Here is a 283,666-nt window from a genome sequence, read left to right on the forward strand (position 1 = left end):
ATTGACCTGTCAACAGATCATGCCATGGACTCACCCCAGGATGCTAGTATTAGTGAGTATTTTCTTGTTTTTCATTTGCAAAGCTTTAAAGTTGCTGTTTGTTTGTTTTTTCAGAAAGCTCTGATGCAGTATGAGATTTGTTATAACTCATGATAGGAGGCCTAGCTCTGGAATTGCATCATGCTTACACTACTCTGTCATCCAAAGAACCGAGTCTGCAGGATGGTTAATGCAATGTTTTGTCCTATTTGTTCTATGAGATAAACATTTGGCAGAAAGCAGCTTTTGAAAACTAGATTGCTCATTTCCAGATAAGGCTGCCTCCTTGGCAGCTTTTTTAATGGGGAGCTTGGGGCTCGCTAGATATGGTGCTTTCTTTTCTGTGATAGCAGTAGTATGGCGGGTACTTGCACTTTGCCTTCCACCGATAGCAGTGAACACACACGTGGAGCTTGCAGTAAGATTTACAGTTGCTTGCAATAAGATTTAAGTGTTGCTGAAGTGTTAAAGTATTAAAATGAAACTGAGCAATTTAAAAATTCAAACACTGGATTACAGTAGAGTGTGGAATCTGTGACACTTTTATTTCACAAAGCTAAAATGCTCTGCATACAAGAAGTAAGCTGTATTCTGATGAGATTAAAATCAGTGGGAGTGATTGATCATTTTACTAAGTGTTCCTGTTGAAAATGTAAACTTTATCAAGTTACAGAATTTAATCGTGGGCAATATATAGCAGGACAGCGAATAAACCTGAAAAAAATCACCTTTCTTTCATGCACAAAAAAGTCTTATACAACTTGAGATGCTATAAACTCCAATACTCCAAAGTAATTCTGCTGATTATTGTAGTGTTACGTTACCCATAACCCATATAGTAACCCATAATAGAAAGCAGAAGCTGTGTATGCAAAGTGACATATAAAGATAAGCCAATAAAGTAAAGTAATCCAGTAAGATGTCTGAGGCTACATTACAAACAGGACTTGCTAATAGCTAAAGTAACTAAAGATTTCAAGGCAATGTAAAGAATTATATGTTCAAAATGAGCCAGAAAATCAAGAGCAGTACATCCCTGCAGCAGACGCTACTGTTCTAGCTGTAAAATAGTGCTCTTACAAGTGCTCCATACTAAATAAAAATTACTGACCAGGGCAGGTAATATTGAAACCCTCACAGCTCTCTCTCTAATGTACAGAAATGCGCAAAAATGATCCCAATAAGCATTTAACATGCTTAAGAGCAATCTTAAAGAAACACTGTGCATAGCTTATCATATGCACAGTCGTAGGTTAGCATGTTACCAATAAACTCAAAATTTAGCTAAGGCTAGTGGGAATTTTAAACTTTGCATGAAACCATAAACCAATTTTAAATTTTATCCATCCTAATAGCTCCTTGAAAAGCCTTCAGTTGATCCAGTGCACCATAAGACTATAACAAGAGTAGTAACCTTCTTTAAGTGTATATTCATCTTAGTTTTAGTTAGCTGTGTGGGTATGTTCATGGTTATATTTCTTGTTTCAGGTTATCCTACCACCCTGTGTTGTTGTTAAGTTTTTGTCTTTCTGTTCGGTGTTTTAATGTTCGATTTTGGAAGTTTCTTATCTTTTACTTTCTCTATCTTGTAATGACAGCTAGTGCAAACTGACACTATAAATGAGATTGTACTGAAATGAATTAAAAAAGAATCAGAATACTTTAATAATCCCTAAGGAAATTATGTGGGTTACAGTTTATCCAAGACAATAACAGTAACAGACTACAGTGCCGAACTCATTAAATAATACAGTATATTACAGGGTTTACAAAGTATAAGATGAGGCTGACTAGAGGAAGAGTGTTTTTTTCTTCATCTCAGAAAGGAAACTTAAATTTAAGTGCCTGAACCAAACCTACTGACAGTAGAGCCTGTAGTATTTTGACACATTTTTGTCAAATTCTCAAATGTGCAAAAATTCAAGATGCTTAAGGAAAAGCTGGGAAATCATCCAGTTTATTGGGTTTGGTCTTTTAGGGTCCACGGGTATTTGTTCCACTAGCCAGTAGTTAATCAAATACATTTGAGTTGGTGTATTCGAGAACAGTGGCTTGTTTATACAAGGATTAGTTCAAGAGTAATATTAAAATTAATTTGGAGTTGTGCTTCTGTCCATATGGCTGGACAAAATCTTATCATTTTCAGTGCTGGTTTTAGTCGCTGCCAACTTCCACGACAAATATCTGGCATAGCTTTATAAACATCTGCCTGCTTCTTCCACATAAAGTAGTGGTGAGAGTGAGGAGCAAGAAAGACAAGAAATTTTGCAAAAAACGTTTGCAGAAATACAGAGGTTATTATTCAGTTACTTGGCCATTTACGTTCTAAATGTAATCCAAAGTTGGTATGAATGCAAAGAGTGTAACCTAACTTATTATTTTCTTATGCAACTATATTATTGATCTGTATAAAAACTACTATTGTCGTTTTTTTTGTATTTTCAGTGCTTCAGTGTGTCACTGACACTGAAAAATTGTGTGCAGAAGCATGTAGAGGATACAAATCTACAATGACGGATGTGCAGACGGGCCTCAGTAGTATCAAGGTGTATGCAAACTCATACTTCTGAACTCAGTCTTGCATGCTGACACTCAGCATATTCAAGTAGGCAGGCTGAGAGCCTCTCCATCTCCACCTTAGATCAATGAGGCTTTCGTGTCGCCCTGCACGTCTCTAAATCTCGGCGCCATGTCTAAAATTGGGACTTGTTGACAATCCCCGACGTTGTCCTGACTGATCGACAGCTTTAGCCTTGGCTGACAAGTTGACGGTGAAAACAGTGACAGATCAAATGACTGACAGTAGCGGTGAAGGGTATTGGTACTGAAGCTGCTCCCTGCAAAGCCGCAAAGTTTAAATAAAGCACAGCAACAGCGTAAGTGTGCTTTAAACAGATGCAAAGCTCACCTCTATGTCCCCACACTGTTGCTGGTTCTAAACAAGCATGCCTGTTTACATGTTGCCTCTCATATTGCACGACCATGACACTGTGGCATACAGAGTAGTGCAAAATAAATAGGATTTAATTTTTTTATTGTTAAATTCTGCTATTTATTCTATTATTTCACAGTTTTGTACGTGTGCCTCTATATATGTGTATGTATGTATATATATAATACACACACACACACACACACACACACACATATACCCAAGAGAAATATCTCAAAATGCTGCCAGTTGGAGGTAGATTTGCCGGAAGACTGTTTTTGTTTTAATTCATCTCTCAGATTTGCCTGGCAAATGATGATGTCTTTATATCATCATCAGCAAAGATTTTCTTCCTGCCAGTTTCAGATTTGATCCCCTTAGTGGCTATTATGCATTGCAGATTAGAATCAAATGACGTTTGGCAATTGAATATTGAGGTTTAACTATATTGCGTATGGATGTGAGGTTGTTTCATGTTTATCAGTTTGATATACAGAGAAACGTATGTGATTTTTCTTTTTCATTGGCATTTAAATTAAACCATTTTTAGCTGTTTTATAAACAGTTGTAAATGGTTATGATCCACAGATGTTTAACAAGGATTACACTAATAAAACATGGCTCCTCTCATCACTCTTGGTGAATACGCTGCTTATCCGACATACTTTTGACCAGGACACTGAAGTTTGAATGTTTTCTCTGGTCATTGTCAACATATATATATCTATATATATATAGATATATATATACACACACACATATATATATACACACACACACACACACACACACACACACACACACATATATATATATATATATATATGTATATATATATATATATATATATATATGACTCAATGCCCCACAGCTGGAATGCCTAGAATTGTACAAGATCAACAGGACCCTAAGAGCCTTCATCAGGAACTCAATGGGAATGTGGCACACAACACTAGAGGCCAACTCCAAGCCCATAGCACAAGTCACCATCAAGTGCGGGATCTACCAAGGAGATGCTCTGTCCCCACTGCTGTTCTGCATAGGCCTGAACCCCCTCAGTGAGATAATTAACAAGACTGGCTACGGATACCGACTACGGAACGGAGCGGTTGTCAGCCACCTCCTGTACATGGATGACATCAAGCTGTATGCCAAGAGTGAACGAGACATCGATTCACTGATACACACTACCAGGCTATACAGCAATGACATTGGAATGTCATTCGGGCTGGAGAAGTGTAGTCGGATGGTAACAAAGAGAGGGAAGGTAGTCAGAACTGAGGGGATTGAACTACCAGAAGGCAACATTGCAGACATAGAGGACAGTTACAAGTACCTGGGGATCCCACAGGCGAATGGGAACCATGAAGAGGCCGCTAGGAAAGCTGCAACCACCAAGTACCTGCAGAGGGTCAGGCAAGTCCTGAGGAGTCAGCTGAACGGTAAGAACAAGATCCGGGCAATCAACACCTACGCCCTGCCCGTGATCAGGTACCCTGCTGGGGTAATAGGCTGGCCAAAGGAGGAGCTAGAAGCCACTGACATCAAGACAAGAAAGCTCCTTACCATGCATGGAGGGTTTCACCCCAAGTCCAGCACCCTGAGGTTGTACGCTAAGCGGAAGGAAGGGGGCCGGGGACTGGTGAGTGTCAGCACCACAGTCCAGGATGAGACAAGAAACATCCACGAATACATCACGAAGATGGCCCCAACTGACAGTGTGCTCAGTGAATACCTCAGGCAGCAGAAACCCAAGAAAGAGGAGGAAGGCGAGGAACCATCATGGAAGGACAGGCCCCTGCACGGTATGTACCACCGGCAGATAGAGGAGGTGGCTGATATCCAGAAATCCTACCAGTGGCTGGACAAAGCTGGACTGAAAGACAGCACAGAGGCACTAATCATGGCAGCACAAGAACAAGCTCTGAGTACAAGATCCATAGAGGCTGGGGTCTATCACACCAGGCAAGACCCCAGGTGCAGGCTGTGTAAAGATGCCCCAGAGACAATCCAGCACATAACAGCAGGGTGCAAGATGCTAGCAGGCAAGGCATACATGGAACGCCATAACCAAGTGGCCGGCATAGTGTACAGGAACATCTGTGCCGAGTATAACCTGGAAGTCCCAAGGTCAAAATGGGAGACGCCCCCAAGGGTGATGGAGAATGACCGAGCTAAGATCCTGTGGGACTTCCAGATACAGACGGACAAAATGGTGGTGGCTAACCAACCGGACATAGTGGTGGTAGACAAACAGAAGAAGACGGCTGTAGTGATCGATGTAGCGGTTCCGAATGACAGCAATATCAGGAAGAAGGAACACGAGAAGCTGGAGAAATACCAAGGGCTCAGAGAAGAGCTCGAGAGGATGTGGAGGGTGAAGGTAACTGTGGTCCCCGTGGTAATCGGAGCACTAGGTGCGGTGACTCCCAAGCTAGGCGAGTGGCTCCAGCAGATCCCGGGAACAACATCGGAGATCTCTGTCCAGAAGAGCGCAGTCCTGGGAACAGCTAAGATACTGCGCAGGACCCTCAAGCTCCCAGGCCTCTGGTAGAGGACCCGAGCTTGAAGGATAAACCGCCCGCAGGGGCGTGCTGGGTGTTTTTTTTTGTTATATATATATATATATATATGTTGACAATGACCAGAGAAAACATTCAAACTTCAGTGTCCTGGTCAAAAGTATGTCGGATAAGCAGCGTATTCACCAAGAGTGATGAGAGGAGCCATGTTTTATTAGTTAATACATATATGTATGTATTAACACTTACTTTGAGTTTTTGTATACTGCTATTATTTTGACAAGTATGGAGCTTCTGCTTTTTTAAATATTAAATTTATGGAATGTCTCATTTTGAAATGCCTCAATAAGCTATTGTTAATCCTTCCAACGCTTTCGAACACAATTAACATTATAAAAAGGTCTGGGGTTTTTTTAAATTTCTTTTTAAAGTGTGTAATTTTGGTGCCTATGATATCAAGTGAAAGCAAAGCAAGAATCAAAACTCTACATGTAAAGTCAAACAATATAGATTATAAATATATATTATAAATTATAAGGTAAATTCAGGCAGTTATGTTTCACAAACACAAAGAAAGTTAAAAGTAATCATATGAGAAATAGCCCAATGATTTAAAGACAGTGCTTGGCACCAAATTGCATATTGACAACGTAATCTAGCATATCCAACTATATGACATTATCATTAACATAGTTGTTATACTACAGTAAACAGATAGTAAAATCTCTGAATGTATCAATCAAAAAACAGGAGATGAAGTAAACATATTAAAGAAATGGTGGACGATTTACCTCATGGTTCAGTCCTGGAAGTTTAGTAACCTGCAATGTTAATTTTTTCCTGAAAATGATCAGTACTGCATTGGAACCACAACCTTCTTAAATTATGGTTCGAGTTTCAGAGGTTTACCGAAACCCAGCAACAATTTCATCATACCAAAAGAATTATGATCATAGATATCATTGATGGAAACACCAGTGCCTTCCTCCAGAAGGTGTCTCCATGGTATGACTTAATATCGATGCCTCTTACCTTACATGCAAAACTTCCTGATCCGTAATCTGAACTGATCCTATCTTGAGACCAGTGACTGGTGAGTGAGGATGGGGGAGGGGACAGGGAAAGTCCCTACAAGCATGGCCTGGAATGATCCAGAATAATATTATGGCAGCTTAAATTAACAAGTAATTAAATTTGATAAAAAAACTTAAGTACAAAATACTCTCAAGTTCATTTTTCATGTAGGTGTACATGTTCATCTAGACATGTCTTCAGTCTTTAACTGCAGTTAGTCAGGTTTCCAGATCTTGGTTAAAGGATGCTGTGTCCCTCAGGCTGCAGTTGAGGCTGAGTCCAAGGCTCTTTAGTGTTTTTTTTTTTAGTATCTGTATGCTACCCAGTGCAAAGCATAACTTGTGGGAGATTTTGGCTTTCTTCTGCACCAGAGGTCTGTAGTGTGATGGTTTGAATCTCATGCAGGCCCAGGTAATTCGCTTCTCAAGGCCCTTCAGACTCCACTTACATCCTTGGACAGATTGTCACCGTTAGGGTGGGTGGCAATCTGACATTCGACCTGGTAAGAGGTCCTCTACACTCAACCTCAACAGCCTTTACCAGCATGTTCATGGTGAGAGAGAAAAGGATTACAGAGAAGATACACCCCTTGACTATCCACTTCTCAAGCTTTTGCCATGCTGAGGTTGTTGTCCCAGCAGAGAAGCCATTATAATAGTTGACAATGAGGTTCTTGAAGTTTCCTGGGATTTAGTACCGACTAGCTTATGGGGTATGAACCACAGGCGTTTGGGACAAGCAGAGCACTATGTTGGACTGGTTCTGAGTGACTGTGGTGTTTATGGTCAATGTTAGGTTACATCGAGTGTAGCAGCTTTTTGTGGAAAAAGAAAAAAAATGGTTTAAAAACAGTTCAATAAGGAAACAGGATCAATTGGCTAGGTAATGAACTCTGATGATCTGTAAATAGAATTATTAGGAGTTTAGAACATCCTGACATTGTGTACCTCTTGAGTCACTGTTGATGAAGACAGCCCATATAAATCCAGATACAGTATATACACTTCACTGGCTTCATCAGTAAAGTTCTTTATTGGTAAATTACATGAATTAAATACATATTTCTCTTTCTTTCATTTAAAGCTCTTTTGGGTGTGGACACACTCTGGATTTTAGTTTGGGGATGTTTGCAGGCCATTTCATTTGGTATTCTACTCGAGTATGTTTATTTTCCACTTTAGGAACAGGAAATCCATGTGGGGTTGCAGTGGGATTATCAGCAGAGTGCAGCTTTCTCCGAAAGCCTAATAACGACACACTTTTTTCTTGTCAGTGTGTTGCCAAACAACACCTCTTGGGGTGGGCTCCTATAGAACACCTTATGTTTCATATATAACGTTAGGAAACATGAGGTCATGATCACAGGCAACAGTACCGACAGAAAAGGCATGGAATTGAGTACTGCAGCATAGTATTCTCTAAAATATTGTGATGGATATAGGTTTAAAAAGATTGAATGGATGGCCTCAGGCTGATCAGACCCAAACAGGAGGTCACTTATTTAAGAGAGGAGCTGTGCCAATCATTTAGGGCAACATATGTCCAAGAAAGAAGGGAAGGGGATAAGGAAAGAAAGGACAGAAAAAAGTGCCTCGATGGTGAGAGATTTCTTGTTCAGTCCTTTGGGCTTCTGCTCAGCAGGCACTGCACTGAATACCCTTACACTGCATTAGCCGTAGTGCCTTTCCATCCATTTAAGGTGCCTTCTTTAAAAAAAGGTTCAAAGTCTTGATGGTAGGCAGAGTGTTCGAGATGGGTTTTTAAAGGGGAAAAAGGTTTCACCTAGAAATGCTCTCATAATTCAACTCGGCACAGAGTTTTATTCCATTTAGCACATTGAAAACATTCAAGATTTGGCAGCATTTGCAAGCAACATTTAACTAAAGATCACCATTATATCTAAGACCTGTGTGACAGCAGGCTTCTAAACACAGTGAACTTAGTGTAGGACTAATTGTTAAAAAGAAAGAAAGAAAAGGAATGTGATGTATTTCCATGAAAATTTTATTCAGTATCATAAACCAGCGGTCCCCAACCTTTTTTGCACCACGGACCGGTTTATGTCCGACAATATTTTCACAGACTGGCCTTTAAGGTTTCGCGGATAAATACAACAAACTAAAACCAGTACCGGTACCAAAAAAAAAGAAGATTTATTCATAACACACGGGAAAGACCCAGGGAAACCGAGTTAACAATAAAAACTACAAATACCCTGAAAACCATAAATTTCACACCCAAGCGTCAACTCTCGCGGCCAAACGACTCACGGGGCCCGGGGGTTGGGGACCGCTGTCATAAACAACAAAGTATTAAGGTCAGTGTGGGACACAAACTTCCATGCAACAGCATCAGGTCAGACTAACGAGTAATATTACAAATTATCAGTTTCAAACTGAAGGCACTTGATCCTGTCTGAAAACCAGACAGTTTTTATTTCTCGCTCTTCTTTTAAGGCTCACTTTAAGGCAGTTTTCATGTGATTGGCTTCTCCTTACTTACATAAGGTGTGAATGACAGGTGGGTGGGACATCGGTGCCCACGGCTGACCTCATTAGGGTCAGCTGTGACATCTTGTGCCAAATGTAGAAATGCTGTTGGAAACCAAGCATTTAGAAGTCTGAATCCTACCTAATTTATAACTCTGGTTTTACAATGACAGGAAACAGCCCAGGACATAAATGCTGGTACTGCAATATCAATTTTTGCAGGTTTAAGTGCTATTGTGTGTATTGAGTTTTTGAACTTTAGAAAAAGCCAGACTTTGCTTTCAGCCTTTAAACTACACTTGACTAATCTATTCCCAGGACTGGTAGCAGAAGGTGCTCATTTTGATTGGTTAAACCACATCCCTTGTCCTTAGTTGTATGAATTGTGTTTATTAGGCAATATGTATAAAATATATCTTTCCTGTTTGTGCCAAGTCCTAAAATGCCATGATATTTAGCCTGCTAACAAGCAGTGATTCAAAATGCCAAGTGTCTCCCTGCTCTCTGCTGCGTAAATGTAGGACCTACCAAGAGTGAGTTTTTCATCTCATGGGGTGGGATGTCTGTCTCCATAAGTCTGCTGTGACATAAGGCTGAGAGCATGTTGAGTACCTTGATACTTGACTCTAAAAAAAGCCAGCCCACATCCACTTACCCCCTATCTGAAGTCCATCCTATTTTTTACGAAGGGGAACTTCTAAAATAAAATCAGCTGTCACTGGATGCCTGGGCCTCAGTGAGCTGGGGAACACACTGCTGGAGCTGGTCTCCAAGCCTCACTGTCTGTCTCTGACCAGGATTGACTTTCTGTGCTGGGTTAAGGCTGGGTAACAAAAATTGTTTAATTTTCTGGAAGTCCCAACGTCTCTTTCACTTCCATTGGATTCTATTGTTGTTTCACTTAAAAGCAGCATACAGAAGGTAAGTGATATATGAAGACTATCAGCATATCAAAGCTGGCTCTTATACCAACAAAAAAACACTGTCAGCACAGCAGCACAGCTCTTTGTAAGTGATTTTCCACCGGAGCATGAGTGGAAGGAGACAGATTGGAAATGGGAGATGGCATTTTAGCTGATAATGAAACAGTTTGATATAGCTGGGCTGCACAGACATGAGACATCTTTGGTGTGAAATCAAAAATAAGATGAAGTGGAGGGGCTCTTTTGTGTTCAGGTGATGGGAGCTTCACAAAGAATGAGATGAGATATTGGAGTATGTTTCTATAATTCCACTAGGATTTGTGCTTTGCCATAAAACATGCATGGGCCCTTCCTGTTTCCACCAGTCATAACCGGCAGCAGTCTCATCTAAACTATTCTAAAAGCATAACGAATTGGAGACAAAGTGCTTAGCATGGCATGAGGAAACACTCGAGGGTAATCCAGTCTCCTTGTAAAGAAGTTATTTTGATAGATTTGACAGCTTAATTATTCTGCCTGTTTTGCTTTTGTCGGTGAGGAGGAAATCGCCCTCCATGGCTGACATTTCAATTAGTGAAGCTCGTTTTGGCTCTCCTGTCGAGCCTCACCAGGCAAGAGCTCTGGTCAGTAACCACTGAACAGAAATTGTGTGGCTTAAAGCTTCTGTTGTGAGGAGAGGGCAGAGAAGGAGGTGACACCGTCGTGATTAGGGGCGGCGTTGGCCTGCCGCAGATCTATGGTCCCTGATTTCACTTTGAGCTATGAAGCCATGCCGTATTCTCTCACACCCTTAACCACCAAATTCACTCTCATGTTCCTTTTATTTCTCCTCTGACGCTTCCCTCACTAACACCCCCTCTCCCTTCACCTTTTCACTTCTAACTGGCCAATGGTTGCTTTAGAAGAGGCAGTGACAGAAGGTCACTGACCCTCAGCTCAGCTCAGTATTGTCACTGGGCCATGAATACTGCCAGTAGCTTGGCCTCTTCTATTGACTTTACTTTCTTCTCCTTCTAGTACCTCTGAGCTGGTTCCATCACTTGTGCTGCCGCTGTGGCATTGAGAAGATAAGACGCTAATAATCTAAAAGGAAGAAAACAATAGTCAGTGTAATGGATAAATATGCCTGGAAGCATCCATCAAAAAACAAATCACACAGGTTACAAGATTAAGCCTTTGAAAGACGCTTGTTCTGATATGAATACCACACTGTAAACAGAGATTTGGCCCTCATTATGCTGGGGCATCTTAAACAATGAGTCTGTGTTCGTAAGCTGATATTAATGCTAATTAAACATCTACTGGTGTCACTGTCAATTAGTGGCAGCATGAGGAGAGAGTTAAATGACTTTAGATGTTTGAAAAGATCTTTTAGGAAGTTTCTTTAATTTCTAGAATCTTCTTGAATTTTTCTTAGATGCGCATGTGCTCCCCGGCACTGACTCCTGCCCTTTAAATCTCATGTTACAGGGAAACACAACACTGCAGACAAATCTGGATTATAAAAGGACTGGGGGTATTTTTTTCTTTGGAGTCTGCTGACCTCACCTCCATGCTGCCATAGCTTTACATACAGCATACCCTTCTCAAAAGCCAGAGATCTAAAGCACTGTTGTCACTGCTCTCAGTCGTCAGAACCGTCATGTCTCTGCCTCTCTGACAACTCCAGACCATGACGTGAACATTTGTCTCTGGTGATAAATGAGGGCATTATCCTTGGGTTTCTGTCATCAGGCTGGCATCCAGTAACATTGCAGCCTCAGGTGTAGGATTTCCGACCCATATTTATGGGAGGTAGCAGGTTTATTTTCAGATGCTGCTGTTTGGGCAGCTTATTTCTCCCAGTGATGTGTTACTGGCTGCACTGACATGCCACACATAGCAGAAAGCTAAAATTGGTGGGATGAGGAGAGCATGCTTTTGTCACATGTCATCTGAATGAAAGCTTGGTCATGCCAGTATGTGGCACAGCGAAATTCACATGTGTTTGCAACCTGTTCTCATTTTGAACTTGTCACAAACAGTTAGGTGCCGGGTTTAGAATTTTGTTTCTGTACACCACCACAGTGGTTTTTATCAATCATTGTGGTGTTTAACAAAAATGTTGCATTAATTGTTTAAGAGTTATAGCCATTTCTATACATAGTCAACCACTTCCAGAGACTGATAAAAAATTGGAAAACTGGCAACTGACTTAAATGTAGTTTCATGGGCAGGTGAGAACTCTTCCCTTGTTATATCAAGATTCAAAATAGGCAGGTAAAAGGTCTGGAGCTTATTTCAAATGCTGAACTTACATTTGTTAGCTGTTCGAGTTATAGAAGTCAATATGAGGTCCAAAGAGCAAGTGAAGGAGGTCATTGCTAGGCTGAAAAACTAAAAGACACCAAAGACATCAATGAGAGATTCACTTCATTTCAATTCAATTCAATTCAATTCAGATTAATTCATTTTAATTGGGTTTTTTATGTAGCACCAAATCACAACAGCAGTTGGTTCAAGGCACTTTATATTCTAAGGTAAAAACCCTACAATAATAGAGAGACAAGCAGGCAAGAATAGGAAAGGGAAAATCCCCATTTAAAAGAGAGAAACCTCTGGCAGAAACTGGCTCAGGGGCAACCATCTGCTCTGACCGGTTGGGGGTAAGGGGAGGAAAACATGATAAAAGACACACTGTAGAAAAGAGCCAGAGATTAATAAAAATTAAGGATTAAATGCAAAGTAGTCTATAAAGATATTCAAGTTACATCAATTTAATTAAATTTTGTTTATATAGTGCCAAATCATAACTACAGTTGCCTACAATAATACAAAATAGTACAAAGAAAACAGAGAAAAAACAGAGAAAAATGTGACTGAAGAAGAAACACTCCATGCATCATGGGAATCCCCTAGCAGCCTAGACCTATTGCAGCATAACTAAGGGAAGACTTTCCTTTTTCATAAAGCATATAGTAAGGATCACTGATCCAACCCTTACTATATGCTTTATCAAAAGCATACAAGCCTACTATTAAAAGTAGAGATAGTGTCTGTCTCCCAAATCCAAATATGAACTTCAGTGACTTCCAGCTGTTGTAACCTGGTGTCATTAATGCTGATGTCAATTATAATTTTATGGAATTCTTGTTTACCTTTAGACAGCAGTTTTAAATTTCCCTTAATGTCGCCTGCTCTGGCCCTTGGAAGATAACTGACCTATTGTTGCTGGTGTCTCTAGCTTCACATGTCTGAAAGCAGAACTGCCAAAACAGTTAATCACATGAATGGGTTTGTGGTGTACCTGGGGATTCTGTTTAGGACTACACTTTGTCCTTACCATCACCCATGCCAGCTTGTCTTCCTGGCTCCTCGGGACAATCTGCCGGGGGAGAGCTAATGGTGGCTACACTGTCTTCGGCTACACTGACTACAGGGCCTGGCTAGCTGCTGTAAGGATTTTTCAAGGTTGCGAAGTGGGGTCTTCAATTCAGTGATCCTGGCCTCCAAAGATGGAAACAGGCTACATTTATTACAGGTATCATTATTACTAAAGGAAGCCGAGGAGTAACTGAACATCTGACACAATGAGCAAGAAAGTGCAGGAGGGACAGGTGAATAGGGCATGCTGCCAGTGGGTCAGCTAGGAGCTAAGCTAAGTTAGCAAATCCCTAAAGACACAGTGAGAGCATACTACTGTGAATATAATTAGTTTTAATTCTGAATTTAAAAGAGAGCCAATAAAATAAAGCTTGCTGCATTTTGAATCAACTGAAGGCTTTTTAAGGAGCTTTTTGTACATCCTGATAATGCTGAATTATAATTGTCCAGGACATAGGTAATAAATGCATGTACTATTTTTTATGCATCAGTCTAAGACAAGAATTTTTAAGTTGAAATATTGTGCCAATGCAAGAAAGCAGTCCTGTATATGCATTTAATATACACATTGAAGGACATATCCTGTTCAGAGATGACTCCACAATTCCTCACAGTGTTACTGGAGTCCAAGGTAATGCCATCTACTTAGATATCCTGTTTCTAAGACTTTTAGGACCAAGTATAACCTGTTGCAAATTATGACAAAAGGCATGCTGGAAAAATCAGAAACTTTCCCAAGTCTAAGAACTGGGATATTCTCTAATGGCCAAGTAGGTCACCTGGTGTCAGTACAAGAGAGTTTGCTTTTTAGGTATTAAATACAAAACTGAATACTCAGACCCAGTAATTTAGAATTGTCCTAGTTTGTCCGATCATTTACTAGCCTTTGAAAATTAGGGACTGTGTATAAAAATGCCTTCAGTTCAAAAATAGTTACAGCAATACTTATTGAACCATTTGAATTGTAATGTCTTTACACTGACTAAGATTTTTACATAGTCTTTCAATGTGCACTGTAATCTCACTGTAAGTGCCTCAGTATCTGTCAGATGTGTTCTGCTGGTGTCCTCACGAATGCTGAAACCATAATAGTTGTGGTTTTATGGTGGAAAAGCAAATGGTGGAAACGCTACAGTAATAGACTGAAAATCGCAAAGCATTCTGGGTAGTTGCCACCCTGGTCTTCTTCACGCAGAAGCAAAACAAAGACATATGCCAACAGGTAATAAGAAAGAAAACACAGTAATGTGTTACGGTTTGGAGGAGGACTCAAGCGCAGGACTCCGGTTCTGATGCTCACAAGAAGGGTTTATTTACAATGCACCAGGTGTATATACAAGAATGTGCGGGGGGGTGCTATATACAGCTGAGTGAGGGGAGAAGGGGTCTCCAGGGAAGTCCAGGGGAAAGCACGCGTTCTTCAGAATATCCACTCACACGATCACAGGCTCACACTCCGACACTGCCACACGGGAATCACACGGGGGGAAAATCCAGGGAGCTCTGTAGACAGGGAGACAGGGTTAAGTACGACGCACACAGGAAAACACTCTTAACTAACTTGCTGTAGCTTGGCTTCACTAACGCGTGGTAGACAACGATCCAGCGACGAACAGCAGTCACCTCCTGGCTTAAGTGCTGATCACCTTAACGAGACCCAGGTGTCTCATCTCCCGAGGGCGTGGGCCGAGGGCGTGAACCCACAGTGAGTTCCGCCCCGGCGAGAGAGAAGAGGAGAGAGAGGAAGAGAGAGAGTGCTGATCAGCGTGCAGCTGATCCGCCTGGCCGTGACATAATGATAATGAAAAAACTAAGCAAATGACCTGTGAGAAGATCAGTAGCATGATACGATACAGAGAGAAGCTAAAACAATGAGGCAAAGGAGTATAATTAGGGCCCATATGAAAACAAAGACTCGTCACTCTATTTTTATCACAACATTTTCTCAAAACCCATTTGCAATTAGTACAAACATGTCAAACAACATCAGAAATATAAATGGCTTCAAGTTCACATTCAGGTGTCGCAGGAGTCAGTCAGGAGCTCTCACCCACTGATCTGCAATACATGCAAACAGTTTTGCATCTGTTACCCAGCAACGACACTTGTAATACTTTATACTGTACTGTATGTGTTTTGTTGTTTTCAATTTTGCATTTCAGTTTTTAGTATAACATCTCACAGTACATACATGCTTATAACACACATGATTTTACTGGTATTTAATATTGAACTGTAATAATATATAAGTTACATGTAGTTGCAATAAACTGTACTGTGAATCTTAAAAATAAGTCATTCAGACGTCAAGTAGTTTTATGTCTTTTCTGATGGCATGATGTTTTATTTGTAGCTTGCTGCCTCTTTGTTCTTTCTGTTGATACCGCTCTCGAGCAGCCACAACTTCCTCTTCTGTATGTTACGATGTAACCCTGTGACTATCACGCTGTCGCATTTCATAAGCTAATTTGCCTAAAACAAAAGCAGGGAGGTTTTCTTTGCTTTAACTATCCTGCCACCTGTAACTACGTAACAGTTTGATGTGGGCCTGAAGTGTAACAAAAGTATCCAGTCAGGATCACATTCCATTCAGGTCATAGGTACGGCTGTATCAATCTACAAAAACATAGATCACCATTCTGCTGTTTTTCTAATGTCCACAATTTAACTTTCAAACCCAAAAGCAACATCTACCTCCATTTATTCCATTATCAGTACAGACTGGTTTGAACAACAGTCCCATGATGGATTGCACTGGTGATAATTCAAAGCTAATAAAAGGATCTCTTTTACAGAAAATGTAAATAGTTTTTCATCTGTGGAACGGTTTTTATTTGTTGTTCTGTTTTTAGCTTCAAAGAACAGAAGTTCAAAAGGAAAGAGGAAAAAAAAACATTTTGACAATGTGCTGGAAAATGTTTGTGTCCAGAGCCTTCAGGAAAGCAGAAGAGTTGACCTTGTTCAATAAACAAATTCCCATTTATTTTTTGCATAAACACCTTAGGTCTTATCACTGCTTACTATGTTTATGTAAACAATTACTGAAATTAAAATTCTGAAGGTTTCTTTCATATCTGAATATTCTTATAGACGTGTTGTTCCAAGCAACAGTTAGGTTAAATGTAACCAAAGTTGAAACTAAAAAGTGGGGCACTGACCAAGTCTGCATGAGTCTTTTTTTGTAATGCTGAGGGGAGTCAGCATTGAGACTCGATTTATATGTTGCTGTGGTTAAATAATAGAGATCAAGCTTTAAATGAATTCATTTGGAAGACATAGAAATGATGAGTGGAATATAACAAGCCACAGCCATTTAATAAATGGGCATTAGGATAGATAAGCACAAACACTATATACTCTACAAAGCAATGTGTACTTTACATGGCTCTCATCTGTATACTACACCAAAGGGGACATTTATTTAATCCATCCATCCATCCACCCATCCATCCATCCATCCATCCATCCATCCATCCATCCATCCAAATGCATTGAAGAAGCAACACTTTTCAAATATTTTTTTCCTCTGTTATGAAGTCAAACTCCCTGGTGTCAACTTTTTGCCAAGTTATACCAGTAAACATACATGTTGAGAAAAAAATACAAGCACCTAATGTGAAAGCACAGCCAGGAGGAACATTTCAGAATGTCAAAAGGTCACAGCTTGAGCATATAATAAGGGAGAATAATTTCTATTTAGGGTCTACTTCATCCCACGGTGTTGTTGGCTGAAAACATGCCAAGAGCTAAAAGGTCCAGTGTGGGCGTATTTTGAGCCTTATTGGAGCCTTCTCTGTTGCCTAATGATGCTTTGTAGCACAGAAAAGTCAAATCTAAAATCAATGGTCCTCTCTAATTGGCCATCCACAGGGATGTTCTATGCAACATGTAGGCTGATGAGTATCCTGCTTCTTTTATGTGTCAGTATTTGATCAGGATCATTTGACTCTTAGGATTTCTTGGTTAAAATATCTGCAAAAAGTAGAGCTTGACACCCAACCAACACCTACATATGCTGTGTATGTTTTAATGTATTATAGTGTTATGTAATATTTTAATGGGTGCTATTCTGTCTAAACTGCCGAATAAAAATAATCTATTCCCTGATTCAGCTTCTTCCACTGTAACAGACTCGTCATGTACAAAACTGTCCCTTATGTCCAATTAAATGGCACACTCTGCTGCAGCAGTCACTGATGTGCCAGAAAAGTAATAAGTAGGTGTAAATGTTCTGCAGATTTCTTGAGAAGACATATCCAGCAAAAGGATAAAGTTCAGCTTAGTTTGCTGGGATTTTTAAAATTTTAAATAAGCATCTTAATGGTTAATATCTTTTTGTGTGTGTAGCTGCAGGCAGCGCAGGTAGACTTCCCAAGGAGAGGGCCCCGAGTGCTGAGGACCAGGAGGCCGAGTCGGTGTCGGTGAAAGAGCGGCTGGCAATGTATCAGGCTGCCATGTCCAAGAAAGAAAGCAGCAGCTCCTCCTCTGCAGTGGTAAGATTATACTTGCACATGCACATAACGAAAGATGAAGGTGAGGATATGTAGGCAGCCACAGAGACAGTAGACAATAACCCACAGGAAATCTACTGTCCTGCTTGTATTAAATCCATTACAGGATGGGAAGAACAAATCTCAGGAGTGAATGGAAGTCAAGAGGAATCATCCAGTAGTGTTTACTTGTAAAACTGGTCAATCTAGAAGTGAATCGTTTTTTTATTCCTGTGTATTTTATTACATATTTCTAATAAATCAGTGGGCATTTGGCTGTCAGCTAAATTCTACACAATTATGTAATGATTAAATAAAAATTGATGGAGTATTTTATGAAAAAAAATCCAAATCATGCATTAGATGAATGGAAAACAGTCTATTATTATTGTAAAAATTTCAAGAAAGAAAAAGTGACATTCACAGAAAATTCAGCATGTAAATTAAGCAAATATTTAAAGAAAAAATTTGATTAGCTCATAAAACATAACATATTGTAAATATTTTAAGCGAGGTTTTTCAACCCCTTTTGCTTGTGACCACTAATGCAGGGTTCAAATTACACAATATCAGCCTGATGTTAGCCAGAGGAGAACAGCTCAGCAAAGCTGTAGGCTAAAGCACTGATGGGCCATGCTGTTCTTTTACTATGATCCAGAAACTGGTGCAAAGTAGGTTTTTCTTTCTTACAATGATGGCCAATATTTTGCGCACACTTCAGATGAAATTGTTGCTCAGAGTGGACTCTGCCATCTCCTTCCTAAAAGACATGGTGACATTGGTCATGTTTTACAGCCAACTAAGGCTAAGAATTTATGACTCTAGAGCAGTAAATTTATGCCCCCACCCTGCACCCCAACAGCACACAAACATACTGTTTGTGCTGCCTGTCTGCACTCTACATGGAAGTCTGCACCTTTCTACACTCTTTCCTTGCTGATTAATTTGAGAGTAAATAATAATCTACTATATTATCAAAAAACATTTACTATTAGATGACAATGACAAGCAGTGGAAATATTTTATAAACCATTTCTTTAAGAAGGAAACTATAAAACACTGAAATCACCCATCGTAACTGATCCTAGCTCACTGAAAGCAGAGCCAGCAGCAGTTTGCCTCACATGCTGGTCTCAGTTTACAATGAATGACCAGAGGTGTACTAACAATGTACATGCCAAAACACCAGAAAACACTACTTGTCCCTCATCTTGCCCAACTTCAGTCATTGTTAACGGGAAATGGACACACCTATAAAATATATACAGCTAGTTTCCTCTGAGTATAAAAACAAGCTGAGGTTTCAGCAACAATTACTTACTGCGGCTACAAGACGACAGTAATATAAAGGATGGATACAAACCCACGAGGGGCTTTACTTTAGTATGTTTTAATTTATGTCTATTTTTAGATGTAACATTGTGTTGTCTTATTAGATAAGATATTGTGTAGCATGAATCATGCAATACAAACTAGTATTTAATTGGCCCCTGTGTCACTCCTTCTGGTGTATGCAAAAAACCCCAAAATATACAAAATATAAAAGGTACTTCTGCGTCTTTTCAAACAAAAATATTTATTTTAATCATTATAATTTCTAAAACTTACAGTTTATCCTAAGAGTAATTGATTTTTTAGAAACTACTTAATTTAAATATTTCTTTAGTGAACAAAAAAAACGGATGATAACTGGGTTTTTTGTTTTTTAATTAAAAAAGACATCAGATAGTGAAATGACCTCATTAGCTGTCTATTGCAGGATTTGGTAACAATGTAATAATACAATTGATAATAGATTTCCAGCCACTGTCAAGACCATGTGGCCCGTTAGCAAATGGGACCCAAATGCAGAACCAAGAGACACTCAGTGAAAGGTTTACAGTCTTTCTTATGAATTTGTTACCATGGGGAACTGAGCAAAGGTAAACACTGGGAATTTCATCTCGTTCAGTGATGATTATAGTCATCCCACTATGTGGCGCTCTAACCATATCAAACATTTCTGAGCTTGACTCTCGACTCATGCCTGCAACGTTTGGGAGAGATTGGACTTTTTTTTTTTTTTGAGTGACAGCAGATTACTGCTTTTTGGCGAGTGATTCAAATTCCACATGTCGCCAAACATAAAAAGCTTCGTAATTTAACATCACAAAGGTCTTTAGATTCCACGTACCGGAGATCATGTCGATCTGATGAAATCCCTAGGAGGAGTTCCTCAAAGTATGAGGCCTGAAAAGAGGGGAAAATGTCGCCAAAATTACACTTAAATTTTAAAATGGCTGACTTCCTGTTGGATTTGGGATATTTGACTTTTTGAGACTTTTTTGTACATCTTGATATCTTACATAAGCTTACCAAGTTTCAGACTCATAGATGAAACATAGGGCAGGGGCTGGTCTTTTGAAATTTTGTAGGGGGAACTGTGGAGCCATTTCGCAATATTCCATGAAAATAATCACATATCAAGAAAGCCGTCCTCACATTGGAGGTGTGTGCAAAATTTCAAGAGTTTTTGAGCTTTCCAAGCCCCTCAAAAACATCTTCCTGTTTCATGGTGAATCACCTTGCCACCCGGATGTGCTGTTCAATTTAAACTCACAATTTGCTCACTGAACCATCAAGAGGGACTGATGTTTATTCTCACTGCTTTTCGGGTTGATCTAAACAACCTGTGAGGAGCAGTACATCAAAGTATAAGACATGATATTTCCTGTTCCCACTAGGTGGCGCTCCTACTATTCCTGACAATGGGTATATCAATCTGTTCAGGACGGATACGTCATCATGTCTGTAAAGTTTGGTAGTGATCAGACTGGATTTCTTTCTAGCAATTTTGTTCTTCACGGCGAAACATCAATGTTCGGCATTCTGCTGGGGTCATGCTCTTCTGTGAAAACTCACAGTTTTCAATGTATTGCCAAGACCAACTCCTTAATGCTTTCCTGGAGAAATTTGAGGCTACGTGGGTCACCCACCTCTATACTGTACCCAAAAGTCTAAAACATGACATTTTCTGTTTCCACTAGGTGGCGCTGTCGCCGTTGTCAAATATGGCAGTTGAAATATGTTCAGGGGCGGAGCCTTATCATATGTCAGAAGTTTGGTCCAGATCTGACGATTTATATGGGAAAGAGAGCAAATAAGATTTTTATGGCGAATGATTAAAATTCACCGTGGCGCCACGGCCACACCCTAGTCCGAAAACTCAAAAGCTCCGCAATTTAATATGGCCCAGGTGTGTAGTTGAGACTGAGACCAAATATGAAGCTGACCCAATCAAATCCCTATGAGGAGTTTGCAAAAGTACAAGGCATGGAAACGGCAAAATCAGAGCCAAAATCTCACCTTCAATCCAAAACGGCGGACTTCCTGTTGGGTTTGCGTTGATGGGCCCACTGACAGCATGATACACGTGTGGGCCAAAGTTCATTCATGTAGCTCAAACTATGTATTCGTAGGACTTCATTTAACAACGCATAGGTGGCGCTCCAGAGCCATTTTGTACCGCCCATATGTGAAACCATTAAAATACAAAATATTTCACCAGACCTGACTTGTGTGCAAAATTTCATGAGTTTTTGAGCATTTTAAAGCCCTCAAAAAGGCATTTGTTTTGCCTGAATAAGAATAAGAAACGGAGCAGATTCAATACCTTCGCACTCTCAGTGCTCGGGCCCTAAATATACGACCAGGAAAGCAGAAGTTTAAACAATGAGGTTAGATTTGGCTTTGAGAGAGGCAGACTATCTGGTGAATACTGGATGGATCAGTTGGTCCTGTTATACTCAGGCTAATGATGATGATCAGCAACAGGCTGTGTCAGGCTGAGGAGCGGGAACAAAGAACTCTGGCCACTGGGGAGGATAATGCCTGCAGGAAGGGTAACCAGGAGGAAGGAGAAACTGGATCAACCTGGATTTTTTATTCTATATGTGCATTATAGTTATAAGATTTATTTTGATCACATTTTTATCAGATGTGAGCAGAGATGGGCAGTAAAGCGTTACTTGTAACGCTTTACTGTAATCTGATTACTTTTTTCAAGTAACGAGTAATGTAAGGGATTACTATTGCGAAAACGGTAATTAGATTACCGTTACTTTCACGTAGGAACGCTGCGTTACTGCGTTACTAAAACCGTGATTCTGTCATGAGAATGTCTCATGACAGTGACATTCGTGACAACAGCTGTCTGGAGATCAACAATGGATAATATATCGAGTGTGGGAGAGAGTATGAGCGTGCAGCGTTTAAAGCGTGGAAGTACTGACCTTACTTTGAGTTTGATTCCATAAAAAGTGACAAAAACATTAGTGTCCACTGTTCACTGTGTGGGAAGAAAGCTTCTTTTTAAACCCCTAAACTTCCAAGCAAGCACCGAGTGCGCTATGACGTAATGTGAAATTCACAGAGAAACTCGCGGATTCTTCCACTGACCTCTGCGGCACACCTGCACCAGGGTAAACCTCCGCCTACCCCAGTCCTGCTTTATAGGTGAAAATAGAGCAACAGGACCGCTAGTCTTTGATTTTATTTATTTTCTGCTGTGTTTTATTTGCATCTATTTGAAAGAGTGAGTGTAAACACAAAAAAATATTTTATTTTATGTGCTGGAATGTGCAGAAAATAGGTTTAAATGTTAAACAAATTTCTTCCAGTCAGAGAATGTTGCATATAATTTAATTTTTGCTTGATGCATAAAGTTAAAAGATTAAAACTAATAAAACAAGTTTTAAAAAGAGACGTTTCCATTTGATTACATTTTGTATGATGGATTATGCAGAAAAAGTAGAATTGGGCTGAAAGATCTATCGCTTTATCACCTATTCAGGTTGTAAATCGTGTTTTTAAAAAGTAACTAAGTAACTAAGTAATTAATTACTTTTGAAAATAAGTAATCAGTAAAGTAACGGGATTACTTTTTTGGGGAAGTAATCAGTAATTAGTTACTGATTACTTTTTTCAAGTAACTTGACCAACACTGGATGTGAGACTAAAACCTTTTCAGTAAACTATTTCAGTCAACATTTAACCAGTGGATTATGTAAAAATCAAGGTCTAACACGTTTGTTCAATTTGTTACTGTATAAATTGATAGAGCAAAAAAAAAAAACCTACCATGGCCTACTCATTTTAACTGTAGGCATAATTTAAAAAAATAATCATCATCAGAGCTTCAAACATTATTTCTTCTTTAATTAAACCCACAAAAAAGGGAAAGAAAAAAAACCTTCCAGAATATCCTTGAGTCATTAGTCATCATCAAGGACAAAAAAAGTCTCAGAGGCTTAGAAGAGTCAGCATGTAATTTTGAAAAAACAACTACTGTATTGGCCAAGGCCAAGGCAGTAGGCCTACTCTGTTTCTAAAACAAAACCGTACCTGCTGGAAATCACCTGTTCCTTATTTGTAAAATATTCTCTTCATCCCAAAGCACATAAAAGCCTATCACTACTTCCCACCATTTAAATGTTTTACAGTGAAAGACAAGGTTGAAGCAGCTGCAGTGAAGTCTGTTAATGTTTTCTTTGCCACACAACATAAGAGGGGAAGGATGGAGGCTTCAGTTTTTCATTAAAACCATCGTCAGCTTTCGTCTGAAGCTGATAATTCATCTGGCCACTCTGGCGTGTTTCCAGAAGAGAACCCACCTCCCACTATCACCCTTTAAACTGCACATGACAAACCAGAGAGTGCAAACTTTAAATAACAGAAAAATGGCTCAAATAGCTCCATGATGGTGATTTCCACTGCATTAACTCTTTGCTCATCAGGGGTCTGCAAGGCAACAAGCACTAACATCACTGTAAAGCACTCCAACCTCAGCTGACTCTCACGTGGTGTCTACTGACAGCTGCATCTGGATGTGTGTGCATATGTGGGTGTGAGGGGAGCGGGGTTGTGGGTCAGTAGCTGTGAATACAACAGGGGGGAGGCTACTAACCAGATGGAATTTTCATGGTTTTTTGCTCTCCACCTTTTGTAGCTGTTTTCTATGTCAACATAAACGTAACGGCATACTTAATAATAGCAGAGGTCTTGATCAAGAGTATTCATTAATAGTATAGCAAGGCTGTCTATTCAACAAGTCACAATACATAGAATGCAAAAGAATATGCCCTTTACAAATTGTAATAACACCCTGATTACATTTCTATCAACACAAAGTCTGTCTATTCTTGTAGTATCTAAGCTATCACAATTTTAGCTATGTAGCTACTCATAGCAGTTATTAAGAAGGGATCTGCCTAAAGACCTGGGAAACATCCAATATGCAACAACAAAATCTACACAACACATCTGAGGCTCACTTTTTCAGGTTCAGTATTTCATCTGTTGACTTAGAAATATGAAAATGTCATTTTTGGGTTAGAAATGGGTCACAAGAAGGACCATTTCTTGTCCAGGAGGAGTGACTTTACCAAGCTAAAGGAGTAACATGTAGACCATTTGCAAAGGAAAATGCCACAACACTTTGACTTTATATGAAAGTAACAACATCAGACATAACAGCTTTGCATAAATGGTGTGTTATATGCTGTACCAGTCAGCAAACGCTGTGAAATGCACATTCCTGAGCAAAACGTGCGGTGCAGGTGTTGCCATTTCAAAGATAAATCTTAGTGTAGCCACTATGAGATAGAGTAGATCATCCACTAACTGGAAGTTAGCCTTATCTTAGCTGCTATGATGCCTGACAGACTTCCAATAACCTGCCTCAGCACAAAACAGAAGCTCCTGTCAGACATCATAGCAGCAAAGATGAACAGGCACATGGCTCAATACCAGTCCCCCAGTGGTAATCGAAACAACTGAGGCCGTGACCCCCAAACTGGGCGAGTGGTTTATCAAGTGATCCCAGGAGCAACATCCAACATCTTTGTCCAGAAGAGTGCAGTCCTAGGAACAACAAAGATACCCTCAAGCTCCCAGGTCTGTTTTAGAGGACCTGAGCATAAAAGACTGCCCGCGGGGAAAGTGTGGATTTTTTTTTATTTGGAAGGTAGAGCAGGTCATCCACTAACTGGAAGGTTGGTGGTTTTCTCCCTTGCTGCTCCAGTCTGCATCGTAAAATATCCTTGGGCAAGAGGATAGGGTTGCTCTCTGATGTGTTCATCAGAGTGTGAATGCGTGTGAATGTTACATAGAAAGTACCAGTCCATTCCTACATTGTCAATTTAACGAAAGTGCTCTTTCTACAGGTATATAGCAATCTAAATGGCTCGTGACTTCATCACATTTTTCTGATTCTAGATGTCAGTTTAAAGGAAACATATTCAATACATTCTGAATGTGTCTCTAACATACTCAGGTGGCCATGTGAATGATTATCATTATCAATAAGATCTGTTGTAGCGACCAGAACTGCTCTGCAATAACTTGCAAATATCACAGTAGCCCTCATTTGTATAAAAGAGGGAAGGTGGCAAGTCAATATGTTTAACATTCTCACACACAAACACAAATATCAACAGCCACAAATTTGGCTGTGTATGCAGAAACCAGCATATAAATGTCTTACTTAGGCTGTAACTAACAATCCCAAAAGGAGATTATTTTGTCAAAAAGTCAGATTGCATTCTTACCCAGATCTCAGAGGGCGAGAATGCTTTCTCGATACAGATGTGATTTACTCAGTGATCATCAATCGTCCTCCTTTTTCTTTCTTTGCCAAGAAATTGTTACTTTGTAAGCTCCAGTTTAAAGAATAATTCCTTCCTTGCGTTTTTATTTAACCGAATAATCCGAAAGACGATATTTTCCACTGCTGTTTCGATCTCTGTTGCAGTATATGCAAAAAGCAAATGAATTCCTGCAGGGCACCTGCATGTTTCTTGGGTTTATTTGAAGATACATCCAATCTTTACAACCTAGAGTTCTAAAGGAGAATGAATGTTAATGGCACAGCAGTGATTTCTTGGTTAAAAGAGCACTTATGGTGCTTAGGATTCTGAAAGTATTAGCATAATGCCATTTCTTTCACTTTTTTGTACTAGCATAATGCAAGCAAGTATAATATAACACAAACAGTGAGAACAGAGTTTAGTTTACCAAGGTCAGATCCAATCCCCTGACAGAAGCAGCAGGTTGACAGTCTGTCCAAATGGAAACAATAAGGCTTATACACGGTATAATGGAATTTAATCATAAAAGTGGCCACTTTCATTCAGTAAATATTATTATTTTATGAGCAAAAATACATACAAGTGCCACAACATAAAAGTCTTAGGAAACTTGTTTATGCCAAACATGGAGAAAATGGGATATTATTACCATGTGCCCGTTTTAATCTATAACACCTGTGTAGATGGACTCTCTGGGCTGATTTTTGTCATCTGCTTTCTGCTGATAGATGATGCATGAGTCAGAGGCTTGTTCGCTGCCTGGAGGGCTGGCCAGTGTGAAGAGACAGTTTGAGAACCAGGAATTTGCCTCCTCCTCCTCTCAGTCTACCATCACACAGGTTCACTTCCAGCAGAGATCTGTCCAGGTGAGACCATAAGCATGGTCAATAAATATTCTATGTATTGACAAGCTGTGATGGTTTTAGATAAAACAAAAGATTAGTTATGGTTGTTATTTTCCAAGGAAATATATTTCATACATTTGCTTTTTATGATCAGATGTAATAGTGTGTTTTAAGCCGTTTCCTCATCACAAGGGGGTAGTCGAAGGCACACCAGGTATCTGTCCACATTTGAATGTGGACAGATACCTGGTTTTGCACCGAACATCCAAATCTATGCAGCCCCAAAAGGGATTTCGGTATTTGACTGGTGCTGAGCCAGCAAAAAATAAAAAGTAAACCACTACACTATGGAGTTATGTCACAAAAGCAGAGTGGAAAATCTGAGGCTGGAGTATGTTTGTAATAGCTATGGAGTGCGTAACCTTTCCTAAACCAATGAATTGTTTAGAGATAGTGAAGGTGTCCTGTCTGATCACAAGCTCTGTGTAACGTGAGAAACATGTGAAAGCGACTGGATAATTTGAATTCTACTGTAGCATTTTATTGGAAAACCTTGGCTGGCATTGCTGAGGTATCGTGGCAGGTCAAATAAAGGAGGGCACCTTCAACTTTGCTTGTCCATGTGACTCTGTCATCCAGTGCGTGAGGAAAATGCCAGAACATGTTACTAGCAGCTTGGGACAGAGGCCGGATCTCAGCGAAGTAAGGTCAATTCCGGCCTTTCATACATTTTTCCCCATCTGCTCATTCAGGCGTGGAAGCAGAGTGGATTTATCGAGCCACGAGGACCTTGCTGAATGCTAAATTTTACATAGCTGTACATGAGGGGAAATGTCTGAGTGTATTTCATTGAGTGGTTTTGCCTTTGCTTCTATGCAAGCAAAGGCAAAACCACTTTCCCCTCAAGTTTTTTTTTTTTTTTTTTGTGCAGGTGTAATATTGAATGCGTGTTTTGCATCAGGAAAGATCGCATTATGAAATAAGTGGTTTTTGAAGCGCAGAACCCCCTCCCTCCATGTATCTTTCATGTTAACAGCAGAGGATACAAGCTCAAATATCATCCATCTCTTTCATCTCCTTCAAAATTGCATGAATCACAGTGGAGGAAAAGGCTGATGCAGTTTTATACAATTGTTGTAATCTATTGCTTTTTCTCTCAACACCAAAATCCTCCTTTGGCAGCATTCAAACTTAGCAGCTCCCTGAGAAGCAGCATACTAATGGAAAAACATTTGTTACCGACCACAGAGGGGCTTTATTAACCTTTTTCATGGTATAAAAATTGCTTCCGTCCCGCTGTTTCCAACAGCTCGCAGTCATGAGGTGATAAAACCTCTTTCTTAGTGTGTATGTGACTATTTTTTTTAGCTGTGGGAGTGTGTTGGCGCACTGAGAGAGGTTCAGCATGTCCACATTCCCATTTTTTTGTTTGACAGGAGATGTCAAGCTCCTCTGAGGTGACAGCGAGAAGCAGTGCCAGAGAGCTCACCCCCACCACAGCTCTCTCTCGAGAAGAGGTATTTGTCATATGTTGTAGGGTAGCATCTTACCTGTAATACACACAGACCTTACTATTTATTCTTCAGTAAATGAGCCTTATACTGAGCCTTTTATATCTCACTGACTGAAAACAGTCCAAGGCTTGAGTGCAGTCGCCAGTATACTGTTGATTTGTCTTTTCACAGGTGAGCCACAATCAAAGAGTCCACCACAACGATGCGGCTGCCAGTTATGGGAACCATTACAATGAAACAGGTTATTCTGCTCATGCCTTTTATACTGTGATTTGCAGGTTTTTATCACAGCACCCCTTACGTCCTGCATATTAATGATTGTTCTCCCTACACGCTGAATAAGGGAAGAGCTCTGAAAATGAGTTGGAGTTCTGATGATTTTATATTCAGTGCATAGCAGCAAATCTAATCAGGGCAAAGTCAGGAAAGTAAAATATTGGAAAGTGGAAATTGGGCAATCACCACTGCATGGTTTCAGAAAATGAAAACTACTCAGGTTTTTAATGAAATGATTTATTTCTCTTTCCAATCCCCCTGAGCTTCCTCACTACGAATGACTTAATGAGGCAGCCTTCTTCTTGTGTCTAATTCAGTTATGCTTGTCAGAGGAGAGGACCTACCAAAGGTTTCCACTCAGGCTTTGAAGCAGCAGTATGAAAAAACGATTGAGGAAGCTGCACCAGCCAAGGAAATTAAGGTAATGATGCTGTCTGTTTATCGAAATAGATGATAGTTTGGGTTGTTTATTAGGTATCAGTATGAGGATATGGCCACATCATGAAATCATCAAAAGGAAATTGCGCATGCCATGAGTTGATGGGGAATAAATTGGATTGGATAAAAGGCCTCGTGTCATTACACAGCTGAAGTCTGACACTTTCTCTCACTGTTAAAGAGAAACCCCAGAAAAACACATAAAAAAACTGTCGCATTACTGTCTGCAGTTCAATGAGTATTTCAATCAAGACAGTAATTAGGAACATACATAACCGAAGATATTGTGATGGTTTGACAGATACAAGATGTGTCAGCGTTTGTGCATTTACATCCAAATTAGAATTATTTGCATCTTATTTGCAATTGCTTTTCCAATCGTTTTTATTTGAGGTGTAAAGTGTACAACTTATTAATTTACGCTCAGCTTCAAATTTCCTTTCCACTACTTTTCATGCCACAAATTCAAAAATTTTTTTCAAATACAATTCTAACCTCACTGTTCCTCTCTTTGTGATGAAAACTTCTTGTGAATCATAGGTTGATGTGGATTTTGACCAGTTTCAGTGGGCACCAGTGAACCAGTCCTCTAAAAAATGTGCTATGACAAGATATGAGGCTTCTTCCACTGTAAAGACAGCTACTGCTTCATCAGTAGCATCTGCTTCAACAGTGGCTTCTGAGGTGACAGACCATTTCCCTCCTCCACCCGCAAACCTGCTGCAGGTGTCACAAAAAGTCCCAGACCACATTGTCTCTCCTCAGCCTCAAGAGTCGACATCTCAACATAAGTATACTATTAACAGGGAACAGTACTTAAAACACAAGAGCATGGCTGAAATAAAGCGCCTCTACAAACACATACACCCAGAGGTGCGCAAAAACCTTGAAGCTGACATTTTAAGTCAGCTCAGTGAAGCAGAAATGACAGAGTTGGAGAGCAAGGAAGGGGTGGGTGATGTCCAGCAGGTGTGCTATATGTTTGAAAATGATGGCAACAGCTCCAGTAAGTGTTCGAGCCCTGACAGAGAATACCTGGAGTGGGATGAGATCCTTAAAGGTGAAGTGCAGTCCATGCGCTGGATGTTTGAAAACAAGCCCTTAGATACGATTAAAGATGATACCCCTGATGAGAATGATGAGAAGACTATTGCCCAGCAGGAAATCATTGCTGGCAAAGACGTCAGATACACAACTTGGATGTTCGAGACGCAGCCTATAGACACTCTGGGGGCAGAAACATCCGATACAACTGAGCACTCGCAAAAACAGAATGATCTAGCAAGAGGAGATGTCCGTACTGCGACGTGGCTCTTTGAAACGCAACCGCTTGATTATCTGAATAAGATCTACCAAGAAGATGAACAGGAGACAGATGCTCGTGTGACTAAAGACATTACTGGTGGAGATGTGAAAACCGCCAGGTATCTGTTTGAGACCCAGCATCTGGATTGCTTGGGTAAAACAGAAACCATTGAGGAGAGTCACTTCCTCAACCTGAAGTCTGAGCTGGAAGAAATTAAGGGCAATGTGAAGACAACAACCCGCATGTTTGACACACTGCCCATGTGTGTCATTAGAGGCGATTCAGGAGAGATGCTGGAAATCACCACCATTCGCAGAGAGGAGACAGAAAAAGGAGATGTGAAGACATCGCGTTGGATGTTTGAAACCCAGCCGCTGGATATGATCAACAGAGACCCTGCCAAAGTAAAGCTGATATGTGGGATTTCCATGGAGGATAACAGTCAAGGTGGTGTGAACAAAGGTAGATGGCTTTTCGAGACAAAGACTCTCGACATGATCAAGGATGAAGAATGGGAGAGCTCAAAGAAGGAAAAAGATGAAATAATTGGAGCTGATGTAAGGAAGCACTGTCTTGTTTTCGAGACTCAGCCTATGGATACTCTGAAAGATAATGCCAATGCTCGACCTTTACCCTCTGAGGAGATTGTAGGAGGTGATGTTCAATCAGCCAAACATCTGTTTGAAACAGTACCAATGGAAAATCTGAAAGAGCTGCTTGAAGTGGGAAAACTTAAGAAAACAATGGCAACAGAAGAAGAAAAGGGTGACGTGAGGCATCAAAGGTGGGTGTTTGAAAGTCAGCCCTTGGAGAATATAAGGGAGGAGAAGAAGGAGATTACAAGAACTGTGAATATTGAAGCGCTTGACAAAGGGGATGTGACAAACTACAAAGAAAGGTTTGAAAGCATGGATTTAAGTAAATGTGAGGGAATGCAGAAAATTCAGGTCGAAGGTGTCACAAGTGGCTATGTCAAGTCCAACAGAGTTCTCTTTGAATCGACCCCATTGTATGCTATGCAAGACAGCTCTGGCCATTACCATGAGGTAAGGACTGTGAGGCGTGAGGAGATTGTGAAAGGAGACGTTCGCAGTTGCAGATGGATGTTCGAGACGCGTCCTATTGATGAATTTGATGAAAGCATTAGTAAGTTTCAGATCATAAAGGGAATATCTAAACAGGAAATCGAGTCAGGGGATGTCAAAACAGCCAAGTGGCTGTTTGAAACCCAACCACTTGACACCATTAAATTTTTCGGTAATTTTGAGAATGAAGAGAATAAAACTGACAAAAGTATTCAGATTGAGAAAGGAGATGTAAAGACTTGTAGGTGGCTATTTGAAACTCAGCCAATGGATGTTTTGTATGAAAAGATGGAAAAGAGTGAGTCCGATGTAGAAGAAGTGCAAAAAGGTGATGTGAAAACATGCACTTGGCTCTTTGAGACACAGACACTAGACAACATACGAGATCATTCAGAGTCAGAGACCATTCTGAAGACCTGCACTGTAAAGCAGGAGGACGTTCAGGGAAAAGACGTGCGGCTGGCTCGCTTCCTCTTTGAAACAGAGAATCTGGAAAACATCACTGGGGAGGACAGCAGCTCTTTCAGGAGAGTCACAGAAATCGACATCCAGTCCGGTGATGTTTCCAGGATGAAGTACATTTTTGAAAATCGCTCCTCTGACATTATGAGCTCCACCTCTGAGGAGACAATGCAGAAGCTGAAGGCGCAGCAAGCTCAGGACCTCCAGAGGGGAAATGTGGTCAACTGCACTTGGAAGTTCGAGAACCAGCCGATTGATGCGATCCGTGATGACAGCACTGAGGCAAGGGAAATTCGCACTGTAACTGATGTTCAGGGAGGTGATGTTGACAAAGGCCGCTTTATTTTTGAGACATTCTCTCTGGATCAAATTAAAGAGGAGTCAACCGAGACTGATATTTCAAAACTCTCCAGTATCTTTAGAGATGAAATAGAGAAAGGGGATGTGAAAAATTACACCATGATGTTTGAAACCCAGCCTCTCTATGCCATCTGTGACAAAGAAGGCCACTATCACGAAGTAACTACAGTTACTAAAGAAGAAATCATGAGAGGAGATGTGGTGGGGGCCCGATGGCTGTTTGAGACAAAGCCTTTGGATTCAATCAGAGATTCTGAGGAGGTGTATGTTATTAAAGCTGTGACTGAGGAAGGTATCAGCAAAAAGGATGTTAGCTCTGCCAGGTGGAGATTTGAAACGCAACCTCTGGACGAAATTACAGAGGAGATAAAAGTGAGGTCAAAGACAGTTGAAGATATCCAAGGCGGCAATGTGAAGAAAAATAAGCAGCGTTTTGAGACTGATGAGATGTCTCAAAAGTACATCAGAACTGTTAGCATGAGTGAAATCCAAAAAGGCGACGTTAGAGCTGCCACATGGATGTTTGAAACCCGCACGATTGATGAGATACGCGGCGATGGCGCCGAGTATGATGGCATGGAAAGAGTGACAAAAGAGGAAGTAATGAAAGGGGATGTCAAGCAGTCTGTTTGGCTCTTTGAGAAGCAGCCGCTTGATAGAATCAAAGAGAGTGATGGCACAGATCTTGTTGTGATAAAGGAGGAAATCCCACAGGCTGATGTGAAGACGACAACATGGCTGTTTGAAAGCACTCCATTTCATGAATTCAATGAGAGCAATGTGGAAAAGACAGAGATAATTGGTAAAAGTGTCAAAGAAACACTTGAGGAACTTTATTCCCAGAAAATGGTGGACTCACAGGGTATTCTTATTGAAGCGGATGAGATTGGGGATGTCCGCATGGCAAAGTATAAACTCATGAACCAGGAGACTCCTCAAATCCAAAAAGAAGAGATTATTAGAGGGGATCTGAGCAACATAATGATGAACCTCCTGAACCGCAGGGAGACCACTGAAAGGGTCATAACTATCGACGAGGAGGAGCGTGGGGACATCAACACCACTGTGAAGCAGCTATTCAACCAGGAAAGGGGAATCAATGTTGAGAAAGAAGAAATTATCCGTGGTGACATTCAAGAGGCCATGAGCAATCTGCTCAAGAGGGAAGGCTCCTCCAAGCGTGGCATTCTGATTCAAGAGGATGAGAAAGGAGACGTTAGGATGACTATCTACTCTCTTTTAAATAAGGAGGAGAGGGCTGGCATGGAAAAAGAGGATATCATTCAAGGAAATGTCAGTAAAACTCTTTATCGCCTTCTCTCCAACTCAGATGGCGAAGACTCTAAAAAGATAAAGGTTTTAGACACAGAGCGGGGTAATGTCAGCTTTTACTCCACATGCATTGAGTCCGGAGCTTTGGATTACCTGAAGCAGCTGCAGTATGAATCAGATGAACTACAAGAAAAAGTCCAAAAAGAGCGCATCATAGGCGGTGACATCGAGGAGACCAAAATATTGCTGCGGAAGAATCAGCAAGAGATCGGTCGCACAGTAACAGAGGATGATATAGTTCCTGGTGATGTGCACAGCATTGTTAAGGTTTTTATGACAGAGCCTACTGTCACTTACAGAAACCTAGAGAAAAAGGATATTGTTAAAGGCAACCTCAGCGCAGCTTTGGATTCACTGACCCAAGCCATCAATCAGAAAGTGGTAATAGAGAAGGAGGAGGTGGTAAAAGGAGACATACCCACTACTTTGAAGTCTCTGGAGGAAGCCCAGAATCAAGCCAAAGAAATGGAAAAGCCTGAAATCATCAAGGGAGACATAAGGGGTGCTCTCGAGTCACTGGAGAAATCTGCGTCCAGCAAAACCGACGCAGCTGTTGAAGATTTAGTGCCAGGTGATATTAAGGGCACCTTGAAGTCCCTTGAGGAGGCAAAGCAAGCTGTGAAAGAGGTGGAAAAAGAGGAGATTGTTAAAGGAAATATCCACACAGCCATGCAAAGTTTACATGAGGCATCAAGCGAGAAAAAGGTTTATCAGCACCAAGTGAGCGAGCAAGGCGATGTTAAAGCCACCATCCAGCTCTTGCTGCAGCCAACAACGTCCCCAAGAATGCAACGCAGAGGGAGCCATGAAGGGGATGTGAAAACATCCATTAAATCGCTTTATGACGGACAGGAGATGATACAGGTGGAAAAAGAAGATGTTGTGAAAGGTGATGTTCAAGGGACAATAAAGTGCCTAATGCAAAAAAAGCAGTATTCAAAACCCAAACGCATGTATCCTGCCAAGAAGGCAAAAGCGCCCATGCAAAACACATTAACTGTAAAACAAGAGAAGCATGAATGCGCACATGAAGTTAAGAGTGAGAGTGTTGCAGTCAGTCCAGCCCCCGCTGTGAAAAACCTCTCTCTGAGTGGTGAGTCACAGAAGCACACACAGAGGCAGCATGAAAACAAATCGTTGAAAACACAGGTAATAACCCAAGAGGACCGCTCTGTTACTGTAGCCAAAACAGACAATCCTGCAGGGGCCTCTCAACTGAAGAGCACGAAAGAACAGAAACAGAAAATACAGGCACCCAAGCCTGTTATGATAAAGAATAAACAAATGATTAATAAAGATCAAACAGACGTGAGGGCTGCTGATGTGTCGGAGGTGAAAGAGGAGCAAAGCACATCACAGGCGAATATTTCAAACAGGCAAATGTGTGAGGCAAAGACGATCAAACAGGTGCACACTACAGTGACGGAGAAAACCGTTGTGCACAAGCAAAATGTAACAGAGCAGGTGTCAATGTCTCAAAAGCAAATGGAAAATAAGGCTCTCGTACAAAAACAGAACATAAAGAATATGAAGGTGGATCACCATAGCCTTGACATGAGAGGGAAAGGTGTGAATAAAAAGCCAGTGAAGCCAGAGATTCACTTTCCCCCTCCTCCCTCCTCGCCGCCTCCCCCATCAGAGTCTGAGCTCTTCCTCCCTCCACCGCCTTCACCGGTGACTGAGAGCCCAACACCCCCCACGTTCCGGCCTTCGATGATGAGGCAAGACAGCGACCTCCCTCCCCCACCTCCGCCCCCTCCACCTCCTATGGAATGCATAAAGTCTGATCCTGAATTTTTCCCTCTTCCTCCACCTCCTCCACCACCACCTTCTGTGAGCTCACAAGATTTTCTCCCTCCACCTCCCTCACCACAGGAGCTTAATGCAATGCCGCAGCCTTCCCCTGCAAGGCCAGGGAAACCCATTAGCAGACCTTTATTCAAAGTGCCCAAGCAACCAGAACCACAGCAGCCCATACAAGTTAAGCCCAAATGGCAGAAAAAACAACCCACTCCTCCGCCGCCTCCACCTCAGTTTCCTCCTGAGCAAGAAAAAGCTGTGTCAACAGTCAAGAAAGTAGAAGCTAAAGTTAAGGAGGTGAAACAGGAAATAACCCAACAGGTTGAAATCAGCAATCAGACTGAGTCAACAGCAGTGTCCCAGACAAAAGTATCAAGCATTCCAGTTGCGAAATCAGTCCAAAAGCAAAGCCCACAGCCACCTAAAAAAGTATTTGTTCCTCCTATTAAACTGCCTCCAACTCCAGACCCTGATTCAGCGCCCAAAGCTAGACCTTATGCTTGCAAATTTAAAACCCCACTCATGTTTGCAGAGGAAAGGTACCGGCAACAAAGGCTGGAGAAGGATGAAATGGTGAGGAGTAAAGTGAATACCCCCACTTCTCCCCCAAGTAATATTCAGTCATTTGATGCTAATGCTCAGCATCCTGCAGCAGAAAACACTGAGAAAAAAGTAGACATAGCGACAATAGAAAAGGCTGAAGAAGCTAAAACAGTTTCCAAAGAAGCAATAGTGGTACAGGACACGCCTTCTAAGAAAGCCACTTCCCAGATCCCTTTGAGCAAACCTTTGATCTCAGTGATAAATAAGAAAGCAGCTGCTGGATCTTCAAATGTTTCCAGCCAGCAATCCTTGGAAAAAAATCTAGCCTTTGCTGAAGTTAATAAAAAGGGACAAACTGCATCCGCCAATCAGACTGCTTCTGTTTCTCGCGCTCACCATGAGGTTTCACAAAATGAAGTCCAGTCGTGCTCAAACTTGGCCACTTTTTCAATCCAAGAGCAGCAGCAGATTATTAAGAAATCCAGCACCAGGTCTGTTACTGCCACACAGGGAGCGGCCCATGAAAATGTAGATCTTCAAGGCCAGGTCACATTGAAAGCTGAAGATGTAAGGAATATTAATGTGCCTCTGACTCAGGTGGAGAAAATTAGTCCCCCTCAACCCACTAAAATTCCAAAGGTGACTCCAAGTTTCAAGTTAAAAACCTTTAAGATGCCGGTGGAGAAGAAAGAAGAGAAAAGTGACACTTCGGGACAAAAGGAGGCAAAGAAAAGTGAAATGAATTTACAGCAAGAGAAAAGTAATGCATCACAGAAAAGTGAAACCAAAGTGAGTCTGGAAGGCAACCAGCTGATTTCCATGAGAACTGAGGTGAAAACAGAAGTGAAAGGAAAAGAGAAAAAAAGCCAGGTGACCCCACCTGTGAAAGAAGTTGAAGTAGACGTTCATACAAGAAAGGGAAAGCAGGTGCAAAAACATGAGACAGAAGTAAAACTGTCGCCATCAGTTACTGTGTTAACACCCAAGGTGGCTAAGATAACATGTGAAGCAACCCAACAGGGACAAGGCCATGTAGCTGTCTCCCACAGTCAGCAGAGCGTGAAGACAGAGGAGATTCAAAGACACGAGGAGGTGGTTGTGACTGAGAGTGTGGTACAGCAAAGCCTTCAGAGGCAAGAGGCTGTTCAGATGCAAAAACAGCAAATGAAGCTGCAAGCAGCGGAGATAAATAAAACTCAGATCAAGACAGGAAAGTCAAAAGGTGAGCCTAAGGATGTGTCTGTGAAAGGGGCAGGCAAAATTTCCCACAAAGATGAGGCTTACCATGAAGATATCACCAATTTAGAGAAATGCACTGTAACTCATAAGCTGCTCGCTCAAATGAAAGAGCTGGAGGGCGCACCAAGCAAAATAGACTCCAGCACTGTCAGGACGATTATAAGTGAAGTCCCTGACTGGATAATGGGCTCAGATGAGAAGAAGAATTTAAGTGAAATTGCTAAGCAGCAAAGCAAGAAAAAGTTGAAAGAGATGATGGTTTATGTCAAAAATATAATTGAAGCAAAGCTCGGACTTTTTGAGAAAAACCTGACAACAGTGGAAAAGAAGGAAAGAGAAGACAAAGAAAAACAGCCCGTGCCACCACCAGTGCCTCCAAGACCAGAGAAGAACGTTTTCGGTGGGGTGACTGCAAAGATATCAAAGACTAGCACTGGCTACTCCAGTGCTGAAAAGAAGGTGGTGGAAGAGAAAAAGTCCCTTCAGGAGAACAGAGTGCATAAGGAGCTGAGTGAAGGAGCCGATCACAGGGTGTCCTCTCCATTAGCAAGCATCCGCACTCCATCGCCTACTTTTATTAGTATTGAGTCCAGGAGAGTTGACTCGCCACTCAGAGTGACACCTTCTCCTCCACCCTACAAATCAATCGGAACCCCTCCGCCGCATCATGGCAAGTCACATACACCTACATCTACCTTTAGCAGGGCCACACCTTCTCCCACAATGAGTCGCTCAGAGAAGCTGGTGAAACTGGGGGATGCCACATCAAAGCTTTCTCACGTTATCACCCTTCCTCCTCTCGTGCCAGTTCCCGAATGTTTTGCCGCTGAAATAGAGCGGTCATCCCCATTTAGCGACAGGGAGACCCTCATCGAGAGAAACGAGCATGGCTTGACGGATGTCGCAGAAATGGTGGATTCCATGATGACAGTGAAGGATAAAAAGTCTTTCTTTGAGGAGGCCCAGAGGGCGGAGGTTAACAAGATGTACATCCGGAAGGATCCAATAGATATCCCTGAGCGGTTGGGACCTGATAGTGAGGAAGTCACTGAAACCGTGGCCATAGATATTCTTAAAGAGGATCTCCCTAGAGTTGACTTGTCAAAGCTCGTAAACAGATTTGAGTCTCCGAAACCAAAAGTTTACACCAGAAAAGATCCTATTGTAATAGCAGAGAGGCTGGGGAGTGACACAGAGGAAGCAGAGACCGAACCACATGCACCAAGAACTGAAGACATCCCCACACTTAACGTCAAAGCAATCAAGGATGTGTTTGAGACAGGAGAGCACAGTTCTCAAGCAGCCAGAGAGCTTAGAGAACAAATAGAAAGAAGAGAACCTGAAGCAGCCTGCTCCGGGCAGGCGGGTCACTCTGAAGCGACATCAGTCACTGAGCAATTCTGCACCATTGATAACTTTGGAAATATGACAAGACAGATGAGGAGCGAGGTGCATTCTGGGAGCTCCCTGACCCGTGGTAACCCTCCGTCCTACGCAGACGTTGTGAGAGGAAGAGTTCCTACTGTTGCTGTGCCCCCTGAGGCCTCCTCCGAAGAACTGCTGAGAAACTTCCAGCAATCATGGGCTGAAAACCAAGGAGTTTTCCAGAACCTGGGCTTCAGTGTCACGGAGCAGAGGACTTCGCAGATTATAACACACCAGCAGCAGAGTGTTGTGACGGGTAAACTGAGCTGTGTGGCATGAGGCATGATGGGGTGGTGAACATGCTTTGTGTGGGGAGTTTTTAAGGAATCAGCTGCACTGTGTGGAAAGATAAAAAGCATTAACTTTCAGATTGCGTTTTTCTAACACTTGATTTTCTTTCATGTGTTTTCATTTGTCGGAAAGGTTAAAACTCACTGTTTGTATCCTGGCAGTTTTATGCTTTTTAATATTCACAGGTTACATTTTGTTCCTGTTTATCCACATGTCTACTGTGTGAAACTGACAATGACGGTAATATATTGAACTAATATATCTCCTGCCTGGGTGTGAGATGCTGTTTTTGTCTGTGATACAACAAAGAACTGCCCGAAAACTCATCAAGGAAAAAACAAGCAACAGCTTTAATGTGAATTCTTTTCTTTTCTGAAATGAATTCACACTTTACCACATGTCAGTGCTTCCTTTGTCCAACATCGTTTTTTGAATCAACATTTTTTCATTTCACAGTTGATTTACAAAGCATAAAATTCCCAAATAATCAATAATAATAATAATTCTTATTATTAATATTATGATATATTCATTGTAATCATGACATCTTACACAAATATAAAATTTCTCTCCCCATTTTGAGAACTATATTAATATGCTATGATTAAGAAGATAGGAAGAGTTTTATTAACTTTTATTAACTGTTCTGTTTATAGATACCAAACTCAAAACAATCAAGCAGAAACAAACAGAAGGATTTGGACTGCATTCAAGTAAACACAGTCGGGTCCGAGATAAATCTGAAGGATGACTAAAATAATTATAATTGATAAAAAAAAAACATATACTTCTTAACTTTACTAACTTTGCTAAAAGTTTTGCTTTCTGCAGCTTTCCCAATCCTTTATTTTATTATTATTTGTTTTGTTGAGACTAATAGAAATCATTTCTCTATTATTAGTTACAGATTACATCCGTTACCAGAATTTGCCTAGAAATTCATGAGGACGCCAAATTAAAATGTTTTCCTCTCCTTTGCAGAAAATTCGAATTCCAGAGTCCGAACTGTGCAGGGCATGTCGGAAGAGAGTGTACCCCATGGAATCTCTGATTGCGGACAAACAAAACTTCCATAAAAGCTGCTTTCGCTGTGAGCACTGCAAAGGCAAACTAAGGTGGCGCTACTTCACACAGCGAATGCATTCTTTGTCTTTTTATTTTCCTCTGTTTTAACTTGTCTTCTTTCTTTTTAAAAAAAACAGCCTTGGCAACTACGCCTCTCTCCATGGACGCATGTACTGCAAGCCACACTACAAGCAACTGTTCAAGTCCAAAGGAAATTATGACGAAGGATTTGGACAAAAACCACACAAAGAACTTTGGAATAATAAGAACACGCAGAATTCTGTCATGAAATCACCATCACCTGAAAAGAAAGTCATGGATTCCAAATATTCCACTGCTCACAGTACCTTAGCCACCCAGGATTACAATGGAAGCAAATCAGCTGATGAGAGCAAAAAGCCCACAAGTAAGATTTCAGTAGTGTGGCCTCCCCAGCCAGATTCCCCTAAAAAATCCTTTGCAATCGAGGAGGAGTTGAAGTTGGTTAAGCCATCATGGCCCCCTAAGGAGGGCTCAGCTCAGGAAAACGAGCACCTAAATCAGCCTGTGAAGTCCTCATTAAAAGACACTGTTGCTCCTTCAGCTGAAGTACAAAATGGACTCCAGGAAAATAACAAGGTGCATGAGAGTGCCTGTTTAACAGAGAGTGTAAAAAAGCCAGAAGAGACTCCAGCAGAGTCCGAGTTTCTGACCTCCTCTGTAGCAGCCACTGAGGAGCCAGCGGGTGTCAGTCACACTCGAGAAAGTAAAGAGTCAAACAGCGGCTCGGAGGCTGAGGCACAAAGGGATTCTGAAATATACTCTGAAGTGCACCCAGGAGTGGAGGAGAAAGAACAAAGTGAAGGGAATGATGGTGGAGATGGAGAAAGCGTGAAAGTGCCAGAAAAGAATGAAGAAAAAAGTGCAGGGACAAGGGAGGATGTGAAAGTAAATGGACATGACAGGCAGGTAGAAAGTGCAGCATTTGAGAGTGAAGGCCAGGAGGAGATAGATAAGGGAAATAATGAAAGCGTGAACAATGGGGAGGCAGTAAAGGTCACATTAATAGATGAGCAGGCAACAGCAGGACAGGCACTGAATGCTAACTCCAATAATAATAATAATAATAATAATGATCAGACATTGTTTGACCATGAAACCCTGCTCGAAGGGCTTAACAAGGTTGAGGGAAATAAAAATCAGCTGCAGGTTTTGACAGATACAGCTAGAGCAACAGATTCATCTCAGGCCCATCCCTGTAAAGAATCAAAATGGATGCCAAGTGATGTGTTGCAGTTGGCACAGAGAGATGATGCTTTTGTGCCAGAAGGTGCCAAATGTTCTGAAGCCACAGATTGCTTTTCAGATACAAATTTCTTCACAGAAACAGGCGAGGGAATGCTGGCTGTCAAACATGAGGCCACTGAGCCAAAGATTAGCACATCAAGCTTCCTGGAGGACATTTTTGCCGGCTTGAGTACCAGCAGCTCCAGCCTGCTATCTGATTTCAAATCTGACATCTTCAGTCAATCTGCCGGGGAGAGGCCTCCGGCCTCAGCGCTGGATGACCTTTTGGATTTTGGAATGGAGCCGAGAGATGTGAGGGGAAAAGATGAGAAGAACGACAGCTTTGCCACAGACTACAGCGCAGGAAGGGACGGTATTTCTCTGTGGGCAGAGGAAGACGATGAAGACCTGACAGTGGAGGAGCAGATCAAGAGGAACAGATACTACGATAGTGAGGAGAGTGACAATGCTTAAATTTTGGGCCCATTCAGCTAATAATGACAACATGTATTTTCACCTGTCCATGGAGAGATGAACAACTCTGATTGAGTTTAGCGTTTTTGTACTGAGTTTTGAAATCTTCTGTGAATCGATATCTAGTGTTGTTTGATGGAGATTGAATGCACCTGGCGTGCAGAGGAATGGATATCTGTTCTCTGTTTATGTTACGTAGGATCTATATATTTGCTGACTGATCTAAATAAAGCTATATTTTCAAACTTTGCAGTATATTAGGTAATTACAAGCAGTTTATTTTCTTTAAATCAGCATCAGGAGGGTTTTTTTCATTTCTATTTTGTCTTCTGTTTGAAATAAAGCTTCATAACCTTAACAGTATGTGACTCCTGTAATAACTTATTGCAGAGACAAGCAGAAGCAGTAGTGAACCATATCTAAATCCTTGTCTGGGTGGTCAGTGATGCGCGCCTCACCTGCTGAAATTTCCTTGGTAAAAGGCGTATTGATTTTCACTGATCGTGCAGACCTGCTGTAGGAGTTACAGATTGAACATGTGAGGTAATTAGCTGGCAAGCAGATATATACTGCAGTGTTAATTACAGCAGCCAAAAAAAAAAAAACACTACAGGACTTTAGAAAAAAGTGATGGCTTCACAAATTTTGTGCAGGTCCCACTACATTATGCTGACAGATCCTTTAAGTTAAGGAAGTATTGTTGCTGCTTCAATAATTCAGCATCCTTTTCTGAAAGGCTGTTTGGCATCTTTTTAATTGGGGTATATTTTTTCCAAGTAATGTTTTAATGGACAATCCAACAAGAATGCAGTTTTTACAGATGGGATTTGTGGGCAGAAGGTAGTAAAAATACCAATAAAACACCCAAATGGTATTCAATTTTGCAATTAAAACACATTTATCTATAAGGGTGTTCTGAACTCTTGGTACTCTGATCTTAGCTTAATACCATAAATGCAGTTGTCTTCTATTGGTCCATTAGGAAGTTCATGGAAGGTAAAGTAAATTATTCTGAAGTGAGAGGACCAGTTCCTGATTCAACTTATTTAGTTACAACAGTGACTTAGTCTGCAGTCAGTAAGTGAAGCTGGGTTGAACTGGATGATTCTCAATTTTTTATAAATTAATTGATTAAAAAGGTCTTAAGAGAAGGTAATGTACCGCATAAATCTGTCATGAAATATGGCCAAGAGCTTCCATTGTTCTCATTAATATCATTCATATACTTACATCATAGGGGGAAAAAGTATGTAATACAGGCTGTTGGTATCAATAAAAACTAAGTGGGACTGTTTTGAATGTTATTAACTAAACAAAGGGCTCTTATCATAGATGTTGCCCATAGGTGGCGTCTTCTGTTAACAAGTAGTCTCAGTATGTCTTTATCCGCTCATTTATTGGAGAGATTGGTGAAAAGATGCAGAAGTGCATTAAAAGCCTGAACAAGGAGCTTGACTGTTTGTAGTGATATAAGTAAGTTGACTTTCATCCAGGTCACTCAATTCAGGTGTTATCTGATCGAGTTGTTTTCTCTTTTTTCTCCATCTTAGTGTTATTCTTCCCCCTGAATGGAAAGAGTATGTAATCAGTTCTGTCTGTTTGTCTGTCTGTTTGTTTAGCAGTCTGGCATCTACAGTTTTCAAGATATCAATTTCAAATTTTGTGTGATAATAATTTATAATAATTTGCCCTCCCCAGGTTAACAACAGCCTCCACTACTCATGTCTGTGATAGAGATTATTGCAACAAATACATGTTAGTAGGTGCTAAACATACACAATTATGGCTGAATCAGACCGTTCAAATGCTGCTATTAGACTGTAAGGGGAATGCTGTGCCACAGTTTGGGGGAAAACATAAAGAACACTAACCATTCATGAAAACAAACAACGTAAATGTTAACTGCTTTTTCCAATTCATGCCATAACTTGCTGATGAACATCACACTGCTGGAATAAAAACTACTTCTTGTTGACTTGATGCCTTGCATCGAGAACATAGATTGGTATAAGTGCTCTAAAGAGTAACTACTAACCAGATCTACTAACAATTTATTTGATTTTTTATATTTTATATAAATTTTAGATATTATTATTATTATTATTATACTAATTTATTTACAAATATGCAGTCAGTACACTTCAGCAATAAACAGCATTCTTACAAGAGGAAACCCAAGGAGGGGCCATGAGAGGGTGCGTAGTAGGTTGATTAACCAAAATAATCCAGTGTAAGCTGAGGTTTCACAAATGTGTTTCTCTCTGAAAACAGCAAGGCAATTCAACAGTAGGCTGAAGGACAATCAATATGGTATTGATTTAAGGGATACCTCTTCTGATAGAAATTGCTGGAGTGCACAAAGGGTCCTGAGGATTAACATTCAGGTGGTCCTGAGGATTTATTCAGAGGAGAGGTGCATTATTACAGAGTGTTCTACTATGTGAACCGGAATGTGGAACTGCTGATTGTATGTTGTTCATGAAAATTTCAGTATTACTGACATGCAATAAGTGGCGTTCACCTCTAAACACTCAGGATAATGACTAAATCAAGTTTTAGAACAAAGAATTTTGGCACTTTAAACATATTTTATTTATATAGCACTATATCCCTACAGCTCATACCCAAATCTTTACCTTTAACTTACTTTTCTTCTTAACTTTTCTAACCTTTGAACAAATAACTATGAACTAACAAAAGAATGTAAGTGAAAATGCTGAAATAGTTCAGATTGGCCATTCCAGTTTACAAGCCAAAGAATCTGCTTCTATCTTAGTGCCAGAAAGAAAAGAGCTTCTTCAGAGGTCTTGCAGAACTCAGGCATTGGAGAGTTGGTCCTTTTCAGCAACACATAAACTACCAAAGAAATATTACGCAGCAGTTGTTTGAATTTTTTTTGGCTCACCAGTGATTTTCTAATGAATAGCAGGGTTAAATCCAGCTGAGGACCTTCCATGCATGCCATCCTTGGTCTTTTTCAGAATTCTGTAATAAAAATCATAAAATGACCAAAAGAATTAAAGAAAGATCTTGCCTGTCTTACAGTGTCTACATAGCGTCTCCCTAGGGAAACAAGAAAAATGGACAGAAAGGTCAATAACTTTGGATGATGTTTGCTTAATTGGTCTAACACAGGGTGTAGATTTTATTAAACTTTAGAATGCACTACTGCACTCAAAGATTTGTTCTCTTTCTCTTTGCCAAGAGAGTTTCCCAAGCCACTTAAAGGAGAACAGATTTTATACTTTATCTAACATCTACTTTCTATGTGAGCCACCCTTTATTTATTTACATTTTGCTAGGAAAATGGGAAATAGGTATAGTGTTTTATTGAAAGATGTGCAAACATACATGGAAATACAAATTATACGGCAAAAACATACAAGCTTGAAAGTCATTATTTGGTATAACCACCTATATTCCTAAACACAGCCTGAACTCTTATGCAAGCTTTCCTGTCATTTCCCTTAAGCAGTCTTCAAGAATAGTTCTCCAGGCTTCTTGAAGGACATTCCAGACCCCTTCTTTGGATATAGGCTGCCTTTTCATTCTGCTCTGTCAAGATGATACCACACTGCTTCATTAATGAGGCCTGGGCTCTGGGAAGGTCGATCCATAACTGTCCTTGTGCATTATTCTATTCAGATGTGCTTTTACTGCATCTGGAATGTCTTTGGAATCATTGTCATGCTCAGAAATCCAATTAGAGACTTTTTAGATGTTATTGTATGGTGAATCAAAATTTTGCAGATATATTTTTGCAAAATTTGCAAAAAAAATAATATTAACAAAAATCTCAAATTGCATTACTCCATAAGACCTGTTGGCTCAGATTTTCATTCCAGTTGTTTAATTTGGCATACATTGGCCTTTTCTTTTGTTTTCCCTTCATTAAGAATGACTTCTTTACAGACACTCTTCCACTCAGGCCAGTTCTGTTCAGTCTTTGGTGAAGAGTAAACAGATCAATTGAGATCAACTCTTTGTTGGATTTCTTTAGAGCAAGACTTCCAGATACGATCACCAGCTGTAGATCTTTTTTTTTTTAGGCCTGCCACCTCTTCTTTTGTCTTTCACTTATCTTAGCTTAGCTGAAGTATAAGCTGGACACAATGGTGGGAAATAGCAAGTTTATGATTGGGAATCACTTCCTCAGGGCAAAAAAGTGACTATTTACTCTCTGTGTGATAACTGTTATCGTTGGGATGATTTGCAAATTCACCTGAAGAAACTGGAACAAATTACATATTTTTTCCAACAGGCTGCTAGTAACAAAGTGCATAAAGATGCAATTTAAAACAGTTTCTATGCTAAGTTATCTGTTATGTTTAGATGCAAAACTCATTCATCCCTTGAGTTATGCTTGAATCATTTATAAGTCAGTGATTTAATGGCTTAAAACAACTATTCTAAATATGGTCAAATACAAAGACTAGACAATTTTTTTTTTTTTTTTTTAAAAAGCAGCTAATTTCTAAAGAAAATCCTTGAAAGACCTCTGGAAAAGCTAGAGAACTATTGCTCAAGGCCACTTTAAAAATGACAAGAAAGTCTGGCTCCATGGAAACAAACTGTAATGAAGCCATTTCACTTAAAAACAATAAAACAGCAAAACTCCTGACATGCTTGATTATTTAGTAAGTATATTGCTGCAGATGAACCTGCCAATCAAATGGTTCAGCTCTAGGGATGAGCAAAGAGCATTTCCATCATGGGTCTAAAAAAATATGAGGCATGGAGTGGAATGCCCATTAAACAATATGGACAACTTGGCGTCCCGGGTGTTACAGCCTTGTCTAATGGATACAACTATGTTTTAATATTTGTATATTTATCCACTGATTATTGTTGTGAAGCACTTTTTACTAACTTAAATGTGACTGTAGATAATTTGCACCAGTTTTGATTGAACTGACTCGTGTTTCAGTAGGTCTGTTTCATGACGGGAATATAATGGTGATGGCTGGATACATACTCAGTTCCCCTTCAATGGTTAATCCCGCCATGCCATTAATGGTGTCTCAATCAAATAAAGGCGTTCTTTACGGAAGCAGCTGGAAAACCTACCCCCGGCAGCAAAACTAGTACGCATGCTTATTTTCGTCCAGATACCATCACATCACAGGCGCTTGCGCTCTGTTGCTTGAAAGTCAATCTCCGTTAAACAAAGCGGCATCACCCCGCTCTGCTCGCTCTCTCTGCCGGGGCAGATTGGCCGCCATCCCTCCTCATCAAGGCGGCCTCTGATTGGACGGTCTCCTCTCCTCTCCTCCGCTGACAGCCCCCGCCCGACTCTTCCACCTCCACGAGCGCAGCGTGCAGCTCGAGACGCCGAGCAGAGGAGGTATCAGCGCTGTGTGAAGCGGACGGATCTGAGATTCCAGGACAAGTTGTAAGGACGGGACGCGGACGACAACACGGGTGGGTGTTTTCATTAAGGGTCCCAAATGTGTTTTTATTTTCCTTCGGTGTGTTATGTGTCGGGGAATTTTTCTTGCCACTAAAAATATTCGTTTGCTTCCAGCTCCCAGGGATGCTGTGTTTGGAAGTGACATTGAGTTAAAGGCTTGCCAAGTCCATCACCTGCAGTTTTGTTTATGACTACGCCGTTTGACCCTTGTTGTGGTTGTAAATGTTATTTCCTACTGTGGCTATTTCTTGTTTCTTTTCTTTCTTTTCTTCAGTAGGCATGCGCCGAAGGTAATACTGGGATTTAAAACTTGCTATTGAAGGTGTAGTTTGATACATTTTCGTCTTTTGAAACGCACGGCTCGGTGCTTGGAGCTGCTTTCTACTGTGTAGTTCGCAGGAATAACTGCGGTTTTAAGTGCGTGGCATCATTTCAATAAGAAGCCGGTTCACAGGTGTCGGGTTTATTTGCGTTTATGAGAATCATAGAAAAAGGCGAGCCAGGGCAGAGGCAAAATAAATCCAGATAAGTAGATGAGAGCATTGTGCATTTCATAATGCTTTGCACTTCATAGCTTGATATCAGATATAACGGATTTATCTGGCCTCTAATCCATGTCAATTAACATGAACTCAGAAAAGCCGTCTGCTCTCTGTTGCACAGCATAAAGGAATGTGTGTCACCGTGCTGTCCTTTATCACCCTGTCAGATACTGCTACATTACACCAAGAAGTCAAAAATTGAAAGCGAGCCATATAACCCTCAGTGGCAAGCTGCTGAATAGGATTTTACCTTGTAATCTAAGGGTCATAACGCAGTTCTCGGTCAGTGTCTATACTCGCTGTTAACAGTGTGCCTAAACCTCCCAAAAATCCATTCCTATAGATTTACTTTGACAGTTTCTTTGAAATATAAACACTGCACATGCACAAATGCGTCTCCCTCCCACAGGACTGATCCTCTTTCTGGAATTGTACCACGCTCCTTGAAGTACTTACATCAGTACTTCTTGTCACTGTTTTTAAGCGGTGGAGTGAAACCATCTCTTTTGTGGGAGCACAACCTTTACAATGCCGCCTGGGTCGTTAATACGATCAGCTCTGCCAGATTCTCTCATTTAAGCCTATGTACTGGCATGCGACCAGACACTGGAATTGTGTGAATGACGGGAAAGTTCCATTTAATTTCAGAAATGTCCCACGGTCCTCCATTTGTCTCCTGTGACACAAAATGCAGTCTTTTAATCTCAATTAGGAAATGACATCTGAAAATGGGAACCAGGACGTGGGTCTGGAGGTCTAGTTTGATGAAGTAAAGTATAGAAGAACTCATTTCCATTCTGCTGCTGTAATGCTGTTTAAATCCTCTGTTTGATTAAGCTCAAGCTTGATGGAAGCAATTTTTCTGTCACAAAAGCTCTGACAGATGTTGAGATTTAGAAACTGTTTCCACAGTTATAGGTGCTGCGATCACAGCTGCTAGTCCTTCTAAAAGTCATGATGACATTGATTGTGGATCAATAAATTACTGGTGCAGCGCTGGAAAGAGCCCCTCTGATTTTCCTCCTTTTACCTTCCCCCATGAAACTAATGAATTTGAGTCCTTTTTCAAAAGCTGTCTGTGCTAAATCATTATCAAACACTCCTTCAAAACTCAGTCGTTATATCTGCAGATAGGCTGTTGACATGTGCTGCGTTGTAAACTACATCTTATTGGCATCCTGTGAGAGGAAGCAAGTCCCTGGGTGTGCATCTAATAGGCATGTTTTAACTAATTTAACCCTCATGTGGGGGTTTTATGTGCAAAGGCATCCTGCCTGTTTGAGTTATTGGACGAATGCGATGCACAAAATCGATCTTTCGAAACATTTGCTGTTTGCAATGGAGGAAAATGAAGACTGTTTTTTATGAATCTGCAGAAAAGCCCTCTTAATTACATCATATTTTAGTTCTGGATGTTATTGGAGCTGAATTTATGGAACAGCATGGGCCCTCCTGGATGAGATAAACTGCGTGTGACATTGATGAATAGCATTTGTATAGAGCACAACAGAAAAGTGTATTACAGAACGGGCTTATTAACTCGTTCACGGTTTCAATGCACTTACGCTTTCCTTGTCCACACGATTTAAGGGGAACTCTGTCAGCTTGTGGATTACTGTTTGTTACTGCGCGCAGTGGCATTTTGGTGCCCTCGGGGAACATATTCCTTTAAAGTGTACAGCGTGGTTTGTCAAATGTCATTTGGATTTTTTTTCCTTTGGCAACTGCTACTTTACAAAGACCTTTACATTGAAATGAGCCCATTTTAATGTCATCAGCTTCAATGTCTTATTATGTTTGGAAACACTTCATCATTGGGATTTAGCGTCAAGTCACCATCCGACCTTCATGCAAGAAGGAATCCACACACCGATGCTTCAGTTGAGGGCGTCAAGGCTGCAATCATGGATACTTGGGCTAGTTTATTTTTGCCTGTGATCAACATCGTCACGTCCAGCCGCATTTTCCAGTTCCTGGAAAACAGATTTTACCGTAGCTAGGTGATGCTCAAATATTCAAGGCTACCCCATTTTTTTTACACTTGCACGTTAACCCTGCACATTGCTACATCCTTGCCTTCTTTCCTTGTGCTGTCAGGCAGCTGCTGTGCTTCTTAAGTGACAGTAAGCCCCCCCTCCCCCCACCTGGCTGGATCTGACCATCTCTGCATCTCTGCATGTCCCTCACCCCCACCTACACCCCCCTGCTGAGAAAAACAAAGCCCCAGACAAAGACAATAAAAACCTGGCCTGAAGGAGCCCTCTCTCAACTGCAGGACTGCTTCTCAACAACTGTATGGGATTTATTCTCCAGCCTCAACCTCCAGGAGTACACGGACACTGTACTCTCGTACATCAGGAACTGTGTTGACAATGTCACCGTCAACAAAAGGGTCAGGGTGTTTCCAAATCAAAAACCCTGGATGAATAGCGAAGTGCAATCCCTCCTAAAAAGCCGCAACTCTCCACCCCCATCTGCCTCTGGATCAAGGACTTCCTGACAAATAGACCACAGTCTGTTAGACTCGGCCCACACCTGTCCAGCACCATCACACTCAGCACCCGGTCTCCACAAGGATGTGTTCTGAGTCCCCTCTTGTTTACGCTCTACACATCCGACTGCTCCCCTACCCATCTCTCAAACACCATCATAAAGTTCGCGGATGACACCACAATGGTTGGACTCATCTCAAGGGAGGATGAGTCGGACTACAGAGATGAGGTCAACAGACTGACTGAGTGGTGTTCAGTTAACAACCTCCAACTGAACACCACGAAAACTAAAGAACTTATCTTGGACTTCAGGAACGGCAGAGCAGACCCGGCCCCACTTTACATTCACGGGAACTGTGTGGAGGGGGTACACTCCATGAGGTTTCTGGGCGTGCAGATCTCTGATGATCTCTCCTGGACTGCAAATACCACGGCAGTGGTAAAAAAGGCCCAGCAGCGTCTCCACTTTCTGAGAGTCCTCAGGAGGAACAACCTGGAGGAGAGGCTGCTGGTGACATTCTACAGAGCCACCATAGAGAGCATCCTAACGTACGGCATAACAACATGGTATGCAGGGTGCTCAGCTGCAGACAGGAAAGTACTGCAGAGGGTCATCAACACAGCCCAGAAGATCACTGGCTGCTCTCTGCCCAGCCTGGAGGTCATTGCAAACTCTCGGTACCTCAGCAGAGCTGGCAATATCATCAAGGACTATTCTCACCCCAGTAATCAACTGTTTGAACTATTACCGTCAGGCCGACGGTACAGCTGTCACCGTAGTATATAAGCACAAAAACAATTGAACCTGCTTAACCATACCATATTGTCACTGTCACTATATTATGCTGCTTTTCATACTATCATTATATTAATGCTGCTATCCTGTACTTACGATTGTTTTATTGTACTTTTTATATTTTACATATTTTACATTTATATTTATTATTGCATTTTGCACCGAGGGAGTGGCACTCCAATTTCGTTGTACCCTGTACAATGACAATAAAGGCTATTCTATTCTATTCTATTCTATTCTATTCTAACTGTGGCAAAATGCTAAATATACATAGTTGGATATCTGTAATCTGCGGCGGGATCCATAATGCAATGCTGGCATACACATCATGTCATCCATACCAAAATCACATTGTCAGAATCTCGGTCTTGCACTTTTATTTACACTTTCAAGGTGCTCTCTACACTTTCACATAAGCAGCCTGCATTGTTAAAAGTGCCTTAAACAAGCTGTTGCAAGTTGATTTCACCAGCTATAATGATGAGTACATTTAGACTGCTGTAACTAATTAACATTAGCCCTATGACAGCAAAAAGGAAACTGTAGCCTGGTGCCTGGTTAATGAGGTGTGCTTAGATTTATGTTAGTTAAAGAGGCTTTTGTCAAAGAAACACATCTCTATGGTTTTTGATCTGTGTAGAAATAATGAGTGGGCGGGGTCTTTTTAGTGGTTTATTCCCCAAAAGAGCATACTACCCTAACCTTAAAATCTGACAGACACATCAGTTTTATTGATCTCAGGATATACGTTAACTCACACAACACGCTTTAATCTGCTCATTTGTACAGATCAATTGACTGACCAGAAACTGTGGAGCTCACACAGGAGGTAGCTCTCCCCCACCCAGCCCCCACACAGGTTATGTCTGGTGACAAAATCGGTTAGTGCTTGTCTAATCTTATTGACTGCTCAAAGCACTTTCTACGACAAGCCATATTTACCTTTGTTGCTCATCACATCATCACTTTATGCTCTCAACTTTATGCTTCCTTTGGGAGGAAGGAGGAAACCTATGCAGCCACAGGGGACAAAAAACACCACGGAGAACCCAACTAAGACCTTCTAGCTTTCAGGCATCAGTGCTTCATCAGAATTGTTTATTTTCAAGTCTGTTTCCAGTTTTACCTCCTCCAGCTTGTCTGGGGGAACACCAAGGTGTTCCCAGGCCAGCCAGGAGATATAATCTCTCCGGCATGTCCCGGGTCTGCCCCAGGGCCTCCTCCCGGTGGGACATGCCCGGAACACTTCACAGAGGAGGTGCCCAGGAGGCATCCTTATCCGATGCCCGGGCCACCTCAACTAGCTCCTTTCGATGTGGAGGAGCAGATGCTCTACTCTGAGCCTGTCCCGGATGGCTGAACTTCTCACCTTATCTCTAAGGGAGAACCCAGACACCCTTTGGAGGAAGCTCTCTACTATGTCTCTGATATCGCCTAACCCTGGGTTTGGCAACCTTCAACATGAAAAAGAGCCATTTTAGCCCCTCCTGATTCTAATTCTGCTAATAATGTAATATTTGCCTAAAAGATGATGCTTCTTTGACTCATCTCAACTCTGTGAGGACTTGGACACAACCAACAGCATTATTCTCTATGGTCTGATTTATTTTAGAGGTGAGGTGAACATTTATTTATGCAGAAGAATCAGTTGGCTATTTTTTCCTAAATTTTTGGGCCCTAACTCTACTTGCTTGATTAAATTCTTTAACTATTTTGTACAGAATTCCACTGCATCCGGACCCTGTAATTGCTGTTGTGTCGAAGCATCTCTCTGCAGGCCACTGGAGCTGTTGCCCTTGACCTCTTCTTGGAGCAGGGCAAACAGCAAAGAGCATTGCCCTCAGGGGATCAGTGACGTATCGGATTGTTGTTGTTCGCTTGGCCTTCTCTCTCACTAATTAATTGTCAGTTTAATCACAGCACGAGGAGGCAAACCAATGGAGAGAGCACTGCCTAGTTGCCTGTTCTCATGCAGAATTAATGGTTTCTGTGTAACAACTCATAATTTACAATGCATTAGATTTTATGACTGTCTGGCTACACTGTAATTACTGATAGGAGGAGGCTGTAACTTACAAGGCTGTCATCTTTTATAAGCCCTGAATTTTGTGCTGCTACAGCAGTACTAGTTTTTTCTGATTCTTTTCTTTCTCTGAGGGTGTTCACTGCTTTTCTCACTGATGCGCTGTGACCTATGCAGTTCCTACGCTCCCCATCTTACCCTTGCTCTTTCAGCACTGCTCTCTTTGTGCCTCTCGGTGGAGCAGGCTTTGGGAAGCGGCACAGGCGACTCTGTTTTCCATCGAGCTTAGCGCCTTGTGATCATGTCTGTGACTATCATCCAAAGTTTATTGGATCATTTGATAATCTTGTTGGCTAGAGCTTAGCCACATGCCACACGTCATACAGTTCTGCATATAACCCTGCAAGCGCAGATAGATTCGAATCCAGTAGCCCAAAACTGTGGTTACACTGGGGTTTTTTTGTTTCAAACACAAGTACTTTCAGCAACTTGGCACACGAATAGAACAATAAATGGCCTGGTTATTTGTCAGTGTGTCTGGTTGTTTTTACAGGATCTGACACAAAAACATGCGTGCTGTAGTGATACTACAATAATGGCAGCGCAACATTGAAACTAAATAACGTGTTGTCATCCGTGTTTTTCTTGTTTTGTTTACAAAAATGATGAATGACAACACAGTAAGCTGTTAATATCTCAAATGCTCAGTTGGCAGATGCCTCCTATTGTTTTCTTGCAGACAATAAACCAACAAAAAAATGAAAAGCCTGAACTGAAACAATGTCACATTTTCACTGCTGGTGCAGTTAAGGTAGGTTAGTCATCTCTAAAGCCATTGGGGTGTGTACTAGTACCATGCTTATGCTGAATCTTTCCCTGGCAGCTATAATATCTTGTAGAACCACATTTAGCAACAGTAATCATTTTCTGACGAGGTCAGAGGTCATCAGTAGAGGAATTTTGGGTTGATGGCTTTGATTGGGCCATTGCAACACCTTGGTTCTTTTCTTTTTCAGTCATTTTGTTGTAGATTTGCTGATGTGTTTAGGATCATTATTTTGTTACATTTTGTTACAGCTTTCAGTCCTCGCATTTGATTTTAGGGTATTTTTGTATGTACAGGAGTTTATTGGTGACTCAGTGAGGTCAAGGTTCTGTGGCCCACATTATGAGTCCTCAAGGACTGTAACTTGACAGTTGGTGTTTGTACTGATATGTTGTGTTTGATTTTCGCCAGATGTGGTGCTTTGCATTATGGCCAAGCATCTTCACTTTGGTCTTGTATTTCCAAAGGGCATTGTTCCAGACGTTGTATCGTTTGTTCAGTTGCAACTTTGCAAACCTCCTGCCGTGTTTTAATTAGAGAGAAAAAAAGCCATACTTGTTCAGTCTTTTTTCTAATTATACTCTCATAAATGCTAACATTTAACATGCTAACTGGCCTGTAGAGTCTGAGATGTGGCTTCTGGGTTTTGCTCGTCTGAGATCATTACTGATGTTTTTTACTCCTTGGAAATGTGTTAGCACATACCTGATTGCTCTAGGCCTGCAAACAGCCAAAATATCTGGTTATGTAGAGGTGTGCACACGTGGTTATAATGAGTTTCGTGGGACCCGAGTGCTACTTGCCATCTTAATTCCTATGGAAACAGCAACAGTTAATGTTTCACACCTTGCTTCTGCACTCTTGCTTAGTTTTTGTTAAAGAAGTAACGATTTGTCAGATGACTCCTTTATGTGAACGCATACAGAGGCTGAAGCAGAGATCCCGGATTAACCTCCTAAGACCCGAACTCTTCCACGACATGCATTTTTAATTTCTCTTTGATATTTGGGCATATTGGGGCCCAATGAATGTAAAAACACAAGAATTACCAGATTTTTTTTTTAAACCTTATTTTTGTTTTTAAGAAAAATAAGAGCCACATATGAGGATATTTGTTTAAAATTTTGATAGAACAGTAGCAGTATAATGTCCTCGTAAGTGGATATCAGGCCCATGTAGAGCAAAATTGAGTACTTTGGTCTAAATAACCCAAAATGTGATGTCCACATATGTGGACGGCAGGTCCTAGGAGGTTAAGAAAGACTTATATGTGACTGGGGTTTTGGGTTTTATCACACCAGCGAACACAAAGAAAGCCTGGTAATGTCTAATGTCCTTTGCAGCAATCCTCTGCAGTCCAATAGAACAGCTTTGTGATTACATTGTTGAATTAAAGTGAGTTTGTATGAATCACAGTACTTAATTTTTTTTTGTTTCTTTGCTCACACCTTTGAGGTTCAGCTCACATTTCTACCAGTTGTGGTATCACAAATCAGAGCTGTATTTCCCGGCACCCTCTTATCTCACAGTCTGTCAGCTCTGGCTGCATGTTGGCTGTTTCTGCCTTCCCATTTCCACATGTGAGTCTGCTGCAAAAGCCTGCTGAGCCCCTCCCCTGCCACCACGCTTAGTGTTGGAAGAGTGGAGATCTGAGTCTCCTAGCCCCGGGTTTTTTTAATTAGGTTCTGATGATGGGACTTTTGCTGGTTTGCCAAGCTGGCTGCTGTGACTTCTGATGTCTCTTGGTTCCCCCTTGGTCAAGTAGATGATTGGATTTTCATCAGAGTGGTCAAATAGCAGACGGATAAACCTCTCTTGGTCCAATTCCAAAGATTGTTTAACCTCCAGTGCAGTAGGAAAGCAAAGGTTTGTTTGGGTTAGGGCATCTTTCTGTATTCTGCTGCCATGCAGATTCTTTGTCAATCTAATTTTGAGGGTCTAAGTTTAAAATTTATGTAGTCCATCATGTTGAGAATATTTGGAAACATCTTGTGAAAGAATTTCAGAAATCATCCATTTCAAAATTCATGTGTCAAAAACAAAGCTGTTTCCCACATTGGAAATGGAAGGCATCTTGGACTTGTATGCCTGCTATGGCTTCCAGATTCAAAGACAAATGCTGGTGTCACTAAATAAAGTAAAGCAAGATTTTTTTTTTTTGTCTGATTCCTCTCTCCTCACTCCAATCCTCTTTGTGAAAGCACAGCATGGTTCCATACTGATATTTATATGCAGCAAGCTTTAGGGGGAAATGGGATAAAGAGTCAAAGGCTTTCTGTTTATAGTTCTCTCAGCTCAATTAATTAAATACAGAGTTCAGCTTGGCCCTCAGACACCACATAGGAAATTATTTCATTTTACTTTCTGAGGCACTGTGTGTAATATTTTGTACTGCTTTTTGGCATAATCCTTTAGGTGATATTAATATCTCCCTGTGTGCACGCTTGATTTCAATCAGCATCTGCTCTCAATGAGCACATATTCCTCAGTGGACCCGACTAACCCATTTGAATAGTCGTACATTTGACATCTCGACCTAATTATAGAATATGCACAATTGCATGTGGACATGCAATATCCAGAATATTGTCAGTCCTTGCCAAACTAAACATAGCACCAATTATTTTAGGTATATTCGATGCACTTTGGTGCGTGTTTAAGTGTCTTTATCCTCTGAGCCCAGTATGTAAATTTGACATTTGCTTCTCAAAATAATATCTCCCAAATTGATTTTGGGAGTAGGCAGATATAATGTGGAGCAATCTTATTCTCATCTTATCCCAGTTGGTCTTGTTAACAGCCTTCGTTCTCAGTTGTTGGAAGATAAATATATTTACATGGGACAGGCAGATATACGTATGATAACGTTTCTGAGCTGACCTTCTGGACTGAACAGGTGCTTCCTGTAAAATAACTAAGAGGTTCATTGAGATCACTTGTGGTAGAGGTTGCAGCAGGTTACTGTATACACAGTGTTATGATTTGCCACTGGTGCTTTCATTGTGAGCAAATATTTCTCTTTAGATCATATAGGTAAAGCTTTTATGCAATCTTAACACTATGCTTTGCTTTATTTTGGTGGAACATTCCTTAGGTGTTTAAGTGTAGTCAGTATCCACCTCTGGCTGCTTGTGGGATTCACTTAATATTCTCAGTTGAGGAGTTTTCTTTCAACTCTCAATATTGATAATTGTGACATGAGTGAATCACCCCCTGAAAAGTTAGAACAGTTTGGAAAGTAAGCCAACAAATAAATACTGGGAATATATACCTTGAACTACATTCATGGTGAGGCTGCCCTTGTTTAAGTGATGCTGTGAGTTATTATTATTTCTGACAATCATCTGTAGGGTTGAGTTTTGATAGCCTGTTTAATTTTCAGTTCAGCTTAACAGTAGCAACTCCATCAGAGATTTCCTGTGGATGCTAATGAGTCTTGCACATTGGAAAGAAAGAATTTTAGATGATTCCTCCTACATATTTTCAGTTCATCAATATTTATGACATGCTTTAATTACACAGCTCTCCTTAAGTCATGCCACAGCATCTCAGTATGGTTAAGGTCTGGACTCTGACTTAGCCATTGAAAACCATGTATTTTCTCTATTTTCAACTATTCTGATTTACGAGTGTGCTTTGGTCCATGCACCCTCTCCTAAGTTTCAGAAAGCATGGACATCCTTCTGTGAAATTTCTTGATACATAAATTTAACACTTCCCCCCCTACAGTATTGTTTTGAACGTACCAGTAAGTGAAGAATCACTAACCATGTTTCTGAACACTGACTGCAGGAATATTTCCTCATTGGCAGGGACACACACAGTAGGAATGAAATGTCTTTACATATTCAAAAGTTCCTTTATGTTCAAGTGAAATGTTCAAGAATTTTCTCTATTCTCTTCTTCAAATCAACACCTCCTTTTCAAATGTAAATACTTGCTAATTTTCCTATTAAGCAAAGTGAGAAATTTTAGGCTTTTCCCCATTGGTCATATAAAAGAAGCAGATTTATGACATTTCTTTAGCTTTAATAACCTCCAAAAACAGATGTTATATTTAACCATAGAGTGCCTAAAATTCCTCTGGTGTACTCAGTCAAACCGACGATTCCATATTTAAATTACAAAAAATCTGAATGAATTGAAATGTTTTATTTGAACCATTTTTTAACCATCAGTTGCACACAGAGGTTTTTCACAAATGACAATACTGTCACAGTAAGCCTCTTTCTGTGGTCAACACTAAACCTTTAGCAAACATCACAGCAACAAAAAAGTACATCAAGCAATAATTCATGAGAGAAAATAAATAAACTGAAATTAAAAAGGTGCTCTTGTGTGCTTCTAACATATGGAATTGTAAAATAAAAATGTGATGCCCTCAAATTACAGGAACAAAAGTGTAGGCAGCGACTATAAAAAAGACTGACCTAGAAGAGTCACAGGTATCACAGTTGGTGTATCAGGAAATGTTGACATGCGGAGTTCAAAACATTCTTTGTTTTGCCATAGAATAAATTCGTGGTACTTCTACCTTTAGCAGCAATAGTTTTACCCCATGTTTTGCAAATTACCGCATTTTATTCAACATCCTTCTTGTGAAATCCAAATAACAGCGAGTATATTCTCTATCTGGTAGTATATAAACATGCAAGCTCAATGCAATGTACCGGGTAGAAGGTGTTCTGGTTGGAAAATAATGCATCCGCAGCATGTGGGAGAAAAATACATGCATGTGTGCATGTGTCTTGATGGTTACGATAAAGCTATTTTAATCATCGTACGTGGAAAATACGATACACGATACATCGAGTGTATTCGATATATTGCCCACCCCTCCTTGTAACTTCACATAGCTGGCTGCATCCTTGATTGTTCTGGACATTTTTTCCCATAGTTTACTTAACTTAGAGCTTCAAAACACAAAACACCTGTAATCCCTGAAAGGGAAAAAATGTTTAAATAGTCTTGTTTGCACTAAAAACAGTGTTGGACAATGGAGCAAATGAAGTAAGTGTGGAAACTGCATGGAAAAAGAAGGCAAAGTGGGAGTGATAGAAACAAAGGAGTGAACCTCAGACTAGCATTTACTCAAAGGAGAGAACACGCGGACTTGAGGGGGTTGAAAAAGCTGAATTCATTTGGTTTAATGCAAACACCACTTGTTAAACTGAAAGCAACCAGACACTGGGAGAAGGGTTGCATTGTAAGTTTTCAAATACGACTTTAGTTTGACAGAAATCTAATTTCATTTGTGGTGTACTGTAATTTTTTTTCCAGTTTTTCTCCTGTTCCATCTGCTAACATGGAGGGAGGTGGCTGAGGTTTTATCAGCTACCAGGAAGCTGTCTTGATTTTAAACTGACATGAAGGGTTACACCAATGCAAGTTACACAGCTACACAAATGTAAAAACCAATTTTATAGCATGGTGGGTAGCACTGTTTAGCACTGTCTATGCAACAGATTTGTGACCTGTCCAGGGTGTATCCCACCTCTTGCCCTATAGCAGCTGGGATAGGCTCCAGCCCCCTGCGACCCTGAAATGGATAAGCAGAAGAAAATGTATTGATGGATGGATGTGTGGATAAGATAAGATAAGAGACACCACCAAAATGATTTTGGTGCATAGTGCATCAGGTGCATCACAAGTTGCCTTTCTATTTTATCTCTAGTGTGGCTGAGCCATTAAACATTTCTCTGAAGTTTGTATGATTCAGCCAGGATGCCGGCCACCAGGGGGCGACAGAGATATTTTGGTTTCACTTTCTGGTCAAGTGTCACGTTGTCTAACCAAACACCAAGCAAACGATCGATCAAAGTCAGACACTGTGGTACACGACCAAAATAAAAACAACACCATAAAGATGTGTTCTCTGGGCACGTGGACTACAAAACCCCATGTGTCTGAAACATTGAAAAATGAGTATCAATATTTGGAGTATATCTAAGCAAGTGTGCACACTCAATTCTTCTCTTTTATTTATGGCACCAGACATGGTTTATTTGCTGTTTGACTGTGCTCTCATAGTGGCACAGAGGTAGGGAAAAAAAAACAATTCTTCCCCTTGAGCACCCAAGAAAACACTAGGAGAGGCAAAACACATTTGAGGTTTGTTTGGTATAATCATTTCTTGGAGCGTGTTTATTCTCAGGCATTCAGGGCACTTTTTTTTTTCATTATTTTTGTTGTCAAGACAGGCAGCGCAGGCTTATCTTCCCAGAAAAGCCCATGAATATGTTCTTTATAGATTTGAATACTGTATGTTGCACTCCATTACACCGTGACTTTAGAGTGCATGCATGCTTTACAACATGAATGCATGGCTTGTTTAGAGCTTTAGCTCTAAAGATGCTTTTATCTGCTTGGATTACTTCAGGAATGTCTGTGTTATCTAGCCGTCTTGAGAAAAAAAAATAATGTAACATGGCTAGGCTAATATGCACCCTGGTGAGATAAGCAGTATGTCCTCTCTTGATGTATCTTTTAAAAATGTATTTGATTATATTCTCATAGTGTTTTTTTCTTTTTTTTACAGTTAATCAACTGCAAGCTTTCGAATTTACTTTGAGTGGGCATAACTATCCAGTATATCCATATGACATGCATTTGATTGCATACGCTGATATGCTATGAATCTCCATCGAACCATCCATTCTCTGCTTTTAATTTGGTCTAGATTTTTGGAGCAGAAATGTGAAAAGTTACGTATTTAGTGATTCTTCTTCAGTTAGCACAGATTTTATCCTATTTTATATTGAAAATTCACAGAAAAAAAGCGAAGAAGTAAACGATAATGAGGATTGTAATGGCACCTGAAAGCAACAAAACAAACATATTGTAATAATGTAGAACAAAAGTCATCAGCTAGAAGTAGAATACGTTCAGCTACTTTGTATGATTTATACAGGAGAACAAAACAATTTCGTTTTTCTTAATGTGGCCATGCAAGATGTTTGTCTACTCACCAGCTCTGTGGATAATCTTGATATTTGGATCATTTGTCATTCAATCAGCCGTCATCATTACACTCTGCCCTTAGGAAATGGCAGTATTGGGTGTCTTATATACACCTGGTGACCTTTCCAGCAATGAAAAATTAGAACCTAAGTCATTTAATATAGCTGGCTTTACACTCACTTAAAGCTACTCTCCCAGCCGCTGATAGCTGGGAGAGTAGCTGTCACTCACTTTCCATCATGTTTCCATCATGTCACAAAACTCTACTGATAAAAGATGTGTTCACCTGTTATTGTAGAGAGGAAACAGGAAGCCATCATATGTGTGTTGCTGCTGACAGTCCTCCTATTCACATCAGTATAAACAGCCTTTGTGTAATGAACCAGTGGATGGTAGTCCTGCTTTGTGGTTTGACTTTGCATCTCTGCCTCCCCACAGCCTGTGAGATGTGTTTGATGTGCTATGATGCCAAAAGATGCTACAATAATCCTTCAGGTTCAAAGCCAACCACACAGCTGTTTTCATATGTAACATACATAGGAGAGCTTTATGACAGTAAGCTGCTGTTTTCAGTTTTGTCATTTTGGTAAACACTGTTGATTACAAGTAGACTAGACCTTCTCTTTGAATGTCAGCAATTCAGATGATCAGACACATCCAACTCCTGTTAGACATTTGTCTCACTGATAGGGCTTATGTGACATTTAGCCTTGGTTGGTAGCTTACTTTGTTAGCATGCATGTCACAGTAGATGGCTAAACTGTTCCTTACATTTTTCAGGTAATATGAGAGTCTTGTTTTCATATAACAGCTTTGTTTGTCAAATCTGGCACTTGATGTTTTTCATGTGCCATTTTAAATTCATAATCTTGTAGTAGTAGTTATAGTATTAGTATTATCAATGTTAGATAAGAACTATCTAAACTTAAATATCCTTATCTGGAATTGAATAATAACATTAATTTTGTATAATGTTGATTGGTATTCATTATGTCATGTGTTAGGCCTGCAATAGTGACCTATTCAGAGTATACCCTGCATTTTGCATTATGGCAGCTGGGATGGTCCCCAGCCCTACCATAAGCATTTAACCCTTTCATGCATAGTGGTCACTACAGTGGACAGTTGTTTTCTTGTATTTGTGTCAGTGTTGATGGTATACTTGTACATAAACCACTACATTGGACACTGATGTGTCACTCCATACCCTGCCACCCACTGGTCAGCCAGTGGTCCACCTAAGTGGACATTTAAAAAACTCTTTGAAAAGTACATGTTTAAAAAAATGAAGTTCAAACATCTTTTTTCATGCCTAAAGATGAATAAAAATACTTAAGAAATAAATCCTGATTGAGGTTGTCATACTTCATGCATGAAAGTTTTCAGGAAATGGATGGGCTGTCATGAACTTTTGCACTGATGATGACTTTAATTACTATGGAAATGGACAAAGCTTCAAAGCATTTTGGTAAGCCTTTGTTATTGTACATAGCCGTAGAATATAGTGTAACGGGGCAGAGGTCAGGAATAACAGGTAATGTTGCTTCTAATTTTTGGCTAGGTAGGCTGATAAAACAAGGCATCCATGGCTATGCTAGCTGTTCTAGAAGGCTTTGAGCTAAATGATAATGGTAAATCTAATCTTGGCAATTGCTTAACATTGATAAAACAAAATAATATAAAAAAATACCATGTCCTTTCCTTTGTACACATTTTTTTGTCTTTAGTAAAGATAACAGCAAACAAATAGAAGAAAACAGAAAACTGCAAGAAAATAGTTTCAGTGATTGAAGGTAATTCTTATACAACACTTGGAGCAAAATCATATTACTACAAAAATATTCCAGCTTTAGTAGTTGAGTAGCTGTTGAGGGCAGTGAAGTTCCAGTGCCATTGCCACTGTCATCTTGGTTGCTAACTGTGAAACTGCATGGTCTTTGTTAATGGATCTATGTTAAACAGCAACAGATTGTTTGCCAGAGATCATAATGTACATAATTCTCCTTTACTGAAGTGGCCAAAATTCACCAAATGAACATATTCTTTATATCCAGACTGACCTGAAGCTGGAAACTGAACCCATCATTGGGGTGGCTGTAGCTCAGGAGGTAGAGCAGGTCATCTACAGCTTATCCAGAGGTTGGTAGTTTGATCCTTGGCTGTTCAAGTCTGCATGCCAAAGTATGCTTGGGCAAGATACAGAATCCCAAGTTGCTTTCCAATGTGCTAGTCAGAGTAGGCATGTGTGTGGATGTTTGATAGGAAGAAGGTGTTTGTTTGAATGTTGTATAAAATGCTTTAAGAGTAGAATGTGTAAGAACCAGTCCATTTAGCATCGATCCACATTCTGTGTTGGCTTAACCTTTCAGAGCTGACCTGGAAGATATGCCCATCTTTATACTGGTGATTTACTGATATTGTATTATATAATTTTATTTTCCAATAACCATAAAATCAAACTACAGCTAAAATTGATGCTAATGGCAATAGTTTTCAGGATGCAAGATTAGGTTTTGCAGTTTAGGAGAAGCTGTTGAATTTAACTCACAGAGCTAAAAAAATAACTACAATAAGAAACTTGACACAGAAAGTAGTTTTCTGTACATATTTCTATATTATTAATAATAGTAATTATGTCATGTTCATCATCTGTACAATTAAAGGAAGAATCTCCACAAGAACTGCCTGGCAAAAAAATGGCCTCCTTGTGTTTTATAGAGCTGAGCAGGAATAAATAATCTTGTACGACATTGCATGTTACACTGAGATAAGCGAGACAGGTGAAATGTCACAATCTATATCGTTGCATACAGTATCATTTTCGAAGTGTAGCAGACTGCCATAAAGGTCTGGTGAATTATACCTTTTATCTTTTCTTTTGTAGTGCTGAGACACTGCTCATCTATCCAAACAGTAAACAAACATTGGACCATGCATCAAAACACTGAACACCCCCAAAGAGAAGGACAAGATAACGGATGGGAGGTCTTTTAGCAGTAGCATTATGTAAGCTCACTGGTGTAGTGTGGCATTGTTTCAGGATTCGGACTGGCATGCTTATTTGCATTAGTGGTTAAATCTTGTTTATAATTTTTTTCTCTGCAAATGTTTTAATTGCCAGATATTTTTTTGATAAAAACAACAAATTCCATCTTCTTGTGGCCTCAGTGAGCACAGTATTAACCAGTTCTCAGTAGTTTCTGGTTAGTGATCCTCTTGCCTGCAGATCTCGAGAGCAGAGCAAGGACATCAGTGACCAGCTGGGCTCCAGGATGGTGCTGATCACTTTTTTCAGAGAATCATTTGAATGAAATACTTAAGAGGTCATTAATATCTGCATATGGGGAACATTGCATTGATTTGTTAAGGAGGATCAAAAGAGCAGGAAGTTTCATTATTTAAAAACGGAACTTTAAGTTGTTGTTTTAATAAGAAAGAATGTGAATAACCTTTAAATGTAACCATTTGCATCAAGAAAATAAGGCACAGACAAAGTGTTATCTTAAATCAGCTTAAAATAATATGTTGGTCTTATCAGGCAAAGCTGTGAGCAGACCCCTTTTGTTGGACTTGGTTAGTGTTTCTTTGATGACACTGTGCATTCTGTGTAATCTCATGCCATGTTCACACTAGAATGGTCCCCATGATCTAGAGTTATTGCTCCCTTCCATCACTGCATCTGTGGCAGTAGGCCCGCCGTTTCCTCTGCATTCATCACCATTAAGAAAGCAATCAGCGGTGGAGGAGGCCAGCCAGGCTATAGGAAGCATGCAGTGTAGATGGCAGGACCAGATTCATGCCACCCCCTACCCCCAACCCACCGAAACCACCACCACTTTATCGAGCACTGCGATCTATTGCAGGAGAATGCTGGAGCAGTCTTCAAATAAAAGCAATAACTGTGTGGCTGTGGAGAAGGAAATCAGGAGGAAGACGTGTCGTAGCAAGCCAGACAGCACACCTCTCCCAACTCAGCCGTGTATATGAACATACGTTTCTCATCTCTCCGCCTGCCCCACCCCTCAACCCGACACCCCTTCTGTTGCTTCCTTCTCACTCAAGTTTATCATGAGCTGCTCGCTGTAGATGGCTTATTGCCTTTTCCAACCTCATCTGTCTGGCTGGCTGAAAAGGCCTCCCAGGAAGAGATTAGCAATCCAATAACTCGTGGAGCATCCACCTCAGCAGCAGGTGCTCCCCAGAGTGAATGCTGATGAGAACAGCCTCTAAAATAGAACAGGCCAGGCAGTGTTTGCGAACTGCAAGCTGTCGCCCAGAAACATAAACCTGTTGGTGAGCCTAACTTGTTGTTAAGTTATAGCAATTTTTACATCATCAGGAAGTACTGCGCTCAACTAGAGGTTTCCAAATTTGCCGCATTGTATTTTATGTGTATTGGTTGTTTCTGTTTTGCAAAAGAAGAAGAAAGGGGCGGAGTTCAGAGGCACAAGACACACAGGATTAACAGAAGATGAAGGCAACTGACTTGATGACAACTTGTTATTCTGCTGTGCTGTAATGTGTCTGAGGTCACTGCTGCTGGCCACTCTCCCCTCACCTATCAACAGTCTTTCGGATTTGGCTTTTCTTTCTTTTTACTTTTATATATGAAAGTATATGACTGCTCAGGTCCTTGCCTCACAACAGTGATCTAGCTTTATTTCATCTCACTGTTAACAACTTAGTGCCTTTGTCACATTATTTAGTAACAGTTCATGGTGACTTTCTTCTGCAGATCACATTGCATAAAACAGGACAGTAATGCTAATGGATTTCAGGTCTTTCGATCCTGCAAGAACTGTGCAACAAGACTTATGAACACATTTGTCTTCCTCCAAATTGCTCAGCAATTAAGCACCTGAATGGAGGCTCAGTACTGTGAAAGAAAAGTGAGGTTACTTCTTTCTGAATGATGATTTTATTTTTAAATACAGACAAAATTCATTATTTGACTAATACTCCACAAAACTCAAGAAACAAAAACTTTGCCCTTTGCAAAGTTTATTATCCAAGAGTTACGGGACTAACCCAGTGTGCACATGGCCAACAACACACTAGATTGGCTTCTTTTTTAACTTATTCAGTTGCATCAAGTCAGCAAAATAGAGCTGTTATTTTAGTGGTGAGTGTGAAGCCAATGCTGCTGTGGCTCGTTTCTTTACTGATTTTCCTTAAATGTTCGCTAAGCTAAACACAGCTAAATACATGTGAAATTATGAGTTTGTTACTGGTAGTTTTCCTAAGCATTGTTACTGACATTGTTTCATTAATTTCATGAATTAACCTCATGCCACTGCAGTGACTAGCTTTGTTTGACAGTATACAGAACAAACCTGGTTGGTGAAGTGCTGCAGAAATGGTTAGATATCTGTCAGAGTGACCATTGGGTTTTTTGGTCACCTCCCTACCCCGACACACAGGTTGGTTGCATGGCCAGTTCTCGATACAATCCTCACCCTCAAGGTGAGGGTTTGCAGACAACATTGTGATCTGTAGTGAAAGTAAGTCGCAGCTGGAAGAGAAGTGGAGATATTCTCAGGAGAGAAGATGAACGAAGGTATCTACAGGGTGGGCCATTTATATGGATACACCGTAATAAAATGGGAATGGTTGGTGATATTAAAGTCCTGTTTGTGGCACATTAGTATATGTGAGGGGGCAAACTCCTCAAGATGGGTGGTGACCATGGTGGCCATTTAGAAGTCGGCCATCTTGGATACAACTTTTGTTTTTTCAATAGGAAGAGGGCCATGTGACACATCAAACTTATTGGTAATGTCACAAGAAAAACAATGGTGTGCTTGGTTTCAATGTAACTTTATTCTTTCATGAGTTATTTACAAGTTTCTCTTTGTTCACAGCCATTGACATGTCGAAGAGGTTAACACGTGAGGAGTGGATCGAAATTATGTTATGTATCTGGTGAACGCAGTAACCGGGTCATTGCAGCAGATTTCAATGCAAGACACCCTACGAGACCACCCATCTCCCATGCTACAGTTAGCAAACTGCTTGCTAAGTTTTGTGAAACTGGTTCAGTGTTGGATTTGCCAAAATGTGGACGCAAGAAAGCTGTCACTAATGAAGAAACATCAGTGGCTGTCCTGGCTTCATTCAGCAAGAGCCCATAGCGTAGCACTCGCCGCATATCACTGGAGAGTGGCATTAGTCAAACATCCCTTCGGCGGATATTAGCTACTCACAAATGGCACCCTTACAAACTCCAGCTACTGCAGCATCTCAACGAGGATGACCCAGATCGGCACACAGAATTTGCAGAATGGGCAAAACAAAAATTGGAACAGGACCCTCAGTTCACGCAGAAGATTTTGTTCAGTGATGAGGCAAACTTTTATGTGAATGGTGAAGTTAACAAACAAAACCACCGCTATTGGTCTGACACTAACCCACATTGGATGGATCCCTCCAAGACTGTTGGAACAACAAAAGTGATGGTTTGGTGTGGTATATGGGGTACAACGATAGTGGGTCCATTCTTCATCAATGGAAACCTCAAGGCCACTGGATATTTGAAATTGCTACATGATGATGTGTTTCCCTCTTTATGCACTGAAGCTGACACGTTCCCTGAGTTTTTCCAGCAAGATGGTGCACCACCACATTATGGGTGCCAGGTCCGAGCATTCCTAGATGAACAGTTTCCTGGAAAGTGGATTGGTCGTCGTGGGCCAGTTGAATGGCCCCCAAGGTCTCCCGATCTGACCCCCTTAGACTTTTATCTTTGGGGTCATCTGAAGGCAATTGTCTATGGTGTGAAGATACGAGATGTGCAGCACCTGAAACTACGGATACTGGATGCCTGTGCTGGCATTTCTCCTGCGGTGTTGCTATCAGTGTGTGAAGAGTGGGAGAAGAGGGTTGCATTGACAATCCAACACAATGGGCAGCACATTGAACACATTTTATAAGTGGTCAGAAACTTGTAAATAACTCATGAAAGAATAAAGTTACGTTGAAACCAAGCACACCATTGTTTTTCTTGTGACATTACCAATAAGTTTGATGTGTCACATGGCCCTCTTCCTATTGAAAAAACAAAAGTTGTATCCAAGATGGCCGACTTCTAAATGGCCACCATGGTCACCACCCATCTTGAGGAGTTTGCCCCCTCACATATACTAATGTGCCACAAACAGGACTTTAATATCACCAACCATTCCCATTTTATTACGGTGTATCCATATAAATGGCCCACCCTGTAGAAACAATACAGAATGCGTGTGTGTGAGAAAGACAGACAGACAGATAAAAACATGAAGAGGTATGGAGGAGAGATAGTGGAGGCAGATGAGTTTAAATACCTGTTGTTAGCCATCTGAAGCAACGCACAGTGCACAAGAGTGGTGATGAAAACAATGCAGACAAGGTGGAGTGGGTGGAGACTAGTGTTGGGTGATTTGTGACAGTAAGATATCAGCAAGAGTGAAAGGAATGTTTTACAAGATAATATTGAGATCAGGTGTGATGAATGGCTTGGGGACAATAGCACTAACAAACTGTAAGGAGTTAGAGGTGCCAAAGTTGACAATGCTAAGTTGGGTGCTGATAGTGCTGAGAAAAAGTATTTACCCTCTAAACCTAATTGTGCCACCATCAAGAGCTATAGTCAAGAATTTGCAATAGCTGGCCGTCAAACTTTGACCAAGCCACTCCACAAGCTTCATTTTATGTGTCTTAGTCATTCTGTAGGTGCACTTGCTTGTGTGTTTTGGATCATTGTCATGCATAACCCAAGTGTGCTTGAGCTTCAGGGCATGAACTAATGGCTGGGCATTCTCCTTCAAGATTGACAGTTAAAGAAGTTCTTTCATGGATTTATCAGTTATGGGAAGTCGGCAAAGTAGTCCCAGATGGTCACACTACTAGCACCATGTTTGACTGTTGATATCATGTTCTTTTTATTAAAGGTTATGTTAATTTTTTACTACAAATAATGGGATCCAAATTTGCCAAAAAGTTAAACTTTTGTCTCGTTACTTCACAGAATGTTTTAAGTCCTGGAAATCGTGAAGATGTGTTTTGGAAAATATAAGAAAAGTCTTAATGTTCTTTTTGGTTAACAGTGGTTTTTGCCTTGACGATGATGAGTTTAATCACAGGTGATTAATTCAATTTCAAAAGGGGAGGCAATTATTTTTTTCACATATGGCTAGGGATGGGTATACTTTTGAAACGGTGCTCGAACCGGTGCTTAAAGAATGGAGAACACAAACTTTGTCAAAAAACCTCTCATGTTTAGCTGTTAAAAAGATAACAATGTTAGCCTTTTCTGCAGCTATAGGGCATATATGGTATCACTCTTGGCTGGAAGCAGTGCTTAAACAATGGAAAAAAAACACAAACTTTGTCCAAAAACCTCTCATGTTTAGCTGTTTTCCACTTTTTCTTTGGTCATTTTAGCCTTTTTGGCCAGGGTGAAGGGAGTATCTGCCATCAAACAAGAAGACAGCCGCATGTAACTACGATGGTGTTTGCTAGTTCACCTTACGTGCATTAATTTAATAACGTAGTTAGCCTACTCAACGTAAATTACACACAAACAACATTAAGCTAGTCACCCAGAGAAGAACGGCTGCTGCTGCCATCATCATCCGTCATCATTTCTGCTACACTGGCAGGGCTAGGGGCCAGGACTCTACTCTTCGGGTTCTTGGGGGATGTTGCTAACTCCGGGTCCGATAACAGGCACCACACCCGGAGTAGATGTGCACGGTGTGAGGTCTCGCAGCAAGCTATCAAATACGGTGCATTTCTTGGCTTTTAAAAAAACACTATGCGTCGCCAGGTGTTTCATCAGATTCGAGGTGTTACCTCCTTTGCACAGGATCAGCTTAAAGCACTTGTTGCAGGCTGCTGGGTTTGCATCTTTTGCTGTGAAGTACAGCCAGACTTTTGACCGCTTTGCCTTGGGCATTTTTAATTTGTAGCTCTGCTCTAAAAGAACGTACGTACCTGGGCCCGCCTACTATCCTTGGAAACGTAAAATGATTGGCTAGAATCCAAAGTGTATGACATCTCAGGAAAAACAAGCACCGAAATAAAACACCGAAATGTGCACCGTTTTTCGGTCTGGTTACTACCGTTTATGTCAGAACCCATCCCTACATATGGCCATCTATGGACAGCTAGGTTTGAATAGCTCTTGTCCCTGAATAAATAAAATCACCATTTAAAAACTGCATTTCGTACAGAAGCAGAAATTATTTTCCTCTAAAGGGTGGATGGGGTCTCCCTCGTGAACATCTTTTTTAGTAACATGTTTTCATATAATATAAATGTTCTTGTATATTGTCTGTTTGGAGTATAGCGTGCGATGTTCATAATTCATGGTATGAGGTGCCGCACAGTTAAGCAGCATGATCCGTTATTGAAGAATGTGAGTGATGGTTTCAAGTGCCTTTACATTTAGAACTGTAAGCAACTCTCAAATGTAACTTAATATCTGAGTGTTTTTTAGTTTTAGATTAGTCAAATTTTTTACCTTGTTAGGTAAAAAAATTAGACTAGTCGCCAAATTAGTCTCCAGTAACATGCATACTTGAGACGTGTTTAATTTTAGGTGGTACACTTCCAGCTGCTAGTCATTCTTCTGCCTTAGTAGGCTGGTTGTACTCCATTGGGTCCCCAGTGTTAAATTTTGTCATGTTGCCAAGTCTTTGTCTCTGTGTTAGATTGCCCCGTGTATGCATGTCATTTTTTTTCTTGTGCTTTTTCCTTAGTTTTACACTCTTTGTCCCTTTGTCTTTGACAAAAGTGACAGTGTATATACTGAGTAGGGTTGTTAAAAAAATCTCAGATTGTAATTGATCCTAAAAATTACTATTGGGTTTACTATTAATTTGCAATTAATATTAATACTAATAGTAAAGTCTTTCCCTTCTCCACTAGACACACAGACAGACACTCAAAGCCACTCCTATCACTAGGAGCTGAAAAAATAAACAGTAGTTCAACAAACTCCATAGAGACTGACATCCTGGTCTTTAAGGAAATTTGTGAGGTCAGTAAAGCTCCCATTTCAAAAACACTGAAGTATTAAACAGTTACCACAAATGTTAACCTGGCTGCTGCACACATTAACAATTAGCCATCTGTTGAGTTATTTTTAAGGTAGCATGTAGTAGCTATATGGCTAATAATAAAACAATAATGTTGGAGCTAGACAGCAAACATCATCAGTCCTGCAAGCCTCTAATGTTATAACAGGCGTTGTTATTTTAACAGGATATTTGTGTGTGAAGTGTTTTATTGCTCTTGTTGTAAGTTCCTGATTGAAGCTGAGAACTAAAGCCTACCAGCACCTAGACAGAAACAGCACCAATCTACATTAAAAACTCAATTTAATCAACAATAAAAATATGGTGCCAAGTCAACGGAAGCATAGGAAATAAACAGGCCTGTAGCAGAACACATGTTTATGAGTCAGTATTGTTTTAATCTTTATAAAGAAAAAAAAGCACAACAGCAAAGATGCCTTTGTAATTTGTTCATGCTTTTCCCTCATGGCATGGAAACTGGTGTTGAGTATTTAGTGTCTTTCTGGGTATCAGTATTGCATTTGAACTTTTCTGATCACCTCCCGTGTCTAATTAAAAGCCTCTGTTAACTAGTGTGTTGTCAGGGTGTCTGTACCCTGCCTGTTATCCCATGTCACGTTTGCCCCCCTTCAGCTCTAGTCTACTGTGTGTGTGTGTGTGTGTGTGTGTGTGTTTTTTTATGGACTTAAGCATTCCACCCTAATAAAGTTTGGATTTTTGTACATCAACTTCTGCTTGCGAACCAGAAAAAAGTTCTGTGTTAATATAAAGTTCTTTAGGAAGTCATTTTATCGTCACCAGTTTAATTTTATCTTGTTGTGTTGGCCTTTTATATACCTTCATACTTGCTTTAACCTCCTAGGACCTGGCGTCCACATATGTGGACATCACATTTTGGGTTATTTAGACCAAAATACTCAATTCTGCTCTACAAGGGCCTGATATCCACTTACGAGGACATTATACTGCTACTGTTCTATCAAAATTTTAAACTAATATCCTCATATGTGGCTCTTATTTTTCATAAAAACAAAAATAAGGTAAAAAAAAAAATCTGGTAATTCTTTGTTTTTACATTCATCGGGCCCCAATATGCCCAAATATCAAAGAGAAATTAAAAATGCATGCCGTGGAGGAGTTCGGGTCTTAGGAGGTTAACTAAGTTCATTGTGTATGGGTTATTTTTTTCTCAGCCACTCTCTGGCTCAGCAGTTATACTAGCACCTGCGGTTTTATGGAGCTGTTTACTACTATTTTTACTGTGCCATTTTGTTGTTCATTGTTAAAGCCCATAGGTGTAATGTAGAGACACTTGTGGTTCATTCTTCACTCTGACTTTAAAAATTACACATGTTGAACTGTGAGTTAAGCCCTATGGTATCAAAAGAAGGTTAGTTTTAAGATGAAAGACTAATCAATTCTTAAAAATCTAGGGTAGGGTCACTAAATAAGATGAAATGAGTGTTGCTTAAAGGATGTCTAGCAACATTAAGCAATGAGAAAGTATTTTTTATGCAATGTGGATAAAAACAGTTACATTTCCACTAAAGTGTCTTCAGTGATGCTGCCTTGGCTTACCCAGCTTTTCTCCTACTTTATTATTCTTGCTTCTGATATCAATCCTCCAACAAAAGACTGCACAAACACCAACTCAGCATAAAACAAACTGTGGGTGAGTATTTTCTTTTTATGGGGAGCACAAAAGAGCTTAAACATCCTATAGTGTCACTGCAAGTCATCTCCCTTGTCCATAAATCCCTTCAGGCTTTTCTGCTATGTGGCGTGGAGTGAATTTTTGCGCTCTGCTTGTGTTATCTGTAGTTTGTGTTTTGCTCGATTTCACGGGGGCTTGTGTTTTCGTGATAAAGAGCCAGTTCCTCAAGGCCAACTAAATGTGAGAGGCCACTGTAGTGTCATTATAATGTGTGAATCACATCACAGACAAGCTCTTTTGGCAACTTCTGGCAGTCACCGATGGATGATCTGTAAAGAGAAAATGGCTGCTTTTCTTTTTTTTTTTGCAATGTGGTTACAGGGGTCAGCAGGGATTATTTTTAGGAGTATCAAAATGCCCCCCAAAAAGTTTAGCAGTGCCACACACACACGTTGATGCCTTCTGAAGTCGTGTCCTTATCTTTTTCACAGCTTTTCAACCTGATGATTGATTCTCAGAAAGTGGCAGGCTGAGATCGTTCTCAGGTGCTGCAAGAATCATTCAAATATCTATTTTTGATAAGTGTGAGCAGAGGAAACATCTGAGAGGCAGAGAGACACACAGTGAGAGCTAAAAGGAGAGACGGTGATAAAAGGCTTGTGTTTGCTATGCTGTTGGATGTTTGCCATCTTCAGTAAGAGAAAGGGCATAATGGGGCTGCTGAATGGGAGGCACAGGTGCAACAAAGGATCTCTACTAATTGAGTAAAACACAGAAGCCCACAAGGGCCGGACCAGGTTGTGTGATACCAGTCAGGGTTACTGTAGATGAGGTCTACAGCTAACGAAGAGAATCCTCCCCTTCGCCGTTTCTCCTGTAATTGCGGTTAGTCTAATCTGTCCCCCGACCTCTTCCTGTCTGTGAGGGGAAAAAAAAAATCTGGAGCTTTGAGCAGTCATCTGGCATGAGTCTGTGCTGCTGGCTTTGCATTCAGCAGCCTGCAAGATGAGGAACAAATGAAAACTGAATTACTATGCTGGGAGATTAATGGAGAAAAATGAAGAAAAGATGGATTGCATCATACAGGGATGCCGGCGTTACAGGTGTCTGGAGAGCAACGAAGGATGCCAGGCTTTCAGACTTTGGCACCCAGAGTTGCCTTGTGTTCCAGCAAATGATAGGCCCGTGTCATAATAAAATAGGCTGCTGAAAACCCGCGTGATATTAATTGCGACAGGCATGCCGTCTCCTTCATCTGCTACCAGTGAAAGCATGTCTACCTAACAAGGAGAATCGGTCCTACAAGAGTTTTTTTTTCCCCTCTGTGATTGTAGCAGAATTGAATATCTGTTAAAGCTAGAAAAGAAAGGAACTCAATGTGCTCGTCTGTTTTTGAGCAGGAGAGTTTTCACAGAGGGAGGAGAGGAATTAGCTGCTGGTTCCCTCTTTTTCATGTATGGGCACAGTTTTGCTTTAATTTACTGTAGATTAACAGCTGTAATGTTGTGAAATTGTCATTTTCTGTATAACCCCTCTTGCTTATCATTCGGTTCCTCTCTAGTTTATTATTAATGAGGACATCTTGGCTGTTTGCATTTGGGCGAGTGCAAAGAGAGTTTTGTCTTGCAGTCTTATAATACACATAATAAACTTTTTTTCAACCAACTACACATGAAAAACAGTCCTTTTGCTGTTTATTTTGATATATTTTTACATTTGTATGACAGCTGCCTGATTCTGCCAACAATAAGGAACTCTCTGATATGCATTTGTAGAACTGTAACTCTAACAGCCTAAAAATTACGTTACTCTGTTAAATTAAAACACCATCATCTAATAATTAATGACTTTTCCTGAAATGAGTTTATTCATAGTGGATTTTGGGGTGTGTTGAATAAAAGGCAAATAGTGTGTGATAGAAAACATGGAGAATGAAACATGTTTTGTGATGTGTGATACTGCAAACTTCGCTCTTGATCCAATACTAATTAAATACAGGGCCAGTTTTGCTGATACGGACACTTTTAATTTAAATGCAGCTCACAGTATGAAGGGGAGAGAAGTGTGTCATGACTTATGAGATTAATCATCAATCAATTTGGAAATTCTTTGCACGCTTTAATGACCACTAAATCACTGTGATTTTTACTTTCCACAATAATTAGTTAATGAAATAAACCTAGAATGGAATTGTACCCGTCTCACTTTGGACCAATCTGACTTTGGATCAGTGTCTTTTGGTTACATTTGCTTTTAGATTTTTCATAGAGCACATCGAGTTATATTTTTCATTTCCCAAAAATAAATAATTTAACACAATTCAGTGGGCTACATACTGAAATTAGAGAATAGAAACAAAGTGTCCTATCATGCTAGTATCAATTTAATACCAATACCAGTGTTGGTGTCAGTACAATTGATATTAGATCTATCTGCCCACAGAGAGTCAAGAGTGTGGAGTACTAAGTCGAGCAATAAACAGTGAATTGTTGAGCCGAGCAGCTGAATCGGATGGGTTTAAGGCCCATCCGATGTGTTTCTTATTATCTTGTAGCTGTGACATCAACTTTAAAATGTAGTCAATGAGTTGGTCAAACTGTTTCACAGTGAGTGCTCTGTTTTTATACCTATACTTTAGCGTAACTAATACCACATGTTAGCCAAAATTCATTTTTAACTCTTCCGCCATATTCTTCTTTTACAATAATTAAATTATCTAGACGTGTATTATCTAGGCATTGTTTATTATACCCTTCAGGTATTAGTGAATTTTAATGTAATAATATATAATAATTCTAATAATACTTATTTTGTTAAATATGACTTATAAATTACCTGTGGTTGTTGCAGGATAGGGTTAAAATGACTCTTGTGGTTGTTGTGGTACACACACACACACACACACACACACACTTTGCACATCTAGAGACTGAAATCCTTGCCCATTCTTCTTTGCAAAACAGCTCCTGCTCAGTCAGATTAGATGGACAGCGTTCGTGAACAGCAGTTTTCAGATCTTGCCACAGATTCTCGATTGGATTTAGATCTGGACTTTGACTGGCCCATTCTAACACATGGATATGTTTTGTTTTAAACCATTCCATTGTTGCCCTGGCTTTATGTTTAGGGTCACTGTCCTGCTGGAAGGTGAACCTCCGCCCCAGTCTCAAGTCTTTTGCAGACTCCAAGAGGTTTTCTTCCAAGATTGCCCTCTATTTGGCTCCATCCATCTTCCCATCAACTCTGACCAGCTTCCCTGTCCCTGCTGAAGAGAAGCACCCCCAGAGCATGATGCTGCCATCACCATAAATGACAGTGGGGATGGTGTGTTCAGAGTGATGTGCAGTGTTAGTTTTCCGCCACACATAGCGTTTTGCATTTTGGCCAAACAGTTCCATTTTGGTCTCATCTGACCAGAGCACCTTCTTCCACATGTTTGCTGTGTCCCCCACATGGCTTGTGGCAAACTGAAAACGGGACTTCTTATGGTTTTCTGTTAACAATGGCTTTCTTCTTGCCACTCTTCCATAAAGGCCAACTTTGTGCAGTGCACGACTAATAGTTGTCCTATGGACAGATTCCCCCACCTGAGTGGTAGATCTCTGCAGCTCGTCCAGAGTCACCATGGGCTTCTTGGCTGCATTTCTGATCAGCGCTCTCCTTGTTCGGCCTGTGAGTTTAGGTGGATGGCCTTGTCTTGGTAGGTTTACAGTTGTGCCATACTCCTTCCATTTCTGAATGATGGCTTGAACAGTGCTCCGTGGGATGTTCAAGGCTTGGGAAATCTTTTTGTAGCCTAAGCCTGCTTTAAATTTCTCAATAACTTTATCCCTGACCTGTCTGGTGTGTTCTTTGGACTTCATGGTGTTGTTGCTCCCAATATTCTCTTAGACAACCTCTGAGGCCATCACAGAGCAGCTGTATTTGTACTGACATTAGATTACACACAGGTGCGCTCTATTTAGTCATTAGCACTCATCAGGTCATGTCTATGGGCAACTGACTGCACTCAGACCAAAGGGGGCTGAATAATTACGCACACCCCACTTTTCAGTTATTTATTTGTAAAAAATGTTTGGAATCATGTATGATTTTCGTTCCACTTCTCACGCGTACACCACTTTGTATTGGTCTTTCACCTGGAATTCCAATAAAATTGATTCATGTTTGTGGCTGTAATGTGACAAAATGTGGAAAAGTTCAAGGGGGCCAAATACTTATGCAAGCCACTGTATATATATATATCTATATATCTATATATATATATCTATATATCTATATATATATATATATATATATATATATACATATGTATGTGTGTATGAGGAAAATGGAAAATGGAGCTATTGTATACTGGAATTTCCTGTGAAAACTCAAGCTCACAGCATGTTAGCTCACTTAGTGCCACGCGACATTGTACTCAATGAATTCTGAATTAAAACATATCGGGGAATGTGCAACGACAACTTTTAGGTATAAAAAGCTTTTTTATATCTTTTGAGGCAAAGTCAGCAAATTGTTTAGGCACTTATATTGTATCAAATTTGACAGGTGACTCTATACAAGTAGTTACTGTATCCAGTAAAATTAAAGGTAGTTTTAGAAATTAAAGTAGACACTGATAACAGTTAACAATACTGCTGCAAAACAGTTGCCTTGAAGCATTTCAAAATGACTGCTGATTGGAAAGACTTGACCACAGCTTTGTAGCTGTGTACCTTACTAGAGACGTGTCAAAAATTGTGGAATAGGTGGTAATGTGGGCTGCCTTTGTTTCCTATGATTCAATTCATGATGAACTCGGGTCTATTTGCCTTCACTTTAAATTTGACTTTTCAGCCAGTCAGCATAGCATCTTAGCTGTTGAGTTATTTGATGTTGACTTTTTTGGACGACTGCATGCAAGTGCCTCAGTATTATTTGAATTCCCAGAATCCCTCTATCTGAGTCAGAGCAACATGGGACTGTAAATCCCTCATTAGGCCCTGACTAGTGGTGTTTTTATCCATGAAGCCCGAATTGCACAGGCAGCCACCGGCTCAAGACTTCACCGTGGGAGTTGTGTAGATGCAGATGTGGGCACGCCTTGGGAAATCGGCATGAGAGACACAGTGCAGGGTTTCTGCAGGTTCAATACAGAAACTTTCATTTATATAACTTTTACTTCCTCTGGGTGGAACAGGTTTTGGAACAGAGGTTGTTTTTCTGTCTTGTTGGCTTGAGCTAATTTAATAGGAGTGAGTTTAGACCAGAGGGGCAGAAAAAGGAGAAACTAGAGTTGTAACACAAGGCAAAATAAGAGCATCATTGTGACAATGAATTCAGCTCAGTAATTCTTTTACTATTCTGTATTTGTCTTTATTAAAGGCAAAAAACTGAAATCAAAGATAAAATCTGATTGCGCTAACAGCCCTAATGTATACATCACAAGTTTGCTATGAGCTGTGCTTGCTTTTGTATCACGGCTCCCAATAATGAATGAATGCTTACAGAAGCTTTTCTCTGCTGAGCCGTCCTCTCTTTATGCTTTTGGATTATAGATTGGGCTCTTAATAATCAATGACAGTGTGGTTGTCAGAAAAGATTAGCAGCATAATCTCCAGTGTGTGCCTTTGTAATACTCTACACTGTTACTTTCAGAAGCAGCAGAAAAGCCACAGCTTAGTGCGGCTGCATCTAATGTTTGCCACCATATTGGTTTCCATTGAACGGCATTGTTACGTTGGTTTCTAACCTCTCGGTGTGAGAATTGCTTTCTTTGAGGGATGTTATTTGAGGTAATCTTTGAAGTGACATTTTTGGAGGAGGTTGACATTTTGATCAAACTGATAAAAAAAGAAAAAAACAAACAAACACCTGAGTTCACAAATAAGGCTGAAAGAAAACATTTCATAGGCAGACAGGTGACTCATAGCAGTAAAAGCAAAATAAACACAAACATCTTATGAACTCCTCACAGCCTTCTGTACCATGTCTGTGATGCAGTGCCTACCCACCATCTCTGTACAAGTTCTGGGAGGCAGTAGGTCACCATCTGTTGTAATCACACAAGAGCAATGCCCTACCCATTTGCGTTTTCCTCTGTTTAGTCAGGTGTGAGACACTGGCGTGCAGAAGCCATTATTCTCTCAGTGCCTGGCTGATTTCCCAGGCCTTTTGGCTGATAGAGGTGAGCCGACAACAGCCCCGGTGGATGACGAGCTGCGCTTGTGGGCAACAAGTGTGACACAGTAATTATGAGAAACGAATGGCAGTCAAGCCTGGACGTGAATCTTCAGATAGATGCTGTGTGACATCACAGTTTATATTTAGTGAATCGAGGGGGGAATTGCTCTTTTTATGTGAAAAGCTGTCTGAGGGGGATTGCTGTTGGATTGGCAGTCAGGAATTAAAGTCTGAGGTTCACAGAAAGAGTCTTGGTGGGTTTAGTTTGGAGGAACTCAGGTTGAAAATACATTTTGACTCAGTTGCGCTCTCTTTAATTTCATCAAAACAGCACTTGAGGATTTAGAAATAGAATTTCTTCAGTTTCTTCAGTTCAAAATGAAGACTGTGTGGTTAGACGAACTGAGCGGCTGTAACTGAGACGTATAGTTGTTGAATCTGCTGGAGTCTGTTCATATTAGTATCCATTGCCAAAGCCAAGCAGGCTACTGACCACTCAAAAAACAGAAAATTTCACATGGTCCTAGGGCTGTGCGATATGACCAAAATCTCATATCCCGATATAAGAATTCTATCATCCCAATAACGATATAAATCGCAAAAATGTAACATTTTCTGTAAATTCTGTGAATCTCGGGCAGCTCGACTTGCGGGAAGTGTTTCTAGCTGCGCGTCATGTAGCTGGAGTCGAGTATTTTAACAGATGCATGAAACTATACATCTTTAGACATAAGTGGTAACGGCCGCCGTTTTCTTTGTGAGTATTTATTACACGGGGAAAAGCCTGTTCTAACGTTTGAGTCTAAGGTTTATTTTTTAGCACCTGGCGGCTCTTTTTTACTTCTCATCCATAAATAATCTGCTCTTTCAGGATCTTGAGCTTTATTGTGAAAGGTTTATGTGGAACATAAACAAGCGGACACGCGATGGTGTTACCGTCGTTGTTGCTAACCACAACGCATAAAAACAGGCGCTTGTCCGTCCGTAGTGTGGTTATATTAAATATAAGAGAAAGAGAGAACTTTAAGAAATTAATATAGCCACTACAGTGACCATCAAAACGATGAAAAAATATTGCCGTAAACAGTTTAGTTTGCGACACCACGAAACAAACGATAGCGTAAAATGAAACGATAGACGTTTTTCTATCGTCATCCGATATATATTGTTATATCGAACAGCCCTACATGGTCCACCCAATCTTAAATCTTAACTGTAATAAAAGTACAACAGAAAGTCATATATTTACGTGAAATTTGTATTTGTGACAAAGTGGATTGAATTCATTTACCATTTGTCACTTACATATATTGTTTGTCTTGTGTTATCTTATAGTCAATCATAATGCTTTAATGTAGACACTGCAAATGTAACCTTGGTTCTACATACTATCCTGGGTCTGTTTGTGGTAGCATTGGTTACATTCACTACATCTGTGCAAATGTTCTTAAAGCCAAATGTCACTTAATCATTAGTTGATTTGAATCTTTCATTTGTTTATGTAGTTTGGTTATACTTACCATTGTGTGTTCCTTTGTGCAAGTTCTATATGTGAAACAGGTATGTGGGAGGGGCCGCCCCAGTACTTCCTGTTTATATTGGGTATGATGTCACTGATCGAGTCAGTTGGGTGTAACCAAATGAAGGGGTGTTTCTTTTGTGTAAAATTGCTTATTTCCATTTACAATAACCTCATGAGTCGAATTGTGTGAAGAGATTAACTTTTCAAACCGTTTAGTTGGGTAAATGAGTTTGTGAAGTGGAAGAATGATTTGATTCCTGTTTCTTTGTCTAGACTGTTTTATTTGGTCTAACCTGTTTTCTCAATGGTAGGGATCAATGAGGTTCAGCTGTGGGTGGAATTCTGTATAAAGCAGGTAAGATTTTGACTGCTGGGGTTCTTATGTTTGAGTGAAAGAATTGTTGAATGGCGACGCCAGAAAATAAAGGACATATAAAAGAAGCTTGAACAGTCTGCTGATGCTGTCTTCCTATCACTTTACTCACTGCTTACGTTATGCTACCCCACAGTAGTCAAAAAAATCGAACAACAAATGGTGTTGGCTATAAATTGCTAATGCTACCAGTCATATGTTTGACCCACTGGTACATTTAAATATATAAATATGTAACTGTACATATTTGTGAGTAATTTCAAAATTAATTTCTGTTATTACTGCAGCCCACCTGCAGAACCTTTGCTGCCCACACTTTGGGAATCACTGGTCTGTTGGTTCAGCAAATAGTTTTCTACTTAATTAATGGTCTATAAAATGCCAGATAATAGTTTTTGTTGACATTAAAAAATTCCAAATACTCCTAAATTTCCCATTAATCAATTTTTAGTTATCATCTAAACACTACTCCATAATTTAATGGAAATAACAGGCACAACTGTGTAGTGTCTTTGTTACATCAAATTGTAAGGCAATCAAGGCCTACTGTTACATTATGGTTGATCTGACTGGTTATCTGGTTTAACAGTAGTTAGTACCGTCACAAACTGGCATCACAACAAACATAGGAAGCATTTGAGTACATGGTTGCAGTAAGAGTGAAACAATTGCTGCATTATATTGGTAGAGATCCTTTGAAATTTGTTGAGCTGAATGTGCAACAGTATCAGCGTTTAAAGGTTAAACCATTTGGTTTTCTCTGACAAGCACTTATGTAAGATATTTCATCGCTCCTAATAAGAAAAACAGTTAGCATGGATCCACCTGCTGAGACACGTCACGTGTTCATGAAGTCAGCATGAGATTTTAGTCTGATCGAGGTGGGTTTATGCAGCAACATGGGAGTTTGTGAAAACCCAGTCATACAGAAAGCTTCATTTGTTGCCTGTCTGAATGTTGCGGGTTCAGGTTAAGTGGCCATGCTGGCTCGGACTCAGGGGAATAGCTTGTTTGTTTTTCTCTGTTTTATAAGAGCAGTTGAGTTCAAATCCTGTTGTGTCACAGGCTTTTCATACAGAGTATGCTTGGAATAAGGATTCTCCGTTGCAGTGGAAATACAAACTTGAATTGAACTAATGTAAATTTCTGTAGCATGTACAGATTGTTCAGTGTTGTCAAAAATACACATTTTCTAATAGATAATAATTCTTTAAAACTGTTTCAACACTAAAGCTGCTCGAGTAGAAGAAAAATTCTTTTTACAGATCTGTTTATTTAACCTCCTAGGACCTGGTGATGTCCACATATGTGGACATCACATTTTGGGTTGTCTAGACCAAAATACTAAATTTTGCTCTACAAGGGCCTGATCTCCACTTAAGAGGACATTATACTGCCACTGTTATATCAAAATTTAAAAAGAAAGTCCTCATATGTGGATCTCATTTTTGTCAAAAACAAAAATCAGGTAAAAAAAAAAAATCAGGTAATTCTTTGTTTTTACATTCACCGAGTCCCAATCAGCCCAAATAGCAAAGAGAAATTAAAAATGCATGCCATGAAAGAGTTCGGGTCTTAGGAGGTTAAATACAATTAAAATGACACAAATAACTAACTAAATTATTAAATAAACTGGAGGATGTGAAGGACACCATCCACTAGGGGGTTTGGGTTGTTACTAGGGGGTGTATTTGACCATAAACCCCATCTCGCAAGGGTAGCATTGCAAAGTCTGCCAGGTGAGGCTTGCATGTCACAGGTCTGCCACAGCTGTGCATAGCCATTTGAGAAAAATCTTTGAAGAACAGTTGAATAGGCCCAGTGAATACGTAATACTGTTCTTGCTTGAAATGCTCAGTCATAATCTTAAACCAGTCCAAGTCTAAGCCTCATACATCTTTTAAGTTAAGTGCACTAGCGAGAATATCCTCAGAATGGTTGTTTTCAACTGTGCCCACACAAACATTAAAAGACTCACACAATGTGCGCAATTCAAATTCAGGATCTACACATAACTTGCAAAAAATAGGGCGTCACACTGCACATCTTAATGGTATTAAATCCATATTTGGAAATTTAATAAAATTGAGCCTCCTTACAACTCTCGTCCTAATTAGAAATAAAAAAACTGTGAAGACAAGAGTGGAAAATTATTAAAAGAACAGTTACAAGTAAGTGGAAATTACAAATGACATTCTTCTTCTTACTCCTCTTTGAAAAGTGAATGTCAAGGGAACTTTGTTAGCAAAGGTTAACATGGTCATTAGAATTCAGCCCGCAGTGCCTCTAAATTATTCCCAAAGTGATGTCATTCATTTATGGATCTGCCCATATTTAGGGTGAAGGTGATGGCAAGATTTCCATTGTAGAATGTCATTTCGAACAATGCCGTGTCTCATAAGAGGCACTGAACTCAGAGCTTTTGTATTTGACTTGCAGGTAGTGAAACATGGAAACAACAACACTTGTCAGCCTGATGCTCATCTCAGGAAAATGCAAAGGCATTTTGTGGCGTCTACGTCTCTCCCACTGATTAATGGCTAGAGGTGGAGGACCCATGTTGTGGCTTTGATGAGGCAATTTGTACAGTTCTGCAAGAAAACAATGGCAGTTCATTTTATTGCAATGTGTCTCCAGGGATACATCAGCATGTCTGCTACTCCATACGATGAAGAACTTAGCCCAGTAATAAATCAAAAGATGCCAGGGTGCCAGGGAGTGGCTGTGCTACAGCTCACTCTTTAATGGCCCATGAGCTGTTTGTAGTTCTGTTTGGATGCAGAATCTGAAGGCACCATGTTAAGGATTCAGTTTTGACTACAAATTCAGGGACTGTTAACAGAGTAGTTTTTCATACCTCCCTCTGGGCGTGCACAAAACCAGCAGTTTATCATTTAGCCATTGTGTTCTAAACATCACATTTTCACATTGACAAAACAGTGGCAAAGCCTGGGAGTTACAATTACAGCGACGCCGGCAAACAACTTGATGCTCATCAATAACAGAAAGTTATCAATAAACCACAGTTATGTGGATCCCAGCCTTCATTATGTAGCATAAGCCTTTTGTTAGCACGAGAACAACATTTACTGCCTCTCTCATATTTAACTCTTTATTTATTGGGAGGATTGTAGAATTCTGCCCTAGTACTGGCTGTCCTTTGCATGACTAAGGTCATTATTGATTTTAATTTCTGATAAGCTCCTTTAGATCATTTTGAAGGTACTAGTTTAATGTTCCACTCACTTCATGTAAATTATCACCCTGTTGTAACAATATTTGATGCACTTACAGAACAGTCAGGCTGTTTTTCATTTGAGCCATGTCCAGCCAACCAGCCTAAACCTATGTAGTACCTCAAATAGCCAAAAAAGTTAGCCAGAGTAAAATAAAGCTACACTGACATCACTGTAAGTGGAGTCATCTTATATGCCTGTGACTGTCATTGAGTCCAGTAACCAATAATAAACTGACGATAAACTGGTGCATCCCAGCTCCTAATAAATAAGTCACCTAATGTCATACTGTTTATACATCCAGACATCGAACTTAACAGCGCTTGTGTAACTTAACAATGCCTTCTATTTAATATGGTTTAAAGACTGCAGAGCTTTTACAGATAAAAAAATATATATATAAAAATCCTTTGATTACAGCACATTAATTTAAACAATTGAATTTTTTTTGCTAAAAACTGGCAAAGTCATTTTTTGTCAGTTTGTGTCAGTCTTTGGAGCCTCTTAATGTGAACGTTGTTAAGTGTCTTAAAATTATATGAAGTGTCTGTCTTTACCTGTCTTTAGCTGGTTTACCTTATTTTTGTGAATTTAATTTAGTTGACTTTAGTTAAATTTTATCAAATTCATAGCAGCTACTTGAGAAATGAGATCAAGATACAATACAAATCTAATAGTTGCAACTAAATCAGAAACATTGTTAGAAACATTGTGACTACAGAATTAATTTCTACGGTACATAGTAGAGAGTTTCAACTGCTTGGAGTATAAAAAGTAAAAGCCTAATGCAGATTTGAGAAATTTGCAGTGAAAGCCTGTCATTAGTACCGGCTATGATATGTGCAGAGTACAAGTCTAGCATGTAAGTGTTTTACAATGACTGTTTCCCATTAAAGAACTTGAAGATTAAAAATAATGTTTTCAGATCATGTTTCTCAGACAAAAATACCACCCAACCGTTTCATATAGGATGCAGTGATGAGCACTCTGTAGATTACCAGTAATAAACCCCGGGGCAGAATAATAAACAGTGCCCATGGGTGTAAGAGTAGACGCAGAGTCATGCCTATAAATCACATCAGCCTAATCTGAAACAGAGTGAAAATGGCTTTGAACGTCTTTTCCCTGCAAAGTAGAATGAAGTTGTTTTTAATACAGTATAAAAATAACAAACAAATACATTTTTAAAACTTTTTTAAGATGATGGCCTTTGATATTTGGTTAGAAGTATTCATACTCTGTAACTCTTGATATTCGTTCATGGTAGTGTCTATCTATCTATCTGTTTTTTTATTTGTGTAATAATATTAATCCTCTCCATTCAACCCATTTCAGCATGACTCCTTTGATAGATGTGGTGTGTTCTGGTGTTGGTCTAAATTTTGTGATCAGTATGATCAAATGCTACATTGAGGTCTAACAGAACAAGCATAGAAACGAATCCACTGTCGGAGGTCGTATGAAGGTCGTATGAAGTAACCTAGTGTTGTTTCAGTACTATGGTGCACTCTAAATCCTGACTGAAACTACTCTTTTAAGAATTTTTGGGAAAAAGCAAGGTTGGAGATTGGTCTATAACTAGTTAAGACAGATTGATCAAGTAAAGGTCTGTGATATATAGTGGGTTACTTACAGCCAACTGTGGTACATATCATATTCATAAATACAGATTGATCTAGGTCTGCAATTATCAACTATTGATAGTAATCAAGTAGACAATCAATTATTCCATCTTTTAATTTAGTAATCTGAAAAGAAATTTTATTAATGAGCAAGTATAAATATTCAAAAGAGAAAAAACACAAGTCTTTCAAAATAAACTGTTCATTGGTTTCCACTTTAGAAATTGCAGTGTTTTAATAATTTAACTGCAGACAGCAACTGTCAAAAAAACCCTAAACCCTTTAATTGTAGTTTTCTGTCTTGTAGATGAGGTAGACTTCATGTGTGTTTATGCTGTTGAAAACAAGATGTTATTATGGTCTACATGTCTATAATAAATGTTTATAATAATTCAGCCCCAGTCAGTAACTCAGAGTTTTACTGGCCCCTGTTATTTTTTATTGGCAATATAGACTTTTATATTTATATTTTAAAAATTAACACAGTTTTATTCAAATTGTATTCACTTTCACTTTAAATCTGAAAAACAATGTGACGAAAGCCTTAAAATATGGTCTAGTACACCTCATGTCTCACCCCTAGTTGCTGCAGGTATCACTGCGATAGAAAGTGGGACGGCTGCTGTCAGCCTTCAGCAAAAGCTGCCTAATTTAAACATCCTATCAGACTAAGTCAACAGTTTGTCTGCATATTTGAATGGAAATTTTGTAGCTTCACTGTAGATTTTTGCTGTATAAAACAAAGACACATTTTGTAAATAAAAACACAGTCACAAGGACGTTGAGTGTCCCGTTTATCATGTCAGACCACCACACAGCCGGTCCAGCTGCTGGTCCCATTTGAGCACATTGGCATGGACCTCATTGGGCCACTTTGTATTAGTTCTGGTGGATTATGCAATGCCATATCCAGAAGGAGTGCCGCTGCACACCATTTCTGCAAAGAATGTAGCGCAGGTGGTGTTTCAGGTCATCTCCAGAGTTGGCATCCCCAAAAAGATACTGACTGACCAGGGCACATCGTTTGTCTCCCCCACACTGAAAGAGCTGTATGAATTATTGGGGATTAAATCTGTAAGATTGCAAGTTAGACCATCTGTTGTTTGCAGTGCATGAGGTACCCCAGGCCTCCATGGCATTTTCTCCCTTTGAGTTACTGTTTGGGCAGAAAGGTGTGGGGAGAGTTGGACCTCATGAAAGAAAACTGGGAGGAAGGTCCAAGCCCAGGTAAAAATGACAATGAGTATGTTCTGGATACACAATTTGTTTACATATTTACCTCAAGGACAATAGTTATCAAAAACAGACTACTGTACAGTTATTAAAAATACTGGGGTCGGCACTGGGGTCGGCAGTGCCAAATTCCAGCATTCCCACCTCCTTCCTTTGTGATGGCCATCATACACAGGAACAGAGAGTGGATGCTGCTGCATTGCAAAAGCATTTTGCAGATATGTTCTACCCTTGCCCCACGTCGACGAGCTCCTGGATCGGTTAGGCACTGCTAGCTTTTTTATGACACTAGATTTAACAAAGGGCTAGTGGCAGATTCCCTTGTCTACAGAGTCCAAGAATAAAACGGCCTTCTCCACTCCCGACGGTTTGTACCAATATAGCCCCGGCCACTTTTCACCGCCTCATGGACCAGGTGCTGCATCCACACACCTCATATCCTGCTGCCTACTTGAATGACATCATCATGGACATCGACACCTGGGTGGTGACCATGGTCCTGGTGTTCCCTGGTGCAGGGTTAAACGTAATATATAAGGCTGAACTGACAAAAAATCGGCCGACTGCACCACCAGGTATTATAGGAAAAACCATAAAGCCTTTGAACTAAAACAAATGCTGTTGTGACAGTGATGTACACTCCAGCAAACAGCTGATACTAGAAATTAATATTAAATAAATTCTAACAACAGCTGATCAAGCTTAAACGTGCTGCTGTTGTTTAGCGCTGGTTTCCTCTTTCTGGCGCAAAGTGGACGATAAACAAACGAGAGACGATCAGCTGATCATTGATCAGTTTCATGATTGAAGTAGCAACAGGAGAGGGAGGGGAGAGAATGAGAGAAGAAGAGGCAGCTGACAGCGTAAAGACAGAATAACTTCAGCTTTGTGTCTTTTTCAATCGAGCTGAAGTCCGGGACGAAACGCGTTCCTTTTCCCCTCAATAGGGATGTATTGTAATTGGTCCAGCCCAGAGTTGATCATGACCAATTGGCTAATCCACCACCTTTCATTGTTTATACCGTTACAAAAACAAACAAACAAACATAAAAATGAAAAATCATTATTGGCTCACCGGGCAAATGCCCAGTATGCCCAATGGCCAGTCCAGCTATGCGGTCAGCTGGTGGGTAACAGGCATCTCCGAGAACGTTAGAGCACTTTTGCAAATATGTGATGTCTTGATAAATGGAGCAGACATTTGAAGTTTACACAGCAACATTCTCGCATGAAAATATCTTAAAACTTTATTTTGTGACCCAGAAAGAGTAATATTTCAAACTCCGCCAATCTGTGTTCCTCCGCTACTGCCTCGTTTGAGTTTTGGACGAAATGGATTCTGGGATATTGCATTTCGTCATTTCGATCTGATTGGAGACCAAAACAGCCAATCAGATTTTTTTGCATCCAAGTCTGTGATTGGCTGGTTTTGTGGCACAAACATAACGGTGTACAGAAAGAGTTGAGCGCGCACGGGCAGAAATGTTGAGAGTGCAAGCAACACATTGCGAGCAAGCGCAAATGCAAAAACTGAGCGAGAGGGGCTGCTATTGTGTGTGTGTATGGATAATAGCAAACACTGAAATACATTTTTTGCACGCAGCAATGAGTTTTGTTCACTCAAATTTAGCTTTTCTTCGCTCAAAATAAACTTTTCCTCAAAATGCGACACTTGCACCTGCAAATGTTTTTTACATGCGCTCAGAATAGTAGCACAAAAATAACGTAATAGAAAGCTGTCAGGACAAGGGACTGATACTGAGAAACACACATTTTGTAAATAAAAAGACGGTCACCAGCACACTGAGTGTCTCGGGTCCTTACTGGGGTCACATGCATATTTGGGGATTTTCTTTGCAACAGTTCACACTAAAAACAAGATGTGAGCAAGATACACGCATTTCAGTCAATATGTCCATCTGGTGTCTGTACCCAAAACTAGCTGTCTGTCAACACTGCACAGGAACTGAGGAGAGAATTGCTAGACAGGCTAACTAATAGTAAAAAATTTAGTAGATAGGAACAGTTTATTTTGACTGTGCAAGAGGAAAAGAACAATGTTTTTATGTACAATTTGATGGAGTTGTATTGATTTTCCCCCACTTTCTCCAGAGGGGTGGATGAAAACAGAAATCTCGTAGTGAAACCCAGAGCCATTAAAGAGTTTGCAACACATGAACAGCAGGAGGTTTGTGTAATTTCAGCAGCTCTCTGTGGAGATTACACTTTACAAAGAAAGCCAGAGGGAAAAAATAGGGTAAATTGAAGTATGGATTGAAACATTTAATAGAATAGAAGCCTATTCTGTTCTAAGATGTCAGCATGGCTCTGGGAAATTTAGGTTTTTTCCTTTTCTAGACATTTTATAATTAATTGGAAAGAATATTCTGTACCTGAATCAATTGTAAAAATAATAGTTTGTTCCAGGCCCTGTTATTGGTATTGATTAGTTTTTCTTAAATTGATTGATTCAATGTCAGTGTCCAAATTTCCACATCACATCAAGTATGGCCTGGTGGTGTATTGACTTTTTAACGTGCATCAATATATTTTTAAATCAAAAATAGGATAAGGCCATTTTTTTATTACAATATAAATTGATGTTGTGTTACGTCGCGCTATTTCCTTCATTAAACTCATTTCAATGGCATCTCCTCTTTCTCTGTATACTGTCTGATGCAGCAATGCCCCCACACTCTTCCTGCATCTGTGGCCCCACCTTCTTGAGCATCACTCCAAAAATAAGTCATATTTTAAATTTTGAAGGTATACAGTCATGTAAAAAAAAGTTTGAAAAATTGAAAAATTAAGTACACCCTTCCTGCTTCCACAGGGCTTAAGAGGGAGAGTAGCAGCCAGGTGCTGCTAATCAAATACACCTGATTAACTAATCGTCAGCAAGTGTGACCGTTCCTATAATACCAGACGTTTTGGCAGTTTGCAGATATGAAGCATTCAAGTGTGCGTGAAGACAATGCCCGGGAGGAAAGACATCAGTAGTGATGTTTGAGAAGCCTATGTTGCTGCCCATTCAACTGGGAAGGATTCTTCCCAGATGGTGGGGAAGAACGGACGATCATTACCAAACAAAAAAAATTGTCCCGGGAAATTCACAACAGTATAGATATATGGGCCGCGGTACAACAGGTCTGGAGCAATCAGCTCAGAGTGGAAAAGGTCCCTTTGATTGTCATTGTAGAGTTTTCTTTTTGTGGTCTGTTTGCCACTCCAAAAATCAGCAGTAGTTCTGAAATGCTCTTATCTCATTGGATGTGTGAGAAGAGAAGTCACAAAAGAAGCTTCAAAGTGCTGCACATAGAGAATTTATAGCAACATTGTAATTTCAGAAAGAAGCATTCACAGTTTCACAATTTAATGAGCATAAATTAGCCTTCAGTGAAAGGAAACTTCAAGATCATGTCTCCTTGTAATGTGCCTGTTGTGTCCATAATGGTCATTCCGCCTTAATACTGTCTACCTCCATGGTAGGGATTCAGGAAAACTTGCTGGTCAGAACAGGATATAGTGGCAAGTTTTTTTGTGTGTTTTGTTGTTTTTTTTTTACAAAAAAGATATTGTGTTTTTATTTGTGGCAGATGTTGCCCTGTCTTTTTTTTTTCAATTACATGGATATGTAATCGTAACTATATATGAATGGGTGTACAGTGAATTAGTATTTGGACTAATTTGTACATCATTTTACATCAGTAGGCTTATTTTGTTGAATGTGTTATAGTTTCTGACTGAGGAGAAACAGGAAATACATTGCAGTTTTCTCCCATTTTGATATGTTCAACTTGATGTGAGTATGAAATGAACAGTGTGTTTTTTCATCTTGACAGAAAGGCTACGAGCTGTGTTCTGTTTTTTTCTTGCTCATGAATGTCCGACCTCTGCGAATGTTTTCGCAGATGCAGGGTGATTACCGTGGAGGATCAATTCCAGTATTAGAATATTTTCTTCTCAAGTTTCAAAGCCAAGCAAATTACGAGTCACTAGGTTCATGTTTTTGTAAATTAGAAGTGCTACTTTACTAACTGAACATAAGCAAATTTTCCTCCCCTTTTTGTTTTCAGTTAGCTTCACTAATATAGGTGGGGCACATTATTTATAAACAATCATCCTTTTAATGCAGATAGGTGTGATATGTTGCCAACACAATCAGCACACCACCCTCCCTGAAAAACTTTAGCTCTATGTATAGTTGTCTTGATGCATGCTCAATCATCCAGGTAAGAAAATCCCAAAAAGGTTGGTTGTGTTCATCAGGAGGTAGCGTTTTCAGTGGAAGAAACATTTTGTCACTCATCCAAGTGACTTCTTCAGTCTCCCTTTCAAATGAAAAAAGCAGATAGGTAAACAGTGCCGGGTGCACAGTCCTGAGTCAAACCTCATTAATTCATATTTTGCTTCCATTCTTGTCATTTTTTAAGTGGTCTTGAGCAAAAATTCTCCAGGCTTGCTTAATGGTGTTCAAAGTTTTTTCTTGTTTAGTCCAGACCTTGCACATGAGCACTTTCAGAGGAATGTCCTTTTGTTGTTTGAACCACTTAACACTGACCAAACACAAGGGATAAAACAGGCTTGTATTTCAAAACAGACAACAATCAAATTTGTGCCTTTAGGCACTTTGTTACTAGCTGCCTGTTACAAAAATATGTAATTTGATCTAATTTCTTTAGCCGAATCTACAAGAAACAAGATAAAGATAAAAATAAAAACAGCTTCACTGGTATTTTTGCAAAAGAAGCGTAATTCCCAAAGAACTTTGCGTATCTCGGCATGGTGTGATGAAACTGGCTACAAAATAAGTGCCATGGCTAAAAATATCTACAGCAGATGAAAAGTGTCTGAAAGTCAAGGCAGTAAAAAAAAAGGAGAAAATCCAGAAAAGACCCGACACGGTATCTGAGAGATGCATCTGGCCCTTCAGTTCACCAAAGCCTCATCAGGAATGGTCCCAATGGAAGGGTGGCTGTCAGGAAGCCATATTTAAGGAAGGGAAACATGGAAAAAAGGAGAAAAGGCAGTTCTTGTTGGTCTGCATTTCAACCAGAACAACTGCATCTTTCTGTTCACACAAAAATATGATAGCGTATAACAGTATCATGCTTACTGCAGCATTATACTTTTTGGTAGAAAATAACAACCGTATTTCTAAAACAGCAGTTACATGTTGCCTATCTATCAGCCGTGCCTCACTGGTGTCTACCATTAGGTGTTAAAAAAGAAACTGTAGTTGTGAACAAATGTTCAGACATATTCATATTAGGACTGGGCGATATACCGAGTTTTTAATTATATTGATATATTTTTGTACAACATATGAGATGTGACAATATCGTTTATATCGATATAGTCTATGCTACGTTATAATTAAACTTGTGGAGACGCAAGTTTGCCTCTCTTTCGTCCACTTTTGTCTCTACGCAACGTTACCCTGCCTTGCCTCTCTCCTTCACTGAACACAACTCCCCCTCCCCCATCGCTTCACCTGCAGGCAATGACAAGATGGACACGACAGCTATCAAAGAGGAGCTGGTCAGTAAAAAGAAAACATTTGGAGATTACTATTTTAGTGCTGATAGCGTTACTCTCGTTAAAATGATGTTAACGCCATAACTGCATTAACACGGCAAATCTCCGTTAACGAGTTACCGTGGATCGCCCTGTGCGTGGGGCTGGATGGTGTCAACGCGTTAACGAGCTAACCGCACTAACGCTAACGCGTTGCCTAAAATCCTTTGATTTTCTCAAAAATCAACAGTGCGCCTTATGAATTCTTGTTGTGCTTACTGACCGCGAACCGATTTCATGTGATACACGGCGCTCAGCAATCTGTCAAAAATGTTTTAGTACAACTTTGGTAAGCTACAAAGCTGCACCACTTGATGGATTATTGGAGCATTATGGCTACCGTAGTCAGGAGCCTCGAGGAGTGATACGTACTTTGCGTTAACGTAATATTACCGTACTGTGTGTGTATAAGGACCACAAATGGCACCTGTAAGAGACATGGTTACAAAGCAGATTTTAAACTCCAGGCTGTCAGTCGCGCAGTAGAACTTGGGAACAGAGCAGCTGCGAAATCTGTCTGTCTTCGTTATTCTGCTCAGCGTCTTTTAGTTTACATTTTGACTGCACAATTGTGAGCTCTTTGTTATGCACAAAACAACATAGTTTTCTTTTATTTATGGAGCATCATTATTTAATAAATGCTGATAATTTATTTCTGAGTAATTTTTTCATGTACATCTACGCTGTATGTTAATAAAAGTGCCTGTGTGAGATTTGGGACACAGCTTTGACTAAGAACTCTCTTTTTGTTCTTACTTTATGGCTTTAAAAAAATATCAAGATATATATCGTATATCGCCATCCAGCTAAAGAATATCGAGATATGAATTTTGGGCCATATCGCCCATCCCTAATTCATATGTTTCTCCCTTTTCCAAATCAACCTGGAACATAAGCCACATGGATGAACAGAGAGGGGAGTGATGGCGGAGAGCCCAATGATCATGTGCAATGCGCAGCAGTTTGCTTTCACTCAGATGTTTTGCTCCCTCTCCGAGTCATTTAGTTATTATTCCCAGTCAGACTGTTCCTCCACAGTAGGTGGACACATGCTGGCTTTAAAAACCTAAAAAAACAGCATTGTACTCCTTTTAGTCTAGAATACAAACACAAAAGAAAGACAAAAAGACAATTCTGAAACATTTTTTCTTATCATAGAATGTTGAACTGCAACTGCGAAGCGAGTGAAGACTCGTGAGAGCAGAATATTGAGGAGACAATATAGAGAAATAGAGACCATATGTAGGAAAGTATTCCGTTTTGCACACTGCTCGTCATTCACAGTCACTCTGTGCATAAATGAATACAGATAGCTGTGTGAAATCAGTACAGCTAAGAAATAGCTTGGCACAAGATGTTGCTGCTAATCAGTCCCCTCAGCTATAGTGCAACCCTGCATGCAAAACCACCTCATACACACACACAGACACACACATATAACTCTGTCTGGCCTAAACAATCGCTTTGCCTGATATTTCTTTTCACAATTGCTTTTCTCTAGTCATTCATCACCCACACAGTTTTAGTGGAAATATATGCTCTCCAGCTTATTACAGAATGCACACACTCAATAATGTTTTGCATATTGACAACATTGGCTCTGTAATGTTCTTCCCTGACATGTTTAAATCATTACATCACTTATTTCTGAAATTAGCAGAGTTATAATTGAGGTATTTTTCCAGTCTGCCAGAATCTAATCAGTGTTGTCAAGTCAAGCTATCCCATCAATAAAAGTGGAGAGTGAAAAAAGAAAAGAGAAGCTGTCACTCCATCAAAATGAAAAATCAGTTGCGGCTCGTGAGTATATAAGGAAGGATAATAAAGGTGACAGAGAGCACCCAGGAGAGTTTCCTCAGGATAACAATATATTTTCTGTGTAATAAATTGTAATGCTGCCACCAAATGAAGCATGTGTATGCATGAAAAGGGCTGTATAGATGAATAAAAAAAACATCTTATAAATGCATAAATAAACAGCCTTTCAAATCTGCATTAATGCCTGTCGAAACAAAAACAAAAACTCTAAAATAGTGCAGATAAAAAATAAATAAATGACAAAAATGTCAGCAGCAGGCATCTGCTCTGAGTACTTTCCTATCAACAGCTGATTTCAGGCTTATGTAAAACACTGTAAAACAATGCTTAACTCGTAAGCTGTCTCCATCTTGTCAGCTGCCTCATTGTTTCCGTCCTTAATTAGAAACCTAAAGTGCTGGTGCGCAACAGACCTTAAACTTGCTCTGTGAAGAAACACCTGATTTTCACTTTTGCCTGTCTTGTCACTTACTTTGTCCTGTCAGCACTCGAGTTGAGCTCACATCACCGTCAAGTGTAATAACCCGCAGAAAAATCTGCTGTTCGCGGTGCTGGGAGGAGAAAAAGTCCTTTCCAGGTGTCATTTCTGAAAAGCGCAGCACAGCTGGAATCGTGCTTCTGTTTTGTCCTTGAGAGGTAATTTGCCGAGCCAAAAAAGAAGAAACCCAGAGTGCCTCTTTGCACTCGGTAAGTAAAAGTAATTTTAAAAAGTAATTGAAGAAGTCACACTGAGTGCACAAAGGTGCTCTTTGAAGTCAAGGTCCACAACAAATGCAAACAGGAAATAAAATCTCAGAGTACTCAATGTCCTGCGTGTGAAAAATCTTTAATATGGCCTGTACATTTGCAGATAATTTTCAGAATCCATGCTTTCCCTTTAGAGTTGTTTCACACCAGCAATACCAGCGTAACGGTACACTAAATTGATGGCGCTCTATGTGCCTCATTTTTCAGGTCATAGTTTTTCAGTGCAGCAACAAAACAAAACAAGTGTGTGAAAAAACATTTTCTCATTTATTTTGAAAATTGAAAAGCTCTAGACACCATTCCCAAACCCCCCTCCTATATCTCCTGAGCCATTCCTCTTAAACGAAGACAAAGGAACTGTTAGAACAAAATTAAAAATAAGAATATATAGAAAATTATAAATGCAAACATTAATAGAACTATTTTAAACTCACTCACTGATTAGCCAATGAGAGTTGGCTGTCCAAGCTCTCATCTCCCAGCCACTGATCACAGTGTATTACTACATTTGTTAATGTTTATAATGATATAAATTTTTATCTCGACATCTATACCATGGCCTTTACATGACCTATGGAAGGTTTTGCCTTCAAAACACCATCAGTCCATCCATCCACCATTGCTGGTGCTTATGTGGCTTCGGGTCTGACCAGAGAAGCCCAGGCTTCTGTCACACTCAGCCACCTTCTCCAGGTCTTCTAGTGGTGGGATGTATCTCTCCAGCAAGTCCTGGGTCTGCCCTGGGGCTTCCTCCCGATAGAACATGCCTGGAATCACAGAATCACCTAGGAGACGCCCAGTAACTATTCTGTTCAGATGCCTGAACCACCTCTCGAATGACTGAGCTCCTCACCCCATCTCTAAGAGAGAGTCCTGCCACTCTTTGAAGGAAACTCATTTGTGCTGCTTGTATTTATGACCTCATTGCAGGACCCCCTGCAATGAGGTCATTCTGTACTGTACAGGAGACATGGAACGGAGGAGACTGATTGACAATCATCTACATCCAATCAGGCTTTCATGATTTCCAGTTGGTGAAAGTTATGGACTACAGACAGGTCAGTTCAGACTCTTGAGTCTTCTGCTGTAGTAAATGCAGAGGTTTAGTTGTTTTCCATAAAAAAAGTAACATTTTGATTCAATATGGCCACAGAGCAGTTTTCAAATTTCTTTACCTGAGTCAGTTTTAAATGAGCTTTGCCAAACATCCTTGGGCAAGACAATAAAACCCAAGTTGCTTTCCAATAGATGAATGTGTGTGGATGTTAGATAGAAAGTCCTTGCATAGAAAAGGTCCTTGTATGAATGGGTAAATGAGGCAAGCTACATAAAGTTTGAGTGCTCAGATAGAGTAGAAAAACTGTATATAAGCTATGTCCATTTCTGGAAGTGTTTTTCCATGACAGAATCATAGCTGTTTTTAATGCAGTGCCTCCTGAAGGCCTGAAGATCACAAGCATCCAGTATAGCTTTGTCCTTTGCACCCAAAGATTTCTCCAGATTCTTTGGATTTCTTGATAATATTATATTATTGTAGATAATGAGACATTAAAAGTGTTCAAATTTTATGGTGAGAAACATTGAAATCCCCTCTACTTTCATTAAACTGCGTCTGTAAGATGGATTTTGTTGCCCTGGTCCCTATGGGCTCAAATTGTGGTCATAAATATTTTGTACTTGTAAATCAGGATTTGTATGTGTAAAAAGAATTTGTGTGTGCGTAAAAAAGATTTGTGTGTAGACTTAGCCAAAAAATACATGTGAAACTCTGCACTCAAGTTTCAAGTTACAAGTACGAATTTTGACCCAATTTTTCTTCCTTTCATCTGATTGGTCAATGTCATGTCAATCACAAATTTAACTTTCCACACACAAATCTTTTTTACGCACACACAAATTCTTTTTACACATAAAAATCTTTTTTACGCACACACAAATTCTTTTTACACGTACAAAACTGATTTACAAGTACAAAATATTTATGACCACAATTTGAGCCCATTAGGGATGGGTATCGTTTAGGTTTTATCCGATACCGGTGCCAAACCGGTACTTCTGAAACGGTGCCGGTGCTTAAACGGTGCTCAAACCGGTGCTTAAAGAATGGAGAACACAAAATTGGTCCAAAAACCTCTCATGTTCAGCTTTTTTTTTGTGAAAAGATAACAATGTTAGCCTTTTCTGCAGCTATAGGGCATATATGGTCTCACTCTTGGCTGGAAGCAGTGCTTAAACAATGGAAAAAACACAAACTTTGTCCAAAAACCTCTCATGTTTAGCTGTTTTCCACTTTTTCTTTGGTCATTTTAGCCTTTTTGGCCAGGGTGAAGGGAGTATCTGCCATCAAACAAGAAGACAGCCGCATGTAACTACGACGGTGTTTGCTAGTTCTCCTTACATGCATTAATGTAATAATGTGGTTAGTGTACTCAACGTAAATTACACACGAACAACATGAAGCTACTCGCCCAGAGAAGAACGGCTGCTGCTGCCATCATCATCCGTCATTATTTCTGCTACACTGACAGGGCTAGGGGCCAGGACTCTCCTCTTCGGGTTTTTGGGGGATGTTGCTAACTCCGGGTCCGATAACAGGCACCACACCCGCAGTAGATGTGCACGGTGTGAGGTCTCGCAGCAAGCTATCAAACACGGCGCATTTCTCGGCTTTAAAAAAAAACACGCTATGCGTCGCCAGGTGTTTCATCAGATTTGAGGTGTTACCTCCTTTGACAGTATCACAGTATCAGCTTAAAGCACTTGTTGCAGGCTACTGAGTTTGCATCTTTTGCTGTGAAGTACAGCCAGACTTTTGACCGCTTAGCCATGGGCATTTTTAATCTGTAGCTCTGCTCTAAAAGAATGTACGTACCTGGCCCCGCCTACTATCCTCGGAAACGTAAAATGATTGGCTAGAATTGGCTCAGGAAAAAAAAAGCACCGAAATAAAGCACCGAAATGTGCGCTGCTTTTCGGTCTGGTTACTACCGTTTATGTCAGATGGCACCGGACACCGGTACCCATCCCTAGAGCCCATAGATCCCAACCTGTTTTAGATGTGTCGCTACCAAATTCCAAATGAGCTAAAAATCTAATGGAAAAAAATGTCTCCCTTCAAACATTTGGCATGTTTTCCATATTCTACTGGGAATAAAATATGGGTTTATGAAATCTACAAATCAGTTAATATTGTTTTTAATTTATATTTTACACACACTAGCACACTAACATTTATATAACTGGGTTTATAATGTACACTGTATAATTATATAAGTGTTTTAAAGAAAGTGCTGGTGTGCGTGCAGATATACAGTACATAGAGACACACGCATACCCAGCTACTCAAACAGTACAGGAATGAATTTGTGTGGGAAACACTTGAAAAATGGTCCAATTATTTGAAAAGATGGGTTTGAGTTCATACGTTTTTGTGTTTGTGGCACTCTTACGATATTCTGAATCCTATAGCTGCCAATGCCAGCAACCCCAAGTCTTAAAAAGCAGTGATTTTTAGTTTTTGAGCTTGTTTCCTTTTTATTTTTCTTCTGCGTATCCTGATGCTTTATTAGTATGGTATAGCTGAGACATACCGACAAGAATGTCAAATGGAAATTCATGCACTTAGGCCTCATTATACACACTTGTTTCCTTTGGCTTTCAGCTGCTATAGCAGTGAAACCAGGTATTAAATTGCACCCAGGGACTAAAGTAAGAACTTTACTTCAGTAATTCAGGGATAGTTTCCTCACTTTGCTCCCTCTTCCTGTTACCCTTCACATTAGATCGCCTTCTTGACAGCAGGCATCCAATCAATAGGACAGCTGACCATACACCTTGTGAAAATAGCTTTTGAGTTAGAAAGGTGTTTCCCCTCGAGGATGTGTATTGAAAGAAAAACATTGTAGGTGATTTGTGATTATTAAACATCAGAGTGGCAGCAGATGAGGGAGAGATGGGCAGACAGAATGACACACTTTCATTCACTCGCGTCCGTTATTAGCTGCTCTGCACGCATCAAGAGACAGCCAAATGAGAGAGGGAGAGGGAAAACATTGACACTTGAGTGCGCTTGAGTTTTCCCACATGCCTGCTTTGCTTAAGATAAATTATTTATTAAAGAGATAATGTTTGGTGTGTGTTCAGGTGTGTATTTTTGCCCTCTGTCTGTACTGTACCAGCCACCACTTCACCTGCTCCACTCCCTCGTCAGTGTCATGCACACATGCTCAGTTTTCCTTACGGAGGTACACCAACCACCTGGAGATGGGGGAAATGCCTGGGTGGCATTTTGACATGCTGTTTGCAGCTGACAGCTTCAGGATAATCACTTCAAGACTCCCGTGAAAATTCCTAATAAGCCTTTCATTGATTGTCAGTCCGGCTTTACCTGGGTGAGGTACGACTCCCCACCCCCATCCTCCTCTTCTCATACCGTCTTCTTTTTCCCCTGCTCACTTCGCTCGCTGATTTGACAGCTGTTGTTCTTAATTTTCTCCCCGGCTATTTCCAGAGGATCCATCTGGTGCTGTTGAGAGTGAGGGGCTGATGGGAGCAGTGCTCACACAGACATCAAATACTCGAAAACAAAAAAACACACCTGGGCAAGAGTGGTTTTGTTTTCCTGTCGGTGCTCGGGGAGGCTTACATATACTGTACATTGTGTGTGTAGAAGCAGAAAAAGGAAGTATTAATAACAGTGATAAGCAGCTGAACAATAACCAGCATGTAAACAACAATTGCGTCAGTTTGCAAGTGGAGAACAAATCAAGCTTTTTGCAGTGTGCTCTCTCCTCTGTAATTTAGCTGTAAGTTTAATAAGGCCTCACCCTTCCTGGATGCAATGGGCTGAAAGCAGCTCAAAGTGGATTTGATAGTAGGTATTAACTTATGTAGGTGCTCCAAAAGTAGCCAATTATCGTTGAAAGACAGGGCTCTCTGCAAATATTGAGGCCTGTTTCTCTTTGTCTCTAGACGTGGAAAGGGAAGATAGGTGGGACAATTATCGTCAGTGATTTTTCTATTTGGAAAAAAAACTTCCTCCTCCATCATGTTTTTTCTTAATGTTGTGCAATTGGCGGCTTTTTTCCTGCTTCCAAGTAGAGATTACTGCTGCTCAGAATAACGTTTTTTGTTTTTTGTTTTTTGTTTTTTGTGTGTCTTTGTGTCTTGTTTTTTTTTCTTCACATGGGAGCTAAGACAGCCATAATCCTGTTGATCTTGGATCCCTCCTAATCCTGTAACAGCAAAGTTGGGCATTGTGGTGTCTAACGCCGTATGATACGATTGGTAGCTTTATGTATTTCCAAGCTAACGCCACGAGTCTGCTGTCATTGTTCATCTCAAGGCCGCTTCAGATTCAGAAAATGCCTTTACTATAAAGAGGTAGTTCTTTATGAATCTGTTATATCTGTTAAGGCCCTTTTCAATGTGGTGTTATTAGGACTGGGTAGACAGAGAACAGAAGGCAAAAGAGCATTTTCAAATGAGCTGTGGGGAATGAGTCAGCCCAACTTCACTCGCTTGTCTTTATTCTGCTTCCCACTCTGCCTCTCACTTTCTCACTTCGTGTTGTGCGTTCTTACTCGCTGTCTCTCATGAGTTTTACTCTTGCTCTTATACAACCTTTCAAATCTATGCTCGTCTCTGTCCTTCCTTTTTTTTGTCATGCTGTCTCTTCCCTTGTTTCTTATGCTTTTCTTTGTCTCCCTCCTACCTACCTGCCGTCTCTCCTTTGAGCCCTGCACCAGGTGCAGCTGTGTGATGGCAAAAGCATGTGACAGTACCCTGCCACGACCAACACTCATCCGTGCCAGTTAATGACACTTACAGGCATCCCACCATGCACATCACCATGGTTGCCAGGCTGAGTGCCGGCTGAATCAGCGGTAAAAAGTCGCACTTTGGCAGCGCTCCCGGTGCAGTGTACAGTAGAGGTGACATCAGCGACTCTGGATGACACTGCTCTGGCAGACTCTGCCACCTACGCTCTGTCACTATCATCGATTTTCACAGTGGGTTTTGTGAGAGGAAGAGGGAGGGAAGCTGTGGAATGGGAAATGCGGAAGATAAACTGGTTATATTTGGAAGTCAAAGTTTTCGTGAATGAAGGGGACGGATGTTTGAGAAGAAACACGGTTTTATTGTCTCCCATAAGAGAAGATCCCATCTCACTTTTCCATTTTTCCCCTTGCTTTTTCACTCACAGCCCAAAATATTTATCTGTACTGATTTTTCAGGTTTTAAGGCAGTGATTTGTGTAGAAGGCGTATAAAACGATCCAAGCAACAACAGTATTAAGTTATAAAATCTGCCCTTATTTGAGCCAGTAGCCTCATACTGAAGGATAGTACAAGTGTGAAATGATGATGCCCTCAGACAAAAACAGTGTATTTAAGCCATCTTCAGTGATTTATTATCTTTATTATTATCTCTTGTAATGCTAAGTAAACTTGTGTAAAACTCTCCACTGAGGTGCTTGATTACTATAACCACATCGCTACTGACATGACTACAGTGACTGAACCTTGTTTTCCATCATCTGTACATTTAATCAGCGCGCTTCGGTCATTTCTTTTACTATTGCCACAGACAAAGTGCCTCCTCAGGTATCAGTGTGATTTCTAGCAAGTGTTCGTTCAGTTTCTGTGAGCAAATTACTACTACTCAAGCCAAGGCGATATATAGGCTTCTCCTCAGTGTATTACAACCACACTAATGCCACAGCATTTAAAGCAGACTCTCATTTATTATCAGGTCAAAGCTTGAGCTATCGCAAGTGTGGGGAAAAGCAATTTAGGCTCGCCTGAGTATGTTAGTTGCTCACAATTTTAGTTTTTACACTCATTTGAAGCTATTGATTCCTCTGAACTCGTAATGGCTTTGCAGCAAGACAAGCAGTACCTTTGGAGTACGAGTGAATAAATCCCTTTCATGTGGAGTGTAAAGTGCAAACTGTTCTCACTGCTCAGAGGGTTCCTAAGGCAACCACTGGTTGGCTCCTTTTGTTTGGTAAGGTGTGAGTCATGGTCAGCCTCCTGTTTCAGCATTGCTTACAAATTACATTCAGGATTAAATTACTATTTTGTAACTGACAGATTTTAGAAAAGATGTTCAATTTATTAACAAATTAGAGACCTGTGAAATCATGATGCTTGTGCTACGTGAATTCAATAACATCTCTGCATCTTCACATTAAGTGCCAATATCTGTGGAAAACCATTGCTTTGGTTTAGGGGTTTGGTTTAGGGTTATAGCATCTCAGTTTTCTGGAACATGGATTTTAAAAGTTTATATTGAGGTGACATATGAGTGATTTCAGACAAGTGATAGTATAATATCAATTCTTAAATCTTTCTTCATGACTGCCATGATCCCTCATAGCAGGATGGTCAATCTGGAATTATCCACAGAGTTTTTGTTGGCAACTTCACTTCAAATATTTATGAAATAGATGTTATGGTGTGTTATTTTATGTTATGTTATTTTGTTTCTGAAGACATTTTAGCTCAATTTCTAGTCACGCTACCAAAAATCCTAAACATGGATTACCCATTAAAAATAGTTATCATAATTATCATCCATATGTCAGAGTAGTATATGGATGATCTAATAAATTTGTTAAGCACTGTAAACACACAGTTTGACCAAACTCAGACAAAAAAATGAACAAAAGGATGACAAAACCCCGAAAATAAAACACTGCACACCAAAATCTCATTCCTTCTATGAAACATGGTGGCGGGAGCATCATGGTGTGGGGCTGCTTTGAAACCTCAACGTCTTGATGGCTTGCAGGCCAATATAGCATATGCAATTGGATGTCATCTAAAATGAAAAAGCCCACTTTGTTATGAATGTATCTGTACTTCTCTGACAGTGACGGTCAGGTATACACTACAACATCTGGCTCTGTACCTGTAAATATTTGGAATGTTAGAATTTCAAGTCATTTGGTGGCATCTGCCAAAACATGCAGAGCTCTTACTATACCAAATGTGTGATTGCTTCTCTCTTATCAAATAAACTTTAGTTATATCCTTTCTCTAATTTTAGTGTTAAATCCAGACTCTTAGTCATTGTTAAATGATTACTTTGGTAATCTGTATGCCAGATAAGACATTTAAAGAGCATTTATGTAATTATATAATCACTTTGGACTCTTTGTTACACAAGTTGTTGATGGATGGGAGCAGGTGAAAGGATTGTTTGTTCTCTCTTTTAAACTTTTGCAAACCTGGTTTGATACGACTATTATTGGCTTTTTACCTGCAAATGATTTGATTGCAATTACAGTACAGCTGGGTTCAGTGTTTCAGTTACAGGGCTGTACGTATGGTACACAGAGCGCAGAGGCGACTGTACCTCCACAATAGCAGCAGTTTCTTCACTGTTGTGTTATCGAAGTTGTGTTTTATAATACATTATGTTCGCACACCTGCTCTTTATTGCATTTCACAGTCTGCATTTTTCTATTTTTAGTGAGTGCAAGTGAAACACTTGGACTGTTAAGCTCTGCACCACCAGTGTCACCTTTGCTTTTTCTATTATTAGCCTCATGTGTGCTTTAGTGTGAAAATACTGACTTTAAGAAAAAAGATACTTGTTAGTGAAGGTTTGCTTCAGATATGAGCCCAAAACTGTGATTAATGGAACTTGCCTGACATTTCTTTGTCTTGGCTCGAGGTTATCAGGCCATCAGGCAGGTGAAAATTTGGGACTGGAGGCAACAAACCAAAACAGTCTATCCAGAACTTTTACTGTTTTTCTGGGGATTGTTAACAGAAAGAGATGTCCTGATCATCTTTTGATCTCATGCAGGCCTTCTTGTACATACTGAACCTTCCGTTTGCCTTTGAAACTGCAAATTGTGGAGGCCTAACAAAGCGTTGAGCATCTTTCTTGGAATTAGTCGTTTCTTCATTTGTGTCGTTTCTTAGCGTGCCAATTGCGCTGGCACTGAGCAACATCTCATTTAGAACACTTTGTCCTTGCAAACCATTAACCTCCACCAGTTTGCCCCGCAGCTACGAGGGATCCAATCAACTCACACGCTTTGTCAACTCCCAATGTCTCCTTCATCTGAGACTGTGACACAAAGAAATTAACACGCTGCATATTCATCACCATTACTTGCGAGGAGACTATGAATTTAATTGAATATATAATAGCACAAGGGAGTGAAGCAGGCCTCGGCTCATTGCTTTGTTGAAGCATGGCCCAGTCACTGGATCTCTTCATGGCAAGATAACAAATGCTGGGCTGCAGAGATGTCACATGCAAATTCCTCAACGGGAGCTCCGAGTCCAGCCATTCTTCTGAAGTGAAATTCTGCTTCGAGATCTGCGGAGCGATGATAAACAAGGAGCTCGGAGGACATAGTGTAAATAACAAGATTAAACTATCGGCCAAGCTGTGATTGAAACACTGCCCTCTGGCCCTGACCGTTTTAATAAATAAACAGAAAATGAGAGTGCCTTTACAGAGCTGGATGTTTAATACTGCGGGATCATTGTTCTTCACACTTAGATACTACACTGTTGGTGCTTCAGTGGAGTGATTGCAACAGCTAGCTGTTAGCAGTGAGGAATGATCCCTTAATGCCAACTAAAAGCTGCACTGACTGAAAGAAAAAGCCCACTACGATTAACTGCAGGGCTGAGTGGAGGGAGGTGGTGGTTCCTTGGCTGAGAAAAGACTTTGGTCCTTCTTGGACTCGAGCCCTTCGTGAAGCATTGGAGCGTGAGGATAAAAGAGGCCAGAGACTGGCTGGATAAGGCAGCAGAGTGCGGACCAAGGCTTCAGAACTCTGACAGCTCCCCAGCAGAAAGCAGGAGGACGATGATAGGAGAATGAAAGGAGGAGGAGCAGAGGTGCCTCAGAGAGATCAAAGGTGCGCTCATCAAGGGGTTGTCTCTTCTTTACTTTGACAGGGGCAAAGAGGTGTGAAGGGGGGAGTGGGGGGCCGAGATGCCATAGAGCTGCAATAAACCCAGAGAGCACCAAGTACTCCCACCTGTGGCTCAGTCTCTGTATACTTCTGTCAACATATTTGTTAATTATAATATTACATAATTTGCATTCTATACACCGTTCCTGAAGGCTGTATATATTTATGCATGTGCAGTTCAATAAAGCCTAGGCTGAAAATGAATTTCATTCATAATAGAGCGCAGTCAGCCTTTTACAGTTATATCAGTTAGTGTGTCAAACTTGAGTTGTATAGCAGAATTCTACATGTCTGTGCAGTTCAAAGTGCTTTACAACTTAGTGACAAGCAGGTAATGAGTTTTAATTTTTATATAAATATCCACAAACCTAGATTGAAAAGACGAAATAGCAGCCCTAAAAAAAAGGTAGCTTTGAAGTTTGCATTTGAAGGAGATGTTTTATGGCTTTCCTTTTGTCACATATACACTCTTAAATTGTGGACATTCACATTAAGCGTGGTTAAGGTTTCAGAAAATGAGGCCAGTGTATCTGCAAGTAATCCCTCTGAGCCCTTTTTCTTTTTCTTCTCTATTGTTGGTTCTGAAAAAGAGGGGATATCCCTAACATGGTCATCTCAAATACAGGGTATTGGCTGTAAGAAACAAAAGCCCAATCCACCCGCTGTCTGACTGGCTGCCCTCATCAACCTTTTGTTTGTGAAGCAGCCAGTCAGAAAATATTTGGCTTTAAGGGAGAGGCAATGGAGCTAATATGGCTCATTTCAAGGTGAACTAGAAGGCTGTAGCAGAGTTCAAGAATAAAAATGAATCTGGGAATAAGCATGATATGTCCACATTACGGACAGCAATACTTGCAGCTGCTGTCAGGTCCTCGGGCTGGTTCTGCTGGCTCTGAGTATAAAACCTTAACAGCTGCCTCACCAGAGAACCTGAGATACAATCCTGGTTCATCCTGGAAGCATATCAGGCAACTAAAGGAGGATGTAGAAGTAATATTTTCTATCCTTCTGCTCTTATTCAGTAGGTAGGAAGTGGATTTCTGAACCATTTGTAACTGATAATAGTCTTGCATGATAACGAAGCCTCTTGGATGTAAAGGTGTGGTTTTTTCGTGTATTTTTCACATTGAAATTTTTGAATTGATAACATATTTCAGTTAAACTGGAAGCTGCGAGAATCTGGTGTTACAGAACATTTGAAACATAAGGAAGCAACATTTCAAGCTTGTCTTCAAAGAATCCAGTCATATGCCGCTATGATTGTACCTAACCATGATTATAATTCATCAACATGTGCACTGAGTGGCAGAAGGTTGAACGTGCACATCACTTAATTCCAGTTAAACTTCCTGTACAACAGCTGAAATTTAACTTTGGTGTTATTGCAGCGTCCATTTTTAACACTTTTAACCAATTTATAGACTGGTTAATTTGATATTGACTGCAAACAAGTGAATGAACTTAAAACGAACTTAAAGTGAATGATATCTCTTGCCTCTCCCGAGTAATCAAAAGCTTTGGGTGGTAAAGAATGTACAAAAGGTGAGAGGGGAGAAATGTATGTTTTGTCCTCAGCATTTAGAAATCTGCAGAAGACGATCACCCATCAGTATGTGAGTGTACGTGTGTACAGCAATTAATCTGAATTGAAGGTGTGCCATCTCTTTACTTTTCCTTTCACTAGTTTGTGTAATTTATTTATTAATTGATTTTTAGGGGTTTGCTGAAACTTGAGGGAGCAGCTAATTGCACAATACTTGAATTATTATAATTTATACTGATTAGTTTGATGTGGGATTCATACTTTGTCTGCACAGTCATGTGTCAGATGCAGTATGCCAGACTCCACTAATGGTGTTTAGATAAAACTTATGCATCTCGCAGCAGTACCCAGGCTTCAAACTGACAGGCTGGCCCCTCAATAAAACCAGAAGAACACTCAACCCCTTGCACAGTGGGATTGGGATAATTTGCTAACTTGTGGTTCCTGCTGAAAGGCAACTAATGTAGCGTTGTAACAGTGAAGCTGGCATACTTCCATGTTCCATGTTCAAGAATGCCTGGAGAGTGCCTCACTCATTAAACATGGTCATTATGAACTAAGAGGTTACAAAGGCGATCTGGGGCGAAATGACCCATTTCTGTCTCCCAAGTGCAGCTTGTCTGCACTGCAACACTGAAGGCAGAGGGAGGAGGAGGAAGAGAGTCAGGCTGACAAATGTGAAATTGTCTTGATTTGCTATGCATCAACAGTTTTGAAAAATAGGCAGACTAAAGAGGGCCATCTCTAACATCCACTGGTAAAACCATCTATAAGATGTGAGCACAAAGTGTTTTATGAATACTATAGATGGATGTTGAGCATGTCTTCATCTGTGTTCTCTGTTGTGTAACTCTGTTCCATAACTTCACATTTTTCATTTATTTTGCTCGGATTGTATCTCAGACTTTGTTTTGAAAGTTGGCTTTTGACTGTCATTACTTGACATTTGATGGCTGCTGAGGGTTTCTAGAGAGACCTAAATCTTTGTGTTCAAGGACTTAATTGACGGGATCTCAGATTCTAATGGGACTCTTAATTACAGCTTTAATAATGCCACGAGCTTTAAAAAGGTCAACCAATTAAGCATATAGTTATATTAAAAACACTGGGATTGAAACAAGTATACTGTGTGTTGTCTGCTCCAAGAGCATAATTAGAGTAATTAAGATCTAGGCCATTTCCAATTAGATCCATGTAATTTCCATTAAAACTGAAAGTCACAAGCATTTCTCATCATTCATCGTATGAAGCTCTTAAAGTAACAGCCACAGTCATAATGAAGGCGGATTTCCATCAGGAAGTCTGTTTGTCGCCAGTTTGATTTCCTGAATGAACTTGTCATGGTCCTGCGTAGGGATGGGTATTGATAAGGTTTTCACGATTCCGATTCCATTTTCAATTCTGTTTAATGATTCGATTCTTTATCGATTCTTTTTAAAAAAGGAGAACACTAAGGTCGATTAGCTTAGAACTTTGTTTTATATCTTCTCTTTGAACAAGATAGAAATTTAGGAGTAACATGGCCTTACAAACCCAACAGTGAGATCTTAAGAGATCCACAGCCTACGGCTCTTCAATGGGGTGTCACGGGGTCCCCAGGAAAAAAAATTGTAAATGTAAAATAATAAAATAAATATTCTTCTGTAGCAATAACAAAGTATAACATAAATTATTCTGTAGCAATTACACAAGAATATCCAGTAATGTCCCTGCCTACAATTAAACACATTCACTTACCGAAAATCGGGGGCATCTGCTGTGGCACATGGGTGCAAGCCTTTGACCACAAACCTGAAAGGAGACACTAGCGGTAGACTGCAGCGAGAACTGCCAGCATCTGAGCCAGCCAGACTCTGTCTGTCTCTCTCATCATGGTCACCTAAGTGCAACGCACGGTAATGGCAGGTTTTGTAATAAGGCAGATCGCGCTAACATAATATGCACTGTTAGTTGATTATTTACCTGCCGCATTAATGGGAGAGGACGTGCAAATGTTACCGCTGCTGCTGGGTTGAGATTCACGAGTCCGGAGCGGAATTAAAAACACGCGATAACCTTAAATGAATGCATTTAAGGTTATCGCGTGTTTTGTGAGCAAATGCTTTTGCATATTCGTAGTGTTTCCTCCTTTAAATGAAATATCTACTTTGCAAGTATTGCAAGTTGCCCTGTTGTCATCCGTTGTCGTAAAGTATAACCAAACTTTTGAGCGTTTGAGCCGCTTGGGCGCCATGTTTCCTGCCAGGTAAATGACGCTCCGCAACGTGGTGACGTCATTCGAGGCGACTGGAATCGATAAAGAAATCGTTTGCAAAAATGGCAAACAATTCCAAGGAATTGAAACAGTGGGAACCGGTTCTCAACCAGAACCCGGTTTCGATACCCATCCCTAGTCCTGCGTCTGCGACCCAGTGTGTTGTGTTTTTGGTTTCAGTTTTTTTCTGTGAGTTGTGGTTTTCTGTTTGCGTTATATTTATAGTTCCTGGGTTTTGGGTTTCTGTTCTGTTTCTGTGCCTCCTCTGTGTTCTTGGGAAAAGTCATTGTGTTTAGTTTATGTATCTTGAGCCTGAGTGTTTCCTGTTTTACTTTGATAGTCTTGGTCCTTTGTCAGTCTAGTCTGTTTTACTTCCTGTGTCTCATTATGTCAGATTTTTCCCAGACTTGTCTCCGTCCTGTTGTGCGTTTCCCCCTCGTTACCTGGTGTGTATTTGTAGTGTGTGTTGTCCCTTACTCTTCGTCGGTTGCCTGCTTGTCATCCCCTGGATTACCCCTGCCTGCCGTCCCCTCGCGTTTCCAGGTTTTCTAGTTTCTAGTTTTAGGTCCGTGTTATTTCATGCTTAGTTTTTCCCAGTATAGGTTTTGGTTAATTTTCCCTGTTCTACCTGTTTGTAGTTGTGTACCAGCCAAAATAAAGGCTCACCTTCTGTTATTATCCATTCTGGTTTCCGTTTGCCTGCGTTTGGGTCTACTCCTCACTCTCTCCGCACGATTCGCCTTTGTGAAACGCGACAGAACTCTTATCAGGTCCAATCACAACCGTGTCCTGACTTGTGGTATTTATCTGACAGATATTTCAATTTTTCAGTATTCACTGTGGCAAAGATTTTGATTATGTGTTGAAGCAGAACTGCAGAAACAACGTTACAGTAATCATTGATCTGTTGTCTAATACATCATAAAATATTTTAAATATAATACTCAAACATTGAAGAGCTGTGAATAGGTTAAATAATCTTGTAAGATTGTGTATTCATTTTGTAGTGCTGTAGTGTCATATACTCATTTGGACACCTTGGATAATTTAAAGTAGTTTCAAATATTCACTGCAATGTTATCATGTTAAAATAAATGTATATATATATTATTAATATAAAAATTTGTGTACCTTTATTGTGTTTTGTCTCTTTGTCAAATTACTTAAACTACAAATACAAGTGCATGGAATCTGTAACCATGTAACGATGAAATTATACACAGCAAACAGTTGCATAATTATGGATGTTAAAACCTTTCAAAACCAAACGCTGAATAACACAAAGGAAGCAGAAAAAAATGCTGCAAAAAGCTAAAAATGAATCACAAAAGAGAGACAGTAACCTAACGGAACAGCTGTTGAAGTGATGAGCACACACATAACTTTGCACCTTTTTCTCTCTCACAACACTGTCGAACCCTCTTCTTTTACTGTAAGCTTGTTGCCGTGGAATCCTTCTGCAGCTGGTCCGTCATGTTAATGTGTCCCCAGAAACACTTTTGTTATCTTCTGTGAGATTTTAGTTTTTCTACTTCTCTTGTGTTTTATTCAGCATCTATTTTCTTTCGTGTGCTTTTGCAGTGTTTTTTTCTATTTACTTATTATAGAAATTTCTTTAATCTTGCCTTTCCACCTAGTTAACACTTGGTGTGCGTTGGTACATTTTTATCCGTTATGCTTGTGAACTAATTTTATATCTTATGATTGTCAAGGTTTTATAATTGATACGTGCCAGGTCCTTTCTCTTTTCCCTCCCATCTCCCTTTTCCTATTTTATTTTTGTCAAGCACCTTGGTATACCCTTGGTTTTTTAGTGTGCTTTATAAATAAAGTTTATTATTATTATTATTATTATTATTATTATTATTATTATTATTTGCTGGCATTTTCTAAAAATTGCAGAGCTGTCTGGTTGTCATGACACCTATTTTAAAGTCTTTTACGCCTGTAGTTTCGGTTGTTTGGCTGGGACTAAGAATGTTAGCAACGATTCAGTCCACATGCCGTCTAATCACTTTCAGAAGTCTGATATAGGTAAGAAAGGAGACATTTATGTAAAGCTGACAGGTGCTTATGTGAAGGATAGAGCTTTAGTTTGACGCAAAACTATATATGATCTGGATATGTGTCAGACTTTCAATTTCAGAACGAATTCATTGAGCAGAGGACTAAAGTGTAACCTTGATTTTCCTGTCTCTTTGCACAGGTAATAGTAGTAAGCAGTAAGGGTTGAGCAGAAGCTCTGTGACAAAAAATATCAAATGTAAGTCCCTCCATTGAAGTCCATTTGTGCTTGAACAACTGTGTTTTTATAGATTTAACTAAAAAATGGGACCAAATTATGCTGCTAGTAACAACCTGCATAAAGATACAATTTCAAGTTGGTTCTTTGCTAAGTTTTCTCTTATGTGTAGACATGATATTGGTTCATCCCCTGAGTTAAGTGGCTTTTTCATGATAATAGGCCAGATTGTGATGTCTTTCAGTGGATCGTTTACATAAATTTACTCTCTGTGTTTTTCTAGGATCTTAATGCTTTCAACTTGTCAGACCATACACAGGCACTCTGTATTATAAGCACCTGTTTCATGGCTAGCAGCACCAATTATTAATTAGGATTGTCAATAGGATGAGAAGACAAATGATAGGGATTACAGATGTGTCTTCTGGCCATTAGATCATTAGCAGAGAGAAACTGATCCCCTAATGAAAACATTACTCTGTTTTCTGTATTTTGTGGGAATCATCTCTCTGAAGCCATTTCACTCTTTTTGTTACTTAATTTCCTTTTGAAGGGCAGCAATTTATAGCTGTGAATCATGTCTGCTGTAATCACCACATCTCCATTAAGACAAACTGAAATTTGATTGGCAGCTCATTCTGAAAGGTCAGAGAAACCCTGCAGTACTGGCGGATTTGTGGATTCAGCTAAAGCTTTTATTTCAAGAAAAGTCGACCATAATGAGTTTGACTTTGGCAACCTCAACTTATGATATCCAGATATGATATGTTTAAAATATATATTACATGTCTTCCAGGGCGGGGATGAGAGATGACAAGACCAATTGAAACACGCTTACAGGAATGATCTGAGCTTAGATCATTAGAAAACAATCAAAAGCAGTGACCCAGGGCTTATTAAAGCTAACAGGAAATGTGGTGCTGAATACAGCAGGTGTTAATTGGCATTAATTCCTCTGTTGTTTCTTTCTTCCTTGGTTGCTGAGTTTTGAAACAGTTGGGCATTTGTGTCCAACAGTGCTAGGCTCTGCTTTTCATATGTGCTTGTCACTTTTGAGGCTAATTACTGTTGACTTCAGCATAGTGTTGAGCAGCATGACCCCTGCGTAACATGCATATTTGCTTGACATATTTTACCCTAAAAATGTGCAAAGAGCTAATTCTAAATAACAGAGAAAGATAAAGAATACATGAATTGTAGCACAAGTGGAAACAGTCTAGTAGTCTGGCATGATCATTATAGTACTTTAGTTAGAACCACAGCCTATAAAAAACAGATGTAGTCACTATTTGGTCATGCATTTTGACCACAGCCATTTCTTTTTTTATTAATTGATTTATGAGTTAGAAGTGACTACATTTTGGATAACAGTTTTTAGTGAATGGTAGCAGGCTTGGTTGTCAAGCTGCACAATCCCCTGAATGGGGAACGTAACAAGCTTTTTAATGCTATGTGGCTGGGCATTTGGCTGACCTTGATGTCCTTATTTATTTCATGGGTTTTGGTTACGTGTAAGTTAGTGGAACTTTGTCTTCCCATTGTCTTCATTTTTCAGCCCAAGTTGCAACTTGGTTAAAACTTAAATATTGGTGCTATATTAGTGAATGTTTCTCTTAAATCCCTTAAAGACCCTTTAGTATCATCTATCCCGATTAGTGATGGTAAATTTGATTCTTTTTACTGAATCGAGTTTTAATGAGTCACTCACCAAAGTGAATCGGGTTTTTTGAGTCATTTGATTCACTGAGTCAGTTGACCAGAGAGTGCAAAAAATGTACATTTTCACTCAAACTTAATTTCTTTTCTCTTTTCATGTATATCCTACTGCCTACTGCTAAGATGAGTGATTCTAAAAGAAAACAACTATTTTACAGAGCAAAAAAATTTCTAAAGGGAACATTTATTTTGTTTATTTTTATTTTATTAGTATTTTCCTTAAATGTGTCAAATATATATTTTCTCATCTAAATGTCCACTGAGCTGTGAGCCAGGGGGCGGTAATGCGCCTTAACATTGGTTGCCAACCAAGAAGAAGAAGAAGCTGTGAGCCAGGAGGGAGGGGGTGAGTGAGTGAGTGAGTGATTCGTTCGCTCTATGATTCAGCACAGGAGGGAGGGGGTTAGCGAGTCCTGAGTGATTCGCTGGCTCTATGATTCAGCACAGGAGGGAGGGGGTTAGTGAGTCAGTGAGTGATTCGTTCACTCTACGATTCAGCACAGGAGGGAGGGGGTTAGTGAGTCCTGAGTGATTTGCTTACCCTACGATTCAGCACAGGAAAGGAGGGGGTGAGTAGCTCAAATGTGCTGTTAGCATGTTAGCAGAGCGATGCTACTGTGAACCGAGGAGCTATTGTCTTGATGTGAGCTTCTACTCAGGGTTTTTTCTTCCAGTTCAGAGCAGAAATGTTTTTGTTAAGATACTGGATGTTGTGTTTTTCTCCACAATTTTAATTATAAGCTAGATATGTTGCTGCTAACAGCAACAGGGATGAGTCAGTGAGTCAGTTGGGCTTGTGAATCATGATTCACGAGTCAGTAAAGTGATTCTCGAGTATTGAACGATTCGTTCATGATTCGCGCATCACTAATCCCGATAGCTAACTTTTGGTTCCTAGAATTTCTAAAAGTAGAATGGGAGGTCAGCTCTTAGTTTGGAGACAGACACTGACTTTGCACTTTTAAGATTAGGTTTGAAGCTTTCCTTTTTGACAAAGCTTGTAGTTAGAGGTGAATCGGGTGACCCAGAACTATTTCTTATGCCTGAAGTATGCTTCAGTGGGAAATCTACATTTTTGACGTCTCCAGAAACTCCTTTTAACCCATCCATGTAAGATGACCTGCACTACTGGAGGGGTCTCTGCTTACGTCGTAGGTTACAACATAGATTTTCATCAAGTCTAAATCAAACTTTCGTTGTCCTGCTATAGGCTAAGGCTCCCCATGATGCACTGCACATTTTTTCGTCACTCTCCTTATACATTTATTTAACACTACTGCCTCAGACAACAGTCGGCTTGAAACTACGTAACCATATATTTCATCCTTCTTACTGCAACATACCAAAGCTTTTTTTTTTTAAATACAACTTTTGCTGGTGGACATTTCAACTCATCCTCCCTCTATCCTTGGAAGTAAGTGAAGTTATGCCAGGAACCCTCACTGACTCCAGCTGGTGGTTCTTGTTCTGCTTTGCAGTCTCTGTTAACTTAGCATAGCAACAGTTCTAGTTAGAGTAGCTCTTAACTTACAGCAGCTCTTCAGAGCTGAACAAGCACTACTATGGCCAGCTGTATTCCATGATGATGAAGTAAAGTCCACAGTGGACTCTACAGAGTGGAGAAAAGGTGTGATTGGTCAGCTGGTTAATAGGGAAGCAGAAGATGGCATTTTATTGGCCACAGAAACAAACATGATTACACAACAAAAATTCTAACAGGAAAATCCTATTTCAGAGCACATTTTTATTGGGCCCTTATGATAATTTCTTCGCTGAGCTTTCAACACAAACAACATGCAGAGTACATTCAGGTAGGGTCGGGGCATTCTCATCAGTCACGTGACCTTAGAAATGATTCCTACAACAGCTGAGTTGTTCTCCCAAAGGGGGAGAGAGATACAAACTGGAATGGTTGTTGGCAGCACAAACTAAAGGTGCATTTGCTTTCCCTTTATTATTCCTCGTTGTTGAATAATTAAGACCCACTGTTATTTCTCAGCCACCCACTGTAATGATAGCAATAATTCATATTATGCTGATTAGCACAGTGACGGGGGGGTGTAATGCATTCCAAATGGCCCGTTTTTTTTTTCTTCCCAGGCATCAGAAAAATTATGTTAATGGAAAGCAGAAGAATGATTTCACAATGAGGCAAATGTATTAGAAAGGAATGTGAAAAAGCCTCCATAGTAAGGCACAGCTTCACCAGCAGAGCATATATAGAATGCAATAATAAGTGCATTATTATTATTGAAAGGTACAAGGTGACTGCTCATCAGCTGACCCACTGGAACAACTGCAAGCATGTTACGTGCGTGTTTGTTCACACTGTGCTCTGTAAGAGAGACGTTTTTGGTGCATAAGCGGCTTGTTAATGGAGGTATGCGATTACTTCAGAGCTGAGCTGACAGCTCGGTGTATCTAAGCTCCTATCGGGTGACTGACTCAATGCGACGGCCGAGACATGCCACTCAAGTCTGAGGGCAGGAAGTTCTTCCCAATTACTTCTACTGCTTTCTGCCTGTTAGCAGTGGTAGTGACAGGCCTCCATCCTGACTTTGACGTGGTGCTTCCTCTTTCCTATAACCTCAATAGCAGCGTGGCAGTAACTCCATCGTACTCTCTAGTGCTGTTTGCCTTTCTCTTTCCGCTTTTTCTTTTTTCATCAGTTCACTTTCATTCACAACAAATGCATGTATGGACGTATCTATGCATGAATAAGACTATATGTTTAATTGTGTTTGCATGTATTTGTTTGTGTTGGAATAAGTACTCTTATTTATTGTATGCTTTACCCACAAGTTTTGAATGAATTCTAATAAATTTTTGTAGGGGTGCAGAGTGAGTTCATATTAACAATCCATTAAAATTTTAATAATATCCACAAAGGACACCAAGGTCAGCTTAATTATTCATTGGTGAAAAACTGGGGGAAAAAAGCCTTCAAACTTAGCTATATATATGACGCGTGGTATGTATTGCTAACATATAGAAAGTACCATATAAAGATTTAAAGTAGGCCACTTACTATATCCACATAAATAATAATTATAAGCTAATTGTACTGAAAATGATCCCAAGTATATTTAATACTTTTAATATTACTTAATATACATTTCTTCTCCTTCTAGCCCTGCGACAGACTGGCAGTCTGTCCAGTTGTTGGCAGCACAAACTAAGACTAAGCTGCCTCTCGCTCTAAGACAGCTGGGATAGGCTCCAGCCGCCCTAACCCTGAAAAGGATAAGCGCAAGAGGATGGATGGATAATATACATTTCAGTAGGGCAAATAACAAAATCCTGCACTTGGCACTTACTTTAAGACATTAAAAAAGTAAAAGCAAGTTTAAAAAGAGCAAAACAATAAAAAATAAAAAACAATCTCTCTCTCTCACTATATATATATATATATATATATATATATATATATATATTATTCTCTTAAAGGTAAGTACTGTTATTGGAGATGTGTTATTTTCATTTTAGGGTTACTAGCTGTGTAGTTCTGTAGTGAAAGATGGAAATATCTCAAAGACCACCAGAGAGCTGAAATCATGAGTTGATAATTAACTAAAACTGAATCTGAAGGGATTTTAATTGAATTTGAAGTTTGATTTTGGTATGATGTTCTAATGCGACCAAGATGGCGGCGCGTGAACAACGCGAGGCTCAGTGTCTCTCCAGAATCTGCTATTTAGCGGTTTTTTATCTACTTTTAACCGGATTATTCATCCAGAATTGCGGTGCGTTGCTGAGTTACAGCAGACAAGAGATTCTGGACATCTGGACTCATAACTCCAACAGTTTTATCGCCGATCTCCGACTCATCCCAGAGATCTCCAGAACACCGGAGGCTGCCCACTCTCCCCGGCCGGGCGGAAGTGCACGCAGACGGCGCCGAGAACGTAAACAAAGGCGAGGTAGGCGCGGAGGGCTACGGGCTAAGCTAAAGCTAACACCACATCGGCTGCCTTTACCCAGTATTTTCCTCGCCAATGTCCGTTCTCTGGCAAACAAAATGGATGAGATACGGCTCTCCATCACTAACAACAGACGGATTATGGACTCAAATGTCATGGTTTTCACCGAAACATGGTTGAACAACAGCTGCCCGGACAATGCTATCAAGTTAGCAGGACGCCACACACACCGAGCCGACAGGCTAGCAGATGACTCCGGCAAGACCAGAGGTGGAGGTTTGTGCATTTATATTAACAATGCTTGGTGCATGAACTCCACTACTACTGAGAGTCACTGCTCACCTAATGCGGAGTTTTTAATGGTCAAATGCAGACCTTATTATCTCCCCAGAGAACTCACTTCGATCATACTCACTGCAGTATATATCCCCCCCGACGCTGACAGACCTGGGCATCAGTTCCCTCATCTGCAAATGGTTACTGGACTTCCTGACCAACCGCCCCCAACACGTCCGACTGGATAACCGCTGCTCATCAACAATCACAATGAACACCGGTGTACCACAGGGCTGTGTGATGAGCCCTTTCCTCTACTCCCTCTTCACCCACGACTGCAGACCTGCTGATGGTTCCAACACCATCATTAAGTTTGCAGATGACACCACGGTGATTGGCCTCATCAGTGACAACGACGAGGCCGCCTACAGGGAGGAGGTGGATCGTCTGGCTGAGTGGTGCGACACAAACAACCTGCTGCTTAACACCGAGAAGACTAAGGAGCTCATCGTGGACTACAGGAGGAATGCTGACCCACATCCACCCATCCACATTAAGGGGACGGCTGTGGAGCGTGTGAGCAGCTTCAAGTTCCTGGGAGTCCACATCTCCGAAGATCTCACCTGGACGACCAACTGCTCCAAGCTGGTCAAGAAGGCTCACCAGCGCCTCTTCTTCTTGAGGACTCTGAGGAAGAACCACCTGTCCTCAGACATCCTGTTGAACTTCTATCGCTGCACCATCGAGAGCATCCTGACCAACTGTATAACAGTCTGGTACGGGAACTGCTCTGCCTCGGACCGGAAGGCGTTGCAGAGGGTCGTGAAAACTGCCCAGCGCATCGCCGGAGCACCACTTCCTGCCATAAAGGACATCTACAGGAAGCGGTGACTGAAAAGGGCTGGGAAAATCATCAGAGACCCCAGTCACCCATCACATAGACTCTTCACCCTCCTGCCCTCTGGGAGGCGCTACAGGAGCCTCCGGACTAAGACCACCAGGTACCGGAACAGCTTCTTCCCCACAGCTGTCAGACTCCTGAACTCTGCCTCCTGACATCTGACCCACGTTAAACTCATTGACTGAACATACACACACCCACAACCACTAGCACTTTACCACTACTGTATAGTTCTGTGTAGATAATCATTCTGTACATACGATAATTTTTAATCCCACAACTGTTTATAACTTACATAGTTCACATTCTGTATAACTGTATATCTCAGATTTCTGTATAGTTTTTATTTTATATTTATATCCTGTTCATAGCCTGTACTCACTACAGCCTGTACATACTTATAGAATATTCATAACATACTTCACACTGTGTACATTATAACATACCATAATAGACCCATTTCTGTAATATACTTACACATCTCTATTATTGCTAATTTATATTGTAATATATCTATATCACGACTAAAGCACTTTCTGGATGGATGCAAACTGCATTTCGTTGCCCTGTACCTGTGACATGTGCAATGACAATAAAGTTGAATTCTATTCTATTCTATTCTATAACAACAAATAAATAAATTTGAGTACATCACCTTATGTTCCTGGGCTGCTTCATGGGGAAATATTGACAATTCAATTCAATTCAGTTTTATTTATATAGCGCCAAATCACAACAAAAGTCGCCTCAAGGCGCTTTATATTGTACAGTAGATAGCACAATAATAAATACAGAGAAAAACCCAACAATCATATGACCCCCTATGAGCAAGCACTTTGGCGACAGTGGGAAGGAAAAACTCCCTTTTAACAGGAAGAAACCTCCTGCAGAACCAGGCTCAGGGAGGGGCGGGGCCATCCGCTGCAACCGGTTGGGTAGAGAGAAGGAAAACAGGATCAAAGACATGCTGTGGAAGAGAGACAGAGATTAATAACAGATATGATTCGATGCAGAGAGATCTATTAACACATAGTGAGTGAAAAAGGTGACTGGAAAGGAAAAACTCAATGCATCATGGGAATCCCCGGCAGCCTACGTCTATTGCAGCATAACTAAGGGAGGATTCAGGGTCACCTGGTCCAGCCCTAACTATATGCTTTAGCAAAAAGGAAAGTTTTAAGCCTCAACTTGAAAGTAGAGATAGTGTCTGTCTCCCGAATCCAAACTGGAAGCTGGTTCCACAGAAGAGGGGCCTCAAAACTGAAGGCTCTCCCTCCTATTCTACTTTTAAATACTCTAGGGACAGCAAGTAGGCCTGCAGAGCGAGAGCGAAGTGCTCTAATAGGGTGATATGGCACTACAAGGTCATTAAGATAAGATGGGGCCTGATTATTTAAGACCTTGTATGTGAGGAGCAGGATTTTGAATTCAATTCTGGATTTAACAGGAAGCCAATGAAGGGAAGCCAAAACAGGAGAAATCTGCTCTCTCTTTCTAGTCCCTGTCAGTACTCTTGCTGCAGCATTTTGGATCAGCTGAAGGCTTTTCAGCAAGTTTATAGGACATCCTGATAATAATGAATTACAGTAGTCCAGCCTGGAAGTAATAAATGCATGAACTAGTTTTTCAGCATCACTCTGAGACAGGATATTTCCAATTTTAGAGGTGTTGCGCAAATGGAAGAAAGCAGTCTTACATATTTGTTTAATATGTGCATTGAAGGACATGTCCCGGTCAAAAATGACTCCAAGGTTCCTCACAGCATTACTGGAGGCCAAGGTAATGCCATCCAGAGTAAGAATCTGGTTAGATACCATATTTCTAAGATTTTCAGGGCCGAGTACAATAACCTCAGTTTTATCTGAATTAAGAAGCAGAAAGTTAGCGGCCATCCAGGGCTTTATGTCTTTAAGACATTCCTGCAGTTTAACTAATTGGTGTGTGTTACCTGGCTTCATGGATAGATAGAGCTGCGTGTCATCTGCATAGCAGTGAAAATTTATGCTATGTCTTCTAATGATGCTGCCTAAAGGAAGCATGTATAATGTAAATAGAATTGGTCCTAGCACCGAACCCTGTGGAACACCATAATTGACCTTAGTGTGTGAAGAGGACTCTCCATTTACTTGAACAAATTGGAGTCTATTAGATAGATATGATACAAACCACTGCAGTGCAGTACCTGTAATACCTACAGCATGTTCTAATCGCTCTAATAGGATATTATGGTCAACAGTATCGAACGCAGCACTGAGGTCTAGCAGGACAAGCACAGAGATGAGTCCACTGTCAGAGGCCATAAGAAGATCATTTGTAACCTTCACTAAAGCTGTTTCTGTGCTGTGATGAGCTCTGAAACCTGACTGAAATGCTTCAAATAAGCCATTCCTCTGCAGATGATCTGTTAGCTGTTTGACAACTACTCTTTCAAGGATTTTTGATATGAAAGGAAGGTTGGAGATTGGCCTATAATTAGCTAAGACAGCTGGGTCTAGAGATGGCTTTTTAAGTAAAGGTTTAACTACAGCCAGCTTGAAGGCCTGTGGTACATAGCCGATTATTAGAGATAGGTTGATCATATTTAAGATTGAAGCATTAATTAATGGCAGGACTTCTTTGAGCAGTTTTGTAGGAATGGGGTCTAAAAGACACGTTGATGGTTTGGAGGAATTAATTATTGAAGTTAACTCAGAAAGATCAATTGGAGAAAAAGAGTCTAACTTAACATCAATGGTACTAAAAGTAGCTGTAGATAAGATTACATCTGTGGGATGATTATTGGTAATTTTTTCTCTAATGATAAAAATTTTATTTGTGAAGAAGTTCATGAAGTCATTACTAGTTAATGTTAAAGGGATTGTTGGCTCAGTAGAGCTCTGACTTTTTGTCAGCCTGGCTACAGTGCTGAAGAGAAACCTGGGGTTGTTCTTATTTTCTTCAATCAGTGACGAATAGTAAAATGTTCTGGCTTTGCGGAGGGCTTTCTTATAAAGCAGCAAACGATTTCTCCAGGCTAAATGATGATCCTCTAAATTTGTGACACGCCATTTCCTCTCCAGCTTACGAGTTATCTGCTTTAGGCTACGTGTTTGAGAATTATACCACGGAGTCAGGTACTTTGGATTTGAGGCTTTAGTTTTCACAGGAGCTACAGTATCCAGAGTCGTACGTAGTGAGGAGGTAAAATTATTAACAAGATAATCGACCTCTGTTGGAGTAGCGTTCAGATAGCTGCTCTGCTCTATGTTGGTACAGGGCATTGACGATGATAACAGTGGGTGGATTATATTCTTAAACTTAGTTACAGCACTTTCAGAAAGACATCTACTGTGATAAAGTCTACTCTCCACTGCTGTGTAATCAATTATTGTAAATGTGAAGGTTATCAGGAAATGATCAGACAGCAGAGGGTTTTCAGGAAACACTGTTAAATGTTCAGTTTCTATGCCATATGTTAAAACAAGATCTAGAGTGTGATTAAAGTGGTGGGTGGGTTCTTTTACATTTTGAGAGAAGCCAATTGAGTCTAATAACAGATTAAATGCCATGTTGAGGCTGTCATTTTTAGCATCTACATGGATGTTAAAATCACCCACAATAATTATTTTATCTGAGCTGAGCACTAAATCAGATAAAAAGTCTGAGAAATCAGAGAGAAACTCTGTGTAAGGCCCAGGTGGACGATAGATGATAACAAGTAAGACTGGTTTCTGAGTTTTACAGCTGGGGTGGACGAGGCTAAGCATCAGGCTTTCAAATGAATTAAAAGTCTGTCTTGGTCTTTCGTTAATTAATAGGCTGGTGTGAAAAATTGCTGCCACACCGCCCCCTCGGCCTGTGCTTCGAGATTTCTGGTAGTTAGAATGACTCGGGGGTGTTGATTCATTTAAACTAACATACTCATCCTGCTGCAACCAGGTTTCTGTAAGGCAGAGTAAATCGATTTGTTGATCAATTATTAAGTCATGTCCTAACAGAGACTTGGAGGAGAGAGACCTAATATTTAATAATCCACATTTCACTGTTTTACTCTTTGGTTCAGATGTGGATACTGTATTGTTCTTTCTTTGTGATTTTTTATGTTTAAGTTGTTTATTGCTGGTTTTTGGTTTGTTTTTTGTCTGTTTGGGAGCTGACACAGTCTCAATGGAGATGGGTTTTTGGGGGGGTAGCAGGAGGAGAGAAGCTGCAGAGAGGCGTGTAAGACTGCAACTCTGCTTCCTGGTCCCAACTCTGGATAGTCATATTTTGGGGGGTTTAATAAATTGGTCCATATTTCTAGAAATGAGAGCTGCTCCATCCAAAGTGGGATGGATGCCGTCTCTCCTAACAAGACCAGGTTTCCTCCAGAAGGTTTGCCAATTATCTATGAAGCCCACATCGTTTCTGGGACACCACTCAGACAGCCAGCAATTTAAGGAGAACATGCGGCTAAACATGTCACTCCTGGTCTGATTGGGGAGGGGACCAGAGAAAACTACAGAGTCCGACATTCTATGACAATTCTATGGATGTAAATGTTGACACGATAAAAGATGGACATAGAAACTGTGATGTCGTCCATTAGCTTGTTAAGTCCCAAAAGTACATGCTGTGTTTTGCTGGAAATCCCACAATGCGTTTGGTAGAAAATTACCATCAACGCATTTTACAGCTGTCAGTCCTGCACTGAGTCATGAGTATACAACATCTCGGTTTATTTTCACCATGTAGCACCTACCTACTAAAATGGGAGTGATGAATGCGGTGAAGGAGTGATTTCAGACACAATCTAACAGGAGGACATCCCAGCAGGTCCTGCGATTGAAATATTTCCTTTTCACATAATTTTCAAATTAGGCTTGTATTACTTGGTGCCGCACACCAGGTAAAAGAAAACATGAAATTTGCCATGTGCAGGCTCAGCATCTGCCACTGAGGCTTATTAATCAAGTGAAAACCTTAATTTGATACGAAAGAATTTTATTTGACCTTTTCCAGGCGTGAGTGGGTCTTGAATGATAAGTTCTCATGAAAGAGCATATGCCGATAAATCCTTCCACCTTCTCCTCCTGTTTGTTGCCACAGTTAGGGGAGATAGTGGCGGTGGTTGCAGCATACTGATCAGGCATTGGCTGATTACACTTAAAACTCACGTCAAGATCTATTTGAGTTCAGCTGAGACTTTATGCAGTTTACATGAAGGAAAGCATTTGTGTGTGCACGGTTTAGAGAAGTGCAAGCTGATTCTTTGTTTTATTTTCTGACAGAATGGGTTCAGCTTTTAAGTAAATTAAAATACATTTATTCAAGTTAAAGAGATTCTTTTTAGAGATTCCCGGTGATGTTTCAGTTCAATAAAACACATTTATTTGAAATGTTAAGACTTAAGTCTGAAAGCCACACATACTCCATGCGATCTAATCTGCCATTGTCCTCTCCTGTATACTTTATTTCTTCAAGTTTCATTACATCTTCTGACCTGCCTCTTTCTCTCTCTTTTTTGTGTTTTCATTTTTACAGGGATGTTATGAAGAGACGGGGCCCAAATTGCATTGGATGAGAGCCAGCTGTGGCAGGTACGGTGTGCTACACTGACCTCAGCTTCCTGTCCGTTTGTCAAATTGCTGCTCACTCATGGGTGTAGCCTGTTTCTGGTTTTAAAAGGGTTTTCACAATAGGCAGACACAGTGGTGGTGTATTTCAGTGCTTTTTGCTGGAAGAAAGCCAAAGGGGTTTGAGAATTGAAGTCTTGAATAAAACCTATTGTTGCTTCTGAGGTTCACCGGGCCAATCTTGCTGTTTGATGAAGCAGAGGCTTTATCACCCCGGCATGCATTTAAGTCTCCTGTGTTCTCTTTGTCTTCAAAGAGAATGACTAAATTAATAATTGAAGAGAAAACATGGTGTGTGGTGCCTCCCAGTATATCAATTTCTTTCTCAAGACATTTTTGTCTCCCTGTACTGTGGGGCCAGAAATATTAACGCACTGCATATTATAGTGATGCATATATGGATAAAAGTAAACTCATGTCAAAATGTTACAAAACAAGTAAAAATGTATTTTGTTAATATTTGTGGGTAGAAGTTTACATTACTGTCTACTCATCAAGTGCATGAATTACACTGTGATTTTGGGCTTTTTCTTTGATTTCTTTGAACTGTTCTTTTTCAATGGTCGAATGCTGTATAGCATACATCTTTAATGACTTAAAAAAAAGAATTTGGTACACAAGTTTGAATTTATTTAGTATTTTCTCTAATACATACAGGGTCAAAAGACTTCAAACAGCTCAGATATATGCTACACTTCTACAATGTCCTTTAACTTGACAAGGCCAAGGCTTCTTAACTTCTCATAAGTGATTATAACTGACTACATTTGGTAGCTTCTCTATGTCAACTAAAAAAACCCAAAACATTTGTTTGACAACACTTATTGGATTGACAAATAGTACAATGTGAAAGTCAAAGGAATTCAGCGAAGGTCTCTTGGAACCATTTCTAAAAGCTGCAGATAATCAGTTCAAACAACTGCATGTAAGGACAAATTTTTGGATGTGTAACCACTTTGCCAAGGTCTGGAAGAAGAGCCAAATTGTCTTCCTCAGATGAGAGGAAATTGGTGTGGATCTTCAGGAACACAACAGGAACCACCATTGAAAGTGAGGCTTTTAAACCTGAAAATACTGTACCAGCTGTCAAATGTGGTGGTAGTAACATCATGCATTGGGGTTGATTTGCTACCTGTGGTACTGATACATTGCACAAAGTGGATGAACACTGAAGACGGAAGACTACCTCCAAATTCTTCAACTTCCCCTCAAATCAAAAGCTAGACAGTTGCATGAACCAACAGGGCAGCGATTCTAAAGCACACAACAAAACTAGTTTTGGAATGGATAAAACATGCCAACATTAAGCTTCTGGAGTGACCTTCCCAAATCCCCAAACTCAACCTTATTGAAAATTTGTGGACTATGCTTAAATACCAGGTCCATGCAAGAGAAATCAGCCAACTCAAACCTTCTTCTTCTTTCAGTTTCTCACTTATACTGTTTCTCATTTTTATTTACCAACCCTTTACTTTGAATACGTTCCTGTACTTCCATACTTTCCTCATCTTCTTTCCTCTGTTCAGAGGATGCAGCAAACACTTTCTTGGCAGTTTCTCTCAGTACTACAGGTTTACTTCCCTAGCTATCTGGTAAGTCTTCCCTACCACCCACAGATACGACTCCTCCCTGAACTCTGTGCCACATTCTTCCCTTTTCAACTTCCACCATTTAATAGTAGCACAATTTTCACCGACACCCTGTTGGCCAACAGGACCGGAGGTGGTCGTTGTAAATCCAGGCCCGGAAATCACATTCTTTATGATCTGCATGTTTGATGTAGCTGAGATTTTACACCAGCCGCCCTTCCTGATGTCTTGATGCATGCTCAATCATCCAGGTAAGTAAATCTCCAAAGGTTGATTCTGTTTATCTGGATGTAGCGTTTTCAGTGGGAGAAACATTTCGTCACTCATCCAAGTGACTTCTTCAGTCTCAGCTGACTGCAGGTTTTCCCAATCTTATAAACAGTACATTTGCATAATGACTGCAAACCAGCCCACTGAAGGAACAATGGGCTGGAAGGTTCCTTCATCATAATTATGCAAATTCTCATGACCATTGATCAACAACCACTGATCAAAGCCCACTGATCAATGGCCATGAGTACCATTCACAGAGAGTTGGGGAATGGCTGCAATCACAGCATTGTAAGATGGCGAAAGATGTACCCTTAGGCCCCCTCCTTGATTCAGAGATGGTCTTTCCCTTTTTGCATAAATGGCCTCCTTGACTCCGCGCTCAAACCGGCGTTCCTCCCTGTCCATGATGTGTACATCCTCATCATTGAAAGAGTGTCCACTGGCCTGTAGGTGTAAATAGACTGCAGAGTCCTGGCCTGATGAGGTTGCTCTTCTGTGTTGTGCCATCTGCTTCGCCAGAGGTTGTTTGGTTTCCCCGATGTATAAATCCTGGCAATCCTCCTGGCACTTAACAGCGTACACTATGTTACTCTGTTTGTGTCGGGGGACCCGATCCTTGGGGTGGACCAATTTTTGGCGCAGCGTGTTTTGGGGTTTAAAAACCACAGAGACATGGTGTTTAGAAAAAATGCGTCTCAACTGTTCCGATACTCCTGACACATATGGGATCACTACAGGTTTTCGCTTAGGCAGCGGTTGTCCTTCTCTCCTGGATCGGCTGGAGCTTTCTTTTGGCGCCTTCCCAGCTTTGACAAATGTCCAGCTGGGATAACCACATTTACTCAGGGCCTTCTTGATGTGATGTTCTTCTGCTTCCCTGGTTGCTGTGTTTGTGGGGATAGTGTTCGCTCTGTGTTGTAGCGTCCTGATGACACCCAATTTATGCTCCAGTGGATGATGAGAGTCAAACCTTAAATACTGATCCGTATGTGTAAGTTTATGGTACACATCAGCTTTTAGATGTCCCCCGTTACTGATGGAAATCTCACAGTCTAAGAAGGCTTACCTGCCACTTTTCATATCCTCCCTGATCAATTTGATGTGTCAGTCCACCGAGTTAATGTGATCTGTGAAATGTAGTACGTCCTGAGATTTGGTTTTCACCCAGGTGTCATCCACATACCTGAACCAATGACTTGGTGGTGTTCCAGGGTAGGATAGCAAAGCCCTCTTTTCCACTTCTTCCATGTACAAATCGGCCATGATGGGTGAAACTGGGGAGCCCATGGCACACCCATGTTTCTGCCTGTAGAACTGACCCTTGTATGTGAAGTAGGTGGAATGAAGACACAGTTCCAAAAGCAAACACATTTGGTCAGTGCTGAGAGTGGTCCTATTGCTGAGGCTGGGGTCATCCTGTAATCTCTTATGCACTACCTCCAATACTTCCGTGACTGGGATGCAAGTGAAGAAAGATGTAACATCGTACGAGACCATGGTTTCATCTGCCTCCATAATAACATCTCTCACTTTCTCAATAAAATCCAAAGTGTTCTGGATGTGGTGTCTGCCTACCAGCGGGTTGAGGATCGAAGCCAGAAACTTGGAGATGTTATAGGTGACCGAGTTGATCATGCAGACAATCGGCCTTAGAGGTGCACCTTGTTTGCACCCTTCCTGATGCAGTCCTCCCCATTTAACTGGGTCTGGGACTGGTACTAGGACTACAGTGGTGGACCACAACAGGGCTAGGTTAAACCTGCCACTTTAAATGACCTCTACCAATGCTGCCAAGAAGAGTCGTTAAATATCCAGGCAGAATTATGTCAGATTCTTTTGGATAACGACTAGACGTGCATAACTCCAACTAGTAAGGGACCTGTATGCATAGTTTTTAATCTGTGTGGATTTGACAATTCTCATTCTACCCTTGAAAAAAAACCCAGCTCAAACAAATCAATAAAAGCTCCAATGTAATATGACATTTATGATGAGGCGATGTAAACTTCTGACCACAACTGTAGAAACATCCCAAAGAATCAACACAACAGTCTCTAACTTTAAAAAAATGATAAATAAAATCATGGATAGAAATCAGCCAAAGGTATAAAGGGTGATATTTATCTGTTTTATTCATGTTGTGTCGCACAAATCTTTTGCTGTATAAATATTTTACCATTGTCACTTCCAAAATACAAAATACCAAAGTCCACTGAAGCCATTGAATCTACAGCAATATAGTTCTATAGCATATTATAATAATAGATTTATTTGCCCTTCTTTAAACACATCCCAGACTCATACAGGTATCCCTACAAGAGAGGGGCCTGCTATCAAAGCTAAATTTCGAGGAGCAGGTTTAAATTCTGAAAAGTAATTTGATTTGATGAGATCTCAGCCATCCTAGGTGATAACACTTTCCTAAACCCATTTTTTGGAGAAGGCCAAAATAGATGTTTTTTTTGTTTGTTTTTTTTTTAGAAAAAATATGAATATTTATTGATTGGTGTCAGAATTATTCTCTTCTAAATGCACAGTAAATTTAGTGGATTAAAAATCACAAAATTTCCCCATGAAAGGTAGTAAGGTGGAGTATATTGGAAAAACACATCTAAGCCCATAGTTTGAAACTGTAAATTTTAACTGTACTGTGTTCACATTTACAATACTACTACTGCAGTGATAATATGTGAATGTCATAGAATCTCATGGCACATCTGAACATCAGGTTTGTTCTATACCTTTTTTTTTGCAATCTGTCTGGTGACAATACAAAGGTCTGGATCAAGGCTCTTGCTTTCAGTTCTTACGACTGGGCTGTGCACTGCTGATGTGATACACACAATGGGGAGTGAAAAGTGAAAGAATGATGAAAGTCTTGTAATAAGAAAAGCAGAATGCTTCTGAGTGCACTGAAGTGATGGAAAATATATGTTCCCATCTGTTAAGTACTCAACAGATGTTAGTAGTGCTAAATGAATGGAGGGAGTTGAGTTAGAAACATCTTAAAGAGATTATACTTTCTCCAATGTTCATTTTATTATTAGCCATCTTAACCATCACACTTTGTCTAATAATTTTCATTAAGTTTAAATGGTTATGGCATAATTAGTCATAACATAAGGATTTTAGTAAGTGATGAAATGACTTTTAATGTGGCTTCCTTATGGCTTCCTTATGTGCAGCCATCACTGTTTCCGCCTTGTGTCTTTTTAAAAGAAAAATAGGTTTGAGATTGAAAGCTTCTTCAGAGAGAGTGAGTGCAGTAACAAAAAGAAAAGACTGGGAGGAAACATAGATGCTAGTATATAAATGGCGTCACTTTAGAATCAATGTGAGGTTTATCTGAAGTTCACTTCCCTACAGTTTGGAGCTGTGAAATTGTGAAATTGGGAGCTTTTACCCATCTTCAGCCATAATTGTGCTGAACTAGTCCATACTGTTTAACACATGGGATGAAATCAAGACTACCTTTGACCAAATAAAAAAACTGTTGTCAAATTGACAGGGGATTTCTTTAAATCACCCCGCAGTTCTTCAGTTAAGACCCCTGAGTTAGAAAACACAAACACTGCAGTTGTCTTTCACTCGCGAGGGCAGTCATGGACGCACGACCTGCGTCTCATCACTGTCTGCGTGCTTTATTTATACTTTTATTGTGTCTACGTGTGTGTGTGTGTGTGTGTGTGTGTGTGTGTACAAATAAAACAGAGTTATTCTAAGAACTCAGAGCTGAGGTTCCCCTTTTCTAAATCTGTATGTTCTTACAGAAAGAGGAAGCTGTTAGTTGGCAAATAAGTTCATCACAAAAGTTATTAGGTGAAAAGTCACGTAGACATGTGGTTTGCTTAGTGATCCATAAAAGGTCACATTTCATGTAGCTGATCACATTATGTACAATTTTCTTTTAACATTCCCTCCTGTTTATCAGAGAAATGAAATGTACATGTTATCAGTTAGTAACAACTTGTCTTTCACATTTTCAGTTACTACATCATTAGTTACACTTCATCTTCATCTAACAAATAGGAAAATAAGTCTTCATGATCTTCATCGGTTTGTGGTATATTTCCGCATATGCTGTGAATGATGTCGCTATCATCTGTGAAATTACAGCTTTTAAACAAGGAATAACACAGGTAAAGAAAAGCAAAACAAAACCAGGGAAACTCCAACGCCGATCAGCAGTCTCTTTAAAACCTGTTAAAGTTGAGCGCTTCTTCCTGGATGAGGATGTCGATGTTGTTGTTGTTGTGCACTTTACAAAAGTCATTCTGAAGGTGTGGTCAGAGATCAGAATTAGTGCACCTGTTCCAGGGTGTTTCCCATAAATGGTTGTGTTAATACGCTCGGCATGTGCGAGCAAACGTAACAGTCTTTCTCTGTGGTCCTGTTAAACACGTATCTGTATCAGGCATTTTCATCCAAGGATGGATGTAGTCTCGTGTCATGTCCATTAGGTGGAGGTTGTCGTACGTCCATCTTCTCTGTCTGCCTCGTGGCTCAGCTGCTGTTGGCATCAGCTGGGGTCCTGTAAGGGTGAGCTTTGTAGTCAAGGTAACCAGGAGGGTTCCCCTTCCCATGGTTGCACATAGGTCCATCACACCTGCACCTGGCTGCCCTAAAGTTGATCGGATGGAGATTGGAGTGCGGGCTTACCCGACGGGGGCCCAATCAGCACTTCCCCCCTCACCCCCGAAGCAACCAAGCGTAGGTGAGGCTTCCCTAATGTGCTTCCTCCTTGGTGTCGGGGCTTCCCGGGACCTCAACCTTTTTGCAGTGGCTCTGATTTATCCAGATGGTCTCTCTGCAATTTTACAGGCTGTGGGTGTGGTCAATAACACTTGGTATGGGCCCTCCCAGTGGGGTAAACTTCAATTTTTCCTCTGGAGCACCCCAATCGCCTGGTTTCAACCTGCAAGAGACTGGAGAAGAGTCGTACGGCAGTTTATTGTTCAAAACAATATCCTTATTTTCTAGTACTTTCGCCATCCATTCTGCCAGAGTTGTTTCTCTGACAGATTTGTCTAAAGGTTCACTTTTTGCAACTGAGATTGCATCTGCTTTTTTTCACTGGATAAATCTCTGGCCATTTTGAGAATACGTCTATAATCACTAGAGCGTATTTTGAGCCTTGACTTTCACTTAATTCAATAAAGTCCATGTGAATGGTGTGAAATGGATGAGGTGGTGTGGGGAAATGTCCTCTTTTTGTCCTCAGATTGCCTTGTGAATTGTGTTTTTGACAGATCATGCATGTCCTCACAAATTCCTTTGCTGAAGTTTCAATTTACATTTACACATTTCATGTAGCTGATCACATTATGTACAATTTTCTTTTAACACAAATATACAGCCAGAATTATTCCAGATGCTTGTTACCATGTTAGCATGTTACCATCCAAACTTACCATGTCGTTGGATGAGTGTCTGAAAACGTTTAACCTCAACTATAAGCCAAGGAATGAATCAGTTTGTGCCTACGCATACTTAGCTTACCAGCTTAGCATAGAAGCTATTTAAATGGCATCTTTAGGCAATTTGTTAGTAGCACCTTGTGGCAAAAAATCATTTAAACACAGAAAAATAAGACATAAAATAGTATTTTTGCACCAACAGGGTGATTCCCAAAGAGCTATTAGCCAAAGACTTGGCTTATCTCAGCACGGTGTGCAGTGTGTCATTAAAAAAAATCAGAGGAAACCAGTCAAATGGAGGACACAGGAAAAAGATGCAGACCTAAATTATTTACAGTGAATGAACAGTATCTGAAAAATAAAATGCAGTGATACCAAACACACTGTCTATACAGTAAAAGAGTAGCTGGATAAGAAAATACACTATTGGAGACAGAGAGCAGAAGAAAAGTAAACCAAGATCCAAAGAAGAACTTTAGAAAATCCTTCAAGACGCCTGAAGAATTATTCCTGAAGACTCCTTAAAGACGTTGCAATGAACCTTACCTAAGAAATTTCAGGTACTGAAGAATAAACGGGGTCATTTGAGTTTGTACAGATTTGAGTTTGTACAGATCTAATAGGCTTGAGCTTATTATACTTTTACAATCTTTTTTTTTCTTCTGTACTGTATTTTGAGATCCACATATGAGGACATTCACTTTAAATTTTGATAGGACAGTGGCAGTATAACGTCCTCGTAAGTGGAAATCAGGCCCTTGTAGAGCAAAATTTAGTATTTTGGTCTAGACAATGTGATGTCCACATATGTGGATGCCAGTTCCTAGGAGGTTTTATCATGTAATCATTCATTCTAGTCTTTAACTCAAATGAGTGAGCTGATGGTATAAAATCCAAATAATTCAAAATCTGAATAATAGGTCGTAGCCTGCGACAGATTAGTAAACCTTCTAGGGTGTACCCTCCCTCCGACCCAATGTTAGCTGAGATAGGCTCCAGGGGATGGACAGATGGATGGATGGATAGATGGATGGATAAATGGTCTTCCCAAGTCAAGTTAGTTTCTGGTTATCAAGACCCAAAAGAGGGCCTGTCTGAAACTAATTAGGTCAGCATGAGTCCTGCTGTTTTCCTGTGGGTTGGTGTCTGAGCTTTGACCATGTGATATCTCAAAACCATTGTGAATGGTGAAGAGGGTACATTACCACAACTTGACTGAGAGGTTTTCACAACCTTCACAGACTTTACTGTCTACATATAAAACATAATTATAGCAAAGCAGAGGTCTTCACATTTCCAGTCATTTCAGAGGAAGCAAGACCCTGATCCCGATCCAAAACCCAAGAGATCACAGGCCAGTGCATGGTGTAACATATTTAGACTTCAGTACTGGTAATGCATCCAAAATTGTCATACAAATATAAAATGGCCTTTATTTATATAGCGCTTTACTAGTCCCTAAGGACCCCAAAGCGCTTTACATATCCAGTCATTCACCCATTCACGCACTGGTGATGGCAAGCTACGTTGTAGCCACAGCCACCCTGGGGCGCACTGACAGAGGCAAGGCTGCCGGACACTGGCGCCACCGGGCCCTCTGACCACCACCAGTAGGCAACGGGTGAAGTGTCTTGCCCAAGGATACAACGACCGAGACTGTCCGAGCCGGGGCTCGAACCGGCAACCTTCCGATTACAAGGCGAACGCCCAACTCTTGAGCCACGATCGCCCCTACGCACGATATATACTTTTTGACTGGCCTGTAAACGATTTAGTGAAATTATTTGAATAACCTTTTTCCAGTTAAAAAAGAAAGCTACATTTTTGCTGTCGACTAGCACCCATCTACTTCCTTTTTCTATCTCAGCAATAGTACAGCCTTCTTTTAATTAACAGTCAGTCTGACAAGACTGTATACTGTAAAACAGAACAGACAGGTTGCTGACATAGGATTCAAGTGCTTCATTGCTTCAGTTTTTCAAGTCCACTGGGGCTTTTACATCAAAGGCAGCAGTTACTCAACTCCTGCGATTTCAACTTTTAACTAGATTCAACTTCATTTCAATGAAAATGGGCACAAAATAAAATATTAAATCAAATAAAACCAATGTCTTTCTTCAGAGTTATTGATACAATAGTTAAATAAAAGCCAGATTTTAGAAAGCTGCTGTGCTGACTTCTAGAACTATAGAGGTAAGAATGAAAAGTCTATAGAGCCTTCAAAATGTGGAAAATCATTTTAACTACTCACTTCATCTGGGACTCAAGAGACCTAGTGGAATTTGTACTCAGCTCAGGTACTGTAGGGTCGACCACAGGTTTTTGCATCAGCTATGCTGGGTTTGGTCTGATGGTGCTGAGATCACCCTGGGTCTCATTTTTGATAATTAGAGTTTGCATTGTTTCGGAGTAGGTTAAATAAAGTCTAACATTTTATTTTATTTATTTATTTATTTTTTAGCTGTGACAGTTTTGCTGTGCAGTGATGTTACCAATGATGCTGAGACAGGCACATATTTTTGTGTGCCTCTGCTATTTTTTGGGTTTTTTTGTTACAGCTTACAAAAGACGTAATCTTTTTACATAATATGTTTAGACCTTTTTATTGGGTCACGCACATTTGGAAATGTCATGGCACTACAACAGAGCACTGTCAGGTCACCAAAGAAGCACATGAAATGAAAAAAAGTCATGATTGATGGAGTGGAATTCAAAATAAATGTACTCTTTTACCATGGATCCTTTTCCATAATGCAATTCAGTAGCGCATTAAATATACAACCACTTCTTTTGAAGACCCCCTCCCTACATATTCTAAACTGACAGAAATCTAATACCATCTGAGTTTAAAAAGGTCCTCCAGAGCCAAAGGAGACATTATACAGCTGTTTTCACGGGCTCAGTAGGCTCATGCCAAAGTGAATTTCAGGATGTCAGATTTCACTGTTAACCCCTGCCACAGTAGCTACAAATTCCACAACGCGCTTGTGGCCAGTGGATAACATTTGGCAAAATTTTGTTTAAATAAGACATCGCTGTTAGCCGTCATCCTGTATGTTTTTCCTCACACCATGCTACTGTCTGCAATATCCTGCAGAGACTTTAAACAGTTAGCATACATATGCCAGATGCTCCGTGGAAGCTAAAGTTCAAATCCCCTGCATATGTGCACTTCCCTTAGCGCCGCAGGCAGGGACTGTGTGAAAAGGTCAACTCTCACACTGAGTAAAAGAAAGAAATGGCCGGCTTTCATTTCCCTCACCCTTCTGTTTTTAGATGTTGATGCAATTCAATGGCTGCTGCTTACTCCTACTCATCTAATTACCACCAATCTAATACATGAACCGTATTACTAATCAGCCTATATTTTACAATTTTCATCCTCGAAGATTATTTTTACGTTACGTCACTTTTAATTGTAGCAGCTTTTCAGCTGGACACATTTTGTTTCTTGCTGCATTATGATATTCCAAGCTCTAATTACACTAGAATTTCATTTTCTAAACCCATCAGTGAGGACAGCTCCAAGAAGAAACTCTACTCAGTAACAGTAACCTAATTGAAATACAGGAGGTTAGAGAAACACATCTGGCTGCGGTGGATGTTGGATATTTTTCTTCCAGTGGCTTGTTTTTATGGCTACAAGCAAAAAAATAAAATAAAATTGGCCTTCAAAGCTGCTCTAATCTCATACTTCAGAGGGCTGGAGAGAATTTTTTGGGGCGGCAGACTGTATATCAGGAATGTAAAATCTGAATGCACGGGCTCGTCGTTAAATATTTAGTGAAAGAGACTGAATGTGATGATGGGCCTTGGGGTGGAAGAGACTATATCTGAGAGGGCTCTTTGAGCTTCTTCCCTTTTTTGCAGATTAGGACTGTGGGAGTTACAATGGATTTGGTATGAATCTAACAGCAAAATTAAGTAAAATTAAGTCTACTTTAGAGCACTAGTCCATAACTCTCTTATCTAAACTGAATTTTTTTAGATAAGAAAGCTCTTGGGACCTATATCTCATACACATTAGCAGTGTTAGCAAAGCAGCTCTCTGTAAAAGATTTAAAGATTAGAGCGTGTATGTATGTAGTTGATGTGTTAACAGAGGTCACATGCACAAAGTGTTAATAAGGGTTTAATCTCTTGTTTAGGTCTGTACCGATCTCCTAAATAAAATTTCTAATTTAATCATAATGTTCGATATCAAGTTAGCATGAATTTCTGTAATAAATGGATTCATTGCTCATCCAGTCCAAGTGCTACACTACCACCTCAGTGACAGGCTAATTGAACAGTACATGCCAGAGATCCAGCTGCTCCAGGCACTATTTGCATAGCTTCATCATAATTTATCAAGGACACCTCAGCAGGCGCTTTATCACATCTCAAGACCAATTTCTCCATCCTTTTCGCTATGAATACATTAAGTCCCCAGCTCATGCATCTTTCCAAGCTGTCCTTATGCAGAGCAGTCGTCCCCTGAATTAAGTGTGAACGCAGGGCACAGTTTGTCACGCACAGTATCATGTCAGCCAACCACACTGAGATATCAGCCTGCGCCTGGCCAATGGCAGTGAGTTATTTAACTGTGCAGTGAGATATCAGGGATCGGTATGCTTAATAAAGTCGTGAAGAAGCTCCCGGCATTATCAAGTGCAGAGGTTGCTAGTCATTAGATGATTTTCACAATCAGTCGTCAATCAGTTAAATTATTGTTGGTCATTAGGAATGTAAACTTGAACTCGCTGCCCTTAGGAGAAAATCTATTTTCAGCTTAGTGGCAGGTGGAGGGCTGATGAGTAGTAAAGGGTGTGTGTGTGTGTGTGTGTGTGTGTGTGTGTGTCGCGCCATGGTGCTGTTCCAATGGAGACCATTGGAACAGCTAGTAATTAAATACCTAGATTTTAAATTTCAGCGATCAAATCCATTTAGCAGAGAAATGGAAGATAACTGGATGTGTTGAAATTCTACTCTTATGTAAATAAATTATGGATACAATATAATAGTAGTAGCCACTCACACCGTGCACATTCTTTTTCAAGACACACAAGCCCCAAGCACTTCTTTGACAGGGTGACATTAAATCACAATTGGATATATTAAAGATTACTAGACAACAACACAGTTATGGGACACTGTGCTGTTATTTACTATCGGAAAGAGTTTTTGAAGCAAGGTTAAGAAAAGAGGTGACAATCAGTGAGTAGCAGTATAGCTTCGGCTGAAAGGCAGCTTTACAGATGTTTGCTTTGAGAGTGTTAATGGAGATGTATAGAGAAGGTCAGGAAAAGTTGCACTGTGTCTTTGTGGATCTGGAGAAAGCATGAGCGGGTACCAAGAGAGGAACTTTTCTAGTGTATGAGGAAGTTAGGAGTGGCACAGAAGTATGTGAGGGTGGTACAGGATACAGTGGGGTGCAAAAGTTTGGGCAACCTTGTTAATAGTCATTATTTTCCTGTATAAATCGTTTGTTGTTACAATAAAAAATGTCAGTTAAATATATCATATAGGAGACACACACAGTGTTATTTGAGAAGTGAAATTAAGTTTATTGGATTTACAGAAAGTGTGCAATATTTGTTTAAACACAATCAGGCAGGTGCATAAATTTGGGCACTGTTGTCATTTTATTGATTCCAAAACCTTTAGAACTAATTATTGGAACTCAAATTGGCTTGGTAGGCTCAGTGAGCCCTGACCTACATACACAGGTGAATGCAGTAATGAGAAAGACTATTTAAGGGGGTCAATTGTAAGTTTCCCTCCTCTTTTAATTTTGTCTGAAGAGTAGCAACATGGGGGTCTCAAAACAACTCTCAAATGACCTGAAGACAAAGATAGTTCACCATCATGGTTTAGGGGAAGGATACAGAAAGCTGCCTCAGAGATTTAAGCTGTCTGTTTCCACAGTTAGGAACATATTGAGAAAATGGAGGACCGCAGGCTCAGTTCAAGTTAAGGCTCGAAGTGGCAGACCAAGAAAAATCTGGGACAGACAGAAGCGACGAATGGTGAGAACAGTCAGAGTCAACCCACAGACCAGCACCAAAGACCTACAACATCATCTTGCAGCAGATGGAGTCACTGTGCATCGTTCAACCATTCGGCACACTTTACACAAGGAGATGCTGTATGTGAGAGTGATGCAGAGGAAGCCTTTTCTCCGCCTACAGCACAAACAGAGGTCACTTGAGGTATGCTAAAGCACATTTAGACAAGCCAGCTTCATTCTGGAATAAGGTGCTGTGGACTGATGAAACTAAAATTAAGTTATTTGGGCATAACAAGGGGCGTTATGCATGGAGGAAAAAGAACACAGCATTGCAAGAAAAACACCTGCTACCTACAGTAAAATATGGTGGTGGTTCCATCATGCTGTGGGGCTGTGTGGCCAGTGCAGGGACTGGGAATCTTGTCAAAGTTGAGGGACACATGGATTCCACTCAGTATCAGCAGATTCTGGAGACCAATGTCCAGGAATCAGTGGCAAAGCTGAAGCTGCGCCGGGGCTGGATCTTTCAACAAGACAACGACCCGAAACACTGCTCAAAATCCACTAAGGCATTCATGCAGAGGAACAAGTACAACGTTCTGGAATGGCCATCTCAGTCCCCAGACCTGAATATTATTGAGCATCTGTGGTGTGAGTTAAAGAGAGCTGTCCATGCTCGGAAGCCATCAAACCTGGATGAACTAGAGATGTTTTTTAAAGAGGAATGGTCCAAAATACCTTCAACCACAATCCAGACTCTCATTGGAACCTACAGGAAGCGTTTAGAGGCTGTAATTTCTGCAAAAGGTGGATCTACTAAATATTGATTTCATTTCTTTTTTTGTGGTGCCCAAATTTATGCACCTGCCTGATTTTGTTTAAACAATTATTGCACACTTTCTGTAAATCCAATAAACTTCACTTCTCAAATATCACTGTGTGTGTCTCCTATATGATATATTTAACTGACATTTTTTATTGTAACAACAAACGATTTATACAGGAAAATAATGACTATTAACAAGGTTGCCCAAACTTTTGCATCCCACTGTATGTATGAGGATGGGGAAATCATGTTGAGGTGTGCAATAGGAGTGAGAGATGGATTCAAGGTGAAGGTGAGATCACATCAGGAATCAGCTCTGAGCCCATTCTCGTGCACAGTGGTGTTGGTTGACAGACGATGTCAGCCAGGATTATCGGTGGACTGTGATGTTCACAGATGACACTGTGATCTGTAATGAGCAAGTGGAGGAGAGCCTGGAGAGGTGGAGGTATGCTCTGGAGAGAAGAGCAATGAAAATCGGTAGAAGGAAGACAGAATACATGTGTATGAATGAGAGGAAGACAGTTGGAAAGTGAAGATTCAAGGTGTAGAGATAGCGACAATGAAAAGAGAGGTGAAGAAGAGAATGCGGTGAAGTTGGAGTGGGTTAAGACAAGTATCAGGGGTGATATGTGACAGAAAGATAGATAGTACAGTGAAAGGGAAGGTTAACAATATGGTAATGAGACCTGCTGTGATGTGTGGGTTGGAAACAGTGGAACGAACAAAAAGACAAGAGCTAGCACCGCTGAAGATGCTAAAATTTCTGTTTGCCAGTGACCAGGATGGACAAGACTAGAAATAAGTGCATGAGAGAGACAGCTAAAGAGCTAAGCTAAGCAGTAACTAAAAGGATGCTGAATATCTACTAGGCAGGAGAAAAAGAGGAAGACCACAGATAAGGTTCATGGAGGGATAGAGTTAGATATAGGAGCAGCTGAAAGAAAAAGAAAAGTAAGAAGAAGGAGTGTATTAGCAGGTGTGGGGGCTTGTTCCCTAGTTAGATTACTATGTAGCAAACACTATAAAATGATGAGTGAGTGAATGAATGGACTGTTTAAACACAACCACAGATAGACAGAGGCAATGCATACAGCAGGCCTGGCCGAAGTAGAGGGGAAGTCTCATATGACATAGAGTGTACAGACTGTAATTAATGAATTGAATGTCGGTGTGAATAGTAAATTATCTTTAGAATTGATTCTATAGATTGGATTTTAGAGCACATAGCAGATTTCTGTGGTTGTATCAAAATGAGTTGTACTTGAACTGCTTGCTGACTTGGGAGCAGCAACACACATAGATAGGTGGACTTCGCAACAATAAAACCATTACGTTTTTATTGAATGGTTGACTTGCCTACTGACGTGTATTGTTTGGCACTATTCCGTTCCAAGAGGTCTAGTTGTGATTGTGGCGTGGGAACCACAATAAAGCCTCTTAAAGTGTCTTCAGATCAATGAAGTGAGTCTTTTATAAGCTTTCTAAACATCACAGTGGGAAAGGGCAATCTCAGAAGATTATACTTGTCAGATTAAATGAAAGTGTTGTGGGGTTTCAAATGGAGAGCAGCAAGAGGCTCCCGATTGGAACAATAATGCCTCATGGCTGTGAGAAAACAAGCCTCTTGTTTGTTTTTGCTGACACCACAGCGGCCTCATTGCACTACCATACCTGCACCTGCTCTCTCTCAGCTGACATGCAAAATTTCAAATCATATGTGTGACATATCAGGTGAGAGTCATGGAGTAAAAGTAGTACAAGATGGGGTCGTAAAGTCATCATAAAGTAAAAAATAAAATAAAACCAATTTTTAAAAAAATAAAATAATTTGTCTGATTTCCCCTTTAAAGTTGTGTTCTTGTGTAACACTTTTAGATCATTCCCTGGAAACCCTGATCTGACCAGCATGTGGAACTAAAATGTGACTTTTGTGACTCTTGAATATGTGTTTCCGGGAGTACCTTTCTTTATGTGCAGAATATAGAGAGGACTGTATTTAAATCAAGTTTGCAGAGTGATTATATGTAATTTATCGCTAATTGTGCCAATATTTAATGCTTTATTTATTTATTTAATGCTTCATAATTATGTTTTATTATTTGCACTTGATATGATGGCAGTTATTGCATGGAGGAGCTATTGCAGAGATTCAAGAGAGTATGCTACAATCCACTCATGCTGACTTTTTTGGAGTGTCAGATGACGATGTGATAAAAACGTACAGATTACCAAGCCATCGAATTGAACTTAGAGATGACCTTGAACCTCCAACCAAAAGAGGTCACACTAGCAGCAACAAAACAGTTTGCTGCTCTTCAGTTTATGGGATTGGCTCTTAGGCTGTGTACTGGGGTTCAAAGTGAATGACAGAGGAATGAAGATATTGACTTCGGACCTGATCCTAAAAATAATTGGGTCTTGCATGGACGTCAGACACCTGGAAGTCTTAATAGCAGTCCAGTTATTTTTGAACTAGTTTGATAGGTTGCTTGTTTTTTGATCAGAGGAATGCATTCACAATCCATTCAATCCTTAAATCAATGTTTTTTCTTAATAAAATTTCATCACACTCAAACAGCGAAATATTAAATTAAACAAACTGGTATCATTTCAGGACCATGGACAGCACGCACACACACACACACACACACACACACAAAATTTGCTAATTCATTTTTTTCTTAAATTGTGACAGTACTGTTAACACCATCAGTAGTGAAATATAAATATAATCTTTTGTAAATCAGGCATTTCTGGCTTGTTTTATCCTTTGAAGTGATGTAAGTTGTCTTAATACAAGAATGCTATGGAACACAATGTAACAATATTGTTGCATGGCTTATAGTCCTGCATTAGAGCCTGTCAGTTACTGACGCCTGTTTCCATTATAACAACTCTGTGTGCCAGACAGTTCGGTGAGACAGTATGTATGACCTGTATTTATATGCTTTTCTGATTACAATTAAAAAGCTGCACCTGTCCAGTTAGTAAATTACCCACAGCTGAATATCATCTCTAAGTTTGCGACCTTGCTCTAAATTGCGCGTCTCTTGGCAGATTGGGCCCTTATATTGAAATGAAGTGGCTGCACCTGTGTTTAGAAAAAAAGCTCAACTTTTGTAAATTACCCATAAAACTAACCACACCTATCAGCGCTATTTCGGGATTGTGCTCACATGCTATTTTGCCCTGTATAATAAATCCGGCCTTGTGTGGGCCATTTAACTTTTTCATTTAAATCAATAAACGTATTTCATTGTAGCCACTTTGTAATATTTTATTCCCACTATTTGAACATGTTTAAGCACTAATTTGCTTTTTGTGCACTTTTTTATTATCACATACTATGAATTAGGTCCCAAATGCAGACTACAAGGCAGACTGAGTTAACATAAGGAAATAGTAGGTTCCTTCGGGGCGTGGGGTGCCCTCAGCCTCTCCGCCTGGGGCTTGGTCACTCTGCCACAGCTGGCTGTCGGCGGAGCTCACGGGCACGTCACTGCAACCCCCCCTGGCTTCTGCTGGGGCTCTTCTCAGCTCTTTCCGGGAGAGTGGCACGGTTGCCCCTCCATTGGTCTTCCTTGGTCTCTTGTGCTCTGAGGGCCTCTGGATTTCTGGAGCCTGGATCTCCTCCGTACCTGCTTCATGCCCTGGAGGAAGGGGCTATGGCTCCCCACACCCTCTAGCAGATCATTACATGAAGGAACCTTTTGAATACAAGCGCGCTCATGCTCACAGGTGTACACACGGGTGCTCACAGACACAAACTACACTCTTTTTTGCTCCTACCTCAAAGCACACTGTGCGCTGTCGATCCCATGTGCTGCACAATAATATTCAATATTTAGTATTTACTGTTATATTCACATAGATCATCGCAATGATGTTGTTTATTATATTGCTCTCTTTTTTGCTTGTTTTCTCTTTTTTTCTTTCTCAACAGGTGATCCAGGTGATTGATATATGTATTTTTTGTCTGTTTGTTTTGTTGGTTTTTGTTTTTTGCCCTTTATCACCGTTCCTCTTCCCCGCTGTTTTTCTTTCCCTACCTCTCTGTCTTTCTCCCTTTTCTTTCCCCCAGTCATGTCTGTCCCGTGTGTAGCAAGTGAAAATAAAATGAAATAAACAATAAAAACAAAGGTGAATCAAATAGACCAATATGGCAAGGCCGGGATGGTCCATTTGTAAATCCGTTGGGCATCTTTCTTTGCCTATAGACAATAATTCTGATGGCAAAAGAACCAAACAGGACAGGCGGGGAAAAAAAAAAGGAAATAGTAGGTCAAAGCACTGAAAGTACAACAATTTAACATGTTTGGATGAAGCTCACGAACACAACAAAATATTTTATAATAACAGAAAAAGTAGGACACATTTTCTTAGCAGCCTCATGAAATAAAAACTGGCCCCATCGTAAATCTTTTTATTCTAATTCTGTCAGATCTACCTGTTTAGGTGCTTATGTATTACAAATATCTAATCAGCCAATCAGCAGATGGCAGCAATTCAAAGCATTTAGGCATGGTAAAGATGACATCCTGAAGTGCAAACTGAGCAAAATGTGGATGAAAGGGAATTGAAGTAAATTTGACATTTGACTGGCTGGTCTGAGTATTACAGTAGTATGGATATCCCACACAAGCATGTTTGGATGGGCTGATGAATTTTGATTTCTCCTGCAACATTCAGATTGTATGGTCAGAATTTGGCATAAACACCAAGAAAGCATTGCTCTATCCTCCCTTGTATTAATGCCTCAGGCTGCTGCTGGTGGTACAATGGTTTAAATTTCAGTACCACAGCCTGAGTAATGCTGCTGACCATGTTCATCAAACTATGACTGCGGTGTACTGAAAGTGTGTTGTGATGGCTGTTTAAAAAGTTTAAATCATCTCAAACTGGTTTCTCAAACAAACACTCAATCCATTAGAGCACCTTTGGGATTTGGTGGAGCAGGAGATGTGCAGCTCTGGAGCGGCTGTGTGATGCTAGCATGTCAATATGGACTAAAATCTCAAAAAAGTTTCTAATATCTTGTTGAATCTGTGTCAGTTCTGAATGCAAAAAGCGCTACAGCCTAGTACTAATAGGGTGTGCCTAAAAGTGAGCTCAAATAAACCTGAAAAGCTTCCACTTGGAGGATAAAAGCCCTGCCAGCAGTAGTAGAGATTCCTTCTAATTATTGCCTTTATTGTATTTCATGATATAGGCCACTTGTGGACTATTGCTCTGTTCATCTTTTTTTTTTTTATAAAATGTAGGAAACCAAGCTAACACTAGCCCTGATTCATGGGTCCAGTGGGAGTCAGGGAGTAAAGCAGTGAGTGTGAAAATCACAGCTGAGACAAAGCTGTGGCCTCCAAGCTCGAAAATAATAGCCTGTGTGGGTGTTGAAATTGAAATGATATTACAAACTATTTTTACTGGCCACCTACACAGATGCTGCACCAATCAAATTACAGCACTGACATTGTTGGACTGTGTCATACATTTATGTCAGCTGGGGGGAAACTAATATGTGGCTCGTGTCAGTGCGGAAAAATAAATAATACAGTTCTTCATTTCAGTAAGCGCTCTTTAGACACCTTAGATCCAGCACAGAGCAAAAGACTGAAGAATACATTTTTTTTTATTCCACATTCCTATTAATTATTGTATGCTACTTGTATATAAAGAAGAAGATTATAATTTCCTTTCTCTGGCTGCAGTTGTGTGCATACTAAAATGGCTAGCTTTGCTTTCCTTCAGGCTGCTTTGAACAATTTGTTGATCTACACTTATCTCACTCTGAGCCGGTTAAACAGATCTAAAGCAGGCCTTAGAAATATCAATGAGATCGATCTATGAGTCTGCACTTACCCCAGCTCTGTGGGGGCGGTGTGTACCTCAGCTTCCAGGCTCTATAACTCCAGCGTTTAACCTTTTACCACAAAGCCAGGGCTGTGTCTAAAGGCTGGGTGCACCTTACGATTTCCCCTGGAAGTCAAACCATGGTCACCTCCGGTTTGCAGGGTTAACATCTGTAAGAGGAGAAGAAATGGTACCAGCAGTGCCGGCTGAACCTGGCTTAGTGCTATGAAGAGCAGTTAAGTTTATGTGGATTATTTTGGTTTTTCGACATGTGCCTTCAGTGCCAGTCAGAGAATTTCTTCACAAATGACAGTTTCATCTTAAGTGAAGGTCGCAAGCTGTTTTTCTTTTTAAATCAGTTGACTGACACCCCACCCCCGAGTTTTGTTTCACTTTGCTGCTAATTTAAAGTTTTTGTCCGACACGTCCTTGTGAGGAGACCGTAAGCTGTCAGTCACAAGGCCGAGCTGCTTTAACTGCTTCCGCTTTGCCAGAGCGTTGCAGTTCTGCTCTCACTTTAGCAGGCACAAAAGCAGGTGTTTGTTTTTACCCTCGTCCACAGAGGCTTAAAGGTGTCACAATGCTTCTTTTTCTGCTCCGCCTCCATCCCACACACCTCTTCAACAAATTGTTTTAACTTTCTGACAGATCGTCAAGCACGCCCAATTCATACAGTTCACTGGGTAAGTGGAGGTGATAAAGAGGTCCTATGAATTAAACCTTTCAAGGAAAAGTGCCAGAAACAAAGTGCTGCTCTCCTAATATTTGAATAATTATTGCAGTATTCTTTAAAAAAATAAAAAATTTAAAGTAAACAGTATTGCTGCTGGTAAAATTTTAGCTAGCAAGCTTAGCATCAATTTTAGCTAAAATTCTGCTTAGTTAGGATCAAAAGCTGTGTCCAAATTCATGGGCTGCATCCTCCTGAGGACCCGGCCTTCGCGGTCTACGTGGGCCGGGTCCTCAGAAGGTCGGGTAGGCCGGAAGTAAACGGCTGTGAAATTGGATGGTCTAGCCTTCTGATTAACGTCACCGCTGTCTCGGTGGAGTTTAATAAACTCGGCCGTCTGCTCCTTGCTATTTAAAATATAACAGGACACTGGCGTAAATTCTCGACCGTCTCATACTTCTGTTTAATCAGTTTTCTGTTTGACGTTTATTCAGTGGTGTAAAAACCAAGGAGGAACTCACCCGGGGGATTAATAAAGTTTTATTTTATCTAATCTAATCTAATAACTTTAATCTCAGCCAAACCGATTTACTCACGGACAAATAAAACACTGAAAAAAGCCAAACAATAACATTTTTAGGTTGTCTAAGTGACTTATATATTACGTTTAACCCGAGTAGCGAAAGTCGGCGGTGATCTGAAAATGATGTGCCGGGAGTTGTCTCTGGGAGTGACCCTCGAGCTATCGGTTAGCTATCGAGCTGGTGGGTAACAGACGTCTCCGAAAACGTCGAAGCACTTTTCCAAATATGCGATATCTTGATAAACCGAGCAGATATTTCAAGTTTACACACCCACATTCTCGCCTGAAAATATGTTAAAAGTTTATTTTGTGACCCAGAAAGATTAATAAGACTAATTTTAAAACTTAGTAGCGGCCGCCATTGTTGGAAACTGGAGTTTGGCTGGACCGCGCTATGAATTCTGGGATATGGTGGGCCACGAAGGACACACCCGACCCATCCTTCAAATTCGGGGAAAAGGAGGACGCATTTGTCGGCTGCATTTGGAGGAGTCTACGAATTTGGACAGCCTTCGGCATGTCGCTGTGACGTAATCGGTCTACAAATGCGTCCTCAGGAGGATGCAGCCCATGAATTTGGACACAGCTAAAGTTAGGATCAAAGAAATTAATCACTCTTCTTCTACTGTGATAAAAAAAACCCGCTAACTTAATTGCAAGAAGGTTTTTATAATGACACACCTGGAAAAGTCATAGAAAGCCCTAACTATAGAGACTGTGAGTGCTAAAGCAGCTAATTACTTGCAGCATTAAATTTGCTGGTATTCTGAGTCTGTGTGCAAGAGAGACACTTACTGTAGTGGGAAATCCGATAAAGGACAGTTTGCTATCAACTGGCAGGTGTTCAGATGTTCATGTATAATATAGTAACAAAACTCCCTTGTCAGTGCCAGTCGATGGTGAGTGGGATGGTCTTGACAGGCATCCAACTGGTGGGTGTCCTCCCAGTTTTCTCTGAAGCTACAGCTTTTTGAAGTTGATGAAGTTTCTTATCGTACTTAATTTTTGCAGTTACATAAAAAAATATCTCTAAAGATCTCAGCTAGCAGTAACATTAAAAAGTGGCTATGAGCCTAGAGTTTTAAATCGGTTGTAAAGAGTCATTTATGTTTGTTAAGTCTAGCATGAATGCTGATTTTTAGTCCAAGAAACAATGGTTTCTATAGCACTTTGGTTTTTTTTATTGACTGTTTCATTCATCGGTTTAAAATATTTTTAAAGGCTTTGTCTGTAAGCCTGTTGAAGACTTTAAAAAAAGCCTGTGAGTGGTTTACTGGAGGAGAACCTGGTGTTTGAGGTTGACTGTTGATGGCAAGGTATCAAGATGAAAGCACTTGAAAATGAAAATGTTGTTCCAAAGAGACCAACAGGCGCTGCTACCTTTTCATGTATAGCCAATGCATTTTTCACTCTTCACTCCTTTTCTATGGTAAATCTCTTTTGCTCACCCTGCTTTTGACCATTTACCCCCTGCCTCTCTCTTACACTTGCTACACTTTCCATTTCCTGGAGGTGTTTTACACACACACACACACACGCACACACACATGCACACACCATTCTTTGAACAGAGATGTTTGATGTTAGAAATGAGCTGCCGAGCGCAGGCAGCGATGCTTTCTCCTTACCCAAATCCTTAAGTCTTTTGTGTATTCAATGAGCGATTGCATACACTTAACCATGCATGACTTTGATAAAGCTAAACTCTGTGTAGACAAATAGGCCCTCCCTCTGTGCGCTGACAGCAGGCTTTTATGTGCTATGTTGCCTTTCCTCCAATGTGGAGGAATGGACTTTGGCACAATAGTGTTTTGATGCTGCATAACATTAGAGCGAGGTTCAAAAGGCAGACTTTTCGATGCCCATATATCACCTCTACCTTTATGAACTTGGTCATTTTTCATTTTTTCCGCCTGTATTTTGAGATGAATTGAATGAGAGGAAGTAAATAGAAGCAGCAGAATAGGGCACTAAAAAGTTCTGTGAAATTTAGTTAAAATAAGAAAAGGAAAAAGTACAAGTATACTCTAGATTGAGTGTGTTCATCTTCTTGTCCACACTTTTCCCACTGTGTTCATCTGTTAGTTTCAGTTTCACTGAAGTGTCTCGGCAAACATGTTGACATTCACTTTTACATTTCGAAACAATTTTGTTTTGCTGCTTCCACTGAAGTGAAAAAGACAACTTGAACTTTCAAAGTTGTGCCCAAAACTATTTCTCTGGACGTAAGCACTCTGCCACACACGCTTACTCTCTACTCCAATCCGTGGGAGTGCAGGCTTTGTAGCCGTCTCTGGTGGTTCAAAGTGGGTTGCATAGCATACTAAGTACTTTGTGTCGGTGGTATGTTATGTAAAAGTAATTCTAGGTCTAATTTCAGTTTAAAGGGGAACCGCTGTGGCACAGTGGTGGGCTGCAGTAGACTGCGTGCTCACTTTCAGTTGAAGTGACACTTTTCTTGGACTAATTTAAATTCAATCAGCAAATTGAAAATTGAAGAAGGAAACTTGGTGCAGACTACACTGAAAATTCAAATGATCCATTTTAGTGCAAAAAGTCAAATAGTAGTTAAATTGAAACAGTCTGTTAGATTTTGTACTTTTACAAATAACTGTCTTTTTAAATTGATAATGCAAATAATGTAGTATGACATTTCTCCAAGAATTTAAAAGATGAAAATGTAAATACCAGTTTGAGAGAATCCGACTGTCTCCCCCTGCCTTGGACTGTAGTCACGCTTTGAGACATGCTTTGGGCCTATTTTGCACGCTGTATTGTAGGGCCACGGACAGGGCTATGTACCATCAATTCTTGCATGAGAACCTTCCAAGTTGCCAAGTGGCAGCAAAGAAACCTCAAAGATGTCTTACCGCTGTGCTTGCCAACAATGGTTTCTCCACCAAGAACTAAGTCACGTTTTCCGTGTGGATCAAATACTTATTTCAGTTGATGACATGCAAATCAAAATGTTTTATTTTATGTAATATTTTGTCCAGCTTTTGTCTCTCTTTATTTCATTGAAATTACCAGAAAAATGAGAGATCATTCTGGAAGAAATGCAAGATATTTGCTTTGATTAGCTAAATTATATAATTCTGGTTGTTGAAGCTCGGCTGAGATAACAGGATGATTAGTGAGTAGCAGTATGGTTTCATGTGGAGAAAGCGCACTACAGATCCAATGTTTGTGTTGAGAGTGTTGACACAGAAATATAGAGGAGTCTGAAGGAGTCGGAATGTGGCTTTGTGGATAAAGCGTGTGATTGGGTACCAAGTGTGGATCTGTGGTACGTCCGGAGTGGCAGAGAAGTATGTGAGGGTGGTTCAGGACATGAAGACAGTGGTGAGATGTGTGGTAGGAGTGACAGATGGATCCGAGGTGGCGGTGGGATTACATCAGGGATTAGCTCAGAGCCCCTTCTTGTATACAGTGATGATGGAAAGTTTAACAGATGAGGTCAGGCAGGAGTCTATGTGGACTGTGATGTTCACAGATGACCTTATGGTCTGTAGTGAGAGCAGGGAGCATGTGGAGCAGAGCCTACAGGGGTGGAGGTACGCTCTAGAGAGAAGAGGAATGAAAGTCAGTGAGAGAGGGAGAGGTGTAATGTGAAGGTACATAAGTTTAAATTTCTGGGGTCAACCATACAGACCAACGCACAGTGTACAAAAGAGCTGAAGAAGGGTGGAGTGGGTGAAGATGAGAGTCAGGGGTGACACAGCAAAAGTTAAAGAGAAGGTTTAGAAAATGGTAGTGAGACCTACTCTTATTTCCTCTTTCTCTACAGTCTGAGTAATCTAGATGCAAACAGATAGAGATGAGACTTCATAGATGACTTTATCATCTAAACATGCACTGTATGATCTTCTGGTCAGTTATTACTGAATAATTTGCATTTCTTCTTGATCAGGTCTCAGAAACAAGCCCCAGTTCAACTGCGTGCATGTGCACATCATTGGTGCACTCCGCTACTTAAACAAAGCAGTACAAAAGAGTGCTTTGTTTAAGTAGCAATGATTTAATAAAAAGCTACAGACTAGATGGTACAGAGATTATATTTATGATCTCCTTACAGATGCCCAGTAACATTATACCAATAGAAATAAAGGGTTATTACAGCACTTAAAATTTGGTATCTGGAAAAATGCAAACAGCACAACATTGATAACTTGAGTCTATCACAACTTTGCATCAGTGGAGTGATCACATAAACGATTTCAACACTTTCACAGTCTCATACAGGGATGGAGTTTATTTAATATGCACTTCATTTGCACATCCTTTTAACAGGCTGATTGTAGATATAGCTGTTGTTGGAAGCGGTTTTATTCCAAGTAAAATTAAATACATTAAGTGCTGAGTGTCACACAGCATCGTTTTCTTGTTAATCTTTCTAATATCTGTAGCTGTGATGTCTTTATTATTATGGTTTATTCATCTGACACTTGTCAAATGACACAAATGTAATGTCCAAAAGGACAATATGAGGTGTAGTGTGTTATTACTGTTAGACCCACATCACTGAATGAAGATAATATTAGATAAGATAATATAATATTAGGCTAAATACTTACTATTTATAAACAGAAGTGGACTCTGTGGAGTTGTATTTTAGAGAAGCATTTATTTCTGCGTGTGAGTGCCCAGAGAAGACATGAGTTCAAGGACTCAGCAAGGGCTCAAGTCCCTGGAGCTCCCTCTTCCCCACCCACTCAGCCACCCACAGAGACAATGATGGCTCCTCCTCCCACCTTCTCATTCCCACCTACCTCCTTTTCCTGTCCTCCATTTTGACACTGAGCAATGAGGCCCACACTGACCTTGCAGCCACTTGCAAAAATGCACCTGAAATATGCTGCTGAGCGCACCGCTACAGGAAAAGAAACACCTGCAGCTGTGCAGCTGACGGACCAGCACTGGCACAAACACGTCCTGGCAGACACATTCAGTTATGCACACACACGCGCACACACACACACGCGCGTTTTCATATCATAGTACATACATCTAATTGACATAATGCTTTCCCAAGCCACTTACCCTAACCCTAACTATCAGAAATTAATGCCTAACCATAACCTAATTGTAACCCTGACACTAAAACCACATTTTGAGCCTCAAAAATGCCTTCAAACTCATGGGCATGGGCATTTGGTCCCCACAAGTATAGTGGCGTGCCAAGTTTCTGTCCTCACAAAGATGTCTAAACATGTACACACACACACACACTTACAAAGAGTGGGAAGCAGTTTCTAGGTGCCCCGTCTTCCCACGGGGCCTTCCTATCATCACAAGGGCCAGCAGTCAACATAACCTGTAGACAGCTCTGCCATTTATTCTTCCTCTTCTCTTCTTCCCCACCTACTACACCTTTGGCATAATAAGTACCTGCAGCAGTGACATCATGGCACTGTGTGACCCTCTCAGTCATCAGTGCTTATAACCCCGACCCATTTCCTGGGCATGACCAATTTATAACCTGCCCGCCTCACTGCTGCCTCCCAGCTGTCTGTGACGCCGCATTGCCGCTCGCTCCAGTGTTTGTTTATGACCCCCTGGTTTTCCAGTGAAGGGCATTATGAGAGGAATTACACAGCCAAACAGCTTGGCTCGGACCCCAATCTCATTCCTCACAGCTTGTCCGGGAGGATAGCGGTGGACTCAAACAGGGAGCAAGAGATTATTAAGGTGCTGGACTGTTTGATCACTCTGTAAAGTTAGCATATATGTGCTCACCAGGAAGAGAACTTTTGTCATTCAAGGGGCACCTGAAAATGCGCAGTGCAGTCGGGGCTCCCTTGCGAAAGTGGCTGCAATTGAAGTGGAAATGACAAAAGGGACTCGGGAGCCCCAGCTGCCAGGAAGGACTCAGAGCCCAGAGAGAAATAAGAAGAGCCACTCTGTAGAGGAGGAGGAAGGATGGTGATGCAGAGTTTTTCTCACCTTGCCTGAACAGCATGTGGTAGGCATAATAGGCATAGGCATAACAGAATATTTATGTTGTAATCTTAGTTGTTTATACCCATTATGTCCATATTTAAACCAATGAATGAAACAGACCAAGGCACATTTAGCTTTATGTTTTTATATTTAAAGAGTCCTTAGAAAATAACCTTAACTAAAAGGCTGCTTGGTACTGTTAGAGTTTATATAACCTTAGTCTTTTCAAACATGTTTCAGAACCCACAGGCTGAGTGAAAAGTACACAGTGCTCAAGGCTGGAGAAAAGTCTGCCTTTGTGAAAAGCTGACATTTTAGAAGAACACTGTTTCCACCTGACAGGGTGCACAAAGGAGACTGGCCTTGTACATGCTGGCAGATTTTCCTTTAGGAGCGTTTCCAGTTTAGCAGCTTTTGCACATGCATACATGCACACACACACACACACACACACACACACACACACACACACACACACACACACCAATGTAATTTGAAAAACAATACAACACTCAGCACCACGGTGCTAATGTTGGTAATTTATGCATATTTGAAGTGAGATTTGCTACAATCGTCAACCCCCAAGACCTTTTTTACATATTTATATTATTTCAAAGGGTGTGCGTGGCTAACTATTAGGGCAGCGACACATTTGTTTTGGGCCGCATCCAAAAGCAGCAGCTGGGCCGATACTGGTGATAGTGAAACAACAAGCAGCCTCAAAACTTTTTGTTGTCGTACAAACTTTTGTGTTATGTTGAATACTCTGCCATTCAGCCCCAATATAAATCTACCAGGAGAAAGAGTGATGTTGTATGCACATCCAGAGATTAGAGAGATCAGAGAGACTGACTTGTTAAAGGTGGTATATGTGGGTGGTTTGCGGTGTGTGCTGGCATGATTACTTGCAGCAGGTAGGTGTGTGGAGTACAGTAACAGTACACAGTCAATTTGAGGACCTGTCCAGCACTTTCCAATCCTTCTTGCTGTAATACAGTCATTCTTCTAACCTATTGCTAAAGGATGCTTCATGCGGGTTTATGAGCTTTGTGTTTCCTGTGGAACGTTGCCATGGGACCGTCTGCTGACAGTAAGCTCAAGGACAAACCTCAGTATTAAAGCACAGAGGAGAGGGCTGTAGTTTCACTGTATCTCTGTCTCTCTTCTTTTCCTCTCCTTTTTCTTCTCCCTCTTTTTTTGGTTTTGACTTAGATTGTTGTTTGATATCGCTCAATTCATGATATTAAGGGGATGACTCACCATGTCTGGCTTTGCCAGGAAATAAAGACAAGCCTCATATTTTTTCCTGAGGGTGATCAATGCATGCGTGTTTGACCTTCAGCTTCCAAGTGCCCACCTCCATATCATATCATGCGGTCCATAATGTCTCTATCCACTTGTTAAGTAATGATGTAAAAACCCTTTTTATTGTCCAAGGGTATAAACGTATTGGCCTGAGGTGTCCATACAGAGCTTGTTTTCTTGTTTTCAGCTGTCATTCCACAACTATACTTTTTTTTTTAGAAATACTCGAGCTAGGCCTCAGGATCTCATCTCAGTTTTTTCATAGAGGTTATACAACTATGTGCTATTTTGGAATTAATTCACGATTCTTTGAGCGGATACAACAAAAAGATGCCATTCATCTGTACTCCTTAATAGTCTTCTTCATTGTGATATTGTTTTCCAGTCAAAATATAAGGTCAGTGCTGTAGTCTGTGCTGAAAAAGGATTGCAAGTGCTACAGCGGTTATGATAAACGCTCCAAGAAGAGCTGCATGAGGAACTGTGTTGGGTTAGACATTCTGTTGTGTTAACTGAGATGCTATTATACATTGTTGCATAACCTGCATGAGACAATAATATAACATGCAGAACATATTCACAGACAAACAGTAACAGTCAAAAGTTTGGACACATTGTAGAAGTGCTGTACTGTAAATGTGGGTGTTGTTGGGATAGTGGGCCAGTGGTGCATCATTGATAACAGTAATGCTCAAAACACACATACAGCATGCCAGGGGTAAATGCAGCAGGAGCAGAAGAAATCTTTTTGTTTAAAAGTCCATTATGATTTGCATGTGCTAAAAGACGTCAAGTTCCATATTAGATGTAAGTACTGAAGATTGCAATATATTTATTTATTTTCATATGAGGCTGCGTGTGCATATTTCACTTCCATTACAGAATATCTCCTGAGACATTATGTGTACGCAGTTTATGTCTACATGAGGTCAGCATGTTTTGATTGTAGAAGCCAGCATGTTTCTATATCTGAATGGCTTTGATTAGCGCTGATTAATAAGTCGTGTAAAATGGCCAGACATGATAATAAAACAATTCATTTACTCCCTCTTCCACTTTGCACATCCTCCAATTCACTCCTCTGCCCTTCTTTTTGCACTTTGATGAAGAAATTGTAATGACACACATGGAAAAATAAATCGGTTTCAAACAAGAGTCCGCTTCATTCCAGGCCGACTTAATGCCGTGCTGACCCTGATAATGCTTATGAAATGTACATGGCAGACAGGGAAGACGAATAGATGGTGAGCTAAACCTCGGCTGTGCATATGTGATCCGTATCTGGGCAGCAGCTGTCTAGGAGGCCTGTGGATACTGCCTGTACTGGTCTGGACATGGAATGTTTGCAGAGTGACTGTGTAAAAGGTGTGATAGAAGACAGACAAAGCAGGGAAAAGAAACCCATTTCATTTTGGAGCCATGAACATATCAAGCCTGGCTAAGACAAGCCATTAAATACATAAGGATGATTAACACCAACTCAGTTATTATGTTTCCACAGCAGAACACTAAAAATTCTCTAACACATCTTTGAATTCAAACAGCCTAAAGCAGTGTAAACATGTTTACATCTGTGTCAACAAACCTGCCCAAAGGCTTTTGATTAAGATATTTGAACAAAAATAACTGGAATGAATTCAAATTACTGATCGTATTAGAATCTTCTGATGTAAGTGGTTACAAAAAAAATCTCTAAATATCATTCCATTTAAAATGTAATTAAAAATTTAATATGGAGTTGCCATAAAATATTCAGTAATAGTTCATGCGTTGTATCATTCCTGCTGTAAGCATTCCATCTAAGAGAGTTATTGTGCATGAAATGAGAGGAGGAGTAAAACAAGGCTCGCTGAATAGAACGGAAAATGATCTGCCATACAGCGTAATGACCTGTCTTTCACTGCCTGTGTAATTTAACGCTGGCTCTGCAGGACACACTTCATGGATGTGTAACGTACAGTGCTCTACATGTGGGGTCATGTAAGCCTTTAACGAGATAGGCAATGATGAGGATTTGAAAATTAATGAAACTTCCTCCAAGGAAAAACTTTCTGTCGTCTGTCACAACATTCAGTGTATTAGATGAGTATCCACATATGAATTTATAACAAGTAGGTGGTGGCAAATATTTACTCTTATTAATTCTCTTTTCTGGATTGCACGGGTTTGACCGTTGTATTTCTTTTAGTAGAAAAAGAACCTATTCTTTTCTTCTTACACATTCAGTAACAAAACTTTATGAAGCAATATATTTTAACTGGTGAAAACGAAACAAATGGCATACTTCTTTCTGGTGTACTCCACCACCAGTATGGATACGTACTACTAGTGTTCACAACACTGAACAATACTTTAGGAGGAATTTCAAAAGGTCAATAAAACTCATGTTTCAATAACACTGAAATATTAAAGTTATCATAAATGTTTACCCAATGACCTATTAAGGTGACCTCATGGTGTCACAAAATAGTCTACTCCTACTACTAATGCCAAGCCTCGAAACTGGAAGAGTTATATGAGGAAGAGCAGCTGGCATAAAGTCTTTCCCAAATCAAACATCAGCTGTGGTAACCTCTGTGGAAAGGGAGCAAGAGAAAGCACCTTTGTCTGATAGCCACATCAGCCATCTGTTAAGTTATCATTAAGTTAGGCATTAGCGCTTATGCCTAATAATAAAACAGTAATGTTAATGATGGAGCTAGGCATTAAACATAATCAGTCCTGCCCATCTGGGATATAATAATAGATGATGTTAATTTAACAGGATATTACAATTATTTGTGTATAAAAACTGTTTTGTTTCACTTAAGGATTGTTTGAGAAAGTCTGTCAGTAGCTAGACAGTCTACAGCGACAAAAATATGTCGAGAGGTCACCACAAGCATAGCACTACACCTTGACTTTTTGCACTACCAAAGAAAATCTTAAAATATTTGTTATTTAGTGCCAGGGCCACAATAACCACAAATGTGGTCACATCATAGATTACTCTGCAGAGAACCAGACAGGGATTTTTTAACTCAGTGCAGGAATATGACAAAATAAAAACTAGTAAAGTAACACTAGATGATAATTCACAACGCAAAATCAGTTTCTGTGTAGACAATTTAATATTGTATCTAAAATACCCACAAAACTCATTTCAGGAATTTTCAGTGTAATCAACAAATTCTTCAAAATCTCAAACAAGCAACCATACTTAAACTTTGTGATGATGCATGGGACTCTACAGCTCAGCACCCTACCCTCCCACTTCACACTCACAACATTAAATATCTTAAATATCTAGGTATTTCTGTTTACCCCAGGCTGTCAGAACTTTACGACTACATTGTATTGGTTTTCCAGTAGCATTAATTGGCTAATTGGCAGTCAAAATCAAAATCCTTCCTCAAACTTAGTACCCCTTTGTAATTACCAGTTTTACTGACAGCAGCCAGACAAATATGGTCGAAATCACTCATTTCATTAACAACAAAATTCTATTGAATAAACAAGAAAGGCAAAGTTACTAAAAAAATAAATAAAACTAAGAGTTAGTGTTTCTCTGACTGCCTGGTTGAAAGGAAATAGAATTATTGTCACTATCACCGTATAAATGCATAAACATTTAGCACAAACCAGAATTCGTGTTATACAATAAGCCCGTTCACTGTACCATATCCATCAGAGTATGAATGTGTGTGAATGATAGTAAGCGCTTGCGTAGAAAAACCATTAAAAAAGTGTTTGTAAGAATGGGTGGATGAGGCAGATGAGGCTTTGAGTGCTCAGAGTAAAAAGCTGATGTGTTTACCATTTACCATGCAACACAAACACAAACACACCAATTACTAATTTTGATCAAATTCCCCCCCCCCAATTTTTTTTATAAATTAAAAATATGTTTTATTTATCATTTATACACATAACAGTTATATTCATATATATTATTTTCAGCTTGAAAATAGTGGTTTCACTGATGTTGTTAGATTAGATTAGTTTAGATCAGGGGTCCCCAATCCCAGTCCACGAGGGCCGGTGTCCCTGCAGGTTTTAGATCTCACCCTGGCTCAACACCCCTGAATCACATGATTAGTTCGTTACCAGGCCTCTGGAGAACTTCAACAAATGTTGAGAAGGTAATTTATCCATTTAAATCAGCTGTGATGGATCAAGGACACATCTAAAACCTGCAGGGACACCGGCCCTCGTGGACTGGGATTGGGGACCCCTGGTTTAGATGGAACTTTATTAATCCCTCAGGTGGGTTCCTCCGGGAAATTCAGTTTCCAGTAGCACAGCACCGACAGAAGTTGCATGTTACAGATACAATAAAGGGGAATGAGAGTAAGGATATTAGCATAAATATACCACATATATACATATACACATATATAAATACAGAATATATAATAGGGATCAATAGGAATACCAGTGGGATGCACATTTGAGTGAGTCTATTGCACAGTGATTATTGCACAGTCGAATATAAGAAAAAAAATACTGCAAATATTGCACAGTGAAAAAAAGCACTGCAGCTCGATTGTTCCCGCCCTCCTTTGTCCTCCTGTTTCCCCTCCCTCTCCCCTCCAACGAGGAGTTAAACAGTTTGATTGCGTGTGGGACAAAGGAGTTTTTCAGTCTGTTGGTTCTTGACTTTGGGAGAAGCAACCTGTCGCTGAATAGGCTCCTCTGATTATTTACGACCGTGTGCAGAGGATGCCCAGCATTGTCCATAATGTCCAGCAGTTTCTTTAGTGTCCTTTTCTCTGCCACTGTCACCAGAGTGTCCAGCTTCATGCCGATCACAGAGCCAGCCTTCTTGATTCGTTTTTCCAGCCTGGATGAGTCCTTCTTTGCTGTGCTGCTCCCCCAGCACACCACAGTGTTGTTTGTCATTTTCTAATCTTCATTTCAAAAAAGCCTCTGAAATTTTTGTCTTTACAATTGTTTTGTCCTTATAGAAAATGGAGTCAAATATTGTTTTCTTGGGTATCGGTATCAAGCTTGAAATTTTAATATTGTGACAACCCTAGTGGGATTAACATGTCTTAAAAGTGTTGCTTTGTTGTCTTGTCTCAAACTTCTGAGAGAAATGTGATATTTGTTAAGTGGTTTGACAGATATATGCAACAGTTTTTAATATTTTACAGTCAGTTTGTGTGATCTCTCTCCTAATGGATGAATTTGAGTATCATCTGCATAGTAGTGTGCACGCTCATATTATTATCTAAAACAGTGCTAATATTTCAAGTTTTTTTGTCTTTTTCTTTTTTTTCTTCCATTGCAAGATTATCAACTGTCATTGGATCCCTCGGGCTTTTTACCTAGTCCTCTTTTAGTGGCACCCAGTAGTTGGCTTTTGGATTTGGCTCCAGATTACAATATTGAACAGAATCATGAACATAATTTTTGCAATAACTGAGCAGCTTTAATCCTTGTTAATACATCAAGGTTACTGTTGCATGTTCTAAAACACTAAAGGTTTTTGTAGTGTTTGATATAATAAATATATTTCCTTGGGATGTCCATTTAGAGAATAGTTAAAGACATTTTTCCCCACAGGAACTTTAAACAAATTAGGAAATAGGTGTCAATTCAGTGTTATTTCTTTAATATTTAATAATCACAGCATGTCTTATCCTGTCTTCCTTCTCTCTCCCCAACGGTCACAGCAGATGGCCCCACCCCTCCTTGAGCCTGGCTTTGCTGGAGGTTTCTTCCTGTTAAAAGGGAGTTTTTCCTTCCCACTGTCGCCAAAATGCTTGCTCGTAGGGGGTCACATGATTGGTGGGTTTTTCTCTGTATGTATTATTGTAGGGTCTACCTTACAATATAAAGCACCTTGAGGCGACTGTTGTTGTGATTTGGTGCTGTATAAATAAAATTGAACTGAATTGAATTGAATTGAATATGCTGACAGAATGCTTTAATGCTTCACACAAAACTGTCAGTTACATCTGCTTAACATATATAGTTAAAGGGATTAGTGTGTCATACATGACAAATTATCACTCATTCACCATAGTGAAGAAAAACCAAGAGTCATTAGGACATTTTCCAGAAGTGTTTTTGTTTTTCATTTTCCATTTAATTTTGCCCAAAGCATGGGGTTTGGCATTGTTAGTCAAGTGCTGGAACAAGAACTCTAGGTCATGCTCACAATCTTTAAATATTCTGCTAATTTCTAAGCTAGAGGAAAAAATGTAGAATCCATCGGTAGTGCAAATTGCTTCAACCTGAAAAAGAACTGAAGTGTATTGAAGTTCAATAGTGGCTCACTAATTGGTGAGACACTTTGTCACATACACTGGTACACTGATAGGAACAGTTGGATGCTTAACAATGCAACACCCACACACCCACACCTACAAACCACCTCTCACTTGTTCTATGTGCATTCGCATGAGTTTCATGTCAGTAGTGAAAATGTGCTTGGATCTGTACCAGAAATGAGTTCTTGAATTCTACATCATGTATGCATATACCTACATGTTGAAATTACACAGAAAAAGCAAAGAGCAAGTGTGTGTTAATGCCTTTTGTCTGAGTAATACAGTGAATCACAAAATGAGCTCAGGAGTGCAGTCATCACTCTAAGTGATGCTCGGTTTTGTTTTCTCTCTTTATGCACAGGTAAACAGGCAACACTGACATGCACGCAGGGAATAAAGATGCTGCTGCTCTGCAACACGAGATCACAAAACCCCTCAGTGGGGAGTCGCAGGGGACTGTTTGGTTTGCAAAACAAATTTTTTATTGTCTGAGGTCACAGACTTGTATTTTTCTTCTCCCTCTGCTCTCAGTCCCTTGTGACACCAGCAGAAACAAATCCAGTTGTTGTTTCGCTTTACTTCATAGCTTCTTCGTGTGATATTTCCTTCTTCTATCATCCAATTCTTCTCCAACCTTGTTTCCTTTATGATTTAATTGACAGTTTAAAATACAATTTTTGTTTAGCACTCATGCTTATCATACATCTCCCATGAGTCAGTGACTGCTGCTGCATCTGGAAACATTTTAACTGGTTCTCTATTGTCATTTTGTGTCAGGACACCAGCATCGGGGATATTATAATTACAATCCATCGTGTGTCCTCAGAATCCTGTTCACTCTGTACTGCTCCCTGCTGTACAGAGAAAACAGGAGGATGTGGAAATTGTGTCAAGCCACAAGTACAATTTACTGTTATTTTGTCAAAGTGGAAACTGTTATTTGTGCATTTCGTGCTTGTTTTAAAGTTTGACAGCACACAGGGGTGCTACTGACATTTCTCATTTAAGTATAAGTGCCAAAACTTTTGAGGCAAAGCAATACCAGAATCACAAGAATTCAACCTGCTGAACACTGGCAGCAGGAAATAACAACATATACAAATGTCAGAAATCCTTCACAGACTCTCTTTCCTTTCCTTTAACTTTGGCTCTCCAGCACACACACACACACACACACACACACACACACAGCACTTTGATTTGTCTGTGCATTGTGTTTGTTTGAGGTTTTGTCACCTCAGTGTGACGTGCTGTACCTCTCAGCTTCTCATGTATTCTCTTTGATATCAGTATGTCAACGTTAGTCCAACCTGCAACACAGCAGCATGTTCAAAGACAAGTCAAACATCCTGTGCAGCTCTTTGGCAGCTAATGAGCAGAACATGAGCCAAGCATCATTTCAGTGTTTTGTGTAATGTGTTCAACTTGGGGAGAGACATGCTTGTGGTCAAGTTTGTGCAAAACTTGGTCAGTTAGTTCTTCTTTGTGTCATTATTAATAACATGTATAAATTCTGATTAAGCAGGTCCGTCATGTATTCCCGGTAGAGCACTTTGCTACACTGCGGTTCACTACGGCTTCCAAAACTAGATTGGGAGGCAGAGCCTTCAACTATCATGCTCTTCTGATGTGGAAGCAACTCCCAGTTTACTTCAGGAGACAAATACCCTCTACTTTTGAGTGGTAGCTACTTTCAGCTGCCCCATTACTCAGAAAAGATCACCAGAGCAGGTAGCGCTACATGTTTGGGGTAGAAGTAGAGCAGATCTTCTACTAATCACAAAGTTGTTTGATCCCTGGTTGCTCTAGTATCCATGCAGTAATAGTATCCTTGGGAAAGATACTAAGTTGCTCACTGATGATTTATTAGAGTGGGAATGTATGCAAATAGCAGATAGAAAGCACTTGAGCACTGAAAAAAGTACCTGTATGAATGTGTGGATGAGCAGCGTTGTATAAAGAGCTTTGAGTGCTGACATAGAGTAGAAAAGCGCTATATTAGAAGCAGTCCGTCTACCTCGTTTGATATGGTGGATGAATCTGCAAAGGGATTTCTGTCTCCTTCCAGAACTAAACAAAGCATCATTCACTTGTTAGGCAAATGTGTAAACCCCATACATTTAAATGCACCATGGCCTTTCTGTGTGTTCTAGTCCATAGGATTCACTTCTCTTTCTGCTCCATCCTTGAGCATGTCAGTTTACATGGAACAGTAACTAACTGTGAAATTTTAGAGCCCAGTGCCATGTTTGGAGGCCATGGATGGGGGCTTGGTCACCATTATACTGGCCTAAGTCCAGTCCAGTTCTGAAAGTCCAGTTCTTTTGCACTCCTACTGATGTACTGATGCTGATGTCTTCTCATCATAAATCATTAAATTTTTCCACACAGTTGAACATCTGTAGCATTTTATTTGCACAATGTTGATTAAGCCTATTATGGCAGATAAATGTGTATTTTTGAGTGTACAAGCTTTAGATTTGCTGTCTGTGGCTGGCAAGTGATGCATCTTGCCTTAGCAAGTAGGCTAGAACACCTAAGACTGTGGTGTCGTGGTGCATAAGCTGTGCCCAACCATTTAGCTGAAGTTTCTGATGCTCAATGTAAAAATCAAACTCGGTGATTACAGGAAGGATGACAGTTTTAAGAGACCTAAATATTGATATTATTGGGTAAATTTTTTTATGTATTGTTATAAATAGGAATAAGAAAATGACCAAAACTTGTGTCCTTCTGTTTTTTTTTCTTTTTGCACTTGTATTTATCCATCAGTTCTATAACTCATGACAGCACACATCCAAACTGACAATGATCACTGCACAGGCCTGTGGCTTTGATGAGTCTAAGCTCCTGTGTTAAGTAAACAAATCCAACTTGTAAAAAAATAAAATAAAATCCTTAATAATTGAATCTGGTTGTAGTCAGCGTATTTTTGTGATACAGGGGTCATGACGTTTCGTCCACTTACTTTTAAATTCGGGTAGATTCTAGTTTCAGTGTGAAAATGGCTGATTCCCTGTCTTCCATCTAAAAACGTATGTGTCTGAGCACCAGGCAAAGATCTTTCTGCTCTGAAGCTGACCTGCAGTCAACCTGAAGCAATTTCACTGGTATTAGATTTAGTGAAGAGTTTTAGTGCTGTGGTGTCCAGCTAGTTTCCTAGGCATTTTTCAGTGCTACAATAAATTTCAGTGGGAAACAATGCGCTGGAGATATTGAAGAGCTACCAGCTAAGAACCAGGATGAAAGCCAACTCCTATTGAAATGGAAAGAGAAATACAGCTATATACTTTATTAGATCTTACAAATGTCAGTGCTGCAGAGAAGCTGTGCTGATTGTGGATGAACCCCATCTCTCACTAGCTGCCTGAGCATTCTTCTTCTACACAAAGCTATCATGAAGCAACATAGTTCACAGGACAAAGTCTGCTGGGTATTTGCGGTTTAAACACTAGCTAGCTTTACTGCTGGAAAATATCAGAAATAATTGGCCATTAGTGTATCTGGGGTAAAAGAGCATAATGAAACACTTTTTTCAGACAACACTGTTGTTTTTCTGCATACGGGTGTACATGTCTCCATATCTGTGTTTGTGTGTATGTTTGAGGAAGTAGCATTAGAGAGTGACGTGCACAGTGATTACTACACAGTGGGTTACTGACATTAGGCATTAGGCTCTCCTGTGGTGGAGGCTGTGAAATTGGGCTCATTATGGTGTCTCAGTTCAGATCCAAGCCCGACTGGCTCGCCTTTGCATGGCTCCTGGTTATCGTCAGCTGAAGCAGACGGAGAATCAGCAGAACAAATCTCATTAAGGGAAAGGCAGACTTAGAATAGGAGCTAAGATCAAACTGTGAGCAGTAAATATTGACAAAGTAAGGCAGCATGCCAAACAAAGTGACGCCAATCACATTTGTTTGTGACCAGCAGTTTGTCTCTGTTCAGTTGCATTTAAATTGTACTTACAGGTCCATACTGTTCAGTAAAAAGGGTTTCTTAAGATAAAAATATGTCAACGTTTTAATCAGAGTGAACTAAGTTACAAACAGTCAAGATGTAGACGGGTGAAATTGTGGCAAAGAAATGAGATCTCTCAGAACTTGCAACTTTGATGTCTGTGATCACAAGATTTGACAAGACCTGTACAGAAACCAAGGTGACAGCTAACAAAAAGCACATCCTCAGTAACATCGACTGCAACATGAACCAATCCTGGAACATTTGGTGTCATGCTTCTTGGAAGTTTGCACAATGACAACTGAAAGTGGAATAACACTGCTGATAATATTCCTCATCAGACAAGGAGTTAAGAGAACCTAATTCATATGGACAAATATGAATTTGTGTATCTTTAAATATGTAAAAGCACCCTGGTCTCACCATGTAATTTGTGGTTGTCCAAGTTTTCCCCTTCATTCTGTTTATGGCTCCCTTTGTTACCTTCACTCACACATTTCTCTTCTATTATTTCTCTTCTTCATACTTCTTTAACTTCGAACCTTCCTTATTTTAAATTCCTTCATCACACACACACACACAGACATACGGATATATCCAATTATGTATGTCAATGAGAGATGGTGTAACCCGGGGCACATCACTGTGAAGGAACAAAGCTGTACCAAAGACATTGAACTGTTGGCAGTTAGTGTCCGGCCATACCACCTGGCCAGGGAATTTTCACATGTTATTGTGCTGACTGTTTACATCCCACCCTCGGCCGACGCTACAGCAGCCTGTGAGTACATTCACTCCACCGTCTCTCAGCTACAGATGGAACATCCACAGTCCCTCATTATTATTTCTGGGGACTTCAATCATGCCTCACTATCTGTCACTCTCCCTGACTTCTCCCAGTACGTTGACTGCCATACAAGGGACAGCAAAACCCTGGATCTATTGTTTGCCAACACAAAGCAGGCTTACAGTGCATCACCCCTCCCCCCGCTTGGCCACTCAGACCACAACCTGGTCCTTCTCCAGCCCACTTACACTCCTATGGTGAAAAGGAACCCCCCCCGTGAAGAAGGTGATAAGGGTGTGGTCTGAGGAATGCACCGAGGCCCTAAGAGACTGTTTTGAATGCACAGACTGGCAGGAACTCTGCAAGCCTCACGGTGAGGACATCGACGCCCTCACCCACTGCATCACGGACTACATTAATTTCTGTGTTGAGAACACTGTGCCTACCAAGAAGATACAGTGTTTCTCAAACAATAAACCGTGGGTCACCCCAGAACTGAAGGCCCTGCTGAACAAGAAGAAGAGTGCTTTCTGGTCGGGAGACAAGGAGGAACTTAAGAAAGTCCAAAAGGATCTTAAATACAAGATCCGAGAAGGCAAGGAGTGCTTCAGGAGGAAGATGGAAAGCCAACTCCAACAGAAAAACATCAGAGAAGTCTGGAGGAACATGAAAAAAATCTCTGGACACTTCCAGGACAATGGAGGAGCCACAGTGTCTGCTGGCCGGGGGTGGGCTAACGACTTGAATCTGTTTTTTAACAGATTTGACAATGGCCCACTTATCACCTCTCCCACCCCTCAGGTTCCATTAACCCCCCTCCAGTTGCCGCCCCCCCTCCGGGTGCAATGCCATTGTCACCTGAGCTCTCTGCTTCACCCCTATCCACACAGCTACCCACAACAAAACCAGCCCCACCCCCCACTCCAGCCCAGCCTCACATCTACTTCACAGCTGATCAGGTGAGAAATCAGCTCAAGAGGACGAAGGCAAGGAAGGCAGCAGGTCCGGATGGAATCTGCTCCAGACTGCTCAGGGACTGTGCAGACCAGCTCTGTCAGGTGGCCCTGTACATCTTCAACCTGAGCCTGAGCCTGGAGAGGGTTCCTGAACTGTGGAAGACTTCCTGTGTGGTTCCGGTGCCAAAAATCGCACACCCCAGGGAGCCCAACCACTTCAGGCCTGTTGCCTTGACTTCTCATCTGATGAAGACCATGGAAAGGCTCATCCTGCACCACCTTCGGCCACTGGTGGGCTCAGGGATGGACCCCTTGCAGTTCGCCTACCGTTCTGGAATTGGGGTGGATGACGCTGTCATCTACCTGGTACACCGATCCCTCTCTCACCTAGAGCAGGCGGGGAGCACTGTGAGGATCATGTTTTTTGACTTCTCCAGTGCTTTCAACACTATCCAACCTGCACTACTGAGAGGGAAGCTGGAGGGAGCCGGAGTAGGCAAACAGCTGACTGCATGGACCATCGACTACCTTACCAACAGACCACAGTATGTGAGGCTCCATGACTGTGTGTCCGAGGTGGTAATCTGCAGCACGGGAGCACCACAGGGCACGGTTCTCTCACCTTTCCTGTTCAGCCTTTACACTTCAGACTTCTGTTATAATTCGGACGATTGCCATCTACAGAAGTTCTCAGATGATACAGCCATCATTGGATGCGTATCAGACGGGAATGATCAGGAGTACAGGGGGGTCATCAGTGACTTTGTTGACTGGTGTGAGACCAACATACTCCAAATCAACGCCGGCAAGACAAAGGAGATGATCATAGACTTCAGGAGGAAGTCACAACCTACAACACCGGTGAGCATCCAAAGGAAAGACATTGAGATAGTGGACTCTTATAAGTACCTGGGTGTTCACCTCAACAATAAACTGGACTGGACTACAAATACAGACATCCTGTATAAGAAGGGCCAGAGTCGACTCCACCTGCTGAGGAGACTGAGGTCCTTCGGAGTCTGCAGGACTCTGTTAAGGACATTCTATGACACTGTGGTAGCATCTGCCCTTTTCTATGCAGTGGCCTGCTGGGGGAGTGGATGCACGGACAGGGACAGGAACAGGATTGACAAACTGGTGCGGAGGTCTAGCTCTGTGCTGGGAGGTCCCCTGGAGTCTGTGGGGGTGGTTGGCGAGAGGAGGATGTTAGTAAAGCTGACATCCATCATGAACAACCCACATCACCCACTGCATGAGTATGTGAGTGGGCTGAGCAGCTCCTTTAGTCAGAGACTAAAACACCCTCGGTGCAGGAAGGAGCGCTTTCGCAGATCATTCATCCCAACAGCAGTTAGACTCTATAACTCCTCAATCACAATGTCATAAGTCACTGGACACTGTGAACATCCACGGTCACCACTTCATGCATAATGGACCTTCCATGTGTATGGACATGTGCAGGTATATATGTATGTATATGTATACATATGTATATTTAGTGTGTACATGTGTGTGTGTACATGTCTATAAATAGGAATAGTAGTAGTGGTACAATAGCTATATCAAGCGATATAGTTTATGTCTTCCATATTTCCAACCATATCCATAATCACATACTGTGTATGCTACCATTGTATATAGTGTATTATACTGTGTGTGCTACCATTGTATATAGTGTATTATCTTACTTTTTTCATTGATTGTACTTATTTGTATTTTTTTTTGTATTTCTTTCTGATATCTGTACCTGAGCTGAGGTGACGCAAAAATTTCCCCGTCGTGGGATCAATAAAGTCTTATCTTATCTTATCTTATCTTATCTTATCTTAATTAAACGTAGACTAGTATTACTTCAAAACTTTTTTTCCCCAAATCAGGTGAATAGCATAATAAACAACAAATCAGTTACTATTGCTTCCACTTAAGGACTAAAATAATGATGCAGCATCCTTTTTTCAAATTTTTTTTTTATTTACCTTCTGCTCTATGTGATTTTGTAAAAGTCATTTGGAAGCGGTTTAATACTATCTGATACGGTTATCTACCGTATCAGGATGCTCAGTCTGTCTGTCTTCATTTGCCATATTCAGTGAACCACTTATTGCAGCTATCTGTCAAAACATAAACATTGTTTGAATCCAATCCCAGATCATAAACCATAAGATGCAGATGATTTATTACTTTACCTGCAGGATCTATTGTAGTCTCTGCCTGCAGCCACCAACCTTATAAACGCTTTTACCACCACCTCAGATTGCACTATTAATTGGTTAAAGTTCATTGTTCTCCCTGTGTCTCATCATCCTTTTCTCTTCTGTTCTCTGCATGCTGGCAATATGAGATATCCTCGTCCTCGTCTCCTACAGTCAATCTTAATTTCAATTGACTTCTCAAAACTATAGAGTAACCTGAAGACTTTCAGCATTGAATAAATAAATCTATAAATATTTGCCATAGGAAGAATTCCTACAGTTAAAATGACTGTATGATCTATAATTCACTCTCTTTTCCACAATAACTAGCCTCCACATTCCTGTTTCAGATTTTTGGACTCTATTTAGAATTATTAGACTATTATTTTGAAGTTCTATTAGAAAAACAAAACACCTCATATCAAATGAAGAACTTTAAAGAAAGCTCAAAGCACCACTTCTAGGCTGGACTACAGTAATTCATTATCAGCCAGTTGTTATAAACACCTGAAAAGCCTTTAGTTGATCCAGAATCCTGCAGCAAGATTACTGACAGGGACTAGAAAGAGAAGGTGTTACGTCTGGCGTGGCAGACGTGTGGAGTTGGAGAATAGGACCCAAGATGAAACTTTTGATGAGAGTGAGCTTTATATTGTAAGGTGGGTGAAAACAAACAGAAACGGCGAGGCGAGAATAAATCCTAAACTGGAAAAAACTAACAAAACAAACCTGAAACCAAAAACAGAGATGCAGGGAGACACGGAAAGAAAACAAAAGATGACGTAGGGAGATCACACAGACGAACCAGCAACGCACACGAGAAAACACAGGGCTTAAATACACACAGGGCAATCAGGGAATGGGAAACAGGAGGGAGACACGGCTGGGAGTAATTGGACATAACGACACAAGGGGAAGCGAAACTAGAAAAACTGACATGAGACACAGACCTACAAAATAAAAACAGGAACTCACACATGCAAAGACACAGACTAAGAAACACAGACTTGACACGGGCAGAAATGACTAAACACTAAACTGCGGAAGAACAGAACCAAAATACATCACAATAATAGAAAACACAAAACGCTGGGTCAAAAGACCCAGGATCATGACAGAAGGCATGTTGACTTTTCTTCATTGACTTTCTGTTAAATTCAAACTTGAATTTAAAATCCTTCTCCTCACATACAAGGTCTTGATTAATCACGCCCCATTGTACCTTAAAGACCTCAACAGAGCACTTTGCTCTCGGACTACAGGCTTACTGAAGGCAGAACCTTCATCTTTCAGGCTCCTTTTCTGTGGAACCACCTCAAGCTGCAGTAACAGAATAGGGAGATATTTTATTTCAAGCCAACATAACATTTCTGACTATTAAAGACTCTGGAATGTACTTAATACATGTTTTACTCACTATTGTTTTCGTGGCTTTAAAGATCTCCCCCTGCTGGTAATGCAACTTCTCCATGCGTGTCCGTTTCACATTTTAGACAGGCAAGGTGTGAAATGGACACAGTGGATCAGCATCTCTATTACACGGTTTTCCGTAATACTGGGTGAAGCGACATCCTTTTTTACTGTCAAGATTAGGCTTAAAACTCTACTCTTTCCTGCATACATATGGATACCAATATTGTTATTGTTGGTAGTGATGATGTTGAGTTCGTAACAATGATACAGGAATAATAACTTTAATAATAACATTATTATTATTATTATTGGTGGTAGTAGTATTTGTAGTGGTAGTAGTACTGATATATTGCATTTTACACCATGTATACCGTTTATGTAGTTGAAATTCTTAGTTATATGAATATGAAGAAATCCTTGTAGAAATATGAGTGGTATTGAGTGACTGCAGAGAGTTTAACTGCTTTACGTCCCACTTCATCACTGCTGCGGTAGCAGCAATAAAGCAGAGTTCACAGCTCTCACTAAGTGGACAGTCAAAAGTGAGCTCTGACCTCAGGCCGTGTCTCACATGGTTCAGCTGTTACTTCCAGCAGATCATCTGATTTCAGTGAAAATGTCCTTCTGTAGGCTATTGGACTATATTTCCAAGCTTTTATCAGCAGACACAGTAAAACTATTGAAAAATACAGTTGTGCCATTTGACTGGGTATACCTGCCTCCATCCACCCATTCTCTTCCGCTTATGCCATGAAGGGTCACATGGCGGGGTTGGAGCCAGGACAGAACAGGTTGCCATTCTGTCTAACATATAGAGACAGACAACCATTTGCACTCACATTCACACCTATGGCCAATTTAGAATCACCAGTTACCAAACCCTAGTACCTACCGTACTTGCCTCGTTAACACAAATACCAAATCACATGGCAGCAACTCAGCACATTTAGGCATGTGGATATGATCAAGACAACCTGGTAAGTCTCAAACTAAACATCAGAACTGAGCAGAAAGATGATTTAAGTGACTTGGAATGTGGCATCGTTGTGGGTGCCAGATGGGCTGATCTGAGTATTTCAAAAACTGTTGATCTACTGGGATTTTTACTGGGAGAATAGCCAGACTGCTTAGAACTGATACAAATGTAACAGTAACTCAAATAACCACTCATTATAACCATGGCATGCAGAGAGCATCTCTGAATTCACAACACAAACCTTGAAGGAGATGGGCTCCCGTAGCAGAAGACCACAGGAGTGCCAACCAAGTCAGCTAAGAACAGGAATCCAAGTCTATAATTTGGACGAGCTCACAAACACTGGGCAACAAAAGACTGTAAAAACACTGTTCAGTCTAATGAGTCTTGATTTATGTTGGGACATTCAGATGGTAGGGTCAGAATTTTACATAACAGCATGAAAATACCTATCCATCCTGCCTTGTAACAGTTTAGTGTGTGAGGAATATTTTCTTGGCACAGTTTTGGCACTTTAATAGCAATTGAGCATTAAATTCCACAGCTTTTATGATCACAGTGTACCCATCTCCTGATGGCTGCTTCCAACAGGATAATGCGCGATGTCACAAAGCTCAAATCATAAAAATGGTTGTTGCACGTCTCTGTACTAGGATGGCCTACACAGTCTCTAGCCATAGAGCAGATTTGGGATATCATGGAATGAGAGTTTGACATCTCATGCATGTGCAGCTGACAAATCTGCATTAAGGATGTTCTGAATGCAAATGGGAGTCAAATTGGGCACTGGCAATGTGTTCCTAATAAAGTTATGTTCTCATTTCACCATGTTTGACCTTTTTTTTAAGTCAGGTTTTTGTGAAATGAAGAAAATATCATAAGAATCAATGGCTGGAGAAAGGAAAACCATTCACATGTTTATTGATTTAATATGCTGCAGCACTCACATCCAAATTAGCCTTTACACTTTGGTCTCAAAACCCCACAAAAAGATGCTAGATATGCCTAAATTTGTACTCATATGACATTAAACTTCCGGTTTTATTTCTCAACTGGTCTCTGAATGCTATTGACACCCTTTTCTCAATGAGAAGTCTGGGCTCGGGAGAGCCCGAGTGCCCTGGAGGGACTTTCCCTGCCGGATACACGATGGACGGGTGGCAGAAATGGAGGATCGTGTGCCTGGCGGGACTGTCGATCGAGGACGACGATATGAAGATATCTACCTATTCGGAACCATGATAACAGGGTTCTTGCTGATCGGAGCTGGCCTGGCCCTGGCTTATCGGAGAATTAAGAAAGTGGAACCGGCTGTTCAAACCCCCACAAGGCTGCCCGCTGGGATTGAATTGATGGGACGAGGTGCGACTTCTCAGAAAGGGCTCACGGAAGGCAGCATGGTTAAGAGCTTGGAGGCGCTAGCGGCTGCAGTGAATACTCAGAATAACATCTCTGAGCGGATATTGGGATACATCAGGGAAGAATCCACTCAGAACAACACCTATGGGCGGAAGCTGGAATACATCACGGATGCGGTCGTGAGGTCTCAGAATCTGCTCTGTGAGCAAAAGAGTGACAAGATCACGGAATCGACAGCTAATAACATCATGGAGAAACTCGCAGCTATCCAACGGGAGATTGAGAGACCAGTGTCGGAGTGTTAAAAACAGCTTAAAATTCTCATGAGTTGTTTGCAAAAAGAAAAATCATCATCATAATGCGGCTACCCCTTCGGTGCCAGCTGTGGGCTCAAGGCTGGAGCTGAACAAAAACTCCCTGATAACGACTGTGTTGAGTCTGTTCCTTCCCATTCCATACAAGGCCACCTGGGTTGGCTGGAAGACTGTTTACTTAGCCTGGCAGGGCGAAGGACACTGTCTCAGCTGAACTATGGACACGCACACACATACATATACTGATAAGCACTCACTGACGCATCACCCTCCCTACCCAACGCCACCTCCAACGCTTACCTCCCCTCTGATGTGGACATCGGGTCAGTTGGAGGCGCAGTCGAAGATTGCAGCGGTCCCAGATCAGATGTACACACTGGAACACTTTCCCATGTTGCTTGTCTGTGTTTATTGTGTTATGGTGTGTTGATATCTGTGTATTCCTGTATTATCCTTTTGTGTTACATATTTCGATGTTTTTTCCTCGCTACCTGGCCTGACCTGTCTCCCCAATGTGATGTTTGTATTGTATGTACGGTCGGCAAGGTCTGTCATCTCGGTTGTGGGCAAAAGACTTGCAACTGACAAATAAAGGCTATCTCTCTCTCTCTTATACTATTTCACTGATCAATCAGCATAAGTTTAACATTTCAAAGAATAGACAACATTTGGGAGAAAAGCACTTATTCTTTAGGTCTTCTTTCTGCCAGTCAAGTTTCCAACATCTAATTAAATCTAATTGCACGCTGGCAGCAGTAAAGCTTTATGGCTGTTGATAATTGGTCCCACATTAGAAACCATAATTACCAGTGCGGCTGCATCATCCTCATCATCATCATCCGTTCCTTTTTTTAGCAGCAGAAATATTCAGTTCCAGCTCTTTCTGTGGCCTCTGTGCAGGCAGGTGTACGCTCACGTTTGCATACTTGAGTGCTCTTGTGTGCTAAGCTGCTTTATTGTAAACAAATTTGGATTAAAAAGGAAGACATATGCACGTGGCTCCTGTTCAAGGAATGCTATTCGTGCATTCCATTAGCATGAGGAAAAAGTGCTTGAATAAATGGAGCAGAGTGAACACGGTACTTTACTTTGAGTAACAATAGCTGACATCTTTTATGAATGAACGACTTCACACCGCTGGACATGTTATCTTGAATGTATGCCACCTCTATCGATAAATAACTTTCAGATGACAATGGTGATAGGAAGAATGGGCAACGGAACGCGGGCATTGTGCACTTTGTCACTGTGTGAAGACTCCTCTGCCTGCAGTCGGTGATAAGGCGAACAGTAAAGTACACATTTATGTCTGCACACATTTCCCTGCAAAAATTGTGCATACTTGTTATCTACAATGGGAGGCTGTTAAAGTGCATATATGCATTTTAAAAGAAATGCATTTTCAATACATATGGATTCTTTATGGAGTCTTTATCAGCTTGCTTGTTTTTTCTTTAATGCTTTCTTACCCAAACTCCACAACTCTTGAATCAAAGAGAGACTCACACAGGACTGATCTGCTACTTTTTATTATTTTTATTTTTCCCACTGCAACTACAGTTCAGGTTTAAGTGAATTGAATGGGAAGACCTGAAAATAAACAGCACTTCAGGGCCTCAGGACCCATCACAGGATATACACTAAACTAGGAGTAAGGAGTGGGGAGGTGGGCTCAAAGGTAAACACTGACTACCATGTGAAATATCACTTTTCTAGTCTGTCTAGTCACTCCTAGTCCTATACACTACAAGCATCTTTATTTGTCTAATGTATGCACATTCACTGACCAATGGATGCGTGTGATTTTGGATTTAATATCTTGCCCAAGGTCACTTTAATATCCAGAGTTAGGCTCTCTGAATGAGCCAGAGATTAAACCTATGTACCTTTATAGTATGATGGTAAAATTTCACAAAGCTTTATAAAGTATAGTAAAGGTATTATACAAAACAGCTGATTCTGGGGGGTCCAGAGGGAGGCCCTGATTGTTTTTTGTATGTAAAGAATAACAGATCTCTATAACATTAACAGGCCAAAATCAGTCTTATACTTCTATCACATGGACATGTTCACTTTTTTAAAAAAAAAAGAGAAATGTGTAATTTGAATCAAGTTTTCCTGTTTGTTTTTTAAATATATAAAGTTTATTACAGTGTATTTACAGTGTTTGTTTGTTTTTAACAGAAGACCCTTTTGCATGTTGCATAAGTTATCTAAGGGTAAGTATGCACACCTTTGATGTAATAATTTTGCAAGCCACAATTTAAAAAAGAACAACACACAATTAAAAATCACATTATAATTTAGGATATAGAGTGCTGTGCAAAGTCGCTGAATGAGTATTATTGTAGGAGACACAAATCCCCTGCAGCTTGTGTCAGGAAGGACATCTGGTGTAAAAATTTGCCAAATCAAATATGTCGATCCGCCTACTTTGGTGACCCCTTGGAACTAAAACAGCAACTGAAAGTAACTTTTAATCTTAGATGATATGATGCAGCCTTAGTGCAGATATGAATGGAAATATACTGCAGAGCTTTAAAGTCAATATTTGGTATGACTAGCTTTATTCTTCAACACAGCCTGCACTCTCTTGAGCCTTTAGCCTTTAGCAATAGTTCTGCAGGCTTCTTGATGGACAATCCAAAGCTCTTCTTTGGATTCTGGCTGCCTTTTATTCTGTTCTTTGTCGAGATAATCCCCCACACCTTAAGTGATGTTGATCAGGTACAAGGAAAAGCAGCAAATCAGCAAAAGACAAAGAAAAACTTTAAAAGACCTTCAGAAATCCTGAGGAATGCCAAGGCCAATAAATAAATACAAGAGAGTCTGGTTCCTTGGAAGCAAAATATTTAAAAGATGAGGGATGGCTCAAAAGTTTTCCACAGTACTATATAATAGCGCTCCATATTGCACGGCAGTGATGTGTATCGTCAGAAAGACTCATGGGTGCTGAATTTCAGATATGTTAGAACAACTATGAGTCATTTAGAAACGGGTTACGACAATGATAATTCTTACTTAAGAATAATAGGTATAATTATTTTCTTAATTAATGAAATATCAGAAAACATTTTTTTAAAAATGTCAAAAACAAACAAAAAGAAAAAAAAGAAACAAAGTTTTGAATCCTCATATTTAGAAGGGAGAACCAGAGGATGTTTGGAATTATTGGCACCCGCAGTGATTCCAACTCTGATTTAAATACATGAATAAAAATAAGACACAATTTGCATCAATCTGCTTGTGAAACTTAATAAATCCGTGATTCATCTTTGTCGCTGTACAGCTGATCAAAGTTGAATTCAGGGAAAATTGTTGGTTATGACAAACACAAATCATCGAGCTGTCTGTGTCTTCATCAGTTTGTATAATAGCCTTGTTCTGCATCTACACAAAGTCGGTCACGTGTCACACCAAAAGCAGCACCTTTTCATATTCTCAGTTTGGTCAGTAAACATTAACTCCCACTGAATGTACACTGCCAGACCTCCACCTTTCTAGAGCACTTCTGGAGTTCCCATTAACATCAGTGCCTGCCAGTTGTGTATTGTGTTTATTGGATTCATTGTGCAGCTGCAGTGCAGAGTCTGGGACAAATGTCCAAATTAGATTTTATTCCAGCAGCTTCTGTACATTATGAACTCTTAACAGCAGTCACGCAGCTTGCTCCTGCTTGAGGGGAAAAGCACTTTCTCGAAATCAATAAAACTTAAAAGTTCAAAGGTCAGAACGATCTTTAAACTCCATTTAAGGATTCCAGTGGTTTTGCCACAGTGAGAAACAGCTATTCCATGTCTATCATTTTGTGGTACTTTGAGCTCAGCTTTGCATTTTGCAAAAACACTGAAAAGCAAATCAGATGCTCTAATGTGGTGATTAGCCAATGCCATTGAACACAGTACTCTGTTTGACTTGAATTTGGGTCCTGGTGAGTACTGCTGTGGGGAAATAAATGACTCATCAGCTTTTTTCACTGATTTGTTACAGTCTGATGACCGAGGCAGAAAATAAGCTCATTGCTCAATCACGCCAGGTAAACAATGCACAGGCAAAGCAAGGGTATCCTTTCGGTTAATATAAAATGATGAAGAACTTTTACACATGGCAGCCAAGATATCAACTTTGTCAAGCTCTGTGATTGTGGCCAGTATCATTTTTGCTTATTTTTTCCCCCATGAAAAGTATCTAAAAATGTTTTTTACGAGGTGTCTAAGTCACTACTCTCTTTATGTTTGACCTTATACCATCAGTAAAACTTTTTATGTCAAGTATCCTAATGGTTTTCAAGGGCAGTTCTACAGTGAGGTAAATTAACTTCCAGCTGTTTTCACAACACCAGCATTCACCTGCCTCTTTCACATAGCATATACGTATATTAGTCAAATACTTGAAGTTACTGTACATGCCTTACCCTCTCCACCAGCCTCTCCTCGCTTCACAGTGTAAAAACCTTTTCAGTTTGTTTTGATTGTTGCCTCCACCTTCATGTTTAAGTGCCTGTGGGAAGGTGTAACATCCAAGACGTCCCAGACGGCAGCCAGAGTGTTTTTTTTGTGTGTTTTTTTCCTTTCGAATATCATAGAGGTCTCCAGTTCAACCTTTGGTGATGAGTCTTTGATGAAAAATAGAGGAGTTAGCAGTCAATGATACATCCTGCCTGCAGTTCTGAGGTAAACTCTGTCAGCTCATGAATACTTCAAACTAAATCATCCCTATAGACATTTTATAGAACAACATTTGTAGAGCTGTCATTTCAGTGACAGCTTTATTACTGTTGTTTTTAAAGAAACTACATTTTCATGTTTGTATACTTAATATTGTTCAATACATTATAGTAATGCTATTTACTTTTTGTGTACTTCATCACCTATATAAGTATTTTTTTTCTAGTTTATTCTATGCTCACTGTCTGCATGTATTTATATGGCCTGCTCTCGCCTTTGTATTCTATTTCTTTGCTGTGTCTCGTTACAGTTTGTGGCTCCATTGACCCCGTTCCAGGGGGATCATTAAAGTTTCATCTTATCTTACATCTAAAAGCCAAGAAGGATAGAAGAAAAAAGCCATCAGAACTGAGAAATGATGGTGGATATCAGAAGTGTTAATCACAGTCTACATCTCGTCCTGTTGTCCCTGTGTGCACCATCTGACACGGCAGGCGAGCTTAAGCCAGTCTCCATTTAAATGGAAAACTTGATGGAACAGTGAAATCAGGCCACAGTGATGGAAATTCTGGCCTCTATGTGAGAGATGTTTTCTTCTGTCTTTTTTAGTTGACCTATCAGTTAAGTAGAAGTTTTAAGGAGTTGTCCCTTTATTTCTCTGTTGCTAAACCTACAGTACAGAACAGAGAAAAAATCTGACCATAAGCCATCAGTACAACTCTGCCTTCATGTTTTATTTCATATACATTAATAGCTTTCGAGACATGAAAACATCTTGCAAACTACTATGTTTTTCTTGTCCAAATACTTCCCACTCACCATTTGATCCTAGACAAAAAGGTTTGATCTTTTTTTTATTCTTATCAAACAAAAATGTGCACAATGCTTATTTATAAAGTTTTACTTCAAAAAATGCCCAATTTCCTCTTCTCCCTTGGTACATTTAAATACAGTACTTACGATGTCAAGTCACAGGACATTCTAGCACAAGCTGCACCTCTTAGTAACGCTGAACTTAGCCAAACTAGGTTAAAAAAAACTTTGCTTTATACAAATAGAATGAACTGAATGAAAAATAGAAATTACATTCTCTCTTTTTTAATCAGAACATTTTAAAGGTTATATTTGCAATATACCTGCAGTATGTATTTGTGTTTTGTTTTATGTCTGTCTAGTCTCAGATTGTATGTTTTCGGTTCACAAAGCGATCCCCATCTCAATGAGATTTCAGTTTTAAATAAAGAATTTTAAAATGTAATAATAATATGCCACAGGCCAGTAAACTGAATGCCATTTCAGCCCCTTTTAACATGCACTCTTTTTCATTTCCCTAACAGAATATGAACTGAATATGAATATTTTAATAGAACAATCTCAGGTCTCTGCACCTTCAGTTGCTCACCTCACTAAAAGATATGACTGTTTTGGAGAATGTCCTAAACAGTGTAAACATAAGGGGGAAAAAACTGCTAAAGGCGAAGGAGAGGAAGCCTCTAAGACATTAAAATGGGATCCAAACACAGATTCACAGTTTATAAACTATATTTTGATAATTATGTGATATGATTAAAAGGTGGTTGGGTGTGTCCCCATAGACCATAATTACCCAAATATTAAGGTAACTATCAAAAATAGTCAGCTGACTAACCTGCATTAGGTTCCATTCATTGTAGGGTCAAATCTCACACATAAAGTGGCCAATGTCTGAATGACTAACAAACTGGGGAAGCAGCATGTTTCACACTGCCAGTCTAATAGCTCCACCAAGTTTCATGAAATTAGGTGGTATTATCAGTATTAGTTCATTAATCATTTTGAGGACTTGATTGACTAATAGCATATGTTTGTTGTTTTTCAAGAGATTTAAGAGATCCTTCATCTGATGCTTCATTTAGGACCTTTAATTTTACACGTTACCAACAAGTTTCATAAAATTCAGCTTGGTAGTTTTTATGTTATCCTGCTTCAGTCAGATAAAATGGAAAGATGGCATCGAAATCTTACTAATGTCTTGATTCTGACTTTCCCTGAACTGAAGCATTATCAGTTCTTCCTTTAAACATATGGCTGGTTTTGATCTTGTAAACATCATACATTTTTTCTTATCACATTCACAATCTCTGCTGTGTTGCTACGCAACTTCTACCTAATTAAGAGCGTGTTTAAAAGGCACAGCCATGAGTTTGAGTTTGGGCAAGTTTTTAAACTAAGAAAGAGATATTTTATTGACTGTTGTCAGTTTGTAGTGTAAATAAGGCGCCCTCATTAAATTGTCTTTAGTGTTGTAAACATAAACTTATTTTTGCTCTAAAAAAGAAACTGTGTTTTTTGGGTTTTTGTCTTTGAGACTTAAAGGTTTTTATCTGAGACTTAGCTGTTGCTGCCTTGACCAACAGTAAATTAATACAACATACGTACGACATTAAACAGCAAACATCGCATTTGCTCTCCCACGTTGCTTTTTACAAATTACGTAGATTTGTTTAAAATAAACATTTCATCTTTATTAGTTAAGACTGGAAAATCCTGACAAACGGGTAACAGTAAATGTAAACATTAAATGCAAACACTGCTTCTTATGGAAATAACAGCAGTAAACATTTTCAGTTGAAACATTAGACTGGCTGAGAACCTGGGAACCACAGAGAAACAAAATTAAGCAGTTTTCATCAATGTGACATGCAGAGATCTTAAGCACCACTGGGTGATCTGTGTCAGTCTTTTCCTAATTGATATTTTAATATTTCACAGGCGAACCACATCCTGTACCATGGGGCCTGTACTATGAAGCAACATCAACTTACCCTGTGTCCTGTTATCTGTCTTCACTATACATAACAACAGCAATCACACTGAGTGGTGTCACAACGTTCTTTATCAACTCGGTAAGTCCTATTTTTTTTCCACGTATCAATTAAGGGTTCCCGAGTTAGGCCAGAACTGCATGATGCCCAGCATCTGAGCTGAGGATGAAAATTGTGGTCCAGCTGACAGGAGCGCCCAACCAAGAGCATTTGAGGAGACGCTTGCAGATGTGAATACTGCTCTATGCAACATCCCCACTACCAGCTTCACTCACTGAAACCAATGAGCTCATATATGCTACTGCAACAGTAATCCTAGACAGATGGATATAAAATCAAGGATGCGCGTAGAGGAAAACCCCCATCGGGAAGAATGCTGGAGGCTAACTCAGGTGCAGAAATGCGTCATAAGAAACAGGTCCTAAATGGAAAAGAGGTACAACTCAAGAAGAAACTCAGAGCTCTGGCTACTGGACTGAAGAGAAATATCAGAGAGGCAGAAGCCAAGGCAATAAATAACATGTTCTCTAAAGAACCATCCATGGTTTACAAGTGAATAAAAGCACAAGGAGATAGCTGAAACTGGGCAAAGCTGGAAAAACATCTGGGAAAGAGAGATGAAGAGCATGAACCAGTCAACATCACAAAGGCAGACATCTAACCAGTCTCTGGAATGAAGAGATGAACAGCACCACCACCCAACATGATCTACACCCATATGGAAAAGATATATATAAATCTTATAAAGTTTGTACCTGTCTTGTGTGAAACTTGTATGAAAAGCATACAAGAGTGAAAACAGATATAAGATCCCTAGAAAAATTATATAAATGAAACTTGTATGTTTTGGATACTTACAAAAACAATATATGAAAGTGGCCACTTTCATGAGTAAATCATATAAGACTTATATGAATCACTATATGAAGTAGGTCACATCTTATGCAAGTCTTTTATAAGTTTTTTCTATTTCTTTTCCATATGGGCATCTACTGTACCTGTTTGGTATTTCTATTTTTTTTCTTTTTTTTGGATTTAACATGAACTGGTGTTTGCTCTAATCATAATTTCCCTGAGGGGACCTCCCCAAGGAATTAATAAAGTTTGATTCTATTCTATTCTATTCTATTCCTAAAGGAACAGCAATTGTAATCATGAAGGATCTTTCCAACTGCAATTACCTCTCTCACCACAACATGAAAACTCCTCTTAGGCATTACATCAACCACCTGAGTAGGAAGACAATACATGAGCAAAGCTCAGAAAGGCATTGGAATCAACACCAGAGTGCCAAAGCACCCCCTTCTTGATTGACCAGGACTCTTAAGACCAAGCGCAATGGCAATAGGAGCATTGGTGCTGATATCCAGAAATTGGATCATTAGAAGCTCCAGTAGATTCAAGGAACAACATCAGAGGTCTGTGTAACAAGAGTGCAGTCCTAGGAACAGTTAAGACACTGTGCAGAACCCTCAGAGTCCACAGCCTCTAATCGAGGTAAAGAGTTTAAGGAACACACATTCCACCTCCAGCGAGTGGGACTTTTTTGTATACATATGAGCAGTACAACCCAAATCCAAGTTTTAAAAATCCACTGCAGTATATTTTAAAAAGTATTTAAAAACTATTAAAATATTGAAAAGTAGTATTAAAAAAGTATTGTATAATACTAATACATTTATTTAATTAATTCTTAAGCTGTATTGTTAAGACAGTAGCGTTATTCTTGTGACTGCAACACTCTTGTTCACAGTGGATGAGATTAAAGAACAGGAAAACAGAATTTGAGCTGGTGAGTAGGCTCTGGTCAGCAAGGACATGGCTTTGCTGTTGTAGAATTACCCACTATATGAAGGAAAGAAATGAAATGAATTAAATATCTATATGTCACTTATGCCCTGCGACAGACTGGCGACCTGTCCAGGCTGCTCTAAGACAGCTGGGATAGGCTCCACCCCCAGCGTGACCCTGAATTGGATAAGCAGAAGAGAATGGATGGATGGATGGATGTCACTCATGCTCAGCTATATGCCCTCTTACTATCCACAAACTGGGATTTTTGATAGACTGTAACACTAATTTCCAGAGAAATGTTTGATCAGTAATCAGTGGTTTCTTAGATCTTTAATGGTTATCTCGAACATAATCTACCCTGGAGCAGAAAAAAAGCTACATTGATGTTGTATCTGTGAACAGCCATAGTGATCAGTTACAGCAGTGGTGGTGGGTAACACTGTAAATGTGTTCAGATATTTAATGTCACAAGGCACTGTAACTGTATCTACATTTCCCATATCTGTGTGGCTAATGTAGGCTTTCGACACATAATTACGACACTGTTGCATGTATACCAATGCTGATTGCTGGAGTGTGTGATTGTGTTGACCTCACTCTGTCCAGTTACCAATTGAAGCTGAATTAAAAGACATTGTCATCCATTGTCTCAGGGGTACCATTCAATGCGTAGCCTAGGTCATCAAAATGTCCTCAAAGATCCCTGTCTGTAAATTTCTCAATCCTTAGTATCAGCACTACAAGTCTTAATGAAACACCTGCTATCATGACATAATAATGCCATCTGGGTATTATAGAAACAGTGAGAATTGGAGATGAAAAACAACAGATGATATTTAGGAAATTGAGAATACAGTGTAAAGAGAGACATATGAATGAGAAGCTTTGTAATTAAACAAGAGACTACAAATAAGCCCTCAGCATGCACAACAGAAAATCTTTATTCATGTTCATTCCCATTCCTGCCAATATCTTTAGCCTTGGATATATGTGTGTATTTCTCAAAGAGCGTGTGTGCTGGATTTATAGCCACAGTCGCTCCCTCCACTGTGAGACCTGATCCTGTCCTTACAAGAAGCTATTAGACTGGTTGTACTGAGAGATATTGAGTGTCTGCTCCTCTTTCTCACTTACTCATCAGAATGAACTGTGATTTCACTTCTATGTGACTGTGTAAAATGCAGCGGTATCTATATCTTGCATTATCTAATCCTAAATGTTTCCTATAAGCTCTTATATAAATAATTTAAAAATGCAGTGTCTTGTTACAGTTATATATCTTTTTCTTGTCTGTTTTTCGTGCCTGCATGGCAGTAGGAAGATACATCACTGCAAGCTGCTTTCTCATATGTATCAGCAGATACATGGCTCATAAAATTCACAACACAGGGGATGATACAAATGTACATTGTAGCTGTGTTGACTTTAAACAGATAGCAGATCCTTCACTCGTGGCTGTAAAAGCTGACAGTGAACTACATCTTCCTGCACTGAAGTATGAATGATGTGAGAGACGCGATAAAGTTCTCACACTGCTGTCACGTGTCCAGTTTTCTGTTTCATAATGAATGTTATGTTTACAGGTGTGTATTTATGTTTGTTTGTTCCCTGTCTCCCGCGTGGAGCCCGGGGGCGTGCTAGTACAGATAAAACCAAAACAGGTTAACTGATAAAAAATGCTCCCAAAGGCATCAACAGCACAGATATAGTGGAAACTATCCACAGAGCAAAAAACTATTTCTGCTGTTACGTTGTGGTTATTTGACATTTTTAAATACTTTAAATCAGACAAAATTCAATCTTCACAATTCCGATTTTTTTTTTTTTAATGAATTGAACTGAACTGAATTAAAGAAAAAAAAAACAAGCTGTGTGCAAGCACTTGGGTGACAGTGGGGAGGAAAAACTTCATTTTGTCAATGTGCTTCATTTTCTTTTTCTTTTTGGGCTTTTTCTTTTTCTTTGCTTCCCCACTTTTGCTTGTTTTTCTTCAATTGACTCCTGTCCTGTCTTATTTTGGTCCTGAGGATTTTCTAATTCAGTAATGATGGCCTCTGTTTCTTGTTTTTTTCTTGTCTCTTGCAGAGACTGCAAAGTCTGCCGCAGTACAATCTTCTCTACGTCTGTTTCTTTGTGATGTTTGCATTCTCCTATTTTTGCTTCTCTACGATTTCCAGGTAGGAAGCTTTGGTCTTTTCCAGCTCTTGTTTCAAGTTCTGTGTCTTCGAAACCTTTTTTCATGCAGGGTGTCAGTGGTGCAGAGTTTGGCTTTGAGCTCTGCAATCTCTTCTTGTTCTTTGCATTTTGCAGCTTCCTCTTCCAGATGTTTTTGAGTTTTAAGGAGCCGTTCGATCTCCTCATGCTGCTTCTTAGTTGTTTTCAGCTCTGCAGAGTCTGTGTGTGGAGCTTCTGCTGTTTGTGTTGAGGTCTCCAGACTCAGCTCTGCAGTGGTGTTAGCTGTCTTGCTGTATTCAACAGAAGCTTCACTCACCTCAGGGGTGAAGTTCTCCTCAGTGTTAGACTCGGGTCTGCTCCTGAGAGCCTCTCCCAGTTGTTCTTGAAGCTCTTGAATGGCTTTTTGTACATTTTCTCTGCACTACTTTAACTGAAGGTGAAGCCAGTCATTCTGGGTCTTGTACTTGTAGAGCTTTGTGGTTTGCAGATACCTTTTTGCAGTGATTTTCAGCACAGCGATCTCCTCTCTCATGTTATATGGAGGTTTGCCATCATGGGGTATAAAATGTGGCTGATGTACTGTAGCCCAGGCCTTTAAAAAAACTTGAATATTCTGCATGTTTATCATCTTTATTCTAAAAGCTGGCTCATTGTGTGTTCCTTCACAGATCGTTAAAAATGTTTTCTATTTGCCCAGCGAAATTTGGAAAGATTCTTTGTCATAATTATTTCCTTCCTAATGAAAAAAAGAGATTGTTTGAAAGTTTCAAGTTTAACCCTTCCCAGTTGGGATATTTGGTTATTGTGTAGTATCAAACTGGAATTCTGGATTGGGTACATTTTCAGGGGCTTCCACTCTGGACAAAAATAAGACTAGTCATTAAAAATGAGAAATGACTTAAAACATTTATTTACATCTTCATGAATTTGTGTATTTCTGACACCGACTTCATTGGTGTGTCTAGTTTTTGTTCTTTTTTTTGTCTGTTTGGTTTCTCTGTTTCTCTGTCCTCATTCTGTCTTCCTAGTCTTGTCGCCCGTTCCCTGTATTCAGTCAGTCTGAGTCTGTGTGTTTTCCATGTTTTCCTGTGACTGGGCTCTGTCTGTTTCCTGTTTTATTCTGATAGTCATTTGTCCTGTGCGTCATGTTCAGTTTTGTTTTGCCTGTCTCATCAGTTGGATTATGTCCAGAGAGGGTGGTTAAATTCCCTCAGAAGAATGACGATCTGTGACTTATATCATATGCTAGATCTTTTAAAGGAATCTTATTCTTGTTTTCAACTTTATATTTTTTTTAAGCTCTATTAGAGTACCTGTGCACAATTCATAGTTCAAATTAACCCCAACTTCTTATACTGGGCCTTGGTGCAGTGTTTTAGGTTCCTTCTCCTAAAGGGAAGGAACTTCCCTCCGTTTTAGGTCATTCAAGTGGCCTAAAGATGGGGCATTATAAATGAAAACTGATGATTTTCATTTCAGTGATGATATGAATTTTTACACAGACATAGTTTGACTATGCAAGAGTGCAAAAATGTGCATTTGCAATAATGAACTATTCCTTTGAGTTTTTTCAGAAGTAGGCCTTTGTTTTATTTTAGTCTGGTCTAACTATATCTACAATATGAATTAAAATACCAGCTCTCCTTTTTATCAAGAGTGAGTCAAGCTTAAGTAACCAGCAGAAAGGTCTTCTTCACAACCATTATGATTCTCGCCATCTAATAGGTCACCCCTTGATTAAATGTAATTACAATGAGCAATGTTTCAAATAACAATTAATTAGCCTAATTAAACCAATGGAAAGATGATCGCTACACTCTTAAAACTGACTATGGGTGCTTTAATTGGTGATTTAATGCACGCTGCAATGCAGGCCTGGTCACTGAATGGTAAAAATTACATTCCCACATTATTGCGTATTGACTGCTGTAATTCTGGTCGGAGTACAGTGTGGAGAGACAGACTACTCTAAAATTTGTCGCACGCTGTAACGTATTTCATAACCTTTTTTCATGTCAGCCACAGCTAATTTAGTTTGTCTATGTACAAGTACTGTATATACTGAGTCTGTATAATCCCAGGTAACATTTTCTATGCTACAATATATGTTGTATTACATATTCCATAATTTCCAATTATGCACTGCGCTTATTTTATTTCCTGGCAGTAGAGAACTGTTCAAGTTTTGTATGTTAAGGCAAAACTAACTAATAATCTGCTTTCACGTTCCATTACTACCAGTCATTTTCCAAAGCCTGCAGCCAGTAATATTCAGGGGGTACACCTACCTCAAACCTCTCATATATGTGTGTGTGTGTGTGTGTGTGTGTGTGTGTGTATGTAGTCTAGTGCAGTCTGGCATTAGTCACATCATTGTGATCCTCTTAGGCTAAAGTTAGGTTAGATTTTTGTACAGTACAGTACAAATTTAAGTACTGATTTCAAATTTGTTTTGCAAAATTTGATATCTAGATATCTTTAGATATGAAACCAGAGGGAGACGGGGAGATTTTGTTTTTTAATGTGTAATTTTGTTTGCTTCCCGAAATCCCACCCAACAGTTTATTGCAAAAAAAAAAGCCAAGCACAAAAAAAAAACAATCCGAGAGAGTGGCTGGCTGCGGTTGGACCAACTTAGTTTACCGTGCTTCTGCTGTTATATTCCAGCAGCTTTTAGACATGCTCCTTTCAAGGACAGAGACAGAAAGCAGCATTAGAAGAAAGAGGCGGTGAACAACTCTGTTGTCTGTATTGTAGCCATTGCCACAACAGACTATCCAACCATAGCAAATGAAAAAGTATACTTAGAAATCAATGAGAGGGTGACAGTCAGTTACAACTTAATTGACACATCCTAACAACTACACACTAAACTAGTCTTTTTCACAGCATTGAGTGGGTGGAGAGTTTGTTGTTACCGTTTGTTGTTTGTTGAGTGAAAGGTGAAAAAGGAGCTTCATTTAAAAGGATGTGTGATCTCAGCTCAGGAGGGAAGGGTAAACAAGCCTTTGTGCTCGCTGTTTGTGAACTTTGTTACTCTTGGCATCATCATGTCTTGTTCTATCAGAATAAGATAAAAGTCCTGCAGAGAATACACCGACCCTACCAACGTTACACATACACAGAAAGAAGCTTTGAAAGAAATATAGATTAAAATGGTTTACTTTGTCAAAATAAATGTTACTTTGATAAATAGCACTTACAGAGTAATCATATTTTCATTGTCATTGCGAAATGAACATGCATGAAATACACACCATAAAAGAGTTACTGAAACAAAATGAATAGGAAAAATCCTTTCATTTGAAAGCAGGGCACATCATATGAACATTTGACCACTTATATTTAGCCCTGTTTGGTAAGACTTAAACAAATGCACAAAAGGCAAACCCAAGTGAACTACTGCTGATACAAACCACATAGATGGAATCAAAGAACTTGCAAAAAGCCAACAAGAGTCCTTGCTTACACATTAATAAAGCTGAAAACTGTATAAAAGCAGCTCTTTCAAGTGTTCTCATCCAATTGTTTTAAACGACCAACGTTTGCTTGTTGATATGAGTTGCTATGGACAATCTAAATGAAAAGTTGTCTGTATGTAGCATAGTTAGTATATAAAATATCATGAATGGCCATCTATGTCCACTGTGAATCACCATTTTTAAAAAGAGGGGGTGGCTTACAACGCCAGCTGTCTGCCAACTACATTGCAATTTTGACCTCAATAGGTCACATGATAGGGGAGGCCTCACTCAAGGTGTCACAGTAGTTTTACCCAAAACCTCTGACGATATTTATCCAGGTGTTTTTTCACACCTTGGCTCAGGTGTTTAAGTGCATAATTAATACTCTTAAGGAACAACCCCACTGGGGTTTAAATACCTGGGACTCTTAGAACTGAAGAAGCATCTTGGATAAGAGGTGAAACTTCTTTACAAAACTTAAAGAAGCCCAGTAGCTTTCTGTCAAAGCTCCTTAAAAATTTAGAGGTTCCTTGTTTTTTCATTGAGCAGTTTTATTTTGATCAGTGTTAAGAGGGTAGCTTTCACTTGGCTGTTTTGAATTCATGTTGTGACTTTACTGCTGTAAACGTTAATGTTGCTACACTAGAAACAAAGGTTTTTCCATCTGGGTGTTTCAAATAGATGATAATGCTTCAGAAAGGACTCATCTTAACCAAACCCTAACCCGAAATGGGTCACTTATAATCTGGTGAATCTGGTGAAGGTTTGACTGTATGGAAAAGTAGAAATACGGAAAAGAATAGAGCAGCAGGTATAAGCTCAAATGTCAATAAATGCAGGCAGATGAGAGAACTTCCTTAGTGGCTAAAATGTCCAATTTCAGGGCTTCACTCTTGTAAGGCCTTCTTAGCTGATATCATTTACTTGAATCGGGTTCATGTTGCCATCTGCTGCAGAGATCTTTTTGTCATTCATGCAATGAGCCAGCCAGCATGAGACTGAGCATCATTAAACTGAGAACCATGCAGACATCACTCCCCATGTCGGTCATAAATGAGTAGTCATTTAATCTGAAGAGCCAACCTTATTGCACAAAGGAATGGAGTAATGAGAAATACTGTGAGAAGAGGACCTGGTTTCAGCTGTCAGGCTGCCCTGCAGCTGAAGTTCCATGAATCAGAGGTTGTTTTTGGTAGAGACTAAACCCTAGTGATTTCTACAAGGAGCTGACTGATCCTGCTGTGATGGAAGCCGTTTTACATGTGGTCAAGGACAGACGGGAGAAGAGATTAGAGGACTAAAGAAAGGGGAAGGGAAAGTAAGAGAGAAAAGCAAGTTGAGGAGAGATAGCAAATTGAAGGCATGCACTTCACTGAAACTGTACTTTTGTTGGCGAATTGCACATATTCGCACACATGCACAGCCATCGTTTTGTGGTGGGGTGGAACGGGAGTGGTGGTGGTGGAGGCAGAAATCGATCCTTCCTAGAAGAAGCCAAGCAATCCAGCAGGTAATCTTACAGATAGATCTGCTGTCTGATAGCCATCAAAAACAGTAAGGCCACTGCTGGATAACTTCCTGTCGTCACTGATACACTGCACCACAAAGACGCAGCACAGAGTGAAATAAAATTCACTGTGTGCTGTGGCTTCACTTCTTGATGTGGGAGACTGTCCCTCATTAAACAATCACTAAATCTATAACCATCAGCTGGAGGGTTGAGAAACCAGGAGTCACTTCTAAGTCCACTGAAATGACAATGAGAATAAATGCAAGAAAAATGATATCACATCAGTGTGTTTATTTTTAAAATCGACACGATCTAATCTATAAAGTCTTTTTCAGTGAATGAACTTTCTGATCTGTAAATATCATTAATTTTCCATTAAATATGCACTTATGACTTTAGAGGAATGTCTCTTTAATAAACTAGCATTAATAATGGATGTTGTATTTTTAATGACACAAATCCCCAGCAGTGTTTGAAGAAAGGGCATCCGGCATGAAAAAACGATCTATCCACTGTGGGATCAGCCGAAGGAAGTTTTCTTTCTTTAATGTGTCCCTTGTTTTGTTTTTGCTAAATAATTTAATTCTTGCTAACTTAGTATCATTTGTGTAATTTATTTTAAAGCATCCTGACAGATACTGAGGTTTTGCGGATTATAATTATCCAATTATTTTGGAGTGAAGAAAATGAAAGATTTTCTTACATCTTACTTACTTTCTAAACATTATTACTTTAATTAGAACTGTTTTGAAAAGCAAATTCATTATTGTCAAATGTCATAGTGACAGAAATTCTAGAATTTTTCTTTGCATTTAATTAAATAAGACTTATGTCTTATAATTGTGTGAAGCTCTTAAATGATTTTACGCAAACTAGTGGTAGTTCCCTAAAACTAGGAAAATAAGCTGTATTGGTCTGACAGTGGCAGTTTTTATGAAACAGAACTAGCCAATTCTGTGTTTTTCTTTTTGATTGTTGCAGACAGTAAAGGTCTTCTTTGGAGTTTTAATGTTGCTGAGTGCACTTGGTGTGTTTACAGTGTTTCAGGGTCGATCAATACAAAACCTATTTGGTTACTCCAGTTTAACCTGCAGGAGATTGTGCTTGCAGTGTGCTTTGCTGCTACACAGGAGATAAATTCATGAAATGCAGGAATAAAATCAGCTATCACAGATGATGAGCTCAAAAGACGGTGCTTTGATTTTTGAGCATGAAGGCATTTGTGTTAGCCCTTTAAATCGCAAACAATTTAAAGAGATTTAAAACATTATTGCCTAAAGATGAAAACTTTATTAAATATTTTTCAAAAGAATGGACTTTATATTTAGACTATAATGACCTGCCTGGAACATCAGCATCTGCTCAGAGATTCAGGAATTAGAGGAAACCATTAAATCCTTAGAAGAAGCCTACATGACCACGCTGGAACAGGAAATGCTGAGCAAAATACATAAAGCAAAACTAGAATTACATGAATTTATTGATAAAAAGAAATCAATTCTTAGTAGTACAAAGACTTTTTGAACCTAGTAACAAATCAGGTAGATTTCTACCTAACCAGTTAAAAATGAATAAAGAATTAAGAAATTCAGTAAGATTCTAACTTCCCCACTGTATAAGATGCTTCTGTCCTCTTTTGAGGCAGGCACTCTCCCCCCCTCCTTAATGGAGGCTAATATTTCGCTAATTTTGAAGAAGGGGAAACCTCCTGAAGAATGCGCTTCCTATAGGCCTATATCTGTTTTAAATCTTGATTTGAAGATACTTGCTAAGGTCCTCGCTATACGTCTTGAGCCAATACTACCTTCGATTGTTAAGAATGATCAAACTGGTTTTATACGGGGGCGGTATTCCACACATAGCGTGAGGCGCCTACTTAACATTATTCAGCACTCATCTTTGTTTAACCCTGAGGCTCTAGTCATCTCACTTGATGCTGAAAAGGCCTTTGACCGTCTGGAATGGCCGTTTCTTCTTTTCACACTTCAAGAATTTGGTTTGGGTGACAACTTTGTTAAATGGATCCAGATCCTTTATACTTCCCCTCTTTCGGCAGTGATTACCAATGGTTATAGGTCAGGCAATTTCAGTATTGAACGTGGCAGTCGGCAGGGCTGTCCGCTGAGCCCTTTGTTATTCGCCCTAGCTATGGAACCCCTTGCCACAGCCATTAGGAAGGATGCTGCTATTGAAGGACTCTGTTTGAACAATTCTCAACATAAGATTTCACTTTATGCAGATGACGTTTTAATTTTTCTAAATTCTCCTGCTCACTCAATTCCTAGATTAGTTTCGTTAATCTCCCAATACGGCACCTTCTCGGGCTACAAGATCAATTTTTTTAAAAGTGAGGCTATGCCCCTCTCTGTTCTAAATGAGGTTGATCCAAACATTTCTCAGCCTTTTCGTTGGTCTCCCTCCGGTTTCACTTATTTAGGAGTTAAGATTTCACCGAATCTAAAAGAAATGTATAGTCTGAACTACACCCCTTTAATTCAGACAATCAATCGCGATTTGGATAGGTGGTGCAGCCTCCCTCTGTCTCTCTTAGGTTGTATTCATCTGGTCAAGATGAATATCCTCCCTCGCCTCTTGTATTTATTCCAGATGTTACCGCTTGCTCTGTCCAAAAAAATTTTGTCAAAATTAAATGGTTCAATTATCTCTTTTATATGGCGTAAGAAAAGACCTAGATTGAGATACAGTTTTCTGTGTTTGCCTGTTCAGAAAGGCGGTCTTGCCACTCCCTCCCCCCCACAATATCTCTTGGCTGCACAGTTTAAATTTCTTACATAATGGTTTATGGACGATCCGGATTCCATTTACCTCAGCGCCAAGTCCACTTCTTTAAAGGGCATTCCGTTGCGGAACCTGCTATATATTTCCACAGGTAAAACCACAGTTCTAACACAAGATAATATGGTGTTAAAGAATATGCTCACTATTTGGCGCAAAGTCAGGCACCTGGAAGGATATTATAATTGTTTCTCCCTCCTTACTCCTATTCATGAAAACCCTGACTTTTTTACCTGGTCTTCGGGCTGGTTTTGCGGGCTGGTCTCAAAAAGGGATTAATACAGTGGGTGATCTTGTTCATGAGAACTCTCTTCTTACTTTTAATCAACTGAAAAGCAAGTTTGGTCTGACCAATAAGGATTTTTTGAAGTACTTTCAGGTAAAGCACTATATTACTTCTAAATTGAAGGATTTTAATGGAGGGTTTGGTCTTTCTCCTATAGAATCACTCATGGTAAAAACTACCCAACTAAAATGTATCACTACAAAGATTTATAACATTCTCTCTGATCTTAGAATGGATAACTCTAACAAAATCAAGGGCCAATGGGAATCAGACGTAGGCGCTATAGATGCTGAAGCTTGGGATGAGTTGTGTTGTCGTCCTTTTAAAGCCTTGGCATCTAATTCTATTTGGGAAAGGCAGTTTAAACTTATAAATAGGCTTTATATTACACCTGAGAAAAGGCACATAATGTTTCCAGCTTTGCCTAATCTCTGTAACAAATGTCAGTCTGCTGTTGGTTCCTTTTTTCATTGTCTGTGGAGTTGTCCTGTTATTCTACAGTTTTGGAGATCACTCATAGATAAGCTATGTACTATATTTAATTGCCGACTGCATTTGGGTCCAAGGACTTGCTTGTTAGGACTAAATGATGAGCTACCTGCCGGCTTTCGCAGCAAAGATCTCCTTCACATACTGCTACACTACGCTCGAAAGTGCATTATGGTACTGTGGATTTCTGATAAGGCTCCATCTGTCAACCAGTGGTTACAGTCTGTGATATGTACTGTGCCAATGGAAGCCTTCTCCACAGCACTTAAGGACAAACCTTTCCTTTTCTATCGCACATGGGACCCTTTTTTGGCCCATCTGGACACTCCTTCTGCTCAGAGGTTAAAATCGGGCTTACGGGATTTAGCCTGGCAACAAAGGGACGATTGTTAACCTTTTTCATTGTTTGTTACTATTGCTGTTGGGTTTTTCTTTCTACCTCCCACGTCCTGCTCTACATGTAGATGCATCTTTGTCCTGTGTATGTATATGCTGGTGACTGCTGTTTTCCTGCTTTGCAATTAAAAGTTCAATAAAAAAATAAAAAAATGAATAAAGAAAAAAAACAACTATATGTTCTGTTAAAGTCTTAACTGGGAATACAGTATATGATCCTGATAGAATAAACAACTCTTTCAGGGACTCTTACAAAACTTTATATTCACCTCAGATAAACCCAAAGACAAAATTGATCAATTTCTTGATAACTTAACCCTTCTATTATCAGACAGTCAAGCAAGTAAGCACTGGATTCACCGCTGACATCAGGTGAACTCCAAGAAGCCCTAAAAAATATGCCCAGTTAAAAGGTTTCAGGCCCAGATGGATTTCCAGTAGAATTCTATCAGTCAGCTTTGACCACAACTTCTGCTCCCAGATATGTTTAAAAACCTTTAAAATGACTAGAAACCCCAATCTACAATTAATACAAAACAAAATTCTGTATGGAGTGCACTATACAGGTCAAGAGATGATCAGGATGGGTTTCCCTTTGCTCTTCTCTGAATGGGGGCCGTGGTTGTCCCTGTGGTGGTCCTCCTGGCGCTCTCATGCTCTGGGAGGCCTCTGCATGTCTGGGGCCCGGGTCTTATCCATGCTTGCTTCAGGTCCTGGGGAGTGGGGCACAGCACCCACTATTAGACACTACATGGAGAAACCTTAGGAACACAAGTGCCCTCATGCACATCGGTGTACACACAAGTGTCCACACAGGTGTAATGCCGTAATGCTCCACTTGTGAAAGTAAATCTGTTTGGCATTTTGCCTTCAAACAACAATTCTGATTGCTACACTGCCGAACAGGAAAGGAAAAAAAGTATTTTTATTTAAGTAACTGTAATACACCATATCATATCTATTTTAAGTTCTTTTTAGTGTAACAGTGGCAGGAATATAAAATCCTGCTACACATGTTATTTCAGTGACGTTTCTCAAATCCTCCTCACCACTCAGAGTTTGTCCAAACAATCAAGAGCTATATTATCCTTCAATTCAATTCAATTTTATTTATACAGCGCCAAATTACAACAACAGTCGCCTCAAGGCGCTTTATATTGTAAGGTAGACCCTACAATAACACATACAGAGAAAAAACCCAACAATCATATGACACCCTATCAGCAAGCACTTTGGCGACAGTGGGAAGGAAAAACTCCCTTTTAACAGGAAAAAACCTCTGGCAGAACCAGGCTCAGGGAGGGGCGGGGCCATCTGCTGCGACTGGTTGGGGTGAGAGAAGGAAGACAGGAAAAAAGATAATCCTTCAACAACAAAGAATAAGACAAACTGAAATAGCTTGTTACACTTCTCTGTGACCACAGTCAAGGCACAAAGGACACAAAGAGATTTTTTGGTGCACGTTTATTTACAGTGATAGCTGCCCTCGTATACACAGCCAGCACGGCTCCAGCTTTGATGCACAGCTGCAGCCCCGTCTCTCCTGTCCTCCTCTCCTCGCCCGGTCCCAGTACGCTACTGAAAAGGCACAGTTGGATAACCATTATCAGCTGTGTCCACCAGCCTCCCCGTGGCACTGCCCCTCAACCCACTGCACCACCGCTTCCTATATTGTTTAAATGAAAGGCATTGATTATTTAATAATAATTGGCAGGAAAATGCATAAATTCACTTTCATGACTTCATATGTTTAGGTTTTTGCATTTATATGTTTAAGGTGATGTAAAATTAGGCCAAAGTAATTTAATTTGAACTGAAATAAATATGTGCTAAATTGTTAACAAAAATGTATTGTCAAACTATCACAACAAACTGCTTAATCGAATTGAAATGTAAAAATTAGGATTCTTGAGAAGCCCTAGTTCACAGAATGTGTTTTCAAGATGAAAAAAAAGCATTTTTGACCATCACGCCACCAGCCTACACAAAAGAGGACTTTAAGTTTCCTCTAATACTTCTTACCTTCTGCTGTTCTATCAGAGCGGTTATCCTGTTCTGTTGACCACATTGCTTTTTTCACCATGCTGACTGGATCCAACAAAAACAAGTTGAGCATTTTCAGACACATGGCCTTCACTGCCCTCTGAACACCCGACCTGTCAGAGCTTAGCAAAAGAGCAGCTAAACTCCAGTCACAGACCACAGCTCATGACACTGATCAAACACTGGTCTAAACTTTACAGCCTTAAAAAATAGCCTGAGATGGAGCTAAGTTAGTGTATAAATGAAGAAAGAGGGATGGGTATTTGTCTGTGTTACAGAGACATATGACATTTGATAATTATATCCCTAGTAAATATTTCTGTTATGAAAACTACTTCCATAGGAATCAATAAGATAAGTAGCAGCCAGGTGCTGTTAATGAAATGCACTAGATTAATTGATCATCAGCAAACGTTACCACCTCTACAAAACCAGAATTTTGGGCCATATGCACATGTGGAACAATCAGCTGTTTGTTAACGCAGTACCATAATCTGTGTAACCATTGGGAAGCAAATACATCCCGATGAATGGGGGAGGCTGAAGCTCAGGTAGTAGAGCAGGTCATCTGCTAATTGCAAGGTTGGTGGTTCGATCCCTCCAATCTGCATGCTAAATATCCTTGCAGGATACTAACCCCCATTAAAGTCCTTTGAGTGCTCAGATAGAGAGAGAAAAAAAGTGCTATCTAAGAACCAGTCCATTTACCAATCCTCAGAGACTTTGAAAAACCCCCAGCTGTATCTCAGATTCTATAGTTCAAGTTCAAGACAGTAGAGTTAGAAAATGTTAGGCCTGTTTGGTTGAGTTGCCAGCAGAAAGTTGCTTCTCTAAACATGGATGAGGTTCAGCTTAACAAAGTTCCCACAAAAAAATGGGTGTTTGTGTTCCAATGTTGTACTTCCACCAACGCTGTGGTGGGAACTTAAGAGACCCATGCATAAATTAATGACCACAATCTTCAATGAACTGAAGCAACATTGGTAAATAGACTGGTTCTTATATAGCGCTTTTCTACTCATCACTCAAAACGCTTCACACAACTTGTTCATTTACATAAGCACTTTTTCTAAGTGCTTTCTATCTAACATTCACACACGCGTTCATACTCCGATGGATGTATCAGAGAGCAACATGTGGGATATTTGGCACACAGACTGGAGGTTGACAAATAAACGTAAATGAATGAATTCATTCATCATGACATGAACAGGCTGTAGAGTGCTTTGTGTTTGAAATAACTGTTTATTCGTTTTAGAGATGCTGCTTAAAATATAAGTTGTCAGGGTAAATTTGTAAATGATTAAGATATTAATCATTTGCAGCTGTCACAGAAAGTTGTAACATCAGGTCACAATATAATCTGAAATCTCCCCTTTATTCATTGTAATTATTCAAACTTTGGGAAATAGTAACAACAGTGGCAATAGAAGATCCCACCACCCAGGCTTTAGTGGAGGCTATTGAAAACCTCTAAAGCCTCCAACAGACTACGTTAACTCTCCCAAATGCTTAACTTTAAATGTAGCCTCTTTACGTCTCCTTAATTCTAATTAGAGAAATTCTTTAAAGGGGTGTTAAGTCATCTAATGGGTGTTTTATTTACAAGGCTTGAAACTTGAAGCCACAGAAGGTGGCAGAATAGTCTTTGAGTCACTGGTATTGATCAACAATCCCATTAAAGCCGCTGCAGATATTTTATGGCTTCTACCGATTTCTTTTTCACGGTCCTCCCTTTACCTTTACTGTCCTCCCTCCCTCTGTGTAACAAAGGCTAATCTGTCAAAGTCTGGCCCAGAGGTGGAGGCGTTTGAAAAGCTCTCATTAAAGTGGCATTCAAAGATCCAGACACGCAGCTGGAGGTACAGTGAGCCAGTATCCACACCAGTTAACCCGGTTTACCTCTTCACAAAGGAACCTAATCTTTCATCAGGCCTCTTGCTGGTATCATTTACAATCAGTGTCCTCTTTTCTTTCAGGAGTGCACAGATGCTTTCAAAATTATATCCATGCCTCCCTGCTCACTGCCCCAAAATGTCACTAGGTTCATTTTAACATCATGACTCTTCATTCATATTGTTAAATTAAAGAAAGAAAGAAATCCACAAATAAGTACACACCCCCTAATGTTTCTCACCTGTGCTGTTCTATTCCCCTCCTCCCTGGCTGCCTCACTCCACACAGCCGTTCACACTCAACATGCTGTACTGTACATAATCCCTCTGATCTCATAGCATTTCCCTCAGGCTGCTCTGACACAAACAAAAGCACAGGTTAATATAATTTTCTGAATACTCCTTCAGCCAGCACTGATGCGTTATGAGGTTAAAAGTTTAGAGGGCTGCACAGTGTGTGTGCGCGCACATCTCTGTATGCTGATACATGTGTGGTTTTTAAAGCCAAACTGTGTCTGACAGGCTGACAGAACAATGGAAAGTAGCCTGTGTACTTCTGTCAGGATTTATGTCAAACTCCAGCAAAAGTATCCACACTCTGCCCTCTGTTGCTCATCATGCTGTTCTCTCTCTCTCACACACACACACACATACACATAAGCCAAAAAAATAAAATTAACTCAAAGACATGCTTTCACCCTTGTGAAGCTGAAGTTTAGCAGCTCTGACAGGTGAAATCATTTATTTACTGGGGGCCATACTGAACAGCATGGCCTCTCACCAGATCTCTTGTTGGCTAGAGATGGCAGCCTCACCTCAGAGAGCCTGTGGCAGCTGTGGGCAGCTGGACCACAGGTTATTGTGCCTTCTGCATACACACACAGAGGGAGGCACATAATGTCATAGTGGTTCAAGCGCCTGCTGTTTTTTTGTTGTTGTTCAATTCAGTTCAGTTTTATTTATAGAGTGCCAATTCACAACAACAGTTGTCTTAAGGTAAATACCCTGCAATATTAGAATGCCAAACAATCATGACCCTGTATAAGCACACACTCGGTGACAGTGGGGAGGAAAAAGTCCCTTTTAAGAGGTTGGAGTTTTTTGGGCTCAGTAACATGTTTTGGGTCCTACTGAATAAAAAATTAAGTCTGTTTTATAAATTTTGACTATACCATAGTTCAAATTGGAGTTTATTACCATATTTTTTGGACCATAAGGTGCACCGGATTATAAGGCGCATTAAGCGAAACAAAACAGTCAGATAAGTCAAACTTTACTCAACTCATTCTTCTTGCTTCCTCCACTTCTGTACCATTGATTCATTAATGTTGAATTCTATCACAGCTGCTCTATTCCCATGTTGTTGCAGTATATTAATGACTAACCTCGTATTGTGGGTGGATTAGCTCAGTTGTTCTCCTGACTGAAGTTTGGTCCATTTACAGGATCCTGACATGCGATTGCATTTGTTTCTAACCAGCAGGAACCCTCACGTTAACTTTTAACGAGTGGAAAAAAGTTAGCGTTCATCCTCCAGCTTCACTGTGTTTATGTTATGCTAACATAGCTGTGTCGCTAGAGATCACGTAGCACATCATTATATACCAGCTAGTCCAACTTCAGTAGGGTTGCCAACCGTCCCTTAAAAAACGGAATCCTCCCGTATTTAGAAACAAAAGTACACGTCCTATATTGTGCTAATAAGGGACACACTTTGTCCCGTAATACAGTGAGAATCAAAAGTAGTCTATAAATGTTAATGGAATTAACGCTTTGTTTGAAAACAGAATTCTCAGCCCATCTCCTGCTTTGTGACCAATGAGCTGACAGCACACTTATGACAATTTGAGTATGACCATTCAGATTACCGCTTATCTCATTGGTCGAGGAAAGGTCGCTTACGGAGAAAATACCAGAAGACAACAGGTGACCACAACAAGAAGCATGGCCAACAGGGAAACAAACGCCGACACTGCGGTGCAAGTCTCGGACGACAGTACACCTAAAGCTGGGCATACACTGTGCAATTTTTTCAGTCACGTTATTCAGCTCCTGCTCAAACTGCACGATTGACTCGCAGGGGTTATAAGTTCGTAGGTCACGATGCAGGGTCTCACACTATACGGCCCGATGCTCTGATGCGACCCGAGTGCTCACACTGTGCGTCCATAAAATGAAGGTTATAACAGAAAATCTGTCTCGGATGAGCTTTCCAAAGTTCTACAAGTTGTGCCTCCATCGCTTGTGTCCAGATCACACGCTGCACAGCCGTGCTGCGCCGTCTTTTTCACCGACATTTACGTGTTTGCGCGTGAGCAGTGTGGGCGGCTGCGGTGCCACCCTCACGAGCGATCGATGATCGGGAGCTGGTCGTGAGGTGTTAATCGCTTCTCGTTATGCCGGGCTCACACTGTGTGATTTTTGGCCCATTTTGAGCCGATTTTTGAGTCGTGCGACCGTTTTGGCCATCGGCCCGAGTTAGTCCTTCATCGTGAGTCGTGCATCCTGTAGTGTACGTGGGGTAACGAGAAGCGATTAACACCTCACGACCAGCTCCCGATCATCAATCGCTTGGTCGGGAGGATTTCAAACCTGTTTGAAATCCTCGCGACCGTCGTGAGGGTGTCACCGGAGCTTCTCACACTGCGCACGCGCAAACACAAATGTCAGCGAAAAAGACGGCGCAGCACGGCAGTGCAGCGTGTGATCTGGACACAAGCGATGGAGGCACAACTTGTAGAACTTTGGAAAGCTCACCTGAGCCTTTTCGATGTGGCCTCACAAAATTATCACGACCACAACAACCGTGAAAATAGTTGGATCTACACTGCTGCTCAATCACAGCTGCCTGATCAATGTTTTTCATAAAGTTGATGGTGGTGGTGTGCGTGTCTGTGTGAGTGAAAGACAGAGAGGGAGAGCGAGCGACAGATTTTCTGTTATAACCTTCATTTTATGAACGCACAGTTTGAGCACTCAGGTTGCATCAGAGCATCAGGCTGTATAGTGTGAGACCCTGCATCATGACCTATGAACTTCTAACCCCTGCGAGTCAGTCGTACAGTTTGAGCAGGAGCTGAATCGCGCGACTGAAAAAATCGCACAGTGTGAGCCCGGCATAACCCCACGTATAGTACACGATGCACGATGAAGGCCACAATCTGGCCGATCACCAAATCGGTCGCATGACTCAAAGATCGGCTCAAAATGTGTAATGCAGTGTAAGCCCAGCGTTAGACCAGCAATGTTTGTTCCCCTCAGAGAAAGAAAAAAAAGGCTGCAAAAGTACAGGGAGGAATGGGAAAAGGAAAACACCTGGCTGGAAAAGTGCACGATAACACCTTTATAGCGCACTGCACTGTATGCCGGCGCACTTTTTCCATAGGCATGCTTCTAATGGTGGGCACATGAAGAACATGAGGGGCGTGAAAGCTCGGGGAACCCTTAACCAATTTTTTTGTCCACCAGGCCACGGCAAAAGCAGATATGGTATGTAAACACTGGGGTTTTTTTTTTAAAACCCTCTGGTTAAGGTTAATATGGGCATGTGCAGTGAATATCAGCGCTATGTGGCCAGAAGTGTGATAATATAATTTATTTTGTGTAAACAACTGCAAGGATAGATGATTACAACAAATAGATGACTAATACATAAAAATAATACATAGATGAATAATGATGATGAGTTATGATGCGTAATCATGGGAACAAGTGGGTTTACAAACGGGAGCAGCTGATTAGCATTAGAAAAGCTGAAATAATACCTCAACTGAAGCCAATTGTACTAAAAGCACTATATGTGCACTGTTACAAGAATGTTTTTCGTTCTGTTTTCTATTAATTTATATAATTTTAACTTAAGCAGGACAGATTCTTTTAAAGAAAGACTTACTTATATTCTCAAAAGTTAAGCATGACAGGCTTCTGTTTAAGAAAGAGACCTGTTTTATTGTGTTAATGTTGTCATTTTGAGCTAAAAATAAATGGCTAAATGAACATTTGTTTCCCATATGGTCATATCACAAAGAATATGCATCTACTTAAATCAAATTCAAGTCAAATGGTTGAAAAAGTAATTTCACACACAAAATAAAAGAGCTACAAAATTCACCACACTGGGAAGGGTGAAGACAATTGGGTCGCCCGGCCCTGGCCACGAGGTGTCCCTTATTTATTTTTCAGGGAGTTGGCAACCCTAAACTTCAGTAACCCTACAAACGTCACTGCTGTTTAGTTTTCTGGCTTCATTTATGTTGGAAGTGACAGCAAAGCTTTGCGTTTTAATTTTTTCAGAAATCTCAGTCAGAACATGTTATATCATGTTTCGGTAGAAACTAGCGAGCTAACTTCCTGCTAACTTCTAACTCTGTTAAATTTAATAAATTCTGTTTTCATGGATGCCTGGATGTTAAACATAATTGTTAAACCTGGTAAAGCAGCAACGCTGATCATTTTATTAAAGATGAAAGAATTTAGACAGTTTTTAACTCTCAGTGATGCCGCAGTGTTCGTTTGACTTTGGGACCTGAAGCGGACGGAGTTTTGGACCCAGATTACTCTGCGAGGCTCCTGACTACTGCAGCCGTAATACTGCCATAATCCATCAAGCGGTGCGGCTTCGTACCTTACCAAAGTCATACTGAAACATTTTTTGACAGATTTTTGAGCACTGTGTAACACAGAAAATCGGTTCGAGGTCAGTAAGCACAACCACAATTTATACATAAGGCTCACCGGATTATAAGGCGCACTGTTGATTTTTGAGAAAATTAAAGGATTTTAAGTGCGCCTTATAGTGGAGAAAATACAGTATTTATATATCTTTTAGCTTCATAGTGGGCTTGTTTGTGAAAAAGGCTGTTTAAAGGTCTGTTATGTTTTTTCTTTTGGCACGATAAGTAAAAATATATTTACTACCAATATATACTGAATTTTTCAACTTCAAGTCTTCAAGTCTGTTCAAAAGATCAAAATACCACATATGTGTGGAACAATCTTAGAAATTAAGTTTCCAATCATTCAAAATCTGAGTGTACATCACAGATCTGTAGCAATGGCACCATTGACCTAAATTTTACTAACTTAAACAAGAATTTATACAGACCAACTATGTAGGCCACAGTAAGTCCAGTGTTTTGAACTTTCACTCAAAAATTTTACATTTTTTGGAGAAAAAACTTTTTATTTCAGAAAACATATAGATGAGAATGTTTTTTTAGGCTGGTACAGGTGAACTAGGCAAACCATTATCTGTACTCAATCTAATATAATCTACTAAAAGGAAACCACCCTTTTATGACAATATAAAATATTTACTGTGAGCCTGCAGATGTTGTCTGAGCAACATTTCTATGGAAAAGCCCGTTCAGTTTTGTGTCATGCATGGGGGGAAGAAGGCACCAAATCTAAACATCTAATGCACTATACCCAAAAAAGCAGTTGGTATCACCTACATTTAAGAAGACACTCAGTTAAAGTTTCAGGAAGTCATATTCATATTTTAAGCTTGTCAGCTTTGTAGACTTTATCATTGTAAACCAGCAGAAGCAAGGTACTTAGTAAATGCAGTGTTAATGTAAGCACTGTAGCAGTGTAGTCAGATACCTGTATGTTTAATTAACATTTAGTTTTCAGCTTGTAGTTGCAGGTTGTCAACATTAATTAGACTGCCCTTTCGAGCTGTGGCCTTAGCAGCCAATATAAGCGGATTATTATATTTAAGCTCAATTGAATCATTTTGAGTTGTAGGTGAGTGCAGTTCTTATTAAATGTTATTTTATTCCATAGGGGATTTTTTTTACCAAGCTCTTTATCAGGAACACCATGCTAATACCATGTGGGGCCTGTATTTACGGTCATATCATTCTTGGTTTCCAAAACCTTTTGAGGTTCTTCTTTGTATTCCTGTTCTACCACATCGCAAATATGTTCTGCTGGGTTCATGTGAGTTACTCGGGGGTAAACAAACAGTCATATTGTGCTGGATGAAGACATTAAGACTAAATATCAAACTGTGCACACACAGGTAAACATGGGTATCAAGAAGCATTTAAACCATTTAAATGGATTTGTTTGGTACTTATTCCAAATAAAACTTTTAAATGACTGTTTGGTGGTTTCCTGCAAAGAAGGATGTCTCTGGAAACTCCTTACACACGTGATTATTGAAAAGTAACAATATCTAATAGACAAACAACAGGTAAGTTAGTTAATGTGAAGTGGAAAATAGTGGCCTTGGCCCATTTTTTTTTTTTTTTCAGTTGGACAGGGTTTTGTGTTGGTGCCATTACATTTAAAATGAGTCAGTTTAAACATTTGATATTTTTTCTTTGTTCTATTGTGAATAAAATATTGGTGTATAAGATTTGCAAATCATTGCTTTCTGTTTTTATTTGCAATTTACACGCAGTCTAACATTTGTGGAATTGGGTCTATAGGTGTGCTTGGAGACAGCCACAGATCTAAATAGTAAACTTGTCTCACTGAGAAATTAACCAAAATGCCCTGTACAAATAATTTATTGATGCTGTAATACTCCAAAATACCAATATTAGGTAGCGTACAGATACTCTGTTTCATGTGTCTGTTATATGTACATGTTACAGTATCAATTTTTATTAAACGTTTTACATAAATACGTGTCCATTACAGCTCAGAGATTAACAGAATGAATGAGTTCAGTAATGAATATGAATGCAGACAAAATAGAAAAATATGTATATTTGTCTGTGAGTGTGAAAGAAAAATAAAACAATAATTTTCTTTATCATCTTTATCATCTTTTTTATTTTACTCATGATAGGAAAAGAAGTTAGATATAATTGCACGCTATCAGCAGTAATATAATGAGGATTACTACCTCTATTTTGCTCTCTCTCTACTTATATACAGGAAATATTATGATGATATGCCACATCATTTATCTCCTCTGTCGTACTAATATATATAGTATAGTAGTCTTAATGACCTTGTAGTACCATATCACTCCATTAGAGCACTTCGCTCTCACACCGCAGGCGTACTTGTTGTTCCTAGAGTATTTAAAAGTAGAATGGGAGGGAGAGCCTTCAGTTTTCAATTCAATTCAATTCAATTCAATTTTATTTATATAGTGCCAAATCACAACAGAAGTCGCCTCAAGGCGCTTTATATTGTACAGTAGATAGCACAATAATACATACAGAGAAAAACCCAACAATCATATGACCCCCTATGAGCAAGCACTTTGGCGACAGTGGGAAGGAAAAACTCCCTTTTAACAGGAAGAAACCTCCGGCAGAACCAGGCTCAGGGAGGGGCGGGGCCATCTGCTGCGACCGGTTCGGGTGAGAGAAGGAAAACAGGATAAAGACATGCTGTGGAAGAGAGACAGAGATTAATAACAGATATGATTCGATGCAGAGAGGTCTATTAACACATAGTGAGTGAGAAAGGTGACTGGAAAGGAAAAACTCAATGCATCATGGGAATCCCCAGCAGCCTACGTCTATTGCAGCATAAATAAGGGAGGATTCAGGGTCACCTGGTCCAGCCCTAACTATATGCTTTAGCAAAAAGGAAAGTTTTAAGCCTCAACTTGAAAGTAGAGATAGTGTCTGTCTCCCGAATCCAAACTGGAAGCTGGTTCCACAGAAGAGGGGCCTCAAAACTGAAGGCTCTCCCTCCCATTCTACTTTTAAATACTCTAGGAACAACAAGTAAGCCTGCAAAGCGAGAGCAAAGTGCTCTAATAGGGTGATATGGTACTACAAGGTCATTAAGATAAGATGGGGCCTGATTATTTAAGACCTTGTATGTGAGGAGCAGGATTTTGAATTCAATTCTGGATTTAACAGGAAGCCAATGAAGGGAAGCCAAAACAGGAGAATCTGCTCTCTCTTTCTAGTCCCTGTCAGTACTCTTGCTGCAGCATTTTGGATTAGCTGAAGACTTTTCAGCGAGTTTTTAGGACATCCTGATAATAATGAATTACAGTAGTCTAGCCTGGAAGTAATAAATGCATGAACTAGTTTTTCAGCGTCACTCTGAGACAGGATATTTCTAATTTTAGAGATGTTGCACAAATGGAAGAAAGCAGTCTTACATATTTGTTTAATATGTGCGTTGAAGGACATGTCCTGGTCAAAAATGACTCCAAGGTTCCTCACAGCATTACTGGAGGCCAAGGTAATGCCATCCAGAGTAAGAATCTGGTTAGATACCATATTTCTAAGATTTTCAGGGCCGAGTACAATAACCTCAGTTTTATCTGAATTAAGAAGCAGAAAGTTAGCGGCCATCCAGGGCTTTATGTCTTTAAGACATTCCTGCAGTTTAAGTAATTGGTGTGTGTTACCTGGCTTCATGGACAGATAGAGCTGCGTGTCATCAGCATAGCAGTGAAAATTTATGCTATGTCTTCTAATGATGCTGCCTAAGGGAAGCCTGTGGAACTCCATAATTGACCTTAGTGTGTGAAGAGGACTCTCCATTTACTTGAACAAATTGGAGTCTATTAGATAGATATGATACAAACCACTGCAGCACAGGTACCTCTAATACCTACAGCATGTTCTAATCGCTCTAATAGGATATTATGGTCAACAGTATCGAACGCTGCACTGAGGTCTAGCAGGACAAGCACAGAGATGAGTCCACTGTCAGAGGCCATAAGAAGATCATTTGTAACCTTCACTAAAGCTGTTTCTGTGCTGTGATGAGCTCTGAAACCTGACTGAAACTCTTCAAATAAGCCATTCCTCTGCAGATGATCTGTTAGCTGTTTGACAACTACTCTTTCAAGGATGTTTGATATGAAAGGAAGGTTGGAGATTGGCCTATAATTAGCTAAGACAGCTGGGTCTAGAGATGGCTTTTTAAGTAAAGGTTTAACTACAGCCAGCTTGAAGGCCTGTGGTACATAGCCGATTATTAGAGATAGGTTGATCATATTTAAGATTGAAGAATTAATTAATGGCAGGACTTCTTTGAGCAGTTTTGTAGGAATGGGGTCTAAAAGACACGTTGATGGTTTGGAGGAAGTAATTATTGAAGTTAACTCAGAAAGATCAATTGGAGAAAAAGAGTCTAACTTAACATCGATGGTACTAAAAGTAGCTGTAGATGATATTACATCTGTGGGATGATTATTGGTAATTTTTTCTCTAATGATTAAAATTTTATTTGTGAAGAAGTTCATGAAGTCATTACTAGTTAACGTTAAAGGGATTGTTGGCTCAGTAGAGCTCTGACTTTTTGTCAGCCTGGCTACAGTGCTGAAGAGAAACCTGGGGTTGTTCTTATTTTCTTCAATCAGTGACGAATAGTAAGATGTTCTGGCTTTGCGGAGGGCTTTCTTATAAAGCAGCAAACTATTTCTCCAGGCTAAATGATGATCCTCTAAATTTGTGACATGCCATTTCCTCTCCAGCTTACGAGTTATCTGCTTTAGGCTACATGTTTGAGAATTATACCACGGAGTCAGGTACTTTGGATTTGAGGCCTTAGTTTTCACAGGAGCTACAGTATCCAGAGTCGTACGTAGTGAGGAGGTAAAATTATTAACAAGATAATCGACCTCTGTTGGAGTAGCGTTCAGATAGCTGCTCTGCTCTATGTTGGTACAGGGCATTGAAGATGATAACAGTGGGTGGATTATATTCTTAAACTTAGTTACAGCACTTTCAGAAAGACATCTACTGTGATAAAGTCTACTCTCCACTGCTGTGTAATCAATTATTGTAAATGTGAATGTTATCAGGAAATGATCAGACAGCAGAGGGTTTTCAGGAAACACTGTTAAATGTTCAGTTTCTATGCCATATGTTAAAACAAGATCTAGAGTGTGATTAAAGTGGTGGGTGGGTTCTTTTACATTTTGAGAGAAGCCAATTGAGTCTAATAACAGATTAAATGCGATGTTGAGGCTGTCATTTTTAGCATCTACATGGATGTTAAAATCACCCACAATAATTATTTTATCTGAGCTGAGCACTAAATCAGATAAAAAGTCTGAGAAATCAGAGAGAAACTCTGTGTAAGGCCCAGGTGGACGATAGATGATAACAAGTAAGACTGGTTTCTGAGTTTTACAGCTGGGTTGGACGAGGTTAAGCATCAGGCTTTCAAATGAATTAAAAGTCTGTCTTGGTCTTTCGTTAATTAATAGGCTGGTGTGAAAAATTGCTGCCACACCGCCCCCTCGGCCTGTGCTTCGAGGTTTCTGGTAGTTTGAATGACTCGGGGGTGTTGATTCATTTAAACTAACATAATCATCCGGCTGCAACCAGGTTTCTGTAAGGCAGAGTAAATCGATTTGTTGATCAATTATTAAGTCATGTACTAACAGAGACTTGGAGGAGAGAGACCTAATATTTAATAATCCACATTTCACTGTTTTACTCTTTGGTTCAGATGTGGATACTGTATTGTTCTTTCTTTTTGATTTTTTATGTTTAAGTTGTTTATTGCTGGTTTTTAGTTTGTTTTTTGTCTGTTTGGGAGCTGACACAGTCTCAATGGAGATGGGTTTTTGGGGGGGTAGCAGGAGGAGAGAAGCTGCAGAGAGGCGTGTAAGACTGCAACTCTGCTTCCTGGTCCCAACTCTGGATAGTCATATTTTGGGGGGTTTAATAAATTGGTCCATATTTCTAGAAATGAGAGCTGCTCCATCCAAAGTGGGATGGATGCCGTCTCTCCTAACAAGACCAGGTTTCCTCCAGAAGGTTTGCCAATTATCTATGAAGCCCACATCGTTTCTGGGACACCACTCAGACAGCCAGCAATTTAAGGAGAACATGCGGCTAAACATGTCACTCCTGGTCTGATTGGGGAGGGGACCAGAGAAAACTACAGGCTTTCAGGCCCCTCTTCTATGGAACCAGTTTCCAGTTTGGATTCGTGAGACAGACACTATCTCTAATTTTAAGTTTAGGCTTAAAACTTTCCTGTTTGCTAAAGCATATAGTTAGCGCTGGATCGGGTGACGCTGAATCCTCCCTTAGTTATGCTGCAATAGGTGTAGTGCTGCTGGGGGATTCCCATGATGCATTGAGTATTTCTTCTTCAGTCACCTTTCTCACTCACTATGTGTTAATAGACCTCTCTGCACTGAATCATACTTGTTATTAATCTCTGTCTCTCTTCCACAGCATGTCTTTTATCCTGTCTTCCTTCTCTCACCCCAACCGGTCGCAGCAGATGGCCCCGCCCCTCCCTGAGCCTGGTTCTGCCGGAGGTTTCTTCCTGTTAAAAGGGAGTTTTTCCTTCCCACTGTCGCCAAAGTGCTTGCTCATAGGGGGTCATTTGATTGTTGGGTTTTTCTCTGTATGTATTATTGTAGGGTCTACCTTATAATATAAAGCACCTTAAGGCAACTGTTATTGTGATTTGGTGCTATGTAAATAAAATTGAATTGAATTGAATAGTACTAAAGTCACTGTGTTTTGCATCCATTTTCTTCTCCTTATCAAATTCGGGGTCACTGGGAGGTCGGGCCTATCACAGCAGTCACAGGGCAAGAGGCAGGGTACACCCTGGACAGGTCAGTGATCTGTCGCAGGGTTAAGAGCTGTCTCTACGAAACAACTGTTGTATTTACACTGTACACTGTGTGGAAGATAATTTAGACTTAATCTCTGGAGAGAGTACCCGTGTATGTGTGCGTATGTGTGCACGTGGTGTTCTTAGTGCCCCTCAGTAGGAGTAGCGTTATTTAGCGGAAGGAGTGCTGAAGTTGCATGTCCTCAGCCTGTGCTGCCATCAGCAGTGGCACGGACGTTTTTGTGTGCAACCTTATGCCTGTGTGTGTGTGTGTGTGTGTGTGTGTGTGTGTGTGTGTGTGCGTGTGGTAGACAGGCTGCGAGACAAGGTAATTACCACAAGACCCTTCATCTGGCTTCCACTCACCCCTCAAGTTCAACAGAGCAACAAAGAGGAGCTCTGTCAGCTGAACTTGCAGTGGAGATGTGTGAGTAGGCACCAGTGTGTGCACAAAAGCCTAAAAAAATGAAGCCCATAGCCTTTTTTTACATGAAGAGAAACAGGAAGGCATCTGTGCATAGGCACAAGTTCAATAAAAAAAAAAAGAAAAGAAAAAAACAATCCCACTAGTATATTTGTCTGCATTTATCTGCCTTGTGTGTGTGTGTGTGTGTGTGTTCTCCCCTGGCATCACTATAGCCTGGAGTGATACCTAGACAGGTGCGGTTGTCTGCACCCTGCTGTATAATGGGATGTGTTCAGTCTGTTCCATGCTGTACCTGTCTGCTAGGTCTGAGATGGTGTTCCCGATAATTCCTCAACCCCCCTGATAGAGGCTGTGACTCTGCAGCTGGGTGAAACACAGTGAAAGACAGCAGTGGACAGCAGCATTGCATTCATGTTCTTATCTATGTCCACATTAGCGTTTCCCACATGTTTGAATAGGTAAGTTAGTTAATATGAAGAACAAATGTGGTTGTTCTGACGCTTAGACATTAATTAGCTGAAATTAAACATGGCAGCTTTTCTACCAAAAACTGGAGTCTTTTTGTCTGTGTGATGATTTGTGTCAATAGTATTTGATGCCCATAAACTCTCTCTGGTAAACAAATGGGCTTTTAATGTTAGAGCCACACCACTGAGGCAAACACACATGTTTTAGTGTGGTAATGTGTCTATATTCAACATTTAGTGTGGTTGGTTTAATTAAACATTCTTAATTATTTATTGATTGAAACCATTTCATTTTTTTTATTTGATGTATATGTATTCCAATAAACCATGGGTGCCTGGCTGGATTGACCAGTATAAAGAGCATATTGTGGGCATGTTGGGTAGTAGAGTAGCCTAGTGATGTGGAGTAAACCACTAGGTGGCTCATTAATAACACAAAACTGTGTTTCCTAAAGAATTAGATTATGCTTGTGGGGGTACTGGGGGTGCACACAATCACACCCACACCCACCATTTCTCCCTCCGCTACACACTCTGCAGATCTGCTGCAAGCTCTCAGAAAACAAAGAGTTACAGTCAAGAACAAATTACAGTCAAGGTGGAGTTGGAGTCTATCCAGTTGGGAGACAAGAGGCTTTCAAAAGAGGTTGAGTGATGTTGCGGACTGTCACAATAATGACATTGAGCCTGCCAGTTGGAAAGTAGAAGACTAGAAGGCTACCAGTGTTTAAACTATAAATTGGAGCAAGGGAGTTGTTCCATAGAATGAATTCTCCCTGGTGAATAAATAAATAAAAATTGATTAGCACTGGTCTGCTTGAGGTTATATAAAGATTCACTCAGTGAAGCAGTAGGCAGCCACCAACACAGCACCTGGGGAGCAGTGTGTAGAGACGATACCTTGCTCAGGGGTACCTCAGGGTAGAAGTTCAGTGGATTAGAACCCCAGACCTTCCAGTCATGGGGCGAACACTCTACGTACTGAGCTATCTCTACGGATGAGATCCAAAAAAGAGTCATCAGGTACTCAAAATAAACCTTAGACTCAAATGTTGGAACAGGCTTTTTCCCACAGCACGGTATGTAATAAATACTCACAAAGAAAATGGTGGTCGTTACAGCTTATATCTAAAAAAAATATAGTTTCAAAACACTCGACTCCAGGTACACGACACCCAGCTGGAAATACTTCACACAAGTCAAGCTGCCCGAGATTCACAGAATTTACAGAAAATGCCCTATTTTGTGATATATGTCGTTATTGGGATGAGAAATGTTTTATATTGGGATATGAGATTTTGGTCATATCACACAGCCCCAATATCTTGGCTGCTGTGCTGTGCAGGCTTTTTGCTGATGGAAAGGTTAGCCATGTGGCTAACCTTTCCAATAACATACCTCAAAAAGATGGGGAAAACTAGTGCATTGTAGAAAAGCAGCCATTATCATCCAGCATTAGAGAATTTAAGTGTTACAACACTATGGCCATTGATGGCCATCTGTAGCTTTTGGTAATAAGGCAGTCAGCACTAACTTGACTTTGCGTCCAGCGACCAAACTGTTTGGTAACCTGCTCCCTTTCTGGCTGCGTTACCACAGAATGGATGTGCAATCAGAGCAGCAGTCATTTGGCCAAATGGTTAAAGTAAAGTAAGAGGGAAAAGATTGTCAAGTGACCACCAAAAATAGGCTACAGCAGTATGAGTGGCCTCATCAAGGTCATGATTAACTGAACGTTTGCAGCAGCTCTGCAGGAACAAGAAACTACATGCATTCATACAAAGTCATATTGGCTTTGTTACCATATATTTTCTCTCCTTCCCTTTACACCATCAAGAAATACTTACTAAATTATGATCTTCAATTCAATTGAAAGGAAAAGACATTTTTCCCTGCTCTGCAAAGCACTTAAAAACTCATCTAGAAAAATGTCTGAGTCCACAGACCTTCCTGTCATTAGTTTCACTTTAGTGAAAATCTGGTCAATATCGAAAATACTCATAGATATGCTCATAGAAAAACAAAAAAAGCGCTACATGATGCTTTCACTTCATTTTGGCTCATATAATGCTTACCTCTAATCACCATTCATTATAGAAGAGATGTGTGTAGAGAAGATTGTGAACTTAAAAGCAAAGTAATTTCATCAGCTAAGTGCTAAATTACCCATTTGTGTGCACAATGGAATATTATTTAAATTAATATGTGCACTGCCCATTGTGAGCTCAAGTGGCACTTTTTTAAATTGATAGGTGCTCATTTTTGGAGTGAATGCTTCATCTGAGTAATGTCATTCATATGCCGAATCTTTGATCTTTTTGCACGCAAAGCTGCCATGTGGACAGAGGAGCATGGTAGAACAAATGTATTCAATGGTACAATGGTAATTTCAGTGGTGATTTCATTTATAAATGCAATACTGTGCACAAGTCTTAGTTCCCCCAATTTCTTTTGCTTAAAAAATGGCAAATTGATTTATCGATTTATTGAAATGTGCAAAAATATGATATATGAGACAAAAACAGAGTCTAATGAGCTTGAAAATAAATATTTGATATGACCACATTTATTTTTCTTTATTTTAACTTAAGGCTGAATGCTAGCTTTCTTTCCTTAAGTAGTCTTCAGAATAATTCTACTGGCTTCCTGAAAGAAAGAAGATGCTCTTCTTTGGGTGTTGGCTGCCTTTTATTCCATTTTCTGTGTCCCATCATTAAGAACGGCTTCTTGACAGCCATCCTTCCATTGAGACCATTTCTGATGAGGCTTCAGCAAACAGTGAATGAATCAACAGAAGGGCCAAATCCATGTCTCAGGTGCTGTGTCAGGAAGTTGCTGGAAGTATTCCTATTACTCTTGCTTGCTTTCTAATATTGTTCTTCTAGTGTAGATAGTTTTTTCTTGATCTGCTTCTCCTTTGGATTTCCACTTCTCCGGGTTCCTCAGGTATTTTTTAGGGCACACTGCACAGCATGTTGACAAATGCCAGTTTTTGGCTAATTCTTTGGGAATCTTGTTGGTGCAAAAATACTGATTTATGTCTGTTAAGCTGTGTTATCTTAGAATTTTACACAGCAGTATGGATTTCGTGCTTTTAATAGAAGTTTTCATTCCAAGATACTGTACTTACACAATATTATATAATATTGTCAATATAATATTAAGTCTGATTAATTGTCTGACTGATGGACTGAGGGAAAATAAAATTATAGCCAGTCACTCCAAGAGACCCTGCAGAACTGGATCAACAGCAGAGAATTTACAAGCTCATCAGAGACTCACCGCTGCTGCTTCTGCTTGTAGACACTCACAGGTTTAAGGTCAGTGTTTGAATTAAAGAATGAGGGAGATTGCATAGAAAGAAGAGAAGAGGTGTTTAAACGACAGCCAAAGAGATGGCTATGTGAGGATGATGATACCAGGTGTGTCTTTACGTCCACCGCTTGTTGCAGTAGTATCGATTCCTTCTTTCACAGAGGTTTCTCTTCATGTGTTGGATTGATGATTTACATTGACCTTACCAAGGCATTGAGGAAGTTGTCTTATTTATTGTATTTTTTTTTTTTACCAACTAATACTTTCTTATGTTGCTCTAGGTGATAAAGTATACACTTTATTGCTCATGGAACATGGTGTCAGTGGTGTGATGTGTAGTCAACAGCTCTGCGGCACTTTCACATCAATAAACAAAAGATTCAAATATAACTTGCCCCTGAATCTGGCACTTCCACTTCACTGCAGATGCCAGGTGCCTGAAGGTGGAAAATTGTGCTTGCACTGTGAGTATAGAGATGTGAGGCAGGCCACTGCTGAAGTGCAGAGAGTATGTGCACCCGGATAAAGGCCTTGCCACTGGGCTCTCTAGTGACTACAGCTGAAATATTACATCAATACTATAAAAGTCTGTCATCTTCAGGAGATCTCTGAAGGTTATTCCCATCTTACTCTCCAATGTCAGTCCTAAACCAGTTTCACCTTTGCTCTCCTGCAGCATGGTGATACATGGTGAAAAAGTATTTGCCCCCTTTCTGATGTCACGCTTACATGTTTGAGATCATCAGCCCACGAGCAGCATGGCCCAGTGGTTTGGTCTTATAGCAAGAGGGCCCTAGATTCACAGTCATCATCTCTCTGGATCTTTCTCCCTCCATAAATTAAATCATCATTTAAAAGCTGAATTTTAAAAGCTAATTTTAAAATTCCTTTGTAGTGAAACATGTAAGTATGAAAAATATGCAAAAACCCCCCAAAACAAAAACACTAAAGAATCAGGAAGGGGCAAATACTTTTTCGCAGCACTGTGTCTAGCCTTGTCCTTGCTAGTCAAGCATTTGTCCTCACCAGCTGGTGTCGTAATGTTTAATTTTTGTTGCTGAGTAAGCCTCAGTGGTATTACCATAATTCCAACGTCCTCCCTCCGCATCGTCCCAGATCTTCAATATTGTATAACCGCAATGTCACCCAGTCGGACAGTAAAATGTATTACCTGCATGAATCAAGTTGTCATTTACAATTTATGAGAGAACTTAGCATTCAGAGCACAGGTCTGGCTGGTGTGGGGAGCACAGTGAATCTATTTGGAGTAAAGGCCTCCTCCAATGCCCAGCACTGCAAAATAATAAATAAAAAAACCCCAACTCACCTTGTGTTCTGTATTATTGTAGCTATTTTTTCTCAACACTGTCATGATGAAGATGCAGCTGTGTTTTGGAACCAAACCATGTTTTTTCTCGCCTTGTCATCCAGCAGAAACGTCGCTTTAGCAAATAAGTCCCCCAGATGGGTGGGAGTCGGAGTTCACCGCGCACCACAAAAGTATTATCTGCTACATTTCAGGCAGTTCGGGAAACTAACCTAAAGAAGTGTGAGTGATCATTAGAACGTCCTCTGAGGCAGACATTAATTCTCCAGGTGACTTAAAACAAATGCTGAGAATTTTCTGCAAGCACTGCTTGGCTATAAACTGATATGCCCCAGCACAGTTTGGGCTCAAGTCAGCACTGAAGTGGAGCATCAGGCTTCTGAACAGCAGCCAAATCTGTTGGCCACTATTGATATCCCATTTCCTCTGCCACTCCTAAGCTACTTTGCATTCAGAGGCTTTCCGCTAAGCCCACAATGTCCAGCCTGTGGACTGTAATACCGACTATATGTCTGGTTGTGCTGCTCCTCAACAATCATTGACTCCTTTATTATCCAGGAAACAAAAGCGGAGCTGGTGCCACACTGGGAGTCTTCCAGCCCTGACATTTTAATTGCGCCTCTTTCATATTAGGTGGGATGCAAACCAATTTGGCCATTGCTGTTAAATTCTTCCCACATTAATTCCTCTTTTGAATGTTTGAAGCTGACATAATGGATTTTAGACTTGGCAGAAGATTGGAGGAAAAGAGGATCAAACATTAAACAGAAGATAGCTTTTCTTTTTTTTGTGACTGACAATTATAAACCTCCTGTTGAGCTTATCACATATTGAACAGCAGGAGCGTGAGATAAGGTGTTGAGTTATGTGCTGCGGACAGCCCATTTCAGCATCAGTGAGAGAAATGTGTGTGTGCATTTGAGATCTTTTAAATTGGCAGTTTAAAGCCATGATTATAACGTCTGCCCAAGTCCCTCAAATTTACTGCACAAACAGAACAGCACAGCCACTTGAGGATGGCTCCAAAAGTGAGTCAATCCCTATAGGCTCCCATGTTAAAATGCTGACTTTACAGCATTAGAAGCATGTTTACAGCTCCTGTAGTGAAATATATACAACGGAGGAATATTTTTATCTAATCTGTCTGGATCTTGGGGTTGAGGGGCATAGGTTTGTGTGTGAGCTGTTTGGTGTTTTTTGAAGCATTTTTAATGGAATTTTCTGAGACAAAATATGGCCTGATGTATGACACAGACCAAGAAATTCCTACTTCTGTTTTGGTGAGTGAAAGCACTAAGTAACTGATTAACTGATTAGCAGATATGCGTATCTGTTCGTTGCACCCCTAAACCCGCAGCTTGTCCAAACCCATTCAGTGACATCGCCATGAATACATTCATCTTTTATACACAGTCTGTGGTTTTAATATCCACTTCATACTTATTCACTCATCCATCTGGCTTGCTCCTTCTTGCTATGTCTTTTTCTATCATGACATGAACAGGAGACACATTCACACATTCAGCAGGAATAATATTAAATCATTAAATATTAAAAGCAGTACCACCATAATGCAAAAAACAGCCTGTATTGCTTAAACCAGCGTTGGTTTAAGCAATGCAGGGTGGCAAGTGTGTTTTCCACTTCATTGTTCATTTGCGTTGAGCGATATTTACAGGTCATGCCTCGCTTCCAAATGGTATTTCCACATTATTTCTTTACATCGTAGCATTACAAACGTTTTGACAGCATTGCTTAAATCAGCAGTCATGAAAGCAGCAAGTGGTAGAAGCTGCTTGCTGTTTTTCCCTCTGTCAGTCATTAAATCTGTAATATGGGAGCAGGCAGCAGGAGTGTAAGATGTCAGCCCAGCGCTGGGAAAATGATTTATTTACCTTCAGTTGTGTCTGCTCTCTGAGCTCATCTCTTACACATGCGTACCTCCAATGCAATGAAGACACACATTACAGTCTATTAAACCACTCGTGTGCTGCCTTTGTTTTTCTCTCTTCCTGCAAAGTCACCCCAATCCCCCCAACCCCCTTCTTTCCCGTAAGCAAGGTCACTCTACGCTGCACTAATGATTGCAATCAATTACCTGGTGCAACATTAAACGAGACTGAAACTCCCACATCTACATAGCCTTCAAGCTTTTTTGCGCCGGTGTATAGAGGTCACTTGATTAGAAAGACAACAGAGCTGATGACTCATGCCTTTCAAAAATTATTTTTAACCACCCTACACCCTGACAGAAACACCATATATTATTATATATCTGAATAAAAATCCCATTCTTATCTGGATCTTTATTCTTAATTCTTTAATAATTTGTTTGTCTTATGCTAGGATAAGCCATTTTAGTTCCCTTCATTTTCAAACTAACTTTCTGTTGATTGGCTTCCCGACAAACAGAAGATTGTAAACCCTATGATGCTCATATGGGGTCATCTGATTGTTGTTTTTTTCTGTATTATTGTAGGTTCTTTACCTTCCAATATAAAGCACCTTTAGGAAACTGTTGTTGTGAATTAAACTGAATTGAATTCTACTTTGATAATCCCTTCACAGTCAATACACTGAACAGTTAAAACAAAAAGCTACTCACATGATGCAGAGCCTCGAGGCTTGAAAACTCTGACTCAGCTGATAATTGTTCAGTTGGAGACGCAGCTCTTATCACCAGCAATGATCCTTCACATGAAATTTGGGTCAGTTTGCAAGAGTTATTGACGTTTGAAGTGCAAGTTAGTGAAATCTCAGAGTGCACATTGTGTATGGGCAGAATAAGAGTTTCAGTAGTCACGATAAAAGTTGTCTGAACATGCCAGGATTTTTTGATCACACGTCATATATGTTATAAAAGAAAACTGGACTTACACTAGTGGTGGCGCCAGTGTTCGGCAGCCTCGCCTCTGTCAGTGCGCCCCAGGGCAGCTGTGGCTACAATGTAGCTTGCCATCACCAGTGTGTGAATGTGTGGATGATGGAATGTAGTGTAAAGCGCTTTGGGGTCCTTAGGGACTAAGTAAAGCGCTGTACAAATACAGGTCATTTTTTTTTAACCATTTTTACACATTTTTGTGTACAACCCTAATTACCCCAACATTGGGATGCTGTGTAAAATGCAAATAAATGAAACTATACTAATCTTATTAAAAACCATATTTGATACATAGAAAAAAGAAATTTTTGTTCTGCTGTGAATAAAATAAAATGTTTAAACTGAGACATTTTACTATATAAAGGAAAATATTAGCTTATTTTAAATTGATGGCGTCAAAACATCTAAAAAATGTTCCAGATTGTCTCATTCTTGCCTGATTTGTCTCGTCAGACTGGTGAACCTCCAATTACTCACCACATACATGTTCAATCTTTTGTTCCCCCATGTTTTCCCAAATTTTTACTGAATATGAGCTTAAAGTTTCTATGAAATAGTAAAATGTTGCACTTTAAAGATTTTATATGTTTTCTGTGTTCTATGGTGGATAAAATAAAGGTTCATGACATTCATTGCTTTCTGTTTTTATTTACATTTACATTACATCACAATTTTTTTGAGAGTGGGCTTGTACAGCAAGTATATATGCTTACTTTTCACAATTGCAGATGAAAAAAACATGATGGCGTCCTCACAGCTAGAAGATCTAGGTAGGTGATCGAATTTATGTCATACTTACACGATGCAAATACCATGAACAGTTGCATAATGTAGCTTGTAGCTATAGAGGAGCCTCCAAAACTATCACAGTAATGACATAAAGGTCATCTTGGCTTTGGCTGCTGACATCAGATATTTTTATCTTAGATTCTGTATTGACACCTAGGGGGCTGGAACTTGACCTTTTTTTAGATTTAGTGCCTTTAAGTACTACGTGGGAGTTGTAGGATCCAGCTGTTTGAATCTTTACTGAAAGTTGGATTCATTAACTGGTTCTCGTTTTGAGCTGGGTTTACATATGAGTTTGTGATATAGTAGTATCAGTTTTTTGTGAGTTCTCCATGAAGAAAAGAGCTGCCAGTTGTCTCTGCAGAATTAATCATGTCAATGGTGTCACGTCAATCTTAGAAGAACCTTTGAGTTAAAGTTTAATCACTATCAATATTTCAAGTTTTTCCACTTAATAGTTCTGCATTAGAAGCTTCAGAGAGTGAGTAGAAATAGCTGGTGAAAAACGTAAAAATGGCCTAACCCTTTTATTCCACTGTGGAAGATATATATATATATACACACACACACACACACACACACACACATATATATATATATATATATATATAAAAAAAAACCACCCAGCACGCCCCTATGGGCGGTTTATCCTTCAAGCTCGGGTCCTCTACCAGAGGCCTGGGAACTTGAGGGTCCTGCACAGTATCTTAGCTGTTCCCAGGACTGCGCTCTTCTGGACAGAGATCTCCGATGTTGTTCCCGGGATCTGCTGGAGCCACTCGCCTAGCTTGGGAGTCACCGCACCTAGTGCTCCGATTACCACGGGGACCACCGTTACCTTCACCCTCCACATCCTCTCGAGCTCTTCTCTGAGCCCTTGGTATTTCTCCAGCTTCTCGTGTTCCTTCTTCCTGATATTGCTGTCATTCGGAACCGCTACATCGATCACTACAGCCGTCTTCTTCTGTTTGTCTACCACCACTTTGTCCGTCTGCATCTGGAAGTCCCACAGGATCTTAGCTCGGTCATTCTCCATCACCCTTGGGGGTGTCTCCCATTTTGACCTTGGGACTTCCAGGTTATACTCGGCACAGATGTTCCTGTACACTATGCCGGCCACTTGGTTATGGCGTTCCATGTATGCCTTGCCTGCTAGCATCTTGCACCCTGCTGTTATGTGCTGGATTGTCTCTGGGGCATCTTTACACAGCCTGCACCTGGGGTCTTGCCTGGTGTGATAGACCCCAGCCTCTATGGATCTTGTACTCAGAGCTTGTTCTTGTGCTGCCATGATTAGTGCCTCTGTGCTGTCTTTCAGTCCAGCTTTGTCCAGCCACTGGTAGGATTTCTGGATATCAGCCACCTCCTCTATCTGCCGGTGGTACATACCGTGCAGGGGCCTGTCCTTCCATGATGGTTCCTCGCCTTCCTCCTCTTTCTTGGGTTTCTGCTGCCTGAGGTATTCACTGAGCACGCTGTCAGTTGGGGCCATCTTCGTGATGTATTTGTGGATGTTTCTTGTCTCATCCTGGACTGTGGTGCTGACACTCACCAGTCCCCGGCCCCCTTCCTTCCGCTTAGCGTACAGCCTCAGGGTGCTGGACTTGGGGTGAAACCCTCCATGCATGGTCAGGAGCTTTCTTGTCTTTATGTCAGTGGCTTCTAGCTCCTCCTTTGGCCAGCCTATTACCCCAGCAGGGTACCTGATCACGGGCAGGGCGTAGGTGTTAATGGCCCGGATCTTGTTCTTACCGTTCAGCTGACTCCTCAGGACTTGCCTGACCCTCTGCAGGTACTTGGTGGTTGCAGCTTTCCTAGCGGCCTCTTCATGGTTCCCATTCGCTTGCGGGATTCCCAGGTACTTGTAACTGTCCTCTATGTCTGCAATGTTGCCTTCTGGTAGTTCAATCCCCTCAGTTCTGACTACCTTCCCTCTCTTTGTTACCATCCGACTACACTTCTCCAGTCCGAACGACATTCCAATGTCATTGCTGTATAGCCTGGTAGTGTGTATCAATGAATCGATGTCTCGTTCACTCTTGGCATACAGCTTGATGTCATCCATGTACAGGAGGTGGCTGACAACCGCTCCGTTCCGTAGTCGGTATCCGTAGCCAGTCTTGTTAATGATCTCACTGAGGGGGTTCAGGCCTATGCAGAACAGCAGTGGGGACAGAGCATCTCCTTGGTAGATCCCGCACTTGATGGTGACTTGTGCTATGGGCTTGGAGTTGGCCTCTAGTGTTGTACGCCACATCCCCATTGAATTCCTGATGAAGGCTCTTAGGGTCCTGTTGATCTTGTACAATTCTAGGCATTCCAGTATCCAGCTGTGGGGCATTGAGTCATAGGCCTTCTTGTAATCAATCCAGGCTGTGCACAGGTTGGTCAGTCTGGTCTTGCAGTCTCGGCTGACTGTTCTGTCTACCAGTAGCTGGTGTTTTGCACCTCTGGTATTCTTGCCAATCCCTTTCTGTGCCCCGCTCATGTATTGACCCATGTGCCTGTTCATCTTAGCCGATATGATGCCTGACAGGAGCTTCCATGTAGTACTGAGGCAGGTTATTGGTCGGTAGTTGGATGGGACCGGTCACTTTTTGGGGTGCTTGGGGATCAGGACCGTCCGACCTTCGGTTAGCCATTCCGGGTGTCTCTCGTTAACTAGCAGCTGGTTCATTTGTGCTGCCAGGCGCTCGTGGAGTGCAGTCAGCTTCTTCAGCCAGTAGGCGTGAACCATGTCGGGCCCTGGTGCTGTCCAACTCTTCATACTGGAGACCCTTTCTTGGATGTCTGCCACTGTGATGGTTACTGGACCCTGTTCAGGGAGGTCGGTATGGTTTGCCCTCAGATCCACTAGCCACTGAGCATTGCCGTTATGGGTTGCGTCTTTGTCCCATATGCTCTTCCAGTATTGCTCCGTCTCCAGCCTTGGTGGTGCTGTTCTGTTATCTTGGTAACCGGCTACGGGGGATCCAGGTTTCAAGCTTGGCCATGATCCTATCTTTCAGGTCAGTTCCTCTCGCACTCAACGATCCTTCTCCTATCACACTTGGGGCTATGTACCCAATCTCGGGTGGGGGTGATGATATCTCCCCCGTGACCTGGCGTCCTGACTCCTCCTTGCCGTAGCATTTATGTTGTACCTCGTCAATCTCTAGCTGTGAGAGCAGTCCCTTCTTTCGAATGTTGGAACACTGAGCTACTAGTTGTTTCGGCGTCATTGTGGATGTTGGGTATCGAAGAATCCATAGGTCCCTCATCCTATTCATGTAACCCCTTCCGCCAGGGTTACTTGCGTAGTAGCATTCCAACAACGCCCTATATATATGTATATATGTACATATATATATATATATATATATATATATATATATGTATGAATATTTCACATCTTCAGCCATTCACCTCATTGAGTGGCTGCATAGATGCAGATTAGGAAGGTGGACAGAAATCAGTTTTTGCCTTTTCAACCCATATAACAGTGTTTTCTTTTTATTTCAATAAACCCAACTTGAGTCACAAAGACTCCAATTTAATTTCATTCTTTTTCATGGTCACAAACCCCTAGTCTGTTTTTATTAAGACCAGTAGATTTGGTTTCACGGACTGTCACTGGGGCTGTGACCCAGTGTTTTGTGTTTTTGTAATTAAGATTAAAAACCTGTTTTACTTTGACGGTCTTGTGTGTTCTGTGAGTGTATCCAGTTTTACGTTCTCCCTTTCTCCTCTCGTTAGATTTGGTTCAGCTGTGACTCCTTTTGGTTACTCCTTTCTTCGTTACCATCTGGATATATAGTGTGTGTTTTCCTTTGTTCCCAGTCGGATTGTCTGTGTATCCTCCCCGGTGTATTTCCCCCGTGTCTCCAGGTTTTCAGGTTTCTTGTTTCAAGTTTTTAGGTTTCATGTAGTGTTTAGTCTTCCCAGTTTAGGTTTTGTTAGCTCTGTGTAGTCGTTCTTTGCTTTTGTTTATTGTTCAGTTCCACCATAATAAAGGCCCGCTTTCTGTTCAACATCCATCTTCGTCTTCGGTGTCTGCATTTGGGTCCTCATTCTCATCTCCACACGGTCTGCCAGCTCAGACCGTGACACAGACCAAACTTCACTGTGAATGTTACCTAGGAGTATGCTTTGCTAGGCTACATAGATAATAGTCTTCACTGCTTTGCTCATTTGTCACCCCTGATTTGCAGCAACTATGGAGGACCAGAGATAAAGAAAAAGCAGTTTCACCAACACTGAAATAGGAAAATGAATACAGCTGCTTAGTCAGCACAAGAATAAATTGACTGCCAAGTAGTCCAGGTTGATAACAAATGAGAAGAAGCAGTCCAGAAGAAAAATAAATAGCTGAGCCCATAAGTAAGTAAACCACCTCAGTTCATTTGTTTTTGCTTGTTTTGTAGCAGTGGAACCCATCAGTATCAGCCAATCACTAATGGCAGCTAAGTTCAAATAGATCTGTCCTACAGAAGTATTGCACTATTGTACTGCTAAGTTCTCCAATCACATTACTAATCTCTAATCAAAAAAGTTTTTTTTCATGTATAGGTCTGTTAAAGTTAAAGGTAATGCCTTATTTTTTTATATCAAAAATTTAAAATATAACTTAGACTCAGTCAAATTCAAAAAGAGACAAAACCTTCACCCTCCAGAATGTTGAGAAACAGAATTTTGGGTATTTCTGGTTGAAATATTAACTTATTGTAACAGATTTTACAGCACATCAGATTTGGTAAGATAATTTGTGCCAAGTTATTGTATTTTCTTTCACTAGCTGGGCCCACGTCCTCATTTTAGGATTGACAGCCTTTTAGTAGGTAAAGGTGAATGCTTGGACATGAATTGAGCTGTGGTTTGGGGAAGGCCTCGAAGGGGACTGGCGACGGCTCCCGGGCCGGGCAGATCCCCATGTACTAAATAGAAGTGAAGAAGTTAAAGAATTGAGAACAAGGAGGGAGGGAGGATGGGGCACGTAAACGAGAATGAACAGTTGCAGAACTGGGGGAACCTATATAGATGGCAACCGGAAGGAGCGTGTTTAGAGGCGGGGTCCTGCTCCTGAAATTCAGATATATAATCTCCAATTAAATTTATATATTGTGAATTAATTATATGTTGGATCACTGTTGTAAGGTACTTTACTGTCTTCACTGCCACACATAGCAGTGAACAAGGCAGCAGAGACTTGTGTGAGGGAGCTAAATTGACTTCACGGCGGGTGGGGGGTAATGTTTAAAACACTTTAGCAGTTAACGCTGGCATACATCAGACTGACTGCAAATCTCCCCACCTTTTCCCTTCCAGTTTCTCTTTCTCTCACTCTTTGTTTCTGTCTCTTTCTGGCCTGTCATCGTGCTGTCATGACAACCAGTTCAGATTAGCAGATCATTAGCACTAAGCCCTTTGATTTGTGCCAATAGTTATTGTTAATATTAGGTTCTGATCATTTTCCTCAGTCATTTTTTTATGAACTGAAATACCTATTTCCAGTGTCGCTGTTGTTTTTTGGGGGGTTTTCTTGTATAATACATGTCTTAATGCATGCTTGATTATCCAGCAAAGGTTGTTAATGAAACCTGCAGTCAGCTGAGTCTGAAGAAGTCACTTAAATGGGCAATGAAACATTTATCCCAGATAAAGAGATTCAACTTTCTGGGATACATTTATTGGTGTGTATTTATTAGTCAGTCATTAGGAACATTAGTACTTCAATGCATGAAAAGTTGTTGTGGAAGAAACAGTGCTGCTATAAGGGCCTATGAATCTTTAATTAACTGTAAAGTACCTGTTACCAGTTCTAGCTGTTGGCACCAAAGGCACATTGCCAAACGCATTCACACTTGTTTAGTATGAGGTTGAGATGAAAAAATATAATTTGCAAGCTTGATGGACATATCACATACCATCAAACAGTACAGTGTGAGCTGTTTGCCTGAACTAGCATGCAGTTTTCATTATATTACAGTACAGCTATAGTAGTGTAGTAAGTATTTAATTTCAGCAATTCTGAAATGCTCGACCCAATACAGAACAATTGTGTACGATACATCACAATACCTGTGTTACTAATGAAGATACACTGTTCCAAAAAATAGTAATGTCAAAGTATCTTACTGTATATTTTACAGTTTTGTACTGTTTTTCAAGAATATCATTAAATTTACACAAGTAGACTGTGATTTTACATGTCAAATGTAAAATAACATGACATCACTGTAAATATAGTAAAACACAATTTACTTGTTTTTTAAATATATTTTTTTGTACATATGCATATTTAGATTGTAAAAATACATTCAGAAATGTATCATAATTTCACAAATATTTGTCTGTTATTTGAGAGAATGATCTGTTAAATCCACATGTAATACTATGGAAAAATATATAAAATGATCGAAAATTAATGAGAATAATCAATAATTAAAGGAGTATTGAATTATAATTTTACGGAAAATTTCATGTCATCTAGGTCTGATTCAATAATTCAGAGGTAACAAGTGAAAATATAATTAATAGGAATAAAAACTAAAAAAAACATATAAAACATTGCACGGCCACGCTGTGCTAATTATATATTTTAAAAAAATAAATGTAGAGGTAGGAAATGCAATTAATATAAATCTCAAAGTATTCACAACATTCCTGAACAGAAATAGGCCTCTGCACCTGGGGTGAGGGTGTGGCCATGAAAACAATGTGACATGCCATTGGATGTTGGGACACATAATAACATGACGCTAAGCATCGGCCAATGAATGTGAACTAACAACCACAAGGTGGCGGGTATGGCTGCACTGTAGGAAAAAATCCTAATATAGAAGTATTCTACTGTGCATTTTACAGTTTTGTTCTGTTCTTCTAGAATATCATTAAAGTTACGTAAATAGACTGTGACACATTTCAAATGTCGATTAACGTTAAATCACTAATGTAATAAAACATAATTTTCATGTTTATTAAATGTATGTCTGTACATATGCATATTTAGATTGTTAAAATACATTCACAAATGTATCATGATTTCACAAATATCTGTCCGTTATTTGAAAGATTGAACTGTTGAATTCAAATGTGATGCTATGGAAAAGTATATAACATGATTCCTATAAGCTTCTGCTACATCACATAAGTATTATTAGCATTGCTATTTAGGGCGATCGTGGCTCAAGAGCTGGCAGTTCACCTTGTGATCAGAAGGTTGCCGGTTCGAGCCCCGGCTCGGACACTCTCGGTCGTTGTGTCCTTGGTCAAGACTCTTCACCTACCGCCTACTGGTGATGGCCAGAGGGGCCGATGGTGCGATATGGCAGCCTCGCCTCTGTCCCAGGGCATGCAATCCATTATTATTTAAACCAACTGTTAACTGTATATTTCTGTACATTTACGTATTATTATTCATATTGCCACATTCATTGACCTTGTTTATAGGTAATTTCATTGTTTAATCACGTTAAAATGTTCCTAATTTAATGTCTAAACGCACTTGGAAAAGGCAGAATCCCATGTAAAATTAGCACAACAAACTCTATTTTCATTACTGAAGATAACTGTATTTTCATGGGAAAGTTATTTTCTGTTATTTTACGGTAGTATTTTGGTGCCCCAGCTGCCGGAATATTACTGTTTTTTTGGGATTATTTTTTTTTTTTTCCTATTTATAGATAATTTCATTGTTTAATCACATTAACATGTTCCTAATTTAATGTTTGAAATCACTTGAAAAAGGCAAGATCCCATGTAAAATTAGCACAACAAACTGTATTGTCATTACTGGAAATAACCGTATTTTTATGAGGAAGTTATTTTTTGTTATTTTGCGGTAGTATTTTGGTGCCCCAGCTGCCGGAATATTACCGGTTTTTTTAAGATGTTTTTTTTAACAGTGTAAAATAAAGTATGAAATTGGGGGCTCGGTGTTAATGCACTCATGAATCAGTGTATGTATTGTATGTATTGCGGGACTCCATTTTCAGAGAGGCATCATTTGGCTGAGCAGCAATGGCGCCTGTGTTTGGCTTTGCCGCTGCTACAGCTCGTTGGAGGCGACAGTGTAGTTTTTCACTGTCATCAGTCGTCATTTGCAATATAATTTTTGCTCTTTTGTATTCTGACTTTGCTTCTGCTGCTTTAATTTATGATTGGGATACACTGTTAAACATCAAAGACTCAATGGAGAGCTACTGTGACAGCTGGGACAGCTACAGAAAAACTTTTCCTCCTCCTCCTCTGGTGTGTTCCTCACCTGAGTGCGTGCTACTGTGCACAACCCGCGGCATTTCCACCTTCAAGAGACGAAAAAGGGGAACGAGGGCCGGCATCCAGGTGAAACGGAGAAGGTACCGGAGGCTAGCTGCTTGGCTGTGGGGTGACTCTCGGTGCCTGCGACCAGTTCCTCTCCTGTCGTTTGCTGGGGATATTACGCCGCCGCCTGGGACCCGAGCCCCATGGCTCGAAAGCAGTTTGCTCACTCTGTGTCTGTCATCCATTTTCCGTTTTGCTGGTGACAGCTACGTCTGCTCATCGATCAAGGTTTTTCCCAACTCTGGAGTCGCCGCCCTGCCCGGCAGGTCCACAGGTGTGCACAGGTGTTTAATTCAAGTACCGCTGCAGTCAGCTGTAGATTTCGTAGATAAACCATCATCAATTCGGTTTGCCCTGCTTAACGTTCGCTCTATAACGAACAAATCATTTATTCTAAATGATCTTTTTATTAAAGAGTCTCTAGATTTTATGTGTCTGACTGAGACGTGGCAGCAAAATAAGGATTATGTCCACTTGAATGAAATCTGCCCATCTGGCTGTTCTGTCATCGGAACTCCGCGTCTGTCAGGACGTGGTGGAGGACTCGCTGTTGTTTACCAGGACAGACTCATATGCAAACTGATGACCTCGGACTTCTTTTCTTCATTTGAGTCACAGATGATTGATAGGTTTGTAGCTTAAACCTATTCGCTGGAACGTTAAAGGCAATGTGGTTACACAGCAAGCAAGACACGAAGTAGGCAAAGTCCTTTGGGTTACTCATGCATGAGGGAGGCCTGCCTGGAGCCAAGTGTCGTTCCACCTACTTGACCTCTGTCAGACTCTCAGCCAGGTTCCCCATAGCACTCCTTTTATTGTGGTTACTTGAATATGCATAAGGTCATTAACATATAACGGTACACATGTGAACAAGGAATACCCTGCCTGTGGTTTTGTAAGTGCGTGTGTGTGTGTGTGTGTGTGTGTGTGTGTGTGTGTGTGTGTGTGTGTGTGTGCTGCTGACCAAAAGGGTCATAAAGCAGGAACAACATCCTAGGTCATAAAGAGGGTAACCTCCCCACACCCAATCTATGGTTCACCCTAGATAACACAGTGAAGCCATACAAAGGGCAGGAAGTTTTACCACATCAAAAGAAGCAGATCTTCCAGATAGGATGTATCTGCAATAAAACACTATAGCCCCTCACCCAGAACCTCGAGAATCTGAGGAGGGGAGAACAAAAGAATTCCTTTCAACACACAGTTAAAGTACAAATGGTAAGAATAAAAATGACAAACATTTAACAATTCACTCTAACAATGATGAAGGTCAGTTCTCTGAAAACCTTTTACTGTATTTTAATCTATCGACCTCCTGGACCTGCTGGGGTCTTTCTAACTGAATTTAACAACCTTCTGACATTGATCATTAAACTGGAGAAGGTTGTAATATTGGGAGACTTCAACCTTCATATTGATGACGCTTCCTGTAACACTGCTGCTGAGCTCATCACTATCATTGAGTCTTTTAACTTTAAGCAGCATGTTTCTGGCCACACACTGGACCTTGTTTTCTCCCTGGGTTTAAATATACATGATGTATGTGTGGAAGATGTCCATGTGAGTGACCATAGCTGCATATTCTTTAATTTGTCATTTTACGTGGATCCCTCACCTCCTAAATTGATGATTCAAAGGCGGATTATAAACCAGGATGCTGCTGGAAGTTTCTCTGCCATGTTTGACCCTGGCATGGCTCAAAATGATATGGATTCACTTATTTTGTCTTTTAACAATCAATGTAAATCTATTTTAGATACGGTGGCACCTCTGAAACTAACTATTGTCCATTCTTCAAATTTCTGTCCTTGGATAAATGAAAATATTCGAAATTTTAGGAGATATTGTCGCAAATTAGAACGTTTATGGAAGGCTTCCAAGCTTGAGGTCCATAGGGTACATCTCAAGGAATCAATTTTATCACTTAATGACATGATAAAAAATGCCAGAACTGAATATTTTGCTAATCTAATAGCTTCAAAAAAGAAAAATCCCAGAGTATTGTTTGATACAATTAAAAACATTGTCTCTCCTGATATTCCTCATGTACCAGTCTACACTAAATCTGATTGTAATGACTTTTTAAACTATTTTGTTAATAAGGTCGCTGCCGTCAGGTCTAATATTTCTCCATCATCTTCTCAGTATCACACTGACACGTTGCTTACCTCTGATACCTGGTCCTCTTTTACTCCTGTTACCTTACAGGACGTCAGTGCTCTGCTTGGTCGAATGAAACTGACTTCAAGCCACCTTGATGTACTTCCTCCATCATTTTTCATTAGTGTGTTTGACTCTATTGGCCCCTGTATTCTGGAAATAATTAATACTTCTCTTTATACTGGCTCAGTTCCCAGCTATTTTAAACAAGCTATTGTTGAACCAATATTAAAGAAACCAAATTTGGACCCATCTCTTCCAAGCAGTTACAGGCCAATATCAAAATTACCATTGGTGTCAAAGATCTTGGAAAAAACAGTTGCAGAACAACTTAACAACTTTTTGGAGAAGAACAATGTTCTGGACATTTTCCAGTCTGGTTTCCGCAAATTGCACTCCACTGAAACCGCTTTGCTTAAAGTGTCTAGTGACATTTTGATGGCAGCAGACTCTGGAGAGTACACCGTTCTGGTTCTGTGGGATCTCAGCTCTGCTTTTGATACTGTTGATCACAGCATCATGATAAATAGGCTGAAGGACTTGTTTGGGATTACCGGTGTTGTTTTAAAATGGTTTCAGTCGTATCTATCTGAGAGATCCTTTACTGTCTGTATGAATCATGTGTTGTCTGAAACATCAGTTCTGCCTTCTGGGGTACCTCAAGGATCTGTTTTAGGTCCTATTCTCTTTTTGCTGTATATACTCCCTCTAGGCCAAATTATCAGACGTTACAATAATATTTCTTATCATCTCTATGCTGATGACATTCAGTTATACTGTTCTTTCAAAGCTTCTGAGTTTTACAAATTGTCTTGTTTAAATAATTGTCTGTCAGAAATCAAACAATGGTTAAATGACAATTTCCTCCAGTTAAATGCAGATAAAACAGAAACCTTGATTATTGCACCTGATCACATGCTCTCGGAAATTCAGCAGCATATCAGTTTTTTAGACCCTTCATTTCAGTCGAGTCTCAGAAACTTAGGTGTTATATTTGACAATTCAGTGTCTCTTGAGAATAGGGATGGGTATCGTTTAGGTTTTATCCGATACCGGTGCCAAACCGGTACTTTTGAAATGGTGCTGGTGCTTAAACGGTGCTCAAACCGGTGCTTAAAGAATGGAGAACACAAAATTGGTCCAAAAACCTCTCATGTTCAGCTGTTTTTTTTGTAAAAAGATAACAATGTTAGCCTTTTCTGCAGCTATAGGGCATATATGGTCTCACTCTTGGCTGGAAGCAGTGCTTAAACAATGGAAAAAACACAAACTTTGTCCAAAAACCTCTCATGTTTAACTGTTTTCCACTTTTTCTTTGGTCATTTTAGCCTTTTTGGCCAGGGTGAAGGGAGTATCTGCCATCAAACAAGAAGACAGCCGCATGTAACTACGATGGTGTTTGCTAGTTCACCTTACGTGCATTAATTTAATAACGTAGTTAGCCTACTCAACGTAAATTACACACAAACAACATTAAGCTAGTCACCCAGAGAAGAACGGCTGCTGCTGCCATCATCATCTGTCATCATTTCTGCTAAACTGTGGGCTAGGGGACAGGACTCTCCTCTTCGGGTTTTTGGGGGATGTTGCTAACTCCAGGTCCGATAACAGGCACCACACCCGCAGTAGATGTGCACGGTGTGAGGTCTCGCAGCAAGCTATCAAACACGGCGCATTTCTCGGCTTTAAAAAAAAAAAAACGCTATGCGTTGCCAGGTGTTTCATCAGGTTTGAGGTGTTACCTCCTTTGACAGTATCAGCTTAAAGCACTTGTTGCAGGCTGCTGAGTTTGCATCTTTTGCTGTGAAGTACAGCCAGACTTTTGATTGCTTCGCCTTGGGCATTTTTAATCTGTAGCTCTGCTCTAAAAGAACGTACGTACCTGGCCCCGCCTACTATCCTCGGAAACGTAAAATGATTGGCTAGAATTGGCTCAGGAAAAAAAAAGCACCGAAATAAAGCACCGAAATGTGCGCTGCTTTTCGGTCTGGTTACTACCGTTTATGTCAGAACAGGTGCCATCATGGCACCGGACACCGGTACCCATCCCTACTTGAGAAACACTCTAAACAACTGGTCCGGAACTGTTTTTATCATTTAAGAAACATTTCTAAACTCAGACTACTGGTGTCAAAGGCAGAACTTGAGATGATTATTCATGCTTTTATCTCTTCTTGTTTGGATTATTGTAACGGCCTTTTTACTTGTCTCAACAAATCAGCTCTGGATCGCCTTCAGTCTGTACAGAATGCAGCGGCAAGACTTTTAACTGGTACAAACAAGAGGTCACACATTACTCCAGTTTTGGCTTCTCTTCATTGGTTGCCAGTAAATTTTAGGGTTCATTTTAAAATTTTAGTTGTAACTTTTAGAGCTCTGCACGGTGAAGCTCCCCAGTATATCTCTGACTGTTGAAACCTCATGCTTCATCCCGAGCACTTAGGTCTTCAGGTCAGAGACTACTGGTGGTCCCACGTACTAGGTTTAAAACACATGGGGATCAGGCTTTTCAGGCACTGGCACCTAGGCTGTGGAACTCCCTGCCGTTGTCTTTACGCTGTCTAGACTCTACTGACTCCTTTAAAAAGCAGCTGAAGACATTTTTATACAAACAGGCTTTTAATTAATTTTAACTTGTATGTCTGATCTTATTGTGAAGCACTTTGTGATTTTTATCTGTGAAATGTGCTATATAAATAAATTTTACTTACTTACTTACTTACTATATGTCAGTTTAATGAGTTAAATCTCTGATTTGCTGTCCTCCACTGTAGATTTATAATTTTTCACCACTAATTTTGTTATTCCCTCATTCATTGGTTAAGCTTTACTGTAAGTTGTTAGCAAATCATTCAGGGCAACTTCATGTCCTTAGCAATTGTCATAGTGTTTCTCCTGCAATACATGTGTCAATGAGTATCACAAGAAGAAACATATATATATATATATATAGTGTATATATATATATATATATATGTATATATAGATATAGATATAGATATATATATACTATACACTGCAATATGAGCATTTTTCATAGCTCCAACTCTCAAAAAGAACTTTTGCTGCAGGGTTGAGTACAAAAAGGCATGTCTTTAATATTGACAAGTTCATCTTCAATAGTGGTTTATCAGTTTTCAGCAGATTTGACGTGTAACGCAGCATGAAAAATTGGCTCTTATATTTCCCTTGTGATTGAATACTGAAACAGAGCAGTGGAGTGATCTTAGGTAATGAGTAATGGTAATAAATTAGGTAATGAGCTGAAGTTTGGAGGTGAATTGGATCCAGTTCACCAGTGCAGAATTTATGATTTCTCCCACTGTTTGTCACACACACCAAAAGCAAATGTGACATTCAGTTATGGTATGCACAACCTCATATTATGGACAATTTTGGGTCATTAATTTTATGATTTTTGAGGATAATGTCCTTCCAATCAAAAATAATTGCAATCAGTGATTCCTCTTTGAACTTCATTATGCAGAATGATGAGTCCTCTGGGTTTGGCACAAGAGAGTTTTCAGGCTCTAATCTGCAATGTGAGTTTTAAATCCTGCATACAGGGTTTTATCACGTATCGCAACACTACAATTTATTATTCAAACAGAGTATTTTTCTTAGCATGCCTCGAGGGTTTTTTTTTTAAACCTATGTGATAAAATACCATTGAATTTCTTTTGTGGTGGTAAGGGAGAGCATACCAACTATATTCTCTGGCATAACCACTATCACTCACTGTGGTAGTGGTTATGTCATTTCATCAAAAAAAGGTAAAAAAATGAATTTTGTTTAAATCAATGTTGTATCCATGAACTCCCATAGAAACGTCCTTTTAAGTTATCTGTAAGAGTCATACATTTGTGCAAATGATTAGGTATCCATGGTAACACATTTTCCTCAATATTTCCTATATTTTCAGGGAGATTTCTTAGTGTAAAACTATATTTAAAGAATGACTGCTTTGGACTGATTCAAGGAATGAAAGCAGAATGATCTCTGAATAAACAGACAATGAATGAAAAGGATTTTTATGGAATAAGAAGTTGGAAGGCTGAGAAAAATAAAACAGAGAATAAAAAGATGATTGAGCTTTTTGCCAAAGCTTCATTAAGTGGTCATTACTCGTAAAATAAGCACCCATGTGCTCTCATCAGTATTTAAAAAAAACAAACAAACTTGTGTATGCTGATGCCTTATACTCTGTGCTTTCATGATTACCTTTTCAACATTTTTTACTAATAAAAGTCAGTGTTACTAGAACTATAGGACAACAGCCTTCCATTTGCCATTTCTATTTCCCAAGTAAATGAAATTGCAAGTCCCAAATAATTCTTTTGGCCAATGTTCAGAATGCTTTTCCTTCTCAAAACACCATACATTCATTTTTCCTTGCCTCTAACGTTGAGGTTTAGAGGAAATTACAGTATGTCTCTAACTATTTAGTATGTATAATCGGTTGAGTTTCCAAAATTCTTTGGTTTATCCCTGTACTCCACTAATAAAAACTACAAAGCCCAACTGATTTTAATTTCAATTTTCAATTCAATTCAATTTTATTTATACAGCACCAAATCACAACAACAGTCGCCTTAAGGCACTTCATATTGTAAGGTAGACCCTACAATAATACATACACAGAAAAACCCAACAATCATATGACCCCCCTGTGAGCAAGCAGTTTGGCGACAGTGGGAAGGTAAAACTCCCTTTTAACAGGAAGAAACCTCCAGCAGAACCAGGCTCATGGAGGCCATCTGCTGCGACCGGTTGGGAGAGAGAAGGAAGACAGGATATAAGACATGCTGTGGAAGACAGCCAGAGATTAATAACAAGTATGATTCAGTGCAGAGAGGTCTATTAACACATAGTGAGTGAGAAAGATGACTGAAGAAGAAATAGTTAATGCGTCATGGGAATCCCCAAGCAGCCTACGCCTATTGCAGCATAACTAAGGGAGGATTCAGGGTCACCTGGTCCAGCCCTAACTATATGCTTTAGCAAAAAGGAAAGTTTTAAGCCTAATCTTAAAAGTAGAGATAGTGTTTGTCTCCCAAATCCAAACTGGAAGCTGGTTCCACAGAAGACGGGCCTGAAAACTGAAGGCTCTCCCTCCCATTCTACTTTTAAATATTCTAGGAACAACAAGTACGCCTGCAGTGCGAGAGTGAAGTGCTCTGATGGGGTGATATGGTACTATAAGGTCATTAAGATAAGATGGGGCCTGATTATTTAAGACCTTGTCTTATTTAAGAATTTGTCAACCTATTTATCTCTGCACTGTGTCCAGCTCCTGTTTCCTTTGGCATACTCTCTTTAAAACCTGTTCATGTTGGATATTTTCTATTACATAAAAAGCACTCTGTTCAACTTGAATTACATTTTGGTGAAGATCATAGAAGTGATCTTGTGGTCCCAAAACCACCATGTCATCCTTGGTCAGTTCAGGTTGTTTCACTGAATCTTTTTGCTCACAAGGCCCAAGACATTTCAGTGATGCTTGTTGCTAGCAACAGGAGATGCAGTAGTCCTCCATATTCATTATTACATCTGCTTTGTGATATGTACTAGAACCCCTGGCAACAAAACAGATCCAGAGCATGATGTTACCACCACCACGCTGGTCAGCTGGGACATTTTTCTTGGCTCTGAAGGCCTCACCTTTGCTCCTCCAAATACTCTTGCTCTTGTCATTGTGGCCAGATAGCTTAATCTTTGTATCATGTGAACATAATATGTTTCTCCAAAAGGCAATTGGCTTGTTCATGCTGGCAGCTGCAAATTTCAGTCAAGCTTGATGGTTTTGGAGCAGGGGCTACTTTCTTGCTCGGCACACTCACAGTCCATGATGATGTCAAACTTGTGTCACTGTGAACAGTGAAGCTGGTGTTCCAGCAGTATCCAGCTCATGGAAGGCTTGAGCCTTGGTGGTTCCTGGGTTGTTTTTATCCAATTTCTTCTCATCAGAAGTTGACCATTTGGTTTTTCTTTCAGACCTCGGCAAAGTTGTGAAAAATTAAGATAACTTGTACTTAATGTGGAGTTGTTTGAAGTGATGATTGCAGTTGTTCAGTAATAGTTACAAGAAACAATATATTGCTACAAGTAATATATTACTTGCTTTACACCACAGCATCCGACGCTTTGCGTTGTGCTTGGTGATGTAAGGCTTGGATGCAGCTGCTCGGCCATGGAAACCCATTCCATGAAGCTTTCTACACACTGTACTTGAGCTAATCTGAAGGCCACATGAAAAAAAAAAATTGTAGAACCTTCAGCACCACATAAAAAGACTTAAATAATTGCATGTATATATTTAAGCCTGTATGTATATTCAAAGAAATTATTAAAAGTCTAAAATGACCATAATGAGTGTAAGTAAGCTTTTAACCAGCTTTTTAACTGTATGCATGACTGTTGGATTGGACTGCATTAGTTTTAAGTAGGTGTATTTGATTAACATCAGCACCTGAGAGTATATAATTCATGTGAGCAGTATAAATTGAAGTACAAAACAAAGTAATCCACATGTCCAAAAACAGTTTTTATGGTTTGTGACTGCTACTATTATCATCCTGCATTCTTTGTCTGGTAACAAGTTGGTTGTATCAGGTGTGAGCTGTTTTTGCCATTCAAAATTACCTCTTGCTAACCACAAATTAACACAAAATTAACACTGACACTGGTGTTACTGATCGTCACAGTTAATCACTGTGATCCCAAGCACCTGATACTGCTTTAGAAGGGTAAGATAATTTGAGAAAGAGTGTATTCAGATGCTAATGTAATTTTATGTCGCATAGCATCATGAAATGATACGGCCATCATTCAGTTTACTCTGAGGGGAAGTTAAGTGTCAGGATTTCGTGAGATGAATCGCTAAAGTGGGATATCTGTTATTGTGAGCATAAAGTCGTTCTGGAGGATTATGAAACCGACAGAGCTTCCTCAAGGTGAAAAGATAGGAGAGGGAGGAGAGGGAAGAAGGGTGAGCGAGGTTGTGGCAAGGGGATAAATATGATGATGTAGTGACTTTGTCTGAGTGGGAGGGAGGAGGCTGTGGAACTTGAGTGGCTTTAGGTAGACCGATTGCAGTAGAAGCTGCCAATAAGGTGGAGTTGAGCTCTGATGTGATAAATATTGCACCGCACCAAAAATAATGACACGCAGAGAAGGTAAAGGTAGTTCATGGTTGATGTGAGGAAAGAAACAAGATGGTGTGGGAAAAGTGAAACCAGACCAAAAAAATAATAAAAAGGCGAGGGCGGGAGGCAGTGAGACATAAAGATGGATCAAGCGCCCACTGAAGTAGAGGAAAGAGTGATTGAGTGGATGGAGAGTGAGGAGGTGTGGAAAAGCAGTCATGATGAGATGGATTCTACTGGACCGTGAGATTGATGGCTCTGCTTAAGAAAGAGAGGGAAGAGATAGGGAGAGGGTGAGGGGGGAAAAGAGAAAAGTCCTGATGAAAAGAACCATCAGGCCCCACAAGACATTCCAAAATCTTGGCTTGATAAAAGAATAAGCTGCTCTTATCGCAGGACTTCCATCTTAAAACAGAGCGCAAGAAGCATCTCTAATAGGATCTATAGCACTTTTTCTGGTTCATCATAAGTTATGCACGACACAAAAATGTGTTTCCATCGTAAGAGATTACACATGGATCAAATAAGTCTGTTTGTGACGGATTAGGTTTTAGTCTGGCTTTCTTTGAATCAATTCTGGCATCCAAATAAATATTCCATGTTATATTCATCCTTATAGCCCATGTCAGCATGCCCAATTACAGCGTGTATTCTTAAAAGAGTTCCACAACATCCAACTAACGAAGCTCATTACAGGGCAAAATCAAGCTGCTAAGTTGGTGGTGACATTAAGGTGCGGAAAGGGTGGCTGGGGAGGGAATGGTGAATACAACCACGGGAATGAGGTTATGTTTTCACCATGAGCTCATTACACCTTCTCTGCCTTAATATCACCCTGTCTCCTCCTCCTCCTCTGCCGTGACTGCTCTGATTCGTTAGTCTGTGTCTAGTCCACTGGGATGAGAGGGAGATAAACAGTGTTTGCAAACAGAAGATGGTCAGAGTCGAGGCAAAGTAGGGTAGTGTTTCGTGGGATATTCACTTTCTTCAGCTCACGGCGCTCTCGTCAGAGGCAGCGATGGAATGATGCGCTGTGGCACGTTCCTGCTTGCACAGTCGCTGAGTTGATGTTATAGGCTATAATGGATAGAGAATAAAAAATTGCTGCTAAATAAGTCACACATCTTGCCTTTTCAAAAATGTAAGACACATGATGCTAGATGTCTCACCTTGTCTCACTGCTGCTGTTTCATTATGTGGTTCTGATTTATGTCTGTTTTTCTCATCTTTTTTTAGAAGCTGTCAGAAAGAGTTGAAAGTCGTCCTGTGAGCTGCGATGGGACACAGTAAGGGCGTGGACATGATGAGATATCTCTGCCATTCTGCTTTTCAATCACAATAGCAGAACTAGACTACAGAGAAGTCTTGAAATTAATGTCAGCTGCGTTGGGGAGGCAGCCTCCTGCTGCGCTGCGAGCTCTAACAACCCATGGAGGCGTGGCTTCAACATTTCCAACCCTGTTGCCACTGGTAATACCAGCCAAGTGAACAGAGATGCCTTCTAAGGTTTCCTGCTTATACTTGCTGACAGTGATTTGCTGGGCCAGCGCTTTGTGGTACCTGAGTGTTTCTCGCCCCTCTGCTTCCTACGTGGGCCAGGTGAACATCCCAGTACGCAAGACGCTCAAGGTGAATAAGAACTCCACCTTCAGCAACATCCGCACGCGCTCTGTCAACCCACACGACTTCGGTTACCTCATCAACGAGGACAAGAAGTGTGAGTCGGAGCCCCCATTCCTTGTCATCCTGATCAGCACCACTCACAAGGAATTCGATGCCCGTCAGGCCATCAGAGAGACATGGGGGGATGAGAGCACGTTTCAGGATGTGCGCGTGGTCACGCTCTTCCTGTTAGGCCGAAGCACTGATGTCGTCCTCAACCAGATGGTGGAGCAGGAGAGTCAGATCTTTCATGACATTATAGTGGAGGATTTTATTGACTCATACCACAACCTGACGCTCAAGACTCTTATGGGCATGCGCTGGGTGGCCACCTTCTGCTCTAAAGCTCAATATGTCCTCAAGACAGACAGTGACATCTTTGTCAACATGGAGAACCTCATCTTTAGCCTCCTGAAGCCTACCACAAAGCCCCGAAGGAGATACTTCACTGGCTATGTCATCAACGGTGGGCCAATCAGAGACATGCGCAGCAAGTGGTACATGCCCAGGGATCTGTACCCAGAGAGCAAGTACCCCCCATTCTGCTCTGGCACCGGCTATGTTTTTTCAGCAGACGTGGCTGAACTCATCTACAAAACCTCCTTACACACCAGGCTGCTGCACTTGGAGGACGTGTACGTTGGCGTGTGCCTCCGGAAGTTAGGAATTCACCCTTTCCAGAACAGTGGCTTCAACCACTGGAAGATGGCCTACAGCCTCTGTCGCTACCGCAGGGTGGTCACCGTCCACCAGATCTCCCCTGAGGAGATGCACCGCATCTGGAACGACATGACCAGCAAGAAACACCTGAAATGTTAGCAGGACTGTTGGCACCAGTGACAGAGTCAGCGTGGCGTTGAATCCCCTCTTACCACTTGTTTCTCTGTTACTGGTTGTATTGGCAAATACTGAATATCTACAATGAAGCTGTTAGTTCTTTAACCATGAAGCTCTACAGTGCGAGGCCAAAGCAAACCCCTCTGTATTATCCTGCCTGCTGTCACTCCAAGCTGTTTGAGTGCTCATACATTAGGCACAAACTTGGGAAAATGCTTTCCAGAAATGTGCGAAACAATCAGGTGGTTGGCTGTGATTGCCAGCGTGATTTTTATAAGACATTACAAATCAGGAAGCTGAGGGGTTTGTGTTAAACTCCTCATTTACACAAGACTCAAACGGTCCCAAAATTGCCAACTGCAGATGGAATAAATGCTGACATGCTTGTCTGGACCCAGACGCTCTTTTCTTGGGTTCATCACAGGATCTAATTATGAATGTTCCTCATGTAATGTTCCTCAGCTGTTGTGCTTTTCTGAATAAGGTGTTAATGTTTGGATGTACTGTCTGGCACTGCAGAAGCCACGTCATCGTGAGGACCTCGATGAGTTTACAGTGTGATGACTCATTTAGATCATATTGCTCTCGCTCTAGCAAAGCAGATTAAGGGAATTAATGATCAGAGTCTGTAGTGCTCTTTACAGAATTAGACATATTTTCTTACAAGAGACCAACAGATCTTATTGTACAATGAGGAAAGATAAAGCAACTGAACAGAGAGAAGATATGGGCTGCTTGCATTCCCAAGTGAATGTAACTTCTGTTGATGTGTAATGTGCAGTTATTTCTCTCTGGCAGTCCTGTGAGGAGGCTGCAGATCATTCTATTTTCTATTACTTGAACATGAAGGACAGCAGATGTACTATAGGAGCAGCAGAAGTATATTGAGAACAAATATTGCATTTTTGATTGCTTTCTTCTTTTCCATTACTTGAGATTAAATAAAGGCTTTTATAAGACTCCATATTGCATTTATTAAGGCAAATAATATGAAAGTTTATATTCTTCAGATTTATACACATAACCTGGTAGTTAATATGCCTGTGAGCTTGTAAGGGATCTTCTTTGGTCTCTGAAGGAAAACACTGTGGAAGCTGCAGAAGTGAAAGCGTTTCATTAGTTGTGTAGCAGCTGTGCTCCAGTCGAAGCAGATCCCAGCTCCCAATGCTTCGCTGATGGGCGCAAGCTGAAATCTCGGCATGGTTCTGGAAACGACCTGCTGTTCTTTTCCATGCAGGTGAGTAGGCAGGCAGACCATTGCAACTTGTAATTAAATAAGATGTGTAATTAGCAACTGACTGTTTTTTTTTTTTGTCTGAACCAGAGGAATTACTGCGGTGGATTTATGTGTCCAAATGAACTGATCCAAAACACTTTCCTAGTTTTCACTCTCTCTCGTTTATTCACACTTAGGGACTTAAACATTTTTATCTTGAGATGTGTGATCAAGTAAGCAGGACACTAGTCACATATGCAGGTGAAACCACACACTGCAAATTCAGTTTAATTGTAAATTCTGTTTTGTTAAAGACAGTGAAAGAAAAAAAAATCAGGTGAAAAGACAAATGTTTATGTATTTTCCTGGCATGTTTTAATTTGCCTTTTTGCGCAGTCTGTATCCATAGACTGATATAAAAATGTAAACAACTATTCATTGATTTTAGACTCTGCATTATAAAGGCTTAAAGTGCAAACTCACTGACTAAATGTGAAAGAAAGTTTAATGGAGTTTATGCAACTCCCTCCCTCTCAATGAATCTGGGCTGTAAGATAACATGGGGGGAGGTGGCCTCCTTCCTCTGAAGAAATATACACAAACAGTAGCTTTGACTCCAAAGATATTGAAAATTTACACATATGAAAAACAATCTTTCAATTATGAGGCTATGGGCTGTCAAAGAGACCAGGAAGGATGAGGTTCAGGAGAAAAGAAAATAGCATGAGGTGAACCAGCAGAAACCTGGGCAAATGTCTCAGTAAAGTGGGAAATTGGGGTTCAGCAAGGGTTGAAAATTAAAAGTTCCTTTAAAATTGGTAACTGACTGCAAGTGGTCACAGATCAGATCCCTGTTTTTGAAGCAACCATTTAAAAGGCAACAAGGCAGTGCACAGTAATTTTGGTTGTGCCATGGTCTCAAACCCATATTGCCTATTTTGACTGTAGCATAAATTACATACTGTCTTTGAGACTAGTGTTTCCCAACCTTTTGGAGCCACGGCACATATTTCACATTAGAAAAATCACACCGCACACCACCAAACAAAAATGACAAAAAAAGCACATTGATAATTTTTCCCCACGCACCAGGCGCAGCGGAATTGGCTCGGACAGTCCCCACTATACCTTTTTTGCTTTCTTCTGACCACTACTCATGCTAGGGACTTCATCTGGGTGGGAGTTTTCTCCAGGGCCCAGGTCAGAGTGGCTATTTTTTCTTTTCAAATATTTATCTATTGCTATTAAGCGCTGCGTCGTCTCAGTATTACGTAATTTCTTCTTAGTCTTCTTCTGTTTTACTGGCAGTAGAGATTGAAAATGTCACTCCAGGGTAAAGGATTCTGGGAACGAGTGGCAAGTGGTACTAGCGCACGCAGGCTTTCACATGAAAACAGTCACACAGCGATAAAAAGAAACACAAAAAATGGCAAGAAGGTGTTGTATTATTAACTGCAATAGCCGGTCGCATGACAGCCACGGGAAGCGGACGGGTAAAGAGATCGGTTTTTATCGGATTACGTCGTGGAAGAGAAATTGTTCAAGCCATGTTTCCGAAGTGACAAAGAGCCGATGGATGGCCTGGATTGCAGTCATTCGAAGACCAAATATAACGTTCCAGAACACTCCAGCTCACATGTTACTCTGCTCCAAGCATTTCCACAAAGGTAAGTCTTCTGTTGTAGTTATTACGTAATTTATCATAACATAATTGTTGATGCAGGTTACAAATAAGTCTTATATTGATTTGAATTGAATTCGTTGCGCTACGCTGCTTTGTTCACTGTGGCTTTGCGGGCTAATGTTTGTTGTGTTTTGTAGGAAAACCAGCCTACAAAATGCTGGAATGCGATCCAGACTGGGCACCCTCTATCAACCTGGGTCATACCGAGTTTAAAGCTGCTACCACAGCCAGATTTGATTGGTTAAGAGAGAGAGCGATATCAAAACAGCCACGAAATGTCCCGCATATATGTGCCCAAGGGTTGTATTGAAGCAATCAAGTGATGAATAACTGTTTTCCAGTATGTTGTTTTGCAATGATTTTTTTTTTTTTTTTGCATTGTTGATTTGTTTTTTACTGAAGCAGCTAATAAAGCATAATGGAATACAATTTTGCCTCTTTCTTGTAAGATTCTATAATAGAATGAAACAATAATGCCAGTTATAAATAAAGACAATAAATTGAATGAATTATGAAACCCTCATTTTATTTCTATTAGATCTGAAAATGTGGTGTAATACTACAACCTGAAACGACAAACAGATTGCGTTGGCCTGTACAGGAGATAAAGGGAAAAAAAATGTAACAACAGCTGTGAAATGGAATAGTCCAAATCACCAAAGTAAACTGGACCTGGGCTTGTTGCAAGGATCTGAAGTTAATAAACATCTTGTGAGTGTATGCACTCACACTTAGGACCATATAATACTTAATATGTCCGTGATGAAAGTTGGGCAGCACGCTAACGTCCTTACTCCACTCTGTATGCTCGTATGGGTCTAACCCTTTCACTCCTTTGATTTTTTCCTCGTACTTTTTTTTTTGCCTTTTCGTCAAGTCTGTCTTTGTACGGACCTGCCGTGTTCTCCGTCGTTTTGTACATAACTGTTTTTTGGGGCAAATAAAATGCAAGTAGGGATTAAAACCGCACAATTAATGATTACCGGTGCTGGAAATACTAGCGCTTGATGCAGTGTTTTGATTTTGTCGCCACAGGTACCCACAAAGCAATGTGCGAAAGTCACGTGGTCTGTCAATCTCTGTTGGCAACCCATTTAATGGGGCTTTGGAGTTAACGTCATGCAGCAGTGCATTGTGGAATCGCGGTACCATGTTAGAAGGCCACGAATCAAAACAAACACACTGTGTTGGAAGCAAGACTGCCAGAACCATGCTTAAAATCAGCGCAAAAGACAAAGGGCTGTATCGCGACCGACTGCGCCCAGACGCCAAGAGACGGTACTTGGAAAAAATAGCGTGCATCGGTAATGTGGACCCGTATGAAACAAGGCAGTGGAGTGGAAACCCAGACGACCTACCGCCGTAGTCCTATCCCGATATCTTCGTGTACCTTGTCTGTGGAGTCAGCGCATACACGGCGAATCATTTTCAGAATTATAAATTCCTGGAGGCGCACATCTAATTCATAAACGGTTGGGTACAAGATTTAGCCGTTTTTAAGCCTCCACGTTGTGAGTACGTTGACCATATGACCAAAATACAGCCAGAGGTTGCACATAACATTGCCTTCTCCTCAGCAGCTGCCCCAAAAATTGCTCTAGATGAAAACATAAACACACCGTCTGCAGTGAAAGGTAAAAGGAGCCATCCGCAAAAAAGGCAAATTCCACTTGCTACACTGGAGGAGTTGTCACCAATAAGCTACTCCATAAACAGAACATAGTTCTGCTGCATCACACATTAGGGTGTTTGTTCTAATTTTCTATGACCTCAGCGCATTGAAAATAAAACTAAAAGCCTATAAAGAGCAATATGAATTTCTTTAGAACTTACCAGAATGAAAATGTCGGGAGCACACCAACAAAAAACTGGGGATGGCAGAGAACTCGATATCAGCTTGTCTCACCGCTGCTATCCAAGCCTACTGTCTTCGTTTGGTAACATCAGATACATGAGATCCCTCACGCTGCTTCCAGGAGGGGAAACAATAAAAAGAGAGCCCATTTTCCACTTTATTCCCTTCCCGATCGTGCGATCTAATATTGCAACCGACAACACAGCAACTACGAGCCATAGCTGATGTTTCCATCTGCTTTCACTCCTGTAGCCCTTTGTTTGGCCTACTAACATGGGGGCTCGACCAAAAATCGTGGCCACACCCCCTCGCGTGACATCACGCTCCAAAGCCCTATTAGAGCAGGTAGTTGTACTGCCCTCTAGTGGAAGAGCATGTAATTGTTCTTCCCGTCACTCACGCCGATCGCTTACAGTACTAATCAGGCGTAACCAGATAATCTGTGCTGCGGCACAGTGGTTGGGAAACACTGGTCTAGACAGTATGTAATTTATTCTACAATAAATACTTTAAACTAATAATACTGTAAAGTTACATCTTACATAATCACATATGTCAAAATCAGTTTTTAACTGATGTTAAAACATTAAAGAAACTATAATAAAAATCAATGCAAGAGGGCGAGCTGCTATCAGTCATATCGCAACGTCTGACGTAAATCAAAATATCTTTACATTGTTTGGAGAGAGTGAGTGAGTGAGACATGATCCTGATACACTTTGCTTAATAGGTACTATGTGGGAAACGCCACAGACAAGTCACCAAGTGATTCTGACTCCAGAGTTCAACTATTAGCAAACCAAAGCTACCAATTATGTTTAATGACTTTATGCCAATGCTATAAGATTAAAACAATAGATTTACAGTACATTTCATGTTTTATTAATTTCACCTATCAATGAGGATTGCATCCACCAGCACCCATATGAGAACCTGCTCGAACCAGCTTTCAATTTCACACAGTCATGGCTTTGAAAGCCCGTCCAGATCTCAAACCTAAACGCAATCTTCCTATCCAGATGTAACAGTGTCCTGTTTCACAAAAGAGCTAGCATGAAAAAACAAAAACCATAAACGTACCACTCAGTATAAGTTGGTACTGCAGAGAGAGGAGAGACAGAGGGCAGAGACGTCCTCCTGTTGGTGGATGATGTGTGTTGGAAAAAAAAATGTTTTCAAGAGTTTTGCTTTAAATGTATATGTATTTGTATATATATGAATTTGAGCTTTTATGTCTCACAAAACATATAAAATCACACATTAGCTTTAAAAATAGTCGTTTCCAGATATTTTGAAGGAAAGCACAGGTCAGAAGTTTGGAGATCAGTCTAACCTTGACACACACACACACACACACACACACACACACACACACACAGAAAAACAAACCTGGACAACAAGTTTACACAATTTTGTGTCCTGTGTTTTTTTCTGTGCAGTGCAACAGTTGCTAGCAGGATACTGCCTAGCAAAGGCAGTTGAAAACAAACAGTCAGCATTTCCCTCCTGCTACTCCAAAAACCTTTCTCTGTATTTTTGCAAAAGTTTTTAACTCAACAGCAAAACGTGAACTGCTGAGCTGTCACGACAGAAGGCATCGTCAATCCTTTGCCTTCTCTGTCTCTCTCCCTCACTTATTTGATTTCATTCTCATTATGAAAGACATGATATGGGCAGTGTTACCAGCTCTCAGGCTTCTGGCCTATGACACATGACACACACATAAAATAAATCTCACACCAGAAGAATCAAAGCCACTGCTTTATTTTAATTTCTTTCTTAGTCTTACCATCAGCTTTGGTGTATCTGTTGGTATACAAACACTAGAGAACTGAAAACAGTGTTTGATTTGCCTGAGGCGCACAACCTCTCAGTAAGAGACGATTAATGAGTTTCTCTGCTGAGCCTTGTCCCCATTTGACCAAACATTAACAGGAACTGAACCTGTTTTTGTTGTTTCCAGCTGTTTGAGTTTATTAAATCCCTGAAGCTTGTTAGGATCCATAGAGTATGTCTCCAAAGCAAGCAAATTGCAAACATCTTTACATATATTTACACTTTCATCTCAAGACATTGTAAAGTAAAAAAAAAAAACTGACTCTGCACAGTAACATGATGTGATGTTGTCGACCAGACAGTGGATTCATGCCTATAGTGAATGCTGTAAATGCATCATTTTGCCTAGAGTTGAAACATGTTGGATTCTAAAAAATTGAGCTATGTCTATGGACTCAACACCTTTAATCAAAAGCAAGATGAAAATGTCCAAAAATATACATTTGGGGAAGCCGAAGGGACATACTCATTGTGAACTATGTGAAATCCATGTTAGCTTTTGATTTAGGCCACAAAATGAAGAAACTTCAACCCAGTGGGTCATGGCTCCTCTCTGGGATTAGCAGGTTATTGTAACAGTCACAGTGATTGTGGTATCTGGTGGACGTAATTGCACTTGTGTTTTGTGACGTGCGGACATATTTATTTGACTGTTTAAAGCGTTAATGTTAAGAGACACTGGAGACCTTCATAAGTTACATGCAGCCTATTGTCCTCCAACATGGAATTATTAGGTTACAAGGTAATTATTTCACATTATAGAGAAGTAAAGCCTTAATTATACTGCATGCATGGGTGAAAAGCTACACTTTGTGCATGTCTGAAGCTGACATTTTTCTTATTTGTCTGGGCAGCCTGCACGCTCAGATCAATTCGAATCTCACTAACAACATCAAGGCCGTGGTAAGACGCGTGGGGGTACTCTTTGATTCTGGATTCAGTCTTCACATCAGTGAACTCTCCTCTTTTCACCATCTAAAAATACCAAGATTTAACCAGATTTGTGTTGCTTCTCAATTCTCTGTCTCATCACGACTGGATTAGAACACAGGACTTTTATTAGTCAGAAATTACTCAGCAGGCTTCAACTAATTGTTGGAGCAGGGAATCACATTACACCACTTTTAGCATCAGTACACTGCTTACAAATTTATTTTAGGACTGATTTTATGGATTACATTTAAAGCTTTTCGTGGCCAGACTCCAAACTGTATTTCAGAGGTGCTCTGCCCTGTCAGCCAGTCACAGCCTGACAGACGGGAACTGCTGTCTGTTCATGGGCTCTTACAGTTATTATATTTGACATTACTATTATTAATTTTTTTACTGTATGTTTTTGTTTGTTTGCTTTTCCCATTTGCACAACCCTAATTTAAAAATTAACATCATTAAGGTATTATTGATAACCCATACAGAGAGGCTCCTTTTTTAGCTCTTATTCCAAGATTGGTTCTGGCACAAGACGAAGCCAGTGAAAACTGAGTACAAATGTGAGGAATACAGCAACAGCAATACAAGACAGTAAAAGGACCATGCTATGTATGTGCTTCACACAATATAGTTTTGTCTGTATAGAAGATTTATGTGGAAAGTGAGCCAGTTGCCCACTGGTTGTCAAGTCTGAAGCCTTTAGCTGAATGATGTCACCATCTCAGGTCATTGAAACCAGCCATTATGACAGACACTCTACATTGAATAGCAATTTGCCACTTAAAAGGTAAGCCAACCCTGTGGAACAGCCATCGATAGTTGAAAAGATAAATATAGGTACAGAGATGTCACCCACTTGTTTGTAAAGTCATGCTTCAAAGCCTTGAGATTAATTTTTGTCCCGATCATGGTGTCTTGAAACTGGATGTGATGATAGGGAGTATGAAACCTAATTTTCATTGGCTAACGTCAATTACAAGTCAGTAGCCAATAAGCCAAGTATGAAAAATGTCCACTTGTATAGGACCAGAAGTCGTTTTGCAACTACATATACTGCAGATATTTTAAAAAAAATCCAGGTTTGAAGGACGTACACCATAGCTGATAATAGTCACACCCAGCTTTATCATCCTTCTGGACATGAATCAGTACAAAATAAAGTTTACGTTGTATTTGATAAGAATGCATGTCAGTGACTGAGCCTGTAAATTGTTTACCGAGGTCACAGAATGAAGGTTTTTCCTGGGCCTTTGGTACTGGCTTCACTTGCCAGACCTGGATCTTTACTGTACATTCAGTGCCTGTGCCACATGTAGCATAGTCTGAACGTTAAAGGATGATGTAACAACCAAGTTTTTTCTTCCGCATCTTCTGCAATTTGATGTTTTGTCCTTTGTCTGTTGTCATTAATTTTATTTGCTCCTTCATGCACTATTAACCCAAAGGTTAAACATTCTAATAATGCCTATATGTTGCTGATGATGCCTCTACAGGCCCAGACTGTTCAGCCGTGATAAGGTAATGATCTTAAAAAAAACATAAATAAGACTTTTTAAATTTTTCCTTTCAGTTATTATAATCAAGCAGTTAAACAATAAACATTTGTGCCTGACCAAAAAATAAATAAATAAAAAGCTGAAATATTGATCTGGTCATTCATTTTCTTTGCTTGCAGCTTCAGCATAGAGCATTTTTACAGTGTGTGTGTGCGTCAGTAACACACACACAGTCAGTGTCAGTGAGTGAGGATAAATCAGCACCAGGCAACATCACTGTAATTAAATGCCTACAGGTGTGGGTGACTATTGGCTTTGTGAACTCCTTGTTTCAGGCATTCTCATCATCATCCCAGGGAAGTGCAGCACTCCTGTGGGATTCAGTGCTGGAGAAATGAAAAATGTCTTCTGTTCTGCACTTGCAAAGTCAAACATGAAAATGTGGGAAGCACTAGTGGTGTGGCTCTTTCCTCAGACAGTTTCGCTGGTGATTCTTGTGGGAGCTTGTAGGCAGAAAACACACCAATGCTGTTATCATTTCTTCATAATAAAAGTATTCCCGGTTGGTGTCTTTGCATCAAATGCTTCTTTTGATCATTTTCTAGAACAGTTTTCCAAACTAAAACATAATTGGAGCAGTTTTCTTATGCTTGATTAACTTAAGATGCCTTTTGGAAAAATGTGAGTTCATCCTCCAGCAGCCGCAGCATGTTATCACTTAGTGACTTTATTTTCTTCTAAAATGTACACACACATTATGCCCAGTAGTACACGTTAAATAATTGTTATTCACAGCTTCTTATCCTTGGTGCTGTGTTGTGCATTTCTCTGATCACCCCCTATGGTATATGCAGTTTGATCCAATATGCTGAGTAATAGAAAGGCTGCTCTGTAATTGGCCAACAACTCAGTGTTAGAGCATTTAAAAGGCTAAAGCTCGGGGAAAATGAAAAGCCAGTGATTATTCTAGGGCTTGTGGTAAATGAAGCTCATAACGAGCAAGGCGGAGTGCTAGACAACTGGGAACACTCAGCGTTCCAAACAAAGCATTGGAATTCAGCCCTCTAGAGCCTGGAGGAGAAATGAAGCGCTGTTAGGGCACAGAGTAGACCTTGGTTTGGCATTGTGCTCTACATTATGCAAAAACTGGAGAACATTTCTTAATGCAGCGTAATCCGTAGCTCATGAAGAAGCTGCTTCTTATAATCGTTCTATATAATGGATGCATTTATGAATTTTCTGTCACCCTAAAGCCTTTCAGCTGACGTGACCTCATCATGACCTGCCCTTCGAGACACACAGGATATGCGTTTACGAGAAAATAGCCCTGGAATAATGGGCAGTGAGCAATCTGCCATCTGTGCACTCACAATTCCACCAAGGTAAAAGGAAAAGGGCTCGCTTAGAGCAGCTGGGGAGTCACTGTGCAGCACACTGCCTCCCCTAGGAGAAATCCCCCTCAGAGCATCCCAACTCACCTCAGCTGAGTTGCTCTCAGCTTCCCTTAAAATATTACAGCACCATGATGTGCCAGTGGTTTGGTTTTCAAAGTGGCTTGCAGGCATCAGTAAGTTGGGCTGTGCCAGATACTGATAGCGATCTGGTTGATAGTTTTGTGTTTGGGAGGGTTTTTAACAATTTTGGTGTATTTTAATTGTCATATTTCAAAACTTTGTGTTTGGCTGAATGTCGGTTGAAGAGAAAAAGGAATTCTGTATGGCAGCATAGGATTGCTAGTCTGTAGCATGACTTTGGAAGCAATAAGAGGAAGCGAGTGAGGCCAGGATTAAATGATGAAGAAAAGCAATTGTAAATGGACTGCCACTTATATAACACTTTTATACTCAATTTGAGCAAGTGCTTTCTACTAAAAGTCTCATTCACCCAAAAACACACATATTCACATGGTGCTGTTTTAATATAAGCACTTTTATTGAACACACACACGCAGTGATAGATCGGTGGTAATTTGGGGTTTAGCCAAAAGATAAGTTGAAGAGCTGGGGATCGATCCACTGACCTTCCATTTGCTAGGCAACCTGTTCTACCACCTGAGCCAAAGCTGCCTAAAAAGGCAAATGTATAAAGTAGATGGGAAAGACAGAAGTGGTAAAAGCAAAACAAAGGTTAATTAGGAAGAGCTTTACATACAGTCTCACATACAGCTCAGTATAAGTACTGAGCTGCATGTGAGACTGGATACTAAGGAGCGAGTAAAGGAATTGTATTGATTGGCTGGGCAGAGAGATCGAGCAGCAAAGGATGTGGAGTGGGTTAGAGTGATTAAAGACAAAGATGGAAAAGTACTAATGAGTGAAGAGTTTGGTGAGAAATGGAAAGAGTACTTTGATGAGCTGATGAATGTAGAAAATGAGAGACGAAGGAGGAGGGATGGTTCATATATCAGGAAGTGCAGAGGATTAGAAAGGAGTGAGGGCAGCTGTGAGGATGAAGAGTGGAAAGTAGTGAGTCCAGATGACATACCTGTGGAGGCGTGGAGGTGTCTAGGAGAGAGGGCAGTGGGCTTTTTAACACAGTCTTGGAGAGTGAGAGGATTGCTGAGGGATGGAGAAGTGTGCTGGTGCTGATCTTCAAGAACAAGAAGGATGTGCAGAGCTGTAGCATCTACAGAGGGATCAAACTGATGAGCTATACAGAAAAGATATGGGAATGAGTTGTTAAAGCTAAGTTAACCCTTTAAAGCAACGTGTGCCATATTTGATAACATGACTTTTTGAGACTTTTACATCATCAGTGTAATTTTACCCATCGAACCAGACTAAATGTTTGGTCTTTGGTTCGGGGAAATGCTTTTCAGGCAGCAAAATAAAACTTTTGTGCAATTCTGACAAAATTCTGAATTTCACTCAGGATTCTAAACTGTGAGTTCAAAATTTTTTTTTCCATTCATTCATGCTGGAGGGTATTGACAATTAAACTGTTATTCACTTTGAAATGGGTGAAAAATTCAATTAAAAATTAAAATCCATTTTCTGACTATGCCTGTCTCTGCCTATCAAACAGAAATGAGGTTCCGTGAAGCCAGAACACAACAGGATATTACAAATAGATACATCATATAGCTGAGACTTCATTCGTCTAAGATGAAGGTCACATCACCAAAGGAGAGCTAGTAGATTGAAGGTAACCGATTAGTCAATTAGTGCAAACTTCAGTACATACAAACTGCACATGGACGGTTGTCACGACAGATTTGCTGCTGTTTTAATCAATTCAGCTATCAATGCATTTTGAACAGCCGATCTCCAGAAAGACAAGACCAAGCTCAGATCTTCTGTGTCAACAATAATGGCACAGATGTAAATTCTAAAAAAAACTGACAATAAATCAAACAAAAGCACAAATCTGTCCACTTGGTTGTTGTTTTGCTCACTTTGCTTTCACCAACATTTCCTCACAGTTAGGGTAATATTGCCACCTCTTGCTTTTATTTTATTTATATAGAAAGGAGTATTAACCAGGAACATGAAAATCAGATCTTCAAAACCGGTTAAGAAAAATTGCACTACTTGTTGCTGTACATTAGGTTAGAACTCTACCAATCCACCATAAAAGAGCTTCTATAGCACTGTTATATTCCCCAGGAGTGGCTGAACAACAAAGAACAGTCTAAGAGCATGGTATGTAATACTGTGCAGTGTATAATGTAAACAACTGAACTCATCGATAACAATGAGAACAATGAGCGACAGCAGTGTGCATACGAGGGCTGCAAGGACAAGGCTGCTGCTCTCCAAAAGCAACACTGACCACAGTTTCCTAAAGAAACCAGAAGACAGTTTGAATGATGTCTTATGGATGAATGAGACCAATATAGAGCTTTTTTGAAGAGAAAAGAAAATATGCATTCCCCATACAAGGATGGCTTACCATCATTTATGGAACAATTTATCCTAAATTAACACAGTGATTTCTAAAAGAAAATATCAGGAAATATGTCTATGAATAGAACCAAAGAAAGAATTGGCTCATGCAGCACAACCCATATTGCTGTCTTGCTGTCTTTGATTTTTCAGGCAGAACTCAAAAGAGAATTCGATTAGCAAAGCCGAATTCAATCATCTGACATGACTGCACACTCTTGTGGTCACAGTCTAGTGGGAACATTACTGGAAACCATGATCAGCAACTATGTAATTGCAGGAATAAATAAAAGGAAGCCCAAGTTGTGGCCTAACATGAGCTTCTGAAAAGTTGTGGAAATCACTATGGCAGGAAAAATAACAAAGAAACGAGTGATATGAAAAACAAAGCTGGCAAAACAGTTAGTTTAACATCAAATATTTTACAGCATAAATATCAGAAGGAAAAATAAAATGAAGGACAGAAAAGACAAACTAAAATTACCAAAGCAGAATACAGTGAATTAATAGGTGAGCAAAGAAATGGATGTTCTACTGCCATTTAAAGCAAGCAGGAATAACACAGAATCAGGCCGAAAAACTAAAAAACAAAGTGACTGGTATGTGACCACATGGCAACTACTGATTGCAAGAGAAAAATCTATGTTGCAAGCAGAGATGGGCAGTAACGTGTTACTTGTAACGTAATCTGATTACTTTTTTCAAGTAATGAGTAATGTAAGGGATTACTATTGCAAAAACGGTAATTAGATTACCGTTACGTTCACATAGGAACGCTGCGTTACTGCATTACTAAAACTGTGATTTTTTACGAGAATGTCTCATGACAGTGATGTAAGCGAGTGCGACGTTCGTGACAAGAGCTGTCTGCAGATCAACAATGGATAATATATCGAGTGCGGGAGAGAGTATGAGCGTGCAGCGTTTAAAGCGTGGAAGTACTGACCTTACTTTGAGTTTGATTCCATAAAAAGTGACAAAAACATTAGCGTCCGTTGTGCGTGGGAAGAAAATGACTTTATTTATTTTCTGCTGTGTTTTACTTGCATCTATTTGAAAGAGTGAGTGTAAACACAAAAAAATATTTTATTTTATGTGCTGGAATGTGCAGAAAATAGGTTTAAATGTTAAACAAATTTCTTCCAGTCAGAGAATGTTGCATATAATTAAATTTTTGCTTGATGCATAAAGTTAAAAAATTTAAAGTTTTAAAAAGAGAAGTTTCCATTTGATTACATTTTGTATGATGGATTATGCAGAAAAAGTAGAATTGGGCTGAAAGATCTATCGCTTTATCACCTATTCAGGTTGTAAATTGTGTTTTTAAAAAGTAACTAAGTAATTAATTACTTTTGAAAATAAGTAATCAGTAAAGTAACGGGATTACTTTTGGGGGAAGTAATCAGTAATTAGTTACTGATTACTTTTTTCAAGTAATTGACCAACACTGGTTGCAAGTGGTTCCAGCAAAGTAAAAGTTGCACCTATGGTGGACTGCAGCAATTTGCCAGCAACCTCAGCAACCACAATTAGGTTTTAGTTGCAACACCATTTTTTGTGAGCAAATTCACCAAAAGATGGCAGTTAGTAACAATCATTTGCAACAGGAATAAATATTTTTCCCAACTGGGAACCTATTGCCAACTAGTCTTTAGGTCTGTCTGACTGAGATGTAGATCTCGATAATGACACAATATTCCCTCCGTTTGAAATGTAGAATTATCAGCTGACACCTCTCATGAGAGTGCCATAGTACGATTGGACAAAAATGTTTAAATCTGTATTTTTAGGGGGTTTTTTTATGTTGCACAAAGCTCCTCCTAAGTTGGTTCTATAACATGGCTGTGACAATGTAACACTGCTCTAAAGAAATAGGAAATCGGAGATAATGAGAAAAAATGTGCATCCACGTAAAATGTGTCCCTGGCCTGCATGTAGACATTTATTTTCATGCAACACTAACCTTGATGCAGTTCATCTATGAAAAGCACATAAGCTATTACTCTTTGTTCTATCTGCCAAGTTTTAAACATTTGATAAATATGCGTCAAACCAAAGTCGATTTTGGTTGCCACCGAGACTGAACATTCAGATCTGTTTTGAAATAACTTTACTCTGCAAAACAAATCAATGGCAGAAGAGCAGAATGAGCTCCAGACTTCCCATTGTGTTTACGTTTGCATCACTCCATTAATGATGGATTTGTCACTGTGTGTTTTAAAGGCAGCCAAATTCGCCAAGCTTTTCATGCATGTCCACAAGTAAAAAAGTTAACCCCTGCTGCAGAGCGACTCAGATGTGTAAAACAAGCCTAAATATTGATATGTGGCATTAATATTGATATGTTTCAGGAGAAACTGTCCTTGTCGATGACAGCATCTCGGCAGCATGAATTATTTTCTGTCACCCACAGCAGATAGATGGAATTTAAATAGGAGGCATGCATCAGGACGTGAGGCGGGGCACCGCAAGCATTTGACAGAGATAAGTGTGACAGCTGGGCTGAATTTGAATTGCGTGAGCGATAAATTAACTCTTAATGCCCTGGGATGGAAGCTGATCTCATGGAACTGATAGAAGCACAGAGCTCAGGCTCACCTTCTCCTGAAAGCAGCAGTCTCATATTTATGACCAGCTGTAAGCTTCAGAGGAATAGGAGAGCATTTGCATGAGTGTGCAGTCTCATAAATAGCTGATGGGCTAGAAATATGAAGATCATTTGATTCAGAGAGCAGACAGAGGAACAAGGTGTCCAAGACTTCTTGAGAATTTGATATAAGTATTTGTTATAATTTAGTAAACTTGAAGCAGATATGACACTCACTTTTACATGATCTACACAGTATGCAGAGGATTTATGAATCTGTCTATGTGATGTGTACAAGGTCATTATTACTTTGCTTCACGCATGAACAGCAGCTGAGTCGTTGATCCAGGATTTTGAGCTTATTTTTTATTCATGAGTCCTTGTGCTACAGTTGGAAGATGTTTAAGTTCAAGTTTTTACAGTTAGTAATTAGATTAGTCCTTTTTATGTTACTGGGTTTATTTGTAATTCGTGGTTTCTGCTCTCTTGTCTTTTAGTTCCCTTTGTCTTCATCTATGTGTTCCTCACTCCCCCTATGTGGTGTGTCCCTCCCTCTCTCGCCCTCTCTATCTCCTCAGCCTGCTTTCATCCATCTCTGTTTCTTCCCCGACCTTAGTGTGAAACCTGTGTGTCTTAGTATGCATCTCAGTGTGTTCCCTGTTTTATTTTGACAGTCTCATTCCTGTGTTCGGCGCGTTCAATTTTCCTTCCCCCTGTGTCGTCACGTCTGATTCCTTCCTGCTGTGTTCCACATGTCTTTCCACTTCCCTCATCACCCTTCTGTGTATATATTGTGTCTGCTTTCACTTTGTCCCTCATCAGGCCGTCTGTTTATCTCATGTCAAGTTTCATATTATCACATTCAGGTTTTTTTCCATGTTCAAGGTTTTATGTTCTTTGCCTCTAGTGTTTAGTGTTTTAGTTCCCCAGTTTAGTGTTAGTCAGTTTTGTCTTAGTTTTCTTCTGCCTTTTGTTTTGTTACCTTTTACCAGCCTTAAGTAAAAGGCTCACTCTTGGTTAAGATATAGTTTTGCTTCCATGTAAGTTGCCATCTTGTCCCACATTATTGTTCCACCTACTATCTAAGTACACCTTAGAAGTCACTTTTAATTTGAAGATCACTAATAGCTCCTTCAAACTCTATATGATGATTTAACATTGATACATGTATGTTTTCATAATCTCTTTCTCATTATGTCTTTTTCCTCCTTCATTTTCACCTCATCTTCATCTTCTTCCTCTTTGCCTCAAAGTCTCATCTTCTGAACTTAGGTCATGGCTGCAGCACAGGAAAAAGTGCGTAAACATGCTTATTTATTGTTAGTACTGTTGCAATTACTTATTCTCAGTAGATTAGACATAAACAGGCAGACACCAATAGCTGGATATAAGCTAACATTATGCCAGGTGGTGTTAGCCTAAAAATCACACTTTCCTCTTATAAACAGGTTGATTACATTTTCACATCATGAAATGTGAGAGTTTATTCATCAAGTCCTCATATTGGACTCCTTTTCCAAATATTTATAGAGTTCGCCTGAGCAACAACCATGGACAACTCAGTCCAGGTCTTTGGTTAACTGACAAGCTAGAGTGAAAGATTGCTGTCACTCCTACTCTTTGGCCTGTGTGTTGAGGATTTTAAAAGTTAATATGACTCGGGGCATGTTGAGTCATTTACATTAATATATTCATCCTACTCTAACCATGTTTCACTAATAAAAAGAGAGAATGAGACCTAATGTTTAATAGTCCACACCTAATTGATTTACCCTGCACTCTGTCCATTCCTGTAAAACACTACAGACTAGCTGAAAAAAAAAAAAAGAATCAAGGGTGTTGAAATGGCTCAGTAAAAGTCCAGACCCAATTAAAATGCTGTGACAGGACCTTTAAGTGCTGTGCACAAAGAAATGCTGGCATATCTCATAGAACCAAAACAATGAGAAACAGATAAAGTTACAGAAAATGATTAATTCAGATTATGGCTGCTGAAGCTGACAAGTGACTGAATTATGGGGTTTACTGAAGAAGTTCCCCTGGAGTGTTTGAGAGCCTGCTGGTGAATCACTTGCATAGTCAGTCTCAGTGTATTCTTTCATGTTGTCCTTTTAAATCGTGAATGCTAACTGACCGTTGTATGGTTGAGTACACTGAGACTTGGGAGTTCCATTATTGAAATTGTGATCCACCATCTTTGCAACATTTCAAAAGGAAACATATATATTAGTCACATAACTTATTTTAAAAACCAAAAGCAGTAATTGCACCCCTTTCATATTTATTCCAAACTCTAGAGAAACAGTTTGGCCACTTAAAATTCTTCTTCCGGCTAATGTGATAGGAGGATACTAAATCCTTGTTGTCTTAATTAGAGCTTAGTGAAATGACGCTGCCAAGGCCTGAAGGTGTTTTCCAATATACTTTGGGGAAAATGGTTAATTAGTTATTGTATGTGCTCAAAGAACTGAATCAGCCTCTCTTTAAACAGTTTCCACTTGGAATTTCAAACCTCATCACATGAGGGTGCTCTTTTATTAAGACCGTAAATTCTTAGTATGTTTGTCAATACTTTTATGGGGTTTTTTTATTTGTTACTGTATGTCAAAGTCATACAATGTAGTTGTGAAAATAAATTAAGTTATTGTTTAATTTGCAAAATCTAAAGCCAAAATACAGAAGTGTGTGTGGGAAAACTAAGTGCACACCACATCACTGTTAAACATGACTTGAAGTTATCGTGTTTAACAACGATAACTTCAAGTCATGTTTTCTGTATGAGTTATCAGTCTGTGGCACTATTATAGAGGAACGTTGGCTGACTTTCTTTACAGCTTTGTGTCAGGTCATTAAGGCTTGTTGACATTTTGTTTTTCACAGCTCTCTTAAGGTCTCACCACAGCACTTAAACCGGTTTGATGTTGGAACTTTGAATAAGCAGCTACCTTGATTCTTTTCTTTTTGAGTTGCTGTGTTGTAGATTTGCTGGTGTTGTTGGTATCGTTATCCTGTTGCAAAACCTAATTTGCTTGTACTTCCACTCATGGGAAGGACTGGATGTCCTAGTTGCAGTCAGAGTGATTGTTCTTGTGGATATTTTCCACATGAAGGCCAGTTGTTCTTCTGTCTTTATTCATGCTAGGGTAAGCTTATCAGGTTTGGTCACTTTTCTCACAGGGTCTATGTAACTATTATACGGTTCTTGCAGAATAGATTTTTTCTGTCAATAACCACTGTGGTAATAACCCAAATCTCTTCTGTTATGTGATTAATCTCCATTAAAACCAGTTCCCACCTTGCACATCAGTGAACAAACCACTGGCAACAAACCAAGAGAGATGATAATGAAAACACCACACAGAAAACTGTATCAAATCATGACAGATGACTGAAAAAGACCAGAGGTTCACAACAATAAAAGAAGCTATGCTTTCTCTTTATAACTACATGTCAGCTTTTTGTATCTTTTTCTATTTATTTATTTTTGTCTTCACATTGTGGCCCAGTTTCTCTGTTTCCCACAGCCTCTTCCATCTCTCTCTGTCTCTGAAAATCTAAGCCAGGCTTAAGCCTCCATCTACTCTATTTGCATTTCACATTTTCCTCCTCTCTGATTCCATGCTTACTCCAAGGCCTGGGAAATCCTCAGCAGATGCCTGAGAGAGTGTTTGGCTGGCTCCACGCTGTTGACAGACAACATGGCTTCGAATGTGAAAACAAGGCTATTTCAAGCAGGCTTTGCAGTGATGGAATGTATGAATTTATAGACAGAGTGTAGAGGGTAGAAGAAACTCAGATGTTCTCTCTGCACTTGTTTGACATTTTTCTCCAAACTTGTCAACACAAAATGCTTTGTAAGAACAGCATGGAGAAAAATGCAAACATTTTGTGCCTGTCACTCTGAGGGCTTTCATCCTGAGATACTGCACATGGATGTGCATCACAAATATGTTTCCATTTATCAGAATTTCACAGCTGGCATCTTACATTAAATAGCTGGCAAGTATGGAAGGCTGAAAACAACCACAAGTCCACTGAATATTCATGATACTGCTAATTTAATTATTGAGAGAAAATAGGACTCTGTTAGCTGAAAATAGTGGGCACAATGGGTATTTCTGCACCTCACAAATTACGTCTGTTACAAGTGTTTGGTGCTTGTTCAGGGTTGAGGAAGCCTTGTGTTTTTACTGAGCTGCAAAGAAAGTAAAGGTGTGAAAGAATCAAAGCTCTAAACTTAGCTTTTGTCTTTTTATTAACCATAATTACAAGGTTTCCCTGACCATAATCATTAACCTTAGGAGCCTAATCTTGTTCCTTTTTTTCCTCTCTTTTGTATCCTTTTTTAGTAGATCCTTTGTTTCCAGTACATTTGTCATTATACAGCGACATTGCTCCCCAAAGTAACCTGCTCAGTGTGTGTAATTTTACATGAATTACATTTTTACATTTTCACATCTGCCTTTTTTGCGAAGTTCACCCTAATGTGTGTTATATCTTTAAAGAAAGCATTGTCAACTGAAAGAATGAACTGCTTAGTTAGAAATATACTGCAAGATAATATATATAATAAGGTCAAGTTATTCATGTTCAGTTATTTACAAATCAGCACCTGTTATCCATTACCTCTTCCTAATGTCTGTGTAATCAAAGTAAACATCTGTCATCCTACCCTCATTTGATTTAAAGCGTTAAAGAATGCTCAAAAAGAACAAAGAAAACAAAATGAATATACAAAAAATTCAACACTATTCCCTTAAACATAAATAATGCCCAGAGTGTAACCTGTCTTAGCAGAGATTCGAACTCTGCTTCTTGTAATGTAAAGTAAAGATCCTGCCATATCTCAGAGAAACCCCCAACAATTTGACACTCTGTCACAGTGGAAGGAAAATACTCCCTTTTAACATATTTATACTTTCTATTGTTAGTATGGAAACACGCACTAAGAATACCTGGTTGGTGCTGTCATACTGTTAAAATGTTGAGCGTGGAAAACTGCACTTCTCAACTTAAGTGGTGGGCATCTTGGCTAAGTAATGATAGGTTACTAGGCAGTAAGTGGAAGGTAGCAGCATTGGTAGAAGCATTAAGGCATGTATTTTCATCTTCCATAGGGAAGAATTTCGTAGTGTATGGTGAGAGGCTCAACAGGTGTTTGATAGAGTGTACATGGCTGAAACTGGCATTCTTCCTAAGTGCTGTGGTCACTTTAAGACTGTGCTCTAAATTTACATTCCATATAGTTTATTCAAGATTCAAGATTCTAAGATCCAAAGTGTTTATTGTCATGTGTCACACGAGAAAAAGGCATTTCTCTGTGCAATGAAATTCTTTCTTTGCTGTCCACCTACAGATGCCGATTAATATATACAATAGAAATAGAACATATAAATACAAATAGTACAAATAAATAAATGAAGACAAAAAGGGATACAAAATATGGAGATTTGAAACAGGGATGTGTGCAAAAGAGCTATAGCTTAATATGCTGGCTTAATATTTAGGATGATCTGATGTGCATGCAGCAGTTTGACACATCAGTCTATATCAGCTATTTGAAATTAGATTTAGATTGAGAGCAATAAAATTGCTTGGTTAGGTTTAGGAAAAGAACAGTCCCTTAAGTAGTGCTTCCTTGACGAAGCTGATTGGCAACAAGTAAGTGTGATTACTCCAGGTGTGGCTGGCTCCAAGGCGGGAAGACTCTCCAGGCCTGGTGTGGCAGCAAAGCGCGAACACCTCAGCACACACACACACACACCCCAACGTGTACACAGGGAAACGGGGGACCAGGAGCAGACAATACCAAACAACCAACAATAGACAGTCCTGAGAATCTGATATAACTTAGAATATTCATTAAACCCAAGAGAACACATGAGCCCATGACAAATATGTGAATGAGCACATTAACCGTTTAGCATTGAGCTGTGCTTTGTTCCAAACAGAGCAGGGCACAGTGCTGGCATCACTCTTGTGACTTGTGTGAAAGCCCAGCATATCAAGCGTTAAGTTAGGGTCACGAGTTAGAGTTAACCAGCAACCATTTTAACTGGCTATTAAAAAAAAAGAAAAAAAAAAAGACCAGTAGTGTCATTTTTCTGTTGAGTTTGGACTTTTTCAGTCATGCTGCTGTATTTGAAGCTTTTAGTAATTAGATAATGTTGGAGCCCATTTTGATACTAGGTCCAAAATGTCAGCACTAGTGATTTAATTTCCACTTGATGTGATTTAGTTTTTCCATTAATCCATTTTCTTCTTTTCTCAGCCCGATGCTGTGTCACTCTCACTCTGCCTGACCTCCTGTAATCATCTCATCTCCATTGTCAATTTCTCTCTACTATCCCTGGACCGATAAGCTTGCTCTGCTTGCAGTTCTTCCCATTTATCACACAAATTTCAATAAATGAAAACAGCTATACGGGGGAAAAACCCTGAATAGATGAGAAATCATGTGCAGTGTGCAGGGTCAAGGCTAGCTTTAGGGAAAATTCAATCAAACCTCAAGTGTCTGGGAGATTAATAGCTGTCATTATTCATTCTCAACTCAAGGTGCTACGTGCATGCGGTTCATGTGAGTGCATGAAATGTGATAGAAATAGATTATATTTCCTCTGCAGAGCCTGAGCTGCTGATAATAATTTTTAAAAGATAATAAAAGCCCAAAATCTGTTCTGTAAACTGCTTTAAATGAACCTGGGGAGAAAAAAAATCTTTTTAAATAACCCAGCAGGCTTGGGTCAGGCACAAGTTGAGCTTCTTCCTCACTGCTTTCTCTTCCAGTTTACCTAACACAGGCTTTTCTCCTCCGTGTCCTAACTGACAACGAAATTAAGTGGCGGTGGGCTAGTGTCAGCAGCGAATTATGGAGGATGTGACAGCTCTGTGTTGATGGCAGATAATCGCAGGGCATAATAATCTCTGCCAAGAGAATTGCTCCCGGCTTCTTTATGGTCATAGTAACTGAATCCTTGTCTGGCGCTGTAGGTAAGTCAGATAACACAGGCACCGTTTTGTAGCTCGTGGGCACACGCTCTTGCAAACGCATAAACTCACTAACATCCCTCTTGCTTTCGTAAAACACAGGAAGCCCACATGTGACTTATGCCACTGTCAGCTCAGCAGCACCACCAGAAGCAATATCAACTCCAACACCCACACTCCACATGCACACCCACACACACACAGAATGAGTGTACATTTACCCAGTCATGACAAATCAGCCTTTCCACTGGCTGCCCCACCTTAGGGGGTTGTAACAACAGTGTCAGCTCAGATGAGGAAAGAGGCATCTCTCCCACACAGAACCACTGATTCTTGTGAGCGCTTTTACTTTCATGTTATTGGTCTGCTTTATTTCATTACACTCTAGAGTTTTGTCGGGGAGACTGTAGCCGAATGAAGTTTCCCCAGAAATGACTTTAATCTGGCTTGTTTTCATCTCACAGTTGATCTGTTTTCTTTTGACTCAATGGGCAAGGAAGCTGTGTCGAGCGAGCAGTTTGATGCAGTTTAATCACACAATTTGTGACGTTAAATTTGAATATTTTGACATGTTTTTCACCTCCACCCCCGTGCATGTTCATCGTGAATTACATTCACTTTACAGCATTTTCCTCCTTTTGTTGGGATTCAGCTGGCTGACTAAACACAGGAAAAGACCAGTGTCTGTCAGTGATAATTACTTATGCAAATAAGCTCAGCACAGTAATTACAACTTACCAACACACATAAACACACACTGTGTGGCCACAGTGGCATTCATCCTTGAAAACAAAACCATCATAATTATTTAAACTGTCATTTACACAATGAAAAGACCGTTTAAGACCACAGATCAATTTTTCACATAAGTCATGAATAAATGAAAAGTAGCTATGGTCCAGCTGGTTCACCTGCAGCAAGCAGAAAGGCATTTTAGCATGTGGAGGTTTGAGGTGGAGTTTGTTGCTCCACCACAGTCTCATGAAATACCACCTTGCTGTTGCAATGCATGGGGAGAAAGCCAAAACTCTCATTTCACTTGTCACTGGGAAATACAGACTGCAGACTGGGTGCAGTGAGTTTTACAGAAAGGCAAGCAGAGAGAATTACAGCCCCCACCATCAGCATTAATTGGATTGATGATATTGTGGCATATGTTTAAAGTCAAGATCATTTTAAATAGTTTATATTCTGTTTAATGGCCAGCATCATTTTCCTATGAACTCATAGCGGGTCATCTGATTGTTTCTCTCTATTACTGAAGGGTAGTTACTTTACAATATAAAACACCTGGAGGCTTAATATTATTTCAGAATTTTATTTATTGGTACTATTTGATCATTCGAGTTCTTCCCCAATGATCTAATGATCTAAAATATAACTAAATATCCATAGTAAGAGAGTTTTTAAAGGGATTGCACTCTGATTATAAGGAAACATTAATTTACATATTTGGTGAGTCTCAAATATGTTTAAAGTGAATATATCAGTAATATGTTCACTCACAACATTTTTTCTCACCAAATTCTACAATATTTATTTGCTGACTGCAGAGTTATTGAACTTCTTTATGGTTGCGGTCAGGCACTGCAAACACGTTACCTCAGGATAGGAAAAAAAACCCAACTTATTTCCCAAACCTAAATCTAGGCAGGGCTTCCAGTGCTTAAACTCATGTGTAAAAAGTTCTTTATTTGTAAACAATCATACATTTTATGGAGACAGTGTTAGAATAATTTCTATATTTTTTATTTTATAATAATTTAAGCAGTCAGAGTCGCTTCTTTCTGGACCTTTTCTCTAACTTGATCTTAGTTTGAGCTTGAAGGTTTCTTTCTCTTGCTTTTGTCAAAGTTAACTGCAAAAAACATGCAGAGAAGAACTTCTTGCAGCATAATTAGTGATGTTGCTATTCTCCTCTTTTTTAAAGGTAGGAAGAGTTGATTTTCTGTAGCTCCTGCTCCAAGTTCAGGACCTTCAAATAATTTGTTTCCCCATAAAGGTCCTCACTGTTGCAGTGCTTGGCTTTAAAATTCTAAATTTCACAATGGAATCTCTGTTGGTGTCCCTGCACCTGTTTGTTTAGCAGGCTTCTACTCTCAGTGTCTTTGAGCTTTCAGGAACTGCTCGGTCTGTTCCTGCTGTTTCCTGGACTGCAGTCTGAGTAGGAAGCCTCAGTGGTTTAGGTTGAAGAATCTACAAGCAGCTCTGCAGTTGGGTGGATGCTCTGTTCATGCAGATTCTGATTGGTCCAGTTTTTAATTGAATGTAACAATGATTAGCAGTGTTCTATTCTATTCAATCGTCACTCAGTTCAGATTTGAGAATGTCCTCTTTTTTTAAAGTTCTCCATTTGTTCTGCAGTGTTTTAACACATAAAACTGATCCAACTGAGTCTAATAGTCTAAAGTTCTGTTATTTGCAATTGCCAGTCTGGCAAGAGACAGGTGCTGTCTGTGCTGGGAGTCATAGAGTTAGTATCTGAGAACAGCGATCTCCTCCCTCACATGTCATAATGCCATAATTAACCAAGAATTGGACTCAAGAGGCAGGAATCAGAAGCTGACTGCAGTTTCACAGATTTTATTGCATGGGTAAAAGGTGTAATTTATGAGTAGGTAAGTAATACTGGCGAGACGAAAGAAGCGGTTAGCAATGGCCAAGGTGAGGTTAAGGTGATCTTGCAGATTTGGTAATTAAATTCTGAAACCTTACTTGTTTCTTAAGCAGGTCATTCGGAAGGGCAGCTGGTAGTCAGATGGGTTTCAAGAAAGGTGGAGAGTGGGAAGCCAGGTAAGCATTTATACTTACAGGTAGACTTGTAGTCAAGACCGCCTAATCCGAGACCAAGACAAGACCAAGACCAAGACCAAGTAGACGAGACCAAGACCGAGACAAAAAAGTCTTTAAACTGCAGCCAGATGCTGCTACGTTTACGGGTGTCAGGCATATTTTTGCTTTCGCACAGCCCTCCTCACCGTTGTCTACAGTCTCACTCACTTACTGAGAGGACAGACGCATGCTCCACTTGACTGTCACGTCTCTCACCCTCTCTGTTTTTCACATAATGATATTATCCTATATCCTCGCATGTGATTGGCCACTACATGGAGGGATTGGAGCATAGCTGAGCCACTGTGTGAGAGCTGAGCAGCGAAAGGAAATTAAGTGAGGGCAGAAATGACTGAAAGATTATAAGGCTCTGTTTTGAGTTTTGTTCAAAAAAGAATGACTTCATATAGGAAAAAAAATAAATATCACATATGCAGGACACCTTAAACTGTACCAAGACACAGGGACTAAACCCCAATTCAACCAGACCCAGAACTGATCCGGAATTAAAACAGGACTACAACAGTTCAAAATCAGGACTACTTAGGACTTAACCAAAACAGAACCAGAATCAAAACTAGATGATAGTAACATTAAAAATCATCATAGACCTGCACTACACTTATTTTTTAATTCTACCAAAGTACACTATTTAAATTCAGAAAAGTTTATATAATTGTTTAGCCTTGTTGTGCAAACAAGCCTGCATAACTTAATAAATATAGAATTTGAAAAGTAACAAATGGTATCTAAAAAGTTACACTATGTACTAGATACATGTTCTGATGAGTTTTGGCAAACAACCATTTGACTAACATGTGTGTCTCACCTGCTCTTGTTCCATCTCTGTTTTGTCCTCTTTCTTCATCTCCCTCTCTGTTCCTCTCTCTCCCTCTCTGTTCCTCTCTCTCCCTCTCTGTTCCTCTCTCTCCCTCTTTGTGCTGACAATCAAGCCAAACACCAACATCATCAAATATACAGTTGAAACCAGATATTTACAAACTCTTCAGATAAAAACACAAACATTGTAACATCAAATCAGACTAAATTTTTATTTTTTTAGATTGATAAATATAAAAAACATATTTGTTAACTTTTGTATTTTGTATTCAAAATTGAGCCACACTTATGGAGCTCCACAATTCTTTTCCTGGTGTTTCGGTTGACATTTCTTGATTTTCCCATGTCAAAGAAACAGGCTCTGTGTTTTGCCTTATATACATCCACAGGTGTGCCACCAATTTACTCACATGGACTCTACTAACCTATCAGAAGCTTCTTAAGCTCAGAATGGAATCGTCTGGAGTTTTCTTATATTTTAACACTAAACTTAGTGTATATGTACTCCTAAATTTGATGAAAGTGATTAAAATAGACAGCTCCCTCTTTTTATTCTGACATTTAACTAATTCAAAAGATATTTCAACATTTATTTATCTAAAACAAAACAAGTTTACTCTGAATTGATGTTTAACAGTAAAAAAAAAAAAAAAGTTTCTATGTTTTCTCCCTAAAGTGTATGCAAATATCTGGTTTCAGCTGTGAATATACTGCTGTGTATTGAAATTCCTCTTGTTTTGCATAGAAATACTGAACAACATACAAAGCATAATATATAAAATAACATCTACCTGAGTTTTTTCTTTGAAAGAAGCTCCTTATGTCCATTGTTGTTTACATCAGTACACAATTGAAACTGATTCAGAGAGTTTGTTTAGCCGTGGAGGGTAAGAACTGAAAATATGAAATGTAAGCTAAGACTAAAAAAAATCAGCATTGTCGTTCGGCTTTTTATTTATCCATTTGTTGATTCACTCGAAGAGCAAGTAACGCAACCAAGTGATCAGTTTATATCACTCTTTTGTGATACACCGTCATATTTACATTATTTGTACAGTACGAATGATTTGCTCTGGTACCTGGTCAAACTCTCCTCTGTCTGCAGCAAACTCGCAGGGAGCAGCTTCTCCCCCCTCGCTCACATGTGTGCTGCGGTCAGTCACCTAGTGCCTGAGCTCGGATCATACCAAAATTAGGGGGAATTTACGACGGTGCGCTCTGTGCTTCGTGTGTTTTTGTTTTATACAGTTGTCAGTCAGGCATCTAACTAATAAATTACACTCCAAAAGACCCCATGCTTCTGAAAAAATGACCCTGGCTTAAGCCCTGTATGCCCCCCCCCCGCTCTGCTGATGGTTGACTCCAAATCTCCCGAACACTACGTCGATTTGAGAACACAAGACCGAGACCCAGTGTTGCCAACTTAGCGACTTTGTCGCCATATTTAGCGAGTTTTCAGACCCCCTTAGCGACTTTTTTTCTAAAAAGCGACTAGCGACAAATCTGGCGACTTTTTCTGGTGTTATTGGAGACTTATTTATGACGACTTTTTTGACGTGAAGCACGTATCACTCCTACTCTCAACAAGCACCGGGTGCTGCCATGGGCACCTCGCCTGTGCCAAAGCGCTCACAGGCGAAGGATAGTCCTCCCCCAGCTGCTATCAGGGCAGGAGATGTTCACACCTATGTGTCCAAACTGCAAATGAATCGCACATGAGCGAAGCCGCTGCTCCCGCACTGACTGTAACAGTTCTTCTTTTACTGTTATGCTGTTTTGTGGATCACAAGGTTTAAAACTACTTATAAACACACACACACACACAAATAAAGTAACTCCACCAGAGTGCCTATTTCGGGTCACTTTTGCCGGTCCAAGCTCGGATAAAGGAGCAGGGTTGGAATTGTGACATTAAAAAAACATAATTGCTAAAAGAAATTTAATTTGTAGTTCTAAATAAATTCTAAATGCATTTATGGTATTTTTTACTCACTTTATGTCTCTTCCACGATGTTATTTCTCTCTCCAACAACGTAAGTTACAATTACATTAGCATGACCAATTATGCAAATTAGGCGATGACGTCATTTGGTGACTTTAGCGATTTTTAGGACAGCCAATAGCGATTTTCCTCACTGAGGAGTTGGCAACACTGCCAAGACCGAGACCAAAGTCAGTCGAGACCAAGACGAGCCCAAGACCACGTAAAAGTGGTCTCGAGACATCCAACTCTACTTACAGGTGGAACAACCAGCAGGAAAACTCAGTTAAATAGAACTGAATATGTTAACTGACCTATTGAAAGGCGTTCTGGTTTCAGACAGGTCAGACTATGGAGGTGACGATAATCTGGGAGAGAGCAGTAAACTGACAAACCAATCAAATGCGAAACAAAGGAGAACAAGCAAGGAGAGCTGGCACACAACTCCACCTTTGAGTAGAGAAAGAGTGAGTGAGCTTGTGCATTCACCCACTCTCTCTTTTCAAGGAGGAGCAACCCTGAGGCCTGCCAGGACCATGACAGCATGAAGGTCTGCCTCACCTGATCTGAAATTCAGATTGACCTGATGATGCCAAGTCCCTGTGTTGAGTTTCTTCTTCTGGAGTTTAAGTTTAGGTTTTCTTGCATCAGGTATGACCACTAACTTTGTAGATTCATAATGCTTGACTGAGTGTTTGAACTGAATGCCACCACTTCTTATAATGAATTGCTTTCCTTATGTGTCATAGCAGTACAGAAGTGCTTGGCAGAGATTTTACTTCTGTTTCAGATAAAAAAAAAAAAAAAAAAAAATTTTTAAAAGAATAAATATCATAAAAACTAAAAAAATGTCAAATAAAGTCCAAACAAGCCTAAGGAACATAAGGATGGATGAACTGTTTGTCTCATCTTACCTGTAGCTGCAAACTTACTGGGCAATATTTCCTCAGTATTTGTTCTGAAACAGCTTGATTTGGCTTCTTGAAGCCTGGCAAAATAAAGTTACCCTTGATTAAAATCTTGAGGCTTTACTTTCAGGGTAAGATGGAAGCAGGTGCTACAAAAGTAATCCAACGAACCTGTTATGTGGAAATTCTGAGTAAGCAAAAATGCTTCTCCATGGAGAAGGGATTTCTGCTGAGTTAATGTTTTGTTATCAAAGTCTGTGAAACAGATGTCTCAATTTAGTCATACTTGCAAATCAGTCCTGCACTCAACGGCATGTCACAACTGCATGCTGCAGCAAGGCTGATCTCGCAGGTTGTTCAGCCCAGTGTCACTGCAAGGTCAATTATTTCCTCGTTTACTGAAAAGCTATTTGCTAATCTCACTATTGGGCCTCTTTTGAGACCGTATCTGATTGAGAATTTGCTCTCAGACAGCATACTCTTTAGACCAAGGATCATTAATGTTATCTTGGGTTATTTCAAAGGGAGTGAACAGGATCTCCTGGGAAGGTGAGCTGAAAGGAGAAATCAAGCCGGTTGGAGGTGCAGTTAATCACATGAGGTTATGGGACGTTGGTTGCTATGGAGCACCAGCCAAATCAACAATGGCAGTCCACACTCTGTTTTTATTCATGGGGATATTTTCCAAGCACTGGGGTCAGCACAACCAAAATCCCCAAGGCCTCATAACCTGGTCCTTCTGGTTTGATGATAAAGTCTCATAACTGACTATCAGTTTGCTTTCTAATGGGTCAGAAGATCAGAAGCAAGACTTGATACAAGAAGAACATGTGCTCTATTGTTGAGCAAAAGTGTACAGAACATGACTCTACTTCAGGATGAAATCAAATGTGTGCTGAATATTTACATCCTGCTGGACTTTCTTCCAGACAGCTGAAAATGATTTAAGCAGGCAAAGCATGGCAAGATTTTCTTCTTTGCACTAAAGTGAGTACAAATAGCAGGAAAGCCATTATAGAAAACAATCTCCTTGGTTCTAATAACATTTTCTCTGTTATTTAGTGTGACACGGGTCTATGCTTAATGCAAGCTGAGCCACAACTTGCCAGCAGAAACTTAAATTAGCACTTGAATGCCTCGGTAATAGATTCACCTCAGCTCAGCTGCTGTGCTTGGAACTTAATAATTCTCACTGGTAATGATTTGTGGCTTGCTTTGATAATTGTGATTTTTATCAGAAAGAATGCGACTGCCAAGATAAGGAAGAAATTGAATTGAGTTTTAATAGAAGCGTAGCGTATTCATTCATGAGTACAATATGCACACTTATGGATGCTCTCACTCACAAATCACAGATGAACACGTGCTTTTCTTTGATGTTGGCATGCTGCTGGTCTATGCTGGTGACAGTTCCCCACAGAATGCTGACTTTTAGTGTCACTTAAAAGAAATATATATATATACAGTGGTCCCTTGCTATAACGCGGTTCACCTTTTGCGGCCTCACTGCTTCGCAGATTTTTGTTTTTTTGCAATTTTGCATGCTTTTCTTCTTCTTCTTCTTCTTCTTTTTTTTTTTTTACAGCGCATTGTGTTCTGTGTTCTGATCAGCTGTAGACCATTGTCAATCAATGCGTTCAGCTTGTCAAATTTACATAAATCTTCAATCACTAGCAGTGGTGTATGTTTGTAAGTTTTCTCCCCAACAAACACAGCAATGTCAATGAAACATTTTGCACTGTCGAGGGCAACCGCCTTTGGTTTCATTCTATAATACTGGACTTGTTTTTCTACGAAGGTTTGAACTTTGAGGGTGTTTAAACAAGAGAGGAAAATGTGAAAGTGTTCATGCCTGTCTGAGAAAAGTGTATAAAGTGTGTAGTGAGGGGTTTTACAGCCTTAAAACATCTATAATAATTGTAAAAAATAAAGCGGATTTCACCTATCGCGGGTTATTTTTAGTTCAATGTCTCATTGTACTGTGAAATGAAAGCATAGAAGAAACAACCAATCAAAACAAAAATAAATCAGGAATCCTTTTATAAACCAAAATGGAAACCAAATATTCTTAAGAAAGTTCTTCACTTTTTGCTTGCTTTACTTTCACTCTTCTACCTTTTTTCCCCACGGTAGTTCTGGCATAGTTTTTCATCTGTTTTGGTTCAGGGTGCCTCTCACTTTGTACGAGTCACCAAACCCTGGATCCCGCAAAACAGCCCCAGGCCATCACTCTTCCTCCTCCATGTTTGACAGTTGATATCACACACTGTGGAATAATCCTTTCGCCTACTCGACAGTGTGCAAAAATCCTGTATGATGAAATGAAGATTCCAAATTTCAGTAGTCTGGCTGTGTTTCAAGGCCCACGCAAGCCTCTTTTTCCTATTGTGGCGTCTCACTAATGGCCTCCTTGCTGCAACTCAAAGTCTTCTCTTTACATTTCAAACTAAAACTTGTTTGCAACAACCACTATAAAAGCTGTGCTTAAAGCTGTGGTCTTTTAGGTGCTATGATACTCTGTCTCTCTTCCATTGTTAATTGCCTTTTTCTTGCCATTTTTATAACAACACAGTACTTTTTGCAATACAGTACTGTTCAAATAATGCTCACAAGGGTATGGTACCACATTGTGTTCCAACACTGCTTTATGCAGACAGAGGGGGTTGTAAATAATACAGAAAAGTTGTGACACCTGTAGGAATTGATAGTATCACCTTTCAAGGCTTGATCAACCTCCATTGCTGCAGAACATCTTTAAGTTGTTAACCATGTCCTGTTCCATGGAAAATGTACATTTACATGTACATTTCAAGCTTTTCATTGGACATGAACTGCTTCAATTTCTACCTGTTGTCATCCAAGCAGGCCCATGCATCTGACAAGACTGCCTTCTGGACAACTTGTAGATGAAGCATTTCTGGCCTAGAAAACTTGACCCACAACATGCTAGAGAGGTTATGCCTCTCAGGTGGCTGGGGAATGTTTCAGTGTCCTCCTAGAAGAGCTGGAGGAGGGGACTGAGTAGAGGGAGGTCTGTGCATCTCTGCATAGAACACTGCATCTGGAAACTAGAACTGGATAAGCATTGGAAAAAGAATGAATGGAGAATGGCTGTACTTTAGATAGCAGGTGATAAGTTTTTATTCCTTATCACCAGAAACAAAAGGTTGTTTATCACGCGATAAACTTATTTGCTGCATGTTTTTTTTCTGTATCTTTATTGTTATACATATATAAAATTAGGCTCTTATAGTTGTGTGATTCATTCAGAAGCATAGATATTAACATTTCACTTTAAGTGAGATGTTGGCATGCTGTTTGTTTCAGTGCTCAATTAAAAAAACACGAAATAATATATTAACAATCACAAATGTCTTTCAGCAATATTTTTTACTTGTTTTGCCTCTATTATAATTTAGATTGATATTTTACTCTCTTCCTTTGTCATTTTTCAGGTCTCTATGAAAGATGCACAGACTGTTAATCTTGCTAGATACAAATAACTGTATGCATATTTGTAAGAATTAGGATAAAGAGAAACTTAAATGTTTATAAATATTCTAGTTTTTGTTTTTTACTTAAAAAAATGAAATTAAAAGGAAGATCTGTGTGTGCTAGCATGCACTGATGACATCATATTATCGGTAGTAACGGAATTATTGTAAAAATGTAAAGAAATAAATATTAGGTATTGAGAGCTTGAAAGTGAAGGCAACAGGACTACTTTAGGTTTGTGAAGACTTTCCACCTTATTTAAGAGGCTTCTTCTGTTCTAAAAAATGGTGGATAGTCCCAGATGTTTAACCCACAGTGGGCGTTGTCTCCCTGGAAGTGGTTCTGAGGGTCACTGACCCAATGTTGATCGTATGAGTCATCAAATGAGCTAAGCTGTGGGTTGAGGGCGAGACCTTGGCCATCATGCGAACTATTGAGGTCACCTGAGGCAAAGTGTGAGCGGAGACTGAGAAAGGATCTCACCTTTGTTCAATGATGATTGTTTACGTAGATGGCCTCCTTTACTCATCTTTCTAACCATATGTCTTCTGGGTCCAAAATGTGAACACAGTTATCCTCGAAAGACTATCCTTTCACTTTTAAGTGCAGATGTACAGCTGAGTCTTGTCCTGTTAAGGTGGCTTTGTTGTGCCATCCATTTGCAACTGGGATTTCTTGTCTGTGTAGGCGTGTCATCAGTATCGTGGCATAGATGTAGTGTAATCATCCAAGGTACATCTATCTCGCTCATGCCTGTTTCCTTGCTAGATAGCAAAGTTCATTTCATTGGAGATTATTTCTGTATACTACTTGAGGTGGTCTTGTCATGGCACTGGAACTTGCATGGTCGATATTTTATAGTGAAGTCTCTCCTCACTGATGTCCAACAGGACATAGACGGGAAGATGCGAAAGGAAGCGGAAAGGAAATGGTCTTTGGACGAAGTGAGACGTTCTCATTGTTAGTCTCTTTATAGTTCTGCAAAGGATACACCTGTACATCCTCGACTATTGTGCATCCAGCAAGCCTTGTCTGTCCTATGTCTTTTGTCCTCTTAATGCATTTTAGGAATTAAGACATCACTCAATATAACATACTGAGATTGATTTCCAGGTCACAGGCAGGATTAGAGAGGACAGAGGAGACAAAGAGGCATAAATTAGAGAAATAAGAAACACGTGTGTGCTGTTGCTCTCTCCCCTTCAGTCAGGTCCCACCCTTTGTCTCCTGTGGAGACAGTGTGCTGCTGACTCTGCTCAGCAGTCACAAAGTGTAAAGAAGATGGTAAGAAGATTTGGTCAGTGGGTCAGTTATCTGGTGCTGAAAGTTTCTGGTGAGTGGTTGTATTCTCCTGTTTAGCTTTAGAAAGTCATTTTGCTGCCATGATTTTGTTCTTGTAGGAAAAGCTGTTTCTCCCTAATTTAACCGCTTCCTTTCCTTTATTATTTTTCTAGCTCTATGACATCCCCCTGTGACCCTGAATTGAATAACAAAATAGATAACGTTAATTCCCTGGATCATTTTATGGTAAAGCAAGTTGATCAGATTTTAGAAAACCAGCGGCTAATGCTTAAATTTGGAGTGGCTGTGGCCCAGGAGGTAGTGCAGGTTCTATTAATCAGAAGGTTGGTAGTTCAGTCGCTGGCTGCTCCAGTCTGCATGGCAAAGTATCCTTGGGCAAGATACTGAACTTCAAGGCTTGTAGTATAAAGTAGAGTAGAAAGGCACTATAAGAACCAGTCCATTTCCATTTCACAGCTATATTTGTTTGGACATTAGGACCATTAGACAGCAACCCTCCGCAGTAAATTAACATGTATAACAAGTACATAGATGTAGATGTAGCAAAGGTGACCAAACACTAGAATTCGTCAGTGCCATCTAATTCAATATAAATAAATAATCAAATCAAATAAAAGTTTAAGAGCTCTGTTTTGTGCTTTTTACAAAATTAATAATAATAAATTAATAAGCTCTTCTTTTTATGATTGCACATATAATAGATAGTATGAGTAAAGTTCTACCTTTCACTGGGTTTCGCACTTACATAAACTATCATTTCTGTTTTCTGTTGCACTTGTACATTAAACTACAGGAGACGCATGCTAATGCTACTGATTTCCAGAACGGGGCTTTCAATGTTCATAATTTATTGTGCATAAAAAAATGGATGTTGTAAATGTGAATCTCCTGCTGTTTTGCTGGAGGCAAACAGCAGGAGATTCACATATGCCAACTTATTCTTTTCTTCTTTCTTTTTTTTTATCCTCAGTGCATTATTGAAATTGGTGTGAGTATGCTACTGTGCTGTTACTCTGCACCACCCATTCATGGTGTTGGTGTTATTTTTTTCACTACATGCAAGTCGAGAATTACATAATACATAAGTCAGCACCTTTTATCTTTCATTCATATCTTTGCCTTTTTCAGTTTTACGCATATAGCATAGCACCTCAAACTCGTTGTGCTCCTCAAACTATTCCAGAACCTTGTTTGCTTTGTTGCAGGGCACATTATCCTGCTGAAAGAGGCCACAGTCAGCAAAGCATAACGAAAGGGTTAAGGCTCATGTATTATCCACATGGATAGCAGGACCAGAAAAAGCTTTACACTGCTTCCACCGACTTGCCTTCTTCCCGTAGCACATCCTGGTTCCAGGAGTTCCCCAGGTAAGTGACACACACACACCCAGCCATCCATGTGATGTAAAAGAAATTCATCAGATTCATCAGGTCCAATTCTAATCCTCATGTGCTCATTGTTGGCACTTTTGGATGCTGAACAGGGATCAGCATGGGCACCGTGACTGGTCTGTGTCTATGCATCCCTTTATCCCACAAACTGTGATGCACTGACGGCTTTTAATCAGAACCAGATTCTCTGTAGCTCGTCTGTTGGACTGGACCACACGGGCCAGCCTTCACTCCTCACCTGCATCAGTGAGGGTTGGCCACCCATGACCCCATTGCTGGTTCATCATCATTTCTTCCATGGACCACTTTTGATAGATACCTCAGCGGTCAGTACCTGTCTACACCACAGAAGAGCTGCAGTTTTGGAGACGCTATGACCCAGTTGTGTAGCCATCCCAATTTGCCCCTTGTCAGACTTACTCAAATCAATTCCATCCACTTGCCCATTTGTTCTACTTTTAACACACCAACTGAGAGATAAGAGATAATCAGTGTTTTTCACTTGGTGCATTCTTGGTAAGTAAATTTCCAAGTAAAGTTAAGAAAATTATGTTAGTCAGGAAAGCTATTGGAATTTTAGTGGGGCCTCAGAATGAGAGTGACTGACGGTAATTTTGTCTTCCATTTGTGAACAGTTGTACTATAACAGCTGTCATTTTCTCAACCAGCTGCTTGCTGATGTTCTTGCAGCCCATTCCAGCCTTTTGAAGGTCAGCAATCTTTTCCCTGGCATCCTTAGACAGCTCTTTGGTCTTTCTGTGGTGGTGAGGTTAATGATGTAGACATGTTAGGAGTGCAATTAAATACCCTTCAACAAAGTGGTGCAATTAATTGTGAAAGCTGGCTTGATAACTGTTTATCCTTAAGTTGTTAGATTGTATGCTTATGACAAATTCTTGCTAGTTAGTAATGGATCAAATAATTATTTTCCATACTAAAATGGACATTGATGTGTTATTGGTCCAGAATGTTTTTTTTTCTTGATAAATTTCTATTAAATAAACATAAAAATCATAGACAGCTCATTTCTTTTCATGAGGTTAAAAGTTTCAATTTTAACAGTCGATTAAAGACTTCTTTCCTCCACTATGACGTTAAGTACACATTAAAACTTTACTAACAAAGTATCATACAGGCCGCCTGTACTTATTTGGTACTTGTGGCTGTAAAAGGGCCAGAAATCACAATATAAGTGAATACTTTTGCCCTTTTTTTCAGAATAACCTTAGCTTTCAATATCTCCCAGTCATTTTACATTATTGTATTGTTATGACAATGGAACAACAGTTTAAAGTGGGGGGAAAAAGACGACTCTGTTTTTTCAGATTTATATTTAAGTGAAAACTGATATTCAGCATGAACAAAATGTAACACAACATCAACTTTAAATATGAACTATACTAAATATGTGGAGCCTAGCCCACTCAGTTTTTTTAAATCTCCAGGCCTTTTTTTGGGCGTTGGCACTTCTCCACACCTACCTCTCTGCTTCGTGATTTTTACCTGTGATTGGACCATCACATTTTCTCTCTAGCATAAACGATGACAGAGTTACAGTCATTTAAGCAGCGCTTGTAAAATGGGCCCACCAGGGGTTTTAAGTACAGGGCATGTACAGGGAACTATGGGATGGGTTGCTCACCCAATTAGAAGTTGGACAAGATTGCTGCTATTTTCCCTGCTCTTCTGGATGAACAAAAACCTTTTCCATTACCTTGACCTTTAATGCCGAGATTCCTCATTTAACATTCCTCAGATAGTCCAAATGCATGCACAGGGTTGGGTTGGTGATTTTGAATTGGCCATTAGTGTGAACGGTTGCCAGTCTCTCCTTGTTAGTCCTAATCCATATCTTTTAATCTTTTGAAAAAGTAACAGTTTGTACCACTAATGAACACTGAATGTCCAGCATTTTTTATGTTTGACTTTCCTCCATTTCTGCATTTGAAATGCCTTTTGATGTGTTGTGCTTCTCACACTCTTATTAATGGCTAACAAATTTAGGCCATTATATCCTGTCTGCTCTATTTCAGGCCCTTTGCCGTCCCTGTAGCCACAGTCACTCTGTTATTGCTGCTGTAATAATGATTATGATAATGAAAAGCTTTAACAGTAATGACTGCCATCATTAAAAGATTAAATTAGGCACATGTAATAGTGTAACTCCTTTTCACTTCCCCTTGGGTTAATGATACATTTTCAAGTAAGAATTTATTTTACAGTGACTGCTGTAATTTCACTTTTATGGCTCTCCCAGTGCTTGATCAAGACAGAGAAAAAAAGCTGTGTAACCTAAGCAGTTTTTAATATGATCCTGCACCATTACAGTATGTCCAGACACAAAGTACAGAGTCACTGTAGAACTCTTCAGAAAACTAAAGTAATCACCAAACAAATGTCATGTTGCTCATGTAGTTCAGTTCTCACCAGCTGCCTTTTGCCTTTTAAAGGTCAGGCTTGTATGTTTAAAATTGATTTAATAATTCAAGTGAAGATGATACTTCAACAGATCTGTTGAAAGCATAACAAACTTTTAGTAAGAGTGAGTGTTTGAGTGAAGACACCCCGTGAGCTCATAATGAAAATATAACCTCCAACTGCGACCTCAGAGCCGGCATCTTTATGCTCTCTCTAAGCTGAAGCCAAGTCTAATTTAACTTTCTTCTTTTTCCCCTGACTTGTGAACACATTTAAATTCTGACTGAAGACATCACTGCCTTAAGGCCCTATTGACAAGGCGAAAAACAAGGGTCTCCTCCATCTTATTTACTGCTCCTGTGAGCCAACCAATTTGCTGGCTATCCTCTCAGTGAGCTGTAATGGCTTCTTGGCTGTCAGCGCTTTAAATCCTTCAGAGACCCACAGTCTGGCAGTAGATGAGGCCAAGGTAGGAGGACAGTAAAACAAACTGTCCTTATCAGAGGTGTAGTCTTTACACAGTCACAGCGATGTTCCGCCACTTTTTTTTCACCAGGAGAGGAAATAAAAATATTTAGTTAGCGCAAAGTTAAAAACAAAATGAGTAATCATAGCTGTTGTCATGACGTTTAGAGCCAGATTCAGATTTGTGGGCTGCACCAGTGCAAAACCCTCTTTTGACATCAAAAAACTATTGATTAGATTTATCACAGAGGTCTGGTGTCAGTTTTATGACCGGAGCTTGCGGCGGCCTCTATTAGCAACGAAACAGTGCAATTGTGTAATATTGACAGTATTAGTAATAGTAATAGTTATAGTAGTAGCGCGAATGTAAACTGTGTAAAAGAGAAGTGTGTGTATGAGCAGCAGTGTCTTTTAGAATTACGATTCTCTCGGAATACTCACAACTATATCTCTCGCTACGAGAAAAATCTACTGAGTGTGCTCGGTGAGCTTGGACTCCTACGCCAAGGAAGCTGGAGGAAAACCTTGACTATACCTGAAGCAACACCCGAGAGGAAACATAGAAAGCGGTGTGATAGGACGCGGAAGCGGGGTAAGCGTGGAGGAGCTAAAGCCAGGCTAGCTGCTAATCCATACAAGCCGGTGTTCTGGGAATCCATCCTACCTGAACAAACATCCTACCCAACGTTTCTGCGCAGATGTGCTGCATGCGCACAACACCAACGCCGAATTAACTTCTTTTTCTCTCACCCATCCAGAATACTTCTTAAGGTTATGGTTATGATTAGGGTTATGGTTAGGGGTAGGGTTAGGTTTAGTCGCAAGTCATGGTCAAATTATAACACGGGTAGGACGTTTTGTCAGAGTAGGATGGTTTCTCAGAACACCGGCAGTACGATCACTCTTGTTGGCTAACGTCTGCTCCCTCGACAATAAAATGGACTACATCAGACTGTGGAAAGCTTCTTAACGTAATATGAGGAACTGCTGTGTCTCAATCTTCACCGAGTCCTGGCTAAATGAAACCATCACGGATGCTACGGTGCAGCTCAAGGGGCTAACACTACACAGAGCAGACAGAGTAGCCTCGCTGACTGGTAAACAAAGAGGCGGCGGGCTAGTTGTTTACACAAACGACTCGCCATGCCATGATGCTGTGGTGGTCTCTACTCACTGCTCGCCACATCTAGAGGCTTTGACTGTGAAATGCCAGCCATTCTACATGCCGTGGGAGCTGCCGGCAGATATTATTATAGCTGTCTACATACCACCGAATGCCAACGTGAAGGCGGCCATGACAGAGCTCTACGACAACATCAGTGAGCAGCAGAAAGACCATCCTGACGCTTTCTTCATAACAGCGGGTGATTTCAACCAGGCAAGTCTTACATCTGTTCTGCCCAAATTCTACCAACATGTGAACATTGCAACCAGGGGAGTGAATACACTAGACAAAGTGTATACAAACATCAAGCATTCTTACAGAGCTCCTGCCCTCCTCCATGTTGGTAACTCTGATCACTTGGCCGTTATACTCACACCAGCTTACAAACCCAGAGTGCAGCACGACAAGCCAGTGGTCAGAGAAGTTAGAAGTTGGCCACCAGATGCAAATTTTGCGCAGACAGACTGTTTTGCGACCACCCAGTGAGAAATCTTCAGAGAGGCATCAACATATAACAACATCACTGACCTCCAGGAATACTCTGTCTGTCATTGATTACATCAATAAGTGTATAGATGATGTGACAGTGGTCAAATCCATCAGGAAGCAAGCCAACCAAAAACCATGGCTAACCGGGGAGGTTCGCTCTTTGCTGAGGGCTCAGAACAAAGCCTTCAAATCTGGGAATACTACAGCTTACAGTCTGGCAAGGAAGAACCTGTCTAAGGGGATCAAAGAAGTGAAGAGGCACAAAAACTGGACAGCCACTTCAAGAGCGACAAAGACCCATGACAAGCCCTCCAACACATTACAGACTACAAACCCCCTCCCCCGACTTTAAGGCGGAATGATCGTTCGCTACCAGACGAACTGAACGATTTTTATGCATGGTTTGAGGCTAACAGTACCACCCAGGCACAAACATTCCCACTGCAATCAGGTGACCAGATTTTTCAGGTGTCTACAGCTGAGGTGAGGAAAGCCTTTGCCAGTGTCAACCCACGCAAAGCAGCGGGACCAGATAACATCCCTGGATGTGTTTTAAAGGCCTGTGCAGAGCAGTTGAAAGATGTTTTTGCAGACATCTTCAACATCTCGCTCAGACTGGGAGTTATGCCAGCTTGCCTTAAAAGTGCCACAGTAATACCAGTCCCAAAGAAAGTCAACCCGGCATGCTTAAATGACTTCTGGCCTGTGGCCCCCACACCAATTGTGAGTAAATGCTTCGAGCTGCTGGTCTTGAAGCACATCACAAAGAGTCTCCCAACAGACCTGGATCCCCTTTAGTTCGCATACAGAACAAACCGATCTACAGAGGATCTCCACCACACTCCACATTATGCTGTCACACCTGGAGCGGAAGAACACCTATGCCAGAGTCCTTTTCATCGACTTTAGCTCAGCTTTTAACATGATCATTCCACAGCAGTTGGTAGAAAAGCTGATGCTATTAGGCGTGGACCCGGCAACCTGCAACTGAGTGTGCACAACTGTGGTTGGTCTCATCACTGACAACGATGAGTCTGCCTATAGAATGGACGTGGAGCAGCATGGAGTGTGGTGCAGATCCCACAATCTCACCATCAATGTGGACAAACAAAAGGGATGGTGATCGATTTCAGGAAGGCTGGCAGAGATCACCACACCGACCTCACCATAGATGGTGCTGCTGTGGAGAGGGTCAGCAGTGTTAAGTTCCTGGGTGTACACCTTGCTGATGACCTGTCCTTCTCCATTAACACCACAGCAGTTATCAAAAAAGCACAAAAGCGTCTCCACTCCCTCAGGAGACTCAGGAAAGCAGGACTCTCCACACTTTATCTCACAACTTTCTACAGAGGCACCATTGAAAACATCCTGACGCAAAGTTTTACAGCTTGGTTTGACAGCTGCAAGTCCTACGAGAAGCGTCAACTTAATAGGATTGTTAAGACTGCCAGGAGGATTGTTGGTGCCCCTCTCTCACCACTACAGGAGATCTACAACCAGTGCTGCACACACAGAGCTATCTCCATCATCAGAGACTCCCACCACCCCTCTCATGGCCTGTTCTCACTCCTGCCGTCTGTCAAGAGGTACAGGAGCATCAGCTGCAGAACCACCAGGATGCTGGAAGAGTTCTTTGCACAAGCTGTGTGACTGATAAATGGTCTGTGCCCCCTCCCCACCCACACAGCCATTCACACAGCTACACTTTAAGATCAACAAGCAGACTGTGTTGCCCCTACACACACACACACACACACACACACACACACACACACACACACACACAATACACTCCCCAGATACACACACTACCTAATTTTTCCATCCCCTTCTGTGAAAGAACTGCTGCTATCTACCCAAACGAGCACAACCCATGAGAGGGATATGCAGTGTGAGGGAGCAGCTGAATGAAAATAATACAGTGTAAGCGCAGGTTTTACGCATGATTCTTTCTGGAAACAGAACGGCAGTTAAGATAAATGAGAAGGAGCTGAAGAAAATTTATCGTGGCTTCCTATAAAGGTGAAGTCTTCTGTTAGAAATTGCTGGGAACTGTTTCAGATTCAGATGGAGTGCACAATTTATCCAGAGGCTAGCTGTATCATTACAAATGACTCGATCTTAAACCTGAAATCTAAAAGCTGGTGCGTGCATGTATAGAAAAAGACCAAAGATTATTTACTGAGCCATTCCCAAAGATACTGTCCCTGCATGAATCTGCATTTTTTTTATTTGTTTGTTTTTTGTATTTTGTTAAATCTAAAAAGTCTTTAATTTATTAATTAATTAATTATTTTGGTTCATTCCGTTTTGTGGTATGAATGGTATGAATCAGGTAGTCTAAGATGCTGATTACCTTGGGGAGATCATTTGTTATGAACCAGGATTATGTGCCTGTTGTTTTGTTGGTGCTCGGGACATGGATAAGCAAAGTTATTACAGAGTTTCCGAGTTCAAAGAACTGGAGTTAGAAGTATCATCAAAAAATTCAAAGAGAGCCACACAGTACAGAACAAGCCCGGGAGAGCTAGGAAGCAAAAAAATTTCAAAGAAAACTAAAGAGGGATGTGCCTAAAGACCCCAGGACAACTGCCAAGATACTAATGAATGACTTAGCCAACTGAGCAGTTGTAGCCTCAAAGAGGCAAACAACTGTGAGGTTCAAGAAAATCTCCACTTTTGCAGAAGACACATCCTCAGTTCAGACTGAAGTAAGCTAAGAACAACTGGAGAAAGATTATTCAAACTGGAATCAGGTGCTTTGGTCAAATGAAACAAAACTAAAGGTATTTGTCCATAAAAATGTTGTTTGTGTTTGGAGAAACAAGGGACAGGCGTATAACCGAAAGAACCCTTTCCCCACAGTGAAACATGGCGGTGGGAGAATTATGCCTTGGGGTTCTTTCAGTACATCTGGACTGGGTAAAAGGAATCATGAAGAAAGAAGGACATGTTAAGGTTTTGAAAGTAAACATTAAGACGTTGGCAGCAAAACTGGGTCTGGGTCACCACTTTGTCTTCCAACAAGACAACCCAAATCATGCATCGCTTCTGTTGAAGAACTACCTCCAGAAGACCAAATTGAATGTTATTGAGTGGAATGCGCAAAGCCCTGACTTTGATCCCATTGAAAATATACAGAGTGAAGACCAAGGTCCATACAAGAAGACCATCAAATCTAGAGGAGCTTGCCAAAGAATAATGGGCTGAGATTGCTCATGAGATGTATGATATTAATCCCTGGCTCTCTTCCACAGCTTGTCCTTCATCCTGTCTTCCTTCTCTCGCACCAGATGGCCCCGCCCCTCTCTGAGCCTGGTTCTGCCGGAGGTTTCTTCCTGTTAAAAGGGAGTTTTTCCTTCCCACTGTCGCCAAAGTGCTTGCTCATAGGGGGTCATGTGATTGTTGGGTTTTTCTCTGTATGTATGGTAGGGTTTACCTTACAATATAAAGCGCCTTAAGGCGACTGTTGTTGTGATTTGGCGCTGCATAAACAAAATTGAATTGAATTGATACTTATTAAAAAGTACAACAAACAACTTCAACTGTTATCCAACAAAAAGCATACACAAATGGCTATTAGCATCAGGGAAGCTAATAATTTTAACCCTGTAAAATTATTTTGTTTCTCTGCAAAATGACGCTCGTCTGACTGAAGATTTGCAATCCTCAAACCTTTCTTTATATTACCATCCATGCCTGACCAACTGCTGTAGGTATAATGTGTAGGGGACCCAACTTGTCCATATATTATATGTAAGCGCCTTAAGCTTACAGTTTTAAGACAGTATTAAAAAACTTTGGTCTGAAGCAGCTAAACGACCCAGTAATAAATAGGTTTGAGTTTAAGTAACTGCTTCCTGCTTTTGTTTTGACAAGATCTGTTGAATCTGCATAGTCTGTTCTTTTTTAAAAGCCCATAAACCAAAACATACATATGCAATTTTGGTTTATTTCCATCAAACCAGCCTTAACCATATGATTGGGGTCAAATGTTTGTTGGGTTTTTCTCTGTATGTATCATTGTAGCGTCTACCTTACAATATGAAGCACCTTGAGGCGACTGTTGTTGTGATTTGGTGCTGTATAAATAAAACTAAATAGAATTGAATTAACCCAAATTATGAAAAAAAATTGCTTGTCAATGGAAATTTTTCCAAAAATAAACAAGCCCTTTACACCCTCACCGATCTCCCAATATCAAACCACAAAATCACAAAATATAACTGTGTAGCTGTGTTGTTAAGTTATTTGAAACTGAAACTAACAGAAAGATAAAGCTGTAACACCAGTCATCATGTGTTTGCATTTGCTTTTCTACTCATACAAAACAAACCCAAGTTTGTGAGTGTTTGGATTTAAAACAGTGTGTGGATGAACATGTGTGTACCATCAAGTCATGGTAGATGCATCACACTGCAAAGTCAATATTAGTCTCTGAAGGTGGTTATAGGTTTCACTTGGACATCCACACAACTTTATCTGCATATAATGGTGCTTAAGCTGTTTTATTTTATAAATCAGACACTTGTCATGTTAATAAGGGCTAATTAATGCGGAGACAGAAAATGTCAGGGGTGAGGGCTGCTGAGCTAATCGTCATCGGTTTCATGCTGCTTCATGGTAAGACAAGAGAATGTTTTACTGACATTACTAACATTTTACAAGAAAGACAGCAAAGGGGATCTTTGAAAGGTTATAAATAAATTAAATTTTTATTAAAAGTTGGTGTTAAGATTTGCTGTAAAAAGAAAATAGAAACTAAAGTATCAGCTTATTTTATTGCCTGCCAAAAACAAACAAAAAACAGCACAGCAACAACCAACATATGTAGAAGTAACAGTAAATAATACATATTAAATGTTACCCCCATCCCCCAGCAGGGGCCCGACAGAGCCAGGCCCCACCAAGCAGCCGTCGGGAGTGAGCCTGCACACCCCCGAGCACCCAGCCCTGGGCACTGATTATCACCAATGCACTGGTGGGTGGGGGCACCAGCCACTGGCAGAGAGTGTGGTGGGGAAATAGACCCCGAAACCTGGAGGAGCCTGAGATGTTCCCAGAGAGGTGAAGTCTAAGACCTGACCTCACACATAGTCATAGAAAAACAGACACATACAGACACAAACATGCATTCCCACCCTCATGAAAACATATACAAATACTTACACACTTGTCCAACTTGGAGACACAGAAATGAACGCCATACAGACTCTATACTCCCAGGTAGAGGCACTAACACCCCCAGAGGGGCAATCTGCCCCCAGACCCAGGAGATGGTTTCTTTTACTCTGGCGTGGAGACAAGCAGACCATCCCGGTCCCGCAGTAACAGGGAAGCCCACCAGCCAGATTCCAATCAGACGGCCAGCTCCTCCTTTTGGCCCCCTGCCCCAGACAGCAAACAAAGAACGGGGGTGTGAGAAGACAAGGCCCCATGCCTCACTCTGCTTGCTCATATATGGTGTTGATGATGTTCTAAAGTGCATTTAAAACGGGGGGGGGCATGGCACCAGCAACCCCCTGTCAGATAACAACTGGTGTCAGCAAGGCTCCTCCCAAGAACCCTCGATATCTAAATGCAATTTAAAATTAAGAAGTGGGGGCACCGGCACCAGAGGTGAGGCTGAATAAACAAACCGACCCCTGGATGCCGTGCAGGTGATTTAAAAACCTGTTTTAAAACCAAACACTCACAGTGTGTGGATGAACATGTGTGCATGGTAGATGCATCACACTGCAAAGTCAATATTAGTCTCTGAAGGTGGTTACAGGTTTCACTTGGACATCCGCACAATGGTGCCTAAGCTTTTTTAACCTATAATATCAGACACTTGTCATGTTAATAAGGGCTAATGAATGCTGAGACAGAAGATGTCAGGGGTGAGGGCTGCTGAGCTAATCGTCATCGGCTTCATGCTGCTTCATGGTAAGACAAGAGAATGTTTTACTTACATTATTTAAACTTTAAACAAGACTGCATGGCATCTTCATTATCATCCTGTCATTATTTATTATACAAAAAATAAGCCAAAATATGTAAGCAGTGTGTGAAAAATTTGTTTTCAGTAGTTTGTAGAACCACCTTTAGCAACAATGACTTCCACTAATCTGTGTGAATGTATCAATGTCTAACATCACTGTGGAGGAGAAAACCTTTAAAATCTCAAAGGCTTGTACCTGCGTCTCTTCCCAAGATCGTGCTAAGACGGAGACCGGTTCTCTATGTGGTGAACCTGCTAATCCCCAGCTGCTTCCTCATCACAGTGGACCTCTTCAGCTTCATGCTGCCCCCACAGAGCGTGGACAGATCCTCCTTCAAGATGACCCTCATCCTGGTCTACACCGTCTTCCTGCTCATCATGAACGACCTGCTGCCTATCACTGGGGAGACAACACCCCTCATCAGTGAGTGATACTGAAAATAACTTAGTGTAATATGATGTGTATATATCTTCTTTTGAAAAAAGATCCTCAAGAAGTTTGAGTGAGGACACTACATATGAAAAGCAATACATTATCTTGTAACTGTGTAGGGAAGTCAAATATGCCAGCTCTATGACCTAAATGTGTACTTGCTAAGAGGCTCCACCCTCCAAAAAATCACTTTGTTTTTTGCATCTGTTTATTTTTCCTGTGGTCTAGTTCTCGTACCGGAGACGCACAAGCAGGAGATAAAGTGTCCATGGGTGCAATCCAAATATTTCCTAAACAAGATCATAACTAAGACTGAGAACCAGAACATGCGCACACATGTACACATGTTCTGAACACTGCCTGTTTTTGTTGCTGTTTCCTGCAGATGTTTTCTTCTCCATCAGTCTGGCACTGATGGTGGCCAGCCTGTTGGAGACACTGTTCATCACAAACATTCAGTTCAAGTCTAGCGAGTACAGTGCAGTGCCTCACTGGCTCAGCATCCTTGTGTTGCGTTATCTTGCTGTTCTCGTTTGTATCCCTCCAAAGGAAAGGAGCAACCGAGTCACAGTCTCCCTCAATCCATCTCACAAAGGTATGTTATTATTTTTTAGTAACAGTAGTAAGTAGTAATTCACTGCAGAGTATCATATTAAACGAGTATAATAAATGAGGAATGTTTCACTTTCATAAAAACATATTATCTGTGCGTATCATTAGAAAATCAGACTTTTTGATCTGATTTTTCTGTTAGATGAGGTCTGAAAGGTCATGCTCAGTTTATCAGTTTATCATAGCACTTCACTGGCTGTTTATTTTTGACAGCACTATCAGTGAACACCAGTGCCACAAACCTCTCAGACAATCAGAGCATCTACAGTGTTACACTTCCAGTAAAACCAGCTCCAGCTTCCGAGCCAGTTCTGGATGAACTGAGGAGATTAATCAGAGATCTCACAGCCATCCGATTTCAGATGGACAAATACTTTCAAGGGACCAAAGCTACACAGGAGTGGGAGATGATTGGAACAGTGATCGATCGTCTGCTGTTTGGCTTGTACATCGTCTTTATTGTCGCGAGCTTCATTACAATAATGAGCATCTGGATATGGAATAATTCGTTTGCAACATAATTAGGTGACAGATGGATGAAAAAACAACATAACTGTCATGGTAATTGGCATGGATCACAAATAAATACAGTGCTATGAAAATGTATTTGGCCCCTTCCAGATTTTTTATTTTTTGTGTGAAATGGCCCCTCCCTCCCATGCTCACCCACACTATTCAGTTCAATTCAATTTTATTTATACAGCGCCAAATCACAACAATAGTCACCTCAAGGTAGACCCTACAATAATACATACAGAGAAAAAACCCAACAATCGTATGACCCCTATGGCAACAGTGGGAAGGAAAAACTCCCTTTAAAACAGGAAGAAAGCCTCCAGCAGAACCAGGCTCAGGGAGGGGCGGAGCCATCTGCTGCAACTGGTTGGGGTGAGAGAAGGAAGACAGGACAAAAGACATGCTGTGGAAGAGAGCCAGAGATTAATAACAAGTATGAGCCCCGCCCCTACCTGATCTCCATCAATACCAGCTTCCTCCTTTTGCTAATGCTTTAGCTTTGTTTATCAAGTATCATAGGCTGTGTTGGAGTTGCAGTCAATACTGTTTTTGGTCTTGGTTGCTATTAGTTTTGTTTTCCTGGATTACGTAAGGGGAGATGCCGGAATTATGTGGCTGGTTCTTGGTTTTCTTCATGTTTTGTTTGTTTTAGCTGGGGCTCCCGTCTCTTTTTGTTTCTGTCTGTCCTTTTGTGAGTTACGACATTCCCTTTATTGAAAGCTTGATGAATGGCAGCAGCGTTGTGTCATCCCATATGTCGAGCACCTTTGAGCCACAGATTCAGGGACCGTAGCGGCATGTGTAAAAATCACTGCATACATTTAAATATTAGCATTTTCTTACATACATTAAGTGTATTATTAAGATGAGGAATTGTTATGTACATTTCAGATCAGGGCTGCTTCAATTGCTTATTCTTAATTCTTGCTTTTCGGTGTGAATATTTAGTGGGATCATACAAAACACACAGAGGACCTTGCTTATCACTCTCACACCCAACCGAGACACATCGCTCAGCCTCCCGCGGCTGTTTTCATCAATCAGAATTGCACTGACATTACATGGCACAAAGTCAAACAGTGTCCTCTCTCTGGATGAATTGGCAGGAGAAGCTGCTAGATTAGATTGCATCTGAGGAATGCTAATTTTGCAGGAGTCTGGGTCTGGGGATGTCATGATTAAAGACTCAATTTCCCAGAGGTCAGTGTGGTGTGATCACATATTACCGCTAACTGATGGAGTGTCTCTGATGGTATGCCTGTCACAAGTGGCAGCATCAACACCGGTGGAGGAGAGAGCAGGGTGGTTCTGTGGTGTTCAATATTCCTGTCACAGCTGGGAATTATATTCAGTCACAGATTTTTTAAGTAGCTGTGTTATTCTATCCATCTGCATATTTATTTCTTTTTATTTATTTTGCCATCATTTACCTAAAGTTCTAGAAGAGGCTCTCTGCTTATCTCAGCACTGAAATACTGACTTTCAGCTTATCTTCTTATACCGTGAAGCCCTGTCGTGCATTATCCCTACATGTGTCTCAGTGGAAAGCATTTCAGAGCAGCAGGCTTTAATGCATTCATGCTGTGCACTCTTACTGAGTAATAGTGACGACACTAATGCAAACATATCGAGTCGGGACAAATCACAGACAGCTAGAAACAGAAATGTGTCATTTAAATTTCAATATTTTAGTCTATTAAATACAAATGTTCCAAGCATATCTCAATCATATCTTCCTACAGTACCGACTGGGCAGCGTGTGACTTTATTAGTTTCAGCTGGGTGCTGAGACTGAAACTCACTTTATATGTAATCCATCATACTGACCATTTTCCTGCCCTTGTTTCTTGTCAGTTATTTTGCAATTATGTGGTAATACAGTTGAAAGCAGAAGCTATTTGCTTTCATTTAGTGGTGCAGTATATGAAGCT

General features: G+C 40.2%; 2 protein-coding genes and 1 long non-coding RNA gene across 9 annotated transcripts in view; 2 read left to right on the forward strand and 1 right to left on the reverse strand.

The window, feature by feature from the left end:
* xirp2a (xin actin binding repeat containing 2a) overlaps nt 1-39,607 on the forward strand; it is a 68,769-nt gene extending 29,162 nt beyond the window's left edge. The window contains exons 2-10 of one of the 2 annotated variants that reach the window (XM_013268884.3): nt 1-52; nt 17,690-17,835; nt 26,186-26,323; nt 27,739-27,819; nt 27,988-28,057; nt 28,410-28,513; nt 29,071-38,338; nt 39,355-39,488; nt 39,576-39,607. The exon at nt 1-52 is cut by the window's left edge and continues 57 nt beyond it. In XM_013268884.3, the coding sequence (XP_013124338.1) occupies nt 1-52; nt 17,690-17,835; nt 26,186-26,323; nt 27,739-27,819; nt 27,988-28,057; nt 28,410-28,513; nt 29,071-38,338; nt 39,355-39,449 (9,954 nt within the window). In that variant the 3' untranslated portion in view covers nt 39,450-39,488; nt 39,576-39,607. Of the gene's footprint in view, nt 53-9,505; nt 9,978-17,689; nt 17,836-26,185; nt 26,324-27,738; nt 27,820-27,987; nt 28,058-28,409; nt 28,514-29,070; nt 38,339-39,354; nt 39,489-39,575 lie in introns of those variants that run through there. The other variant, XM_019352044.2, reaches the window with a different exon arrangement.
* Nucleotides 39,608-46,241: 6,634 nt separating this feature from the next.
* Nucleotides 46,242-235,721, forward strand: LOC100690528 (beta-1,3-galactosyltransferase 1). Of its 5 annotated transcripts, none has more exons than XR_003216393.1 (5): nt 46,242-46,599; nt 122,533-122,588; nt 176,699-176,832; nt 180,631-180,722; nt 204,729-204,747. XR_003216393.1 is itself a non-coding variant. In XM_019352180.2 (5 exons), the coding sequence occupies exon 5, from the start codon at nt 233,426-233,428 to the stop codon at nt 234,410-234,412; it is 987 nt and encodes a 328-aa protein (XP_019207725.1). In that variant the 5' UTR covers nt 46,264-46,599; nt 122,533-122,588; nt 176,699-176,832; nt 180,631-180,722; nt 233,168-233,425; the 3' UTR covers nt 234,413-235,721. The 5 variants fall into 5 exon arrangements, 4 of the variants coding, with proteins under 4 accessions (XP_019207725.1, XP_019207726.1, XP_005449987.1 ...); XM_019352180.2 differs by lacking the exon at nt 204,729-204,747 and adding an exon at nt 233,168-235,721 and having other exon boundaries at nt 46,264-46,599; XM_019352181.2 differs by lacking the exons at nt 180,631-180,722; nt 204,729-204,747 and adding an exon at nt 233,168-235,721 and having other exon boundaries at nt 46,264-46,599.
* Nucleotides 235,722-245,241: 9,520 nt separating this feature from the next.
* On the reverse strand, nt 245,242-260,614 carry LOC109196884 (uncharacterized). 2 transcript variants are annotated; one of them, XR_002058220.2, is made up of 3 exons: nt 260,567-260,614; nt 245,932-246,072; nt 245,242-245,513 (listed from the first exon to the last, which is right to left on the reverse strand). It is a non-coding gene; the product is annotated as an uncharacterized LOC109196884 (long non-coding RNA). The 2 variants fall into 2 exon arrangements; XR_002058219.2 differs by having other exon boundaries at nt 245,932-246,096; nt 260,567-260,610.
* Between the last annotated feature and the right edge of the window lie 23,052 nt (nt 260,615-283,666).

Source organism: Oreochromis niloticus, linkage group LG23 (genome assembly GCF_001858045.2).
Source record: "Oreochromis niloticus isolate F11D_XX linkage group LG23, O_niloticus_UMD_NMBU, whole genome shotgun sequence".
NCBI classification, from domain to species: domain Eukaryota; kingdom Metazoa; phylum Chordata; class Actinopteri; order Cichliformes; family Cichlidae; genus Oreochromis; species Oreochromis niloticus.

Bases quoted from the DNA above. Each gene is read 5' to 3' on its own strand.
- LOC100690528 (XM_019352180.2), top strand. From the start codon at position 233,426: ATGCCTTCTAAGGTTTCCTGCTTATACTTGCTGACAGTGATTTGCTGG.